The following is a 222,488-nucleotide window of genomic DNA, read 5'->3' as shown; positions in this document are numbered from 1 at the left end:
TACAGGAACTGGAAATAGACCGAATGTTCCAGTTCAAAGGCAGAGATGGCTCAACTGAGTTTAAAAAATATTACAGTCCTCGAGCCTCCCCACGGTGGAGGGCGATGGAGGTTTGGCCATTTGTTGCACCACTGCTGGTCCCTCAGGTCCCCAGGGAGAAAGTTCTAGAAGTCCCAGGTGCTGAGGAGACCTGCAGAAGTTCCGTGGCAGTTGGAGCCCCTCAAGGGAAGGGAGCCATTTCCTTTCTGGTCCAGGAAAGCGCCGCTGGCCGGTTCAGCCTGCCTCCGCCTGGCACAAGCATTTGCTCAGCTGGTGAGCCTTTAATTGTGTGAGGGGTGCTCGGACCCCCAAGCTCTGTCCTCGCTGGGTCTGGGCAGGACGTGCAGGTCGCCCACCGCCGCCTCCCTCCCTGCCTTCCCGGGGCCCTCCCTCCAGCTGCTCCAGACTGTTCTCTGCCCTGCCTCAGCCCCCAGTCCTGGCTTCTTCCAGTCAAGTCCCAGGGCCCCCGGAAAGCTGGAGCCGCACGGGTCCTAGGTGGTGATAAAACCACAGTGCTCCCCCTGCTCACCTCCTCCCCCCCCATCACTCCAGTGAACCCTGCCCCTGCAGGAAGATCCACGGGGCATCTCCTGGATGGGGGTGTGAGCAGCTTCTGAGGGGTCTATGAGGAATCTGTAGTTTGACCCCTTCGTGAGCCTGTGGTGGGGGGTGGGGGGCGGCACGGGAAGGCCAAAGAGCTGGGCAAAAGTTGGGGTACACTATGGCCACAGTCGGGGACGGGGGTGGAGACCACAATGGACTTGACGCTTCTCCGCACATGGGCTCCACCCCTGCCTCCTTCTGAGCTCCGCCCATGCACTTGGGGTGTGAGGTCTTCCCCGGGACCCTTCAGCCTGACCCTTCTCTGGTCTCATCTGCCCCCCACCGCCACCCCCATCGGACCACCTGGCTCCGATCATCTTCTGCCCTCCCTTCTCACCGGCACCCGTCTCTACCTTTCCCAGCTCTTAGCTCCCTGGTCTCAATTCACACAAGTGCACCCCACTGGTGTGTGGTCCTAGCCCCCGGAGACAGACCCCCCGGCAGCACAGGGCCCCCCCCACCCCCCCAGCCAGCCAGAACAGACAGGGCCCCCCAGTCCCTCCCTCCCCCCAGCCCATGCACCGCTGAAGAGTGTACGTTCACAAGGAACCTTCTCTCGCTGCCTGGTCAGAACAGAGGTTTCCAGTGGCTCCAGAGACAGGGGGACGCCAGGTGTCCCGGCAAACAGAGCTGCGTCGGCGTCTCTGCGCGCCAGAGGGACGACCGCGGTCTAAGGAAGCGTCACGATGACCATCACCCCGGACGTCAGGTTAGAGTATTTAGAGGGAGTCGCCGCCCTCATTCTGAAGTTCAAGCCCGACAAGTGGAGCAAGATGGTGGGAGCCGAGGAGAACCTGGCCTTGTTCACCGAGTTCTTTGAGAAGCCGGACGTGCTGGTTCTGGTTCTGACGCTCAGTCCGGCCGGCATGATCATACCCTGCCTGGGCTTCCCCGCCTCCCTCAAGTCCAAAGGTGTTTACTTCATCAAGAAGAAACCGGGGAACGTCAAGAAGGATACCTACAAAGACCAGCTCATCTATGGGGACATAAGCCCCACCCCTGTGGAGCACCTGATCGCTGTTGTGGAGGAGGTGGGTGCCCCGGGGCGGGCCAGGGGCCAGAGGAAGGACCTCCTGTAGTGGGTGGTCTAGAGCCCTGCCACTCATGGGGTGGCCCACGGGCCACCGGCATCAGCCTCCCTGGGAGCCCACTAGAAATGCAGGAGCCCTGATGCCGAGGCAGACCTGTGTCCTTTTTTTTTTTTTTTTAAATGTTTATTTTTGAGAGAGAGAGACGAGCAGGGGAGGCGCAGTGAGGGAGGGAGACGCACAATCCGAAGCAGGCTCCAGCCATCAGCACAGAGCCCGACGCGGGGCGCGAACTCATGAACTGTGAGATCGTGACCTGAGCCGGAGTCGGACGCTCAACCGACCGGGCCCCCCGACAGACCTGCATTCTGACCAGACCGAGAGCCCCCGGCCCGGCACCTCGTTAGGACCTCTGGACAGCCACACCGGCCAGAGTCCGAGTGATGTAGCTTTCTGGCCGTTGCTCTCCTCACGTGTGAGATGAGGACTCGTGGGACCCAAGTGCCAACTCAGGGCTCAGGCCAGCGTCCTTCCATCTGGAGGAGGAGCCTGGCGGGCCCGGAGCTGACAGGCGTCCGCATCAGTCTGCTCTGGCTGCCACGACAGGGTATCCGAGATCCAGGTGTGGGAGGGGTTCCTTCGGGAGCCTCCCTTCTGGTCCTGTAGGTGCCGTCTCCTCCCCGTGTCCTCACCTGGCCGTCCCTCCGTGTCTGTCAGCGTCCAGACCTCTCACAAGGACGCCAGTCGCGTTGGATTTGGGCCTCCCACCCGTGTGACCTCATTCTAACTCGATCACCTCTTGAAAGGCCCGTCTCCAAAGACAGCCACACCCCAGGGTGCCGGGGTTGGGGCTTCACGTGAGCCGGGGGGGAGCCCGGCTCTCCCCTCGCGGAGCTGGCTTTGCCGGCGGGCGGCCGTCCTGGGCCCGCGCCCCTCTGCCGGCCGTGCCTCCCCCTGGCGTCGATTCGGGGTCCCCACTCCTCCTGGGCGCCACCGGGTCGGAGGACACACGTGGGCACACGTCCGGGGCCCTTGCCTTCCAGGTGCTCTGCTCTCTGTTAAACCAAAGCGAAAACTTGAGCGGATGGCCCCGGGTGGTCTCGGAGGACATTGTGAGGCAGGTCCACAAGCTGAAGAACGAGATGTTTGTGATGGGGGCAAGATCAGAGGGATGACGCTGCTGCCCGTCCCGGAGCACCTGGGGAGTCTGGACGGCACTCTGGAGTCCGTGGAGAGGTAGGCGGCTCGGCCCAGGCCACCGGCCGGGTGCGGGAGTAGCCGACCGGTGCCCGGCAGGGTTGGAGCACGGGAGGACGGGGTGCCGGGAGACGGCGCCGAGTCCGAGGTCAAAGGCAGGAGGGCGGCGCGGCGGGGGTGGGGGGAGGGGGGACTGGAGCCCCTCCCCCACCACGCACGTGTATGTGTCCAGGCGGCCCGCGGCACCTATAGGGTGTCCCACAGGATATCCAGATCTAGGACGTGGGCACCGAGGGGCGTGCGAGGGGTTTGGGGCAGGCGGAGACCGCGCGTGTAAATAGAGGCCATGTCGTCCCAGAGGCCCCGGGAGGCACGAGATGTCCCCCTGCACCTGCCCGACCACCACGGTCAGCTGGCTGGTGTGTGAGGCTCTCGGAGCCGCTGCGGGGTGACGGCGTGCTCCATTTACTCGCGTCGGAGGGTGGCCGCTCTTGGGGGGCTCACTGTGCAGGCAGGTCCTCCACACAACCCCCGACACACGCCTTGTGCGGCCCCGATCAGGATGGCACGAGGAGCCCACCTTGGACGTGGTCTCATCCTTGCTCAATCTGGGCCTCTCTGAGCTGGGAGGTCTGGGGACTCCCCCCGCCATCCTCCTGCACCCTCGCCCCCCCCGTCCTCCTGCACCCTCGCCCCCCCCGTCCTCCTGCACCCTCGCCCCCCCGTCCTCCTGCACCCTCGCCCCCCCGTCCTCCTGCACCCTCGCCCCCCCGTCCTCCTGCACCCTCGCCCCCCCGTCCTCCTGCACCCTCGCCCCCCCGTCCTCCTGCACCCTCGCCCCCCCGTCCTCCTGCACCCTCGCCCCCCCGTCCTCCTGCACCCTCGCCCCCCCGTCCTCCTGCACCCTCGCCCCCCCGTCCTCCTGCACCCTCGCCCCCCCGTCCTCCTGCACCCTCGCCCCCCCGTCCTCCTGCACCCTCGCCCCCCCGTCCTCCTGCACCCTCGCCCCCCCGTCCTCCTGCACCCTCGCCCCCCCGTCCTCCTGCACCCTCGCCCCCCCGTCCTCCTGCACCCTCGCCCCCCCGTCCTCCTGCACCCTCGCCCCCCCGTCCTCCTGCACCCTCGCCCCCCCGTCCTCCTGCACCCTCGCCCCCCCGTCCTCCTGCACCCTCGCCCCCCCGTCCTCCTGCACCCTCGCCCCCCCGTCCTCCTGCACCCTCGCCCCCCCGTCCTCCTGCACCCTCGCCCCCCCGTCCTCCTGCACCCTCGCCCCCCCGTCCTCCTGCACCCTCGCCCCCCCGTCCTCCTGCACCCTCGCCCCCCCGTCCTCCTGCACCCTCGCCCCCCCGTCCTCCTGCACCCTCGCCCCCCCCCGTCCTCCTGCACCCTCGCCCCCCCCGTCCTCCTGCACCCTCGCCCCCCCCGTCCTCCTGCACCCTCGCCCCCCCCGTCCTCCTGCACCCTCGCCCCCCCCGTCCTCCTGCACCCTCGCCCCCCCCGTCCTCCTGCACCCTCGCCCCCCCGTCCTCCTGCACCCTCGCCCCCCCGTCCTCCTGCACCCTCGCCCCCCCGTCCTCCTGCACCCTCGCCCCCCACCGTCCCCCTGCACCCTCGCCCCCCACCGTCCCCCTGCACCCTCGCCCCCCACCGTCCCCCTGCACCCTCGCCCCCCACCGTCCCCCTGCACCCTCGCCCCCCACCGTCCCCCTGCACCCTCGCCCCCCCACCGTCCCCCTGCACCTCGCCCCCCCACCGTCCCCCTGCACCCTCGCCCCCCACCGTCCCCCTGCACCCTCGCCCCCCCACCGTCCCCCTGCACCCTCGCCCCCCCCGTCCCCCTGCACCCTCGCCCCCCCCGTCCCCCTGCACCCTCGCCCCCCCCGTCCCCCTGCACCCTCGCCCCCCCCGTCCCCCTGCACCCTCGGCCCCCCCGTCCTCCTCCCCCTCCGTCCTCCTGCACCCTCGCCCCCCCGTCCTCCTCCCCCTCCGTCCTCCTGCACCCTCGCCCCCCGTCCTCCTCCCCCTCCGTCCTCCTGCACCCCCCCCCCGTCCTCCTCCCCCCCGTCCTCCTCCCCCCCGTCCTCCTCCCCCCCCGTCCTCCTCCCCCCCGTCCTCCTCCCCCCCGTCCTCCTCCCCCCCGTCCTCCTCCCCCCCGTCCTCCTCCCCCCCGTCCTCCTCCCCCCCGTCCTCCTCCCCCCCGTCCTCCTCCCCCCCCGTCCTCCTCCCCCCCCGTCCTCCTCCCCCCCGTCCTCCTCCCCCCCCGTCCTCCTCCCCCCCCCTCCTCCTCCTCCCCCCCCCGTCCTCCTCCCCCCCCCGTCCTCCTCCCCCCCGTCCTCCTCGCCCCCCGTCCTCCTGCACCCTCGCCCCCCGTCCTCCTGCACCCTCGCCCCCCGTCCTCCTGCACCCTCGCCCCCCGTCCTCCTGCACCCTCGCCCCCCGTCCTCCTCCCCCCCCGTCCTCCTCCCCCCCCGTCCTCCTCCCCCCCCGTCCTCCTCCTCCCCCCCGTCCTCCTGCAGCACCGTCCTCCCCCCTCCTCCCCCCTCCTCCCCCCTCCTCCCCCCTCCTCCCCCCTCCTCCCCCCCCCTCCCCCCCCCTCCTCCCCACCTCCTCCCGCATCCTCCTCCTCCTTCTCCTCCTCCTCCTTCTCCTCCTCCTCCTCCTCCTCCTCCTCCTCCTCCTCCTCCATCATCACCCTATGGGACGTGAGGCAAGATGCCTGGGGCCTGTTGTCTGAGGGCCGCTGGTGGAGGTCGGTGGGAGGGGGGAACGATTCCCGCCCAGAAGGGGCAGAGCTGGTAAAACCCGGCACCTGTGGCTGTGAGAGCGTCTTCCTCCACCTTCTGCTCTGCAGGATGCCCCCCTCCCTGGACAACTCGCTGCTGCACGCCATCGAAACCATCATCATCGATTGGTCCCACCAGATCCGGGACGTGCTGAGCCAAGACTCGGCCCAGGCCCTGCTGGACGGACAGCACCCCCTGCCCCATGTCGAGTTTGAGTTCTGGGATGCCCGGCTGATGAACCTCAAGTGCATCCATGAGCAGGTGACCGGGCCTGAGCTGCTCGGCAGCCACCGTCTAGCCAGGCGGACTCGTCACCAACGCAGCCCCTCCGTGCGGACCCCCAGGATCCCTGAGGCCCCGCGTGCAGCCCTCCACTCCAGCGGCCGCAGGGTCTAGGGTCCTTTGAGTCAGGGTCCTTTGAGTCAGGGTCCTTTGAGTCAGGGTCCTTTGAGTCAGGGTCCTGAGCCTCTCTCGAAAGGCTCCTTGTGTTCTTTCTCAGCTGAACAGGCCCAAAGTGAACAAAATAGTCGAGATCCTGGAAAAAGCCAGAAGCTGCTACTGGCCGGCCCTGCAAAGCGTGTACATGAACGTCACCGAAGGTGAGCCCAGGGAGCGGTCGGTGCCTTCGGCGAGGGGCTGGGGTGCCTCCCCTCCAGCAGCTTCCTTTGGGGAAGGGTGGTGGGTCTCGAGGAGCAGGTGTCGATGAACAGAGAGCCCTTGCTCTCGTCCCGTGCAGGGCTGAAGGAGGCCAATGACATTGTTCTGTATCTGAAGCCTCTGCGGATCCTTCTGGAAGAGATGGAGCAGACCGACTTCACGGTGGTGTGTCAGCCGGACAGAGGCCACTCTGAGGGGCTGGTCTCGTGTCTTAGGGGGAGGGGGCCCCCCACGCCACGGGGCTTTTTGGCGGGGAAGGGCTGCACAGTCCTGGGGAGCACCTCTTCCTTCCGCTCTAGGGTCCCGTCCTGGAGGCACACCCACCCGTCTCCCCCCCCCGACCCCCCGCAGCTCCCCACCGTCATCGCCAAGGTGCTGTTCACGACCGCCTTCATCTGGGCCACCTCCGAGCACGACGACACGCCCTCCCGGATCATCATCATCCTGCAGGAGTTCTGCAACCTGATCATCGAGATGGTAGCCGTGTCCCTCCCTGTCTCTCCGTGTCCCCAATGCTGGCGTTCCCGGGCGGTTACACGCACGCAAAGTGGCTGGCACCGGGGTCTACGGGCCCCGGGCTGAGCTTGGGCCCTCTTGGTGGCCACCCAAGAGTCCTCCCAAGACCTGGCCAGCGCCAGCCCAAGCTGCCCCCCACACCTGGAGGGAGGAGGACAGGAAGGGGACCGAGTCCCAGCACCCCAAGACTCGGCCGGGATTGAGGGGTTTTACGCACCTGCCCCGAGATCCTTCCGGATTCCCTTCCTTCCCTGCTTGTCACCAGTCTGCCTCAGCCAGCCACCAGCCTTTGAGTCTGGGCCACCTGCGGGTGGTGCTTGCGGGCCTGGACCCTGCAGCGGGGGGCAGGGCTGTATTTCTGGGTCCCTGCAGGCCCCTGGTCCCGGGGGACCGGAATCTGTGCAGCAGCCCATACACTGCGGGGCTGCAGGGCCGGGCGAAGCAGGCAGCCGGCCGACCGGTTGGGGCAGGAACATAAGGGACGGTTGACGTGTCCCAAGGGGTAGGCCGAGGACCCCGTGCCGGGCTGTTCGTAGCCCGCTGAGCGGCCTGTGGGCAGTGCGCCCGGATGTACCCCCCACCCCCGGAGAGCTCGGTCACGACTTGGGAACGCCTTCTCTTCGGCCCAGACGCGCAATTTCCTGAGCCCAGACCTGGTGCTGAAGGGCTTGCAGGGCGAAACAGAGGAGGTTCTGAGCGGCATCTCTCTGTCCGTGGGCGTCCTGAAGGAGCTCTACCACACCTACGACTTCTGCTGTGCGAACATGAGGCTTTTCTTTAAGGTACGGCCTGACGTCAGAGCCGGGTCGGGGGGCGACTCCGCGCGAGCTCCACCTGCACACGTGGGAGTGTCTGGGGCAAGCACGGCCTCCCTTCTCTCTCCCCCCTTGAAGGACAAGGAGCCGGTGCCTTGGGAGTTCCCTTCGTCCCTGGCGTTTTCCAGAATGAACGCCTTCTTCCGTCGCATCCAGACCATTGAGGTACAGGTGACTCTTGGTTCAGGCTGCCCTTAACCTTGGCAGAGCTGCGCCTCCCGTCCTTACCCCGCCACCGTCACACAGCCCCCAGCAGGGAGGATGAGAGTCCCGCCCGAGCATCCGCGTCGTGGGGAAACCGAGTCACGGGCCAGCCTCCTCCGCGCCCGGAGCTGTCGGCCAAGAAAAAAAGTGGCCCGTTGTGGCTGCTTCTCCACACCCCACACCTTCTGTCCAGGAGCAGGCTGATGACAAATTAAGCAGGCACAGCCAGGGAGCCGGGAGGCCGCGGGAGAGGGCTAGTGGGGCTAGGCTGGGGCAGGTATAGACGGACGCAGGACCCCGCACGAGCACTGTCGGATACATGGAGTGACCGAGCAAATGAACGTTTTTAAAGTTTTTTTTTTTTTTAATGTTTTTTTAGTTTTGAGAGCGAGCAAGAGAGAGAGAGCAGGGGAGGGGCAGAGAGAGAGGGAGACACAGAATCCGAAACTGGCTCCAGGCTCCGAGCTGTCCGCACAGAGCCCGACGCGGGGCTCGAACCCACGGACCGTGAGATCATGACCTGAGCCGAAGTCGGACGCTTAACTGACTGAGCCACCCAGGCGCCCCTCAGTTTCCTTATTTGTAAAATGGGCTCATAACAGTACCTACTCTGTCCAGTTGATGGGAGACGGCCCCGGCCTCGGCACCAGCTCGGGGGAGTGATCAGTGCCAGGCCCTACGTTGGGCTCCCGAGGCTGCGTGAGATCCTCAAGGAGCCTTGGGGATCTGGACTGGGAAACAGCAGCCTCACACGGAAGCAGCGAGGTCCCGTGAACGGACCGGGTGTGATTACATGCCAAGGTCAAGAGCGAGTGGGGGTTCCGGAAAGGGAGACCCCCGCCAGAGGCCAGAATAGTTGCAAAAGCCTCCAGGAGGAGACAGGGCCGCACCTCAGAGGCGGTAGGATTTACACGCAGGCCTCTGTCCCGGCATCCTGGGCGTGAGGGCATCCTTTCAGACCCCCGTCAGGGACGGGCTCGAAGTTGGGGACGGGCTTCCGGGAGGCAGAGGATTGGAAGCTGAGTCAGGACATCAGAAAGTACATGGTGCCTTTCCAACCGCCTCCCCCCACAGCTGAGGAAATGGGGGCCCCGGTAAAGCGTGATCTATGTAGAGGTGCCTTTCGGGCGGTGTGGGGTCCGGACAAGAAGAGCCCAACCTCCTCACGGCTTGGAGGTGACTCTCAGAGTGTTCCGGAAAGCACTTTACAGAACAGAAATGAACAGAGGGCCCCCCACTGCCCTGAGGCCCCCAGGGTTCTTGCCCCCTGGCTCCTTCCTGCTGGATAAGTGGCTCATCCGTTGCGTTTAGTTACGGAGATTACTGGGTGGGGTTTCTTTTCCCCCCTCCCCCAGGATCTTTATAAAACAGCCATCGAGTTTCTGAAGTTGGAGAAAATCGAGCTCGGGGGAGTGAGAGGGAACATCCTTGGAAGCATGGTCACCCAGATTTACGATGAGGTCTTTGAGCTGGTGAAGGTCTTTGCCGAGTGCAAATACGACCCCTTGGACCCCGGAGATTCGGTAAGTCGGGGGCCTCGGCCGGATCCATGACCGACGCCCCGGGTGTGGGAGGCGCAGGGACGGGGTGTGTTAGACGGTCACGTTCTGAAGACGTGCCCACGACAATTTGCGTACCCAGATGGAGCCCCGAATCCTGCCAGCGGGCTCAGGGTCGGGGGTCAGAGCGCGTATTCCCCCGCTTTGCATGCCGACTTAGCGGGTTGGTGTTCTGATTCAATTGCAGAGTTTTGACGACGATTATGCCAGTTTTGAGACCAAACTTCAAGATCTGGATAGGCGGCTGGCCACCATCTTCTGCCGGGGCTTTGATGACTGCAGCTCTGTTGAGTCATGTGCAAAGGTAGGCGTGGGCAGGGGCCTGCCGGCCGCGGTGTGTCCCAGCAACACCCGGGGACGGGGCGGCGACACCGGGAGCCACCTTGGGGTGAGCACCTGGAGAGGAGGGGCTGGCCCAGCCGGGGGCCTCGCTCAGCGTCTCAGAGCTCCCTGGGCAACTCCTGTCGGGTTTTGTCGCCGTAGAGGAAGGAAGGAAAGGGAGTGAGGAGCAGGTGACAGTTCGTCCGTTTACTGATAGCCACTAAGTGAAGGTGTCCCTTTGTTCTCACTCTATCCGACCCTCCCCCTGCTCAAAAGGACCAAACGTTAGAGTTGCTGTAAAAATAAAACATGCACTTTTTGACCCGCCGAGCTGAATTCACGCCCTCTTCGACATCCGAGGCTCCACGAGTGGCCCCGGCATCATTAACAGGGGCCCGCCGCTGCCCTGTTGGTGCGTGTCTGCCTTCCGTGTACTTTTCTACGATTTCCAGGTGGCGAGCGTTACGTGTGTTTAGCACTTCCGCGCTTAGAAAAAAGGCAAGACGCTATGGAAAAAGAATGTCAAAAAATAGACGGCAGAAAGGCGCTAACCCCCCTGGACGATATCTGTTCAAAAGGGAAGCACGGGGGCGCCTGAGCGGCTCAGTCGGTTGAGCGTCCGACGCTTGATTTCGGCTCAGGTCTTGATGGCGGGGTCGTGGGATCGAGCCCTGCGTCGGGGTCTGTGCTGAGCCTGGAGCCTGCTTGGGATTCTCTCACCCGCCCCCTCACCGTCTCTATGTCTCTCTCTCTCTCTGCCCCTCTCTCCCCCACTCACGCTCTCTGTCTCTCTAGACTTGCCTACTCTCGCCCGGCAGGTTAAAAATTTTTTGAACGAAGCCGCCAACATGTAAAAGTTGAGAAGGTTCACGTGAAAGTCCAGACTTTCACCTTCTCTTGGAAAAGGCGATCTGGCCATGCTGGCCTCTACACAGCCCCTCGTAGTAACAAGTGGCTGAAGGGAACGACTGTTTCTCCCTGTGGACAGAACGTGGCGTCCGGTTGGCCCCAGCCCCCACCACTCCTTCCTGCCCTCGCTCACCCCTCTTCGTGCATTTCCGGGGCCTGCCTGGTCCCAACAAAACGATTGAGGGGGGCCTCTGCCGATGCCACGGCCCCTCTGGAGAACGGGCATCGAGCATTCAGATGAGTAAATATACGTATGTACTTGGGGAGGTTTTTTATTTCTGCTTGGTTTTCCGCGTGTTTCTCGATGCGGACACTCTGCGGGTCAGACCTGCTGCTTCCCCTGCTGTGCAGGCTCTAGGCTGCTGCAGGAAGTTCAGTGCCCACAGGGGACGCCCAGTAGTCATTCTAGGATCTCCGGTCCCACGCGCTCGGCTGAACTTGTTACCCACGTTAGCCATCTCCTTGTGCCAGCTCGGAAAAGTCCAGAAGCCTGCGCAGGGTCACGCTGTTAGCCAGCCAGCGGCAGAGCCGGGACCCCAAACCAGCCCGAGCGTGGCCAGACAGGAGGACAGTCGGGGTGGCCCAGGTAGCTCAGGGTGCTGACCATCTTCCTGGATCCTGGATCTCCCCAGCGGAAATGGCCAGGATGTGCCTTTGCCTTCGCCTTCTAGACCTTGTTTTTGCAAATGCAAGGGAATAGGATCTGCAAATGGGATGAGCAAGTTAGTCTTAGATTCAGTCGGTGCTCCAAACAGAATATCCATGAATGCAAATTAGCACAGCACTGGCAGTGCTGTTCCCGTCTCTGGAACATTCTTCCCCCTAGGTAGCTGCCTCAGGCCAGCGCGAGGCCTCCAGGACTTCCCTGCAGACCCGCCGGCCCTCCCTGGTGTCTTCTATTGTGTGTGGGTCTCTGTGCGTTCATTGTCCTCCGGGCTCGAATATCACCTCCCCGAAGGCAGGCGCTTGATTTGGGTACACTCGGAACCCAGCCAGCCGGGCACGACAGCAGGTGCTTTTGGGCTCTCGTCGCCCAGGGAACTGGCTCCGGCCGAGGGAGCGGAGTGGTACTGGGGTCCCAAAGCTCCAAGGGTCCCAAACACAGGGTTCCAGCCAGTCCTGTAACCTGGAAACAGGAGTCTCCCGCCGCACCCCGTGATGGGGTCTCCCAAGCTGGAGGGCAGTGCGGGAGCCAGGCGGGCCCTGTGTCTCCCCTCCTGCAAGGGCAGAGCTGAGAGACACGCACCTGTGCTCTTGGGGCTCAGGGGCTGGGGCTTTGTGCTGTTCAGTCCAGGGGCCTCAGGGAGCTGGGCTGTTGCAGCCAAACCAACAAGGTCGTCCCCTTTGTGATCGGGAGCCTGCGGTCAGTGCCGCGCTGCGAGGGGCAGGGTGTCCGGGAGGAAGCCCCCTCCCCACCCAGGCACTCGAGGGGGTGGCGGAGGGAGGGGGCCACGAGCCAGAGCACAGAGGTCGTGAACAGGGCACTCTTCTGCCCGGGCCTTTCTCGTCCCCTCTCCTTTCATGGACTTAATCTGGGTTCTGCACGCAAAAAGGAAAGGTTCTCTCCGAAATTTTAACTTCGTGCTCGTGCTAGATTAAAAAGAAAAAGAGAGGGGTGCCTGGGTTGCTCGGTTGGTTAAAGGTCTGACTTAACATCTAGGCTCAGGTCCTGATCTCTCGCTTCGTAGGTTCAGACCTCCCCACGGGCTCTGTGCTGAGGGCTCAGAGCCTGCAGCCTCCTTCGGGTTGTGTCTCCCTCTCTCTCTGCCCCTCCCCTGCTCGTTCTCTCTCTCTCTCTCTCTCTCTCTCTCTCTCTCTCTCAAAAATAAACATTAAAAAAAGGAAAAGGAGGGAGAAAACGGTGCCTGTAAACCGTCTCCACATCTACCTGCCTTTTCCTCCGCACCTGGGAGCATTTCCTCTCCAGCTTGACAACCCTGAGCCCTAATTAGGACGGGCCCCCAGGGCTCCCTCCGTCCCAGCCCGTGGATTCCCTGCAAGTCCCCAAGCCGCCCCAATGCCATCTCTCACACACAGCCAGGAAAGTTCTAGAGCAATTTTCCGCATGATCTCCTGGCAGAAAATAAGATTAGCTTCCTGCCCAGAAGCCAAAACCATGTGAACGCGAAGGGGGGGTGGTGGGAGGGGAACCGGACAGACAAACCGTCAGGAGGGTCGTGAACCAACAAGAGGAACCTGTGTCTTCCAGGGGACACTTGTCACTTTTGTGAGAACTTGCGACAATGGTGACCCCCGGTGGCAGCCCCCCTACCTCGCAGGGAGCTGTGCTTGGAGCCTTACTTTCTCCCAGCGCTCCAGCTACTCTGTCTGGCTTTCTGGGGGCCTGAAGATCTCTCCTTTTTCTGCAGCCGGGTCTCACTGTTGCCCAGAAAGGCCATTTTGGGGACATTGTCATATTTTTCACACCCAAAACTGGGTCGAATCTGAGACTTGGGTCCAGTGCCCCCAGACCCCAAGAGGCTTGGACCTTGTGACCTGAGCACCTTTGATCTCCGTTTGCCTCAAGGGCCATTCTCATTGGCCCCAGTCTGGGTCTGGGATGACCTCAGGCCAGCTGAGGAGCTTCCAGAACTTTTCTCTGGGTTCTCGGAAGGGCTCCCCCTTCAGGCCCAGCCCAGGGCCCTAGGCTTTGCTGTGCCTTGACCGTGAGCTGTGACCTTTTAGGAAAATTCTCCATCTGATTCCAGCCAGCACCCTACCCCAAACATCCAGATAAAATATCTTGCTCTCTTCTACTAAGCGTTTTATTTTCTAAAACGATTCCTAATGTTGAGCATACGTAGACCGTGAGGGCGATGAGCCAGCTACTTGCAGAGGTGCTCGGGCATGGTTACTGTTTTCAGAAATGTGCTGTGTTGCCTCCCAGATTAATTTGGGCCAATGGCATCCAGCAGACAGGTCCGCAGAGGAAGATTCTGTGTCCTCGCCCCGTTGGGGCAACAGCCACGCGGCGGGGGCGGTGCCGGGGGAGGGGGCCGCCGGCGGGGACCCCGGCGAAGGCGCGTCTCTCCTCGCTCCCCAGCTCCTGTACATGTGTGGGGGCCTCCTGGAGCGGCCTCTGATTCTCGCTGAGGTGGTGCCCAGGTACTCGGTCATGCTGGAGCTGTTTGACGCCGAGCTGGACAACACCAAGACCTTGTACGGCGCCCAGCTCGCAGCCTCCGCAGACGGGAACATCCCCCCGCTCCACAAAAACATGCCCCCCGTGGCCGGGCCCCTGAAGTGGAGCCTGGAGCTTCAGGAGAGGTTGGAGGCGCCCATGAGGGACCTGAAGCACATAGACCACCCGTGAGTCGCGGCCCCGGGGGGGACAGCGCGCCTCCGCGGCTGCAGGGGAGGGGAGGGCCCATCGTAACTCCCGAGGCCGTCCCGCCCTTCACGTTGGCCAAGCCTTTCCTTCCCGGAGCACGATCCCGGAAGAGACCCCCCCTCCCGTCCCCCCTCCCGTCCCCCCTCCCCCAGCGGGAGCCTGCTCGGCCAGCATGGGGGGCGTCTCCGGCTTTCTCCACTCGGTCCTGAGTCGGACGGGAAGCTGGCGGTCCTCAACCGAGTCCTGGCCGTTTGGGGCCAGTTGTTACCGGGGCGGGGGTTGACATCCCGGACCCGTTGCTGCCGTCACGGGCGGTTGTCTGTCTGTCCGTTCAGTCTCCCGGCCCAGAGGAAAGGGAAAGCCGGCTGCTTCAGCACCCCCAGACCTGGGAGCCGCACTGAGGGCGCGAAAGAGACCCCGAAGGAGGCGGGCACCTCACCACCCCGTCACCCCGTCACCCCATCTGACCGATTCCAGGGTCATGTCTAGCACGGAGGCCAAGCTGATCTACCAGAAGTACGACGAGATGATGGAGCTTCTACGAAGCTACCGCGAGAGGATCTACCGGCAGTGGGTGGCCGGCGTGGACCAGGATTGCCACTTCAACCTGGGGCAGCCCCTGATACGGCGGGACCCCGTCACCAACCTCATCCGAGTCAACTTCAGCAAAGCGGTGCGTGCCGTCCTGCCGCCGTGTCCAGAGGGCGTCCGCGTCAAAGGTTCCACTGGGACCAGGGCCCCCCCCCCTACGGATGGCGGGTGGGAGAAGCCCAAAGAACGGACCCGTGGCGTATTTAGCTGGAACTTTACCGCGTGAGCGGTAAAGCGTGTCCGCGACGCGTCTGAGGTACGAGACCAAACAGCAGCTTCGGTGACGATAGTCCTTCGCAGCTTGGCTGCCTCTCCTGTGGTCTCAAGAGGCAACGTCAATCTGAGAATCGACAGGAACACGGAGAGAAAGGTCCTGCGGGGTCTTAACCTCTGGTTAAGTCAGGCAGGGTGGAGAGGATTCACGAGTGGGCTGTGGGGCGTGCATCCCAGGGCTCAAACCTGGGTAGCTGTGAGCCAAGTGCCAAAGACAGAGGAGTGGGGTGGCCCGGGTTCCTGCCACAACGCACCTGCCACGCTTTAGATCCCGGCAGCGATACCATGGAGGCAGATCCGAGGTTTCCTCTGAAACCTCCTCTTCCACTAAAATGCGCTCTTTTTTTTTTTTTTTTTAACTCCACAAGTGTTTACTGAGCACCTACTTTGTGTAGGTGCTTGGAGTAAATGAATGAACGAAGCAGACAAAAATCTCTGTCCTCCTGGAGCATACCTTTCCCTGGAGGACGGGGGCGGGAAGGAAAGAGAGAGCTGGGGGAAGGAGGCGGAGGAGGGGCAGGAGGAAATATAAGTTGGCGTAACAAAAGCAGCGAGGTATGGGATACTGAGGAGGTAGGGACGGGTGCCTCCGAGAACCTGGAGGACTGGGGGGCAGGTTGAAGTTTGGATGTCGGCAGAGACTTATGGGAGGTCAGGGAGTTAGCAGATTCGAGGAGAAGCCTTTGAGGAGGGCAAACGGCTAAGGCGAGGACCACACGGGTGTGTTCGAGGGGCAGCGGGGAGGCCAGTGGGGTCTGGGGTCAGGGTGGAGTGAGCAGAGGGCTGGGGAGGGGCGTGGAAGAGGAGGTGAAGGGAGGGGTGGAGGAGGGCGGGGGACAGGGCACCGAGAGCCTCCAGGACCAGCAGAGGGACTTGGGTTTTCGTTCCGAGTGACGTGGCTGCCGTGGCGGGTTTTCGAGGACAGACGTGCCCCGATGTGGTTTGTATATTTCGGGGATCCCTCTAGGTGCCACGTGTGAACAGACGGGGGGTGGGGACAGGCGCAGGGGCAGGAAGCCCAGCTAGGAGGAGCCTTTTGCCATAATCCGGGAGAGAGACCACGAGACGGTGGTGGCCCAGATCAGCGTGTCAGCGACGGAGGTGTGAGGGGCGAATGGCTTTTGGCCGTAGAGCCCGTGGGGCTCGGACGGGTTGGAAATAGAGTCTTTGACGATGACAGCCTGAGCCCCAGCCGCTCCGGGCTGGCCCACTGGAAGGGCGAAACTGCCATCAGCTGGAGGCGGTGAGCAGAGCAGGCTGAGGGGAAGACAGACTGTTCTGGCCACGTTGGGCTTGCGATGTCGTCTGGACGCGTAGATGGAGACGTTGCGTGGGCGGGTGGATACGGGAGTCCGAGGGTCGGGAGAGCGGTCTGGCTTGGGGACACAAACGCGTGTGTGGAACCTCTAAGGTGTCAAAGCACCGCCTGATGGCGGTGACTGGGAGAGCCTGGAGTCCTGGATGCCAACGGGAGACCGTGCGCCCAGGACGGGGAGTGACCTGGGAGCGCCCTCCACCTGCGCTGCTGAGGGCCGTACCGTTGGGGTCGCGCCCTGACCTTTTCTGTGATCTCCGTTGGCCCTAGTTGGTGGCAGTTCTGAGAGAGGTCAAGTACCTGGGTTTCCAGCAGCAAAAAGGGATCCCAAGCAGTGCCGAGGATCTGTTCTCACAGCATGAGACCTTCCGGAAGTTTGTGGGCAACTTGGAACTCATCGTTGGCTGGTACAACGAGGTGAGCTGGTGTAGTTTGGTTTTATTTGCCGAGTTTCGGGTTTTGTTTAGGACAAACAAAGGGGTAGGGTCTCCAAGCGCAGTAGAGGAGGTGAGGACCCCCTCTCGTTACAACGTGGCTCGAGCCACTCCGCCATCAACCCAAACAGCGGCGGCAAAATGGCGACGGAACAGCCAGTGATGGAAACCTTGCTTCCACTGGACGTTGGCCTCCGTCCCACAATTGCTTAGAGGTGCCGTACTCTCCTAAACGTAGTTTGCCCTTGGGGACTCTCAAAGCCATTCCATTACTCCCAGTGGGGTGTGGCGGGGTGGGCGTCTCCTGGAATCCAGCCGGGTTTACAAATTTCCCAGCGACCCTGTGACCCAAGAGGTGGAGGGCGGGAGCTGGCCTCGAGGTAGGCTGGACCGGGACCTGGGAGGGGACAGGTCCACCTGTGCTCTGTGGAACAAGAGGTCCTCTTCCGCCAGATCTGGGGACCTCACACAGGTGGTGGTGCAGAGGCTGGTTCCGAATCAGGGCTCCCAGTGACTGACTGGCCCCGGGGCTGTTTGTTCCACGCACCTCCTTCCTGGCATGAGAGCCCCTGGAAGCTGAATCCGAGATCGGAAGGGGACGCGGGGAGGCGTGGACTCGGGCCGCCGTGGGCCGTGGCGGGCACCCCTTTCCGCACAGACCCCGGAAGACGCTGCCGCTGGTGCCACATGACCTTCGCTCCTGCCCAGGCTGCGGCGGACGAGGCTGCACGTGGGCTCTGCGTGAGCCTCCTGGGGTGGCCGCCACAGGCCGCCACAGACGCAGTGGCTTCCGACAGCACACGTCTACTCTCTTCCGGCTCTGAGGTCAGAGGTCCAAGATCTGCTTCCTTCTGCTGAAATCAGAGTCAGACGGGCTGCTTCCTGGCGGGCTAAGCCGCCTCCTCGCCTGCCTCCTCCAGGCCACCGCCTTCCGCGTCCCTCTGCCGTCAGACGACACCCCTCCGGCCTCTGCCTCCTTTGTTACGTCCCTTCTTCCCCTCCGACCTTCTCGCCTCCCTCTTACGAGGACCTTGTGATTGCGTTGGGCCCGCCTGCCCGGAAAATTCTGGACCACCTACCGGTGCCGAGGTCTCTAAGTGAATCTCATCCGCAAATTCTCTTTTGCCGGGTAAGGTGGGACGGTCGCAGATCCCAGGGACTAGGACGCCGACGTCCTTGGAGAACCATGTGGCCCACCACACCCGCCTGATCCACGGGGCCACCAAGATTCCCTCTCCTTGGAGCCCTGGGAATTTGGAATTGGCTGCCAGCCTCCTTCACGTGGGAGTCACAGAGAGACGGAGGACAGAAGCACAAGCTGTGGAAGGAAGGGAACAGGCAGCTCAGCCCGTGGCCAGAGAGGCCCCGAGAGTCCAAGGAGGTGCCTGAACGTGGACTTTGCTGGTCCCATCCCCTTGGGTCCCCCAGATGCGCCCACGTCTGTGGATTTCCTGTTGGTAACCTTACTCGTTCTGCCCTCTCGTGAGACTCGAGCCACCGAGGGCAGGTTCACGGTTCTCGCAGCGAGCTTGCCCCCGACGGGAAGCACTGTCTGGGGCCTGGATCGTTTTCATTTTTGTTCTTGTGCTTTGCGCCTCAGATCCGCCCAAGAGATGCCTCTGTTCACGGGTTCCTGAGCCGAGGTCCCCTTTCTTAGAGCCGCGGGGCCGTGCCTCTGTTGCCTTCCCTCGCCTGTCTTGCAGGAGTCCTGTACCGAATGCCCGGGTCCATCCCGCACGGGCAGGGGAGGGCTTGCACCTGCTGTCCGTCCCCTCCCCAGCAACCTCCCTAAGTTCCATGTGAGCTGGTATTCACTGGAGCACGGCACGCCCTGCACCTCCCTCCTAGGACCTAAGAAAATGGCAGCAGTAATGCTGAGTCCGAAGGATGTTTCTGGAATAGCAGATCGTGCTTAGCCAACCTCTCCTGTAGGGGACGGTGGTCAGATCACACCGTGTGCTGGACCGAGCCCAGCAATCTGGTGCCAGCCAAGAGAGGAGTCGGAGTATCCAAAGATTAAGAGAGAGGCCTTGGGGAGACCCGGGAAGCCCCCCGCTCCTGGTGGAGGTGACCCCCTTCGTGACCATGCTGGCAAAGCCGAGCGCGAAGTGAAGCGGGCCGGCTCGGGCCGTCACGTCGATTTGTCAGAAATACCACCGCCACCCCGGACACACCCACCAGAGAATCAACCACGGGCCTGCTCCTCACTCCATTCCCCGGGGTCGCGCGTGACGGTGGTAACGTCACCGAAGACGTGTTCAGTGGAAACTGAAGGAAGCTCGTTTTCACTAATCGCGTTTCTCAAGATAAAATTTAAGTGGCTCGCTTATGTGCGCCGTCCCGCATCAGGCTCTGTGCTGACAGCGTGGAACCTTCTGGGGATTCTCTCTCCCCTTCTCTCTGCCCTCCCCCTGCTCGCTCGCTCGCTCTCTCTCTCAAAATAAATAAATAAATAAATGTAAAAAAAAGAGCCCGTCTTTGACTTCTGTATTTCCACACAAAACCCAGCCACGCCCACTGCTCTCCAACTCAAGAAGCCAGGAGCACGTTCGCTCCGGCTACGGATGCAGTCTGTCCCTCTTCCGTCCCTCTTCTGTCCCTCTGCTGATACAAACGTTGGGTTAGGGTGAGGAGGCCTGGAGCTAGAGACGCTCGCTGCTGATGCGGATTCCCCTCTTTAGAGACGTGCCGGGCCCTTCTCGTCCTTCTCGTGCTTTCTGTTGGCAAGAGACCACTGGCCTGCAGACGGCTCATGTCTGTTAGTGTCCGAGCCAGAGAGGGGCACGCGGTGCTTTAAGGAGTCTGCTGGGGTATCCGAGGGACTGCCCGAGTGTGCTTTTTTTTTTTTTTTTTTTTTTTTTTTTTTTTTTTTCCCAACGTTTTTTTTTTATTTATTTTTGGGACAGAGAGAGACAGAGCATGAACGGGGGAGGGGCAGAGAGAGAGGGAGACACAGAATCGGAAACAGGCTCCAGGCTCCGAGCCATCAGCCCAGAGCCTGACGCGGGGCTCGAACCCACGGACCGCGAGATCGTGACCCGGCTGAAGTCGGACGCTTAACCGACTGCGCCACCCAGGCGCCCCCCGAGTGTGCTTTTTATCCCAGGTCACACTTCTGAGGACAGCACCCTAAAGGCGTGGGTTTATAACATAGGCTCTTAAAAAATACACAGGACGGACGTATCCTTACGTGGATCTCATCGCCGTGGGCTCTGTTTACTCTGGCAGTTACGACAGACATAGTGGCTACTTTTCTGGGCGGTTACTACGGAAAATAGGCAATAAACGAACGGCCTTCCTGAGGCCCTGAGTGTCCACGTGCGTCGTGGACGGGACGCGCAGCCTGAGGCGGCCCCGGCCAGGCTGGCCTTGGATTCGGAGCCCGGGACATACCTCCCATCTCTGCCCGTGACGCAGTCATCGGGAACTCAGCACCTTTCCCAGCTGGAGAAGTTCTGTGTGAAGGGTTCCCCTCTGAACTCTAGTCACAGGACTTAGTGACTAAACACACCACAGAGGCGTGCTATGAAACGATCTCACTTGGGATATGTTCTCAAAGCAGCGGCACAGGTAATTGGGAGGGGACCACGGCCCGCTATATTTATTTCGTATCTAAACTCTGATGAGTGGAATCGGTACCTTCTCGTTCACTCGCTTTGTAATTCCATAGATGGAATTCTCTTCTTTCCGTCCTGTTTCTATCGGTGATAGGTTTGTAAGCTTTACTTCTCTGGCCTCACCCACCTGCTTAGAGAGTGAACCACATGAAAACACCTGAGGGCAGAGGTCAGCAGAAAGGGGTGGCGGGGGGGGGGGGGGGGGGGGTGGGGCACGTAAAAGGACCAAATAAATGTATGTGAGGGATTATTCTGAAAGGCAAGAGTGGTCAACGTTTAATGTACGATTTTAACTCTGTTTTGCATCCCTCACTTTATAAAGTACAAGTGTCCTTGAAAAGTTATATAAAATAAAAATGTTGCTAGGTAAAAGGACATTCCAAGACTCCAACGGTGCTTGTCATTTAAAGGAATAATTTACCGGGGCGACTGGGTGGCTCAGTTGGCTGAGCGTCCGACTTCGGTTCAGGTCATGATCTCACGGCTCGTGAGTTCGAGCCCTGCGTCGGGCTCTGTGCTGATGGCTCAGAGCCTGGAGCCTGCTTCCGATTCTGTCTCCCTCCCTCTCTGTCCCTCCCCTGCTCACGCTCACACGCTCTCTCTCTCTCTCAAAATCAATAAACATTAAATTTTTTAAGAAGTTAAAAAATAAAGGAATAATTTATAAAAAATTATATATACCCTCCTTCTCCTTTTTTCCTCCTGTTTTGTGAATTGATGTTTTTTCCAGGCCTTAAATGAATTTCTCTATTAGAGCAGGGTAGAACTATATCAACACTATATGGGACCTGGATGAGTGCTCTGATTCACAAACAGCTTGAATAGCTTCCCTGTAGATCCTAGATCTCCTTTTCTATTTTTTTTTTAGTTGTTTTTAAAATTTTTTAAATGTTTATTTTTGAGAGAACAGAGGATGATGGGGGGCAGGAGGGACAGAGAGAGGGAGACACAGAATCTGAAACAGGCTCCAGGCTCCGAGCCGTCAGCACAGAGCCCAATGCAGGGCTCGAACTCACGAGCCGTGAGATCATGATCTCAGCGGAAGTCGGACGCTTAACCGACTGAGCCACCCAGGCACCCCTCCTTTTTTATTTTTTAAAGTTTATTTATTTTGAGAGCGAGAACATGCGAACAGGAGGAGCAGAGAGAGGGAGAATCCCAAGCAGGCTCCACACTGTCAGCGCAGAGCCCAATGTGGGGCTTGAACTCATGAACTGCGAGATCGTGTCCTGAGCTGAAATCGAGTCGGATGCTTAGCCAACTGAGCGCGGGCCCCCCCACCCCACCCTGCCACACACACACACACACACACACTGCCCAGGCACCCCCTGGATCTCCTTTATGTACCTAAATTGCAGGCTTGGGGTTTATGACCAAGGAGAGATTCTGAGCCCCGACCTGCTTCAGTTACTCGTGTCCATTTCTCTGAGTTTCTTTGTATGATTTTAAGCCAAATAAAAACAGTTTTGGATTACACACTCATTATTGTCCCATTATCACCTTTCCTTCTGTTTCTACCCCATTCCATAGGTAGCCAGGAGTTAAGTGCATACATAAATCCTTGGTGATAAAAGTAGTTTTTAGAAGCTGAAATCTCCTGGAATTTGAATTATATATAATTCCCAATTAAATGACACAAGTTGTAATTGGTTTGGTTGGTAGTGGGTAAGAAAACCCTAACCATGAGACCATTTAAAATCTGGCTGGATTTGGAGCAAAGGCCCTGAGACTATAGCCTTTTTGTTGCAGATAAAGACCACCGTGATGGATGTAGAATTTCCACTAATAAAGTCAGAACTGGAAGCAATCGATGTCAAGTTATTGACTGCTGAAACAACGCTGTTCTGGAACGGGGAAGGTACTGAGGCCATGTTTGTCTCACTGGGAGGGTGACCAGCAGATCAATGGTGGTAGGACGGGGTGGGGGGGATGTCCTCCCTGTCCAGCGTCTGTCCTATGATACTTGCAAATGGCTGCTTCTGCCTCCTGGTTGGGTGGGTCCACTTTGACTCCAGTGGGGTTATGTTAAAGGCCATCAGAGAGTTCCACCTGCTTGCCCTGTCCCAAAGAGCCCATTTGTGTCACTTACAAAGACCCCTCCGGGGAACACCAAGGGTCCCAAAGTTTTCACAGTGGGCTTGTGGGGCCTGGGGCTCTTTGGTGGTTTCCTGGGCAGGTGTCGGAGAAGCAGAAAGAAGTGTGCTCACGAAGTCCCTTCTTCCTACCACGGGAGCAGGCAGAAGCCTTCCCCCCTGATGTCCCTCCCCTCTGGACCCACCTCTGGGTGGCCACCATCACCAAGGCTGTCTCCTTTATCAAGGCCTACAACTTGCCCTGGGCCGTTTTTCGGCCATATTCTGTCTCCACTGTCTCAATTAGAAGGTGGGACCGTCCACCTCCCTGCAGCCAGGGTTGGCCTGGACTTTCCGTGCAGAGAAGATACACTGCTTCTCACTGCGGCCCAAGGACGCACCTCTTTCCAGCCGCTGTGGCCCAGGACGCTGAGACCTGTCACCATGTTCATGTGTCTCCAGTGCCCTGCTGGTGGTTGGAGGGGCAGGGGCGCGAGGGGTCCCCTCGGGGGGTGGGGGCCCGAGAACTGATGACCCACCTATTTGGGGATAGGGAAGTCCTACTTCCGAACAGACGCTGTGTGCGTCGTCTGTCAGCATTGTGTTGGAGAACTCTGGATGAGCAGTGGGCATGTTTTCCAAGTGCTGTCTGGCAGTGATGAGCGCTAAAGCCTGCCCAAGACTTTTCACTGTTCTGAATTGTTCATTTCGTTATATTCCTTGATGTTTATATTTTAGGTGTGTTAGAGTATATCCAAGACTTGCGAGAAATTCTACATAACTTGCAGAACAGGATGCAAAAAGCCAAGCAAAATATAGATGGAATTTCTCAGGCCATGAAGGTGAGTAAGCAGCAAGGTATTATAGAGCAGGGCTTAACCAGAAGCCCAGGAGAGAGTCCTGGGGAAAAGGCACCCACGGAGATGCTCACAGAGAGTCCCAAAGGCAGCAGGAACTTGTTGTGTGAGGCTCTGGACTGCACAACGATGTCAAGGTGGTCCCAAGGCAGAGAAGTCCCAGGCCAGGGTGCAGAATTCAATTCTGTTCCGTTCTGTTGAGCTCGGCAAGAGTGCTTGTAGGGTCCTCTCTCTGCCGGGAAGGCACCGGGAACAGGGGGCAGGAAGGTACCCTGAGACTCAGCTCCGCTCAGGGAGGCACCGAGCTGACTTTCACTCAAGCCCAATCCAGGAAACTGGGGGTGAATTCCTTCACTAGCCTCCCCACGGTCCGTCATCAAGGCCCTAACGTGCAGAGAGACCTCTGCAGTGACACATCCAAAGGGGAGCTTGAACTGCCCTGCCTCGTTAATTTACAGTCTACTACGTGACTCCATTTTTTTAAAGTTTATTTCTTTAAATGATCTCTATGCTCAACGTGGGGCTCAAACTCATGACCGTGAGATTAAGAATCACGTGCTCCACTGACTGAGCCAACCAGGAGGCGCCCCACTCCATTTCATTTTGAAAACAATCATGTTTAAGCTCTATTTCTCCATCTATATATCAAGATTAAATAATCACATTCTGTTTTACTGCCCATTGTGCCCCCACCCATGGGACCTCAGATATTCTGCCACCTCCAGCCCCTTCCCTGCAAATGTCTGAGCTGGAAGATTTTCACGTTTCTGACTCCGGCCATCGTTTGGTTTTGAGTCTCCTTTGTCATGGTGTGAGCTTTCTTTTCTTTTCTCTTTTTTCTTTTCTATGTTTATTTTTGAGAGGGAGGGAGGGAGGGGCTCACCAACACCCGCTTGGGTTTACTCCATGAACTGTAGACCGGGATCATTGCTCGGTTGTCGCTTGAGTGGAATATTTCTTCAGGTGGTTTCTGCGGGCAGGAAAGGCGCATTGATGACCTAGTGGGTCCCTGCTTGTCCAAAAATCTGTCTCTCTTGACCTCACCTGCAGTTGTCCTGTCCAGGTGAGCGATTGTTTTGATACGGTCCTTTCCTTTCAACAGTCTAGAGACATCTGTGTATCAGCGAGCTCGCGCTGCCCTGACAAAGCCCGCTGGCTGGGCGGCTTAAACAGCAGAAGTTCATTTCCTCACAGTCTGGGAGGCAGGACGTCCGGATAGGGTGCCATCGGGGTGGTTCTCCAGAGGCCTCTGTCCTGGGTTCCCAGACGGCCGTCTCCTCCCCGTGTCTTCATGTGGTCGTCCCTCTGTGCATGTCTGTGTCCTGATCTCCCCTTGTTATAAGGACGTGAGTCACACTGGGCTCGGGCCCACCTAATGGCCCTATTTTGCCTTCACCAGCTCTTTAAAGAGCCCTTTCTAGACACGTCCCATGATACCAAGGGGTCCGGGCTTCAGCCTGTGAATTTGGGGGACACAGTTCAGCTGTCGCAGTCCCTGTCTCCCAGGCCCACGTCAACAAGGCTGGCGATGGCGTGACCGTCCTGTGGGTGCCCCTGCTCTCTCTGTAGGCACGTAAAGTTCTTCATCACCGTCAGGGCTCAGAAACGCCCCCGCAGCACGTCTGGACAGGTGTCTCCTCTTGTTAACGCTCCCCAGACTTGGTTAAGTGCTTCCTGTCCCAAAGAGGCCGAATCTTCTGTACCTGCTCAGTGTCTCACGGGTACCCCCTTCAGGAGCTCTGCCAGTCTCCACGTTCTCCACCGGGCACAGCAGGAATGCTGGTTCCCCTGGCTCTGAGCTTGCTGGGGTCAGGAGTGCGTTCTGACTGCGCCCTCTGTGTCAGAGCAGGAGGGGGGGTGGGGACATCGGCCTGGCTGCCGTAACACGACATCTCAGCCTCCAATAGCACACGTTCACTCGGCTCCGCTCTAGAAGCTGCAGGTCTAAGATCAGGGTGCCGTCAGCCGTAGTTGATGGCGAGGGCCCCTTTCCTGCCTCACATGGTGAGGACACAGTTTAGTCTCTCTGCCTTTTCCTATAAGGACACTAATCCCATCTTGGGGGCCCCACCCTTGTGACCTCATCTGGCTGGCCCTTCTCACCTCCCACATTAATCTCAGTTACAGGGGGAGCAGTCACCGGGCCCCTCGTGCTGCCCTCAGGGCCCTGCCCCCAGCCGTGTCCTCTACACGTCCATTCAGAAGCTGCAGCCTGGCCGGAAGGGAGGGGGTGGATGGAGGGCCACCTCACTCAGGGTTTGGGTGCAGAAGCGGGGTCTGGCTCGCCCAGGCCCTCACACGGATTACTCCATCCGAAAATCAGCAACCCAAACAAGACAGTAAGTAGCATCTGACTCCCCGGCTGCATGAGGAAACCAAGTAATTGGAAAAGAAAACAATTCAAATCAGTCTATTAGACCTGAAATAAATAATGCAAAAAATAATAGTAATAAGGCACATGTAATTCTCAAATACTGGGGAGAAGGGAGAGGCAGGTGAGCTAAACCTTGGTTGCTCACACTCGAGTCACAAGACGGTCTAGACATGACTCAATCTGACACAGAGAGTCCCACAAACCATCTCAAGTGCTGGGGCAACCGAAGTTTCCAGTGGGGACCAGGATGGGGAGACAGGAAGACATGGGGCCAAGGGGGTGTGGGTTTTGTCCAGAAACTTTTCCCACTCAGTGTTTTGTTGCTGTGTGTATTGATGAGAATTTAAAATGAAAAAAAAAAGGGGGCACCTGGGTGGCTCAGTCGGTTGGGCGTCCAACTTCCACTCAGGTCATGATGTCATGGTTCATGGGTTCGAGCCCTGTGTCGGGCTCTGTGCTGACAGCTCAGAGCCTGGAGCCTGCTTTGGATTCTGTGTGCATGTGTGTGTGTATGTCTCTCTCTGCCCCTCCCCCGCTCACACTCTGTCTCTCTTGCTCTCAAAAATAAAATGTTTAAAAAAATTTTTTGAAAAAGATCTAACTATTGGATAATAGAGCAAAATCAGTATCGTAATTGCCGATGACAAGAATCCTTGTAGTAGAAGTCCCAATTATAGGAGGGTCAGACCCCCCTATCCCCGCTCCCCCACCCAGCAGTAGGTCAGCTGTCCCCACAAGAGGGACTCCTCCCCCTGGGCCTGCTATTCGGAGCCATGGATGCTCTGCCCAGCTCTGACCACACGCCCCTCACCACAGATGCCTGCCCCAGGGTGATTCCTCTTGGGCCTGGTCAGGCAGGTAGAGCCATCCAGTGGTCTCCTTGCACCCCCCACCCCTACCCCCACCCCCTGAGGCTCTGCCTGGCTTTTAGGCAAACCGTCTAAGCTCTCTGCTCAAGTGTCCTCAGGGGCCCCCAGGCCTCTCCGAGGGACAAGGACATTCGCATCAACGAGCAAGCAGCGAAGGCACAAGACCACAGGTGTTTTCCCCATATGTTTTCCTCACTCCCACCTGTGCCCTGCAGGACTGGTCGGCCAACCCGATGTTTGAGAGAAAGGACAATAAGAAGGAGGCCCTGTTGGACTTGGACGGAAGGATGGTCAATCTCAACAAGCGCTACATGGCGGTCAAGGACGCTGGTGTAAAGATTCAAGCCATGGTCATGGTAAGGACTGACCCAGAAGGGGCTTCGAGAGGCCACTCACTTTCAGTAGAAGAGGGAGAGCCAGAGATGCCACAAAAATTACTTTAGTGGTCACGGAAGTTACTCTCTTTACTCCGAGAGTCTCACTTGCAGAAAGCAGACAGACTATGGTAAACGTACCCTCGGTTAACGAGTTTCTCTTGCTATGGGCCTGCCCTCCTCCGTGCTAAGGGGTCGGTACGCCCTACCCTGCACAAAAGTGGTATAGACAAGTGACGTCATCGTACAAGGTCAGCAAATCTTGTTTCCCTGGGTTACGCTGCTTGAGGACAGGCGCCGTGTGTCTCTGTTGTCCTTGGCGCTTTCCCGACATGAGTGCGAGGAGGAAACGAAACACGTAAACGCGGGTGAGGAATGTGGAACATGTGTGCCTGGTGTCCCAGAGCCGACACGTTCCGACTGGGGGGATGTGAGAGCACTCACCTGCTGGGCTGCCCCGAGCGTAGGTTGTGCCTTGTTGTCAACAGCCTCAAGGGGCCGTGGGCCTCTGTCCTGGCCGGAGCACTCTGAGGGAGAAGGAGAAGCGGTAGCCTGGCGCCCCTGGAAGGTCTACCCAGGTTCCCGGCGACACGGGGGTTCTCACACCTTCCTCACTGGCCGCCGTTTGATCCGGCTTGCGTTTTAGCTTGTTTCTGAGGCATGCGTGAGAGGTGGAGCTCTGCCTTGGCCCCCAAAAAGAAGATTCTACCTTGAGCTCAAGATATTTTCGGGGCAGTTGTTTTTGGGTTTTCTGATGCTTGGTACAAATCATGGATGTGGACTTCAGTGATGGATCACCACACCCAGACAGACCGCAGCACCACCACCCGCCCCTCCACCCACCGCCCCGCCAGGGAGGAGGGTATCTCATTGGCTGTTCTCACGGTCAAGCCATTGTTTACAAGGCCATTGCCCCAGTGGAGTTACTTGACTGGATCAGAAGATATTTTGTCTCGTTTCCAGACCCTCTTCCTTCCCCTTTGCCCTGGTGCCAGAAGCTCCCACTAAATTAAAATGTGTACCTGCAAACATATTACTTGGAAGCGTTGACCAGTTAACCTATTAACGCTCTCAGATGTGTTGGAAATGGGCAAAGCAGAGAGAAATTTGGCTGGAGTGAGGGAAAGGTCCACAACACAATGGCACAGAAAGAGGACAGAGAGGAGGCAGCGCGCCGGGGAATAGGAACCCAGGTTCCAGAAAAGTGGAAGCCAGCAAGCTGAGGGGGCAAGGCTTTGTTGTCCCATTTGGCAGAGTCCTCGATGCACATAATAATCATCTGAACCATTTCTCTCTGCCTTAGGCTGAAGTTACTTAGGCCTGTGTCTTCTTTCCCCTATTAGAAGATAACTGCCCTGAGGGTGCAGACTGGGCCATATTCATCTTTGTTTATCCTATAGCTCTCAGTGTCTTACAGATTCATCCATCTGTTCATCCACCCATCCATCTATCCATCCATCCATCCATCCATCTATCCATCCATCCATCCATCCATCCATCCTCCCATCCACCCATCCTCCCATCCACGCATCCAACCACTCATCCATCTAGCCATCTAATCATCCATCCACCCATCCTCCCATCCACCTATCCGTCCACCCACTCATCCATCCATCCATCCATCCAAACAGCCATCCACTCATCATTCCACCCACCCATCCATCCGTTCACCAGCTCCTGCTTTGTCCCAAGCACCCTGCCACAAGCTGAAGGTACAGTGATGGAAAGGACAGTCAATCCATGAACTCATGTAGCTTGGTATTAAGGGGAGGTACAGACTAAACACAAATAAAATAATTCAGGGTTGTCATCTGTGCTATAGTAGGCACAAATAATGGATTGCTAGAGGGATTACAGGTAAGAGGCAGGAACAGAAGCCAAATCTGAGATGAATAGGGTGTGGTCAATGGGGGGGGGTGGGGGGGGGCTTTCCTTTGTGAGGAGGTAACATTTGGGCTGAAACCTAAAAGATTAGAAGAAGGAAGGCTTGGCAAGAATGGGAAGCAGCCTGTGGGAAGGCTCTGACGTAGAAAAGAGCCCGGCACTTTCAAGAAGCTAAAAGCAACCCTGTGTGCCTGGAGTATGTGAACAGGGACAAGAGTAGCCCGGAGAGTCCCCTAGTGAGTTGGTTAAAGAAGGAGCAGGTGAATCCATGAAGCATCAGCCGACTGTGTGGTTCTGTTCGCAGGAAAATGCTGAGCTGTTCAGAGCAGATACGACGAGCCAGTCCTGGAAAGACTACGTCAACTACATTGACGACATGGTCCTGGACGAATTTGACCATTTCATCCGCAAATCTCTGAATTACCTAATGGACAACATGGTCACGGATGTGAGTTATAAACATAAGCTACACATACATTTGTGCCGTACTTACGGTATTGTAACTGTAAAATAAGGTCTACTTTGCTATCTATAGTTTGCATAGACCAGGCTATCACATTACAAGTAAACAGACGTTAAAACCTGCGTAGGGGGCACTCCTCACCCTGGACTCGAACCTGAAATTCCTGCATGCCAGGACCCTCTTCAGGCCCCAACACTCAGGGCATCTGGTCACCATACATCGGCCAGGCCCTGCCTTGCTGCTAGATGAGGGAAAGCAGGCACCGCTGCCCCCCTGGTCTTACGGATTGGGCAGGGTGTACCCTCCTGTCGGCAACATCAGCTACCAACCGACTCAACCCTCCGCGGGGCAGGCGGGAGTGTAAAGCAGGTTGGCAAAGAGGACGTGCTGGTTGATTTCATCCAGGAATGTTCTCCATCGTTTTCCCTGTGGGTCAGCCCTCCCCGAGCCATGTCTTTTTCATTACAGTAGTTCCCAAATGGTATTGAATATGCTGGTAGGGCAAGATCAAAGATCCCCCAGCCCACCCAGTGCACCCACTGGAAAGACAGTGGGAAGGACAGTGAGGCGCCCTCATACCAGCTGCAGAGATGGATGGTTCATGCTTGAGCCCAGCACATACGTCTCAAAGGCCGGGTGTCACCAGACAATCACAGACCCAAAATTCTGTTGATGGATCGTCATCGTTACTACCGACTCTAAGGTTCACCAAGCAACCCACAGTGATGCAAAATGTCAGCAAGTTCTGTAATTTATAGTCACCATCAAAGCCATGACGATCCCCTGATGACAAAATGTCCTTCTCCAAAAGTCCCAGGGAGTCCCCATATTTGCACGCGGCCCAGCAGCAAGAGCAGAGCCCTGAGTCGGAGGCTTTAGAAAAGGCTGGTCATCTGAGTTGGTGGCAACTGACCTTTTGTGCCAGTTAGCAATTCACTTAAACACCAGTAGATGCCATCCATTGGTTGTATTGGGTTCTCAAGTCAATCGCCCACAGGGCCATCGTGGGACTGTGTTTAGAAGAACACTAGTAGCCGTGGAGTGGATTTCATGGCCACCCGTGGGCCTTGGCCCATCCTGGGAGCATCGCTGGTGTGGGGCTAACCTCCATCGGGTCACCCTACAAATGAGGCCATCACCCATAGCCATGCAGCCTCGCAAGGGGGATCCAGGAACAGACAGGGTTGCGGTGCACACGTGCTTTATGAACGGGAAGTCCAGTGGTTTGCTGTCCTTGCTGGGGCACAGCTGAGGCCGACCCACCTGGTGGCTGGTATTCCACAGCAGGTGTTTTAGTTGCTTCACTAATTGGCCACAAGCCAATTTTGCCATGAAAGATAAAAGAGGGACATTAAAAAGGTCCCCATGAAACATGACAAAACTAATCATATTAATAATTTCTTCTGGGGCGCCTGGGTGGCTCAGTCAGTTGAGCGTCCGGCTTTGGCTCAGGTCATGATCTCACGGTCTGTGAGTTTGAGCCCCGCATCGGGCTCTGTGCTGATGGCTCGGAGCCTGGAGCCTGCTTTGGATTCTGTGTGTGTGTGTGTGTGTGTGTGTGTGTGTCTGTCTGTCTGTCTCTCTCTCTGCCCCTACCCCACTCATGCTTTGTCTCTCTCTCTCTCTCTCAAAAATAAAATCATTAAATAAATAAATAAATTAATTAATTAATTAATTTCTTCCTTCATTTAAGAGAGGTATCCGTTTTCCAAATACTAGGGTGCAAATTGGTAACTGATGGTGTTTGCCCCGTGAAAGCGTCTCTGCTGACGTGTCCCCTTGGCACGCCGTCACGTGTAGGTTGATAGGCACCTAGCATTCTGCAGGAAATATGGGAAATGCTGATGCCGTCGTGCGTCGTAACTGACGTGCTCTCAGTTCCTAGGAGAGTCGAGCGTGCAACCTGGCTTTACCCGGCCTTGTTTCGCACTCCCAGGAAGTTCACCACTGTGTTTTCCATCAAGCTGACACTCGCGGTTGACCTCCCCTGGCACCCACGGCGAGGGCTAGCCGAGGTTTATATCGTGTGATAAAAACGCAGACACCTCCGAGAACAAACCACCAACGGACTATTTTTTTTTTTTTTTTAATCTTTTATGGCAAAGCTGTTCGACCGTCAATGAGTTCTGTGGCGAAGGTGCTTCACCGCACAACTACCTAGAGCCAGGGGCCTCCAGAGACGGGAGGGCTGTGCTTTCTGGAGCGCAGCGAAGCCCGTCCTGCCCAGCTGGGACACCCCCCAACCCCAGCCCACCATGCACTGTGGGCCACTCACACTCACCGGCCACCACTCCCACGCTTCATGTGTTACTGACTTACTTAGTCCTCATAATAACCTCAAGAGATGGGGACAGTTGGCGTCTCCGTTCTACACAAGATTATCCTCATTTTATGTTTTTGGGGAGCCTGGGAGGCCACGCAGCTGGTGAGCGACAGATACAGGCTTTGCAGTGAGGCGTTGGGGGGGTCCCCTGCTCCAGCCTGCTCTGGGCCCTGCAGCTCAAAGGGCCCGGGAAGGCGTGCTCCCCCAAGTGCTCCCGGCCGGCCTGGGTCAGCCCTGTGGTGCCCGGAGGGAACACTGGGACCTTGGGAGCGGTTCATCCGAGCTCGAGGTACTGAGCCCGGGACGATCTCTTCCAGGGGAGCGTGGCACCGCTGTTTGAGGTCCTCATGCAGCTGGACGAGGACGGGCTGGTCTTCAATCCGTCCCTGGAGTTGGGCCTCGACTATGGCTTCCTGATGCTGATTGAGGGCCTGATCAACGACATCTACACTGCAGCCAAGCTCATCCCCCGGCTAGCCAAGAACCGAATGAGCTACAAGGTCAGTCCGGGCCTCACCCGGCCCCACCTTCCTCCCCTGCAGAGGCTCCTACGGCTCCCCTGTTCCGGTCACCTCCCCAAGGCGCCCCCACCCCACCAAGATGGCAAGAGTGTGCTCTTACCCCGCGGGCTGGTAGTTCGCTCCCTTCTGGAGGTTAACCCTGTGAGTCCCTCAGTGCTCGGGCATCTCGACCAACACGCTTCCCTGGCTCGCACATCCTCGGACCCTCGATGCATTAAAAACCTGGAAACGACCCAGTCTGAGCAGATTCTCCAGACACAAAAAGGCATAGGAAGTTAGGCTCCCCCTGGAGGGAGGTCTGAGGACGTGTTTGTCAGAGCGTTGTCTGTATAACAGGGAAACCCCAACTGGAAAAGACCTAAATGCCCCCCAATAAGGGAGCTCTCCGGTAGATGCCAGTAGATTCGGGCCCATCCGCACAAGGACAGCCAGCTGAGTCCCAAACATGAGCCAGGGGTGGAAAGAGGCTGGTGACAGGTTGTTAAGTGCTCATCAAGTTGTGGCACAACGCGTAGAATACGATTTCATTTGTTGACATGAACGAAAGTCTGTATTTCTGTGGATACACTCCGAACCGTTAAGAGTGCTTACCTCTGGAAACAGGATGGGGTTAAGGATGGGGGACGGTGAGGGGTCGGGGCAGGACAGGGGGTGCAAGGTTGTTTTTTATTTCATATACGTGAGCACCGCTTGAAGTTTGGTAACGGGCGTGAATTCTTTGCAATAATAGATATTTACAACAAGAAACTCTGTACTGTTAGGGAGGAAGGTGTGTGTGCACATGTGCGTGTGTGTGTGCCTGTGTGTGAGCGTGTGTGCCCGTGCGCGCGTGCGGTGAGGTGGGTACACAGAGGAGATAACTGGCAAGGTCAAGGGCGGCTTCCCAGAGGAGCTGAGTGTGCACAGAGTCTTGAAGGGTGAGGAGGGGATTTCCAGGCCGACGGTATCGGGCAAAGAAAACGGCCTGAGGATTTCTGAGCCACAGAAAGGGGATGAGCCCGGCCCAAGTGCACACGGCAAGCTGTTCCAGAGCCCAGAATAGAGTCTGTCACCAGACGTCCGCTCAGGTATGGACGTGGGACCCCGTGAGCTCCGGAGTCTGGCAGGATGCAAGTCTGGAGCTCCTGCAGCCTCTGTGGGGCTCTGAGGGGATTCATTTGCTAAGGAAGCCACACGTGGAGGAGGACAGAGCAAAGTAAGACAAGGATCCTGCTGATCATGCCACACCCCAGGCCTTGAACCCCCCCCCACACACACACACCGGTCTCATTCCTACCCGTGGGATCTTAGTTTACGGAGGTGACTGAGCGGCGATGTGGAGAGGCCGGTGCCATTGAGAGGAAAGTTAGTGCTGCTCACAGTTCCCATAGAAACGGGAGGCCTGGCGGGCCCCGCGGGGTGGCAGGGATCCAAGCAGGTGCAGTCGGGAGGCAGAAGCAGGAATGAGGAGGATAGCCCAGGCCAGAGACTTCCGTGGGGTTTCTGCAGGAGAGGCAAGGCTGGTGAGGGAAGGAGCTCAGAACTGGCCAGTTTGCACTGACGTCAGTGACTCTGAGGCCCAGGGGTCACCTCGGTTACCTGGTACCTGACCCTGGGGCACTTAGGATAGGAGGAGCGTTGGCTTGGGATAAAGGAGGTGGTGGGGGCAGGGGGAGGGGGGTGTCTAGACCCAGGGCTGGATGGTTTGCATATGAAGGGTGTGCTCTCTGCTCCTGAGCCCTTAGTCGCTCAGAGTTGGCTAGTCCCCAGGAGGGTGGTGTCTCCCCAGCCAGCAAGGTTTTTTAAGACGTCAGTGAATCTTGGGGCACCTGGGCGGCTCAGTCAGTTAAGCGTCCGACTTCAGCTCAGGTCATGATCTCACCATTTGTGGGTTCGTCCCCCGCGTCAGACTCTGTGCTGACAGTTTGGAGCCTGGAACCCGCTTTGGATTCTGTGTCTCCCTCCCTCTCTGCCCCTCCCCGGCTCATTTGCTGTCTCTGTCTCAAAAATAAATATTCAAAAAGTTTTTTAGAAGATGTCAGTGAATCTTAAGATACGAAAATACAAACCGTAATTAACACACACCCTCCACCTTGAGATTCTCCAGGTCCGTGGGTCCGTGAATTCTCCTGCTGCTTAAACCAACTCGGGTTGGGTTTTCTGTCGCTTGAAACGCAAAAGATTCTGTCCAGAACAGGCCTCCCCTGGTCCCCGCTCTAGCCATCGTGGTGGACTCCTTTTAGTTCCTCAGACGGCCGCGTCCGTCCACCACAGGGCCTTTGCTTGTGCCTCGCTGTTTCTCTTGCTTTTTGCCCCCCCGCCCCCCATCCAGCAGGGGCCAGAACAACGGTCACTTCCGCAGGGAGCGTTCCCCCCCACCTCCTCCCCGGTGAACGTTAGGGCGAGTCTCAGGGTCTGGGATTCTTTGGTGAACGTCTGACCCCGCCCCTGGACCCTCCGTGCGAGCCCTGTCTAGATCCCCCGTGCCCACCCCCTCGTGTGGCACACAGCAGGTGCACGGCCCGGATGAATCAGTGTGTGAGTCACCCTGGGGTCCGCCAGACAAAAGTCCCGTTCGACATGATCTCCTCACGGGCCAACACGGCAAGTGGGCAGATTTCTGTTTCCCACCTTGAGAGGTTAGCGACGCTCCCGCCGGCGGGGAGCTTCCTTGCAGGGCGGAGAGATGACCTCCACGCCGTGACCCCCGGCAAAACGGCTCACAGGTCCGCTTGTCTCCTGCCCCCTCCCAGGCAGACCTCGAGGACATGTCGGACCTCATAGAGATGAGGGAGGAGTTGTCCAACCTGGTCCTCAGCGCCATGAAGGAGGCCGAGGAGTACCAGGACTCCTTCGAGAGGTACTCCTACCTGTGGATGGACGACCCCCAGGAGTTCATGAAGAACTTCCTCATCTACGGGCGGGCGGCCACCCTGGACGATTTGGACACCCGGGCCGAGGAGGCCCTCCCCAAGACGCCGCCCAGCCTCGCCCAGTTCCAACAGCAGGTGCGCGTGAGCCTCGCCCCCTCACGGGATCACCCCCACCCCAGGGAGGGAGGTCACTGGGCTCCATTCAAACCTCCGGTGAAAGGTTTCAAAATGCGGGTTTTATTATTATTCGGGTCTGGTGACTCCAGCCGAGCAGGAGATGATCGCCATGGAAAAGAGTCTGTGACTCACTGCCTCCAGGAGGAGGGAGCAGGCCCCGCCCCGCAGGGCCATGGGGGCAGCACTGGGGTCGGTCCGGAGGCAGAGGGACCGAGCGGAAGGCGTGATTCACAGCCTGGAAGGAATATTCGGGAGAGGCAGGGCAAGGGGACCTAGGATCAGCTAGTGGGAATCATGTCAGTGGATTCCGCGGGGTAGGGCTGGTGCCTCGTTGCGGGGACCAGGCCCTGGGGTGCTGAGGACAGGGGAATGTCGGCCCCGAGGGCGAAGAGGGTGGTTGGGGAGTGGGTTCTGGGTTGGTTTGTATAAGAAAGACGCTCCCTGGGGAGAGGCCTTCTCTGGGAATTTGCCAGCCTTGGGAGGGACCGTCCCACCAGGCTCAGCAAGGCTGCAGGTGCCAGAGCAGAAAGACGGAACGTGAGAAAAACCGTTACTACGCAAACCTCCACCTGTTGCCCACGCGCGCGGTGACGGGGAGTCGCCCGTGAGCAGCAGTGACCCGCCCCCAGGGGAGACGCGCACCAGGGCCGATGCCGCCGCACGGGGTGGGGGCGGCTGGTGGAGCGTGAGAGCCCCGAGAATGGAGCGCCGCGCAAAGAGGGCCAAGTGTAGGTGCCCCGAGCCTGCCCTGACCGCATTCACCCGTTGGCTTCTGGCCTGTCCTGCAGAGGCCGTGCTGGCCTTGCCCGATGGCGTCCCTTTCCGACGGGTTGCCTGAGCTGGGGACGGGCCACTGGGCTGCGGGGAACCCGGGGCTGCCGGGACGGGAAGCCGTGCCCCGCAGGGGGGTGGGGGCCGCCCGCGTGCTGTGCCGCCGCCTCCCACGGCCGCCCGACTGAGCCGTGGCCCCGCTTTCCAGATCGATTCCTACGAGAAGCTGTACGAGGAGGTGTCCAAGTGTGAGAACACCAAGGTGTTCAACGGCTGGCTGCAGTGCGACTGCCGCCCCTTCAAGCAGGCTCTGCTCAACATCATCAAGCGCTGGGGTTTCATGTTCAAGCGTCACCTGAGCGAACACGTCGTCAACAGGTGGGCACCGGGACCCCGCAGCCCATCCCCCGCCACCCTGCAGAGGGCCGCGTCCCTGGAGAGCCGGGCAGACAGGCTTCCGTGGTGCGGGTGGGCGCTCCTCCGGGCCACGGGGCGGCTGGAGGTCAGGCTTAGAGGCCAGTGGGCCCCCAGCAAGGGGTGGGGGTGGGGGGTCCCAGCAGAAAGGCGTCACCGGCTGTGAAGGGACACCCTGTGCTTCGTTCGACACCTGTTTATTGAGCACGCACGGTCTGCAGCCTGGAGGGTGGGGCAGAGCAGGCTGAAGTGTCACCAGGGGACCGGCCCCACGAGACCAGAGGCGGCAGTCAGGGCCTTGAGGGCACGGTGCCGGGAGGGAGTACGGGTGGGCTGAGCTCTGCCCAGGAGGCCAGTCTGAGCGGGGCTGGTAAGGCGTAGGGTGAGGGTCAAGGTGGTGTCGGGGGGCGGACAGGAGCCCTCCCTTGCTCAGCACGGCCCCGCAGCACAACGGGGAGCCCTCACGGCTGGCCGCCTCCTCCGATGGGCCTCACCCTCCCCGTGGAGGGGGACGCCTGTCACCGGGCCCTCTCGTTCAACAGCCTGGCTGACCTAGAGGCCTTCATGAAAGTTGCCAGGATGGGCTTGACAAAGCCCCTCAAGGAGGGGGATTATGACGGTCTCGTGGAGGTGATGGGGCATCTGATGAAGGTCAAGGAGAGGCAGGTGGCCACCGACAACATGTTTGAGCCCCTGAAGCAAACCATCGAGCTGCTCCAGACCTACGGGGAGGAGATGCCGGAGGAGACGCATGTGAAGCTGCAGGTAGACAGTGGCCAGGTGCCGCGCCGTGCAGGGAAGAGGGGAGGAGGGCGTCCAGGGAAGAGGGGAGGGAGGCCGCCCAGTGCTGGGCAGGGTGGGGGGAGGAGGGTGTGCAGGGAAGAGGGGAGGGAGGCCGCCCAGTGCTGGGCAGGGTGGGGGGAGGAGGGTGTGCGGGAAGGAGGTTGTGCAGGGAAGAGGGGAGGAGGGCGTCCAGGGAAGAGGGGAGGGAGGCCGCCCAGTGCTGGGCAGGGTGGGGGGAGGAGGGTGTGCAGGGAAGAGGGGAGGGAGGCCGCCCAGTGCTGGGCAGGGTGGGGGGAGGAGGGTGTGCGGGAAGGAGGTTGTGCAGGGAAGAGGGGAGGAGGGCATCCAGGGAAGAGGGGAGGGAGGCCGCCCAGTGCTGGGCAGGGTGAGGGGAGGTGGGTGTGCAGGGAAGAGGGGAGGAGGGCGTCCAGGGAAGAGGGGAGGGAGGCCTCCCAGTGCTGGGCAGGGTGGGGGGAGGAGGGTGTGCAGGGAAGAGGGGAGGGAGGCCGCCCAGTGCTGGGCAGGGTGGGGGGAGGAGGGTGTGCAGGGAAGAGGGGAGGAGGGCGTCCAGGGAAGAGGAGAGGGAGGCCGCCCAGTGCTGGGCAGGGTGGGGGGAGGAGGGCGTCCAGGGAAGAGGGGAGGGAGGCCGCCCAGTGCTGGGCAGGGTGGGGAGAGGAGGGTGTGCAGGGAAGAGGGGAGGGAGGCTGCCCAGTGCTGCGCAGGGTGGGGGGAGGAGGGCGTGCAGGGAAGAGGGGAGGAGGGCGTCCAGGGAAGAGGGGAGGGAGGCCGCCCAGTGCTGGGCAGGGTGGGGGGAGGAGGGCGTGCAGGGAAGAGGGGAGGAGGGCATCCAGGGAAGAGGGGAGGGAGGCCGCCCAGTGCTGGGCAGGGTGGGGGGAGGAGGGTGTGCAGGGAAGAGGGGAGGAGGGCGTCCAGGGAAGAGGGGAGGGAGGCTGCCCAGTGCTGGGCAGGGTGAGGGGAGGAGGGTGTGCAGGGAAAAGGGGAGGAGGGCGTCCAGGGAAGAGGGGAGGGAGGCTGCCCAGTGCTGGGCAGGGTGGGGGGAGGAGGGTGTGCAGGGAAGAGGGGAGGAGGGCGTCCAGGGAAGAGGGGAGGGAGGCTGCCCAGTGCTGGGAAGGGTGAGGGGAGGTGGGTGTGCAGGGAAGAGGGGAGGAGAGCATCCAGGGAAGAGGGGAGGGAGGCCGCCCACTGCTGGGGGCCTTGCAGTAGGGGTGCAGGCTGTCTGAACAGGGACAAGGCCTCACGCGGGGCCTGCACGATAAACCTCCCCTCTGGATTCGGGAACCCCGTGGAATGTCCCCACAGAGGAAGGGACACTGAGGCGGCCTCCAGGGTGGGGCCAGTGGGGCCTCCCTTTAACTGTTGGATTAAAAATGCCCCTGTACCCCACACCTACCCCCGAGGACGGGTCCGCCCCGGGTGCAGGGGACAGTGGACGGAGAGCGGGGTCGGCGGAGGCCCCGCAGAGGTGAGGGGCAGGGCCGTGAGGCCGAGGCAGGGCCGGCTCCCTCCTGGAGGGACACGGGGGCGGCTGCTCTGGGAACTGCCCAGCCCGGAAGGCCCCGGGTCAGCCCGGCTCTCCCCGTGGCAGGGCAGGGGGGAGGGGGGAGGGCCTCAGCATCTTACGATTAGAAGTCCGATATTTGCTCAGGGGTGGAGAACTTTGAAAATACAAAAATCCATCTGATTGTTAAAGCCGTGCTTAAACTAGCAAGATTCTAGAAATGGGGAGAAGGTTAGTGGTTGCCCACGGACGGGCTGGGGGCAGATACAGAGACCATGTAGGACGAGTTCTTCCCGGCAAAGGACAGTTCCGTGTATGTGCGCTGAGGATGTGGTCACAGGGACCTAGGCGTGGGTTCAGATGGCTTAGGACGACACACGCTCCCGCACAAATCGCGTGCACACTCGTGTGCCGATGCAATCGGGTTAACGCAGGGTGAAAGCGGACAAGGTCTGCCACCTGGTTCCCGGAAACGCGCCGATGCTGGTTTCCTGGGGTGGGGGTCGCACCGCGGCCGTTTGAGGTGCCAGCCCCGGGGGGGAGGCTGGGGGAGGCACACAGGACTCTCTACTACTTTGGCGATTCCCCGTGAGTCCGTAACGCTTCGCGATAGAAAGTGTCTTGAAACAACGGAAAAAGCAACGGCCCCCGGGCTCGATCTGCCGCAGGAGCTGCCCGAGCAGTGGACAAACACCAAGAAGCTGGCCATCCAGGTGAAGCAGAATGTGGCGCCCCTCCAGGCCAACGAGGTCAACATCCTGAGACGGAAGTGCCAGCAGTTTGAGGTGGTGCCATCCCGGGGGTGGGGGGGGGCCGGGCCCGCACCCTCCACGTGGCGGGGCTGGGGAGGGTGACGCGGCTGCTCCTCCCTTAGCTCAAGCAGCACGAGTTCAGAGAGAAGTTCCGGCAAGAAGCGCCGTTCACCTTCACGGACCCCGACCCCTACAAGTCCCTGAATAAGGTACGTTGGTCGAGGCCCCGGTGCCTCTCGGCCGTTCCTCAGGCTGTCACTCGTGGGCGTCCAGGGACGCGGCCCCGAGGGGCCTGGCCTCGGGGCTGTGCGTGTGCGCAGGTGTCCCCACGGACCCCAAGTCCCGTGCCCGAGCCTCTCACCACGTCCCCCTCCGTCTCCGCTGTTTCATCCGTGGCCGGCGTCCAACGTGCAAATTCCACGGGGCTGGGCCTGACAACCCGCTCGGGCTCGGGTCCCGCGGGGGAGCGTGTGGGGCACTCAGGACTTAGCGCAAGAGACCCCAAGTGCGTGTGACCTTCAGGGTCACCCGTGCGTGCCCTCCCCCAGCCTCTGCTCTTCCCACGCAGCTTCGGGGCTGCCATTCCCCAAGATGGTCCCCAAGATGGTCCCCGTTCTGCAGGGTCACGTCCCCGAGCCCAGTGGGAGGCACACAGCGTCTCCTGGAGCCTGAGGGACCTGGGCTGATTCTGCAGGGGGATCCCGCGTGAGCTTGTCTAGTAACCGGGTGTGTGCGTGCGAAAGGCCTCTTGGAGCCACCCGCCCGCACACACGGGGAGCCCACCTTCACACCCGCGCAGACAACGCGCGTACTCGACACGGAAGCACCCACTCTCGCTCTCCTGGTTTGGGGTGACTCTTGCCTTCCTCCTCTTGCCTAGGCTTCCATCATATTTAAAGCAATCAGGCATTACCTACGTAATGCTTAATAAGGCAAAAAAAAAAATAAAATAGAGCGTGAAAATTAGGAAAGCCTGGAAGTCTCAGGAAGTTCGCATAGAGTCCGTTCGCTTCTTGAGCCTAAACCGCCTTCCCCGCACGATCAGAAGCAGCGGGCGTCTGAAGGCAGGAGGGGAGGGTAGCGACCGTTGCCCCATGGTCGGCGCGTGGGGCTGGGACACAGCAGGGTGCTGGCGGCGACCCCGAGAAGGTGCCCCGGGACGTGGCGGAGGGCGAGAGGGAGGCCAGCACTGAGCGCCAACGGTGCTGTTGACCCCCCCCCCCCCCCCCGCAGCAACAAAAGAGCATCGTGTCCATGGAGAGTGTCATGGACTCCCTGTGCAAGTCCGGGAGCCTGTTCGAAGTCACGGTCCCAGACTATAAGCAGCTCAAAGCTTGTCACAAGGAGGTCCGCCTGCTGAAGGAGCTCTGGGACATGATCGTCATGGTGAGGCGGATGGCAGGCACCAGGTGTGGACGGGGCAGGCCAGCGCCACGGGGACTCGAGGACGGGGCGGCGGGGGGACGGGTGGCTCTGCACCGGCTGCAGCCCAGCACCCGGATGTCAGGGGGAGGGGGCTCTGCACCCCCACCGCACCCCAGCGCCCAGACGAGGTGCTCCCGCTATCCTCCTGCCGCTCGGATGCGACAGCGTGGCTGACGCAGGCACCCCCTCTTGAAGGGTAGCGCACGAGCGCCTGGGGGCTCCTGCCGCCTCTCCTCCCAGCTCCCCCGTTGGCAGAGACGCGTGAGCCTTCTCTCTCATTCTCGGGATCGAACTTGAGAATCTTTGTCAAATCCTCCTCCCCTGCGAGAGGGAAAACCATCACGCCTTTATACGGAGCCGAATCTTCTCCGCGAGCTAATCTGGGGGAGAACTGCTCTCCCGGCGTGACGCAGGGCTCCCGTACGGAAGCCCCCTCTGTCTCCTCGTTTATTTCCTCTGTCAGGATGACAGAGTTCGATGTTGAAGATGACCGCCCTGAGCCCACGCAGTGCTTACACAGGGGGAGGCGTCTCTGGAGTCACAGGCTCTCTTACGACCGCTCCTAACGAGAGCGGACGCATACTTACTTTCCACACTTAGCTGAACTCGAGTCTCTTGCGTCGGAAGGCCATCCCAGAAGGCAGCGGTAAAGCCAGAGAGGACGGGTGGCCGCACTTCCCCTCGACAAACACCGCTCAGCACAGACTAGAGCCTACGTTGCCCGGGAGGGAACAGTAAGCGTTTACAGCCAGAGTATTTCAGGGACAGTTCTCCAGACGGAACTGGCCAGGACGCTTCTAGGAAAACAGGATAGAGAATAAGCTTAAACCTGCCAGAAAGAGCCACTGATGTGATTGAGGTTTGCCTCTGAGCATAGCTTCCAGGCAGGTTTCTTGTAAACACCCCACCTCTGTCTCGTTCGTTCGGTAACAAGTACTCTTGTCCCGCCCGGGCCTCCCTGCCTCAAGCGCCTGTGCCGATAATCTCGTCCCTTCGATCCCAGCTACGCATCCGTTTTCAGCCCATCCCGGACCCAGAAGATCTGTGGTCTTCTGTCTTCACTGTTGGTAGGGTTTTTCCCAGGGGAACATTCTGTGTCTTCCGGTTTCTTCTAACACGTTGTCACCAGTCAGTATAAGCCAGGTTACTCTGCACTAACAAACAGCCCTGAAAGACAGCTCTGTGTTGTTAACAGCAAAAGCGTATTTCTCTTCCGTGCCGAATCCACGCGCTGGTTCCAAGCAGCCCTGGGGCGGCTCAGAGATCCGGGCTAGGTAGCCACACGCGTGTCCGTGATTGCCAAGGCGACAGAACTCGGAGTTGAGCACTGGCCGTGAAGTGCCTCTGCCCCCAAGTGCCAGGCATCACTCACGTTTTCCTGGTCGAAGCACGTCGGGTGGTCCTGTTAAGTAGAGGCGCCTTTGGGTTAAGAGTCCGACTTTGGCTCAGGTCTTGATCTCGTGGTCCGTGAGTTCGAGCCCCGCGTCGGGCTCTGTGCTGACGGCTCGGAGCCCGGAGCCTGCTTCGGATTCTGTGTCTCCCTCTCTCTCTCTCCCTTTCCCCCCGCTTGCCCTCTGTCTCTTGTTCTCTCAAAAATAAACAAACATTAAAAAAAAAAAAAAAAAACTATAAAAACAGTAGAGCGATAGCGCCCACCATAGGACACTGCCCAGATCTGTCTTAACTGCCGACTTCTAAGTTGTATCTGTACAACTCGTCTCCCCGCCCCGGCCCCCACCACCCTTGTATCTGTCCACCTGACCACCCTCGCTGTTCCCCGGGGGGCCACGGCAGGAAGGTAACCCGGCCGTCTTCCCGAACCTTCAGTGAGCTGTCCCCCCCCCCCCAGGTGAACACCAGCATCGACCACTGGAAGACCACCAAGTGGAAAAATATTAACGTCGAACAGATGGACACAGACTGTAAGAAGTTTGCCAAGGACGTGAGGTCCCTGGACAAGGAGATAAAAGCTTGGGACGCCTTCGTGGGGCTGGACAACATGGTGAAGAACACCATCACGTCCCTGCGTGCCGTCAGCGAGCTGCAGAACCCCGCCATCCGGGACCGTCACTGGCACCAACTCATGCAGGCCACCCAGGTAGTGCGCTCGGCGGCCGGCCGGCCTCGCCGCGGGACGGGCCGGCCCGACGCGGGCGAAGCCGGGCGTGGGCAAGGCCGGCTTCGGGCACTTGTGACCTGGACCGGTCACATGGGGTGGGGGGGCGGGGCTCTGCACGCAGAGGGCCCCCGTGCTGCGTGCAGCGCTCTGCTGTGGCCGTCTGGGAATTCCTAATAATTTTTTAACAAAGGGCCCCATCGTTTTCATTTTGCACCGGGCCCCGCGAATCCGGCAGTCGGGTTCGGTTGTAAGTTGACTGTCCACAGGGTTCCGGAAGTTCGGCTCGGATGAACAGCAATCCTGGCTTCCCCGTGCACCCCGGGACCACAGAGCCCTAGCGTCCTAATTTTCCCAGGGGTGTCCCCTAGTCGGGGGGCTGTTATTGGCATCGACAGCCGCAGGAGGCAGATAGGAACAGTTCCCACCGCCTGCAAGCATTGAACAAAACTATATTGGACAGCTACTCTGCAGAGGCCCCACAGCGGTGCCCAGGATAGAGAGAGAGAGAGAGAGAGAGAGGGCGGGGGGGGAATACACAGCCTCTGTTCTCAGGGAAGCGAGGGGAGGATAGCACGAGCCATCATATTCGGGATCCCCGAGTGGGATTTTCAGCAGCGATTCTGAGTTTAGAGGAGGCATCCTCTCCGAGGGCAGGGAAGGACAGAAAAGGCTTCGGGAGCAGGTGGGGTGTGGCTTGAGCCTTGGGAGAAAGTCACACAAGACAACCAGAAAGGCTGTCTGGGGTACTTGGGTGCTGAGACCACAGCTTTTCCAGGCCACTGGCCAGCAGCTTCATATGCCCACCCAGGCGCCCCGGGAGAGATCCCTGGCCGGCGATCAACAGGCAACTAAGACGCCCCAGCCGGGGACTTAGTGAAACCCCGGCAGCTATTTTCCCAAATGTGATCGGGAGACACTCCGTTCTATCAGTGGGTTAAGCCAGTTGGTTCCAGAGGGGGCTCAGAAGCGGTGTCGGGAAATGTCCGTGTGACGGCGAGAACGAAGGAGAGGGCGTGTGGAAGGGGTTTGAGGACCGGGTGGCACAATGCCAGCACCTGGTTCTGTCACTAGAGCGACAGCGCCCGAGACTCGGCTCTGCCTGCTACGAAAACAATGGCGAGTAACGTCAATAGCATTGATCCCTGAGCAGGTGCGTTAGCGCCCTGGGGCTCCTACAGCAAAGAACCACACACTGGGCGCTTCCAACCACAGAAACGTGTTCTTTCGTGGCTCTGTGGCCGGAAGTCTGAAATCAGGGTGTGGGCAGGGGTCCCTCCCTCTGAAGGCTCCTGGGGACAGTCCTTCGCTGCCTCTTCCAGCTTGTGGTGGCCCCAGACGTTCCTTGGCTCGTGGCTGCCTCCCGCGTCCCACCAATCTCCGTGTCTGTGACCACATGGCTTTCTTCTGCATTTCAAAGCCCTCTCCTCTCCTCTCCTCTCCTCTCCTCTCCTCTCCTCTCCTCTCCTCTCCTCTCTTATAAGGACGCCTGGGTTTAGGTGCCACACAGGTAATCCAGGATGATCTCATCTCAAGAGCCACTCACCCAAGTCACGCAGCCCGTCAACAGTGGCACAGAGCTCCCGCTCGCTCCCCCCCTGCAGCCCGGATTACTTGCTCACCTGCCTCTCTCCACAAGGCACAGAGATGTCTGTCCCGTGCTAAATAAAGGACCTGATGCGGAACGTGCCTCTCCCCCCACCCCACCCCCCAGGTGAAATTCGAAATGTCAGATGAGACCACCCTGGCCGATTTACTACAGTTAAACCTCCACAAATACGAGGACGAGGTCCGGAACATCGTTGACAAGGCTGTGAAAGAGTCGGGGATGGAAAAGGTATTTTTTTGTTTTGTTTTGTTTTGTCAAAAGCAACGTTGTTCATATGGGATGATGCTCAACCTGACCCACCAGCCCACCGCCTACAAGCATGGGGTCCAGTGGCCACTTAACACAAAAACGAAAGCTTGGTGGGCTTTCTCTTAACCGACGCCCCCCAGATACTTCCAGAATTTATTACTGAGGAAAGGATCCCCTCCACCCCACTCCTCCACCCCGGCTGTACTTGTGTCTCCTGTGCGCAATGGTGACACATTTTTTTTTTTTAATGTTTTATTGATTTTTGAGAGAGACAGAGTGCGAGCGGGGGAGGGGCAGAGAGAGAGGGAGACACAGAATCGGAAGCAGGCTCCAGGCTCTGAGCCATCAGCACAGAGCCCGGTGCGGGGCTCGAACCCACGAACCGTGAGATCGTGACCTGAGCCGAAGTCGGACGCTTAACCGACGGAGCCACCCAGGCTCCCCAACAATGGTAGCACATTTAAAACTGCCCCGAGCTCTCTCCTCTCATGCAGCACCCTTGTTTGTGGCTTTGGAGGAGAGGTGGGAGGAGGCAAGGCAGGAGGGCTGGCCACCGGCTGGCTGGGGCGGTCCCGGGACACAGGGACACTGGGGAGGATTCCCTCTGCGGTTCAAACCTGTCTCCTCACCTGCTTGGCGAGTGTGAGTGGTCACGTTTTGGCTTTCTTTGAGCCATAATTCACATGCCGTCGCACTCACCCATGTAACGCGTACGACTCAGTGGCTTTTGTCTCTCCATAGATGTGGGCAAGCATCACGTGGTAGAATTATTCCACGTTGGGACATTTCCGTCAACCTAAAAAGAAAGCCACGCCCTCTAGAAATCCCCCCACCTTCCCGTACATCCCTGTCCCTCGTCTGAGCCACCACGAACCCACCATCCCTATGGATTCGCCCATCCCGCCATCTCGTATGAACGGGGTCACGCAACGTACGGCCTTTTCCGTCTGGCTGCTTTCACATGGCGTTGTGTCGTCAAGGTCCACCCGCGTGGGAGCGTATGTCCGAACTTCATTCCTTTTTATGGCCCAACGGCCTGCCGATGACCTGTTCGTTTCGCCTGTCTGTTCGTCTGTTGACGGACAGACGTTGGGTTGTTTCCCCCTCTTGGCGGCTGTCAGTGTTGCTGGCGTGAACGTGTCGGTCTTCTCAAAGCAGGGCTTCGTCCCGTGTTCCAGAGAACTCCGGGTCCTCCTCGGCCCCTCCTGCCAGCCGCTGAGGGAGCCCGTTTCTGTGTCCCCTGGAAGGTTCTGAAAGCCCTGGACAGCACCTGGTCCACCATGGAGTTTGAGCACGAGCCGCACCCGCGCACGGGCACCATGATGCTGAAGTCGGACGAGGTGCTGGTGGAGACACTGGAGGACAACCAGGTCCAGCTGCAGAACCTGATGATGTCCAAGTACCTGTCCCACTTCCTGAAGGAGGTGACGAGCTGGCAGCAGAAGCTGTCCACGGCGGACTCCGTCATCTCCATCTGGTTTGAGGTCCAGAGAACCTGGAGCCACCTGGAGAGCATCTTCATCGGCTCAGAAGACATCCGCGCCCAGCTGCCAGAGGACTCCAGGCGCTTTGACGGCATTGACATGCAGTTCAAGGCGAGCACAGCCTTCTCCCTCCTCCCGGGCTTTTGCGGGAAGGGCTCTGCGGAGAAAACGCGGCTACTGACGCCCTGCGGGGCGGGGGGGTCCCGTCTCTTCCCAGGCCCTGATGGAGGAGGCGGTGAAAACGCCCAACGTGGTCGAGGCCACCAACAAACCCGGCCTCTACGACAAGCTCGAGAATCTGAAGAAGAGGTGGGTCCCCACGCCTGTCCGGGTGAGAGGCGTCCCGGCTGCAGGGACCTGAGCCATCAGCCCGCGCCCCGCCCCCTCCCCGGGCCAGGACAGAGCAAACTCCCCTTCCTGGGGGCTCGTGCTCCCGGCCACAGGGTGCCACACCGGCCACGCAGCGTGTGTCCGGCCTCAGAGGAACGCCCGCGGCGTGTCCGGTCGGAAGGTCTGAATGAAACGGGCTGCGAGCCGGGCGTCTCCGGGGCTGTCAGCCCAGCGCGGATGGGCTGGGCTGGGCTGGGCTGGAGGCGGCCTTCCCAGGACTGGGCCTCAACAGCCCCCTTTCCTGCCCCCTCCTAGCCTGGCCGTGTGCGAAAAGGCCTTGGCGGAATATTTAGAGACCAAAAGACTGGCTTTCCCGAGGTTCTACTTTGTCTCCTCGGCTGACCTCCTGGACATTCTCTCCAACGGAAACAACCCCGTGGAGGTAGGCGGGCCCCGGGCGGCCCCGTGCTCGTCCCCTCGGCAGCCCTGGCTGGGGTGGAGGCGGGTGCCAGAAACTGCCGGGGGCCCGGCCATGACCGCTTCACTGGACGCGTCTCAGATCCTGTCCCATACCTCCCGTGCCTCGTTTTCCTCATCTGGAAGACGGGTTGGAGGCCCGGGGCTTGGTGAGCCGCTCCTTCTCAGAGACCTGCCCGCTGGCTGGTCCTAACAGACCCCAGGCCCCGAGAGCCAGGAGGAGAAGTCTCCTTGAGGCGCTGCTAAAGAGAAAAGGGGTAACTAACTAAGCAGGTGGGGGAAACGACTATATTTTACTATATTTTCCTTGAATCGTAAAGTCACGGGACGCACAAGCAGGTCTGCGCGGGGTGGCCCAGGGACACGGCCTTGTCAAGGAAACGGAATCTTCCGGAACAGACCTTTGTCTCTCAGTGCCGGCTCCCGCCTCAGAGCCCTCCGCTGTGCCCTTGGTTGGTCACACGTGTTTGGTCATCACCGATCAGAGGAGGGGGAGAGAAGCAGGCCGTGTGCCCCTCCCCCCCCCCCCCCCCCCCCCAGTCCCTGGTTCACCTGACCCAGTGTCTGCCCTGTCCCGCCCCAGGTGGGCCGTCACCTGGCCAAGCTCTTCGACAGCCTGTGCAAGCTGGAGTTCCGCCTCGATGACGACAGGAAGCCTCTCAAAGTTGGCCTGGGCATGCACAGCAAGGAAGACGAGTACGTTCACTTTGACCAAGAGTGTGACCTCTCGGGGCAGGTGAGCGCCGCGGGCACGTCCGCGCTGGAGGGACAGCGGGGACCTCTGGCGGGGGGTGTCGGCACGGCCGCCGGCCCGTGACGGTCCTTCTCTCGAATAAAAGCTCCACCAGCTTCCGTACAGCATTTCCAGCAACGCCTCGCCTGCACAGCCTGAAGCGTATCTTGCGAGCCAACAGCCAGAAGAGGAGGGGTGGGGAGGGGAGGTTTCCGACACAGTCCAGCTGTTCGAGGGCTTGTGGGGGGACCGCCTGGGGGGGCCCCGAACAGTCAGCTTTAGGGCTTTGACTGACCAGAGGGCTCTCCTCACCTCGGGCGGCCCGTTCCCTTCTCTAGCCTCCCTGAGAGGCCACCTCCTGCCGGCAGAAACTTCCGGCAGCCCCTTGTCCGCCCCCACCCCCCACCCCCATCTCATTGCCCAACTCAGCAACCAAACAGGATTTTGACATCATCCTATACGAAATGTAGCTCAGAGATGAATTCGCTGGGGGAGGAAAGAGGAAGATCTCAGGGGCGCCTGGGGGCTCAGTCGGTTAAGCATCCGACTTTGGCTCAGGTCTGATCTCACCGTTGGTGGGTTCGAGCCCCGTGTCGGGCTCTGTGCTGACAGCTCGGAGCCTGGAGCCTGTTTCAGATTCTGTGTCTCCCTCTCTCTCTGACCCTCCCCTCTCGTGTTTTCTCTCTCTCTCTGTCTCAAAAATAAATGTTAAAAAAAAAAAAAAAAAAAGGAAAATCTCAGGACAAGGTTGGCAGGGCTGGGGCAAGAGCCAGAGGCGTGTTCAGACCCGCTTCCCCCGGTTAACAGTTGGCCTGCACCGTCTTTAGTCTAAACGAAAAACCAACCCGATTGTCCTGTTTCCACCCCACCCCACCCCCCACCCCCCGCCGCCACCCACCTACCCCACCCCCGCCAGCAATGGCTACTTGAGGGCTTGTATTTCCAAATACAAAGAAGGCCCGTCTGCAAGTTTGTCCCACGGGACCACCTTGGACCCTGACACGAGGCACCTGAGGAGCAGCCAGAACATGCCGGGGACCCGAGAGGACAGACGCCATGTCTCCCAACATCAGTAGCACCCCACGGGCCCAGACGTAGCCAGTCTTCTAGAATTTTCTCTGGATCCCCTCCCCTGTCTGCCTGGAGATCACATGCACGCTTAAACACCCAGCCCACCAGTGCGACAAGTCTCCGGGAGGCGGGGGGGGGGGGGGGGGGGGGCGGGCACCACTGGGCTTCCCAAGTGGATTTTGTTAAGCGGGTCATTCTTCCTGCTCTGCAAAAACCTTGACTTTCCTACCCCTGGGGTGACGACCACTGGTATTTTTTTTTTTTTTTTAATGACAAAGCGAGTCTTTGGAGCTAGCTGAGCTCAGGGCCCGTCGGGTTAGTGTGGCTCCCATCCCCAGGTGGAAGTCTGGCTGAACCGAGTGCTTGACCGAATGCGCGCCACACTCCGACACGAAATTCCAGAAGCCGTGGTGACGTACGAGGAAAAGCCGAGGGAGCAGTGGATCTTTGATTACCCAGCCCAGGTCTGGCTCGGGGGGGCGTGGGGGTGGCTGTGTTCACCTGCCCCTCGGTCAGTCCAACCGGTAACGGCCTATCTGGCCGGCAGGGACTGTTTTATCAGAAGTGACGCTCACAGCGCGGGTGACGGGGGGGCCCGTCTGTTTTCAGATTGCGCTCACGTGCACGCAGATCTGGTGGGCCACCGAGGTGGGCCTGGCGTTCGCGAGGCTGGAGGAAGGCTATGAAAACGCCATCAAAGATTACAACAAAAAGCAGGTGCGTGGTCCCGCGGGTCCATCCGAAACACTGCCGAGAGATTTCCAGAGGCATCCGCTCTGCGGCTGTGCCCTTGCGGGATTGCCCTTTCCGTCGGTCGGCCCAAAGCGCTCCAGTCTTGGCAACCCCCAGTGGTTCTGCCCAAAGGAAACCAACCGTTTTAGAAATACGTAACTTTAGGGGCGCCTGGGTGGCTCAGGGGGTTAAGTATCCGGCTCAGGTCATGATCTCACAGTTCGTGAGTTCGAGCCCTGCGTCAGGCTCTGTGCTGACAGCTCGGAGCCTGGAGCCTGCTTCCGATTCTGTGTCTCCCTCTGACTGCCCCCCGGCTCACTCCCTCACTCGCTCTCTCTCAAGAATAAATATACATTAAAAAAAAAACTTATTAGAAACGGATAACTTTAATTTTTTGGTCTGGAAATCATCAAAGGCTACCGTGAGCCTTTTTTGAAAGATTCTTGGATCTTCTAGTAAACTTTGATGTTGGAAATATAAAAAAAAAAAAAATTAATTGATTTAAAATCATTAAAAAAAATAAATAGAAAGATTCTTGGCTAGGGGTGCCCGGGTGGCTCCTTCAGTTGACCGTCTGACTCTTGTTTTCGACTCAGGTCGTGATCTCACGGTTCGTGGGATCAAGCCACACATGGGGATCTGTGCTGACAGCACAGAGCCTGCTTGGGATTCATTCATTCGTTCATTCATTCCTTCTCTCTCTCTCTCTCTCTCTCTCTCTCTCTCCCCCTCGTCCACAATAAATAAATAAATAAGCATTTTTTTTTAAAGAAATTTCGAAACTAAAGGTAATTTTTTTTACATGAGGAAAGCTACCCGTAACCCCCACCACCTGTTGTGCCAACTGTCAACAACTCGTATGTACACTTCCGATCTTTTCACGTGTGTGTGATTGACTTGCACGGAAATAACACACATACTATCTGCAGGGCTTCAAAACCCCCGCTTTTACTGAATACCCACCATCTCCCCGTGGCGCTAGATTTTTCTCGGGCTACGTCATTTTTAGAGCCTCCGCGGAATTCCATCAGGGGCTGCTCTGCTTACCCCGCCCCCCCCCCCCCACTTGGGGGATATGAAGAATTTTCTCTGCGCTCCCTGTTTGTAAGCAAAGGCGTGCCGGTCGTGCCTACCCTACCGTAGGCTCCCAGGGGACCCACGCAGCCAGGCAGGGTGGGGGGGTGGGGGGAACGGTGCACGGGCAGCACATGGGGTCCCAGCCGAGGTGCCTCTGCCCCTGCAGATCAGCCAGCTGAACGCACTCATCACCTTGCTCATTGGAACCCTCACTGCCGGCGACAGGATGAAAATCATGACCGTCTGTACCGTCGATGTGCACGCGCGGGACGTGGTCGCCAAGATGATCACGGCCAAGGCACGGGCGCTCGGGCAAGGGTCAGGTGTTCGGGGACCCCAGCCCCCCGTTGGTGCCTCTTCCTGGGGAGGCCGCTCTATTCCTGGTGGCAGCCACCTCCCCCCGCGTCCCCCCCAACCCCATCCCTCCCTGAGACTCACCCCTGGTGAGCAGTCAATCCAGGGGAGGGGCTCGCTCGTCAGCAGGATTGGGCTGGGGGGGGAGCGGGACCCTGCAGGAGTGATGGGGGGGCCTTCCCTGGTCAGCTGTGGCTCCCACACTGCCCCCTCCTGCCGCCTCCCTGCAGGTGGAGAGCTCCCAGGCCTTCACCTGGCAGTCACAGCTCCGGCATCGGTGGGACGAGGACAGGAGGCACTGCTTTGCCAACATCTGCGACGCCCAAATCCAGTACTCGTACGAGTACCTGGGCAACACGCCGAGGCTGGTCATCACCCCGCTCACGGACAGGTGAGGGCACCGGCGCCCGTCGCTTCCCGAGCAACCGGGAAAGGAAACCGCCTGTTTTCTGAGGACCCTTCCCCGTGCTCCCTCGCGCTGTCAGACCCGAATGTCCCCGCCCCCGGCCCCCCGTGGCTGACAGAACCAGGCGCTTGGGAAGGGGAGGCCTGCGTTCGGACTCAGTCCTGCCGCCCAGTGGGGACACCCAGCCTCGGGCACCGTGTTCTGGACCCATCACTTCACTAGCCGTGCGGTCTTGGGGGACTGGCTTATCCTCTCTGGGGGCCTGCGGCGGGGGGGGCGGGGGGGGGGCAGTGCCATCTTACGAATGAGCTTGTGGAAGAAGGAGCGATTTAATGAGACGAAACACTCCGACCAGACCAGCCAGGAGGTGCTCAGAGCGAGCCCTCCAAGATGGTGAGGTGACTGTCACTGGTTTACTCCGCCCTGCGGTGGGCACAGCATCTGTGCCGCGTCTGCCCCAGGACGGTGCTGGCTCCCGGGCCGCGTCTCGCGCGCTGGCCGGGCCGGTCCCTGTCCCTCTCTGGCGCCCAGCAGGTGCACCATGAGCACGACCAGCTGACCCTACGGTGAGAGGAGAGGGGGCAGCCGTGGGGTCGCCGCACTCGGGATGATCAGAGGTCCCTTACAGATGCTACATAACCTTGACCCAGTCCCTTCACCTGATCATGGGCGGAGCCCCTGCCGGCCCCGCCGGGACGGGAAAGACTGAGACCACCAAGGATCTGGGCAGGGCCCTGGGCACCATGGTGTATGTCTTCAACTGCTCCGAGCAAATGGATTATAAGGTGAGCTCCCAGGCCCGGAGGGGGCGGCCAGAGGCCCCCGTGGGGACCACGTACAGCACCCTCCACGCTCCAAGCGTGTTCTAGGCATCTGGACACTGCAGGCCGAACCGGGGAGGAGAGGCCCCAGGTTCCCGGTCTGCAGAGTCTCTGCACCCAGCAGGCTCAGCAGCTGTGTCCCTGCTGGCCGTCTTGGCCCTCCCGGGAAGCTGGGGCCTCGTGGATGTGACTAACACGTCTGGAAGAGGCTCCTAGGGTCAGCACGCCCAGCCCCGAACGTCCTGACCCGCCCTAGGAGGGGACCTCCTCCCAGCCTCGGCTCTGAGCTTTCCCCCTGGTGGCTGGGGGCACCTGTGTCGTGGTTCATCCAGCCTGGGGCTTCCGGGTAAAAGCAAGTCCAGGCAGGCTTAGGAGGGGAGCCAGAGGCCAGGCCGGGGCCCCGCCAGGCCCTGGAGACTGTGCAGAATGGTGTCAGTTTTCTGAGGGCCCCGGGAGAGTGCATACCCTCTTGGAGGCCCCGTAGAGCAGCTTCCAACAGGAGGGCTGGGGGTGGGCCTGAGGCCGGGAGCCTGGGCCTGCGGGGGCCTCCAGTCCCTTCCCCACCCGCATGCGAGCCCCGGGGCCCGACCCTCCTGAGGTGGCACCAGCAACCTCACCAGCAAGGTCACGGTCCACGCCAGCCTCTGTAGTCCGGAGAAGTCAAACCTGAACCCGGACGCCCCAGAAGGAGCGTAACACTCCCTGGAGCCCTCGCAGAATCACTGAAGACTGCCGATCACCCAGCTGAGGACTGGGGTGCCAGAAGCATCTAGAAGAAACCGACACTCACGCCCCACCAGCCCCTCAGAGAGAAGCCCCCTCCCTTGTGCGCAAGAAGAACATTGCAAGGGCTGCACTTTACATGAATGCGCTTGTCTGAACTGTCCAGCTGGGGCAGGGGGTGGCAGGGCAGCCCCCACCCCAGGGAGATCACCGGGGCAGGATGGGCTCTCCCCGGAGGCCAGCTCCACGCGGGGGGCGCCCGCCCTCCACCTGCCTTCCTCTCCCCAGGGCTCCCTTCTCCCCTCTCCCCCTCTCTAGTCCTGCGGCAACATCTACAAGGGCCTGGCCCAGACGGGAGCCTGGGGCTGTTTCGACGAGTTCAACCGAATCTCGGTGGAAGTCTTGTCGGTGATCGCCGTGCAGGTAGGGCCCCGCGGGGCTTAGTGCGCCGTGCAGCGAGGGGTGCTGTGGCACAGAGACGGGCGGTCTCCCCCGGGGCTGTCCCTCGGGGGCCCGGGGTCCGGGCAGGCACACGGAAGCGAAACCGGTGAGCATCAGAGAGAGCGGCGTGTACGTAACCGACCGCAGATGAGGGGCTGCAGCCGCACTTACTGCCCCACCCCCTAAGTCGGTCACTGCACCCCAGAATGTTTTCTGACTCGAATGGACCAGCAGGGACCGGCCCGGGGTGCTAGCTAGAGGCTTCGCATGGGGTGGGGGGGAGCCCTTCTGGAAGGGAGCCCTGCGCTGCGGGCCAGCCAGGGAGGAAAGGCCAGGACCGAGGGCGGGAACTTTGCTGGGAAGGCGGAGACTCTGAATTCAAGTCCGGGTGGTTGGAAGGTTTTAACCGCGATCGTGGGGCGCCCTCCAGTGGTGGCGCGCGGCCTCGCAGCTGCTCTGCCGGGGCGGACCGTCAAACCCGGCCAAGGACCCCTGAAGTTTAGAGTTCCCCCAGTGCCGTCTTTCTTAAAGACTGTCTGACACAGAGGTGGCTCTGATCAGTGCTCCCACGCGGCACTTCCAGGGCAGGAACGGGACACAGGGAGTCGCTAGGAGGTGAACACCACTCAGCGATAGTGCGGAACCAACTCTGAGGCAGCTTCGCCCTTGGGGGACGGGCGGGGGGGGGCGTCCCCGGCGTTCTGCTGGGTGACATCACGTTACACGCCGCACGACACCCTGGCGTTCTGCTGGGCGACGTCATATTACAAACTGCACGATCCGACACAGCATTCGTGAAATGGCAGGATTACAGCAGTGGGGAGCCGGGGGCCAAGAAGAAGGTGGGGGCCGGGGGAAGTGGGGCTATGGCTATAGAAGGGCACGTGAGGAGTCCTCGTGGTGACGGCAATGTCCCTTGTCTCAACTGTCGGCGTCGGGGTCCTGCTTGTGATGCTGCACTGCTGCTGTGCCAGATGTTACCACTAGGGGGCGCCGGGTAGGTCACGCGGGGGCACCCGGGCATGTGCTCCGCATTGTTTCTGAAAACTGCACGTGAGTCTAGTGTCTCAAAATGAAGTTTCATTACAAGGAGAGAAAAGAGGGCCTGGGTGGCTCAGTCGGGTAGGCATCTGACTCTTGATTTCAGCTCAGGTCGTGATCCCAGGGTCACGAGATGGAGCTCTGAGCTGGGCTCTGCACTGGGCATGGAGCCTACTTAAGACTCTCTCTCTCCCCCTCTGCCCCTCCCCCCCCTCAAAAAGATAGAGAGAGAGAGACAGACAGACAGACAGACAGACCAGGAGCATCCTCTGCAAACTCACAGCCATGCACTTTAACACAGATGGAGATCCAGCCCGAAGAAACTGGTCATTTCCACGCGGATGTGTCTGTGTGCTTGTTTAGGTAAAATGTGTCCAAGATGCAATTCGGGCCAAGAAGAAAACTTTCAATTTCCTGGGAGAGATGATAAGCCTCGTCCCCACCGTGGGCCTGTTCATCACCATGAACCCTGGCTACGCGGGACGCACCGAGTTGCCCGAGAACTTAAAAGCCTTGTTCAGGTGCGTGGGCAGAGGGGAAGCTAGCCCAGAGCAAGCTGGGAGCCAGGGGAGGCCGGGGACACGGGGCTCCCCAGTCGGGGAGGCGGGGGGTCTAGCAGGCAGGGCCCCCTCTAAAAGTAGACGGCGGTCTTTCCTCTCTGCCTTCCTGGGGGGCACGGGGCGCGTGCCCTTCGGTGGAAGGCAGGGTTCAGAGAAGAGTCCGTAGAACAGGTGTAGGGCCTGGCGACAGTCCGGGCGGAGGGCAGAGGGCGTAGGAGGAACCAGGGAGGTGGAGAGTGGAGGGGGGCTGCTGGGAGCCCACCCCCTCGGCCCCGAAACCCTGACGCTGCGGGCTGCCTGGCAGGTGAGGCGCGGGGCTGGCTGACCAACCATGGGGTGGTGGGAGGAAGACGGGAGAAGCCGGAGGCCCACCCCGCTGATCTCCCCCAGGCCCTGTGCCATGGTCGTCCCCGACTTCGAACTGATATGTGAGATCATGCTGGTGGCCGAGGGCTTCCTGGACGCCCGCCTGCTGGCCAGGAAGTTCATCACGCTCTACACCTTGTGCAGGGAGCTCCTGTCGAAGCAGGTGCGAGCTGACGGCATCTGGGGCCCGCAGGGCGGCTGGGGAGGGTGCCTTCCGGGCCGGTCTGGGGAAGCTGCCCGAGCCGGAAGGCACGCTCACGTCCGCCGCCCGTGCCTGCCCTCCCCAGGATCATTACGACTGGGGCCTGCGAGCCATCAAGTCCGTGCTGGTGGTGGCCGGCTCCCTGAAGAGGGGCGACCCCAGCCGGGCAGAGGACCAGGTGCTGATGAGGGCGCTGAGAGACTTCAACATCCCCAAGATCGTGACCGACGACCTGCCTGTGTTCATGGGGCTGATCGGGGACCTCTTCCCTGCCCTGGACGTGCCTCGCAAACGGGACCTGAATTTTGAAAAGGTAGGTCCTGGCGGGCCCTCGGGTCCAGCCAGGCGGGGCGGGGGGGGGGGGTGGTGGGTCTCACGCCGGCACCTCCATGGCAGGTGCGACGGTGGGGCACGCGGCTCCCTCTGCCACGAGAGGCCCCCTGGAGCCACGAACGGACTTCCAGCCCGGGGGGGGGGACCCTCTTTCAATGCTGGGGGCCGGGTCTCCCAGGGGACCGGAGAGGGCTTCGGGCAGGTCTGTTCCCCGCAGGGGTGCTCAGGAGAATCACCGGCAGGGCGAGAACGAGCGAGCGAACACAGCCACGCCGGGGGCCTCCCTCACAGTACCCCCTGCCAGGCAGGAAGTCCCCCTCCCGCCAGGACCGCCTGGTCCCCGCGCCCAGCACCCCGCCCTGTGCGCGCCTCCCCAGATCATCAAGCAGAGCGTCGTGGAGCTCAAGCTGCAGGCGGAAGACAGCTTCGTGCTCAAGGTCGTACAGCTCGAGGAGCTCCTTCAAGTGCGGCACTCGGTGTTCGTCATCGGGAACGCGGGCAGCGGCAAATCCCAGGCACGCCGCCCCCCACCCCCCCCCCCCCAGCCCCCGTGCAACCCTCGCAGGGCCTCGTCGCCTCCCCACACCCCTGGGGCAGCCGCAGCCCTTGTCCTGGGTCCTCCTCTCTTCCTGCTCCTTCCCCCTGGACACCAGCCACCTGGCCCTCTGTGGCCAGTGCCCCACCCCCACCCTCCTGTTCCCTCCTGCCCCCCTGTGCAAGCCCCCCACGTTCCTGTCCCCTCCTCCCCCCGTGTGAGCCCCCCCACATTCCTGTCCCCACCTGCCCCCCCTGCACCAGCTCCCCACGTTCCTGTCCCCACCTGCCCCTCCTGTCCCCTGTCCCCTGTCCCCTGCCACTATCTGGGCATAGTGAGCAGCAGAGGGTGGCGTCCAATATTACTAACATCGATAACATCGGAAGATTCGAAGCCAGCAAGCGTTCAGCTGGACGCCCACAGGACGGACTCCCGTGCTATTAATTCAAGATCGTTTCCAAAGTAATAACACGGGGGACGCTCACAAGTTATTTTTAAAAAGGCAGAAACTGTATGAACCCAGCCTTCTAAAAGGAACATATACATATGTATGCATTTTTAATGTTTATTCATTTTTGAGAGAGAGAGAGAGAGAGAGAGGGAGAGGGGAGGGGCAGAAAGAGGGGACAGAGGATCAGAAGAAGGCTCTGTGCTGACAGCCGACGCGGGGCTCGAACTCAGAAACCGCCAGATCGTGACCTGAGCCGAAGCCCGATGCGCAACCGGCTGAGCCCCCCCCCCCCCCCGCCCCAGGCGCCCCACACGTATGCATGTTTATGTCTGTACGCACACACGCACACACACGCGCGTTCACGTGAACCACCGACAAATGTCCTTAAACACCCTTTTCTCTGGGTGGAGGGATGGCGGGGAGTTTTCTTCCACGAGCGGGGACGGCCTCCACGGTCAGGAAATCGCTGCGAGTTTTCCCGAGCTTCGCCCGGTCTCCGGGCACACGGTGCTCCGCTGTCCGCGGATGGGAGCGCCTGCGGTCCCCGTCCCCGGGTTACTTGCCTCGGCCACCGTTCGGGGGACGCAGGCTCACCCGAGTGTCGGCAAAGCACAACGGTCGCAGAGCAGGAATTCTGCCTGGGGTTCGCAGGAGGCCCCCGCAGCCCTGGTGGAGGGCACCTTCCTGGGTTCGGGTGCCGGAGTGGCCGGGCCCCCGAGCCCGGTGTCAACGCCCGTCCCCCCGCCCCCACGCCCCCAGGTCCTCAAGTCTCTCCACAAGACCTACCAGAACATGAAGAGGAAGCCGATCGCTGTGGACCTGGACCCCAAGGCAGTCACCTGTGACGAGCTCTTTGGGATCATCAACCCGGCCACCAGGGAGTGGAAAGACGGTAGGAGGAGCCGGGTCCGGGCAGGCGGAGTGGAGGCGGGTCACCAGCAGGCGTCCCAGGGGCACCCGGGCACGCTCACCCACTGCGGCCCGGCTCACCCACCCTGGCCCAGCTCACCCCAGCCCTGCTCACCCACCCTCGCCCTGCTCACCCACCCCGGCCCTGCTCACCCACCCCGGCCCTGCTCACCCACCCCGGCCCTGCTCACCCTGGCCCTGGTCACCCACCCCAGCCCAACTCACCCCGGCCCTGCTCACCCACCCCGGCCCTGCTCGTGCACCCGGGCCCAGCTCACCCTGGCCCTGCTCACCCACCCCGGCCCTGCTTACCCACCCCGGCCCTGCTCACCCACCCCAGCCCAGCTCACCTCAGCTCTGCTCACCCCGGCCCTGCTCACCCACCCCGGCCCAGCTCACCCCGGCCCTGCTCACTTCACCCACCCCGGCCCTGCTCACTCAGGCAGAGTGGAGGCGGGTCACCAGCAGGCGTCCCAGGGGCACCCGGGCACGCTCACCCACCGCGGCCCTGCTCACCCACCCTGGCCCAGCTCACCCCAGCCCTGCTCACCCACCCTCGCCCTGCTCACCCACCCCGGCCCTGCTCACCCACCCCGGCCCTGCTCACCCTGGCCCTGGTCACCCACCCCAGCCCAACTCACCCCGGCCCTGCTCACCCACCCCGGCCCTGCTCGTGCACCCGGGCCCAGCTCACCCTGGCCCTGCTCACCCACCCCGGCCCTGCTTACCCACACCGGCCCTGCTCACCCACACCGGCCCTGCTCACCCACCCCAGCCCAGCTCACCTCAGCTCTGCTCACCCCGGCCCTGCTCACCCACCCCGGCCCAGCTCACCCCGGCCCTGCTCACTTCACCCACCCCGGCCCTGCTCACTCAGGCAGAGTGGAGGCGGGTCACCAGCAGGCGTCCCAGGGGCACCCGGGCCTGCTCACCCACCACGGCCCTGCTCACCCACCCCGGCCCAGCTCACCCCGGCCCTGCTCACCCACCCTGGCCCAGCTCACCCCAGCCCTGCTCACCCACCCTGGCCCTGCTCACCCACCCTGGCCCTGGTCACCCACCCCGGCCCTGCTCACCCTGGCCCTGGTCACCCACCCCAGCCCAACTCACCCCGGCCCTGCTCACCCACCCCGGCCCAGCTCACCCCGGCCCTGCTCACCCACCCTGGCCCAGCTCACCGCAGCCCTGCTCACCCACCCTGGCCCTGCTCACCCACCCCGGCCCTGCTGACCCTGGCCCTGGTCACCCACCCCAGCCCTGCTCACCCACCCCAGCCCTGCTCACCCACCCTGGCCCTGCTCACCCACCCCAGCCCAGCTCACCCTGACCCTGCTCACCCACCCCAGCCAGGCTCATACTTGCCCTGCTCACCCACACCAGCCCTCCTCACACTTGCCCTGCTCACCCACACCTACCCTGCTCACACGAGCCCTGATCACCGCAGCCCTGCTCACCCACACCAGCCCTAGTCACCCCACCAGCCCTGCTCAACCACCCCAGCCCTGCTCACACTTGCCCTGCTCACCCACCCCAGCCCTGCTCACACTTGCCCTGCTCACCTACCCCAGCCCTGCTCAGCCACACCAGCCCTGCTCACCCACCCCAGCCCAGCTCACCCCGGCCCTGCTCACCCATCCCAGCCCAGCTCACCCCGGCCCTGTTCACCCACCCCGACCCTGCTCACCAACCCCGGCCCTGCTCATCCACCCCGGCCCTGCTCACCTACCCCAGCCCTAGTCACCCCCACCAGCCCTGCTCACCCACCCCAGCCCTGCTCACCCAGCCCTGCTCACCCACACCAGCCCTAGTCACCCATACCAGCCCTGCTCAACCACCCCAGCACTGCTCACCCACCCCAGCCCTGCTCACACTTGCCCTGCTCACCCACCCCAGCCCACCTTACCCCAGCTCTGCTCATCCACCCGGGCCCAGCTCATCCCGTCCCTGCTCACGCACCCGAGCCCAGCTCACCCCGGCCCTGCTCACCCACCCCGGCCTAGCTCACCCGGCCCTGCTCACCCACCCCGGCCTAGCTCACCCGGCCCTGCTCACCCACCCCGGCCCAGCTCACCCACCCCGGCCCAGCTCACCCCGGCCCTGCTCACCCACCCCGGCCCAGCTCACCCGGCCCTGCTCACCCACCCCGGCCCTGCTCACCCACCCCGGCCTTGCTCACCCACCCCGACCCAACTCACCCCGGCCCTGCTCACCCACCCCGGCCCTGCTCACCCACCCCAGCCCAGCTTACCCCGGCCCTGCTCATCCACCTGGGCCCAGCTCACCCTCCCCAGCCCAGCTCACCCCGGCCCTGCTCACCCACCCCGGCCCTGCTCACCCACCCCGGCCCTGCTCACCCACCCCGGCCCTGCTCACCCACCCTGGCCCTGCTCACCCACCCCAGCCCAGCTCACCCTGACCCTGCTCACCCACCCCGGGCCTGCTCACCCCCCCCAGCCCTGCTCACACTTGCCCTGCTCACCCACCCCAGCCCTGCTCACCAGTACTAACCCTGCTCACGCCAGTCCTGCTCAACCACAGCAGCCCTCCTCACCCTGGCCCTGCTCACCGACACCTACCTTGCTTACCCACACCAGCCCTGCTCACTCACCCCAGCCCTGCTCACGCCAGCCCTGCTCACCCACCCCAGCCCTAGTCACCCCCACCAGCCCTGCTCAACCACCCTAGCCCTGCTCACCCACCCCAGCCCTGCTCACACTTGCCCTGCTCACCTACCCCAGCCCTGCTCACACTTGCCCTGCTCACCTACCCCGGCCCAGCTCACCCCGGTCCTGCTCACCCACCCTGGCCCTGCTCACCTACCCCGGCCCAGCTCACCCTGGCCCTGCTCACCCACACCTACCCTGCTTACCCACACCAGCCCTGCTCACGCCAGCCCTGCTCACCCACCCCAGCCCTAGTCACCCCCACCAGCCCTGCTCAACCACCCTAGCCCTGCTCACCCACCCCAGCCCTGCTCACACTTGCCCTGCTCACCCACCCCAGCCCTGCTCACACTTGCCCTGCTCACCCACCCCAGCCCTGCTCACGCCAGCCCTGCTCACCCACCCCAGCCCTAGTCACCCCCACCAGCCCTGCTCAACCACCCTAGCCCTGCTCACCCACCCCAGCCCTGCTCACACTTGCCCTGCTCACCTACCCCAGCCCAGCTCACCCCGGCCCTGCTCACCCACCCCGGCCCTGCTCACCCACCCCGGCCCTGCTCACCCACCCTGGGCCTGCTCACCCACCCCGGCTCTGCTCACCCACCCCGGCTCTGCTCACCCACCCCGGCTCTGCTCACCCACCCCAGCCCAGCTCACCCCGGCCCTGCTCACCCACCCCAGCCCTGCTCACCCACCCCAGGCCTGCTCACCCACCCCAGCCCAGCTCACCCTGGCCCTGCTCACCCACCCCGGCCCTGCTCACCCACCCCAGCCCAGCTCACCCCGGCCCTGCTTACCCACCCCGGCCCTGCTCACCCACCCTGACCCAACTCACTCCGGCCCTGCTCACCCACCCCGGCCCTGGTCAACCACCCCAGCCCTGCTCAGCCACCCCAGCCCAGCTCACCCCAGCCTTGCTCACCCACCCCGGCCCTGCTCACCCACCCCGGCCCTGCTCACCCACCCCAGCCCTGCTCACCCATCCCGGCCCAGCTCACCCCGGCCCTGCTCACCCATCCCCGCCCTGCTCATCCACCCCAGCTCACCCACCCCAACCCTGCTCACACTTGCCCTGCTCACCCACCCCAGCCCTGCTCACCCCAGCCCTGCTCACCCACACCAGCCCTGCTCACCCACCCTGGCCCTGCTCATTCACAGGCCTTTTCTCCACCATAATGCGGGACCTGGCCAACATCACTCATGATGGCCCCAAGTGGATCGTCCTGGATGGGGACATAGACCCTATGTGGATCGAATCTCTCAACACCGTCATGGATGACAACAAGGTTCAAGGGGCTCCTGGATTCTAGAGCTAACCCTCAAAGCCTGGCGATGGCCCGGAGGGGGGCAGGGGGCTCACGGGAAGCACGTCACCACCCGCTGCACACAATGGACAGAACCTTCCGTAGACTGGCCCTGGGGAGTGAGATGGAACCTTCCGTAGGCTGGCCCTGGGGAGTGAGGGTCTGTCTGGAACAGCAGCAGCATGGGTGAAGGGCACAGATATAGAAAACTTTCTTGCCTAAATGGCATGTGACATAACGTGGCAGGACATCTAACATCTTGGAAGACAGAAACAGAATTCAGAATGATCTAGAAACAGCGGAAGAGGACGATTCTTACTTGGGTGGAACAGGGAACACAAGAACTCCGGGGGGAGGGGGGCGGGGGGACGGGGCCACGCTTTCCCAAAGCAAATGTGGTATCACAGTGATGCCCTACGCGGTGCTCGCTTCGGGAAGCCTCCCGTGTTGTCTGGGGGTGGGACAGGTGTCAGGGACATCTAGGGAAGCTGGCTGGTGACGAGCACAGGTGCATGGGCCCTCTTTGTTCTGAGACACCCCCGTGTGACGAACCATCAGGACAATGGCATGTCGGCCGCTGAAAACCCACAGGCCTGACCCCCTTCCCAGGTCCTCACGCTGGCCAGCAACGAGCGAATCCCCCTGAACCGCACCATGAGGCTGGTGTTTGAGATCAGCCACCTGAGGACGGCCACCCCGGCCACCGTCTCCAGAGCCGGGATTCTGTACATCAACCCCACAGACCTGGGGTGGAACCCGTGAGTTGGGTTTTCGCTTTTCCGTTCCAAACTGGCAGAGAAAGGCGAGGCTGGCGGCGTTTCCGAGTCGCCTGTGCGGGCGTGCGGGCATTCGTTCGACAAATACCGCACGCGGGGCCTCCCCCGGGCCCCGGGTCACGGCAGCGGAAGGACCAGCAACAGCCGTGTGAACACGAGGTGTGGTGACGGGGACTAGCCCACGGCACCGTGCGCCGGGAACCCTGCGGGGAAGTGTTCCCAAGAGGAAGGCGCAGTTTGGGCTGAAACCTGGCGGGAGAGGGAGTTTTCCAGGCGGACAGAAACTGCAGGGAGCTCGCCAGGCGAGAACCAGCCTTGACGGGAACGTGGCGGGGCGGGGTGGCTAGAGTGGGAGGTTCCGGGGTCCGGGTGGCGGTCGGGTGTCCGTGGACAGAGCGTCAAGCCTGAAGATGCTCTTGGCAGGAAGGAGCTGATACTGGACCAGCCTGCGGGGCCCACACGGGGGCCCTTTCTGGGGTGAAGAGGGCCGGCCACGCCAGGGGACGATGGGTGACCACTGGGGGCAGGGAGGAAGGGACAATGTGAGAAATGCTCAAAATCTTAAGAAATGGAAGATCTGGCATTGATTCGGGGGCCCGAACCCAAAATCAGAGTGTTGGAGGGTCTGGTTCCACCCAGAGGCCCCCAGGGAGCCAGCGCCCCAGGCCTTTCTCCTGGCTGCTGGTGGCTCCGGGCCACCCGTGGCGACCCTTGGCTCGTGGATGCATCACCCGATCTCTGCGTCCACATCCACATGGCCACCTTTCTGTCTCTCGTGGTCTCCCCTCAGTCCCCTTTTCTTGTAGGGACAGTCATGGGATTGGGGCCCGCCCTCATTTCGGGATCCTAACCTTGACTACGTCTGCAAAGACCCTTTTCCAAATAAGGTCACATTTATGGGTCCTGGTGGACATGTGTTTTGGGAGCCACTACACCACATGTGAGAGTTTCCAGGGTGGGAAGACGAGGCAACAGGAGGGAGGCGGAGGGTTCGGGGGCACTGGAAGGGGGTGGGGGGTAGGAAGGAGAGAGCCAAAAGGAAGCCTTGTGCCAGGAGTGGTTCTCGAGGCCCCCGGAGGAAGGAGCAAGCCGGTGATCGGCTGTTTGGGGACGAGGAGGGGGGAAGTGAAGAGGGCAGGGGGCCAACACGCGCCCCCCCCCCGGCCCCCGGGAGGAAGGCATCCCTCCCACGGGGACAGCAGTGACTTGAGGCCGGGAGACCGCAGAGCACATCCCAGAGCAGGAAGGGGAGCGAGGTTTCCCCCTGGGAGCCGGGCGGGGGCTTACCACGCTTTGCCCGCGGACACAGATCGTGGAAAGGATCGCTCTGTCATTCTGGACAACCCAGGGTGCAGTGGGGCAGACGTTTTAGCTGCCGGTCCTCCGTTCTGTTGGAGGCACGGTAAGAATCGGAGCCTGTCCTCGGGGCTGCGGATGCCAGGCTAGCCGTGTCTGGTGACGTGAGCCCCCCGCTTCTGCCCCATCCTGGAAATGATGCGCTCGCTGACCCACCAGGGGGCCGGACGCTGTTTATGCTTTAGGCAGGGCACTTAGCGCTCACGGCAGGCCAGGCTCCCTTCTGCGGGCTCTAAAAATATCCGCCCAGGCAGTCCTCACTCCCACTCAGAAGTGAAAAACCTGGGAGCCCGACATGTTGAGTAACTCGCCCAAGCTGCTGCTGGCCGAAGTCGATTCAGGCCCAGGCAGCAGGCTCCAGAGTCTGTACCCTCGCCCTTGGGGTGGCCCGCTTCTCAACAACCCACGCCAGCAGCGGGTGGACACCAGACAGTCCAACACGGGTCCTCAGTGGTTGCCTATTGCATTAGTTTGGACGCCTCCGTAGAACGTGACAAATTCATCTCAAACTAGCTAAAGCAAAAAAAAAAAAAAAAAAGGTTGGCTCAATTCAGCAAGCGGTGCTTCAGGCACGGCTGGATCCCGGAACTCAGATGATCTAATGAGAGGCGCCTGTTCCTCTCTCTTCCTCTCCTTCCCTTCCTATCCCCCTCCCCCTTTCCACACAGACGATGTGAAATCTTTCTCCTCCCCTATGTCCAGCTCTGCCCCCATCAGTATTGGCTTCATTTGGGGTAGGAAAGATGGCTCCCAGCCGTTCTAGGCTACAGGACCCCCTATGGCTAGAATGCCAGAGGCAGAGCGCGCCCCCACGGCCCCGCCGCCCCCGTCAGACCCTCTCAAGGTCGGCGTCCGGCCGCATCACCAGGCAGGAGCGCCAGAGTCACTCAGAGGCGCCAGGGATGTTCACCAAGGGGAGGGACGCCACGCGGGCCCGCCACGGTGGCCCCATCACCCGGTGCCCCCCGTCTCCCCCAGGGTAGTGAGCAGCTGGATTGAGAGGCGCAAGGTGCAGTCAGAAAAGGCCAACCTCATGATCCTCTTTGACAAGTACCTGCCCACGTGCTTGGACAAGTTGCGTTTTGGGTTTAAGAAGATCACGCCCATACCGGAGGTCACGGTCATCCAGACCATCCTGTGCCTGCTGGAGTGCCTCCTCACAGAGAAGAGCGTGCCGCCCGACTCCCCCAAGGAGCTGTACGAGCTCTACTTTGTGTTTGCCTGTTTCTGGGCCTTCGGGGGGGCCATGTTCCAGGACCAGGTGAGCGGCCGGCCCCCCCCCCCCCCCCCGGGGAGCCAGCCGTCCAGGCGGGGCCTCTGGGCGTCCCTAGCCGGGCCCTCGGCTCCGATTTGCTCTTCGACAGCTTGTGGACTATCGAGTCGAGTTCAGCAAATGGTGGGTCAACGAGTTCAAGACGATCAAGTTCCCCTCGCAGGGAACCATCTTCGACTACTACGTAGATCCCGACACGAAAAAGTTCCTGCCGTGGACAGAGAAAGTGCCCTCCTTCGAGCTGGACCCCGACGTCCCGCTGCAGGTGCCCGCCCCGGGGTGGTGACAGTTGGGGAGCGGGACTCAGCGCCCCGTCTCACACCTCTTGACGGGTCACCGAACACACGCGATTTTCAACAGTAAACCCGGGGACTTGGCAAACTGTTGGGTCTGCAGGTTCGCCGGGAGGTGGAAATCAGAGGTGCAGGACGTCTGAGGGTCACGACTCCCCCCCCCCCCACCCCCACCCCCACCCCCACCCCCACCCCGTCCCGGCCCAGGCCTCTCTGGTGCACACCACAGAAACCACGCGTATTCGCTACTTCATGGATCTGCTCATGGAGAAGTCGTGGCCGGTGATGCTGGTGGGGAACGCAGGCACGGGCAAGTCGGTGCTGATGGGGGACAAGCTGGAGAGCCTCAACACCGACGACTACCTCGTGCAGGCCGTGCCCTTCAACTTCTACACGACCTCGGCCATGTTGCAGGGTGGGGCCGGGGCCAGAGCGGGGGTGCGGGGGTACGGGGTGGGGCCGGAGCCAGGAGCAGGGGTGCAGGGGCGTGGGGTGGGGCCGGGGGGCAGGCTAGGGTGCAGGGTGGGGCCGGAGCCAGGAGCAGGGGTGCGTGGGTGTGGGGTGGGGCCGGGGCCAGGAGCAGGGGTGCAGGGGTATAGGGTGAGGCTGGGGGCAGGAACAAGGGTGCAAGGTGAGGCTGAGGCCAGTCTGGGGTGCAGAGTGAGGCTAAGGCCAGGAGCCAGGGGTACAGGATGGGGCTGGGGCCAGGAACGGGACTACAGGTGGGACCAGGGGCAGGAACATGGGTGCAAGATGAGGCCAGGGCCAGGCTGAGGTGTAGGGTGAGGCCAGGGGTATGCCAGGGTACAGGGTGGGGCTGGGGCCAGGAGAAGGGGTGCAGGGTGAGGCCAGGAAAAGGGGCATAATAGGGGGCCAGGTTGAGGTACAAAGTGGGCGGGGCCAGGTGCAGGGGTGAGGGGTGGGGCCAGGGGCAGGGGCTAGGGTGCGGGGCGGGGCTGGGACCAGGAGAAGAGGTGAGGCCAGGGAAAGGGGTGCATGCAGTAGAGGGCCAAGTTGAGGTGCAAAGTGGGACAGGAGCAGGGGTGCAGGGTGGGGCTGGGACCAGGAGAAGGGGTGAGGCCAGGGAAAGGGGTACAGTAGAGGGCCAGGTTGAGGTGCAGAGTGGGACTGGGGGCAGGAGCAGGGGCGCAGGGGGGTGCTCAATGACCACGATGGGCCCTCACTGCCCCGTCTGGACGCCCCCAGTCACGCTCATCCCAGTGGCTGGCCCCTTACCGCCACAGTCCCCATTATCCCTTTTCACTGAAGACCAGGGACTGGCCAGGGTCCCCTTCTCCGGCCACGCCCCCTCCACTGGCCTCTGTCCTCAGAGGAGGGGGGATGGGAGTAGTCGCCAGGACCCCTTGTCCCAGAGCTCCTGGGCAGATGCCACCGGGAGCTCCCGCCACAGCCAGTCTGGGGTGGCCCCAAGGTTGTCCAGGCGCAAGGCTCCTGCCGCCTGCTCCTTGGACCCTTGATGCCCAAGGCTCCCGGCTTTGCTCCTGGGGGTGATGGAGTCGAAGCTCACCCATCCTCAGGGCCCCGTCCATGGCCACTGCCCAGGCCACGCCACCTGGTGCTGGGGACCAGGGGCCCCGTAGGACCTCCCACCGGGATGTAGCAGGCATGGTGGCAGCCGGCTGGCTCCCTTCTCCAGGGGTTCTGGAGAAGCCGCTGGAGAAGAAATCCGGGAGGAACTACGGTCCGCCAGGCACCAAGAAGCTGATCTACTTCATCGACGACATGAACATGCCCGAGGTGGACAAGTATGGGACCGTGGCGCCCCACACGCTCATCCGACAGCACATGGACCACGGGCACTGGTAAGCAGGCGGTGGGGCGGGGGCTGCGGGGAGGGTCCAGGACCGGGATGCAGACCGGGCCAGAGGAGTGCACCTCCTGCGAGGCTCGGGACAGCCCGGCCTCCCTCCGCCCCTGGCTCACGCGGGCCCCCGTTCACAAGACACCCACGGTAACGGCACAAGCACCATCCGGCATTAGCAGAACGGGGACGAGGACTCGCAGAGGCTGACAGCGGATCGGTATCCGGAGCGTGCCAGGAATTCCTGAAAACCAACAACAAGCAATGACTCCCAGCGGAGAAAAACGCATAAGGGGGGGGGGGGGTGCGGGGAACCCCAACAGGTAAGAGGCACGTGAAAAATGCAAACTTTCGGCTCATCCGAGTCCCTGCAAGTTTCGTCAGGGAAACGGCCAGCCTATCTGAGAATCGTCGTTGTCATTATCGTTCATGATTAGAACGACCCGGGCCGGGCACACCTGCCCTGTGTCGGGTCTCCGTGCGTTAGCGCATTTAGTCCCCGTGTTGGCGCAGGGCACGGGGCGCTGGGCCGCCTTGCCTGGGCCCCTGGGGGGGCCCGATGCTGCTGGACGGCAGAGCTGGGGCGGAAGCTCGTGCCTGCGCGCTGAGCCACTCCGCCGCCTCTCGTTTCCAGATTTTCCTTGAGGACAGGAAGTGAAATCGGCCCGTTCACATATAAGCGACACTCATGGTGGGATTTGGTCACCACGCGCGAGAGATGATGGCGGGCGGGGTGGGGGCCGGTGGCACGACTTTGGGGGGGTCTCCCTCGCGCAGGTACGACAGACAGAAGCTGACGCTGAAGGACATCCACAACTGTCAGTACGTGGCTTGCATGAACCCCACCTCCGGATCCTTCACCATCGACCCCAGGCTCCAGGTGGGCAGAAGCCAAACTCCGCTCGTCCCGCCGCCGTGGGGTTGAGGTCTCAGAACAAGCACATCCCGTACAGTATTCGGGACACGCTTACTCATCAGGACAATTGTTTGTTATTTACCTGAAACTCAGATTTATCTATTATTTTTTTTAAGTTTTTTTTTTTTTTTTAAATGTTTGTTTATTTTTGAGACAGGGAGAGACCGAGCGTGAACGGGGGAGGGTCAGAGAGAGAGGGAGACACAGAATGGGAAGCAGCCTCCAGGCTCTGAGCAGTCAGCCCAGAGCCCGACGCGGGGCTCGAACTCACGGACCGCGAGATCGTGACCTGAGCCGAAGTCGGACGCTGAACCGACTGAGCCCCCCAGGCGCCCCTCTGAAACTCAGATTTAGCAGGATCTCCCGTACTAACGTCTGCAACCCCATCCAGGCAGGACCTCGCTTCTAAAGGATCTGAGCGGATCCTTATGATTTCGTGGGATCTTACCACATACGAGGCCCAAGGAGGGAGACCGTCCGTTCCTACCATGCCCGCGAAACACTAGGTGACGGGGGCAGAGCCTGCGCCCCCAGGCAGGCAGGAACCCCGGGCCACCAGCTGGTCCCCCCGGGGCCGCCTGACGGGGATCCGTGGTTGTTCCCGGCAGCGCCACTTTTGTGTGTTTGCCGTGAGCTTTCCGGGCCAGGAGGCCCTCACCACCATCTACAACACGATCCTGGCCCAGCACCTGGCCTTTCGCTCGGTCCCCATGGTGGTTCAGAAGATGAGCGCCCAGCTGGTGACCTCGGCCCTGGGTAAGCTGACGGCTCATCCCCTCCCCTCCTGTCAGTAAAACCTGCTGCTTCACGGGGCTGGTGGCTTCTTCGCAGTCTCCCCTGGAAGATATTTTATTTCTACTTTCAAAATCAATATTTTTAAACGATGCTATGTTGCAGCAGGAGGTATGATGAAATCCAGTGGCTTGAGGGGAGGGCGGGGGTAGGAAATTCAGTGTACAAGGAGTGATTTACACGTCAGTAGGGCAGCAAACCTCCCTCTTCGGCCGTGCAGAACTTACTCAAGTTGTCACCACCTCGTAGTCCATTTGCTTTCGAAGCTGTACCTTAAGCTCTGCCCTTCCTGAGGCCGTTAAGAGCACCTAAGAATCGATGTATCTTTTTCCGGTAACAGCCCTGCATCAGAAAGTCACTGCAATGTTTCTTCCCACGGCCATTAAATTTCATTATGTCTTCAACCTGAGGGACCTCTCCAGTATTTTCCAGGTACTGCTCCCTTAGCCCTCTTCTGGCCAAGTCCCTGATCCGTGGGTGCTCTCCTCCTGTGCTGCTCTCAGGAGAGAAAGCAAAGCGACCTATGGACTGATGACAGCAATGATGATGGGGCTGCGTGTGTCACTACCCTGTTGTTTTGCTTGCCTGGTTCCATCTCCCCCTAGAAGTGTGGACCCCATGCAAGCAGGGCCTATCTGGGCTGTGATCCCGGAGCCCCAGAGAGGGTCTGGAACGTGCTAGACTCTCCGTAAGAACCTGTCGGACGTGCCCGGGGCACTCGGTCGCCAAATGGCTGAGCCAGGACCGGACACAGGCAGGCTTGCGGCGGATCCCCGGCCCGTAACTGCCCGCCCTGTGGCCCTCGAGAGTCTGGTTCCCCCTCGTGGCCAGACTCGTCTGTCCCTTCTCCGCCAGCCACCCCGTTAGAGAATGAAGGCATTGGCCCTCTCGTGGGAGGAGGATTCCCCCACATCTCTGCCCACGACACAGCCTCCGGGATGCACATGGCCTCGGCCATCCGTGCCTTGGCAGATCACCGCCTGGGAAAGTGACCACTCTCTCGCGTCGGCTACGTACGGCACCTGGCTGGCCTCCGTAGCGCAGCTGACGATGCTGACCGTCCCGTGCCTGGGGCAGGGGCTCTTATTCTCCACAGCGGAGATCCTGAGGGTACCACTCGACCTAGTCCGCCTCTGGCTGCATGAGGCCGAGAGGGTGTATGGCGACAAGATGGTGGACGGGAAAGACCAGGACATGCTGCGCAGAGTCACGATGGCTTCCACCAAGAAATTCTTTGACGTAAGTCAAGCCACCAAGTCCCTCTGATGAGCCCCGACAGGACCTAGGAGGGCAGAGTGCCTGGGGCCCGCCGATAAGGCGAGCCCTCTCGGAAGGGCCCCGACGTGAGCGTGCGAAGGACCGCGCCGGGTCCCTAGAAGTGACTCGGTCACGCGAGTGTGTGTCTGGGGGAAGGACTGACGCCTCAGTAGGTCGGGATGTGATGAGCTCCCTCCGTCCGCTTGGCGTAGAGAAAGGCCTGCTTGGCTCATGGCACTCTGCTCGTACGTCCTAGGCTTTCTTGGAAGATTCTTTTCTTTGTCCTGACGTGATGGGAGATGGGACCGTCCTACCGGGGAGGTTTTTGCCCGCTGGTTTGCAGGGCCCCAGCAGCAGCGGTTTGGGCCCATGAAGACTCGGCCCGGAGTCCCGGGGCCGCTGCGGCAAGCAGCGTGATGCGTTGAGCTGCGTGCCCACGATGGACCGCGGAAGTGCCTTACCTCTTATTCCTAGGATCTCGGCGAAGAGCTTCTCTTCGCCAAGCCAAATATCTTCTGCCACTTCTCTCACGGGATCGGCGAGCCCAAATACCTCGCGGTAACCAACGTGGCCCATCTACACAAGCTCCTGGTGGACGTCCTCGACAGTTACAACGAAGTCAACGCGGTCATGAACTTGGTGAGGGGCGTGCGCCGTGCTGACAGCACAGGCGAGGGGCCGGGACCCCGCTTTCCCCGTCCCGCCTCGCCGGGAACCACGGCGGTGCCCTGGGGTGGCGTGACTCTTGGCAAAGGCCGCCTGGACCCGCCCCCCCCCCCCCCAGGAGGGTCTGGGCCGTGGACGGAGCCGCATCAGCGCGCCCCGGGATGCCAAGAAGCCTCTCGGCTCTCGGCAGGTGCTGTTCGAAGACGCGGTGGCTCACGTCTGCAAAATCAACCGCATCTTGGAGTCGCCCCGTGGGAACGCCCTGCTGGTGGGCGTGGGAGGCAGCGGGAAACAGAGCCTCTCGCGCCTGGCCGCCTACATCAGCGCGCTGGACGTGTTCCAGATCAGCCTCAGGAAGGGCTATGGGATCCCAGACCTCAAGGTGAGACGTGGCTTTCTGACGAGCCGCCCCTGCGGAAGGGGAGGAGGCGGGGGGCAGGGAAACTCTGACCACGCGCCGGTCCGAAAAGAGGCACCCGAGACACAGAAAGTGAATGTCCCTGCAGGGTCCTCGTCGGAGGGAGTAAGGGCCGGGACACGTGCTTCCACCAGCGCCCGTGCCCCTGTGGCCCAGGGGAGAGGCCGTGCGGGTCCCCGTCCCTGCCGGGCTGGAGTCTGTAGGGTCAGCCCAGCAGCAGCGGGACCCGGTTCTTGCCCCTGGTCGCCGAGTTGTTCTTGTCGTTCCCGGGTCCCCAGAGTAAATAATTCCGGGCGGTTACTCGGTATCTGACTACGAGCTTGGATCCTGCCAGGCCACTTTTTGAATTAATCAAATAAACATTAGTGTCAACAGGTCTCCCATCACCAAGATGTGCCGCGGAGGCTTTTCATTGATTTCTTTTTCCCGAAAGTTTGCTCTGGCCGGGGAACTGTGCTCATCAGACATGAGTGGCCCAGAGCAAATCGGCGTCCTGCTTCAGATTAGAACTGAAACTGATTCGACCGCATTACAGGGGGCGCATCTCTCTCTGCGTTGGTGCCGGGGGGCCGCTTCTGCAGGCCGGACCCAGCGGGGACCCTCCCCACTGCACGGGGCCCTGAGGACCCTGAGGGTCGTTGGTGGGCAGCTTTAGCGGGGTGACCTGGAGCCCTGCCGGGGCACAGCACCCTGGGATGCTCTGCGGGAGGAGGTGGTCCGCTGGCAGAGACCCTTGGAACAACAGTGGGGACGGGGTGCTAATTCTCAGCCCTGCCGGCTCTGCCAGGGGGGCTCTGCCAGGGACCACAACCTCTGGACAAGCATGTGGCTTCTGTCCTTGGCATTGTCCCCAGGGGATTCTACTCTTTCCAGCAAAGGACTAGCCGATGTATTTTTAGGTCCTTGCGTTAAGGGAAAGGTCTTCCTACGGGGGCTACACCGCCTCCTGGACTGGACCGGCTTGCAGCTTAGCCGGTCAAGTTAGTTCACTCTGATTTCCCGGGTGCACTTGACGGCATTTAGGACCCTCGCCTCTGAGCTGTATCATCTCACTGGGTTTTCTCTGCTGAAAAGTTTCTAATCTATCAACCAAGTTATACTGGTTTATTTCTTTTTTGTAATGTTTACTTGTTTTTGAGAGAGAAAGAGAGAGAGAGACAGAGTGTGAGCAGAGGAGGGGCAGAGAGAGAGGGAGACACAGAATCGGAAGCAGGCTCCAGGTTCTGAGCCATCAGCACAGAGCCCAATGCAGGGCTTGAACTCATGACCCGTGAGATCATGACCTGAGCCGAAGTCGGACACTTAACCGACTGAGCCACCCAGGCGCCCCACATACTGGTTTATTTTTACGATTGCATCCCAGTGTCTGTCGCTGTGTGGATTTTGTCCCTGGCACCTCACTTTAGGGCCAGTTGTGAGTGTTCAGTCTGAACAGCGTTCTTACAGGCGATCTGAGGACTGTGCCCTCAACACCCACTGCGAGCCGGCTGGTGCTAACCGTCCGCTATCACTTATTGAGTAGCTGCTGTGTGTTCAGAAGTAAAGAAGGAGACAAAGTGGGCTGACGGGGCTTGTGTTGTGCCGTTAGTGATGTGATGTCGTTACACGGTCCGCACCATAAGCTGTGGACGCCCGCTGGAGGTTAGAGGCAGGAAAGGGGTCAGGAACCGCCCCCGAGGGACACTGTGGAGAATCCTGGACGTGGTCCCCAGGAAACGAGATGCCATCAAGTGTTTGAGCAGAGAGAACCAAGACCTGGGAAGGTCCCAGAACAAAATGGAGGGCGGTTTGAGGACCACAGAGAGTGCCGCGGGGTGAGCGGTGGGGAGGTGCAGAAAAGCCTCGTGCCCCACAGGGGCTGGGACCGGGCCGTGTAGGGAGCGGGAAGGGAGAGACCTGAGGGGCAGTCTAGGGGTGCCCCCACCCGCCAGGGCTCTGCCCGCACAGGAGGGAGTAGGGGGGCGGGGCCTCGCTGGGCTCCCCATTCTCCGGGCCCCAGCGCTGCCCTGTTTGTATTCCTGTGGGATGCTCCCCCAAAGCCTGAGTCGTAGCCCGGAGAGGAGGGACACACCTGATTGGGAACCCCGGAAGTTGAGTCAGGGCCCAGCTATCATGGTCTGATGATAATAAGCAGCTTAGGGGGCCTCCCAGCCAGAGATGGGAGCGTGTGCTCCCCTCCACCAACGCCAACCCCTAGACTCCCCCTGGACGCGGGTGATCACTGACCTCCTTGTCAACGACGGGCGAGTGGGGAAGGGACCCGCAGGCACCCGAGCTTTGGGAGCTGACCGTGACGTCCGCACCCGGAGCGGCGCCCAGCAGGGTGGTGCCCTCCGCTAGGCCGCAAATGAGGCCGGGGCAGATCTGGGCTGGGGGCCCGGGGGGCAGCCGGGAGGAACCTACGTGATGCCGCTCCGCATACATGGGCATCTGAGGAATTTGGGGGAGAGGAAGGACGTGCTGGGGGGCTGGGAAGTGCTGGGAGGTGGGAGGCGGGGACCCCAGGACGGGACCAGCAGCCTAAGAGGGTGGGAGTGAGGGACGGGCAAGAGAGAACACGCAGGGCCGAGGCCGCATGAGGGCAGGTGTGGCCGCCAGGGTCAGAGGGGTGAAGCTTTGAGACGGCGGGGCAGAGCCAAGGCGGGGCAGGACAGGGACGCGCCAGAGGAGGGACAGCCCCGCGGGCTCTCCTGGGGGCACCGAGGAGAGAGCCGGCCGGCCGAGCAGCGGAGCACCTGTGGGCTGATGGGAAGGAGCCACAGACCCAGACGTGGCGGGAGGGGGAGCAGCTGGGTCAGGAGGAGCCCCTTATCCCCATTCCTAGGCCTTCAGTCTTTCCAGAAACTTCCACCCTGACCTGGACGGCCGTACAGTTAGCTTTGCGCGCCTCAGCCAGTCGGGCCAGACTTGGAATCTGAATTTGGGGAACCTTTAGAGCTTTGCACCCAGTGGCTCCCACCTGCAGGAAGAAAGGGCCCTCCGCGGCATCCTGCCGACCCCACCCCCGCCCCAGAAGCTGCCTTCCCACTCACAGACCCGCTGCCCTCCGCCACCTCCCTGGGGGTGACAGCCGGGCTGCGCACGCTCAGGCCTCTGGATTTAGACACATCTCCAACCACGGGCTCAGTGGGGCGGCAAGACGAGGACAGCCTTCCTCCTAGCTCGGAGGCTCCTCCAGCCTGCACCCCTGCCCCTGCCCCTGCCCGAACCCCACCGGTGTGGCCCTCCTCTTCTAGCTCAGGACCTCCCCTCGCTTTCGTGCTAAGTTGTCAAACACGTGGAACTTGGGGCTTGCTTTCCACCGCCGTCCCCTCCAGCTAAGGACCTTGGTAATGTTTCTGTCCGGACAGAGACGCCAGGGAGGCTGGCTGCTGCCAGAGGGCAGCACTGAGCCACACGGGATGCCTCCAACTGGCCCGTTTTAAAGCCTTTGAAACGATTACACGGGCCCATCGGTCTCAGAGAAAAATTAGACATTACACGTAGTAGGTCATCAAACCCTGCAAATTCGCATCAGTACCTGGACGACAGACGTTTCAAACGGACATTTACATCTGTCGCGTGTAAGGGGGCACATTCTTCGAGAAACGGAAGGTATTCATACCGTTCTGACACGTGCGTTTTTTCTTTCTCCTTTTTACTAGTCTCCTTCACGGATGCTTCCAGAATGAGCATAGTCGTTTCGTGCGGCTGTTTCTTTAAATCCTAGTAGGGACGGACAGGCGTTTTGCTCCGTGTAGGGATTGCTCTGAGCGGTGTCCTCCTGGCACTGAGCTCCAGACCTGAGCCCGCGATGCATTTACTGAGGACCTCCTTTGGGATCTCTATGTGAGGGTTTTTCTCCCCCCCTTTATCTTTTCTCGGTAGTAAACTGTGCGCACAACACAAAATTTAGCGTTGTCACCATACAGGTCAGTGGCATTGAGCACACCCACACTGGTTTATAACCACCACCCCCCGTCTCCGTCTTCCCAAACTGAAACACGAAGTCCCCACCCCTGGCGCCCACCCCGCTACGTTCTGTCTGTATGAACCTGACCACCCCAGGGGCCTCCTGCCAGTGGAATCCTACAGTATTTGTCGTTTGCGGACGGGAGTCGCGTCCCCCAGGCACATCCGGGTTGCAGCAGGTGTCAGGATGTCTTTCCTGCTGAAGCCTCAATAATCCATCATATGGAGAGGCCACCTTTGTCCGTTTGTTGGCCGACGGACACTTGGGTTGCTTCTGCCCGCGTGGGCGCTGCGAGCATGGCTTCCCGCCCAAGGTTTTGGGTCCCCTTCTACAGACCCCGCACGTTGCTCACAAAGCTGATCCCCGGTTGTCCCCTCCCGGGTGGTTGTGGGGGACGCCTCCAAGCAAACGTCCCCGTGACCGACCCTCGGCGTGCTCTCCTTGCGTCCAGGTTGACCTGGGTGCACAGTACATAAAGTCAGCTGTGAAGAATGTCCCCTCGGTGTTCCTGATGACAGACTCCCAGGTGGCCGAAGAGCAGTTTCTGGTGCTGATCAACGACCTGCTGGCCTCGGGGGAGATACCGGGGCTGTTTACGGACGACGAGTTGGAGAACATCATCTCCTCTATGCGACCCCAAGTGAAGTCCGTCGGCATGAACGACACTCGGGAAACATGCTGGAAATTCTTCATTGACAAAGTGCGCAGGCAGCTTAAGGTGGGAGCTCGCGTCTTCGCAGCATCCCGGGGGGGCCCGGCGCGGGGCTCAGGTCCTTTCCTCTGTGCGGAGTCGGGTGGGGGGGCGGAGGGGCTGCTCCCCCTTCGCACGAGGAAGGCCCGTCGGAGAGGACGGTGGGGCTGCGCGGTGGACGTGAGCCGACGGAGGTGTCTCGTGGCCAAGAGAAGCGTTTTCTACCCCCCGACACACACACGGGTGTAGATAGATGAGGAAGTAGGCCTTGACCTCCAACGTTCTTTCTTAGGGAAACTGGGCTGAACTACCCCACTGGACTGAGGGCACTTTGGGTCCTTTTCTCCCTTCTGTCAGCATCCAGAAGGGGCAGCTGCCCCCCTGACCCAGATGGTGCTGCCCTCTGGGAGGGTTCAGCCCAGTAGCTCTTCTAGAACCTGCTGGGTTACACAGTCTGACCAGTAGACATTGTTTGGGGGCTGAAGGAGCCCCTGATGGATGCTCCCCGTGCCCGGCCCGGCTTTTCTCCGGTCGAACGGCCACTTGCAACGAGCCAGCCCAGGATCCCCGTGGAAGGAGAACGAGGAGGGGCCCGCAGGGCTGAGGCTTTTCCCGGTCCAGCCAAAGGGACCCCAGGGCCTGTTTGCATAGCACCTATGAACAGCTGGGGTCCCAGAGAGTCCCGGACTGTCTGGGGATTAGCCATCTTCTCGGAGGCCTGGAGGAGGCCGGCCCTGTCCTTGGGCCTTATCTGCCCGGCCTGGATGCTCATTCCCCACTCTGTCCTTCATCCGGCCTTTCTCTCCCCCACTTTGCGGCGGCCGTGACAGAGGGCCTTACCTGCACACTTCTCCATCCCTCATGAGAGGCGTGCAGTGGAGCATTTATCGGTTGTGACGCAAACCCGGAACCCCGGGTGCTCTCTGCGGACACCCGAAACGGACGACACAGAGAGCTTTCCTTCCGAAGGAGCTTTCTGCCGGACTGGCAGGCTCTGGCCTCAGCAGCACCGTGACCAATGAGCTGCCCCTCTGTGTCCCGCTTCTAGGTGATCCTGTGTTTCTCTCCCGTGGGCTCCGTCCTGCGTGTGCGGGCAAGAAAATTCCCCGCCATTGTCAACTGCACGGCCATCAACTGGTTCCACGAGTGGCCAGAAGATGCCCTGGTGTCCGTGAGTGCACGCTTCCTCGAGGAAACGGAGGGCATTCAGGTGAGTCACTGGGCACGGCCCCCTCTGCCGCCCCCTGTACTGGGGCTCACAGAGCCGGGAGGGTCTGCCGCGTGGGACAGGGGGACCCCACGCACTCTGCCTCCAGGCAAGTAAGGACTCGCCTTGGTGCAAAATTTAAGAGAAGGGAGGGAGTAACTTTAAGCAGTCAAGATCGGTGATGTCTTAATGTGGTTCTTTTAACCATGCAAATTAATGCCGAATAATTCACAATGAACGAATATCAAAATTGATCAAAATCGCAAATGATGATAAATTTCTGGTTGTTTTTCACGTCCTGCATTGCTGTGCCCCCAGACTCTCGTTTCTGCCAGCTTGGAGTACCCTCCCCTGAGGCCACGGCCCCACGGGGCTGGGGCAGGAGGGTTGACACTGGGGTACAAACAGACTGAGCAGATCAGGCTTTAAACGTAGTGCCTGATCAGGGCTGCCTGGGGAGCCCGTGTTTACTTGGTAAGCGTGCACAGAGGCCCACATTTCCTCTGGTCTCGGGCTCCGGCACAGCCCTGCCCGGGGCTGCCGCCTCCCCTGTGCCCTGGCCCTTCTCCTCTACAGGCCAGGACGGCTGAGATGGGGAAGTCAGTCTGCTTGTCTTTTGCAGGCCGTTTCTTTCATCGAAAGACGGTGCCCACGTTCACTGTGTGAGCTAACTGCTGGCCTAGAAATGGCCATTAAACCCTGACCCAGCCAGTGGGGGAAACGAGGAGCCCTAGGATAAGTCACACTTGGTTATCATGTTTTGTTTTATTTTGGACACATATTCAGTTACTAAGTACTGAACCTGAAGTTAACCGTGGGCCTGGTGGGAAAGGTGGGTAAAATCTCCTGCTGGTCATTGCTAGAGCACCTACTCTGGGATGGGCCCTTCCCACACTTTGCTCGGGGCACAGATGTGGGGTTTCCAGCCCCGCCCCCCAAGATCGGGCAAAGGCCCCCACGGCTGGCACCAGCGAGGGCCACAGGGCAGATGCTGAAGCAGCACGTGTCAGGGGGAACACGTTTCCAAATTACCTTGAATCACGGCTGGCATGGCTTGGACAATTCCTGGGACCAGGCGCCCAGGCAGATGGGATGGACCCAGACGGTGGTGGCTGTGACCCTGCCGTGGGAAGCAGGACCCAGCGTAGGACCCTTCGCACAATAAATGCCTACTGGATGGCCCAGCTCACTCAAACATACCGTCGGGCCCTGCGCTCTCCCAGGTATGGGCGGGCGTGGATCAGAGAGAGGTGATCACGGGAGTCAAGCCATGCTGCGTCCCTGGCACTGAGCCAGACCCTTGCTGGTACAGTGTCACCAAGAGCCCACGACGGCCTGCACAGGCATTGCTGTCTTGACGGCCCCCACTCCTCCCGGGGCTCCTCCATGGCCCCCACCGGAGTGGGGTCGCTCCCGCCAGGGGACAGGGAACCAACGGCCCATCTTGCCTTTGCAGGGAGATGTCAAGGCTTCCATCAGTCTCTTCATAGCCTACGTGCACACCACGGTCAACGAGATGTCCAGGCTGTACCTGGCCACCGAGAGGCGTTACAACTACACCACCCCCAAAACCTTCCTGGAGCAGATCAAGCTTTACCAGAACCTGCTGGCCAGGAAGAGAATGGAGCTGGTGGCCAAGATCGAGAGGCTGGAGAACGGCCTGATGAAACTGCAGGGCACAGCGTCCCAGGTAGGGAAGAACCGTCCCCCGAGTCGGAGGAACGGGATTCCGGCCTTAGAGAAACGTCCCTTCTCACGCCAGAAAGGACGCGTGGGTTTTAGTATTAAAAAAAACAAAAACGGGTTCAAAATGCTTTCGCAGTGCTGACGTTACGTTGGGTGCTTCGCGTCGGCCGAGCCGGGCGCGATTCGTGCGTCTAGTCTGGCGCGTCCGTGACGTGCCCGTTCCAGGACGCCCTGCACTGAGGCCACCCTGTCACTTACTGCCTCCCCGCACCCCCTCCCGCTCTGTGTCGTGGCCCCGGGGCCCAAGCTCACCCGTCTCTTGGCGTCTCCTCCCCGAGGTGGATGACTTAAAAGCCAAGCTGGCGATTCAGGAGGCTGAGCTCAAGCAGAAAAACGAGAATGCCGACAAGCTGATCCAGGTGGTGGGTGTGGAAACCGAGAAGGTCAGCAAAGAGAAAGCCATTGCGGACGAGGAGGAGGCCAAGGTGGAGGTCATCAACAAGGTGTGCGGACACGCGGGGCCTCCGTGGGCTGTGGCTCATGGCTATGCCAGGCCAGGCCTCCCCTGAGTGGTCAGTATCTCCCATGGGCCCAGGCAAAGGCCGGGAGGGCTCCCAGACCTGCAGGAAGCCCCCTGAGGGGGCATCTCTCCCAGCTCAGAGGAGGGCCGTCTCCTCTTGGAGCCGTGCCGTCTGTCCCCAGGCCACCTTGGTGGCATTTCCAGGAGCTGGTGAGAGACGCAGGTTCTCGGGCCCCGGCCCAGCTCTGCTGAATCAGGTCTGCATTTTAACAAGATGCCAGAGACCTGTGAGCACATTAAGGTTTGAGAAGCGCCCTGCCCTTGGATGGGGGCCCTGGTCCTCAGACCCTGTGCCAGGAGCTCCCCAGAGGTGCCGAGGTCACTGGGCCGGGCGGGGTGGCAGGAGCTGCAGAACCACAACCCTCTGAGGCTCAGGGTGGTCAGCAACGTGCCCGGGGTCTCGAAACTAGGGAGTGGCAGTCAGGACCCACATCCACACCCCAAACTCTGTGACCTGCCCGTCTGATACCACGTGTGGCTCTTAATGACCAACCCCGGGGTCAGGGGTGCTCCCCGGGGAGGAAGCCCCGGGTGGTGCCCCCGGGTTAGCCCGCCCAGGCAGCACCTTCACCCCAAGAGACCTGGGCCACGAGGAGCCCCCGCCACTGGCTCTGAGGCCTTACTGTCTCTTAGTGCCAGTGTGTGATTTCTCCAAATTGGAACAGTTCGGAGGTCTGGCTCGCCCTCCCCGTAAGGAAGTGAGAACGTGTTCATGCACCTGTGCGTTCGCTCCTCGGATCGGGAAGAACCCCTCCGAGTCTCTGGGTGCCGAGCACAGAGACCAGTAGCTGCGTGGTGTCCATCAGGAAGGAGCCAGTAGGGGCTGGGGGCTTTGCTGGGTGCAGAGGACGAGGACAGAAAGGAGAGGGTCTCTCTGCAAGGCACCCCGTGGAGAGTGCATCCTGCCCCCGACTTTAAGAACAACGTGGGGCACGACCACAGGAACGGGCGTGGAAGGCGCTGGCTGGGCAGACTGACCCGGGGATAGCACCCGGGCCTTCCTCCCCGGAGCACCCTCGCGGGGGCCGTTTCTGGATGCAGGGGCTGGAGAGGGGCGGGTGCCGGACATTAACCGCTGTCGGTCCCGGAAGCGGGGGCCATTCCAGAACCCCAAGTCCGCCACCCCCATGGCTCATTCCAACCTGTTGAGGGGCAGGGGCAGAGGGGCGGAGAGGAGAAAGGCGGGCTCCAGGCGGTGACCAGTGACCTCCCGGGCATGAAGGGGAGCACGGGGCACAGCACCCTCCTCACTTCCGTCCGTGCTCTCGCTGCTGCCCAGGGCTACACACACACACCCACGCACACACTCTCACACGCAGCCCCCACCAATCCCTGCGCTGATCTTTCCCACGTGGCTTCCTTCCAGAATGTCACAGAGAAACAAAAGGCATGTGAAACGGACCTGGCCAAGGCGGAGCCGGCCCTGCTGGCCGCACAGGAAGCTCTCGACACGCTGAATAAGGTGCGGGAAGGGAAGGAGCAAGAAACGGACCGGCCAGAGGGGAGGAGGAAGCCGTGGTGTGCGTGTGCAAGCGGCCGCAGGCTTGTGGAAGCTTCCCAGGGTGGTCCCGGGGCCTGCGGGCCCCTTTCAGGTGCTCCCCATCTGTCATCTTCAGAACAACCTGACCGAGCTGAAGTCCTTCGGGTCACCCCCGGACGCCGTGGTCAACGTCACGGCCGCCGTCATGATCCTGACCGCGCCGGGGGGCAAGATCCCCAAGGACAAGAGCTGGAAAGCGGCCAAAATCATGATGGGCAAAGTGGACACGTTCCTGGACTCCTTGAAGAAGTTTGACAAGGAGCACATCCCCGAGGCCTGCCTGAAGGCGTTTAAGTGAGTCAGGCTCGGCCGCACCGCCCAGCTCAGCACAGTGGTGCCAGGGTCCCCCGGGTCCCCTCCCACCCGCCCCGGCCAGAGACCTGTTCCCAGGGGAAGGCTGTGCCGGCCGGGGTGGGGCAGGGCCTCAGGCTGTGTGCAGCAAGGTGGGCCCCCAGAGCTGGCGGGGGGCGGCCTGGGGAAACGTGGCCGCACCCGGGTCCTGGGGCACCTCAGCACCCTCTTCCTTCCCCACCGGAAGGAGTCAGCGCAGGCGGAAAGGCCCGTGGCTCAAAATCCACAACAGCGCACGGGAGGGTCTAACAACCCGTCACACAGCCCACAGGACCACGAGAAACGCCACCAGGGCCCCTAGAGGCGAGAGCAGTTGCACACACACATACGCATGCACACACGCGTGCCGTGTGCATCCTCTGACTCGGGCCCCGTCGTGCGTGTTTTCTGCTTCCCGCTGTTGTCACCATAAATGCACCACACCTGGAGGGGCAGACCCGGCGGGCTGGCCGTGTTGCTGAGGGGCGGGCGGGGGGAGCAAAACAAATGCCGCCAAGGGGCCTCCACCACCGGGAGGTGGACGTGCGCTCAGCCTCCTCGCTGGCGCCGGTTCCCCCACGGTCGAGACGCCTGTGTGTGTGCAGAGATCGCGGGGCTCCTGGTGCTGACCGGAGAACACGTTTTCTTCCCGGTTCATCGGGCTCTCTAACCGCCGGACGGCCTTGGCGGCAGGCAGAGTGTAACTTCCCTAACTGGTCCCAAACCGCGGAAGATTCAGGCCGTCTCCGTTCTGCCAGCTCCCCGACGGCCGCGGCCCCCGACGGGTGTCTAAACGCCTACACCTGTCGCAATGTCAACCTAGAGGAAACAGGAAGTAAACCGAGGGCGGGGATGGCCGGCTGTACTCCCGGCCGACGTCCAAATTGCTCATCGGTTCTATTTTGAATTAACCCATTCGAGAGCCTTTCTGCAGGGAGTTCAGTCTGTTACGCTTAATGACGTCACTGTCGCTTTTTAAAATACTGGTTTCGGGGCACCTGGGTGGCTCGGTTAAGCGTCCAACTTCGGCTCAGGTCATGATCTCGCGGTCTGTGAGTTCGAGCCCCGCGTTGGGCTCTGTGCTGACAGCTCAGAGCCGGGAGCCTGCTTCGGACTCTGTCTCCCTCTCACTCTCTGCCCCTCCCCTGCTCATGCTCTGTCTCTCTCTCAAAAAAATAAATGTTAAAATTAAAAAAAAAAAAAAAATACTGGTTTCCAGAAGGGTCTAAAGTGCCTCTGTGCCCCCTCACACCCCAAAACACTTCTGGGGCCAGACTTCAGTGTTTCACTTTTTTCTTCTTCTTGAAGACCCTTCCCCACCACCACACCCCCCCCAAAAAAAACCGATTCACCGTGCTCCCCGGTAATTCGCTGTGCTCCGCGGTCAGCGGCCAGCTGAGGGCCGGAGGGACAGACGCAGGGGAGGCCTGAGGCCTGCAGAGCCCACACCTGCTCCCCCTCCAGGCCCTACCAAGGCAACCCGACCTTCGACCCCGAGTTCATCCGCTCCAAGTCCACGGCCGCGGCGGGCCTGTGCTCCTGGTGCATCAACATCGTGCGCTTCTACGAGGTGTATTGTGACGTGGCCCCCAAGAGGCAGGCCCTGGAGGAGGCGAATGCCGAGCTGGCGGAGGCGCAGGAGAAGCTGTCACGGATCAAAAACAAGATTGCGGTGAGCGCGGGTCCACACCGGCACCTGCAGCCCCGGGGGCGGGGCGGTGGCGGGGCGGGGGCGGGGCGGGGCGGTGGCGAGGCGGGGCGGGGCGGCGGCGGGAGCACCGGAGCCAGGCGCGCTCACGTTGCCCATCACTACCCCACAGAGGAGGGGTGGGCGCGGCGGCCGCCAGGTACTCGGCACCACGAATAACCCCCGCAGCCACAGGGGCCAGATGCCCGCACTCCTCGCTCCTCGGGCCCAGCCGGCACGGGAGGCCCCGCTCGGCGCTCAGTGCTCTCGGCCCCGCTGCGCTCGCTCCCGAGGATGCTGGGACGCCCAGCACGGCCCCACTTGAGGGCCTCTCCGTCTGTTTTCCCAGGAACTCAATGCCAACCTGAGCAACCTAACGTCGGCCTTTGAAAAGGCGACAGCGGAGAAGATCAAGTGCCAGCAAGAGGCAGATGCCACCAACAGGGTGATCTCGCTGGCCAACAGGTAGCTCTCTCGGCCCCGCGGGTGCCCCTCCTGTTTTCAGGTGCCCTGAAGGGTAGGGCGGCTTTTGGAGGGGGAGGAACAGCCCCAGGTGCAGGCAGCAATGTCCCCGCTTGTGCTAAGTCATGAGGACAGACCCCCTGACGGACTACTGGCCAGTGTCCCCACCTCCCGGAGCCCGTAGCCCTCCACGACGCACCCCTATGCATCCCGTGACCTCGGGCAGGGGGCAACCCCGCATAACCCAGACCTACCCCGACCAGCTTGGGATGCGGCGTCCACAGACCCCACCCCCCCCCAGCCCCAGGGCAGATCCCCCTTGCTCCCACTCTTACCGCCCGTGGTGTGGGTGCCGGCTTCCGGGGCTTCCAGAGCAGGGCTGTCCAAAGGGACTGGGGCCACACCCATCATTTTGTGTGTTCTAGTCGCCACCTTAGCAGAGGACAGAGAGGAAACGGACTTCGACAATGCATTTTACGGAACCCCAAATTTGATCATGCCAACGTGTGATCAGTTGTGATCACATGTGATCATTAAGAATGACCGGTGAGACCACTGATGCACGTTCGCCCCCCGGGCCCTTGAAACCCACGCACACGCGTCAATTCAGACCGGCCACACGGGTGTGGGCTGGCCACATGTGCCGGCGGCTGCCCCCGTAGACAGCAAGGCTTCAGGGCTTTGTCTTTGGATTTCTGAAAGCGCCGTCCAGAGCCTGGTGCAGAGCTGCCGGAGGGGTCGGTCCTAGTGCATGGCTTCTGGTGGTATTTTCTCTGCCCCGGAGGGGGCCGGCAGCCCACTGTAGCTGTGGTCGGTGAGACACGGGGACCCCGGGAGACCCCCAGGCTGCACGGCCCTAGCCTCCAGCAGGGTGCAGACTGGACCACGCCTGCCAAAAAAATCAAAGCGCCTCCCTGGGAGGCAAGGGCCCCTCGAGTGATGCTAAGGACGGGCCTCGGTGGGCCTGCGCTTTCAACAAATATTTCAATGCTCTCAGGCTTGTGGGGTCACACCTAGGGTCAGGGACCAGTTCTCAGGCCGGTGGCCCGTGACACATGATGCGTCCCCTGCAGTCCCTGCTCCACGTGGGCCAGCTGCCCTCTGGATGCCACACTGGCCCGTGCCCGCCGTGGCCACTCCACCTCTACCAGGACCTGTCACTTGCCAAGCCCGTGCTCGGCGGTGACCGGGCTGCAGCTTTATAGCGCGTGGGTGAAACACTCAAATAACGCAGCGGAGCAATGACATCAACGCAGAACTCAGTCCCCACGTGCCTCCAGAAAGCATTAGTTTTGCTTCCCTGAAGCGGTCCTTCCCCCAAACGTCCCCCAACGCATTTCCACTGCCGAAGCTCCGAGCCAAGGAAGGATCGGAAACACCCAAGCCTCACGGCATTAGAGGCGGAGGCCGCCTTCCGGTCTTTCCCTTGGCCCCCACTGACCTCGTGTTTCCATTCAGGCTGGTAGGGGGATTGGCATCGGAAAACATCCGCTGGGCTGAGTCGGTGAAGAACTTCAAAAGCCAGGGGGTCACCCTGTGCGGGGACGTCCTGCTGATTTCCGCCTTCATCTCCTACATGGGCTACTTCACCAAGAAATACCGCAACGAGCTGATGGAGAGATTTTGGATCCCTTATATCAATAAGTTAAATGTAAGAGGTTGGGTTGCGTTCATGGCTCAGGAAACTTGGGGAGGCCCCTGGCAGGGCAGACCCAGCCAAATGCCACACTCATGGACGCTCTGGCCATTGCGGGTTTCAACTGTGGCCCAGAGACTCCTGGGTGACTCAGCTGGTTGAGCATCTGACTCTTGATTTCAGCCGCAGGTCATGATCCCAGGGTCGTGGGACTGAGCCCCCCGTGTCAGGCTCTGCCACGAGCGTGGAGCCTGCCCGGGACTCTCTCTCTCGCTCTCTGCCCCTGCCGGCTTACACGTGCACCTGCCGGTGCCCTCGCTCTAAAATAAACAAATTGTGGCCCAGCGTGCTGCTGCCCTTCTTGGCAGGTTCCCAGGGGCTCTGTCAGCCGCTTGGCTGTCTTCCAGACGACACGGCTCGTCCGTGGTCTAACCACAGACCTACCGTGTCACTTGGAGAGCCGTTTCCCGCGGGGCAGTAAGGCCACATCACCTCTTCTGAGAACTAGTGCTCCCCCCCTGGCAGGTCCCCATCCCGATCACGGAAGGTCTGGACCCCTTGAGCCTACTGACCGATGACGCGGACGTGGCCACTTGGAACAACCAGGGTCTCCCCAGTGACCGCATGTCCACTGAGAATGCCACCATCCTGTGCAACACAGAGCGCTGGCCCCTCATCGTGGACGCCCAGCTACAAGGAATCAAGTGGATCAAAAACAAATACGGCCGCGAACTGAAAGCCATCCGCCTGGGACAGAAGAGGTGCGCGATGGCGGCAGGCAGGAGCCGGAGGGACGGGGGCGGGGGCGGGCTCTAAGCGTAGCCACCGGCCGCTGGGCCCCTGTGTGTGGAAAGTCACCCGGGGTGTTTCGTCCTTGTTAAACGGATGGGTGATCTTGAAATACAGATGCTGGCCTGCAGGTGGATTTGTTTTCCCACATTTGGCCTTGGGGAACAGCGGTCGGGGAAGGCGGGTCGCAGAGGGCATGCACTGCCGGCCCCTCGGCCGCTCGTCTTTAGGTGCCTTCTTGCTCTGACAGCTGTCCCTGGGGCACCCAGCGGTCCCGTCACTGAGCCCCCCGCATTAAATGCCCCCCGTGTCGTCCCGCAGCTACCTGGACATCATCGAGCAGGCCATTTCCGAAGGGCACACCTTGCTCATCGAGAACATTGGCGAAACCGTGGACCCCGTGCTGGACCCGCTGCTGGGCAGGAATACCATTAAAAAGGGAAAGTGAGTTCCGGGTTCCATCCGTGCCGACGCCCTCAGTGGCCAGGTGCGGCCTCTGCCTGGAGAAAGCGTGGGGAATCCTGCCTTCCTGGTGGGCAGCCGGGTCAACAAAGTGCCGGTCCCCAGGGAGAGACTGGCAGGTGCAGGACAGCATCCCGGCCAGGAACACGGACACCAACACCTGCCGGAGACCCCCTGCCAGCAGCGGTCCTCGGTGGCCACGCTTCTTCCATTTTTACTCATCACACAAACCATGAGCCTGCAGTAGCTTTTTTTTTTTAAATTCAGGTGAAATCTACCCGGCATAAAATTAGCCATTTTATTTTTATTTTATATTTATTTATTTTATTTTATTTTACTCTATTTTATTTTTTTAATCTTTATCTTTGAGAGCGAGAGAGATGGAGTGCCAGTGGGGCAGGAACAGGGAGAGGGAGACACAGAATCCGAAGCAGGCTCCGGGCTCTGAGCCGTCAGCACAGAGCCTGACGCGGGGCTCGAACCCACGGACCGTGAGATCGTGACCTGAGCCAAAGTCGGATGCTTATCTGACTGAACCACCCAGGCGCCCCCCGAATTAGCCATTTTAAAGTGAACGATTCAGTGGCACTGAGTGCGTTCACAGTGTTTTGCAAGCATCACCCCTGTCTGGTTCCAGAACACTTGCGTCCCTCCAGATGGAGACCCCGTACTCACGAAGCGGTCACTCCCTATTCCCCCCACCGGCCAGGCCCTGGTGCCCACCACTGTGCCCTCCAGCTCCGTGGATTTCACATAAAGGGAGTCCTGGGGCATGGCTCTTTTGGGTCTGGCCGCTTTCCCTGAGCTGTGTCTTTAAGGCTCGTCTGTTCAGTAGTGTGTCAGGACCTCATCGTCCTTACTGCCGAGTAACCGTCCGCAGTGTGGCCGTGCCTCATTCGGTTCCTCCATTCACTGGTTGATTCAATGAGCTAGTATTACTTTTCTAATATAAAAAACATTAGGGGTGCCTGGGTGGCTCAGTCGGTGTTTCTCTCTCTCTCTCTCAAAAATAAACATTAAAAAAATTTTAATTAAGTCAACTTTGAAAATGTAAACGTCAAAGGTGTTAGGGGCCACCCTTCAATGCAGGGGTGCGTGCAGAAGCCCAGAACAGAGGTAACAAACAAATATGCTGATGTCCTAGCCTCTGAAAAGAGCTTGGTATGAGTGGTGACACCCGAGAGTTGAAGTTAGAAGCCTCCAAAGCAGTGAGCTCAACCAGAAAGGAGGGGAACAGAGAGAAGAGGTCCCCCCACAGTGGATCAGCAGACCAGGTTCTGGCCCTGGCTGTTCTCAGACTCCCCCCACCCCCGGGGGAGCTTCCAGAACGTAATGATGTTCTGAATTGGGACGTCAGCGTCCTTCTGGTGTTCGTGGCTCTGGGGTGGGGCCCAGGGAGAGTAGTTCTGGGCCAGCTCCCGGGTGAGTACAAAGTGTCGCTAGAGTTGACCAAGCCCCGCGATCCCCGCTACAAAGATCGGCACAAACCAGCCGGAGAGAGAGCAGGTGCACCTTCTAGAAGGTCCTGACCACAGGCCAGAGAGAAAGACTGGAACAAGCAGAGACACAGCCCTTTCCTGGTGACCCGAGGAGGGTTGGTGGTGGCAGCGGGGCCCGGGGCAAGGGGGCCGCCAGGCTGCCATGGGAGGTGGTCTCTGCGGGTGATACCGCAGCTCTAACCTGCCTCCCCTAACGGCCAGGTTCATTAAGATCGGCGACAAGGAGGTGGAGTATCACCCCAAGTTCCGCCTCATCCTGCACACCAAGTACTTCAACCCGCACTACAAGCCCGAGGTGCAAGCCCAGTGCACCCTCATCAACTTCCTGGTCACCAGGGACGGGCTCGAGGACCAACTCCTGGCTGCCGTGGTGGCCAAGGAGCGCCCGGATCTCGAGCAGCTGAAGGTACCGGGGCCTGACGTCAGCCCCACGTGGCTCGGGGCGGGCTGTTCAGTCACAGCGAGGTTCCCTGACCCAGCAGCGGCCGCCCCAAAGCATCCCAGCCTGTCGCACCGATGGCATTAGGTGCACCAGAACGAGGCGCTCTTCCTCCCCGGCAGCCTCCCAAACCGAATTCCAGACCAGACGACTAATTCACTGACGGCAGAGGAGCCTCAGCGGTGCCCAGACGGCCCCATGCGCCAAACCGCTGCCCCACCAGCATGGCCTTTGCGGCCGGCCCCTGTGCGTGGTCAGAGCGGGCTCAGAGCGGTCCCAGGCCCTGCTCCCTGGCCACACACGGCTGCCCAGGACAGGCTCAGGCTTCTCCCGTCCGTGCTGGGGCCTCAGCTGAGCGGTGGGGGCAGCGCCGGCCGGTGCCTGAGCCCGCCCCCCAGCCCCGCGGTCTGTCCCTCCTGCAGGCCAACCTCACCAAGTCTCAAAATGAATTCAAGATTGTTCTGAAAGAGCTGGAAGATTCCCTGCTGGCCCGTCTGTCGGCGGCGTCGGGGAACTTCCTGGGGGACACAGCCTTAGTGGAGAATCTGGAGACCACCAAGCACACAGCCAGTGAGATCGAGGAGAAGGTGAGCGCGCACGGCCGCCTCCGTGGGGGGCCGCCTCCCCCGGTCACTGAAAAGAGAAGCCACCGTCCCACGCGTGCCCCGGGGCCCGAGGCAGGGAGCAGCATGCCAGCTGCCGGCCGAGGGTCCCCCCAGGCAGGGGACAGACCCACTGCCCTCTGGCGCTATCCACCTGCTCGTCCCACTCGAGCCCCATTTTTTTTTTGAGGTACAAGAGGCAAAAATCACAGAGGCTAAAATCAACGAGGCCAGAGAGAACTACCGGCCAGCCGCAGAGAGGGCGTCCCTGCTGTACTTCATCCTCAACGACCTCAACAAGATCAACCCCATCTATCAGTTCTCGCTCAAGGTGTGGCTGCGGCCAGGCTCCGGGGCGGGGGGGCCTGGAGTCCACAGAACCCCCAGCCGTCAGGACAGTCGGGGTCCAGGCTGCAGACAGGGGTGGGAAGAGGGAGCCGGGGCACAGGATCTGTTCCAGGCCGGCACCCCGGGGAGGGGCTCCTCTCCCGGTGCCCCAGACCCCCACCCGCCGCGGAAATAAACTGGAGCCCCCACAGGAAGCATGGGGTGGCCTCCAGCCCCATGAGCCTGTATGCACCCCTTCCCCAGGCCTTCAACATGGTGTTCGAGAAAGCCATCCAGAAGACCGCCCCGGCCGAGGAGGTCAAGCAGCGAGTGATCAACCTGACGGACGAGATCACCTACTCTGTCTACATGTACACGGCCCGCGGGCTCTTCGAACGGGACAAACTCATCTTCCTGGCCCAGGTGGCCTTCCAGGCAAGTCTGGCCTCCCTTCTCGAAGTGTGGTCCACAATGCAGATTCCCGGGTGATGGCGTTCGTTGGAGTCATCGAACGATGCTGGGCGACCTGCTTGGGGTTCTGTTGACACGGGGCACGGTTGTAAGGTGGCAACCACTGGAGGGGAGGTCCGTTAAAGAGAATTCTACAAAGACCCATCACTCTCACCGCATTTACGTTAATGCCGAGCGAGCAGTCCTGCGCCAGCGGGCGGTTAACCACCGTGGACGCCGAACGCTCTCTCTTAAGGAAGTAAAGATACTGACGGATAAATAGTTCTCCTGTTCATACAGACAGACCCGCTGAAATTGACCAAACAGCCATTAAATTGATTGTTCCATTAAATCGATCAAACAGCCCCTCCACCCTCTGGTTCACGGTCTCGTGGGTGTGGCAGAAAACACGAATTTCTAGATAGCTTCTGGAAGTCTGCTTCCCTTCCAAACTCAAACTATGAGTCAGGGTCCAGGTCGAAGAGGTTTTCCTTCACCTGCATGAGTTCCTGAGCGGCAGGCCCGGCATGCGCTTTCTCCCCGCCAAGGGGGCAGCAGGATACTTGATGCGCGCCCTAAATTTCCAAAGGAGTTTCTCTTCTGACCAAGAGACAGAAAGAAAAAGAGAGAGAGGGTCTGACTCGGGTGAAACTCTGCTCCGTGGCGTCGGAGAGGAGCTGCGCGGCCGTCCGTCCGTGGCGCTGCGGTGACCGCGGCCCCACCTCCCCGGCCAGATGGACAGAGTGGGCCGAGCCTCCTCTCAAGGGCCGAGACCCGGCCTGCTGGGCGCCCACAGAGCTGGTGGGCACGCGTGACAAGGCGACACGGACTAGGACCCAGAAAATTCCCCGTCCCGAAAAGTATGTGTATACGTACCGGAGATGTACGTGTCCCAAAGAACTGACTTGTATACGAACACAGCAGCTCTGCTGATAATCGCCACGAGGTGGATGTGGCCCAAACGTCCATCAGAGGATGAGTGGATAAACCACACGTGGTCTCTCCACACGACGGAACATCATTTGGCTACAACGTGGGTGAACCTGGAGGACAGAGTGAGAGAAGCTGACGGGAGCGGGCCACATCTGCAGGATTCCACTGCACGGGCAGATCCACACAGAGCATAAACCCTGGGGTCACCAGTGGCCCCGGCTGGGGGGGGGGGGGGCGGGGGGCGGGTGCTGTGCACAGGGTCAGGGGTTCCCTTTGAGAAGAAGAGAAAGCTCTGCTTCTAGATAGAGGTGATACGATTTTACGAAAATTTTACGCTTTAATAGGGGTAAGGCGGTACATTTTGTGTCCTGTGTGTTTTACCACAATTTAAAAAATCAACAAGTCAAGGTGAAAAGAAAGTCTTGCCCGGACCCAGAGGGCAGGATGGGCCAGGGGTGTGAGCTCCTCGGCCTGCCCTGGGTCTGTCTGTACGACCGTGACTGAGGTCCCAGGTGCTCCTGCCAGGGGCTGGCGGCCACCCTGCCCTGCTGTTGTGGGGTGACGTCTGAGCGGCCCCCGTGTCCCCCCAGGTCTTGTCCATGAAGAAAGAGCTGAACCCGGCAGAGCTGGATTTCCTCCTGCGGTTCCCTTTCAAGGCCGGGGTCCTGTCGCCGGTGGACTTCCTGCAGCACCAGGGATGGGGCGGCATCAAGGTGGGCTGCGGGCCCCAGCACTGCGTCCCCTCTCTGCCGCCCAGCCCCTGGGGCTCACGCTGGGGACGTTTACAAGGCAGACATTCAGCGAAACGGGGGGGGGGGGGGGGGGGGGGGGGGGGGGCGGACCCCGGAGGAGGGGCCGGGGTGCAGAGGGCCACCTGCCGGCTCGCAGGAAACTCTACTTTCCTGTCTGAACCCGGCGGTCCTTACGACCCGCACACAGCCCTGCCTGCACCCCGCAGGCTGAGCCACGGGCGGGGCGGCCCCTCCACCACCAACCCCTACCTCCCGTTCTGGCTGAGTGCAAAGGGCCAAGGAAGCTCCTCCGATTCCGGGCACACGCACTCAGGGGCCCCGGGGGTCTCCGTTCCCCTGCGGTGGGAGCGGCCCCAGTCCCACAGCCCTCTGGGGGGAGGAGGCCGGCCCCGGGTCATGCGCTCCGTGGTTCTATCCGGGGCCCACAGTGGAGCCAGCGGCTCCTTTTAGGGCCGAGCCAGGCGGCCCACCCTCCGCCAGCCCCCGGGGAGCTGAAAGGCCATCTGCCCCCAGGCCCTGTCGGAGATGGATGAGTTCAAGAACCTGGACGGCGACATCGAAGGGTCCGCCAAGCGGTGGAAGAAGCTGGTGGAGTCAGAAGCCCCGGAGAAGGAGATCTTCCCCAAGGAGTGGAAGAACAAAACTGCGCTGCAAAAGCTGTGCGTGCTGAGATGCATGCGGCCGGACCGCATGACCTACGCCGTCAGGTGGGCGTGGCGCCCGGCTTGGGGGAGGAGCTGCCTGTGGCCCCACCCTGTGGGGGGGTGGGAGGGACGGGGACCCCGCCCACTGGCGCTCCGCCCCCTCCCCCTGCCAGCCTGAGGCACAAGTGATGAGGAAACAGGACACCCCACCTGAGCCGTCAAGATTCTTCAAAGTGTGGGCGTTAATGGCTCTGGGGCCACACAGAGTCCTTTTAAGATGCAGTGGGAACAGTGGCACAGCCATCAGCACCCCAGGACTTTGATGCCCTCACTGGCTAAATTGAAGCTCAATCTTTTCCTCAGTTTTGGCTCCTTTGCAGAGAGAACTGTTCCAATTTCGTGAATAATTTCTCTGCCCCCGAAACATCTGCACGATTGGAAAACTAATCACCATGGCCTTTCGGCAAGCCATCCCGTTCACGCCCCTGCTGGGACCGTCCTCTCGCAGAAAGGCTCCAGGAGCCACAACATCACAGAACACCTGCACCGATCCCCCACGGGTGACTCCTGAGATGTCCCATCCACCCTCCCCTGGAGCGGAGAGGACTTCCCTCCGGCCCACCAGGGCGACCAGGGAGGACGGAGATGCCACCAGAAGGAGGGAGGACAGAGCAGACAAGGAACCAAGCTCAGTGTCTGTTCTCCGACATGACACATTATGGTGTCTTTGCCTTTTGTTTGTCCTAGCAGAGCCCAAAAGCAGCCAGATTCCCCAAACGGTGCCTGCGTCCCTAACAGAACTCCCCTCCAACCAAAGCAGCGGCCAGACTCTGCCACTGGCTGTTCACAGACATTTCTGTTTTGCTGTTTGCTGGGGGCTCACGGGCAGGGCAGGAAGGGGCCAGACAGAAACAAGAAATCCCCGTCACGTGCTGGAAGAAGTTAGAACAAAGTCTGGGAAAGGTCAGGGTGAAGGACGCACACCCGGCCAGCACAGCGGGCACACGGCCCCTGGGGGAGCTGGGCATATTCGGGCGTCCCCGCCGGCTGCCTCCAGAGCACTGTGGTGAGTCACCACCTGCACCCACTCTCCAACATGGCACGATACGGTGTCACGAAGGAAGGAACTCGGACCCCATGAGCGTCTGCACCTTGCAGGGGCCTGGGCGGCCCCAAACACCAGGTGAACCCAAATCCCGCTGTGACGTTTCTGCAGTGTCCCTGGGTCTAGAGAAGCAGTGCAGCTTAAAAGCAAGGGAATTCAAATCCACAGCGAAAAACAGCAGCACTCATCGAGGGCATACTGTGTGCCAGGCACCATTCAAAGCATGAGCTCACTCGGGGGGCCCCCCCGTGGCCCGAGGCTCACTGGCCCAGAGAGGGCGGCACCTGGGGGTGGGGGTGCCGGCAAACATCGCTCCCAACAAAGGCCCTGGTTTGCAGCAGATTCTGTGATGTGGCTTCTCCACTGTGGCTGTCGCGGCTGGGAGCGGGCTCCCGCAATCCTCTGCCAAGGACTCGGCGCCCAGAGTGGCGGAGCCCATCAGGAACCAGTGTGCGCCGTTCATCGTTAATTCACCAGCAGAGAATGACCACGTGGCCTGGCCACATCATTAGTAACCGTGATTTAGTGACATTCCTGCCTACGTTCCAGAAGTCCTTCCTGGACAAGGATCCTAGCATCCACATTCCCAGCCAGTTCCAAAGGCCGGAATCGAGGACAACTGGAGGCCTTCGGAAGGCGTGCCCCCGCCCCTCCTGGCCAGGGGCCAGCGTCAGTTTGGGAAACTGCACAGAAGCCAGCGAAGGCCAGAGCAGGGGGTGAACACTGTAAAAGTGTCCCTGGAAAGTCCTGAGCCTCCGAGGTTCCCCACGGAGTCAGAGGGAAGGAGTCGGAGGGCGTGGGGTGGCCTCCAAGTGAGCAGGCCACCAAGAGGCCACCTGACGGTCCTCCAAGATGAGGACAGAGCGTCCAGATGGCCGGCTGCTTGAGAGCGAGCACCTCCTCTCCCACTGTTCTTTCGGACTGACTTGCTTCTTCTAAAGACACTAAATCCTAGCATTTTAGCTCCTGTGACTCATTGAGAATACAGTAAGCTCAGCCGTCGGTGATGCAGGGAGAGGGGCAGAGCGAGATCCAAAGGTCACCCCAAAGAACACTAGATCTCCCATGAGAGGGGCCTCGATGGACCCCAGACTTCTGAGGGTCAAGAAAGACAGTTTGGGACTTGGAACAAAGAAGTGCTTTTGTGAAGAGAGGTATTGATATACATTCCTTTTTTTTTTTCCCCCCTGTGATTTTTCTGATGAACCATGTTTTGTGGTCCTTGAAGTTCACCAAAATGGCTACGACGTGAACATCCTTCCTCCTCAACCCCTGGTCGGGGGACCGCCAGGACGCAGAGCCCCATCTGTGTTCTCCTTCTTGCCGCCCTTGCTGGAGCAGAGAACTTGACCCGACCCCTTCCTTGGGGGCACAGAGGGCTCGAAGGACCCAGGGGCCTCCTGGCACCGGGGCGTGCTCACCTGCGATGTCCTGGGTTGTGGCCCCACTGGGGCTTGTGTCCCCACCCCACCCCCAGGTGACCTGGGAGCCTCTGAAAATGGGCCGTGTGACACGGCCTCACCTCGCATGCAGGCCTCTCCAGGGAAGTGTGCCCTGCAGGGCCGGGCAGAGACAGGGGCTGCCAGCACCTGCTCCCCCTCCACACCCTCTCCCTGCAACGAGGAAAGCCCCCGCAAGGACTGCCTTCCGGCCGGGGACATCCTCTGCCTTAGAAAGCCTACTAAGAAATGGCCCTTCCCCCTGGGGTCACAGCCCACCCTGTCCCCCTCTGCCTTCGGGGCTGACCAGTGCGTCTCCCTCAGGAACTTCGTGGAAGAGAAGATGGGCAGCAAATTTGTGGAGGGCCGGAGCGTTGAGTTTTCCAAGTCCTACGAGGAGAGCAGCCCCTCCACGCCGATATTCTTCATCCTTTCCCCAGGCGTCGACCCCCTGAAAGATGTGGAAGCCCTGGGTGAGTGTGGCCGGCTGGGGGCGGGGGGGGGGGGGGGGTGTCACAGAAGGGGGCGGCCACCTCATTGGTTGTCAGCAAATGCCCATCAAAACCGCGGTGAGGTCTCATAGCTTCTGTCAAAGACCCAGAAAGTGATGGGCATCAGAGGGACACAGAGAAACAGGAGCCCTCGGCGTGGCTGGCGGGCCGTGAGAAGGCTCAGCCGCCGTGGAGCGCGGGCCGATGCTTCCTCAGCGGTTGTACACGCAATCGCCACGTGACCCAGGGATTCCACGGCCGGGACGCGCCCCAAGCGTGAAAACAGGTGTCCGAGCAGGTACTTCGTAGGGCTGTTGGCTCAGCCAAAAGGCAGATACAACCCAGCGTCCCTCAACTACTGAATGGTTAATCCCAACGTGGTACATCCATTCAATGGGCTGGCGCTCAGCCGCAAAAAGCAATAAAGTGCCAACACGCGCAACCCGCAAGGAGCTAGAAAACACTGCACCGGTTGGAATCCAGGCCAGACACAGAGGCCCCGTTTATGTGGTTCTGGTTATCTGAAACATCCGGGATAGGTAAATCCGTAGCGACAGACCGCTGATGTGGCAGCGGCGGGGGGAGCGGGGAGCGGTGGAGGGAGAGGAAGGGGAGGGGCGGGGCATCATTCGGGGTGATGAAAACGTCCTGGAACCGGATGGATGGTTGCACAACATCGTGACTATTAAATGTCACCAGACTGTACGCTTTAAGGTGGTTCTTAAATGGGTAAATTTGACGTTCTGTGTGTTTTACCACAACACGAAACCGAGCAGGAAGCGTGTGGAATTCTCAGCTGGGTCGCAGAGCCTCAACCTTCGTCAGAGGCCCCCCATGCATTTCCTCTCCTTTAGGGAAGAAACTGGGATTCACCATAGACAATGGGAAACTGCACAACGTGTCCCTGGGGCAGGGACAAGAGGTGGTGGCCGAGAATGCTCTGGATATGGCGGCAGAGATGGGACACTGGGTCATTCTGCAGGTACGGAGGCGCCCCTCTGGTGCAGGGGCTCCCCACCCTGAGGCGGCCGCGGGGACAGGCCCGAAGCCTCGAAAGAAAGCCGGTCATGGGGTTCGCGCCCACAACCGTGGGAGGGGGCAGGCGGCTCCCAGGACGCTGGGGTTGGGCCCGAGGACCCCTAAAGAGATGCTGTTCACAAAACACCCGAGTGGCCAACAGCACCCCTCCTCCTCCTCATTTGGGGGAAGCGATAGTGGCCGGGGGGCACTCTGTCCACACGGTGGGTAAACCCGGCTGGGCCCAGCAGCCTCTCCACCCCCTCTCCTGCACCTCAACCAGCACCTCTAGGCCTGCCCAGCTCCCACAGACCCCAGCGTGTGCTGACCTCAGTCTGCAGGGCCAGCCTGGTCCCGCGTGGAGACCCCAGCTTCGGGCCATTCCTTTTTACCCGAACCTCTCAGGGGAGGGGTGGGGACCGTAGCGTCCGGCCTTGTGCCGGCGGGGGTGGGGGGTGGGGGCGGCCGGGAAGGACTCACCGTGGGGCTGGGGGTCTTGAATTAACGGAGCACCAGAACGGACTCCCAGGCCTCAGCCGTGTAGCGGACATTCCCCAGCGCGCCCAGGGGAAGGGTGGACGGCGGGCACCACCCCCTGCCAGGGAACGCGGTCGCGGCGGAGAGGGGCGCGTGGGCGCTGAGCCCCAGTCTCGGCCGCAGAACATCCACCTCGTGGCGCGGTGGCTGAGCACACTGGACAAGAAGGTGGAGCGATACAGCACGGGCAGCCACGAGGACTACCGTGTGTTCATCAGCGCCGAGCCCGCCCCCAGTCCCGAGTCCCACATCATCCCCCAGGGCATCTTGGAGAACGCCATCAAGATCACCAACGAGCCGCCCACGGGCATGCACGCCAATCTGCACAAGGCTCTGGACCTCTTCACTCAGGTGAGGCGCTTCCCTCTGGTGCGTCCCCGGCCCCCGGCCCCCATGCAGCCCCAGCCCCTGGCCCCCACTGTGGGGGGAACTGTGGGGACGCCTCCGCACAGGTCCTCGGTGCAGCACGCCATGCCACAGCGCGCACCCGCACCTTGCACCACAAAATCAACACGTTCGTGCAAAACTGAGTCGAATGGGCGATGCGTTCAAATTACGGCTGTAAAAACCACAAATGCGTATTTTTAACCACTTTCGCGACCTGCGAGTCAGTGCAGGTAAATGCAGTGTGGGTCACCTCAGGAAGGGGCCCTGCTCCTGGCGGTTTGCTCGGGGCTGCCGTGCCCCCCCCCACCCCCGGGCCCTCCTCTGGCTCGAGAGGCAGCAGAAGAGAACGGCCTGGCCCTCACTGGCTCTGGCTGCCGGGCTGCTCACTCCCTGCCCCACCCCCCCACGTCCCATCCCCACGGGGACTCCACCTGCTTCGGTGGGGCTCCTCCCTCCTCGAGAGTCCCTGCACGACCGGACCCCTTCCACAAGCCCCTAGCATATCCCCTGATCTTCTGTTCCGCACCAGAACTTTCTGGGTGCGCACACTTGATCTCCCCAGTGGGGTCTGAAACCTTTTTTAAGGAAGACAAGACACCCCACACCGTCTGATAACACCTACAGAGATCTCGTTGTGGAGCACATTGTGCTGAGAACGCACAGCGAGCCCCCGTTCCTGGAGAGTCTGGGCTAGTGTTCACATGCACACGAGGGGGAGCGCTGGCCGCCTCCGAGGACGGTCCCTCTCATTAAAGGAATCCAGAAATGTCCTGAGTTTGGGAATGTTTTATTTAGGAAGCAGTTTAATCCGACTTAAAATCAATACTTAGGTGATAGAACTGCATTTCTGAACGACAGAAGCACAAGAAATCATGCTCCCCTCCAGCCCTCGTGGACCGGGGCCTCAGGTGGCCGGTCCCCGCCCGCCCTGCCCCTCCCGCCCCCAGCAAGCTGCTGGCAGAGGCAGGACTCGGGTCCCAGCCGGGGCGCCTGTGGCCTCCCCCCCGCCCCCCCGCAGGACACCCTGGAGATGTGCACCAAGGAGATCGAGTTCAAGTGCATCCTATTCGCCCTGTGCTATTTCCACGCCGTGGTGGCCGAGAGGCGCAAGTTCGGGGCCCAGGGCTGGAACAGGTCGTACCCCTTCAACAATGGGGACCTCACCATCTCCATCAACGTGCTGTACAACTACCTCGAGGCCAACACCAAGGTAAGGGCGAGCCTGGTGCCCAGCGGGTTTCTCTGCCCTCCCCCCCTTCCCGCCTCATGCTCAGGACGCATCACGTAGAGCTCATTAGTCCAAGAAAACCTGCCCCGTGACCCCACCGGACTGATAGGACGGTTGTTACCCAGGCCCTGGCCACCACCCCTGCAGCACCTGTCAGCTGTCGGGCAATTTTCCCACTTGTTAGCACACTGCACGGAGACAGGTATTTTTGGGGACCTGCCCAGAAATCCCTGGGCGGGAAGAGTGGATGAGGGACCTCCCCGGGGTGCAGTGTCTGGAGACAGAACCCAGGCTTAAAGGGAGAGCCAGAAAAATCCCCCTGGATAACAAGAGCGCTGCTTCTGTTCTCCTGAAAACGGAAGTAAATGTGTGCAGTGATCTGCAAGGGGCCTCGGAGGACCGGGCGTGGCCGGCCGCCCCCCATTCCCGGTCCCTCTCGGAGTCTGGCTCAGAGAGCCTGGCGCTGACACGGGAGTGCTGGGACCCCCAGGAGAGGCAGACGCCTGTGTACCCCACACGCCTTGGCTCCCCCGAATCAGCAGAGACAGGACTGAGGCGTGGCGCAGGGGTGGGCAGCAGCGGGGGGGTGGGGGGCCAGATGGCGGGACCAGGCAGCACCCCTCCCAAAGCCCTGGGGACAAGGTCGCAAGTGAAGCCCGGCTCTGCCCCTGACCAGGCACCCGGCCTCAAGCTTTAGGGGTTAAGCAAGGGAAGAGCCCCCGGCTGGCTTAAGGGCACATCTTGGGCCGCCCACCCGGGAGGCAGGAGGGGCCAGCAGTCGGCTCTCCAGGGGGAGGGCGAGGCCCTCTCCACCCGTAGTTTGGGAAGGCTAGAGTCAGAGCTGAACGCTGGCAGCCGCCTTCCAGCACTCGCGAACAAGCACACGCTGGGAACAGCCACGACGAAAAGTCACCGCCATCTCTGCACTTCGGTTAGAGAAGTCTCCTGGGGAGATGCGCGTGGGAGGGACAGTCTCGCTCGAGTTTTTTAAAGACGTTTATTCAGACTCTTCGCCCCATCGTACGCACGTACAGAAGCCAAGGTGGGTAGGAAACTGCTCGAGGACGCGTGCCCAGCGGACAGCAGTGAAGGACACAGGAATGCGCGTCCCGCCGAGCCAAGTGCACCAGGCTGGGGGTGGCGGGACCCCTCCTCTGTCGTTAGGTAACACCTGTGATGATGTCCACGTCCCACGCTTGTATCCCCCCGCCCCCGACTCCGAGCAGTCGCTCGGGAGAGGCCGGGCACCGTCTCTGACGTGCACTCCAGGACTCCCACCGGCACCGTCCCTGCTTATTGGTCCCACGGCCCCCACCCCACGGGGACGTACAGGAGGCAGCTCGTGGGGCCAGGGGCCTCCCAGAACAAACAGACTGTCCCCAAAGCAAACAGGCAAAACGCAGAAATACGCAGCTCAGCACATTCCCAAGATAACCGGGCAGAGCACAAATTTTCAGGCACAAAATGACAATTTAGAGCATGTGAATATTTTGAGTAAAAGGAGACCAAATCCATCAACCGTTCAATCAGCAAGCTCTTAACCGTGGCAGGAGGCAGCCGCGGACCGACCACCAGTCCAAACTGCGGGTGGGATGTGAGCTGTACTGAGTACTCTTGGGGCAGGTGAGAGAACGGAAAATACCTCATTAATTCATCGTCCCCATGCCGGTTACTGCTGCTGGAACAGGCCTCTTACGTGGGCGCTGGCAAATCTGAAACTTTGCGTGTGGCTGCCATCTGGGGCTCCCGTGCCTGGCCCCGGGCTTTCAGATCCCCCCTAACCTGGGCTACAAGGATCCCCCTCGGGCGGCGCTGTGTGTGCAAGGAACAGCGATGTGCTGGCACCTGGAAGCCGGAGCTCACCTGCTGGCTTCCCGGAGGCGGCATTTGAGCTGGCTTCGGAAGTCGGGCGTCGCCTTGGTGAGTGCTGGTGGAAAGGAGCGTTCCGGGCTGAGCATAAGGTCAGACGCCCCAGGTTGGGCAGGTGAGCTCCCCTGCTGAAGCTCCCGGTGCTGCAAAGCCCCGCGGGGCACACGCAGCACGAGGGGTGACGAGCCGGGAAACTCGGCGCCAGGCAAGCCCAGCGGGACGGCAAGAAAGACCCACTGGACGGACACACTGCACAGACCGACTGGCCAACAGAAACGGCACCCGAGCGTCCACACCCCCAGTCAGCACAGAATTAAACCGCTCTGGTCAGGAGTCACGGGTGGCTGCACGTTTCCCAGCAGGGGGTCACAAGGGTGGCCCGAGCGAGGGCACAAGTTGGGGCTGCAGGGCAGGCTTCGGAGCGGGACGTCCTGGGACACAGAGGCCAGGCTGTGGGCAGAGGGGAGCTGCTGGGCAGCCCTTGCCAGAGAAGGCGGGATCCCGCCAAGGAGGGGCGGGCCTCCGGGTGAGACACCGCCGGGGCGGGGCGGTGGGGGGGAGGGGAGGGGAGACCTGGTAACCCTGCGGAGCAGCGGACAGGGCGGCGACGGGGTGACAGGAGGAGCTGGCCCTCACCTCACACTGATGGCCGACTGTCGGTTCTTACCAACCCCAACGGGGCAGGGGGTACTTCTCCTCACCGCCTCCGTCCTTCCTAAGGTGCCCTGGGACGACCTACGCTACTTGTTTGGAGAAATCATGTACGGCGGCCACATCACGGACGACTGGGACCGCCGGCTCTGCAGGACGTACCTGGCGGAGTACGTCCGGGCAGAGATGCTGGAGGGCGAGACCCTGCTGGCCCCGGGCTTTCAGATCCCCCCCAACCTGGACTACAAGGTGAGGGGGGCCCTCTCTCGGGGACACAAGCTCACCCTGTGACGCAACAGCAGCAAAGGGCAATGCTGTCCTGGCCGGCTCCGGGGGGCCAGCCTGGCGTCACAGACAGAGTATCAGTGATTGAGCAAGAAGGCCGGGACGGCTTGAAACACAGCCTCTGGGGAGGGGGCGTGGAGGCTTCGTTCATGTGGCTGGGGTGGGGGTGTTAGAGAACCAGTGGGGTTGGTACAGAGGGCAAGGCGTGGGCGGAACATTCTGGTCAGAAACGCTTCGTCAACGGCGGACACAGGTTCCTTGGCAGCCCTGTTCACCGACCACCCCTCTGCAGGGTTACCACGAGTACATCAATGAGAACCTGCCCCCCGAGAGTCCCTACCTGTACGGCCTGCACCCCAATGCAGAGATCGGCTTTCTGACAGTCACCTCAGAGAAACTGTTCCGCACGGTCCTGGAAATGCAGCCCAAAGAGACCGACTCAGGAGCAGGCACCGGAGTATCTCGGGAGGAGAAGGCAGGAGTCTCAACACGGCGCCCAGCGGCAGAGAAGGGGCGGGGCCCAAAATCTGGGGTCGGAAAGTGCGTCCCCAGAAAGCGGGCTGGGGCTGCGAGCCGGCTGACAGGCCCCAGTGGGGCCAGTCCCTGGGCGGCCTCCCCCACTCATCCTCTAACGTGGCTGAACTGGCCCATGAGCGGCGAGGGGGGAGCTCACCAGTCTGGACGCCTAACAGTCCCTCCCCATGAGCTCAGAAGACCACAGTGGGCTCGCCCCAGTAACGCAACCCAGACAAAGTAAGACCTCTCCCTGCACTCCCCCTTGCCTTCTCGTGTGCAATCGGCACGTTTACGCTGCTTAGGAAATCCTGGACAGGTTCTGGTAACGGGCAGCTAAGTAGGGGGCTTCCCAGTAAATAGACCGAATTCTGGATCGCAAGACCCTCGATGCTGTGAGGCCTCAGGACCCTTTTCTTGGTGTGATGACTGACACCACACATCTCCCGACCGCAGTGGGGTACGTGACCCCGTGCGGGCCACTCCTGGACAGGGTGTGACCACGCGGTCCCCAGAGACCGCCTACACGGCAGACACGGTCAGATGACCTGACATTCGGGAATGTCTGAAGGCACCAGGCTAGGGCGGTCTGCTGCCCCCGTGGCCAGAGTCCCATGGTGTTGACGATGGGACCCAAATAGTCAAAGCCTGTCGGCCAACATCCCCTCTTCTCGTCAGATGTGTGGCTGCACCTCTGTGACCCTGCTGTTCAGACACACCCCCCCCCCCCCCAGCGCCCTTTGCTCCAGGGGTCCTAGCCGTGTGCGTGCAATGCAGGCTCCCTGACCTGGACGCCGGGGGTGGGCCGGCAGGTGCGTGCAGTGACGGGGCTTGTCGGGGACTGACCTCTAGGTGAAGGCCGTGCTGGAGGAGATCCTGGAGAAGGTCCCGGAGACGTTCAACATGGCCGAGATCATGGCGAAGTCAGCCGAGAAGACCCCGTACGTGGTGGTCGCCTTCCAGGAGTGCGAGAGGATGAACATCCTTACCAACGAGATGCGCCGCTCACTGAAGGAATTGAACCTGGGGCTAAAGGTAAAACACACGGGTCAGCCGGGACCCAGGGACGCGACTTCGGAGGCAGGCTGGTGCCGCAAGCTGACTCACCTCGCGAGGCGGCTGCGGGACGCGGGGGCAGGGGCGGGGACCGGCCCTGGGCGCTAGCGAAGTACGGTCTCCTCTTGGTTCCCTGGTCCTGAGCTGCAGGCCTGCCAGGCCAGGGTGGTACACACCGGGGCTCCGTGCCAAACTGCTTTCTCTCGAGGGCCCCTGGTACGGCGGTAAGGGGGGACGGTCGGGGGGGGGGGGGCGGGGGAGACAAGGTGTGTGACCGGCCAGGTCTGCATGCCTACCAGCGCCCTGTCCGTTTGTCCCTTAGGGGGAGCTGACCATCACGACCGACATGGAGGACCTGTCCGTGGCTCTGTTCTATGACACTGTGCCCGACACGTGGGTGGCCCGGGCCTACCCCTCCATGATGGGCCTGGCGGCCTGGTTTGCCGACCTGCTACTCCGAATCAGGGTAAGGACCGTCTCCGCGAGTCACAGCAGGCCCGGCCCGCCCCACCCCAGGCCTCCGGGACTGTGGCTGAGAGAGGGGTGGGAAGGGGCGGCCGTGGGCCCCGCCAGAGGCCCCCGCCGGCCTGGCCCGTGTCACAGCAGGGCTGGACGGGCCTGGCCCACGCCACACAGATGCCTGACAGTGCAGGCGCTTCCTGCAGCAGGGAGGAAACAGCGGGTCCGAGGCGGGGGCAGCTTCCATAGACCGACACAGCCCTTTCCGCCACAGCCCAAAGACCCAGGGGGAACCCGTCGGGGAGCCGGCTCATCAAAGCCTCCTTCAGGCCCCCAAGTTGTCCTCAAAGGTTGAGCCCCCCCCCCCCACCCAACGCCCCTCTTCCCGTTCCATTTTAACCGGAGTCGGCGGGTACCGCTGTGGCACAGGAAGGAGGCCGGGCCTCACTGACCCATCTGCGTGGCTCGGGAAGGTCCGGGAGTCACCCCGATGGCGTACTCCCACCAGGAGCTCGAGGCCTGGACGACGGACTTCGCCCTGCCCACCACCGTGTGGCTGGCCGGCTTCTTCAACCCACAGTCCTTCCTCACGGCCATCATGCAGTCCATGGCCAGGAAGAACGAGTGGCCCCTGGACAAGATGTGTCTGTCCGTGGAAGTGACCAAGAAGAACCGGGAGGACATGACGGCCCCGCCCCGAGAGGGCGCTTACGTGTACGGGCTCTTCATGGAAGGTAAGGGGGATGCCGCTCCTGCTGGGCTGGAGGAGAGGCAGTGGCTGGAGGGGCGGGTGGGCCCGAGGCCCGGCGCCGGCCGGGGTTGGTGGCACGGCTCTGACGGCACGCTCAGACGACAGTCTGGAGCCCGGTTCCGCTTTGCCAAAAGCGGCGTGAGCACCTGTTTCAAGGCAGCGTGGGGCGTGGCCCCCACAGGACAGCAAGAAGCAGGCAGCCCCGGGGCAGCCAGATGTCCGGGGGCGCCAGCCACCCCGTCTTGCACCCGCTGAGGCCGCCGGGCAGCCCCGTCCCTCAGACCCGTGGAGCTGAGTGGCAGCTACCGCACCACAGACCTCCGGCCCACGCAGCGACTCACGTCGCCCCCTCACCTAGGGGGTGCAGGGCTTGGCCAGCAAGGGCTCGGGGCTCCCCGGTCCCCATATCAGAGACAAGCACAGCAAGAGTCGCTCTACATGTTTATTTTGGAATTACAGACAGGAAATACAAACACCATTAACAGGGTGAGTAGAAACAGAGCAGTCTGGTTAAAGGCAAATGAAAGTTCCGTGTGCACATACATGTAATCACGTGCACTGTGCGTGCACACGTAGGCTAGACGCTACATATGAAGGGCATCGGGGAACGTTAATCTCCCGTAACATTCAGCTGGAGGTACGATTTCCTGCCACCGAAATTAAGAAGGCTGACGGGTAGGTTCTGGAAACACCACAAATGTAAACGGGTGGCCCCGAGAGCTTTAGGCTGAGCTGTCCCTCAGAGGCACGTGGCGGGGTCCCGGGGGGCACCGCGTGTACCGCATCCCATCCCGGGCCTCCGCTCACGGCTCCGCTACCAGCCACCCCTGTGCCAGTCCAGCCCCGGCACCCCGCCGGCCCCCGGTGTGGCTCACGGCCAGCACACCACACGGCGCCCGGGCACGACCCCACGGGCCCCCCTGACCTCGCTGCGCTGTCCTGCAGGAGCTCGCTGGGACACCCAGACCGGAGTCATCGCCGAAGCAAGGCTGAAGGAGCTGACGCCAGCCATGCCCGTCGTCTTCATCAAGGCCATTCCTGTGGACCGCATGGAGACCAAGAACATGTATGAGTGTCCTGTGTACAAAACACGCATCCGCGGCCCCACCTACGTGTGGACCTTTAACCTCAAAACCAAAGAGAAGGCGGCCAAGTGGATCCTGGCGGCCGTGGCCCTGCTCTTACAGGTCTAGCCTGGCTGGCTGGCTGGCTGCCTGCCTGGGGCCTGCAGCAGGCCCCCTGCTTCCCCGGGGCCAGATCCGAACCCCGACTTCAAACGGACAACAGAAGCTCAATCTTGCAACGGCCACTGATTTTTATCGAAACTGCAGGTTGCTTTTTGTTCTAACTAACCCAGGCTCTTTAGAACCACGGAAACGTGGCCTAGCCAGAGGGAGGGGGCAGCGTGGAAGAGTGGGGCACGGGCTGGATTAAAACAGCAAAGTCACTTAGCTGTGCTTGTCTGATTCACGGGGGCCGGCCTGCAGCTCAGCACCGGGCAGCCACCAGGGGCCTGGCACGGGCTTGGGGGTGAGGCCCCAACCCCCAGATCCCGACCTGCCGGAGGGCCGTCGGGTTTGTCTTCTCCCACAAGCGGCACACAGGCTTTGGGGGCGGCGGTCACGCCCTCTGGCCTGAGGCTACACGCACACCACCCGCCAGTGAGGGGACAGGGTGTTCCCTCCCAGGAGCTGCCACCTCCACACAGTCCCCTTCTCCCGGAGACACGGAACCTCTCTGGGTTATGACAAAGCCCCTCCCGTCGCCGGAGTCTGGAGACCTGCCACTCCAGAGGCCACTTCTCCCTCAGGCGGAGCTGCACCTGCCCGCTTTCTAAACCGTGGGAACAGCACATACCAAACATGGACGCCGGGCTCCCCCTCGGAGGGCCGAGTCCTCAGAAGTCACTCACGTGTCATTTCCACAATAGCGGAGTCCACGGGTCCCTTCTTGGCGGACTCGGCACTTCCTTTCCTCCTGCCCTGGGGTCCCCTCCTCCCCGGGGGGGATTCGGCCTCCACCGCCTAACTGCGAGCCGGGGCCGGGGAATCCTGGCTTCCAGACAAGTGAGGCCCCCCCACCCCCGCGGTGAACCGCGATCCAGGGGACGCTCACGGCAGGGGACGCGGGAAGGCCGATATCCCCGTCCCTTAAGACAAGCCCTCAGCCTGTGTTTCAGGCCTTTGAACTTGTCCAGGGAGACAGGACTAAGAACCGTCCCCCCAGGCACACAGCCTGCTGCACACGGCGGGGGTGGCCGGGCTGGAACGACCCAGCTGACACCACAGGCCTGGACCTTCCGTGGCTGTTCCGGCTATGTGAGCGGGCTGCCCTTTGGGGCTGGCTGGGGTAGCGGCACAGACAGGACGGAGTGAGGAGCCAGAAAACCGGGGCCACGGGGAAGGCAGCCAGGCGGGCCGGCAGACCCCAGAGAAGATGGTCTCCGGGGAAGCCCAGAGGCCAGCGCTCAGGCTCAAATGCGGAGCAAAGGGAGCCCTCTGGGAGTATCTGGCTTTAGGCCAGGTCCCATCTGATCCTGAAGTTTCGTGGAAACTTTTTTCCAAGCATTCTCACCAGAGCCACAGGAGTGGAGACCCCCAGAAGACCTAACTCAGAGGGCGACAATTCACAACGGCCCTGGGGCCCGGGAGCTCACAGAAGAGGGAAAACTGCCCATCAAATCCTCCCGCGGGGACTGAGGGTCCAACCCCTTTGGGGCCGCCCCTCAAGGCAGGCAGGACTCTGGGCCACCGGACCAGGCTGCCGGGCAGCCACTCTGCTGACCAGGAGGGGTCGCTGCTGCCCTTCGTGTCGGAGACAGAGGGCCAGGGAACCAGAGGGGGCGCCGGAGGGCCAGAAAGCCGGCCACTTCTCAGACTAGAGAGAAAACTAGTGGCCACCAGGCAACTCATTTTTAATCCCCGGTAATAATCCCCAAATGGGAAGGTTTTCCAATTTGCCTTTAGAGCCTGAAATAAAACAGCAATTTATTCCACACGTATTGTGGGTAGCCAACAAAATTATCTCCCAACTTTCCAAGAGATGATTCACCTTTGGGTTGCAATCTGGTGCCGGGGTGGGGGGGACAGGCTAGAAGCCCGCCCTGCGTCTGAAGGTGCCAGCCTACAGCGCCCCCCTCTGCACCAAGCCCCCACCTCCTAGGGGACCGGAGGGGCTGGCGGAGAGTGCAGGGCTGGGGGGGCCCAGAGCTGTCTTGAGGGAATTAACAGAGACAAAGGGAGCAGCTGAGTGTGGAGGGCACAGGCTCGATTGCTCAAGCCAGGCTGTGGCACAATGTTTACTCTGGTCCCACAGAATCTGCAGGAATGTGAACGCTGTTTACCGAAAGCCTCTCTCCAAACAGAAACCCAGCGCCCTGGCACATTCTTTTGGCTTCTCTAGTCTAATTGTCCCACAGGACAATTTAATAACTAGTATGAAGGCAAACAGTGTTAACTGATGTGCCCCCGCCCCAAAGCAGCAGAGCCACGGCCCGACCCGATTCCCAAACACGACTCCCACCCACTGAAGCCTGCACGTCTGCCCGCCCTGGGGAGGGGGAGGGGGGAGAGGGGAGGGGAGAAGGGCTGCAGATGCTCTCGGTCTAAGACGAGGCGCCAGAGCGCCCCGTGCACACAGCCAGAGTGTAGATGAGGCCGGCCTTCCAGAACCCACGAAGGTGACCGCCAGCACCAGCAAAGGAGACACATAAAGGTGCTTCTGGGGCAACACGCAGCAGTGGAAAGCAATCTGTCCCCCCGCAAAGGATGGGCCGCCAGACCCTGGGGCTGAAAGGCCTTCTCTCAGGAAGGCCTCTCTGTGCAAAAGGTTCAAGCACCTGGAGATGAAGCGATTGGGCAGCAAGGTTTTGCAATCTGCTCCTGAAGACAAGTGGGGGCGGGGGCGGGACCTTGGCCTTTGACAAATCTACGCAACAGGATGTGAGTTTCAAAGATGCCCCGCTGTGAGGTGTTTAGAGCAGATCCAATAAAAAGGGGGTTCATTCATTTGCAAAGAGAAAAACCTGAGGGGAACCCACAGATGAAAGGAGGCTTGGCTGACAGTCACCGCACAAGTGTGGACCTTAACCGGAACTTCAAACACATGGAAAAACCTTAATGAAATAAAAATACTTCTAAGACGACTGCAACTGTGAACACCTTCAGGGTATCTGATGACACTAAGGGATTCCAGCTAATGTCTCAGGTGCCACACTGGTGTCATGTTTGGGGCGGGGGGGGGGGGGGGGGGGGGGGGGGTTTGTTTTTTTAATAAGAGACACAACATCTAGGAGGAAGGGAATGGCAATATACGTGCATTCTTTAGGAACATGGGCCAGTACGTAAATATCAAAAAACAAAACCAGATAAAAGAGTTAAAAGTGGCTGCGGGGGAGGGGGAGGAGGAGGGGGAGGGGAGCGCAAGAGGGCAGGAAACAGCTGCAGTCTGTCAGTTTTCTAGCCGTGCTTTCTAAATCTGTGTATTATGTGAATAAAATTAAAAGTAATTAAGATAGAGGAAAAACGGAATGATGCAGTTAAATGCGAGGTGGTCTTAATGGCAGAAATGTGGCTCCAGCACCCAAGGGAGCCGCTGCCGCCCGAGCCCCACTCCCCCTTCCCTGCACCCCCACACCCGGGGCCGGTCCCATCCGGGGCGTCTGGGGGCGAGGGCAGGCTCCCTCGGGAGAGGCCCCCCCCCTCTACCGGCAGCTGCACCCGCCAGGCCCCCCGCCTGGCCTCCCCGCAGCCCCGCTCGCGGCCGCCTGAGGACACAGCCCACGGCTCCGGGCACCAAGCGGCAGCCTCCGTCCCTAGATCCCTAGTGGCAGGCTCCTCCTGAGTGGGCACGGCGTGTCCGGTCTCCGAGCACCCCTCCCGCTGCCGTCGCCCGGCCCCGCTCCGTGCCGCCCAGGCCGCCTCACCTACGTCCGGGCTTCGAAAACCTGGATGGCGACCATGGTGACCCGAGAGACGGAGCCCTCGGGCCCCCCGCGAGGGGTCCTGGGAACCCCCCCCCCCAGGCCGAGGCGGAAGCCACCAGCCCCCCACCCCCCCACCCCCGTGGCCTCGCCGGGCAGCACCTGTCCGTCCTCAGAAGAAGTTCTTGATCAGCGGGGTCACCATCTTTACCCACAGCTTCACCTGCCGACTCGGCTGCTCGAAGGTGGCAGATGATACCACGCCTGAGCACAGGTAGAGCTGCTCCTGCTCCTGAGGAAGACGAACAAACCATCAGGGCCTCCCGCGGCGCGGGACGGACGACGCGACATGTGGAGCCCCCCCGGGGGCGGGAGGGGGACGCTGGCCCGTGGGCCACCCCTTCCCTGGCAAACAAGCCCGGGAGCCCCGGCTTCTATGCTTTGGGAACGCACGGGTGTATGGAACAGGCGACACGGAGGGAAGTACAGCCGGTAGGAAAAATACTTGCAAGTGACCCCACTAAACGAGGTCACTAAACGAGGTAGGACAACTCGCAGGCACGATTTTTAATTTTAACTTTTTAGGACTTTTTAATTTTTTTTAACGTTTATATTAATGTTTGAGACAGAGAGAAACAGAGCGCTGAGCGGGGGAGGGGCGGGGGAGACACAGAATCCGAAGCGGGCTCCAGGCTCCGAGCGGTCAGCACAGAGCCCGACGCGGGGCTCGAACTCCTCAACCGCGAGATCGTGACCTGAGCCGAAGTCGGACGCTCCAGCGACTGAGCCACCCAGGCGCCCCTCAAAGACACGAGTTTTAAACGGGACGGTTTTTCTTTTCTCAAGTCAGCAAAAAGTGGCTTTGTGATATCGTGACCCTGTGCCGACAAGAGGTCGAGGAGACAGGCGATCTCGTGCAACAGGTACGAAAGCCTTAGGAAGCTCTGCTTGCAAGAATTTATGCCAAGAAAGGGGCCCCTGAGTGACTCGATCAATGAAGCGTCCCACTCTTGATTCCAGCTCAGGTCACGATCTCACAGTTCGTGAGACTGCGCCCTACATCGGGCTCTGCGCGGACGGTGCGGAGCCTGCTTGGGATTCTCTCCCTCCCTCTCTCTCTGTGCCTCGCACACTCGCTCTGTCTCTCTCTCAAAATAAACGTTTGTTTTTTTTTTTAAAAAGAATTTATCCCAAGAAAATAACTATGCACTCAAGATTTTTGTATGCTGATTATCTGTCACAGCAACATTCATGAATAGGGGAAAAACTGGAAACCACCTAAATGTCCAACACCAACTAGTCAAATATAATAAACCCCCAAGACAAACCAGCATTCACCACGATATAATCGTGTTCTAGAAGAACGACACAGAATATAATCCTAATGTCATTAACAAGAAACAAGCTATGCCTCTCACAGGCACAAAAAATGAGAGGGAATCCTCAGAATGACTTCCATGGACGGAGGAGGAGGTGTCTTCTAAGTTTTCTTCACGTCCACGATGAATGTTTACTTTATATTTAAAAACAAATTAAAAAACAAAGAAGCCTTCTCTTAAGCTGTGCTTAGAATCTTTGAGAGGAAGCTTTTTTTTTTTTTTTTTTTTAAAAACAATACACCCTCCAAGTCCTGTGTTCCCATTAATAAGGTATTTGAAGAAGCAGCGGGAAAGTGACCCTGACTGCTTCCACCACTCAGGGCTGAGAGAGCGATCCCTCTCTGGACCTTGCATCACTCCGTCTAGAAGACACCAACTTCATCATAAGGACCGACTATCCCGCAACATCATAAGGACTGGACCGACCGGCCTCGAAGGCCCCGCCCGCTGTAGCAGCAGGGGGCACCAGAGGGAGCTCGAGGAGGGCACAGCCCACGGTGCCAGGGAGCTCACGCTCCCTTCCCGGGGGCAGCGACGCCCCAGCGAGAGCAGGGCAGAGGACACCTCACCCTCCAGAACACGAGGAAGCTCTGGGAAGTGTCCACGTGGAGGGCTGCGCAGACCCGGGGCCCCAAGTGCATTTCTCCTGCATGGTTTTCAGGCTCACGGCCTTCGCCACATGGGGCAGGGCACGGGCGGCACGACTACGCCGGGTGGGCTCTTCTAGGACAGCTCTCACCCTCGGGCCTCCTAACGGCAGCAGCGAGGGCCCCAGTCTCCAGCTGGACGTGCCTGCCAGAGCCGCCTGCTGCCCGGAGGGCCGGTGTGCAGATGTCTCCACAGACCCAGCTTTGTGTGTTCAGATGGATGCTCAGCCAAGAGTTCAAGTAAATTACCAGAAACACTTAAGTTTCCTCATAGACCCCACAACGGGGCTGGAGAAGGAAGTCAGCTGATCAAGGTCACAATGCTGTTCAAGGGAGTCTTTCTTGGGTCACAAGTGGTAAACCGTGTTCTCTGAACAAAACCAGGAAGCTTTCGGTTTTTATCGTGCGTACTAAGTCAAGGGAGGGACTTCGGATTCTGATAAAAATACCTCTCTATTCCCAAGGCCCAGCGTGCTACAAATAGGACCCTTCCCAGTATCCCAAGGAGAGCGGGGACATGGGCAGCCGGGGTTTTCGGGACTTTCTGGGCTGTGGGGCCACTGTATGGCTGGGCAGCCCCAGGATCAGGCACTATACGGGCCACCTGGCAGGGTGGGGGGAGGGGGGCGAAGTCCCAGCATGCAGGCATACAGGTGGAACTGCCTAGAAATGAGTCTCTGCACTCCAAAGCCACAGAAATCAATGTGCCCCTGAGGAAGGGAAGAGCTAAGAGCTGCAACAACCCTCCCACAACCCAAAGCCCCTGGGATTCAGGTTTGGGAAGAAAAGGAAAATATCCCAAATATGTCATTTGGGGAAAGAGCTGCTGACCGCAACCCGCCCGGCTTTTCTCAAGATCCAGGATGTGGGTTCAATCCCCTTCCTTGGGCAGTGGTGAGGGGGGAGCGGCCAGTACCAGGACCCTGGGCACAGGCCTGGGGGACGCGCCCCCACAAATCAACCCAGATTGTGGAGAACTTGTCCCAGCCCGAGGCCAAGTTCACACCCACAACTCTGTGCTGACCTAGGGCGGAAGTTCACGCAAGTCCAGCAGACCCCGCCGGGGTGCGGCCCTGCCCCTCTCACACCAGTGGCCCCGACTGGAGCTTCAGCTCTGAGGCTTCCTCATTTTCTGGAAGCCTCACGGTAGCAAGAAACCTGCTGAGCAGATCGGATTCCGCACCGGCCACCCAGAACACAGCCACCGCCACTTCCTCTCGCCCCTGGTCGCAAAGGCCTTCCCGGCACCAAGGCCCCACTGGCCGCTGACAGGATTCCCAGATGGCAGAAGGCAGGTCCCAGGGAACAAGGCAGTTACCGTTTCCTTGTCCAGCAACAAAGGCTCCAACCGTTTCGCAACACTAATTCCCAAACACTGGAGAATAAAAGCTTAACAAAGTCAATAGCCGAAGCTTCTGAGGTCTGGCCTACAGCAGCGTTATCTGTATTCCTATGACTCAGGAGGGAAGCTGGCACCTTCCATGGAAAGGCTTTGCTGTAAAGGTCACAAATTCACGAGCCCACAGCACCGCCCTGGTCTCCCGCACAGGCACAGCGCTGGCGCTCTCCAAAGTCCAGCAGCACTGCCACAGGCAGGCACAGAGTCCCACAAGAGCACCAGGGAATGCTCAGGAACTTTCTGTTTTCCTCTGAATGTAAAATGAAATATTACACCACAGAAGGAGGGCCAAGACAGCTGCTGACTCTTTGGGAACCACCCTGCGACCTGCCCCGGTGAGGAAACCAGGTTCTCCCCACTGCTGCTTCGGGCCCGAGCCGGCCGGCAGCACGGGGCCCAGGGTCTCCAACCCCAGCTCAGGACAAAGGGCTGCTCTCCCCCTTCCAAGTGGGTCTTCCAAGGGAAGCAGGAGGATCCTCGATGGGCCACCTGTTCCCGATGGCCAGCATACCCCGTGCCGAACCACCAGAGCACGCCCCACCCTCCATGCTCAGGACAACGCTGGCCTCTCGTCACGGACAGAGGAACAGAAGCCCTGTCCCGGCTGCGAGCACGAGGAAAATAGCACAATGGTTCCAAGACGCCGAAAGTCCCCGAGGAAAAGGGGGCCTGTTCTGCCAATCGCCATCCCCCTGCCGGGGGGGGGGGGAGCTGAAGCAGCCAAGGGTTTCTGCTGGGTCCCACACATCGCCCACCTCCAGACTCTGCAAACACACCACGAGGGAACCCCGCTGCTGGCTGGCACACTTCCAGACCCTCCCCATCACCTCCTGCGCCTTCAATCCCAAGCCAGAGCACTACCAAAGGAAACCACCGGGGAGTGAGACGGAACCCAGGTGATCGGTGCACAGGGACGCTAGGGCGTATGAACCTAGGAGCAGGACTGTCCAAGCCCTGGCAATGACTCAGTTCTCCACGAAGCCCCTCTGCACTGGCACTCAGGGCTCCTTACGAGCTCTGCCTCTTCTCTGCGTCCCCTGGCAGAGACACTGACTCCCGGAGTACCCTTCCTGCCTGTGTGGCAAGCCTTCCTGCTGAGGCTGCTCGCCCGAGGCCCCGGGGCCCGAGTGAGCCTGGCTCCTCCCCCTGGTGGCCCTTCACACGGACGTGCGTTCTTACAAGAGGCTGGGGACCACAAGGGATTCCTAATCTGCGTCCATGTCCCAGTGAGAAAACAATGCTCTCCTCCCGCACTGAAAGGATCCCCCCGGGGCTGTGGGGTAGGGGCCCCTCTGGGGAGCGGCCACATCTCAGGGCGGCCCCGCAGCAGGTTTCTCTCGGGACCGCCACCAGCAGACTGGGAGGACTCGCTTCTTTCTCACGCGGGAGGCGATGGCGGAGACGGCTCTCGGGGGACCCGGTGAGGTGAGCAGGGCCGAGCACCCAGCTACCCACCCCTCGCCCCAGGAAATCCCACTCGTCCCAACCAACCTGGTGAAGCTGCTGCTGCAGGGCCCGGCTCTCCGTCACTATGGCGATCTGGGCCTCCAGGTCCCGGTGAACTGACCTGTACCCAAAATTAGGAGAGCCAATCAACGTGAGGCAGGGCAGGCTGCTCCCTGCCAGGTACAGCCAGAGGCCTGCAGGGAAAAGGAAACGTGCAGACAGGAAATGAGCATCTGCTGAGAGCCTCTCCATGCTTCGCTTCGTTCAACCTAAGGGAAAAGCAGCCCTGCCGGGAAGGAGCGGTCGGGCAGGACGTGCTCTCCGCCCGGGCGCTGTCAGGAGGGCAAGGACCCCCGGCGTTCCCAGGAGGCCGCCTCCTCCTCTCTTGCCCAAGCACGGCGAGAAGTGGGCTCTCCAGGGAACCCCGAGGCCGCTGCTCAGGTTCCGCTCTCACGGCCCCGTGCGGCAGCCCCTCCCGGAGACCTCAGGGCCCCTAGGCCCCCCTCCGAACTGCCTCAGCCACATCTTGGCCACTGAGACGCGGAACCCACCCTGGCCAGAGGCTCCACGGTCCCACCACGAGCACTGAGGGGACGAAGTAAGTGCACCAGAGTCCAGTCCGTACCTGCTTCTCGGGAAAGACACCCCCCCTGTGCTAAGAAGGTGGACGAGGGAATGGTGGCTCATCCACCCAAGCCTGCAGGCGCGGGGCTGTCCCACGCGTGTGACAGAGGCTCTTGATAAGCACAGGTTACTCCGTTCTGCACCCCTTCCCACCTAGGGACACGCGATTCTCCGACTCAGGCTGCCGACACACCACGCCCAAAGGGACACCGGAAGTGAGTGCCTGCTGGGGACCCGGGGACATCCAACCAGACAGGCAAAGCCCACGAGAGGCCAGCAGAGGAGAGAGCCCAAGAGGCGCCGTAAGCTTCCGTCCCACCCCAGAGAACACTGCTCCCCCTATCTTGCCAGGAGATGAGCCAGCCGACGGCACAGCCAGAGAAAAGGCCGGGCACAGGATGAGGCGATGGGGGGTACAGGGTCCTGCCTCGTCAGACAACAGGCAGGTCTTCCACTGTGTCCTCCCATCCCGAGTCCCAAGGCCTGCCTGGACGGCCCAGTGCCCATCACAACTACTTCTGAAAAGACTGTCCCAAACCTGACCTCCCCGGGACATCTACTGCCCTAGACTTCCTTCCTCCTACGCGACCCCAGTCCTGGGTCTGGCCCCCGTCTTTTCCTGCACGTTACACCCAGGACGCTCAGCCCAGAAAACCCAGCCCAACATCCGGTGCCCAAGTTGGCCGCGGCTCCCCCGCAGGGTTCCCCTGCTCAGGGCCAGCCTCCTCACACCCTCCCACCGCCGCTGGTCCCTCCTCTGCCAACACGGCCCTTTCAAAGGGCCCACGGGCGCGCATGACCATCGTGAGCGAATCAACGACGTGTACTACACGCCAAGGAGCCTAAAATAGAAGGCCATTTCCTAATTCTCACTCAGAGCAAGAGCATTTCCAAGAATATCTTGGGTAAGAGATGACGGTGCTCTGCTGCCTGTTCCTGTAATGTGCTCGACCCTCCCCCCGGCCCCCCCACACACAGGGGCCACATCAAAGCTGCTCGCCTGCCTGTATCGCTCAGGCAACTGCACCGTCCCATGGGGCCACTGCCGCACAGGCAACCACTCGGCTCCCCTTATCTCGTGTCAAGAGACCACGGGGTGGGCCAGATGCCCAGCGAGGTCCACTGGAATGGCTGTGCCTCGGCCACTGCAGTTCTGGCTCTCTGCCTACGCCAGGCTCCGCCTCCCCTGCCCCTCCTCTCCACGCAGCCTGGAGCTGGGGGGACAGGGCCAGGGACAGAGGAAAGGCCGCCTGCCATTGCTGTTCCAACTCTTGTGATGGGCTCAGAAAGACTGAAAGGCACCGGGACTGCTGAGTGCCACCCATCCAGCTGGCTCTCCCAAGCCCACTCTGATGGGACAGGGCCAGTGAGCGGTAGGGAGGCCCGACCCCAGCTAAGGCTGATGTGAACCAGGCCATCCTGAGTGTATCCATCCAAGGCTCCTGGACTGCAGGGTCCGGCGGGGAAGGCCGACAGGACCCGGTCCTGTGTGTACTTTTTATTCCTGAAATCTGCCTAAACGTAGACGGCTTCCTCCTGAGGCAACCTAGGGGCCAGCCATGGGAGGTGGGCGGCCCATCCCCGGCCCCCTCCGACAGCTCCTCGTGCCCGCCACCGCTCCCCAGCCTGCTTTCACTACCGGCCCCTGAAGAGCTTCCGTAGACCCGTTTTTCCTAATCGCCAACCCCGAAAGCTCTCTTGTTCTCTGATGAAGGGGAGCACGCAGCCTGTGACCGCCCCACCACCTTCCTCTGTAGGCCCACGTGGACCAGCATAAAGACCACAGATGGCAAGGCCCCGCTGTACCCGTGCCCCAGGGGCTCAGGACGCAGCCCCAGGAACAGCCAGCCCCTCTGGGTGCAAAGCTCCACAAGGCGGATGTCTAACCCCTGGGCCAGGCCCCCAGGACAGTGGGAAACTTTCATTCGGGCAGGAGCTACAGCGGGTGCATCCCTGCTCCGGGCCTGAGCGGGGGAGGGGCGGGGGCTCAGGGCACTTCCCAGCAGGGCCATGAGCCTGTTATCAAGGCCGGGGCTTGACCTTTGCACTAAACACCAATCACTCTACGACCTACCACACTCTGCAGCCGAAGGGACCACACTGACAGCACAGAGGGGACTGGCTGGGGACGGTCATCAGGCCCTGAGAGAGCATCCTGGGGGGGGGGGGGGGGGGGGACACGCAGATGACTGGACTGAGACCCAAGGCTACTGCTGGCTCTAGGCTCTAGAAGGAGAACCCCTACTCCCCCCACCCCCACCGCCCCTGGGGCCACCTCTGCTGCTCTGCCTGCACCTCCAGTCCCTTCAGCACGCGGTCCCAGCATCGTGCCACAGAGTAAACCTGGTGACTTGATGGCTCCCACGGTGCTCACTCACCGAGCCTCTGGGCCTTCCTGATGGGCCCCGGCCACCTGCCAGCCTCACCGCCCCCCACGGCCGCCCCCCTCACTCGTCATGCCTCTCGAGGTCTCGGGGCTTCACATTCCTGCTCCCTCTGCCCGGACCCTTGGGCCGGGGACTGCGTTCAGTGTCCCGTCCACAGAGAGGCCTTCACGACACCCCCATTTAACAGATCTGTTCCCTCCCCTTGCTCTGGTCTTCTCCATAACCCTCTCCACCACTGGACATTGTATCTGAATAGAGTCATCGGCCCATTATTTGTTTCCTATTAAACCAGACATCCTGAGAGGACAGGGGCTTTGTCTTGTCCCCAGTGACTTATTCCCAACCTCAAATGCTGCCTGGCACACAGCAGACACTCAATAAATATTTGTTTAAACAAATGAGGCCGAAAGTGCATCTTCTGACACATGATGATGAAGTACAAAAAGCTCTGAGTTCTAAAGCGAGAGCTCAGGAACGCTTCTGAGTATCACTCCAAGGAAACATTTTTTTTTAATCTTTTTTTTTACATTTATTTATTTTTGAGAAACAGAGTGAGACAAAGCGTGAGCGGGGCAGGGGCAGAGAGAGAAGGAGACACAGAACCTGAAGCAGGCTCCAGGCTCTGAGCAAGCGGTCAGCACAGAGCCCGACGCAGGGCTCGAACCCACGAACCGTGAGATCGTGACCTGAGCCGAACTCGGACGCTCAACCGACTGAGCCACCCAGGCGCCCCAAAAAATTTGAACTTATGCACCCCTCCTTCATCTCTGCCACAATATTTGGCAATAAATTTCAGAGGCTCTCAGACCCGTATAAAAATAACAGGGAACAGGAGACATCACAGCCTTGCGCTCAGAGGAATAAGCACCCGCCTGTTACACTCCGGGCCACAAAGAGGCTGTCTGCCCTGGTGTGCACCTGCCGGCACCCAGGTGAGACACACGTGCCCTGGGCACACAGGGCGCGGCTGCCCGGCCTGCTCTGCAAGCTCACCTTTGGGCACTAGGCCAACCGGCAGCCTGTCGGGAAAGCAGTAAAAATAGTGACAATTCTCACAATCATTAACAGATTCCTCTGTCAGCAGGAGCCAGAAATCTCTTAATCCCACGGCCCTGCCCCGCCCTAGCCACACACCATGCTCTCAGTGCTAGGATACCACACCCAGATGAAATCGAAGGCGATACCTCAAAACTCATTTTCTGATCCTGCCCCTGAAATGTCCTCCGGCGTGGACGTGGCCCCTGCCCGACGGGGCTGCGGCAAGGCCGGGGAAGCCGCGTGCCTCTTGCTCCAGCCAGAAGCCCCACAATGGGACAGCAGATCAGGCCACTCCCCTGCTGGAAGCGGGAGAGGTGAGAAGCAGGCCACACACACACACGGCACCCTCACTCAGGCACCCCTGGGGCTGCTGCCTCTCCAAGACCTCAAGAGGTTAGCTTGTTGGCACGGCACGTGGCCCATCCGGTGCTGACGACCGCCGAGAAGGCCACTCTGCACCCGGCCCCTGTACCCCACTCTCCACCAGGATCGGGTTCCAAAGGGGAACCCCTGTAGCAGCCGAGGTGTCCTTCGGTAGGTGGGTGGAGAAATAAACTGTGGTCCGTCCAGACAACGAATGTTACTTAGCACTAAATGCCAAGAGCTGTGAAGCCACGAAAAGACGTGGGGTTTAAGAACCTTAAACGCACCTCACTAAGTGAAAGAAGCCAGTCTGAAAAAGCCACGGGCTGTGTGATTCCAACTGTATGACATTCTGGAAAAGGTGAAAACATGGAAACAGTGAAAGGACCAGCGGCTGCCAGGGTCTGGGGGGAAATGGGAGGGACGGACAGGAAGCACGGAGGGTGTTTAGGGCAGTGAAACCCTCCGTATGATGCAGTGACAATGGGCACATGTCCTCCTCCGTGGGAACTCATGAATGCACAAGATGAGCCTCAATATATAGCGTGGACTCTGGGTGACAGCACGTGTCGACGTCAGCTGATCAGTGAGAATGATTGTGCCTTTCTGGTGCCGGATGCTGACGGGAGGGGGGAGGCTGCGCGTAGGGGGAGGGGGGCGGGGTGTGCCTTCCTCTCAATTTTGCTCTGAACCCAAACCGCTCTAAAAAAAAAATTAAGTCTCCTGGAAGTAAATACACGAAATAAGAATGCAAATTGTCACTTAAAAGGGAAAAAATAATTCCTTAAGCCGTGAAGGGCCACGCTGGGCACTAACGCCCACGCAGTAAACCGGAGCGGGTATGGAAAGAAGAAACGTGGCTGGACGCCCGGCGTCTCTTCAGGTGAGCCGCAGGCAGCACTCGTGGTGTATCCTGCTCGCGGAACCTCGCCCAGGCTTCCAGACTCCAAGTCTGGGGCCTCCCCAGCAGATCACACGCACACAGGGGCCTCCTCAGCATTCCGAATGGGCGGCCTTTGCAAAACCCCGAAGGACACTAGACAAACCACGTGGCAAAACTCTCTGGGGTACGTGCCTTCGGACAGCGGAAGGTTTCTCTGGTACTTTGAGGCAATGTGAAAATGGGGTAGAAGGGCACCCGGGGGCTCAGTCGGTCGAGCGGCCGACTCTCGATTTCAGCTCGGGTCGTGATCCCGGGCTCGTGAGACCCAGCCCTGGGTCGGGCTCCTCAGTGAGCACGGAACCTGCTGGGGATTCTGGCTCTCTCTCCCTCTGCCCCTCCCCTGCACACTCTCTCCCTCTCTCCAAAATAAAAAAATAAAAATAGATAAATAGATAAAACACAGTAAAAAAATGTTTTAAGCGATCTATGCTCCAGTCCGCTATGGGATCGGCCGAGCGTGCCAGTGAAACACGCCTCTACTCGGGAGCCCACCGACCAGAACAAGTGCCGTTTCCACAGCTCCCTTGCTCCCTCTCTCCAATGACGCCTCTGAACCACCGCGTGACATCCTCACACTCGATAGGCAGGAGAAGGCTGGAGGACGCCCCCCCAGCCCTTGGAACTCCCTGCCATTCCCTGGCACCTGCTGACCGGTACGGTCACTTCCACGAGAGGATGCCACCTCCCCCCCCACCCCGGCCCGTTAGCTTCCTGCGGGCAGGGACCACGCAGACTGTTCCTGCATCGTCACACTCACGAGGCCACCGGTAGGTTCAACGCAGAGCCCCTCCCTGCCCGACTCCTAGGGGGCGCGGCGCTGTTGGACCCACAAGGATATGCACGCGGCGAACGTGGGGTCCAGCTCCCTCTCCTCACCGAGGGCTTCTGGGAGCATGAGGAGTCGAGATCAGCCAGGCCCGTCCTGCGGGGGCCTGGATCAGCCCATCGGGGTACCGGCTACTCAGCCATCGACAGAACGAACAGACGCTCCACTTGTCCCCGGGCACAGGCCTGGCCGAGAGTAGACAGCAAACCCAGCCCTCTCCCCCACCCACACACCTGGGCTGCCTGCTCCTCTCGGAGGCCGCTTCGGGGAGAGTGAGCATCCAGGGATGAGCCAGAAAAGGGGGCTGACTTAGGACCCCCAGCCAGTACCAATCACAGTCACAGGAGAGGACCCTGGGCTCTCCAGCACGGAGGGATCTCTGACCCCTGGCTCCTCCTCACGGGCCCATCCCCCATTCTGTTTCTCACACACGTGCCCTGGGATCCCCGCCTTCCCCACTAACCCAGTGCTCCCAGGAGTGCAGGGCCCCACCCGAGGCGGGGGGGTGGGGGGGGGGGCGGGGAGGAACATGCCAGTCCGGGAAAAGGCGAGACGCACTGGAAAAGCCAGTTGGGTGTTTCTGTTTCAACGGTAACCGGGGAGTCGCTGCACGTTTATCAGCGCGGCTTCAGGGAAATAACCCCCAGCCCGGTCACAACTGTCAGGCCAGGCTGAGCTGGGAGCCCTGAATGCCAAGGGACCTCCTCGCTGATCTCACCACGGGACAGACCGGGAGCGGGCGCCGTCTAGGCGGACCCCACACAGCTCCCCAGGTACTCGCGTCCTCTCGGAAAAACAAAGCTTCTCCCGCCGTCCAGCTGTCCGTCTTCGATACCCCACACCGAGGCACCGTTGTTATTCTCAGAAGTAACGAAACCAACCCTGAGATACTTCCCACACCCTCGCTGGCTTAGCCCCACCTGTGCGGCTCAGCCCACCAGCGCCAGCACTCGGGGACAGTTCACTTCCACACCCAGGGCCTCCGAGCAGGAAGCGGGAACCACCCTCGAGGCCAGAAGCTTCACCCTTCTGAGCTGTGACAGTGATTCTTGAGACATCAGAAACTGGAGAGGTTTTTTTTTTTTTGAATGCCGTATTGGATTCGTCCCCGAGAGAGCTGGATGCAGGTCTAGGGCAACCTGGGCGTCAGTATGGGTGAAGAGCACCGATGTAACAGAAAAAGAGTCCCACCCAATGATCCCCAAGGGACCTCAAATCTAAACAACACAGACAAGCGGCCGTGGCTGTCTGCAGCCCGGACTCCCAGTCCGGGACCAGAGGTCAAGGTACCGCTGTCCGCTCCCTCCTCGACCAGCCCTTGCGCAAGACTCCAGGGCCAGCACGAGAGTACAAGGGGCCTCCGGACCACCAAAGAGAAGCCAGAAAAGCCACGTCCGTCACTCGTGGCTGGGGGCTCTCTGCGCCAGTCACTCTTCCTTCAAACACAGGACTATGACCCGTGGAGCATGGGAAGGAGTGACTACACGTGAGGCAGGTGCCCTCGAGGCATCAAGCAGCAGCGGGGACCATCCCTCCGAGGAGCACACGGTTTTAAACCCGTTTATCCCGTCTCAGACCACATTCCTGGGATTACGGCACGTGTGGGCTGCCCCGGCAATGCACACCCATGCCTGCGGGGGACCATAACCCACACACGGTTCGGACCACGGACCACGGCCCACGTGGGGGCAGCGCTGTGTGGCTAAAAACGGAAAGGACGGGGCCTCGATCTTCACAGCTATGAAAAAAAGAGGAAGATTCACACAGAGGAAAACGAACCGCGGTGGCGAGGCAAAGACTGAAAACCGGGCTGTTTAATGCCAAATAAACAACGCCTCACGAACCCTCCGTCCCCGAGGAGGGCACGGCCAACGCGGGAAAACTCCGATGACCAAGAGAAGGCGACATCACGCACCTCTTCACCCATCTGAGAAGTTGCGTGTACGCTCTCTAAAAGAGCCGCCCCAGCCACGGGAGGTTTTAACTTCCGGGCGCAAAGAGGGAGAAACCGGCGCAACCGAAACGCGCTCAGATACGAGGCTGCGGCACGGGCGCCCCGGCGGCTGGGAGCCCAGGACAGGAGGAGGGCCGAGCGCTGGCCAACGGGCGAGCCCCGCCGCCGCCGCGTACCTTTGGCGTGGAACGTCCAGCCCCTCCGCCAGTACTCCTGCAGCCGCACCCGCTCCTGCTGCCCCAGGCTGCACACCTCGCCGTAGAACTGCCGCTCGATGTGCACGTAGGCGGCCGGGATGGCACCCGCCACCCCCTTGGCCCCGAAGAAGCCGTTCACCTCCGGGGAGGCCAGCAGGATCTGGTACTCGGCCCGCGTGCCCAAGACCAGGTCCATGTAGGCCTGGGTCAGGTTGAAGTAGCCAGTGGTGAGGTAGACCTTGGCGCCTCGCTCGGCCTCCGTCAGCAGGGTCTCGGTGACGATCTCGTCAATCTGGATCTCAAAGGGCTTCATCTGGATCAGGGGGTAAATCCAGGTGTCGGGGGCCGGCCTCCGGTCACCAGCAGCTGCCGCGTCCTCCTGGGTCAAGAGGGAGTCGCCGTGGAAGGTCTGGGCGTGCAGCACTTGCTGGCGGGCCTTGGCCGAGTTGATCACATCCATAACCCTCTTGTTGGCCGCCCTGCAGTATGCGGCCCGGTCACCTGCAGGGACACAGGGAGGGAGGAAAGCGGAGGCTCCGGACTCCTGCCTGGCACGGGGACGCGGCACGAGACAGGCAAGCGCAGATGCCCCAACTGACCATCTAGCGACACGCTCCCGCGGAGCGCAGGCAGCAGGCCGCAAGCAAGGCTCCCCCGTGGACAGAAACGTCCGAGGAGAGCCCACACAGAGCCTGCGCCAGGGGACGTAGAAGGCCTCTGTCAGTTCCACGTACTCGAAGTTCAAAAACAGACCAGACTACTTGAGGGGGACAGAAACGAGGGGAGCGGGACCTTGGGACGCGGTGCCTGGGAAGGGCCTGTGACGCACACGCTCCCGACCCGCACGCCGGGGGCTGGCGCTCAGCATGCAGGCTGCACCTGAGCGAGAGCGTTTAACAAAGGCGCGTGTGGGTGTGCGAACCACAGAGCGTGGGCACAACTGCGGGCCGAGCGAGCTCCACACGGTGGGAGCGGGGCCCTTGAGGTACAGTGTGGGGACAGACAGGCTCGGGGCCCCGCGTGTCTACACGAGACACTGGTGGCGAGCGGCCGTCTGGACACACCGGACAGACGAGAGATGACCATAAAGGCTATCGGAAGGTGAACGCTAACGAGTCAGCATCCGACCTGAGCAGTCGGGGTAAGACCACAAGCCCAGCAGGAGCAGGGAGAGAATGAAGCGCGGAAGGGAACAGAACAGGACACTGAAGTGTCAGTGCTGTGCAAAGCCGGCCCTCTGGGGAGATGAGGCGACAGCAGGCCCCAAGCAACACTGAGCCAAGCGCCCGAGAGGAACGGACCAGGACGGCCGTCCCGGTCCTTATTTGCTCCCACGCCTGAGCGCCTTTGGGGGTGGGCTCCGGGACAAGAAGGGGTGCTCTGCGCAAACCGTGTCACGGTGACAGCAGCACCCACACGGGAGGAGGTGCCACCCACCACAGGAGGTCTCAGGCTGTCCTTCTGAGTGTCGTGAGTGTCCCCTGCATCCCTCCGAGCCACTGTGGTCCCCAGAGCACATCTGTGCAGGCCCGGCCGCCCCCACCTGCCCCCTTTGCGTGTTGACTCATCCTTCCCAGAACGCGGGGCCCTCTTCTCTGCATATTCATGCCTGGCCTGTAAAGTCAGACCAGGGGTCAGCCGATGTTTCCTGTATGGGCCAGATAGCTGAGTATTTCAGGCTCTGTGAGCCAAAGGGCAAAACTGAGGATAACACGTAGGTATTCGTATGACAAGAGAGAAAACAAATTTCCACAATTTTTTTTTATTGATGAAAATGGAAAATACCATAGTAATAACCGAGCGTCCAGGCCGGCAGCAGGCAGGGCAGGCACCCGGCTCACAGACTAGCGCCCTGGACAGGGGCTCTTGTCCTTATACGGTCAGGGCTTACCCCTCCCCACGCTGCTGACACTGTTGCAAATTCAGCAGCAGGCCTTCCCAAAGGCCACCAGGAAGCCACAGGAATCACAGGAATGCAAATGCCCCCAGAACGCTAGCTGCCAGGGTTTGCCTGTCTCCAGGGAGCAGAGCTGAGGGCTCTCCCATTTCACTTTCCAGGCAGGAGGCCACAGGCCTCCGCGGAGCTGAGAGCCACAGAGCCTCTCGCTCCCCGCTGGGGAACTGGCCCTGGGGAGGGCTGCTTCCTGTAAGCGCAGGCCAGACCCCTGGTCCCCTCCCCCAGGCACCGGCTGAAGCCCGCCCTCCCGCCTTCCCTGGACCCACAGAGCAGCACCGATGGCCCGTGAGTCACCTCTGGCGGCAGAGACACAAGCAGAACGAGGCTCTGCCACCCGAGGGTCGCCAGCCCGCAGCCAGGCCGCCAGAGGCGTGCTCGCCACAGCCCGCGGCCCCGCCCGCCAGCTCAGGAGGGCAGCGGAGCCCAGGACCCTACCTTTGTAAGGATGTACCATCCCTTCCACCACCTGCACCGTGTCATCGCCCTGCAACTGCAGGGACACGTCCCCCACCGCATCCACCAGCTCCGTGAAGAAGTCCGCGATCTCGGGGCAGTCCTGCAAGAACACGTAGCGGTCCTGGCGGTTGGTGAAGTAGGAGTCGCTCAGGTTCGCGCTGCAGGGAGGAAAGAAGCAGCTGAGGACTCGGGCAGGACCGCGGCGGGTCCCGGGGAACCAGCAGGGACGGGGCAGTGACAAACACGGACGAGGACCCCACGGCAGAGACCGAGTTACCAGCAGCTCCCCTGAGCGTGAGGTGACACAAAGGAGGGAGCCGCAGAGCCCCGCCCCTCAGAGTCGACAATCAGCTGAGAGGAGAACGCCACTTATAAAGCCAACTACCCCACAGGGCTCGTCACCAACGCCCGGGCTTTAGAATCAGAAGATGTGGACCCGCCATTCCGGCTTGTTCTTCCTATGTCACTGGTCTAGTCTCCCGTGGATACAGCGAGGAGAGCACGACGCGGGTCTCCGCGGGGGTCACAGCGACAGCACACACAGGGCGCAGGGCGGGGCCTGGCAGCCACCAAGCGCTCTGCAAGCCGCGGCTCCCTCCTGACGGCCCTTGGCGGGCCTCCCGCTGCCACAGCAGACGCGCTGCCGCGGAAGACACTGACACGGTGTGACAACTAGACCAGAAACGTACGACCACGTTCTCGGAGGCTTACGAAGACGGGTCTTCCCTTCTCTGTGTTCTGCAAACCTCTGCCCTGGACGATATCAAGGGGAGGTCCCGGACGGAAGGCAGCAAACTAACCCACTCAAGATGACGTTGTTGTCAAAGAGGTACACCTTAATGTGCTGCAGGCCGATAGTCTCATTGAAGCGCTCGGGGATCAGGAGCCGGAGAAGCCCACGGAGGTTAGGCGTGTGGAAGAGGGAGACGCGAACCTGCTCTGGAAATCTCTGCAGCAGCGGGAGCAGCATCGTACGTGAGTTCTTCCTACCTAAACACGTGGGCAAGCGGAAGGACGAGGATGGGGATTCACACCAGGAAAAACACCCCGCCTGCCGGGGGGAACCACCTACCGCCCGTCACAATCGGCCAGAACCCCTGGTGCCATCGCAAGCCCGAGGGGCTCAGACCGAATTCAGCTCTGGACACCACCACGTCTCAGACCAAGACTGGAGCGGTCGGTGCAGCAGACCTGCCATTTGGGCACCCAGAACCCATTTACCCCACCCAACCCCCGCCCCGGGAACTGTACCCAAGTCCCTCCCAGGGGTACCACCCGCTCCACTCTCGGCATATCTACTCAGCGTAAAGAGGGCTCCACCCACCCTGAACCCTCACCCCAGCTCCACGGGAGGGCACCCGGGCCCAGGCGGGGCCGGTCAGCGCGAGACAAGGACAAGATGTCACGGCCAGATGGGCCTGGGGCCGCCAAGGGCCACCGCGTGGAGCCTGAGAATAAAGCCAGCCCAAAGGAAGGAGGGCCAGCAGATGGGTCCTGGTGAACACCCAACCCCCCAAATCAACCTGCCCAGAGCAGGTCAGTCACGGGAGTCAAAAACAGTCTCTTTTTTGCCTAAGTTGTTTTTCCTTGGGCTTCCAGTCACTTGCTACGGAAGGAATGCTGATACTCTGGGCTGTCTTCAAACAGCCTTGCCTCTGCCCGGGACGGGGGAGACGAGAGCATAACTCGTGAAACAGGCTCCAAAAGAGGCAAACTCGGGGCAGGGAATGTGTCAGACCTACCTCTTGAGCCCCGTGTAAAGTCCAAGAGAATGGACACCTTGAGGTCTGAAGGAAACTTTGCTTGGAGTGACTTTTCTAGAGTGCTTTCCAGGCAATCTACCTACCGAGGAGAGAACCCAAAAGAACAAAAGTATGAGATCCAAAAAGATGATTATGTATTAAAAAAAGGATCTACTTTCCAGGTAACGCGCGCCCCCTCCCCGCTGCGCCCAGTCCTCTCGGAACACACACACACACACACACGCACACGCACACGTGCCCCGAGTGCTCAAGAGTCCGTACCACAGAGACCAGTAATAGTAACCAGGCGACGCCACCTGGCACCCTTCTCCAGCCGGGCCTTAAGAAAGAGAGGGTCTGTGGGTCAGAGACGCGTTGCCCAAGCAGTCTGGACCTTGCCACTCTTGGAAAGGCTAAGAAAGACACCAGTGCTCGCACATTTCAACGGACAATCCCCACCGACACACAGCAAACAGTGCCTACACGCGGAGAGCACTTGGTAAATATTTGCCGAGCCGATGAATCCAACACACAACCTGCCCGCTGGCCACTCTCCATGAGCTGGACGTGACAGTCTTCTCCCAGAAGAACAAACAGGCTCCCCAAGCCTGCTGCTAAAAGCATGTCCTGAAGGCAGAGGGAGGCCTCCCTCTCAGAGCGGGAGAGGACAGAGTGCTTCTGACCCGGCGTCCCTCGTCCTCTGCCCCCCATCCCCGGCATTCTTCCCCAGCCCCTAGCTGTGCGTCTCTGGACAGCGATGAACAAGAAAACACTGTGGGCACCAGGCCCGTCTCACCGCGTCAGAGCGCAAGGCGTCCTGAAATGAGGATAACAGAACCCCCTCACGCGCGCTCACGTGAAGTCAGCCCACACGCCGTGCCCGCGCACCACACCCCGCGCCGCGTGAACCAGTGGGTTCCGCTCCTTCCCATCTGGCCCACCTCACCGTGGGCGACGGCAGGTCCGGGTGGAACGAGGCTGACCACAGCCCAGGCGCCTGACCCCACCCCGACCTGCACTCCATTCATTTGTCTAGGACGGGGTCAGAAAATCTTTTCTGTAAAGGGCCAGGGAGTAAATACTCTGGGTCTGGTGGGCCGGATGGTCCCTGTCACAACCACCCAGCTCTGCAGTCCTGGCAAGAGAACAGCCACAGACAACACGTTTGTGAGCGAGCATGGCCGTGTTCCAACAAAGCTTTGTTTATGGACACGGGAATCTGAATTTCACACATTTTTCCTGTGTCACAGATAGCCTCCTCCTTTTCATTTTTCCTCCAATCATTCGAAAACACAAAAACCATTCTTAACCCACAGGCCATACAAAAACAGGCGGCGGGCCAGATGTGGCCTGCTGAGCCCTGAACTGGCAGACACGAGCAGCCCAGGAAGCCCTGTGCAGGGTGAGGAGGACACGTGAGCAAGGAGGAGCCCTCCCCGCACCCCTCACTGGCCCTCCTAACACACCAGACAACCGGCAGCTGGCGGGGAGGCTTGACCCCAACTTCCCAGGGCCGTGTGGCCGGTGGGGGAGGAGGGGTGTCAGAGCGAATCTGCTGCCGTGGGGACCACCCGACCTCAAACCTTACCAGTTCCTGTTCCAGAGGACCCGTCCCCAGGTAGAGAGACGCCATCACGACCCGTCTCTTCGCCACTTTTATCTGGCCCTGAAAGAGGAAAAACAGTTGCCGATCATTCCCAACAGCCCACTGAGAAAACGTACAAGCCTCCAGGCTGAACTCGCTCACGCCTTACAGTGAGCTACCAAGTAAGGCCCCACGACCCTAATTTAAAATACTCCCCCCGAGGGGCACCTGGGTGGCGCAGTCGGTTAAGCGTCCGACTTCAGCCAGGTCACGATCTCGCGGTCCGTGAGTTCGAGCCCCGCGTCAGGCTCTGGGCTGATGGCTCGGAGCCTGGAGCCTGTTTCCGATTCTGTGTCTCCCTTTCTCTCTGCCCCTCCCCCGTTCATGCCCTGTCTCTCTCTGTCCAAAAATAAATAAAAAACGTTGAAAAAAAAAATTTATAAAAAATAAAATAAAATAAAATAAAATAAAATAAAATAAAATACTCCCCCCGAAAGTAACACACGGCCCAACTGCACGAGCCACGACGCAGCCATCGAAAGAACGAGGGAGGTCTGTGCCGTGACCTGACAGGGCGCCCGCAACATACCGCTGAGATGAAAGCAACTTGCTCCCCCACCTACTGCCCCCCCCACCCCCGCACACCATGCTGACACAGGGGCTTCACGACCACCGAGAGCGGTCCCTGCGGGCCGAGCAGGAGGGCAGCGTGGGTGCCAACCTGCATGCCCCCTCTGCACCTGCATGGTTGACTTTTATAACGAGCAGGTACGAATTTCCTCTGCGGTGTGGACAGCTCCCTAGGGACGAAGACAGACCAGACCGGCATTCAAAGATGACTGTGACCTCAGTCCTCTCCCTAGACCTGCTCCAGCCCGGGGAACAATGACCTGACCCCCTCTGGAGTTCAAAGCACCCTGCCCCAGAGAGGGGTGGCGAGGGCAGAAAGGTCGGCGGCATTCCAACAGTCAGGCTCCGTCAGGCTCTCGAAGGCGACGGGAGGGCCAGGCCTCTGGGGAGGCGGCAGGCGGGAAGAGAGAAGCAGGAGGCAGGGCACGTGCCTGCTTCCCCACCAAAGAGGGACGCGGCCCCCCCAGCCCCCCAGCCCGCACAGGAGGGCCGCCCTGACTCCAGGAGCAGGCGAACACACCGGCAAGAGGCCTGCAGACAAGGAAAGCACGGAGAATTTTCCCAGCTCGCCACCCCCTCTGTCTCTGTTTTGTTATTTATGAAGCGCTCCCGCGGGGACCGCGGGGACGCAGATCAACAACTCGGGTACAGGCACCCCGGCTCAGGCAGCAGACCGCCTGCGGGTGCCGCCGCCAGGCCCGTGGGAGCAGCCTCGGCTGTAACGAGGGCTCGGGGCCAGGCAGACGGCAGGCTGCACTCCCCAGTCAGGGAACAAGGCCACTCTGTGGGCCCTGGGAAGAGATACATCCCACTCTGCACCACCCGTGCGGGGAGAACTGCCCTCGACTCCACCCAGAAGGCAGGACAGAAGGGCCTCCTCCCGGCCTGCCGGGCCAAGCCCCGGGGCCCTTCCTGTCCTCCGCGGCCCTGCCCGGGCAGGTGCGCAGCCTGGGGATCGCCACACGGAGACGCAGCCAGTCATTCACCCAGAGGAGACTAGAACACGAAAACCTGCCTCTGCAAAACCGGTTTCTTCAAGCCAAACACAGAACCAAGTAGGAGCAAAAGGCAAACGGCCTGACATCAGTTCTAGCCAAAAAGGACGCCCGGGACAGAGGAGCAGTGCAGGGGAGAGGTGGGGAGAGCCTGTACACAGACAGGGAAACACGCACGCACGCAGAATGCATTCTGGAACGAGCCAGTCAGAAATTAAGCTAAGCGGCGCTCCGCAGCACAGCAGGGCCAAAGGAGAAGGGGCGAGTGTTCAGGTCAACTGCAGATCGTTCCGTAGGAAAGTTAATCTCTGCATACATTTCCTACGACCTCCCCCCTTTCTGCCTGTCTGACCTCGTCAGACCTTAACTCTAACATCATTGCTAATTTGAACCCAGAGAGTTCATGTCAATAAAAATTAATCAGCTTCAGGGGCGCCCGGGTGGCTCAGTCGGTTAAGCGTCCGACTTCGGCTCGGGTCACGATCTCGCAGTCCGTGAGTTCGAGCCCCGCGTCGGGCTCTGTGCTGACTGCTCAGAGCCTGGAGACTGTTTCGGATCCTGTGTCTCCCTCTCTCTCTGACCCTCCCCCGTTCATGCTCTGTCTCTCTCTGTCTCAAAAATAAATAAACGTTTAAAAAAAAAAATTTTTTTTTTAAAAATTAATCAGCTTCAAGTGAATTATTCCAATTCGCAGCTGAACCTGGAGGACCTGGATGAGACCGGAAGACCTGGGCACTGAAGGCTCAAGCCGAGCCTGCCCGCCCCCCCGCCCTGCAAAGGTTAGCCCCTCCCCCAGTACAGAAAAGGCACAAACTGTAGACAAAGTCACAGGAAAGAACAGGACTCATAAGGCCTAAAACCGGATGTCCAAATCTCCCAGTGGTCTCTAAACACCTCCTCGCCGAACAAGAGAATTCCAGCCACTTCCTACACATCGAGTGTCATCCGTGGCTCGGCCGGGTCTTCGTTTCTAGGACGTTCTGTGTCCTGAAGACGTTTGCAGGGGCCTTCGTGCCATAACTAGAGTAAGGTTCCTTTCGTCTCAGACCCCGTCGGCAAGGACGCCCACACCCCCTCACGAACCTCCCTTCTGATGGAACCAAAGCAGTCAGTCTGTCCGTAAGACTCGAAATCCAGGACCCGCCCCTCACGTGCCCACACGCTCTGAGCTGCTCTACCTGAGACGCGAGCCACACGAGGCATGCGAGCGTCCGAGGACAGTGCCATTCAACCATCTGTGAGGCTGAAAACCTAACAGGGAGAAGAACCCACAGCAACAAGCAGAGTAGCCATCAGAAACTGCCACAGCGCGGGGCGCCCGGGGCGGTGGGGGGGGACTCAGAGAGTGAAGCGTCCGGCCCTTGATTTCGGCTCAGGTCATGATCCTGTGGTTTGTGAGTCAGGGCACCGCGTCAGGCTCTGTGTTAACAGTGCGGAGCCTGCTTGGGAGTCTCTCTCTCTCTGCTCCTCCCCCGCTCTCTCTCTCAAAATAAAAAAACTTAAAAAAAAAAAAAAAAAAAAAAAAAAAAGAAAAGAAAGAAAGAAACTTCCAGAACAGAAGACACTTCTGCTCAGGACACCCTCCCACCCCCAAGTCCCCAAGCCTCTAGCTCAGACGTCCCTCCTTCTCTCCTGCGGACACAACTTACCTTCATGAGCTCAAAAAATTCCGCCGGGGAGGAAAGCACCCTGACGTGCGAGCTGCAGACCCCAAACTCCGGGACCAGGTTCCGGATCCACTGGAACCTGTGCACACCCTCTGGACACAGGCAGCAAGGAGGGGAGGTGACCTGGGGGACCGTTGGGGACAGCAAAGGAGCCAACAGCAGCCATGGTGACCTGGTTAAAGAGACATGAAAAGGGTCATACTTCTCAAACACTCCCTTAGAAGTCTGTCCCAGCTACCGGGGGACAGGTGGAAATGGAGGGTTTTTGTGTTTTAACCGATTTCAGATTTTCTAGCCTAGTTCAGGTAAGCCCGAGGGCTTTTCCTTCAGCCCGTCTGAGCCGAGCAACTTAAGAAGTGCCAAGGCCTAGAGAGAAACCCCAAACTGGCAGCTGGGTCCAAACAACTCCAAATCGAGAGCGGCCACGAGTAAACTCACGGAAGCCACCGCGCGCGCTCGACACGGAGGCGCCCCGACAGACCCGCCTGCACAGAGCCACTGAAGGCCACCTGGAACGAAGGCAGGCCCGGGATGAGGGTGATCACCGCAACCCAGGCCGCCAGCTGTGTGGCTGCAGAGGCAAACAAGGCTTTTATTTAGGGCAGGACCTAGAAAAACAAAGTCTTCTCTTTAATACTCAGCTGTGGAGAGAAGAGCTGGAGCAGGAAGAGCCTGGAGGAGGGGGGCCACCTCGGCCGTGGCGACAATCGCCCCCCCTCGGCCCTGGGACACACCGTCCCCGGGGCTCACGCCACATAAAGCTGCGCCCCAGACCGGCTCTACTCCGCTGAGGCAGAGACGGTGGCAACCGAGGTCCTGCCCTCGCGCCCGCGGATCCGCAGGTCTGCCGCCCGCCCCGGCTGGCACCTCCGTGGGGACAGGGAGGGAGGGGCGATACACCCGGGGCCCCACGCGAGCCCGGGCCGACTCTGAATCCCAGCGAGCAGCAGCAGGAAATCCCTGTGCCGTGCGTGACCTTCTACCGCAGCTCCGCGAGGGGCTCCGGGGAAGGGACGCTGCAACACCCCAAGGCCTGAGGAGCCACGGATTCCAGGAAGATGATTTCATTCACTCGCCTCATGCTAGAGCGCTGAATCTTCCCAGGGCCTGCGAACGTCCCTACACAGGCGCCAGATGGCCCACAGCTGTGCTTCCCAGAAAGCCCGTCGGTCTGTCCCGGCCGACTCATTGCCAAGAACGCTTTAGTCAGCGGGTGCAAGGTAGCGGTTCCCCGGATCCAGGCAAGTTGGGGACTGGCCTGGGGCCCCACGGTGCAGAGGGAGGAGAGCAGCTAGCCTTTCCCGCTGTCTGCGATGCAGTGGGGGGGGGCGGTGACGACACTCGGGGCCACCGGCTCGCTAAGGTTCTCAGGTGATGAGCGGCAGCTGGCAAGCAAAAGGCCTAGACACGTAGACTAGCAGCTGCTGCCTCGATTTCCCAAACCGTAGGCCTTGTTCCTGCAGTGCTCAAAGACAGCTTCCAGAAGGAGAGGGAAAGACGCTCCAGTCCAATGGAAGACCACGAGATGCTGGGAAAGTCTGCGGGCCAATCCATCCGAAGGCCCGAAGGGGGCCTAAAGTCTACCAGTCATTCAGTAAACATGGTCCATCCGAGGCGGAAAACCCCACAGCAGCAGCACCAGACCGACGTACCCCCAGTCTCACGGCACCTGTCATCTCTCAGACCAAAGAAAGGACCAGGGCGCCAGCCAACACCCCGGGCCACACCCCCCATCTGGGCCCAGAGACTGCAATCAGCTTCCCCAAAGGGAGATGCGGAAACACGTCCTCGGCACACGGCAACCCAGGAGGGGGCCAGCGCGGGCCCGGGGCCTCCATCCCGGTCATCACACGAGCAGCCCCCTGGCCCGTGAGAGGCGCAGGGGAAGAGCTGCCCGGCCCCGGACTGCCACGAGCCCAGCGGCCTCACAAGCTGACACGCCTGAGATCCAAGAACGACACAAGACACAGGCGCTGCCATTAATTAAAGGTCAAAACATACAGCACGTGGGCTTCGAGTGACCGGAAAGGGGAGCTCTCGGCGCCTGAGCCCCGGAGGCCTTACAACACCTGCCTTCAGACGGGCTCCCTGAGGGCTGCCCCGGGAGAGGGGAGGGGCGAGCAAACCTAAGGAGTGGGAACTGGCAAAAGCCACCGTGAGCGGGAAAACTGGTCTCGGAGGCCAGTCCCCATGACACACACGCCAAGGGGTCCAGCGTCGGCCCCGTCCTGCCCGGGAGAGGCCCAGGGCAGGCTCGGGCGGGCCAGGCTCAGGGCCCCGGGCTGCCCTGGGCAGGTCTCGTCCCTGCCAGGCAGCTTTCCCCGGGAATGTTCCACCAGGGCCTCCGTCCAAGATCTGTTGAGGGCTTTTTTATGTTGGCTTCCTGTTTAATCTGTGTACTGACAGGTTTATTTTTGCTAGAGAGGAGAAGGAGCTGAGAGGTGGCAGGGGCCCGGGGGGGGGGGGGGGGGGAGACCCCGCCCTCAAGTGGCGATTTCGCACACCCAAAGTGGAAGGCACTTTGGAAAGGAGCAAAGCCTTCTACAAAGGGCCCCACGGCGCGGCACGGGCGTGGGGAGACCACGTGTGGCCAGGTGACGATCTAACTGGAAACGAAGGGCCCCGGCCAGGGCAGGCACAGCCAAGCCAGAGTCCGCTTGGGGCCCACGCTGTTCCTTCACCTCAGCCAGAAGCCCATGGCGGGGCTGGTTCCCGCTTTCCACAGCCTAACTCCTGGGAATCTTCCCAGAAAAGGTTCCTTCCAGTGCCAGCAGCAACCCCACTGCACAGTAACCCCAGTCTCCAGGGGCGACCACCTGTGCGGGCAAGTCCCCGCACCCCAGGGAGGTTTACTAAGAAACCGCACGTCCCAGGTCGGGAACCGAAGCCCCGAGAGATCTGAGGAGCTGTGGTTGCTTTACCAAAAAAGCACAGCCATGTCGGTCACACACACACACAATTTCCACATCGAGACCCAGACGCCCCTGAATCATCTCTCTGGTACCACCTAGCCCCGGTTTCTAGTTACGAAGAGAGGAAGTGGGGAGAGGGGGTTGGGGACCCGATCACAGCTTCTGCTGACGACCCGGCCTCCCAAGGCAAGCCCCTTTACTCGGAATACCATGGAAGTTTGGAGAACAGGGCTAGGGCAAGCGGGTGCCAGAGGCAACAACAAACCTAGCGCACTCACACCCCCCCCCCCAACGATTCTAAAAGTGGAACAAAGCAGCACGCCCTCCGAAGGGCAGGCTCCGGCCACCGCGGGATGGCAGGCCCGCAAAGGTTCAGCCCCGAGGCTTAAGGCTTCGGGCAGAGAATCTGCAGAGTCCCGCACTGGGGAGTCGGCTGGGTGTTAGGGCTCAGGACCCCTGACGTGGGGCCCTTCCTCCCCCTGGGTGAGGGGGGTGAGGGGGGTGAGGGGAAGGCTTCAGGGTGACTCCAGGAGGGGAGCCGTGGGGGGGGGGGGGGTGGCGCGGGGAGCGAAGTCTCTTCTCACCATCTCTAAGAGGAACCCACATCTGAACCGCCTTGACCGAGGAGGCTCTTTTCCCTGAGCCCCCAGACCGGCGGCCACCACTAAGTGAAAACAGTGGAAGCCCACCTGGCCCAAGGGGTGATCCCAGGTGGGACAGAGCGGCCCAGCGTCCGCCGAGGCGCGGGGAGGCGGGGGGACTGGAGTTCGTGACAGTCAGCCGCTCGGAAACGGCAGAAGAGCCACCGAGACACAACTGGACACCGCTCCTGACCCCGGGGGCCTCAGGGGAAAGAGGAGGTGTTTCTCCTTCTCGTGGGGAGACAGGAGTTGTCACTTCACCAAACATCCTGGAGCTGCAGGTGCTCCAGGGAAAAACACTGGCACACCTTGCATTTTTCCTCCGTCTGGATGCGCAACAGGGTGCCTGGAGGTCCAACCCCGCTCCCCCGTGGCCAGCGGCGAGAGGCCACCGAAGGCAGGCAAACACCAGAGGATCACACCCCGGTCTACACTTCCCATGTCCCCTCCACAGCCTCTCCGCCTCGGAGGACAGGGGTCTGCCTCCCAGGGGCTGCGGAAGGTCACCCGCCCCAGCGGGAACCAAACAAGCGGGCCGCCCTCTCAGGGGTCTTCTCAAAACGGGGCATCCCGGGCTCTGAACAAAGAAAACAGCGATGCTACAGGACTGTCCTCAGACACTAACCACAAATCCTCCACGGACAGCACAGGAGCCCTACCCCCTGTCCCGTACCGCACTCGGGATACTGACTAAGTGGCCCCCACCGTGGGCTCGGCCATGCTCCGAAGGTCCGTGGGCTCTTCTGGAACTGTAAGATAAGATTCGTGGTACAAGCTCTGTGGCTTGGATCCCATCCAAATCTGTACAAAATGACGAAAAAATGAAGTTTTTAAGAGAAACCAAGCTCGGTGGACTGCAATGTTTTCAGAAACTACTTTTTAAGAAAAACCCACCCTCCCCCCAGTCATGCACACTGAAACGTCAAAAAGTGAGCTAATGAGAAAAGAGCAACAGTCATAGCACTTCCTGAGAAAAGCTCTCAAGAAACTACATGAAGGCACCGTACTTCCTGCGTCCCCGGCAGCAGGCGGCCCTTCCTGACTAGCGCAAGACCCGAGCCCGAGAAAGGGAAGTGAGTGTGAATTCCCGTAGGTTACAAAAGACCAACGGCCCTCTGCACTCCCACCACAAGTCCAGCGTGAGAGGCTGCGGCTGCCAGCACTTGGCTACGTGCTGACCAGCTAGAGGACCGTCCTCTGGACTTGCCCAAAAGGAAGTCGCTCACATCCAGGGGCCAGAAATCCCACAGAACCCACAAGATGGTGTGGTCGGTCGGTGAGAGCACCAGACACAGCACAAGTGCCTGTCGAGAACCAATCACACGTTCAACTAATCCAAAGGCTGGGACAGGCCTGACTTCCCAGCAGCCTCGAAAAGAACTCGTTTACGTGAATCAGATCACATGTTCACAAGTGGACGATCTATCCAAACGCTTTAATCCAGGCTCCCTGCTAACTCTCTAGGGGCACATAGCTGACTGACCCAGCCTAATGCACGTCCCCAGCCGCAGTGTGCTGGGGGACAGTCACGGTTAACGTGAACTCAACAAAGCTACAATTTAAAAGTCTGTCCGCTAATGCCCTGCAGGATCAAGTTTGAATTATTTGGGGGAAATTACGCTCTAAGTATCCCCCTCCCACCCATTCTATTACTGTAAATAAACCAAGAGCAGGCTCTACTAAACCCTAACAAGTAAGGAGCATTACAGAGTTTAAAGAAAAACTGATTTCTGGAAATCTGGTGGTCCCTCAGAGTAGAAGACACTACCAAGCTGAACCGGAGGGTGCTGACCTGCCATTACAACTGAAGACAATCTAACTGAAAGGACAGCCTTCTGGGGGCGCCTGGGCGGCTCAGTCGGCTGGGCATGCAACTTCAGCTCAGGTCATGATCTCACGGTTCGTGGGTTCGAGCCCCAGGTCGGGCTCTGTGCTGACAGCTCTGAGCCTGGAGCCTGCTTCGGACTCTGTGTCTCCCTCTCTCTCTCTCTGCCCCTCCCTCGCTTGGTGCTCTGTCTCTGTCTCTCTCTCAAAAATAAATGTTAAAAAAAAATTAAGGAAGGAAGAAAGAAAGAGAGAGAGAAAGAAAAGAAAAAGAACAAACGAACAGCCTTCTGGGTCTCTGTTTCCCTCTAACTCACGTTCGGAGCCCCCTCACCACTCCTCATACCCACACCTACCCACACACCTAGAAGAGAGAAAACAGGACTTGAGTCTCAAAAACAAAGCCCTTTCTGCACATATAGCTCAAACTGAAAATCATTTGTTTGTGGTGTTTTTTTAGAGAAGGAGGCCACAAAGAAAATATTTCCTCGCATGGCAGGCAAGCTCAAGGTTAGGAACCAGCGCCCCCCCTGACACATTTCCCACTGAGGTTCATCTACTCCAAATAACAAGTCGATTCTGTGCAGCCTGATGACTCCAAAGTATCTGGTGTCGGCTGCCCCTCCTGAGCTCCAGATCTGTCAGAACACCTCCACCTGGACGTGCCTGGATACTAGTGGGCCTGCCCCGAGGTCACCTTATCATCACCCCCACACCCAGTCCCCTTTCTTACCCCCTGTTTGGGTGAAGCGTGCCTCCATTCACGCAGTCACCCAAGTCAAACACACGACCCACCCCCCAGGCACTCCCCCTGCGCCTCCCCCAGCAGAGCGGATTCTACCTCCCACTCCCCACCGCCTCAGGCCCAGACCACTCTGAAAGGAAGCTACAAGAAATCTCAGAGCTTGCCTCCCTGGGTCTCAGCCCAGAGGATGTTTGTTCCTAGCTCCTCTCTCCACCTCCCTTCCCTACTCAGCGCCCCCGGTCAGCTCCTGGAAATGACTTGAGAACTGCCTTCCGCCTCTGCTGCTACAATCAGCAGCCCACATCATTCAGGATCCTTCCCTGAACACCACCAGCTCCCCTTTCTCTCCCTAGCCTGCTCCTATGCTCCAAAACACAGCTCTGAGATCACAGCCACCAGGAAGCCTTCTGTGACCTCCCGGTGTGCCCCTTAGGTGCAGCCGTGACCTTCTACCTTACTCTACTATTTCTTCTGTTATGGGTCTGAGCATCTTGAAGGTGGGGCTGTGTCTTTACCTGTCTTCCTAGGCATCTACGCACAGCAGAGCAGCGCCCTACACACGCATGCTGAATAAACGAATGAACCCAACAGTCCAAAGCGATAATGAGTCAGACGCCTGCTCAAGAGAAAAACGGTATTTCTAGATCACTAATTGGAAGTAATTTTAAGTAGCATTCTCTGTCACTATGGCTGTCTCTGTAACTAACAAGGAAACCGCTGCAAGGAAAGAACCCTCCTTTCCCCCCCCCCCCCCCCCGCGTGTTAGCCACGAGGATTCACCAGGCACTCCGACCGTTGAGTCAGACTGGCAGAGCGAAAATCTGAAAAAGTCTAAGCTCATGACTACACAGAACTATTATCAATGAATCAACGACCAGAGTTACAAGAAACCACATCATTCGGGGAATGAGGCGTTGCGAGGTACAACCGTATGATTGGAGGAGAAACGAAAGTCAGCAGCCAATAGAGGATGAGTGGCCACACAAGACCAGAGAAACCCCAACACCAAGGCCACAAAGAGTCCGGGAAAATCTGCAAACCCGTAAGGCAGTAAGGCAAGAAGGAAAAAAAAAGGGTCAGAAAGCTACAGTGTTGTCACAACGCTGGTCGCAGCACTTATCGGCAGTCAGTCCTGGTAGCATTTTTCCCCTAAGGATTATAAAACACAAATTTCAGACACGTGTGTGTCTTTGGTGTAAGTGAGTTTCTGGTTTAACTGTTGACCCAGAGATACAACTCCCTCTCTCCGCTTAATCAAAAAGAAATACGGTGCCACACCTACTGCCTCCATTTACCAAAAGGACTTCGGGAAGTCAGTTTACTGACTCTCCCCACTGCCACCCTCTCCGCCCCCTCCACACACACACACACACACACACAAATCACTCAAGAGAAATGTCTTTTTCAGAAGAATTTGTTCATAGTCAATTCCAATGCTAAACAGCAATTAACAACGAAGTGTTCTTCCTAGAGTTTAAACATATACAGGGAAATTACAAAACTGCCTGAACACCTCATCTTTGAGGAGAGCACATTTCGTGAATCTTTAAACCAAATTTCCCAGTGGTTTGATGCCGAGATGTGGAAGTCATCTGACTTCACTACCCACTGCAATGGCCGGGTCTTGGCCAAACACCAAGTACAGAAAACGCTGAGGCCACCTCTGCCCTGCCCCCGCCGGTTTCGCTGATATGAAACTTAAAGCCATTCTGATCAGCAAGCTTCTAAGGGCTCAATATAGCCCCGATGCTATCACCTAAAAGTTACCCTGAATCAAACTCGATCGTTTACTGAAAATCATCCACCGTAACCCAGGATGAAGCAGGCTGCTTCCCATACCTAGAAACAGCACGCATGACTGGACCACAGATCTGTGCACGGAAAGTCAGGAGGTCTCATCCTCACCCAAGTAACACAGATAAAATCTAAGACAACGCAAACCCTACTAAGGCATTTACGTCTAAGATCTTTCTCTTTTTTTTTTTTTTTTTTTTTTTGTTTTCTTTTAAAGGATCAAAGGGGGCGCCTGGGTGGCTCAGTGGGTTGAGCCTACTGACTTCGGCTCAGGTCATGATCTCATGGTTCGCGAGTTTGAGCCCCACGTCGGGCTCTGTGTGGACAGCTCGGAGCCTGGAGCTGCTTCGGATCCTGTGTCTCCCTCTCTCTCTGCCCCTCCCCGGCTCATGCTCTGTCTCTCTCTCTCTGTCAAAAATAAATAAACATTAAAAAAAAAAAAATTTAAAGGATCAAGGGTAAGACTTGAGTGTCTCTGATAAGAAAACCATTTGCACACAAGAAATCTTTTTTTTTTTTTCTTTTTACATTAGCACTAACAGCAGGCCTCTTAGGTCAGCATGTTCTAGGCAAATGTTGACTCTGAAAGCCCACTGCCTGAACAAACCGCTTCAAAGCCTCCCTCGCCATTTACATAAGTCACTTCAGTACTTTTCCAGAACACGGGCCCTTTGAAAAGTGTGTGTGGGGTGGGGGGGTCGAGTGGTTCCTCTTCCCTGGCCTTAGAGTCACTGACTCAGGATTGCTTCACCGCCCTCTCGGGCAGGATGTGAGAAGCGCTGCACGAACACAATCCCGGCTGAGCTGATTCACTCCGGCCGAGCCACCCCGCGGCCAGGACCACGTAAGGAAAAGACCCCCTCCGAACCCAAGCGGTGTCTCTCGCCACCGGACCCCGCCACGCCAGCCGCCGGGGCCCGGGGCGCCCGAGCTCGGCCCCCCCGCGTGAGCGCGCACTCCCGGCGCGGAGGGAGGCAGGGCTGCGGCCGCGACCCCGCCACGGCCGGCCCGGCCGCCTCTCACCTCCTGCGCCGGCGGTCCCGGTTCCTGCCCAGGCGGTCGGACAGGCGCCCCAGGAGCGCGGCCAGCCCGGGGCGGCCGGGCAGCAGGCCCAGCAGTCGCCTCCAGAGCACCGGCCCCGCCGCCGCCGCTGCCGCCGCCGCCATGGAGACTCGGCGCTTCCGCTTCCGGCGCGCAAGAACTTTATTGACAGCGGCGCTCGCGGACAAGTGGCGGCGGGGGCGGGGCGGGCGCAGGTGTGCAGGCGGCGCGCGGGGCGCAGGCGCAGACGCCGCGGGAGCGTCCCGCGCGCCCGAGTCGCCTGGCCTCGCGAAGTCCCCGCCGTGCCCGACGCCGGGGCTCCCGAGCAGGTGCGGCGGGCAGGCCCGGGGAACGTGCGGCTCTGCGAGCCGAGGGCCGCGTCCGTGGAACCGGGAGCACCTTCTGTAGCCGATCTTCGAAAAGAAGATGTGGCAATGTCCTGAGGGGCAGGGGAGATGGCTCTGACCCGAAACGTGGGGTTCCTCGGCCGATCCCCGTGGACTGGGACTTGGGAACCGGAAGAGCCGTAGGAGGTGGCCACATCGTCCTTGTCCCGGGGTGGGGGTGTTGTGGACACACGGGATGCAAAACATTCCGAACTCCGCTTCCACCCAGGTATCCCACGGAAGTCAGTTACGCGTTCCCTGCAAGAATGTTCGTCTCAGCATTGTTCATGATACCAAAAATGTGGAAGCAATCAACAGTGGGAGAGTTGGTGAAATAAATAATGGGGCATCGCTGCGTGGGAAGACCGCGCGCAGCCGTAAAGAATTACGTCCTAGAAGAATCTTGAGTGACACAAGTGGAAAATCCAGATTTTAGTAGTATGGAGCTTATCTCATTGGGAAAATTAAAAATTGGAGAGAGCATCGTGTGCAGACACACTGAAAGTAAATACACAAAACCGCTAACATTGTTCACGTGGGGCTATTCAAGAGTTTCCAACTTGTTTACGACCAACGAGCGTTTCAGATTGTTTCAAGCTTTCCTTTACGTTTAGAGAGCTTTACAAATACAAGGTGGACTCTGATTCACCTCTTCCGAGTTAGAAGTGGTGAATCATCAAATTTCCTAATTTCCAGTAACTAGGATGAGACCATCCATTGCATGATTCCACTTTTGCACGGGGCCTAGGACAAGGGGTAGTTGTAGGGTCAAGTGGCTGAATGCCTGCACCACGATGTTCAATGGTGACCACAGGAGCATTCTACCCATCCAGAAGAGAGCTGGCAGCTTCTTTTTGCATGTGGCGGTGGTGCTTTGCCGGGTGAGGTATTGAGTGAGACAGACAACCATAGTACTGTCCCGTTGGCGATTTCCCATCTAAAATAAATTGTCGTTAATACGGTCGTATTACAGCATGGTAAGTTACACCAGTAAGTTTTTACGTATAAACAGCAGGCAATGACCCAGTGCCTTCTGAAGCCACCCACCTAGAGCCTCTGTCCTTCATGGCTAGTTTGAAACTGTCAGAGCTGCTACCAGAATGAGGCAACCACGACTTTGCCCTAGGACGTGCACATTTAGAAGTTGCAAAAATTTTAAATAATGGTTTTCAGGGATTGAGCAATTTTTTTTAATGGTTGCATTTACACGATGACAAGACAAACACTTTCCACCAGGAGAGACGTCGGCTGGTTAGCGAGCACAGGTAAAGGAGATAAGTCACTCTCAAGTGACGCAGGTGGCCCAGAGAAGAGGCCTGGGAGTACCCCAAGCTGCTTGGAGGGCCAGCGGGCTAGGCTGCTGCAGGGCTCTCCACTCACACCTTGATGACCCTGGGCCAGAAGGCATGTGCCCTCTGAGACCCCTGATGGCTCCAAAGCCCATCTGCTGAGGCCCCCCTCACCCTCCTGCCTTCACCCACTGCTTTCTGGCCAGTCGCACCGGCTCCTTCCCGAACAGGAGGTGCCAGGGTTACAATGACAAGAGCTGATGAGACTGATGACAGATATCAGGTCTTCCCAAACGGAAAAGGAAACGCATTCACTGGAAGGAGAGTTGACGTCAGGGAGGGGTGGGCTGCGGCCCCTGATAGCAAGGCTGCTGTCCCGGGCAGGAAACATCAGGAAATCCTGAGCCAAGGGCCCATGCCTCACTGTGATTCACACAAGAACCGAAAATCAGGCCAACGCAAGCGGAAGGCCCCTCCTCCCCAGACTGCTTCGGGCGCAAGGGTCTCTTTCAGCCACAGGGCACTTAGCAAATTCCAGAAGGAGGAAGAGGTGGTCCAGCCCACGTCCCTCCGGCTGGGAGAAACTCGCCTGTCGGTTTGTCCGGTTTGTCCCGTAGGCGGGGGCTATCAGCTGCTTCTGAGGAGGGCACGCTTGGTTCCAGGAGAATGGAGCTTAGGTGCTGGGGGGATGAAGCCAGCTGGGGACCACTGCATTCTTTCATTCCGTCGTGCCCGGCCTCACCGGCCCGTCTCTTCTCAATCCCTCAACACCCTCCCTCCCCCCACCCCACCCCCACGCTGCCACCTCAGGATCTCTGCTTAGTTGTTCTGTCCACTCATGAGCACGTCCTCCCAGCTCCTCTCATCCCCCCCCTCCCCGGAGCCCTGTGCTCCCCCTGGAAACACTTCCTGGCCCCCTTTACGTTCTGCCTATTACATGCTGTGATCCAATCGTATTTATTGGTTTATTATTTCGTGGTTGCATGCATATCGGAGTATAGTTGACACAGGATGTTACCTGAGTCTCAGGGGCACGACATCAGGATTCGACTTCTCTGTACCTTATGCCCTGCTCACCACAGGTACAAATACACCCGTCTGTCACCCTACAACACTGTGACAATACCAGCGGCTATGTTCCCTATGCTGTACCTTTCACGCCCGTGACTCATGCATTCCAGAACCAGAAGCCCCTATCTCCCTCTCCCCTTCACCCATTTTGCCCATCTCCCCCTTCCCCACCCCCCCAGCATGTGAGCCCATAAGACCTTATGTGCTCCTAGCACCCCCAGTGGGACCTGGCAACAGAGACAGGCTGAGCTATGACCCAGTCCTTCATGCCCTCTCCTTCCAAACTGAGACCTGACTCCAGCCCTCCGGGCTTCTGTTCCCCCAGAGCAGGGGTCGGCCAACGTTTCCCTCGAGGGCCCTTTACCCTCTTGGAGCCGGGTGGCCTCACGGGCAACTACCCAACCGGGTACAAAAGCAGCCGCAACCCATACGAACCCGTGCAGCCGGACTTCCAATAAAACTTTATTTACAAAAACAGTCTGCCAGCCTGTGTGCCACGGTCTGCCAATTCTGCTTCAGAACAGGTCTTTTCCCACGGCCGTAGCCGAGGTACCAGGCATGGAGCCCTGCCAGGCCTGCGGGGCCCTAAAAGTGTTTGAGATGAGGTCTTTCTAGCACCAGGGGCCTCATCTGCCAAGCACTGAAGCTGAAAACAGCAACCTACAGGGTGGGGGAGCGCGGGGAGCCGGTCAAGGTTCTTGTACTTATCATTTAAACTTTTCGGGGTCAAAAACTCTTGTCATCTGCGAAACAAAACGCCGCCTGTCCCTCAATGTGATCCATGCCTCCCTGCCGCAGAGAGGCCCAGGATAACCTGGCATTTCATCAACAAGAAGCCCAGGCCCAAATTTCTGGACATGCCTCCTGGGCACAGCGCGCCGGTTTGTTTCTCCGTGTCGCTGGTGAGAGATAAATGCAGCTCTCGGTTTCAGGGGAATCTCAGCCTCTTGTGGCGTGGCAGGCAGCCAGCGCCACCCCGGCAAGGACCTGCCGGCCTCCTCCTGATGGAGCAGTCCAGCGCGTGGGGAAACACTGCGGCCCGTGGCCAGTTCTGTCCCAGGGAATCCCTGGCTCTCTGGGTCCTGCTTGGGGAGCCGAGGCGAGCTGCTGGGGGCTCCTTGGCAGAAGCCCATCCTGACATGGCCCTGCTTTTCTCCCCACCTGGCCCCCACGGTCAATTGAAGCAAGAGGCTAAGCGTGCCCTGGGCCTCGCTCGAGAACCCCAGCTCAGGATGAGTCTTGCCTAAGAAGAGGCCACATCCACCGAGCAGGTGGGACTCCCAGGGCCAGGCTTGATTTATTTCCAGTCTCTTGGAATTTAGGGAAGAGACTCAAAGAAAGTCACCCTTCTTGCCCTTTAGCCTAGAAAGGGGAGGTGGGAAGACGGAGGCCAGGTGGGGTGGCTGCCTCAGTGCCTGGGGCTCCTGGCGGGGAGGGGAGGGAAGAGGAGAGGCCAGTCTTGGGGGTGGGCCTATGCTGAGCTGGAGAGCCCATCTCCCATCTAAGGGGCCAGTGGAGACCTGCCAAGTGGAGACCCACTGCCGCCAGACGACCCGTTTTTTCCAAAGAAAGCCCCAAAGTCAGATGTGAATGTGAAATTTCCAGATTTGTAAATGTCGTCTCAAACATATATATATATATATATATATTTTAATTCCCTGAAGTCTAACCAGTGCCTCTACGGGTCATGCTCAGCCCATGGTTCACTACTCCACTCACATCTTCCGGTCTGTGAAACAATGTCCCAAGCACCACGGGAGAACAAGGTAAGAGTAGAAGGTGGTGAAAGACCACAGTTCGTCTGTTTGTAACGTTTGAATGTCGAACCCTGGGACTGTATTGCCTGTTTGTGAAACACATTTTGAGTCTCAGAGTTCCAAAAATCAGAGAATGTGTCTGACCCACCTCTCAGGGGTTGAAGGGGGAACAACATTCTCATCTTACCAGTTTGTAGCTGCCTCAGGTTGAGCCTGAAAGCAGGGATCCAAGGCCAAGGCCATTACGTTAGTAGGTGGGAGGGAGAGAGAGGCAGAGTGAGCTGTAAACTCAGCGGGGGGGGGGGGGGGGGGGGGGCCGTGGATCCCAGACACCCTGGCACTGGAGGTGTGCCGGTCCCCGGGCACCTACAGGCTGGGAAACGTGGGGAGGTCAGGTGACCCCTCCAGACCTCAGCTTCCCACCAGCCTGCGTGTGTCACTTCCTCAGGGAACCCCCTCGGCTGTTCCCCCCAATAGATTCAGTCTCCCCATAATATGCTCACTCAGCCCCCCAGGACTCTTCCTTTACAGGACTCATGGTGCATTCAAAATTAACTAGTCATGACATCAACTGTGGGAGAATCTTGACCTCCTGGAAAGAATCTAAATTTCCTGAGGTCCCAAACTGATAACTTCTGGGCGCGCCGCTCAATCTCTGATGCGCAGAACAACAATGATCTCTTATGAATGAATGAATGAATGAATGAATGAATGAATGAATGAACGACTTTGTGAAATAAGTCTTGCAGGAGCAGGAAGTGACTCCAGGTAGGTTTATCTACCCCAGAAATCTGGACTGCCGCTGGCATTTTGTTTACAAATACAGGGGGCTTATGAAATCCTGGGGAGGGGGCAGTGCCTGTAGCCTGGTGAAGAAACTCTGAATGACACAGCATGGGGCCAGATGAGAGCCAAGGGAGAAGTGGGAGGGAGGGGCTTAGGAGACCCACCTCAACATCATGCTTTAGAGCCTCACCTCTGTCCCTGATAGAGACCCCCACCTCCCACTCCTTCGGACACTCTTCTCTGCCCCCATGGCTGGTTCTAGACCTTGGGAGCCAGAGGGAGGGTGTATCGTTTCCCCTTTGAACTTGCCCACGAATTGGTGCCTGACAAAGTGCATGCCAGCGTGTGCTTCACAATGCGGGGACCCAAGGACCTTGCTAGTGGTGTCACACACCTGGTTAGGGGACTCAAGGGGTCGCCGTGAAGATCTCACCACTGCGGGAAGCTTAATGCAGGGTGTGTGTGTGTGGGGGGGGCTCAGTTCAGATGCTACACGCACACCCAGGTGAGGTGGTGAGCAGTCCCAAACCCAGGAACCCAATGGGTTAGGGGCTCCCAGCTGCCTCGCTCCAGGAGCCAGCCATCTGTAGGCAAGCTATTCCAGCCGGTGGTTCTCCACCAACCCTTGGCTCTCCAAGGCCATCTTGAGCCCAGGCAGAAACTCCTGGGTGCCAGCCTCACTCCCCACCCCCTGTCGCCAGGCTCTCCTTCTCCTAGGCACTGCCACTTTAGCTCTGGGCACCGGGCCAGGCCTCACTTGTGTTACAGCCCAGATGGTTCACCACGGCCTCTTCCCAGAACTGCCCGCTGCCCTGGTGTCTGTTCCTGAGCGCGGGCGCGGGCACAGCGGCTGCTCCAGGGCGAATGGAGACTCTTCCCATCCCAGCCCCGGACAGAGCAGGGTTTGTTGATTTGGGGTCAGGAGAGACAGCTGGCTGGAAGCTAACTGTCCCATTCTCTAGCCCCAACTCGGAACTTGGAACAGATGTAGATTCCTCATGGAGCGGTGGGAAGAAACTTCCCTTTTCCCCAACAGGCGCCCCACATGCTTCATACCCTCTGTGCCCTCCTAAAGTCCCCCCCACCCCACCCCCTACCCTCCCACCCCACCCCCTACCCTCCCACCACCCTTCGGTGGGTGGAAGGATGGGCCTCTGCCCCAGGACTCTGGCCCAGCCCAAGCCCCAGAGGGAACAAGGAATGTGAGAAAGCAGGGTGGGTGGGTTGGTGAAGTGTTTTCCTTCCCCTCCCTCCGCACTTTTTCTGGGAAATGCCAGAGGCCAGCTGGGTCTGGAATGTCAGGCTTGAAAGAACTCCTCCAGACATCAGAGCCACAAACCTTTTCATCAGCTCCCTTGCCCCTCCCTGCAGGAACAAAAGCCACAAACCATTGTCCCATTGTCCCAGCCGGCCTCCCCGCCCTGCCTCTGCAGGATGGTCGAAAGCAGCAAAGACAGAGATCAGGGTCCACCTGTGGTGAGGTCCCTGCACCTTCCCCCCACCCCTGCACCCCCCACTCCGCCGCCTCCCCTCTCTCACCGCACTGGAAGGTCACGGGCGGGCGTCATAGCCCTGCCACCAGCAAGGCCGTCCGCCGGCACAGGCAGGGGCTGCCTCCAAGAGGGCACAAGACACAAGAGGCATCAGGGCTGGACTGCCCAGCGGAGGCGGGCCCTGGAAGAACCACACTGGGGCAGCAGGGGGCACAGCTCCCAAGAGGTCTGGGGAGACACAGGTCCCCCCGCATCGTCTCCAAATTGGCTGGAGAAAATGGGGGAGGGGGGCAAGAGAGGAGAGGCCTCATTGCTTCCTGCCCCGCTCTCTGAACTGCCAGCACAAGACTAGAAGCTCCAGAGGCAAGGACCCAGATCCTTTTCCCCACCATTGTAACCCCAGGCCTGGTCAACTAACGGGCATGCGATAAAGGCACAATCAATGCAGAGTAAGTAATATAAAGCCACTGGGCCGTCAACCCCAGCTGCCTTCTTGTGCCACAGAAAGCCCACCAGTCTTAGAGACAGAGGGAGGCCTGGTGTTGAGCAACTCTGTGGTCTGAGGCCAGTCTCCTAACCCATCTGGTGGCCAATGTTGCCTCCAAACAATGGCAACCTCAGAGCCTGCCCCCAGGCTGGCCCGAAGACAGAAAGATCATCCATGCAAGTATGGGACCTCCTGTTCCCCAGACCAGGCCATAGCTTCCCACGACCACCCCACAGGCGCCAGGGTTCCTATCTGCGAGGTTTGGGCCAAAGCTCATCCTCTGTCACTCCCCATGAGTAAGTGGAGCCCCACAGGCAGCTGAAACCGCTGTGTACTTCCCCTCCATCATGAATAAATCTGTATTATCTTTATGACCAAGCACCTTTGCCTGGAAATGGGATTCTGACTTCGTAGAAATTCTGCAAAGGGAGAGATTAGCAGGCAGGAGTCTCCTAAATCCCTCCGGCCAGGAAGATAGTGGGTGGGGCAGAGGGGCTGGACTTAGATGAGCTTTCCTCCGAGGCCCAACCCCCCTCCCCCCCCCCACCACTCCCCCCACACTCCGCAGGCAGGGAAAGTGAGAGCAGCACTGCCCTGGGTCCCCTGGGTCGCCCTGGATGGGCTCTAGTTTGGGTGGCTCTCTTGCCTGGAAGAGGGTCCCTGGGGGTGTGCCCTGTATCGGCCCAGGGCCTCCTTCCCCGCTTTCCCAGCAGAGTTTGGGTAATCACTCCATCTACCCTTAGATTAGCAGGCCTGATAATCTCCATGCACATGGGGTTTCCACACCATCTATCCCATAGATGCCCCTGAGCCCTGCAGGAAGAAACCACTAGCTACTCTAGAAGTAAGCAGAGTAGGTGTTTCCTAAAAATGATGGAAAGCAGCAGTCAACACAATCTCTCATTAAAAATTCACCGAGGGGCGCCTGGGGTGGCTCAGTGGGTTAAGCATCAGACTCTTTTTTCCGCTCGGGTCATGATCTCCCTGTTCCCGAGGTTGAGCCCTGCGTTGGGCTCTGTGCTGACAGTGCACAGTCTACTTGAGATCCTCTCTCTCTCTGCCCCTCCCCTCCACCTCTCAAAATAAATAAACTTAAAAAAAAAAAGATTCAGGGGCGCCCGGTCGGCTCAGTCGGTTAAGCGTCTGACTCTTGATTTCAGCTCAGGTCATGATCTCATGGTTCGGGAGTTTGAGCCCCGCATTGGGCTGTGCGCTGACTTGCAGAGCCTGCTTGGGGTTCTTGCTCTCCCTTCTCTCTGTTCCTCCCCTGCTTGCGCTCTCTCTCTCTCTCTCTCAAAATAAATAAATAAACTTAAAAAAAAAAAAAAGGATTCATTGAGCACTTTCTATGTACCAGGTTTGAAAAAACCAGTCTCTTTCCTCCAGGTTCTCACTGGATGAGCAGTCGGGGCACGTTGGTCAACGTGGAAAGAGCTATCCTGGAAGTTTCACCTGAGTTTCTGCCAAGTCTTAAAGGAAAAGTAGAAACCAGCCAAGGTGTGGAAGGCAGTTCCACCCGGAAGGAAGTGAACATGCAAAGACCCAGGCCTGAGGAACGTTCTGGAGCACAGAGCCTTCGACACACACCCACTGAGAAGTTTTGGCGCCTCCCAAGGCATTGCAGACCCTGGAGATGCCAGAAAGCTAAGGGGCACCTTGGTAGTTGGCTCAACTCTTTGAAGACAGGCAACTTTGCAGACTGCATCTTGCATGGGAGATACATAGCTCTCCAAAGCATAAAGCCTCGCGGTCACGTCCACCCCCTGCCATCCAAGCTTCGGCAGTGCCTCCCTTCCCCAGACACCCCAGTGCTTTCAAAAGAATTATAGCCGGGGCGCCTGGGTGGCTCAGTCGGTTAAGCGTCCGACTTCGGCTCAGGTCACGATCTCACAGTTTGTGAGTCTGAGCCCCGCATTGGGCTCTGCGCTGACAGCTCGGAGCCTGGAGCCTGCTTTGAAATCTGTGTGACCCTCTCTCTCTCTCTGCCCTCCCCCACTCACACTCTGTCTCTCTCTCAAAAATAAATAAACATCAAAACAAAACCCAATAAGGACACTGAGGCACGGCTGGCGAAGTAAGTTGCCAGAAGTCATACATGTACTCGATGGGGAAGCCTAGACAGCAGTTTAATCTCCAGAGTCAGTACGTAGGGAACGCAGCCCACCTTCCCACTGCAAGCCCTGACCTTCTCCAGCCCTGAGAGCCCCTTTCAGGACCCCCCCTGAGCACGCCGCCCCTCCTCTCTTCTCTTCCAATCGGACCATGCTGTTGTTTCAGAGATAGGAGTTTTCCAACCAGACTTGAATTCCCAGAATTCCAGGGCTGTTTGGTCCTCCTTATCTTCCCCCTTCAACATCTCCCCTCACCTAAAAAATGAACTGTCACAGTATCCTAGGGTCGTAATCACCCCTTTCTCCTGGCACCCCTCACTTGGGTGGGGGGAGGGGGGCATGTCTCTGCCTCGCCTGTCTCCCTGCAGGATTTACCCAGCACTCTCTCTTCCCAGCACTCTGCTCCGTGCCTGGCAAAAGCAGGCACTCAATGAAGGTTTGTGGACTGGATGAATGGACCTGACTTGTGTCAGACCGTTGTAATTTACAAAGCACTTTCTCATCCATTAACTCCAGGGTTATTCCTTGTGAGTCTTCCTCGCCCTTCACGGGCTCAGCACAGAAGTGTATGGTCATGGTGCAGCCTCCTCTTGTCCTTTTCCTGGACGAGAAAAAGAATGAACTGATTATAGAGAGGACGAGAATCCATTTCATTAGCCCACAAGCATCTCGAGGGCAAAGACCCAGTTTTATTCATCACTATATTTCAATACTTAGCACAATGCCTGGTGCACAGAGCCCAATATTTGTGAAATGTGTTGGATAAATCAATCTCCCCCCCTCTGCAGAAGTGACCAGAAACAACAAGACTTCCTCCTTGGGGCGCCTGGCTGGCTCAGTCAAAGGCGCATGTGACTCTTGATCTCGGGGTTGTGAGTTCGAGTCCCACCTTGGGTGTAGAGATTACTTAAGTAAAAAATGGAACTTGAAAAAAATAAATACATAAAAGACTTCCTCCTTACTACTGTCTGCTCCTAGAAGCTGAGGAAGAATGAGACTGAGATAGACACATTTCTAGCACACTCTGATGGGCAGAATCTCTTGTGAATCTCAGCTCTCTGATGGGGAAAAGGTTACTGTTCTTATTTTATGCATGGAAACTGAATCTCAGGGAGGCTGGGTGTCTTGCCCAAATCTCACTTAGTCCCCCCACATCTGTGAGGGGAAGAGGTGATGGCACAGACTGAAGACAGAATGGCAAAGGCAGTGAGGTGCCTGTCCGCTCCTGGAGAAGCAAAGGAACCAGGCCTTTGTTTCCTAGACTCCCAAGATGCCTGCTATTAGCATCTGTCCTTTCCTTTCTGACTCATAATCTTCGGTAGGGTGGCATCTGGGAAGAGGGCATGGCCCAAAGCCCGCATGTCCTGCGAGGTGAGGTTTTTAAAGGGCACCTGGGTGGCTCAGTCGGTTAACCAAATGACTTGGGCTCAAGTCATGATCTCACCGTTTGGGAGTTCGAGCCCCGCATCGGGCTCTGTGCTGACAGCTTGGAGCCCGGAGCCTAGTTCAGATTCTGTGTCTCCCTCTGTCTCTGCCCCTCCTCTGCTCGTGCACTCTCAGGTGTCTCCAGCATCCCACTGCCCTTTTGGGGACAGATTGCAAACTTTTCCAACCTTCGTAGAGCTGGCCCTGGTTAGCCCAAACCACCCACATTCATGCCAGCGTGACCAAGAGCAAATCCACGGTTCACCCCGATCACTCTGCACCCCTGAAGAGACATCAGACCCCCGCACCCAGAGGTAAAGGCGGGGTGGGGGGGTGGGGGGAGGGGGACACATTCTTGGCGGTGCTGGGCCATCTAGAAGTGCGCTGAACTCCTGAAAACTGTTTCCTGGAAACCCTCCCCTACTGGACTTTTATTCCCAGCTCTAATTCCAGACTGCGATGGGACTTCTCCTCGGTACCCCGGGAAGGTGCCTCGCCCTGGCTCCTGAGCCAGCACCCCCTCCATACACACGCATACACACACACAGCCCGCCCCCTCCGGTTTCCTTGCCGCTCCAAACTCCACTCCCGCTACGAGACCCCAGGGCGCCCTCTAGCGGACACCGGCGCGGGGTGGGGCCATTGCTCGCCCCGGGGCCCGTCCCGCCGCGGGAGAGCACCTGGCAGGGCCCACACCGCACCCCGAAAGTTGGGAGACCCAGATGTGTGAAAGCGGTTCTTGTTTGTTTGTGTCTGGTTTTCTGGTGGCGGGAGGCGGCGCTCATGTCAGCGTCGGCAGAGAGCCTGGCAGTGAGCCCAGGGACTGAGGCCCGACAGCTGCCACGCAGGCTGCGTCCCCTCCATCCCCGGGGCTCCGGGCTTCTCCTCCGGGACGTGCCCGCACGTCCCCCCGCCCCCACACCTCCCCACTTCGGCTCCCAGGTCCGGCCCCAGTTTCGCCGCCCGGCTTTGGGGTGTCCCCAGTCCCCTCGCGGCCGGCCCGGGCCTCCTGGGGCCGCGATCGGGACCTCCGGCGGGCCCGGGTGGGGGCGAGGGGGGTGTCCCCGCGAGGTCTGAGAAAAGGGGAAGGGGAGCCGGGAGCCTCTCCCGCTCGGCCTCCTGGAACTGCCCGCGCTCCCGGAGCGGGGGCCCCCGCCTCTGCCAGAAACCTGCCTTCTTAGAAGGGAGGGGGAAAGTGTGAATGAGAAGTTGGGGGCGGAGCGCGCGCGCAGGGCGGGGGGAGGGGCCGCTGCCAGGAACGCGCCGCCGGGGCTGGCGCCGCGCCCGCCGGCCGCCCGGGCCGCCTCGCGCCGCGCTTTGTCTGTGCGCGCGTCTCGGCCGGTCCCGGCCCCGCTCGCGGCCCGCCCTCGGCCGCCCGCGGCCCCTCCTTCGCCCTCCGCGCAGCCTTTCATTGCTGCGAGTAGTGACTAAACATTACAAGAAGGCCGGCCGCGCAGTTCCAGGAATCGGGGGGCGGGGCGCGGCGGCCGCGTATATACCCGCGAGCGCGGCCTCGGCGGCGGCTCCGACTCGCACTCCCGCGCCGCCGCCGCCGCCGCCGCCGCCAGCGCCGCCACTCCGGCCCAGCTCCCGCCGCGGCCCCTCGCCTCGTCCCTGCCGGCCGGCCCGGGGACGCGCAGGGGGCAGGGCGGGCGCCCCAGCGAAGCCCGAGAGACGCGCGCGCGGGGCCCTCGGTGGACTCCACGGCCGCCAACATCTGGGCGCAGCGCGGGCCACCGCTGGTCGCCGCGCGGCCGCCTCGCCTTGGGGACCGTAGGAGGCGCAGCCCCGAGGCCGGAGACTTCGTTTCGGGACCAGGTAGGAAGGAGGGGCGCGGCGTGGAGCGGGGCGGGAGGTTGGCGGGGCGGGGGGGAGGGGGTTGGTGGTGGTGGTGGTGGCGACTCGCTAGTCCCGGGAGCTTTTTCCCGGTTTCCCCTCCCCTTCCCGGGTCATTCCCGGCAGGGAGGGGACGAGGTAGGGGGCAGAGCGGATGGAAGCCGGAGATCCCAGGTTCCCGGAAGACCCAGGCTGGGCCCTCGGGCTTCTCAAGCCCCCTCCCTCCCCCCCGTGCCTCGGATTCCTCTCTCCGTCCCCGCCGCTCGGGGCCACCGGACTGAGCGGCGCCCAGAGCGTCCCGGGGGCCCTTCTCCCGCTCCCCTCCCCGGCCACGCTCCCGGAGACCCAACTTCCGCGCCCGAGTTTCCCCACTCGGCGTTCTCCCGGCGCGTGCCGGGGAAGGGGGCTGCCTGGGGCCACCCCGCGGGCGGGGGCGGGGGCTGGGCGGGCTCCGCGGGGTGCCTGGGCGCGGGGGGGGGGGGAGGGTGGGGTGGGTGGGAGAAGGGCTCAGGCGGGGGCCTCGGGGCAGGGGGCGGGGGCCCGGGCCGCCGGGAGGAGGCTGGGGGGCCGGGGCGGGCCGGGCGCGCCGGACGGTTCCGGGCACTCACGCGGCGCGCCCCTTCCTCCCCGCAGCCCCCCGGGATGCGGTAGCGGCCGCTGTGCGGAGGCCGCCGAGCAGCTGCAGCCGCCGCCGCCGCCGCGCAGATCCACGCTGGCTCCGTGCGCCATGGTCACCCACAGCAAGTTTCCCGCCGCCGGGATGAGCCGCCCCCTGGACACCAGCCTGCGCCTCAAGACCTTCAGTTCCAAGAGCGAGTACCAGCTGGTGGTGAACGCAGTGCGCAAGCTGCAGGAGAGCGGCTTCTACTGGAGCGCCGTGACGGGCGGCGAGGCGAACCTGCTGCTCAGCGCCGAGCCCGCCGGCACCTTCCTCATCCGCGACAGCTCGGACCAGCGCCACTTCTTCACGCTCAGCGTCAAGACCCAGTCGGGGACCAAGAACCTGCGCATCCAGTGCGAGGGGGGCAGCTTTTCGCTGCAGAGCGACCCCCGGAGCACGCAGCCGGTGCCCCGCTTCGACTGCGTGCTCAAGCTGGTGCACCACTACATGCCGCCCCCCGGCGCCCCCTCCTTGCCCCCTCCACCCGCCGAACCCTCCTCCGAGGTGCCGGAGCAGCCGCCGGCCCAGCCGCTGGCGGGGAGTCCCCCCAGGAGAGCCTATTACATCTACTCCGGGGGCGAGAAGATCCCTCTGGTGTTGAGCCGGCCCCTCTCCTCCAACGTGGCCACTCTCCAACATCTCTGTCGGAAGACCGTCAACGGCCACCTGGACTCCTATGAGAAAGTCACCCAGCTGCCTGGGCCCATTCGGGAATTCCTGGACCAGTACGATGCCCCTCTTTAAAGAGCAAAGGGCAGGGGTCGGGGCGAGGAGCCTGGGTCCCCTCTCCCCCGTGGCACATGGCACAAGCACAAGAATCCAGCCGTGAGAGTCCTGCAGCTCTGGGGGGAGCCAGGGGGGGTGGACAGGCCCCTCCCTTCCGCCTCCCCACCCCCCCCTGCAGAATGGGGACGGCGGGACCTGGAATGTGTCTGAGGGAAGGGGGGGCGGCCACCTGAGCGCCCCGCCCCCACGCCAGCGTCTCCGGAGGAGCCCGCTGGCCCGGTAGGGACAGCGACGACGACAGCATTGGTCTCTTCTCCTCCTCTCCGCTTCCTCAACTCCCCCTGCATTTCCAAACAGGGGACACTGCAGGAGCGATGAACTAGTGAGAACTGCCGGGGAGTCTTCAAACTTTCCAACGGAACTTGTTTGCTCTTTGATTTGGTTTAAAACGTAGCTTTAAACCTGAACAGGTCTCCGGCCTGGAAGAGGGTGGAGGAGAGGGCGCCCCCAGGGGCCGCAGGGCTGCAGGCTGGCCTCGGAAATGGCTCCTCCCACCGTCCGCCCCAGGTGAGGAGGGCGGCTGCATGCTCCTCCCCCCGCCCCGGCTCTGGGGGTTAAGGTCAAGGGGTGACCTGAAGGGGGCTGTTCTGTCTCCCTCTCTGGGACAGCCACCAGGAACACAGGTCCCAGAGTCCATCGGGTGCCCGAGAGCCCTGGGCCCTTCCCTCGTTTTAAGGGGGGAGTGGCCTTCGGAGGGGGGGGAGGCATGGGCTGGTCAGTTGTTCTGTACCCGGGGGTTGGGAGGAGGGTGGAAAAGATAGCCATCTCTGACCCCAGATCTCCGACACCGAGACGAGGGGTTCTACTTTGGGCCTCCTGTCTGGCTAGGAGATTTGCCTTAAATGCTCCCTGTCCCATGGATAGGGACTGGCACACAAGAAGCCACACACTCAGCCTATCCAGGCAGAGGCCAAGGGATCCTCGGAGGGCAAGCTGCTGGCCACTCAGCGTGGGGGGGGGGGGGGGGGGGCGGGGAGCGGCAGGCGGAGACGGAGGGGGGCGGAGATCTACGCCTTCCAGCCAAGCCCTGGAAGAAGGCGAGCCCAGTTGGTATTGGCCAGTCACAGGTGCCTCAGGGTGCCTGGGCTTCGGCAGAGCTGAGCCACCAGGTCCCACAGCCCCCCCCCACCCCCCACCAGGCCCTGCACAGCCCTCACCTGGGGGTGGGGTGGGGGGGAGGGCACAGGCAGGAAGTCATTGAGAGACTGGGGCCCCTGCCACCCCAGCTGCCAGCTGCTCCCTCTCTGCAATAGCACTGATCAGTGAAAACTTAACAGGAATGTAGCAGTGATGGAATTATCTGGAACTGTTCTTTTTGGGGAAGACTAAACAAACACAAAAGTTTTCTGTGTCAGGTATGGGGCTGGATGGGGCAGCTGTGTGTTGGGGTGGTTTTTTTTTTTTTTTTTCCTGTTATTTTGTTTTTGTTTTTTAATAATGTTTACAATCTGCCTCAATCACTCTGTCTTTTATAAAGATTCCACCTCCAGTCCTCTCCCTTCCCCCACCCAGGCCTTCGAGGCTGTTAGGAGATGCTTGAAGAACTCAACAAAATACCAATCCAACTCAAACTTTGCACATATTTATATTTATATTCAAAAAAGAAACATTTCAGTAATTTATAATAAAGAGCACTATTTTTTAATGAAAACCGACTGGAGCCTTTTCCCCCCGCCCCTGCTCTGGCTTGCTTTCTCTTTCACCCACACCCACGCGGCGTCCGAGGGGAGGGGAGGGGAGGGCAGAGGAGAGAGAGCCGCTGGGGTGCGCGCTCTGCCCCCTTGCTTCCCCGGGCGCTCCTCGGCTCGCTCTGGAATCATCTTCACGTCACTGACAAGCTAAGGCAGCCACCTAGACTGTACCGAGAGGGGTAATTCCTGCTAGTCTGATTCAGATCTGACCAGAATATGCAAAGCAAGTTCGAAGGAAGAACTTCAAAGGGTTTGCAGGGAGTAAACCGAGCTGTGGTCAAAGCTTTTAGAGGCTCCAGGCTATTAGAAGCGCTCTGCTCCTTGGCTGGGAGGTGTTCCGAGAAAGCCCAGACTCCCGGGGTCACCGGGGGTCCTGGCTGTGACCCGCGACCTCAGCGCAGCCAGGTTCGTGGGAGGTGGGGGGAGGGGTGGGCCCTCCACTCCTGGGAGACCCGGGACCTGCGAAGGCGCACCCACACGCGCGACTCCCAATGACAGTACCCGTCTATTTGCCTATTTTTAGTCACTCCCACCCTCTGGGTACTTAGAGGCTATCTGGGTTAACCTTCCCAGCCCCACAGCGCAGGTGTTATCACCCCTGTATTCTCAGACACAACCGCGGGTTCCATGGGAGCTGGGGGGGCTTGCGCTGGTCACTTCTGAGGCCCAGAACAGGGCTCAGTCAATATTTGTTGACTGAGTGGGGCAGTCACTCGGGTTCACAGAGGTTAAGCAACGTGCCCAAGGACACACCACTTGGGAATGTGGGAAAGACACAGGGTTGGAAGCGTGAACTCTCTCTGCCTCCCGAAGCACTAAGTGTGTGCCCAGGGCTGCCCCTCAGTGCATCTCCCTGCAAAGCCAAGCGGTGCGGGCCCTGGCTCTGGGGTGTCAGCATTAGGGATGGCCCCCTCCCCGGTCCCTCTATAAGCTGCTCCGGGAATCAGCGTTCAAAAGGCAACTGAGAGTAAATAAACAAAGTCATTTTTCTTTCCCATCTCCTAGACTTTTGGGGGAAAATAATGTAATAAAGTGACAAGAAAGGGCCAGGCTTGAGACTCCTGAGTGGACAGAGCATGTAGGAACCAGTCCAGAGAGACCACCATTTCCCAGAACAGAGAATGCAGACCCAGGTAAGGTCACCTTCCCAGAGCACGAGGTCAGGCGAGGGGACCCAGTGAGGCCTGGCTCATCCCAGGAGGAGGGGAGCCTGGGAAACTCCTGGCAGGCTCTTCCCTGTTCAGGCGCTGTTTTGCCAGGGTGTCCAGTGTTGACGGGGGCACTAACCCAAGGGCTTGATCTTCTCTGGCCCAAGGGGAAGCTCCTCTCTCCGCCCTCCTTGGGAGGTTGAACTCAGAGGCAGGAAGCCCCCCCCCCCACCCTTTTCCTTTGATGCCCCCTCCCCCACATCGTTCCTCCCACACTTTTTTCTGTCTCCCCATTATCAGACCACAGACTGGACCAACCTTCTGCTTTTGCAGACAAGCGAACGGAGTCCCAGAGAAGGAAAGCAATTTACTTAAACATTTGTTTTAATCTGTATTTATTTTTGAGAGAGAGAGACAGAGACAGAGCATGAGCAGGGGAAGAACAGAGAGAGAGGAAGACACAGAATCCGGAGCAGGCTCCAGGCTCTGAGCTGTCAGCACAGAGCCCAACGCGGGGCTGGAACCCATGAACCGTGAGATCATGACCTGAGCCCAAGTAGGCCGCTTAACCCACTGAGCCCCGCAGGCGCCCCTGGAAAGCAATTTACTTAAATTCACACAGCAAATGAGTGGCAACAGAGAGAATCTCTCCCTTCCATCATTCTGCTCCCCAGCGCTCCTTCCTGTTTTCCCTCCTCATCCTACCCTCTGCTGCATAAATCTTTCTGAACTTCACAGTCCTTTTGGGGACAGACCCCCCCACACACACACCCAGGACTTAAGGAGTGGGGGTGGGGGGCTCTGTCCTGACTGCCAGAGGAGGACTCCGCCTGGTTCCCAGATTTGCTAAGAAGCTTGAGCAGACACCCATGCCTCAGTGAGATTAAGACGAGCAAAGCTGGGGGTCCCTGGCCAACAGAAAGGGGAGAGGTTGCTGCCTCCAGGCCCTGTGTCCTATTACGCTGCTTCGGGCGTTGTAAGAATCCACCCCCCAAGAGGCCCTATCCTCTCTCCGGTGGTGCTGTTTTTTTTTTGGGGGGGGGGCAGTCCTCCGGATGAGCCAGAGCCAGGAATGGGAAATCTAAGGCCTGCTCTGGGGGGAGGGAGCGAGGGAGGCCACAGACAGGGGAGCTGGAGCATAAACCTGCACGTTGGGTCCTAGTCTAAGGAACGAGGAAGGAGGCTTGGGAGGGGGCACCGCCGGGGTACCAGGCAGAGAGACGGAGGGCGAGGGGAGTCACCGAGGGAGTCTGAGCAGAGACAGAAGTCTGCGGGGTGGGGGTCGACGTGCCCAGGGGCGGATCGGGAAGACCCAGGCCGAGGCTGGGAAGAGCCGGGCCCGGGGCGCACCTTCCAGCGCCGCGTCCCGCCCCCTCCCGTGCGGGCGGGCGCGCGCGTCGCTCCCAGGCCGGCCTCTGCCAGGAAGAGTCACTTCCCGGACGCCGCGGGAGCCCTGGCGGAGCTATGCGAAGAATGTCCGCGCTCAGCCGGGCGGGTGGCACCTCCCGGGCCCGCGCCACCGCCGCCGCCGCCGCCGCCGCCGCGCCCAGCCGAGCTCGCGCGCGGTGGGCAGGCCACGCCCCCGCCACGCCCCCGCCCCGCGGAGCGCGGTCGCCGTGACAACGGGATTACGGGCGCGCAGCGCTGTTTATTCTCAGCCGAGTGCCAGGAAATTCGACGGGGAGGCTGCCAGGCGCACCTCCCTGGGGTGGGGGGCGGGAGGGGGAGGAGAGAGGGTGGACCGGCGCGCCCGGGGCTCCTGCGGGAGGCAAGGAGTCCTTCGTCACTGGGGGGGAGGGATCACTGACCCCTCCGAGGGGAGCTGCTCAGAAAGCACTGGCTCCCCCCCACCTCGGCCAAGTTCTCTCCTCCCAGGGGAACCGAATGCCGAATCTCCCCTTCCGGCTGGCGAGTGCCCTCCCTCCGCCCCCCAGCGCACACTCTTTCTGTCCAGGGATCCCGTCCTTGGAGCCCCCCAGCCTCTGCCCCGGTCCCTCATTCACTCATTCATTCTTTCACTCCCCAAACATCTGTTGAACACATCCTGTGTGTCCGGGGACTGGGCGTAGAACAGGACAAGGCCCCGATTGTCCTGCTCTCCAGAGGCTTAGTGGGAGTGGCAGACAACGAACTAGTAAATATGTAAATAAATATAGCCGGCTACTAGTAGTGCAAAGATGCATCTTCAAATCACATTTCCAGTAGGTGGCACATCCCCCGTCCTGTTTCTGCCTCTGGTAGGGTGACCAGCTAGCCCTGGTTTGCCCAGCACGGTTCCAGTTCAGCCCTGAAAGTCCAGCAAACCAGGCCAATTGATCACCCTACCCTCGGGTCGGAACACGCCCATTTCAGAGATGGGGAAACTGAGGCCTGAAACACAAGGGCAGCTCTTCCAGGGTCACGGGGTCAGGTAGAGAGCGCCAGAGCCAGAGGCCCTCCGGCTGAGAATCCCGGGCTCTTGCAGCCAAACACTCTTCACACACACCTCCCCCAAAAGTGCGGAAGCGCCTGCGGCCAGCCCCCCAGGGAGCAGACGAAATTGCTAGGTCACCGATTCCAACCCCAGCTCTTCTGAATCCGAAGGCCTGAGGGGAGTCCCGGAATCTGAATCCTCAACATCTCCCCAGGTGACTCTCTGACCACTTTCGTTGCTGCCTTCCGGGAAGGACAAGCCTGGATCCTCCTCTCTTCCGGGGACAGGGAATTTCCTTCTTGAACCTTGACTAAGCCGATCTGGGAAATCAGCAGGGAGGGAAAGCCTGGGTTCACGGCCCGCGCCCCGGCAAGCGCAGGCAAGTGCAGCCCTTCCCTCTCCTGGGCTCCAGCTCCCAGCCCTGGGCCTGAGAACAGGGGGCCCCACAGGGAAAGAGTACGGTGTTCCTCCCCGCCCCCCCCCGCCCCCCCCCCCCCAAGGCTGAGCCCTCCCAGCTGTACTGTGCTGGGAACAGGCCAGGCATTTGTGAAATCCTTGGGTGAGCCTGACCCACTGTCATGAGGACGGCCTGTGGAAGCTGGTGCAGGGAGGGGGATGGGGGGCTGTTCCCAGAAGCGGGGAGAACTCTGGACTTCCCACTCCTGAGTGTTCTGCATTACAGCACAGCCTTAAGCAACAGCAGCGGCCTGGAAGGCTGCATGGCAGACAATCAGCAGCGGCTACAGGCCGTCTTCTGAAGCTAGGGTTCTGGATGCTAAAACTTCACGTAATCCTGGTGAAACCGTCACTGCTGCCATTCATTGCAATAATCAGGCCCAGCCTTAGGAGAAGGCTTGAAGCGCCAGACTTAGAGAAAAAGATAACCACCAGGAGACTAGCTTGTTAGGCACATTACGCAAGAAAATGTATTTCCTCTGTTACGCCTCCCTCCCCCGCAAATCTCCAATCTTCCTTTCCTATAGAAAACCTTATCTGGCATTTGCAATGTGCGGATGTTGCAAGGTAAAGGCATGAAATGCACAAGCTGGTCCTCTAGGACGTCAATGTGCCTCACAACGGCAGGGGCGCTGTTCACAATATGAGCTTTGTGGATGGTGTCCCCTGAAGTTGTGTGATGGGGGGGCTGCAGTGTTTCTGAAGTTTAGGGTACCCTTGCCTTAACAACACGCCAGGTGATCCCGGCGCAGGTAGGAACCCTCTTCTGGGCACCATGACCGGTGCTGGAGATGAGTGCTGAGAAGCATTCAGACATCAAGAGGCTTACAGTCTGAAAGGGGAACCAGAGGTGAAAACCAAGAAGTATCCTAAAAAGGAATGGGTGTAAAAATAAAATGTTATACAGCAGACAGCTGGCAGCCCTAGGAGGAAATGACCTACAGTGGTTTCCCAGAAGAGGTGACACTCGTGAGCTAAGGCAAAACAGCAGGTGTTCCCCGGGCAGGCAGGCGTGGGACAGAGGGGCATTCTAATGACCTGAAACAGGGAAATGGCCCGGAAAAGGGAAAAAAACTTTTGGGAACTTCAAGAGGTTTGGTATGTCCCCATCGGGCACATCCACACCAGATTCGCCTCCTAAAAATACTGCTTTTATTACGCACATTCACTCGCACACACGCACGCTCACACGCACGGTCCATGGTTCATCCCAGTAGGATCCACATTGGTTCATTTGTCATTTTCTTCTAAATGGAATGGAAGGCCTAGCCTGGTAAGCCCCCACACCCTGCACCCCACACTCCCTCCCCCCCCCCTCACCTGTGAGCCGGTGTCGTGTCGTGTTGGGGTTATCCGGCCCTATGCCCGGGCTGCTCCGAGCTGTCAGCACAGCACAGAGCCGGGCGAGGGGTTCAGACCCACAAACCGTGAGATCATGACCTGAGCCGAAATCAAGAGTCGGATGCTCAACCCACTGAGCCACCCAGGTGCCCCAAAAGAAGAAATGTCTTTAAATAACGAGGTTTCAGAAGTCGTTGCAATAGTAAGTCACCCACAACTTTTACTTTGGGACGCAAACAGGCATCTTTTATTTTTAACACCTGATGTTTGCCTAAGTGGCACTTCTGCTCTTCTCAATGCGTCCTAATACGTGATGTCCTTCCACGTTCCCTCCGCGCCTCGGATGCAAGTGAGGCAGGTAAAGTGACATCTATTGCCTTTTCCAGAGGAGCAAATTGAGGCGTAGAGGGGATCCAGACCTGCCTCAGATCACACAGATAACTGGTGATAGAAGCAGCCTCCCTTAGGACACCAGTCACTGGACTTCGGGTCCAGTGCCCTTTCCACGACTGCTAGCGTCTGCGTGTGAGAGCCCCCACCGCCCAGGACCTCCATCTAGCAGCGGCTGCAAAGGCTCCCCAGGGGACTTAAATGGCAGCTGAGTCCACACCGGCCAGCTCAGCCCTGGGACAAGGTCCTGAGGCCGTCACTCTGTCTGTTGAGACCTTGGGTGGTTGCTAGGAGCATGAGACACCCCCCCCCCATCTCCCAGCAGGAGGGAGCCTCGGTGGGGGTGCCCAATGCACACAGAACTCCCAAGGAAATTCCAGCAAGACGTCTGGCCAACCCAACGTGCGGGATTTTGCTCGAAGCCTCAGAGAACCCCAATATTGCCCTGAACTCTGGTTTCCGGAAGGTGGGGAAAGAGATGAGATGGCCTCTACATAACTTTTTCCGTTCCAGAATCCCGTGAAAAGGAGGCTGGAGGGAGAGGAAACCAGCGCTGGGAAGGGGCAATTCTTCCCTGTGCTCTTCAGTGCTCCTTGGCTCCTGGAGAAAGTGGGCAAGGGGGTCTGGCCGGAAGGCTACCCAGAAGACACTTGGAGACCCACGGGCCTTGCCCGGTGGGGGGCGGGGCAGTCAGTGGCTGTGGCATGTTTCCCTACACCCTGGGGCTTCCCCGCTGGACTCCTCAGGCCATCACTCCGGGGTTTGGCCAGGAAACTCAGCAAGGACCCTGACCAGGCTACGGCCAGAGCCCTGGAGTGGAGGGAGGAGCCCAGGAGAAAAGCCCGGCCCGCCCGCAGGCGTGCTGCCAGACCTCTCCCGTCTAAGAGAAGGAGCTGAGAAGGTCAGCCAAGGGGCCCAGCTGCAGCGAGAGACCTTGTGCCCACAGCAGGCCGAGGACTGAGTTGGTCAGTCTCGAGCGTCGAAGGGGAGGGGCTTCAACCCAGGCAGAGTCCACAAGCCCTGGGGTCACCCGGCTGGGCTGTGTGGCCGGGAGGAGAGACATCTGGACAGGAGCCAACGAAAAGGGCCAGTAGAGGCTGCAGACCCCCCGGGGGACAGGTGGGGGAAGGTTGCACACACACGCGGCTCCCTCCGTCTGCAAATGCAGCACATTGTACCACCCCTCTGATGTGCACTGTGCATTCTCTTTCCATGGGCTGATGCCTGACAGCGAGTCGTCACCCCAGTCCTGGTCCCCCCGAGACAGCTAACCGGGAGGCAACTGACCAGGACTCCGGGCGGAATCGCTGGCGGGGGTCTGAGCTCTCCTCTGGGAGGAGAAAGCCGCTGGCCTGGCCCAGGATCCAAAGGTGTCCTCAGCCTGCGAGAAGGCAGGTTTCAAGCAACCGAATCAGCCTGCCCAGGACGTGGGCGGAGCTCTGCTCCCCGGTCTCAAGGGCCCTTCTGGCTAGTCTCTGGAGGGTTCTGTGGGGAACAGACCAGGACCGCATGAGAATGTTGTTGGCCTTGGCCTCCCCGTGGCCTGTGGAGTGAGAATAAGACAGGTTCACGGTCCCAAGGCGCTCTCCTTGGACAAAGAGTACTCCCATCAGCGTCTTTTATTCATTTCACAAACACCTTCAAGTTTCCAGTGCGCCGAGCTCTGGTCTAAGCACTTGAAATATATGAACATTTAATTCTCCAGGAACTCTTATGGCTTAGGCCCTATTATTGTCCCCCGTTTTCCCGTGGGGGGAACGGGCAAATAGGGGGTGCCGTGACTTGTCCCAAATCACGCAGCTCGCCAGGAACAGAGCTGGGGTCCCTGACCAGGGTCAGCACCTGCGGATGCCACTGAGGCACTGCATACTGTCATGGGAGATGCCCCACCCCCCACTCCCGGACTGGTAGAGGGCAGAGCGCTGGCTGTCGGGCAGGGAAGCTGGGTGTGTGCCCCCTTCACTGCTTCCTGGAAAACAACCTTGGGCCAGCACCTAATGGCCTTGCCTGGGTTCCTCATCTCTCCGTGGGGGATCTCAACAAAGCCTGCTCTGGGAGTCCTGAGGTTGATACAGGACCAAGTCAAAGCTTTATTATTCCTAGCAGGGGCTCCCTGGGACCAGCAAGATCTCGAACGCCTTCCCGTTCACCCAACATCCAGCCCCACACACTCCTGCTCGCAGGGCCACCGGTTCCATGGTGGTTTCCTGTCCCCGCAGAGAGGAAGACATGGAGGGAGCACTTCTTCCCGTCTCCCCCTTGGTCTCTTCCAGCTTTTGCTTTGTGCGCCTGCTCTGTTTCCTTCTTGTTTTCCTCAGCTGCCCTCTGTTTGACATTCGGTGGTTGTCCAACTTTCCTAGAGTCGCCATATCAAAGGATCACACACTGGGAGGTTTAAAACAACACGTACGGACTTCCTTGCGGTTCTGGAGGTCACAAGTCCAAAATCAAGGTGTCCATGGGACTGCACTCCCTCTGAAGTCTCCGGGGGGGGGGGGGGGCAAGCGCAAGTCTTCCTTGCGCTTCTCAGCTTCGGTGGCCGCCAGCAGGTCCTTGCCAATCCTTGGCCGGTGGATGCGTCACTCCAGTCCCTGCCTCTGTCTTCACGCGGCCTTCTTCTCTGTGTGTCTGTGTCCAACTCTCTTCTTATAAGGACACCAGCCATTGGATTAGGGCCCAAACTCATCCAGTATGACCTCATCGTAACTAATTACATCTGCAAAGACCCGATTTCCGAATTAGGTCACATGCACAAGGTCCACGTGGACATGAATTTTGGAGACGCCACTCAAGCCAGTTCTGGGGGGTTGGTTCTGCAGGATCTCAGACCAAGAACGTTTTTTTCTTTCCTTGAATCTTTCAGGAAGAGCCTGAGAAATGTGTCCTTCTCGGCTCTTGGGCATAGGGAGAAGCGGAATGTCCCTTTAGGCTCTGTTAAGGACACCTTGAGCAAAGGACAGCCTGGAAAGGCACCCAGGGATAGAGCCCAGTGGTTGGCCTGGCCAAGGGCTGCACGGCCAAGGGCAACGTCTCTCAGGGAGGGAGCATGCGTCTGGAGCCTGCCTGGCAAGGCCGAGTCCCCCACAGACATTGCCTCATTTAGCTGCAGAGATGTTCCTGCATTTCTCTGGTGAAGAGCTCCATCTCGGCGACCTCAGATGACCCCTCACACAAGAAAGAGCATCCTCTAGAAAGCTTATTCCGAGCCTCCATGGGCAAGAGACGGAGGGGGGGTACAGCCACAGGGCCGGGCGTGGGAAGTCTGGCCAGCACCACAGTTCCTTGGCAATGTTACCCAGGGAAAAGTCAGGGGATGCCCGGCAGCCAGCTCTTTGCAAAGCCCGGGGTTCCTGACAGCGAGGGGGACACGGGCACACAGCAGCCTCCGTCCCTCAGATGTCCCCGTTGAATCCCAACCACCAGGCTGGGGCAGCTGGGGACGGGACGTGGGCTTTCCTCTGCATTTTCGCCACCTTCAGAGAGGAGGCGGGATGGGGGAAGCCTCCAGGTGCTCCCTGAGGGCTGAAGGCCAGGTCCTCAGGTCCCGCGAAGCCCTCCTCCACCAGGGCCCGCAGCCTGTTCTCTCTGCCCACGCGCCCTTCACCCGCAGCTAAGGACTCTGGGCCGACCTCTGGCTCTGCCAGGCTCTCTGGAGTACCCAGGGCTGACTTCTAGAACCTGGGGAAGGAAAGAGGGAGGATGCCAAGAAGGCACGAGGCTGTGCTCCTACCTGAACCACAGGAAGGGGACCGCCCTGCCTCAGCGCACCCACAGCTGCTCTCCCAGGGACAGGAAGTCAGCCGAGTGCCGAGCAAGCTGCTGGGGGGGGGGGGGGGGGAGGGGCTCAGGCACCTGGGCAGTTAGCTGGGCCATCTGCCCTCCTGGGCTGCGCTGGTTCCCACACCCTGGAGGCCAGACAGAGTAGGGATTAGGAGCCTAAATTTTCAGGGCGCCTGGGTGGCTCAGTCTGTTGAGCGTCCGACTTCGGCTCAGGTCGTGAGCTCACGGTTCGTCAGTTTGAGCCCCGCGTCGGGCTCTGTGCTGATGGCTCAGAGCCTGGAGCCTGCTTCGGATTCTGGGTCTTTCTCTCTCTCTGCCCCTCCCCCACTCTCGCTCTGTCTCTTTCTCAAATAAATAAGTAAATAAACATTTTTAAAAAATTTAAATAAAAACAAAAAAAAGAAGCCTAAATTTTCATCCCAATTCACTTTGGCTCCTCCCAGCTAGGAGACCTGGGCACGTCAATAAACCTGCTTCCCGTCTGTACAATGGGGATATTAATGTTCCCCGCTTCCTTCGGTCGGTCGTTGTGATAGCTCAGTACGTGAACACCCACATTGCTTAGTACACAGGGAGTGCTCTCTCAACACCCGGTGCTCTGATGCTCCAGCTTGATTTCTTACAAATAATCTGGCACTGCAGTAGCGGCCTGACCTGCTTAGGGGAGAGAGGGTGACCTTGCAGGCAGCCCCACCTGGTCTGCTGAGTCTCCCTGGGACACCAGTGACACCCTGCCTCCACTTGTTACACTGGGTGAGCTCTCCCTCCGCCAGGGCCCCTCTCTGGCTGGTCTGCCCAACCACAGGACAATCAGGCTTTCAGCCAGGCAGTTACAGTAAGTCAGGCCCGCCCTTCCTCACATGGGGTACCCAAGCCTGGGGCCAGAGCCTCTCGCTTCCCATAGAGGAGGGGAAGGGGGGGGATGGAGAGGCCCTTCCTTGCCAGGTGCACTGTTAACCCCCACCCCCAGAACATGCTGGTCTTTCCCAGTGATTTCCAGGGGCTGCCTTGTCCTGGCAACCACCAGGCCCAAGCTGCAAAGGGCAGCTGAAACAGCAAATGATGTTCAGAAAGAGGCTGACTCACTCCAGCCAGGCTGCGCCCTCCGTGAATACTGTTGGACCTCAGCCTGGGATTCCCGCAGGTTCGGACAACAAGTTGGACCATCCTCTCGTAGGAGGCACGTTCCAAGGTAACCCTGAGGGGGAGGGAGGAGAGGAAAGGGCCCTGGCAAGGGTGCTGATGCACCCCCCAGCACCAGTTCCAGGCCGAGGGGCACAGGGCAGGGACACGGGAAGGCCTCGCCGATCCCAGGCCTGACTGAGGAGGCAGGGGGCGGGGAGGACAGAGGACCCCATTTATAGAGCAAGGGCACATTACATGATTATTCTATTTTAATCGTAACAACCCTGTAATGTAAATAGGAGTAATCGCTGCTTAACAGATGAGGAAACTGAGGCTGGGAGCCCGCGAGAGGAGGCTGGGTGAGGGGCGGCGCCTGCTGGAACAGGAAGGGACGCGCGCACAGAGCTCCGCCAGGGCTACCTGACCCCAGGGCTGCATGTGACGGCGAGGCGCGCATTTCGCAGGCCTGGCGGGAGGAGGGCGCAGACCCGGGTGGGGGGTGTCCCCGGAGACCGGCCCTGCCGCCCCTCCCTTTCCCTAACCCCCCCTCCCGCGCTCCCCCTGCCCTGCTCCCCGCCCCCCCGCCGGCCCCCAGGTCCGCGCCCACGGCAACCCCTCCTCCAGGCGCTGTGTGCAGGGGGAGGGACCGCACGGGCGCTCGGCCCGCGCTGCCGCCCGCCGCGCATTCCTCCGCCCTTCCATCGGCGCGGCCGGCCCCCGACGGGCTTCCCCGCAGGCTGTGAGGTCAGCGCCCCACCCCGCCGCCGCGGGGCCGGCCCCCTCCCCGGACGCAGGTCCCCGCGCGGGGATCCCGGCCCCCTCCCCGGTCTGCGCCCTCCGCCCACGCCCCTGCCCCACCTCCCCGGGCCCCGCGTCGGGGATCCTGGCCCTGCCCCACCTCCCCTGGTCCCGGCGCCTGCGCCCCGCCACGCGCCCCTGCCCCACCCGGATGTCCGCGCCCGGGATCCCGGCCTGCGCCCCTCCCCGGGTCCCCGCCGTCCCCCGGGTCCCCGCGTCCCGGCGCGTCCCGGAGCTGGGCGGCCCCTCGCGCCCTCCGGCCGCTGCCCGCTGCCCGCGGGCCTCCGGGCCGAGCCCTATTTCGGGCGCTGGCGCTGCGGGCCCAGGCAGCCCTGCCCGGAAGGGAGGCTATTCTGGGCCGGGCCAGCCGAGCAGCTGTGGCCCCAGGGCTTCCCGGCAGGGTGCGCGCCCGGGACAGAGGGCACGCTAGGGCAGGGCTCTCCTCCCTCCCCACCTTCCTCCCAGGCCGCGCCCAGCTCCCTCCCCTTTTTGGCCAGACCCGGGTCCTCTCCTAGGCCAGGAACATTCTCTGGTGCCAGGTCACCGACAGAGTGTCCAGGGCCTGTGGCCACGGCGCACCCTCTTCCAGCGCCCCATGCTGCTGCCGCCGCCACCTACGCCTCTCCGGTCTCTGCGCCCACCTCTCGGTCGGGGTGATCTGCCTAGCACCCTGTGCTTGTACGGCATGGCCTCTGTCCCCATGCGTCCCATTTGCCTGCCCTTCTTGGCCGTAGCCCCTCACCCACGCGTCCACGTGGTTCAGCGTCAAACCCCCAGTGCCCCATACAGGATGGATCCCCCCAACTGGTCATTAAATGAAAGTTCTTACAGGGTCACGTTTGGTGTCACGGTCAGGACGCCGGACTCCAGTCCCTTGGGGGTCTTCTCACATTTTGCCCAGCAAAACCTTCTGATGACCACCTAGCTGCCCCCTGGGCCCCTTCCCCCACCAGAGGGAGTGGCCATTTCCACCGGTGGCCTTGGCTTGGTGGTCGAAGCCTCAGGCATCTGCACATGTGACCCGGGCCCCTTTGGGCTTGCTCTGACCTTAGGACCAATTGCTAGATTCCTCAGGGCCACGCTCTTCCCTCTGGGATAAAAACCAGGATAAAAATCTCTGTGGTCTATCCCACGTCATGGTCACAAGGAGACAAAGTGTATGTAACCATCAGAACGCAAGCCACTGCGTTATCCATCCCAAATCCCGCTCTCCTGACCATAAGGTTTCCCGAAGAAGAGCGCGCGCGAGCCGGTTTGGGGGAGGAGAGAAGGGGGAAGCTGACATTTGTCCCTCTGCTCACTAGATGTTTACACGCTTCACCTCATGCGGCCCAGAGCCTCCAAACTTTAATGTCAGCACGAGCCCCTCGGATCTTGTTAAAAAGCAGACTCCAATGCTTCAGGCCTCTGGCGGGGACTGAGATGTTGCATTTCCAGCCAGCCCCAGGTGGTGTCCCTCCCGCCAGCCCCCACAGCCCCCGGGAGGGAGGGGGGATCTCCCGGACAGCCCCCCCTAGTGTTCCGATGACAAAGCTGAGGTTTAAGGAGATTAAATTGCTCGCTTAACGCAGCCAGGCCAGCACCTGGGCCCAGCCGGCCACAGAATGTCCCCCTCCCCTTGGGCCTCCGCTGCCGGGGTCCTCCAGATCCTCCGCCCTTGGCCCCCCGACTCCCTCCCCCGCTACAACTCTCACCCCTCAGCTTGCTTTCTTTTTCTTTTAAAGGGTCGCGCCAGGGGCGCCTGGGTGGCTCCTTCGGTTAGGCAGTTAAGCGACCGCCTTTGGCTCAGGTCATGATCTCACCGTTCTTGAGTTCGAGCCCCGCGTCGGACTCTGTGCGGACAGCCTGGAACCTGCTCTAGATTCTGTGTCTCCCCTCTCTCTCTGCCCCTCCCCCGCTCACACGCTGGCTCTCTCCCTCTCAAAAATAAGTATTTTTAAAAATGTTTAAAATAAAAAAATATTAAAATAAAAAATATTAAAATATTAAAAAAAAATTAAAGGGTCACACTAATACCTGTGAGTGGTGAAATGTGCTATATGTACTCTTATCCCCAATGAAAACAGTAAGTTCTATATGGATAAAAAATGAAACTTGCCGCCCTACCCAACTCCCCTCAGCTCACCGCCCCCCACCCCCAGAAAAAGAAATAGGATCTCCAGGGGCGCCTGGGTGGCTCAGCCGGTTGGGCGTCTGACTTCAGGTCATGATCTCACAGTTGGCGGGTTCGAGCCCCACGTCGGGCTCTGTGCTGACAACCTAGAGCCTGGAGCCTGCTTCAGATTCTGCATCTCCCTCTCTCTTTCTGCCCCTACCCCGCGCTCTCTGCGTCTCTCAAAAATAAATAAACCTTAAAAAAAAAAAAAAGGAAATACAATCTCCAATTTACTACTGGTTCTTTAATTGAGGCCATATAGTTGGGTCAGCTCTGGTTAACGCTGTAGGATATGGGTAAAAGGTCAGGCAAGAAGCCACCAAACCAGGGATGGCAATCTGGTGAAAGAGAGAGAGAGAGAGAAGAAAGTGTGGTTCAAATATGGGCCCAGGAAGAGGCAGGAAACCACTTTCTACCCAGAGCCCTCTCCTTGCATCTATCGGGGCAAGCTGGAACAGGTGAGGGAAACCCAGGTCCGCCAACACCCTGGCTCCTGAATAACTAAATAATAACTAGAGCCACCCGGTGCTCTGATTCACTCGTCTATAGGTAGTTTACTTCCTGTCCGGGAGGCCTGAGCCTCCACCATCCTGTGTTGAAGGAAGGGTAATCAATTGGCGATTGATTAAAAGCGGAAGGAATGCGGATTCGCTCCATCAGAACTCAGCGGGGAAGGCGGTGTTTTTCCGAGGTGCCTCTACGCGCAGGCCGGGCTGCAGCGCCCGAAATGAAACGCTGTCCTGGTTTCCCGAATGGCATCTGACCAATCCTGGGGGGCTTGCAGGCGGGGGCGGCGGGGGTGGGTGGGGGGAGGCGCTGGGGCCAGAACGCCTGGGAACCCGGCCCACTGGGTGGGGTCCTGGCCCCACCGCCCCACTGATGGAGCCGTTAAGTGAGGCGTTAAGAGCGGGGCTGTGTTCCTTTCCTCCTTCTCGCTCCTGCCCCCCGCGGCCCCACCGGGTGCCCCACCTCTATTCCTGAGTTCTGGGGCTGAAATGAGGCCAACAAGTTAGCTGCCTTTAAAGATGGACATTTTCTCAGACTGGGGAAACTGGGGAAAAACCACAGGTCTCCGAGAGGGAAGGAACGGGGCCCACGCGGGGCGTGGGGGAGGGGCAGAGGGACAGGGGAGGGGACTGGGAAATCTCACCGTGCCCACTTCTGCTTTGCAGAACCTCTCTCACCTCATAACTTCCCCTGAAGTGCCCACTGGCCATTTGCATAGGTCTCCTTGAAATTCTGGATAGGAGCGCCACCCTCTCCTCCCCCCAGCTCGGCCCTCCAGGGGGTGGCTGGAGCACCACTGGGGAACCAAAGGGTGGGGACAAGTGGCCGTGGGACGGCAGCGACTGCCCCGAACCTTCCCCTGGGCTGATTCACTCTTCTTCCAAGAGATGGGCCATTTTCCTAGAATGTTGCAACAGGGGTATGAGGGTTTTTCCAGAGATTTCCACTCTCCCGATGACCCAGCCCTGAGCCCCTCGAGTGGAACCCACGATGACTCCCGCTCTCCCACCACAAGGGCTGGGCATCTGCCCTCTGCCCTTGATGCCCCCATTTCTCGAGTTCTCAAGGGGCCCGAGCTCAAGTCTCCGGGGATGGATGCCTGGTACCTCCAGCTGGGCACACGGCAGGCTCTGGGGCGGGTTTTTCTTCCTTAATGCATATTTGTTTCATGGATGGGATGACTGGAGATTACTTACCGCTGATGAAGAAACCGGAAGGCAAGACAGTTTTAAAATTCTTTAAAAAAAAAAAAAAAATCCAGCCTGAGTGTTACCCCCTTCATTTTTATCGTCTCCTCCCTTTCCGTTCCAAACCCTAAACTCAGTCCTGAGAGTGAAGGACTTTGTGGGGGAAGCCGAGTCTCACTCCCCTCTCTTTCCCCCAGTCCCTGGGTTGAACCTCCATGGATTTTGTGATTTGGGATTCCACGGCCTTTCCCAGCCCCTCAAGGAGGTGAAGAAGGTGACGTTTGATCTCCAGGAAAGAAATGTCACTGTGGGCTCACTGTCCACCCAGGGCGACTCCCTGTGGGCTTAGCACGGCTGAGGAAAGAGACAATGGGGAGTGTCAGGTACTCTAGACTTTAGGGGATATTTTTTCAAAAAGTTCAGGGAATCCTGGCCCCAAAGAGCTATAGGTTCTAAGAGAGAAAATGGGTCGAGGAAAAATGATGGACTAGGGGAGAAAGTCAGGGCTGGGACAATCCAGGCACAGAAGGTCTCAGTGACAAAAGCAGTGGGTGGGTGCAGGAGATAAAGCCCTGGGGAACCTTCTAGGGAGCGGAGGTCTGATTTCAGAAGGAGCAGAGAAACGGGAGGGAGGGAGGGAGGGAGGGAGGGGGCACTCTCAACCGGGACGGAGTGCAAAAGGACAGCTCTTACTTAGGTAAGGAGACTAAATGGTGTCCAAGAGGAAGGACAACAAACTGCCTTTATTGAGTATCTGTTGTATACTGGTCCACCCCCCCAAGTCCGTCAAGTCCGCCAGAGCCCCACAGAGCAGGTGCTGTCACGCTCTTCCTGCCAGAGAGCCCTCAAGATGGCCACGCACTTGCCCCTTCTCCAAAAGGCTCCCCAGGCCACAAAAACTACTTTCAGCTACTCCGGTCACACTCAGAAAGAAAGGGCAGGGCGGGATTGAGGGGAACTGAAATCCCATAGGGGAGGGGACAGCAAGAGGGGGAGGGAGGCTCTGAATCAACTCAAGTGTCAGCCCGGGGCTGCCATTGTGGGACAGGAGGGAGCTTGCGCCCCTGGCTGCCGAGTGGTGCCTTTTCTGTCAACCCCGAGATGGGGTGGGGGACAGGAAGATGGGCAAACCAGGCCCCTGTGGAACAGGAAGCAGATTCCAGAAACTGGAAACCAGCGAGGATGATGGTAATCACCAGCTAAACTCTGGAATGAATCATTAAACAAATTCATTTATTCATGCCCTTAGTCGACAAATATTTATGGAGTGTCTCTAAGCGCAAGCTACTGTGTTAGACACTGGGGGTGAACTCTTAAATTGGTGTGGACTGTTCCCGAAAGGACTTCGCAGCTACAAGCAAGGAGATGACAACATACAATTATCGTAACGGGAAATACTTTCAGCAGAGACATATGGATAAAACACGATGGGGACCCAAATCGCACTTCGAAAAGGCAGATCGTGGTAGCTGAACTCACTGCAGGGAAGGAGCCAGACGTGTTCATAATAGGCCTATATATGCCAGTGTTCAAAAAGGCAAAGAAAAATTGGAATCTATTCACATGGGGTCTGTTGAACGGAATATGTCCTCACAGCACAACACTACACAGCCAATGAAAATTGTTTATGTAGCCGTACATCTGTTCATATGTGAAGATGTTCACAAAATACGAGTGAAAACAGACCACAAAAGACTATGTAGGTCTGACTGCATTTTTGAGTTTTTTTGGCCTATGTACTTCTAGATGTTTTTAGAAACTTGTAGAGGGGCGCCTGGGTGGCTCAGTTGGTTGAACGTCTGACTTTGGCTCAGGTCATGACCTCACGGATTGTGAGTTCGAGCCCCACATCGGGCTTTGTGCTGACAGCTCAGAGCCTGGAGCCTGCTTCTGATTCTGTGCCCCTCTCTCGCTCTGGCCTTCTCCCACTCATGCTCTCTCTGTCTCTCTCTCTAGAATAAATAAAACATTAAAAAAAAAAGATTTAAAAAAAAAAAAAGAAACTTGTAGAAACACATACCAAAGTGTTTGAAGTGCTCACTTGTCCTTGCAGAGTGGGATCTAGAATGCTCTAAAATTCTTTTTCATTGATCTCTATTTTGGAAATTTCATAAAATGAATACTACCCTTTTTCAAGGGTAGAAAGCAACTGATGAATACGCAACGCCCACTGGGAGGTAAGTCTCTGGCCCCGACCAAGTCCTGCTCAACATTTCCATCAATGACTCGAGTAGGGAGCCTGAAGGCATATAAAACAAAACTGGGGGGTCATCCAACTCATCTGGATGCAAAATGATGACAGGGAGGACCGTAGGTGGAAAGATCAGGACTAGGCATAGAGTCCTCAATGAGATGCCCCGGGGGCCCCAGAACTGGAGAGCCTAGGAGGAGAGACACAGAGGCGCAGGTTGACCGCACAAGAGTTCCTGCTCAGGTGCCCCGAGACACCGGAAAGCTGCCACACCCCTGGTCCTTGTCAGGACGAAGTGGTCTTCAGTCCTCTGTGGCCCGAGAGAGAAGAAAGCGTGTGGACGATCACAGGGAGATGATGCCGCCCCCAGATCAAAGAACAAGGCAAGTTTCCAGGAGGCTGATTTCAACTCAATACAACGAAAGGGGAAAATGCCAGATCCTTAGACCCCGCCAGCTATCCAAGCCTCCCAAGAGCCCAAGCCATTGGCCACGCAGGACAGGGAGGGAGGCTGTGAGTCTGGCCGACCACTGGGGAGGCTGGGCCAGAGGACCTCAGGGTCCCCTTGCAACTCACTGGCGGCGTCTCCCCCAGCACTGTGTTTGCACCCAGGGAGTGCAAAGTGACCCCGACACACAGGGCCCTTGGGTGGGGGTGGCCCTGTGGCCCTGGGGAAGCCAGCACCGGCTGACTGCCCGTTGGAGGGTTGACAACAGCCGGATGACAACACAGAGGAGAGGAGGGGTCAAGGGAAGGAGGAAAAGAGGGAACAGAAAACAAACTCAAAAGAGAGAGGAACGAAGAGAAGGGTGGGAGAGGGAAAGTGGGGAAGAGATGTGGAGAGGCTGGTCATCCCTGGAGGTGGGAAGGGAGGGCAGGGTGGGCAGAGACCCAGTGGGGGTGGGGGGTTGGGGGTGGGGGGACGGGGTTTGCTGCAGAGGGCTGGTGCTGTGCCCGGAGTCACCCGCTGTCCCACAGACACCGGTCCACCTGTGTGTCATGCCTGGGTGCCTCAGTGTCGGTGCTAGTGGCCTTCAGAGAACGAAGAAGCCGTGACCCCTGCCAACCCTCCCAGATTCACCCCGGAGCTGGGGCGACAAAGCACGAGTACATGAACAGTAAAGGAGAAAGCGCGGCCCGTCACAGGGCAGGATAAGGCAGGGTGGACTTGGGAGTCATGAAGACTGGAGTTCGAATCCAGACTTGGTGCTGTGTGGCCTCAGGCAAGGTCCTTAACCTCTCTGAGCCTCGGTTCCTTTCTCTGCTATGAGGATAAATGAGACCATGGATGCATATGGGTCCCCTCCCTGCCATAACGTGAGCACACCTTGACGTTGAAGGAAGCAACTCTGCCCTGCTTGAGAAGAAAAGGTGGAGGAGAAAAGGTGGAGAGGTCAGCGAGTCCTGTTGGGACGACTCAGTCTGGGCCTTGGTCGACCTTGGGGGAGCCGTGGAGTTTGACCCCTGTGTGTAGGCTGGAAGCGGCCAGGGCCCCAGGGACCCGGGCACCAGGGGCCGTCTGCGTGACTGCTGAGCACTGACAAGGCCCCCTGTGAGTGCACACAGCTGGGGGCAGCCGGCAGGGTCAGGGGCCTTGGCACGGCTCCTGCCTTTGCAGACGGTGGGGAATTCTGAAGGAGCGTCCGGCATTGTGCATATGTCCACAAGTGGCTGGAAAAGTCCGGAGGCTGTGGGCAGAGCTGGCACAGGGCACATTCAGCCAGTCTCCAGAGGGCGAGGCAGGGCCCTCTCCAGCCCAGCGTTCCGGCCCGAGTCCTCCGCAGCAGCCCTCCCCGGAATTATTACCGTGGGGGGCAGAGCCCCCTCTTTGGGGGCCGTCTCCGGCCCGGGGCCCCAGCTGCTATCCCAGCCTCCGGGAGGGAGGGTACAGAGCCACCCCGTGACTCACTGTGCCCACTTCCTGCCACATAGAACCCTTGGCTGAGTCACCGGCCCCCCAAAGGGAAAGACTGGCCACAAGGCCGGAAAGCTGGAGCCCGATGGTGGCAGGGGTAGAGGGTGCCGGGCCCGCGGGGCCACCGCCACTGTCTCCCATGGCCACAGCCCGGAGTCTCCTCCAAGCAGCATCAAGCCACCGCCAGCAGGACTGACTGTCTGGTATTCCCCCCCCCGCCCCCGTACCCTTCCAAACAAAAACAAGAAACCCCAACTTTTTGTTTTGAAATAATTTCAGGGTGGTAGAAAAGTTGCAAAAGTACTACAGACAATTCCCGTAGACCCTTCACCCGGACACCCCCCAAAGGAAACGGTCTGTGTTGCCATTTCTGTTCCTGCTTCGCTCCCCACTTTTTTAGGCCATCCGAGGCTAAGTTGCAGACACCGTGCCTCTTTCCCCCCTGAAACACTCCTGGGTGTGCGTCCCCCCCCCCCAAAAAAGGGCTTTCTTACAGAATCACTGCATAGAGGCCTCCCCATCTCCTGGGGGTAGGGCCGGCCTGGGGCAACCGGGGGACATTCATCTGGCCAAACCTGGCCAAGGGCCAAGGGTCAGCACCCCAAGTTCTTCCCTCGTGCCGGGACTGGGGCGCCGAAGGAGCACTCTGCATCTGGGAGATCTGAGACTGAAATTCACCGCAGGGGTGAAACTATGAGGCACAGGGAGCTATACCCCTGTATAAATTCTCCCTACCTCCCTGCATCTGTCCTCATAGCCAGGCTCTTGGAAGACAGCCTGGGAGACAGCAATCAGACACATCACAGACTCGGGGACAGGCTGTCACCCAGGGTCCTGCACCCCGTGCTTGGGGTCCTAGCCCTGCAGTCACCTTGACATTCTTAATGGTTGTGTTTCTTCATTTGTGTTTTCTAAGTCAAGTCCAATGGGACAGTGGAGCCTAGCTCCCGTGTGGTCCGGTCCGTCCTTCCAAGGGTAGGTCCTTGGTCACGACTCTGCCCCCCACACCCCTACCCCACCCCCAGGCCTATAAGGCACAGGCCACCACGGCCCTGGGGAGCACAGCCCCCTGCCCTCATGAGCCAACCGAATGAGCACAGTTGTGATGTCCTCTTTGTTTCCGGACCCACTCCCCATGCCAAGCCCTGAGCCTTTAGTCAGCATTCCCTCCGGTGGATAGGCTGTGCTCCCCATTCTACAGATGAGAAAACCAAGTCTCAGAGAGGTTAGCTCACCCTGAGACCAGCCGGTACTTAACTGAGCTGGACTCAAAGCCCCTTCTTCCCGCACTGAAACCCAAGCCGTCACTCTTGGCCGCTGATGTGGTTGTTTATGGGGTCTGTCTTTTGATCATCTGGACACAGGGTAATTGACCCCCGGGTAGTTGATCTCATTCTGTGCACCCCAGCGGAACTGTGGACACAGAAAAAGCTGCCGCGCCTGGAGCTGGGATTTAGGTCGGTGACCTTATGGGAGCGATGTTGATGCTTAGGCCATGTGGGCCCAGGACAGGCTCTCCAAGGTGGCCGAGCCAGGGCTGGGCCTGGGCCTGGGCCAGTCCTGCCTTCTTGCCTGTGGTCCAATTCTCGTTTCCACCAGCCAGGGAAAGCAGGCCTGAGTCACCGGAGTCCCTGTCCCTGACTCTTCGCCCATACACCAGGCATTCCAGTCCCTGGCTCTTGGCAAAGCCCCGCTGACTTCTTAGCTCGCCCCACCCTCTTCCCTGAAATAAATCAAAGGTTCGAGCTGGGGAGGAGGCCACTCGACTCCAGCCCTTCGATCTGCCAACAGAGGACGTGGGGTTCGGGTGGGGGTCCTGACGGGGTGGGAGGCGTGGGTTTGTGTCCTCTCTGAGGCTCAGCCTTCTCCTGAATGGGGCTGGTGATGATAGTAACTCAGCAGAAGAGGCTTCTGGGAGGGACCTCCACCCAATGCACCCCCACGCACGCGCAGGGAAGATCACCTCCTCCCCCTCAGCAAGTCAGTTCGGTATTATTAGCATCCCCCACTTTCCAGAGGAGGAAACAGGCTCAGAGAGGTCAAATCACCTGTCTAGGGCAACCCCAGCGAGCCAAGCATAGCTGACGTCTAGTCTGCCAGGGCGACCGTGCAGAGCGGCCACCCTCCCCACCAGGGATGAAGGTCAGGTGACCCCCATCACCGCCTAGCCCCCAGCCCCCCAGCCCGGGGCTCCCGGAGCGGCCATTCCCCGCGGACCAACCAGCCCCAGAGGAGCAAGGAAACCGACCCCCTCCGGATAAACAAAGCACTTCCTCCCCGAAGCCCGGGCCCAGAAGGAGGAGGTAGTGCGCGCACAACTGTTTATAGAGACAGATGTTTGGGACGGAAAAAGAGAGACAGCCCTCTCCACCCCCATGGAGACTGAGGAAGTTTGCAACTTGGGCAGAGGCCACTGGAATTGAAAAAGGAGAAGGGGGAAGAAGGGAGGGAACCAGATCTGACCCGCTGAAAACGGTTTGACATTTTCAGATGCTGGTGCCTAACAAAGGGATGTTGCCGAGGCAACCGGGCCTGCGGGCACAGGGCTGCGGATCCCGGCGCAACCAGGGGCCGAGGCCAGCGGATAAATCCGTGCGCGCGGGCGGCAGGGCCGCGAATGAGCTGGCGGAGCAAATCAGCGAGCGCAGACATACCTAGGGGCCTCTCAGCCCCGGGGACCTCCCAGGGATCCCCGCAAAGCGGGGGAGGTTGTTCGCGGCCCGCTCCTCCCGCCCCTCCCCTCCCCTCCCCTTCTCTTCTCCTTCTTCCACTCCTATTTTCTTCCTTCTCTCCATCTTCCCCTCCCACCCTTCCTTGTTTCCTAGGTGTCCGATCTTGCCCACGCCCCCGGCCCGGAACCGTGTCCCCATCTTCTTGGTGGCAGGTGGCAGAGAGCTCTTGGCATGACTGATACCAGAGGGCTGCTTTTGCATGGAGTGAGGCCCCCAGGGGGCCCAGCATGGCCATATTGTCACTCTCTCGGGCTGGAGACCCTGGGCGTTTCTGGCAGTGGTTACAGGGAAGAAGGGAGGAGAAGGGGAGAGAGCTTTGGGGCCTCTTTTCAGGGACCACATCTGCTTCCTTGGAATCTCTCTGCCTGGCTCCCAGCCCCTTGGTGTGCGCTCCCTCCCGGGAAGGGCCAGCCTGTCTCCCGGGGCTGGGCCCTGCTTCTTCGAGCTTCTGGGCTCTGGTGGTGATGTTGTCTTTGCCCTTCCCCTGTAGCCGTGACGCCCAGCATGGGATCTACCCTGCGGCCACCTGCGCTGACCTGCCCCAACCCCCGCCACCTCTCCCATCAGTGGAAACGAACTTTCTTCTCTTCCAGCTCAGCTGCATGGCCCTCTCTCTCCTTGCTTCCCTCCAGGGGATGGGAGAGGGGGTGGATGGGAGAACTTCCGATGAACTCTGGCCCAGACGATGAAAATTCCTGCAGCCAGGATGTTCTGTGGGAAAGAGTTGCAGGGGCTCTGGGGTCATGCCTGCAAGTCCAGCGGAGGGGGCCGGCACCTTCCCACCTCCGACCTCAGAACCCCCCACCCCTACCCCGGGATGCCCCATGATGGGAAGGGAGGCCACAGCTGGACCACATATTTTTCCAGCCTGGCCCGCCCAGGAGCGCACCCCAATTCCCAGGCTGACGCTGGGAGCGCAAAGGTGTCAGGGTAACTGTCCTCCTCTGACATATGGGGAGATTAACACTTGGCAGGAAGGACTGCTTTGGAGGCTGGGGCCAGGGAGGGGGGTGTCCACAGCTGGGGGCCAGGAGTACAGCTGTTACTGGCCCGTGTTATGTGAAGCAGAGACTCATCAGCTGGAAGGCTGGGGAGGGGCAGGCGGTGACTACAGAATCAGGGGTCCAGAGTCACTGGGTCCAGCCCTGAGGAGGCAGAATTGGAGCCCGCGACTGAAGGACAAGGAACGCCACCCCTTGTTAGAGTGGGAACCTTTGGGAGGACAGAGGGTGATGAGAGCCTCTGTCAGCTCCCAGGATACCAGGGATGAAGGCCAGGTGGGCTCCCTGACCCCCCAGCGCGGCCTAGCCACGTCTCCTGGAAGCCTCGCCCCCCCGACAGAGACCTGGAACCGGGTGCTTGCTGTGCTGCCCCGCTCGCGGTCTGTGAGTTCGAGCCCCGCATCCGGCTCTGTGCTGACAGCTCAGAGCCTGGAGCCTGCTTGGGATTCTGTGTCTCCCTCTCTCTCTGCCCCTCCCCCGCCTGTGCTCTGTCTCTCTCTGTCTATCAAAAAATAAATAAAATGTAAAAAAAAATACTTAAAGTTCTGTGAGAACACAGCTGCACGCATTGGTTTGCAAACTGCACGCCCGTCCGTGGCAGCTTTCATGCTACAAAGGCAGAGACGCAAATACTTCCTATCTGGCCCTTTTCAGAAAAAAAAAGTTTGCTCATTCCTAGCTGAGGGGAAGCAGGTTCAAAGGCCAAGGGGATGAGAGAGAGAGAATGGAACTTTCTGGGCCGTGGAAGAAGCCCACTGTGGCGGGAGCGGAGACACGGATAGCTAACAGGCTAGCCGGGGGTGGGAGGGAAGCGGCAGAGGTGACCCATTCACAAGCCCTGTGGTCCCCATCCAGGAGAGGACAGGAGCTGGGGGTGAGGGGGCGCTGGTCAGCTGCCACCGGCCAGATGCCACCTTGCAAGGCCTCCCAGGGAGGGGAGAGGAAAGGAAGGAGGGAGCCACCAGCTCCCTAGTCCCTATCACCGAGAAATAAGGAGCAGCCCATGCAGTTCCAGGAGGGCCTGGAAATCAGAACGTTCTTGATCCTTTCCAAGGAAACTGACAGAACTCTCCCCTCCCTTCTGCGGGGCTCAACCACACCTCCCTTTCCCCCAAGGAACCAAGCCCGGGAGGTTACCAGGGGCTGTTGTCCTGATTCTAGAGGCACCCAGTGAGGCCTGTGGGGTGCTCCCTCCTCTCTCCAGCTCCTGCTCAGCCAAAGCGTGAGCAATACAGCGGATTGAGGCCATCCCAGGGGGCCTGGGGCAGGCACACATCTGGTGGGGGGGGGGGGTGCTGAGGTCACAGCTGGGCCCAAGGCCTTCTGGGAGGGAGAGGAGGCTGAGTCCGATGAGGCAGGAAAGCGTGGTCACAACTACCAAGAGGCTGGGACCACCTTTCCGGGGGAGACCCCTGTGCAATTCACTGGGCAAACCATGCCATCTAGCTGGAGGAAGGAGGTGCCCGCTGAGGTCCCAGTGCGTTTCAGGGCTGCCCCACCAGGAGGGCGCTGGGACCCGGCCTCCGCTGGTGCACCGAGGAGTGGTGGACCCCTGCGGGACCCTCCCAGATCTGCAAACCCCGGTCCTGTCTCCCCCCAAGAAGCCACCTCTGCACTTTTGTCTTTGCGATGTTCCCTCCCTAAGGACCAGCCCACTACGGTCCTGGCCTTGGCATGTGTGGGACCAAGTTAGAGGGACCCTAGAACCTCCCATCCTGGTCATGTCTGGATCCCCCCAAAGTTGAGGAGTATGGTGAGAGCGTGGGGGGTCTCCACCCCCCCCCCCCCAATGCGAGCAGCCCGCTTTTTGTGTTGGGCGTCCCAGGACGGACAGACAGACAGACAGATGTGGAGAGAATGGAACTTTCTGGTGGCTTGTCCAGGTACGAAGCGAATGGGGTGTAGGCTGCAGGCGAAGTGAGCGTGGGTATGGGCGCGTGGAGGGAAATTCGGGTCTGTCCCTGCACCCGGGCTGCGGAGAACAGACGCCTCCGGGCGGGGGGGCCGAGGGTGGGGGGCGGTGGGGGGGCTGGAGGCGGAGGTTCCTGCCACGGACCGAGCCTGCCGCCAAGCGTGACTTCACAGGCTCCCGCCCGCCCCCTTCCTCCTCCTCTGCACAGCTGCAGGGACGCAGGACCTGAGCCCTCAGGCCTCCTCCCCTGCCCCCACCCTCGCAGGCACCGGAGCCCCGCCCCCCCCACCCCCCCCACCCCCCCCAGGCCCCGGGAGCCCTCCAGCCGCGGCCCGAGGCTCCAGGCCTGGGGTCTCCGGTCTCCGGCCCGGCTCCTCTGGGCCCACAGCCTCAGGCTCCATCACCCAGAGCCCCACCCCCCGCCGTCCTTGGCTCTGGAACCCGGATGCTCAAGCCTCTGGACGTTGCCTTTACTCCTCAGCGGCTCTTCCAGCCAAGGTCCCCACCCCAGCCCCTTCCCACTCCTCCCCTCCCCTCCCCCGCTACTTCCTAGAGCCCCTCCCCTGCCTGCTCTAGTCACCTGACTGGGCGCCGGAGCCCAGCCCCACCCGGATTCCTCACCGCCCCCCCCCCCCCCAGCTCTGAAAATGCTGGAGGAGACCGAGCTCTTTGACAGCTCAGAGCTGCCCCTGCGCCGCAAATCCCCACCCAGTCCCAGCCACACACGCGGGCCGCCCCTCAGGCACCCAGCTCATAGAAACACGCGCACGGCACACTCGTGCAGCAGGCACTCGCGTGTACATATACGTGTGCACACGTGTGTGCAATGACGCGTGCGCCTGCACACCCACACGCACATGCCGTCTTGCACCCTTGAGCTGGCGTCACGCCCCGTGCTCCTTCCTCACAGGCTCCTTCCTGCCTCTCCAGTACCCACAGGGGCCGGTCCCTGCGACTTGGGACTTGTTAGCTCCCGAGGCTTCTTCCCAGAGTAGCAACCTGCCCCACCTCCTAGGACGGTGGTGATACCTTCCTGCTGCCCAGAACTTGCATCTGATGCTTCAGTCCATTTTTTTTTTTTTTTTTTTAACAGTCAAGCGTAAAACAAAACAAAAGCAGTCCCCCACTACTGTCCGAAATTGGTGAGTGATCGGCGGGGGAGGGGGAGATCCCCACCCGTGGGGGCTCGGCTTCGCTGGGAAAGGGACTTTCCTTAGAAGGAACCGAGGCGTCTTGTATCAGTTCTTAACGATTTGGGAAGGGAAACTGAAGAGCTCTTTACTGTAATTCGAGCAGCTAAATTATTCATCAGGAACAGCAGGCAGAGATTGGACAGTGACCGAGAGACAGGAGGCCCCAGCCCAGTCCGTGACCCAGGCGTGGGGGACCGGCTCCCCCTGCTCCTGAGGGGCCAGGCTGGGTCAGAGGGGCCTGGGGAGAGAGTTGCCCTGGGGGTCCCCGCAGAGCTGGAAGAGCCTCATTCTGGCTGGGGGGGGGCACTGCATCAGGGGGTTCTGGCCATGTAGGGAACTGTAGTAAGGGGGGGGGGGGTCCCTGGCCTTCAGGGACTTGTCTTGAGTCCTCAGGGGCTCACCTGCTCCAGCCAGGTGGACCCCAGGCCACAGCAGGCGGGAACTGCCCTGAAAGACCAGGGTTCAAGGTGCCTGGCTCCCCTATGCGGTCTCCCTCCTGCAGCCTAGAACCTTCCCCGCTGACCTCAGGCGGTTGGGGTGGGAAGGGGCCTGGCCAGAGTCCCATCCGCAGTTCAGACCTGGCCTCCCTGCTCCTCCAGGAGGCTCAGGGTGGGGAGGCAGGGAACAGGTGCACATGTGACATGCGAGCTCACTCCTCAAATGCAAATCACAGTCCAGCTCCCTGTCCCTTCACCTCCACTCTGGGCACAGGAAGGGACGTGTGGTGAGAAATCTCGCCCCGGCTCTCCTGCCCTGCCTGGTCAGCCCCCTCAGCCCAGGCCCTGTGCTCTGACCCAGAGGGCGCCCCAGACAGAGAGCTCAGAATGAAGTCGGCAGGCATTGTCCTTTCTTCCTTCCAGCTCTGTGGGTCCCGGGGGAGAGAGTGGCCAGAGGAGCAGGGGGAGGTGGGGATGAGCCCAGTGCCCGGTTGTGGTTGTTGGGCAACATCTCCCACGCAGGAGTCTCCTTGCCCTACAAGGAAGCCTTCTGGGGGGAGAGGGAAGGTTTTCTCTTCCTCCCGCCCACGGCACCTGGACCCGGTAGGTGCTCCGTGGATATGAAGGAAGGCAAATGATGGATGGATGGATGGTGGACATGGCGGGGGGGGGGGGGGGGGGGGGGGGAGGGGAGAGGCGGTGGGGGGAGGGAATGAAGCGGGGTAGGGAACGAGGGAGGGACCTGGAGTGTGGGTGAGGACTGAGACAGGACAAGTGAGGAGGGAGGGAGGGAGAAGTCAGGAGGGGCCAGAGGAAAAGTAAGAGAAGAAGTAAAACTGAGGGGGGCATCTAGTGGCAGAGAACTTGCTGAGATGGGGGTGAGAAGTAGGTTTGCGAGGGGGAGGAGGAGGAGGAGGGAGGCCCAGGAGGAGGAGGAGGAGGAGGGAGGCCCAGGAGGAGGAGGAGGAGGAGGGAGGCCCAGGAGGAGGAGGAGGAGGAGGGAGGCCCAGGAGGAGGAGGAGGAGGAGGAGGAGGGAGGCCCAGGAGGAGGAGGAGGAGGAGGAGGAGGAGGGAGGCCCAGGCGGAGGAGGAGGAGGAGGAGGGAGGCCCAGGCAGAGGAGGAGGAGGAGGAGGGAAGCCCAGGAGGAGGAGGAGGAGGAGGAGGGAGGCCCAGGCAGAGGAGGAGGAGGAGGAGGGAGGCCCAGGAGGAGGAGGAGGAGGAGGAGGAGGAGGGAGGCCCAGGCGGAGGAGGAGGAGGAGGAGGGAGGCCCAGGCAGAGGAGGAGGAGGAGGAGGGAAGCCCAGGAGGAGGAGGAGGAGGAGGAGGGAGGCCCAGGCAGAGGAGGAGGAGGAGGAGGGAGGCCCAGGAGGAGGAGGAGGAGGAGGAGGAAGGCCCAGGCAGAGGAGGAGGAGGAGGAGGGAGGCCCAGGCGGAGGAGGAGGAGGAGGAGGGAAGCCCAGGAGGAGGAGGAGGAGGAGGAGGGAGGCCCAGGAGGAGGAGGAGGAGGAGGAGGAGGAGGGAGGCCCAGGCGGAGGAGGAGGAGGAGGAGGGAAGCCCAGGAGGAGGAGGAGGAGGAGGAGGGAGGCCCAGGCAGAGGAGGAGGAGGAGGAGGGAAGCCCAGGAGGAGGAGGAGGAGGAGGAGGGAGGCCCAGGCAGAGGAGGAGGAGGAGGAGGGAGGCCCAGGCGGAGGAGGAGGAGGAGGAGGGAGGCCCAGGCGGAGGAGGAGGAGGAGGAGGGAAGCCCAGGAGGAGGAGGAGGAGGAGGAGGGAGGCCCAGGAGGAGGAGAAGGAGGAGGGAGGCTCAGGAGGAGGAGAAGGAGGAGGGAGGCCCAGGAGGAGGAGAAGGAGGAGGACGAGGGAGGCCCAGGAGGGGGAGGAGGAGGAGGAGGAGGAGGAGGAGGAGGAGGAGGAGGAGAAGGAGGAGGAGGAGGGAGGCCCAGGAGGAGGGGGAGGAGGAGGAGGAGGAGGGAGGCCCAGGAGGAGGAGGAGGAGGGAGGCTCAGGAAGAAGAGGAGGAGGAGGGAGGCCCAGGAGGAGGAGGAGGAGGGAGGCCCAGGAGGAGGAGGAGGAGGAGGGAGGCCCAGGAGGAGGAGGAGGAGGGAGGCTCAGGAAGAAGAGGAGGAGGAGGGAAGCCGAGGAGGAGGAGGGAGGCCCAGGAGGAGGAGGAGGAGGAGGAGGAGGAGGAGGAGGGAGGCCCAGGAGGAGGAGGAGGAGGAGGAGGAAGGAGGCCCAGCAGGGGGAAGGGGGGGAGGAGGAGGAGGATCTAGGCTTTTGGAAAGTGGAGCCCTGGGGGCAGCACGTGCTGACTCACCCTCCTGCCTTCAATTTTCCCTGTTTCCTGGGGATTCTCATTTTATTTTCGGGAAAGCTGCCTGCTCCGTGACTAATTTGTTCTTAAACAAACCAAACCCAGGCGGTGGGGAGGCTAGGCGGGGCCTGAGTCACTCTCCCCGCCCAGGGGGACCACACCTCAGCTGTGGGCCCGGGCCTCCCCTCCAGCTCCTGGGGGCCCCACCCTCTGCCCTGGCCCCAAGGTGGCTCCGATGCTCCTCAGGGAGCCTGGGCTCCCTGAGCTGAGGGACCCCTGGCTGCCGAGCGAGCTCCCTGAGCCTCCGCTGCCTCGAACAGTGCCTGGCAGCCAGCCAGTGCTCAACGAACGTTCGTTGACTGACTGACTGATGACTGTCCCTCCCTCTTCTCTCCCACTCACCCCTGCTGGAACCCTTCCCATCCCACAGCCCTGCAGTTCTGTGACACATGCTTTCCTAGCAGTTACCTTCACCAGGACCACATCCGAAGCCAGACCCACTGATGAATGGACCTCTCTGAATCTGCATGACCATCAAGGGACCCTGCCTGGGGGGAGGGGGTGATACTCACCGCGCTGCCATTAGGGTGGCTCGGGTCGTGTGCCCATCCGGGAGCACAGCCAGGTCGGGAAGCGGGCTGCAAACCAGGCACTCGACCCGGTCGACCAGGCAGGAGGGAGATGTCAGCTCCTCGATTTTCCAGACCAGAACCGAAGCTCAGAGAGAAGTGGGAACCCCGGGGGGCCGGGAGAGCAGCTGTGGGCCTGGTGGGGGTGGGGAGGGAAGATGGACCAGAAGGGAAGGGGGAGGGGGAAGGGGGAGGTGTTTTCCCCAGCTCCAGCCCCAGACCGGTTGCCCCCACTCAACCCAGGTCTCCAAAGAGGGGCCAGTGCAAGACAAGCCAGCGGCACATTGAAGAAACTTTTTGCGATTCTCCTCCTTTATTTTTGCGACAGAGAGAGAGAGGGAGGGAGGGACACCGAGTGGGGGAGGGGCAGAGAGAGAGGGAGACACAGAATCCCAAGCAGGCTCCAGGCTCTGAGCCGTCAGCCCAGAGCCTGACGCGGGGCTCGAACTCACCGACGGTGAGATTATGACTGAGCCGAAGTCGGACGCTTAACCGACCGAGCCCCCCAGGCGCCCCGTCTCATGCTTTTAAAATGTCAACTTTTGTGGTTACATAAAATACACACCTATTAACAAAGCAACTGTGGCTTATAAATAACTAAACCGCCAGGCTCTGGAACACGCGAGGACACCGCCCCCACCCCGGTCGGCTGCATGCAGGGACTCCCGCAGGGCAGGTGCCGAGGAAACCTTCAGGTGTCCGAAGCGAAGGCGCCCCAGGCCTGGGGGTGTCGGGGCGGGAGGCCGCGAGGGACCGGGAAGGGGCGGCGGGTTCGCGTGGCAGCCGCCGACATCCCGCCCCACGACTTCCCCGCGGGTCCCCCCGGGAGGCCCCGTGCGCCCCGCGCCGCGCCCGGGGCGGGTGGCCAGCTCCGCGCTGCCGCCCGCGGCGAGGCCGCCGGCTGGGTCCCCAGCCTCTCCTGCCCCGGCGCGTTTCCAGGAAGCGGGGAGTCGAGCCGGCCCGACTTCCCGACAGCCGGCCGGGCGCGGAGAGCGGCTGCCCGGCCGCCGCCAAGGCTGCGTCTACACCAGCGATCAATGCGCGCGGGCTCCCCTCCGCCGAGCGCAGCGCCAGGGCGCGCAGGGCACCGTGCCCGCCCCTCGGCCGCACAGGGTCCTGGGCTCCCTTCCTCCCTCCCTTGGTGGACAGGTCACTTGGCCGGCCTGCCTGTCTGCGACTGGGAGCGACAGCCGCCGCCCCCACCCCCACCAGGGCTGTGAGGCGCCCTGGCCGGTGCCAGGAGCCCGGGACCCCGCCCGCGGACCCCTCGGCAGCCAGCGGGTCGCAGGCCCAGCCGGCAGGCCCGCCGACCCGAGGTTGGACCAGCCAGCTTCTCCAGCGCTCTGCGGGGCCCGCCCCACCTCTGCTTTTTAAAAAGGGGGTTCAGTGGATATTCCTGGGAAGGAACTCCCGAAAGAAGCCGCAGCAGGGGCTTTCCCAAACCCAGGGCTGCCCCCCCACCATGTGCCTCCCCCCTGCACAGGCTGGGAGTGAGGGGGCTGGGGGAGAGGAGGCCCCTGGACCTCTCGGCTCACCAGCCACCTGCTCCTGATTTGGGACAGGGCGACTGAGCCTTTGGGCGGGTGCAGGCATAGCACCCACCACGTGGGGAGGGGTCTGATGGAGGGCGCAGCCCCTTCCTGGGAACCTAACGCCGGAAAGACCTCTGGGTCTCACTAGGTGGCCTGTGTGGGCCCCCAGTTTCTGCCTCTTCCAGGGAAGCTGCAAAGAGGGGTTCTCATGGGGGGGGGGCGGGGCGCCAGCGTCAGAATAGGAGCCCTAAGGGGGCTGCTTGCAGAAGCAGGGTTTCCTTCCCTCTGCTCCTCCCCTCTCCTTCCCCGGGGGCGGGGCGGGGGTGGGGGCCTGTTCCCGGGATGCGGAAGAGAGAGACCGCTCTGGAGGAAACCGGGGTCTGAGCTTCCGCCACCAGCTCCCTCCCCCAGAGCCGCCTCAGACTCCCTGGCTCAGTGTCCAGCCTACCCCAGGGTGGCAGCGAGGAATGGGGGGGGGAGGCTGGGGCTGGGGAGTTTGGGGGTGTCTGGGATGGGATGGTGAATGTTGGTGCGGACCACGAATTCACCTCAGGGTGTCTGGAAAGGGCAGAGAGGGCGTGGGAGCCCCTTGACGTTGTTGGTGGCCGGACAGCGTTGGATTGAGGGAGGCCCGGGTCTCAGGCCCGGGCCGTGGTCTAGCTTTCTGAAGGGCTGTCCTGCTCCAAGGTCCGAGGAGGGTGATTCTCTGGCAGGAGCCTCCCCTGCCCTCCACGCCCCAGCCCCACCTGCCGTGTGTCCATTCCTGACCTCAGGTACCCTCCTGACCGGCTTTGCTGAGTCCCCAGCAGGGACAGTCTCCTGCTAAACCTGGAGACACCTTGAAGGGGCTGTGGGGTGGCGGAGGGGAGCCCCCCCCCCCCGCTGCCCGGGCACCCATGAGCACAGGGGAGAAGCCCTCGAGTTGGACTTTGGCACCAGAAATCAATTCTTTTAGTTGAAATTTGAATTAATTTTAGATTCACGCGAGTTGTAAGAAATAATACAGAAAGATCTCCTGTAGGCTTTGCCTCAGCTTCCCGGGAGGGTGACATTTTTCAGAACTGAAGGACACCGTCGCAGCCCACGTACTGGCCTTCGTACAATCTTGTTCCGAGTCTTGCTTGTATATTTGGTTTCTATAATTCTATCACCGGGGCGCCCGGGTGGCTCAGTCCATTGAGCGTCTGACCTCGGCTCAGGTCATGATCTTGCAGTTCATCAGTTCGAGCCCCGCGTCGGGCTCTGTGCTGACAGCTCGGAGCCTGGAGCCCGCTTCGGATTCTGTGTCTCCCTCTCTCTGCCCCTCCCCTGCTCGTGCTCTCTGTCTCTCAAAAATAAATAAAAGTGTTTTTTTTTTTTAACTTTTTTTTTTAACGTTTATTTATTTTTTTTTTGAGACAGAGAGAGACAAAGCATGAACGGGGGAGAGTCAGAGAGAGGGAGACAGAATCTGAAACAGGCTCCAGGCTCGGAGCTGTCAGCACAGAGCCCAACGCGGGGCTCGAACTCACGGACTGCGAGATCATGACCTGGGCCGAAGTCGGACGCTTAACCGACTGAGCCACCCAGGCACCCCAAAAATAAATAAAAATGTTAAAAAGTTCTTTTAAAAAGGGTAACATTTCTCAGCGGATACTTCTCACATCTGAATTTTGAAACCTGTGGACACATTAAAGATGTGTTCAAAGATACAGTGTTACCTAAACAGAGGCGAGCTGAGAGGAGTCCAGGGGTGCCCAGGACACGGGGACAGGGCCGAGGAAGCTGGGGCTGACCCCTCCCTGGGCCTCGGTGTCTCCTCCGACTGAGGGAGTCAGGCAGCACGGATCCAGGCCTGCAGGACTGTGAACCACCCAGGTGAACGCCCAGAGCCCCAGCCTTCGCCCTGTCTGATGGGGACGGTGAGATACAGCCTTTCCTCCTGGCACCGCTTCGAGATTCAAGCCCTGAACACACCCCAAATGCTCCCCAAACGGTAACCCAGAAAACAGAAGCCTCCTGCCAGCCTGGGAGTCAGCGCCCCGGGGCACGGGGACAAGACCCAAGCAGGCTAGGGAGAGCCTGCCGGAGGGTGAAGCCAGCAGGGGAAGCAGAAAGCAGAGACGTTTCCAGGTGACGCTGCCTGTGAATCTGGATCCAACTGTGCCTGAGGCCTCGCTCTCCTCCTGTGTGTTCTCATCACATGAGCCAACCTCTGTCCCATGGCCTTGGGCCGCTTACCTTGGCTTTCCACGGTCCTGACTAGCAGTTATTAGCTGAGGGCACGGGGCCATTTTCCTTGGGGGTTCAGTTAAAGGGGCGCACGGGGCTCAGGTGGTTAAGCGGCCGGCTCGGTTTGGGCTCAGGTCATGATCTCCCAGTTCGTGGGTTCGAACCCCACATTGGGCTCAGTGCTGATGGTGCAGGGCCCGCTTGCTCCCTCTCTCTCTCTCAAAATAAATAAATAACCTTAAAAAAAAAAAGAAAGAAAATAGCAGCAACACCACCTGCTTACCAGGTGTCTGCTGCTGTCCATAAAAGATATTGAACAGAAGTACCTAGTTAAGTGCGCAGGAAGCTACAAAGTAACACCTTGGTAGCAGGTGGCTCGGAGTCGCCTTAACCCACGAATAGGCACGAGACTGCTCTGACTCACCAGGAAAACCCTAAGGACTGAACAACCAGCCTTAGCTGGACTGAGACCAGAACGCCCATGTCATGGGGGGCAGAGACCCTCTCCCTCTCCAGGGCCAGCACAGCTCAGCAGCATCTGTGGACACATCCTAAGGTGACCCCAGGGTGTCCCACCCTCTGTGATTCCCTCTTGGTGAGTGCAGTCCGGAGCTGGGACTGGGGTCTCAGGAACAGACCATGGCGAAGGGGACAGGATGTTACTCCACGGTTATAGTACGTCATGTAAGGCTCCCTCTTGGCAGACTGGAAGGAGAACGTCCCCCTGCTGGCTTGAGGAAGGGAGCGCCAGGGAGGGTCAGGGACTGGGGCCTCTAAACCTGAAGGTGGCCTCCAGCCTCCAGCCGGCAAAACCCCCAGGCCCTCGGTCACACGGCTGCAAAGAAATGAGTCCTGCCAATAACTGCAAAGAGCACGGAAGCAGGCCTTCCTCGGCTGAGGCTTCAGAGGAGGACACAGCCCAGCCGCCGCCTAACTGCAACCCGGCTGAGCGGTCCCCAGACCTCTGACCTCATGCACCTGCGCGGTAACAGACGCGCGCGTGGTTTAAGCCACTGAACGTGCGGGAATCGGTCACACGGCGTGGAAAACAGGTGCTGCGTCCTGCTGGGGTCTGAGGCGTCAGAAGGAAGCGGCACCGGCAGGGACAAAAGGCCGAGACCCTCTTCTCACTGAGTTGGGTTGCACTTTCCGGGGCCCGTTGGTAACTTCAGCTGAGTTACGACTCGCCCCTGACTCGGTTCAATGTAGGATCGCTGGGGCCATCTTGGAGACCGGCCGCCACACACGGATGGCAGGGAGGACAGAGGCTGGTGGGGGCTTGGAGAGGACTACGGAAGGGAGAGTGGGACAGCTGGAAAGCGAGGAAATTCTCTGAGCATACTCCCAAGGCCCTCGGGTGTGGGGCTACCCCCAGCCCCCCTCCTTACGTGGCTCAGGGAATGAGCTGGGACAAGAAAATGAGTCTCGCTTCTCCAAACCGGGCCCCGGACCCCAGGGGAACCAGGGACCTGCAGGAAGGGGCAGGCCCCAGCTGCTTGCTCCCCTCTCTGAGCTTCTGCCTTGATGCAGGTGAGGCTTATCTGCTCCTTTAAGTTAGAGATGGGGGGGGGCCTTTGGGGCGCAGGGTGGCTCAGTCGGTTAAGTGCCTACTTCAGCTCAGGTCACGATCTCAAAGTTCGTGAGTTCGAGCCCCGTGTCAGGCTCTGTGGCTGACAGCTCAGAGCCTGGAGCCTGCTTGGGATTCTGTGTCTCCCCCTCTCTCTACCCCTCCCCCAGTCACCCTCTGGGTGTCTCTCTCTCTCTCTCTCTCTCTCAAAAATAAACATTAAAATAATTTTAGAGGCCTGGGGAGGCCAGATAGAGACTGTATGCAGCTGTCGACCAGGCCCTTTACAGCATTCTCCCACTGAAACCTTGAATGACTCTCGCACGGGGTGCCGTCCACCCACGTCATCCAGATGAGGAAACTGAGGCTCGGAGGTCCCATGGCAAGTGGGGAAGAAGCCTTCTGATGCCTCAGGGGGTCGCGTCAAGGCTCCTGCACCCAGGGCTTCCTTCCCTGGCTGAGCAGGGAGCCAGGGGAGGAAAGAGGGAAGGAAATGATCCGGGAGGTCAGTGCCTGGCAGGGGGTGTAGGGCTGTGGCTGGGGGGGGCTGAGCCTGGAAGAGGGCTGGAAACCCTGCTCAAGCCGTCTGAGACCCCAGCTCTGACACCACCGGCCGGCTCGCTGGCTGCCAGCCCTCCCCCCATTGATCTGGGGAGTTCAGGCTCACGTCGCTGGCTGCACAGGCTTCCTGGAATCATCCTGCTGTCTCCTTTGGGGCTAGCCCAACCTGGCTGCGGTCGGGAGGCCCCACGATGGGAGAAGGAGGCACCCCTAAAGCCAGCCGGGTTTAGATCTCCTCTGTCCGATGAAAGGCCCTGGGCTCTGGGTCCTGGAGAAGGTCCTTGTGGTCTGGTGGGAATGGCAGGGCCAGCTTTGAGCAGGCAAGAAAGCCTGTGGACCTAGAACTCCGACAGGAAGAACAAGATAAGCCCTGGGTCAGGCAGATCAGGTGGACTGAATGTGCCCCACGAGAGGATTCTGGAAGGGCAGATGGGGGGAGGTGCAGAGGTCAGAAAAAGCTGAGGAATCCCCTGCAAAGCCCGGGGAGGGGGGGGCTGCTCCTGCCATTACGCCAAGCTCGCTGCCCCCCCTGGGTGCCACCTATGTGTCCTCGCCATGGCCCGGTGAGGGGCCTTATCCCCACTCCTCGCTTACCAGCAGTGACAGGTGGGGCCGCTTTTCCACTTCACTCCCTAGACCCAGGGGTTGCAGATCCAAAATCCCATCTGTAGGTTGACATCCGGGGGGACAGCGGCACAGTGCACCCCTCTGTGAGCCCCAGGCCCTTCACACTGGCCTGCATATCCTGGGATACTTGGGCAAGCTCAAGTCTATGACCCCTGGTCTCTGCAGTCTGTGCACACACACACACACACACACACACACGGGTTCCCGCACCCAGGTCACCTGACCTCTCAGAACCGCACAGGGAAGGGTGATCCTTGCTCCCCGAGAGCCCTGCTACCTTCACAGCATCCTGCCCACCCCACCCCCCTGCCACCCATCTCAACTGCTGTCCCCAACAACAGCTCAAGTGCCCCAAACATGGGCATGACGGCACCCAGGCTCAAGGCAGGCCACGGCTGGGACCTCTGCAGAGCCTGCCTGGAAATAGGAGGCCAAAGAATGCAGTGGGCAGCTTGGCAGAGGGACAGACGGAGCCACCGGGCTTCCAGTAACACGCTGGCCCTGCCCTGACCTCGCCCACCGGCTCAGGGACTCAGCCAATAGATGCCCGGTCCTGGGCTCCAGCCCCCAGCAGCGCCAGGCCCAACACAGCTGCTGGAGGGCCCTCCTGGTCACCACCCCTTGCCCCCGGCGACAGCACGACTGGAACGGGATCCCTGGCCTCTCAGGGTTCCAGCCGTGCCGGGAAGGGGGTATCTTTAGTTTCCCTTCCTGGAAGCCCACTGGCTCCAGTCCCACGTGGCCCAGCAGCCTCGCCTCCAAGCCCAGGCCACCTCCCCCTCCAGCAATAGCTCCCAAGGAGAGGAGCAGCCGCTGGAGAAAGGCCTGCCTGGCCAGTCCGTCCCCGGGGTTAGGACCCCATACCCAGCTTGAACGGCCCAGCCAGGCCTCCTGGGTCCCCTCCTGAACCCTGCTCGCTCGGGGGTGTTGGCCCAAATACACCTCACCCACGCTCGAATCAGAGGACCTTCGATAACGTCAAGGCGAGTCCCTTGCCAGAGGAGGAGACCGAGGTCCAGAGAGAAGAGGGCAGTGGCATGGGGTCCCAGAGAGAGTGGCAACCAGGGCAGGACAAGACCCGCGGCTGTTCCTGACACACCAGAGTGTTTTCCCGGCACCAGGCTGCGAATCATGAAATGACCCGGGTGGGGGACTGCTCGATCGCACGACTTCCTGGGTGCAGGGACGGGCAAAGCCGTTGCAACGGTTTTGGGAAAAGCTGGAGTCCAGGAAACTGAAAGGCAGTAGGGCCGCTGGGAGCTGCCAGAGGAGAGGGGGCTTGAGTGCCCAGAGGGGAGAAAAAGGCCAGATGAGAAACAGCACCCACCTGTGGGGCCTCTCCCAGGAGGAGGGCCGGGGACAGGACAGGTGATAAGACACTGAGTCAGCAACGGGCCAGGAGAGGGCTGGCAGGATCTCAAGCTGCAGGGTGGCCCCGGGGCCTTGGGAACTGGGTGAGAGGGCAGTGAGCCCCTGACCCAGGAATGAAAGCAGTCAGGTCGGGCCTGATCTCATTTCCTGGACACGAAGACACTCAGCATGGACTGTTCAACCGAGACTGGGTGGGGGGGAGGGGAAGACTGGAAAAGTCTGCTGTCTGTCTGCCCCCAGGGGCTCAGGGTTTGGGTCAGGGGAGAAGGCGGAGAGGGCAGGCAAGACGACAAACAAGTAACAACACAGAGACTTAAACCATAACGATATTCATTGTTTATATATAACAGAAAAATCCAGAGGTTAGGGGTTTCCAGAGCTGGTTGGCCCTTCAAGGATGTTGGCAAAGGGCCAGTTCCTTCTGCCCTTTCATGTCACCAGGTTAGGGCGACTAATTATCCTGTTGCCCAGGACTTTTCCAATTTTAGTGCTGGAAATCCTGCATCCCGGGAGTCATATCCAGACTTGTGGTCACCCCGGTATTGGAGATGGTGCTCCTCGTGGGCACAAAACGGCTGCCGCAGCTCCAAGCATCACACCCTTACAAGACAGGGCACTAAGCAAGAGGAAACGGGGTGCAAACAAAACAGATTTCTCTCTGAGCCTCCCAGAAGCCCTCAGAGACCCTCCCCTCCTGTTTCACTGATAGGCCTGGGTCGCACGGTCACCCCAGACCAATCACTGGCAAAAGAGTAGGGGGCTGGGATGACTGGTTTAGACCCACCACCATTCATCCCCTGGGGACCCTGGGGTCCCCGGGCAAAGCAGGGGCACAGATGTTCCCTTAGAGCTGAGGGCCAGCGTGGGGCTTCAGTGAGGCCTCGATGGCAGGAAGTGAGGGCCGTGGGAGGCCTGGAAGAGGGGGAGGATGCCAGCAGAAGAAACAGGGGGCGTCCTGAGCTGAGCGTGTGCCCGGGAGACCTGGGAGGCTAGAGCCCAGGGAGGGGGCTGGGAAGAGGGGCAGAGGCTCAGTCCCTCCAGGGCCTGGGAAGCCGTGGGAAGGAGTTTGGGTTATTTCCCAGCTCCTGCCTCTGTGGGGCCAAGACCCCGGGGAGTGAAGGGAGGAGCCCCAGGTGGAGGTGCCTCCTGCAGGGGAGAGGCAGAGGCGTGAGGAGGGGCCGCTTCTGGATCTGCTCTGAAGGCAGAGCTTTGTGTCTGGACCGATCTCGGGGTGCAGGAGGAAGGAGGGGGGCAGGACAAAGGCCCGTTGGGGGCCTGGGTAGCTGGTTTGCCAGTTCCTGAGCCCAGAAGACTATGGGAGGAGGGTGAGGGCACGGGATAGATCCGGGCATCAGGCTGGATGCGGACGGACGGACGGACCGACCAAGGGGCTGTGTGCGGCTGCCTTCGCCCTCACATCTGGGTCAGCCCCCTGGGCTCACACCCAGCGAGAGAAGCAGATTGCAGGGGCGGGGGGTGGGGAGGGGGTTGCAAACCTTTTAGGCTGAGATGTAACATCCATCCAGGCAGATGCAGAAATCCTGGGGGTCCGGGGTCAGGACACAGAACGTTCCCAGCCTCCGCAAGGCCTCAAGCAACCCTTCCGAAGCTCTGCCGGACGTTGGGGCCTTTTCCGCTTTCGGAGGTTACGGACGGCGTAGCAGCGAACCTCCTAGCCCACGTCCTCCGATGAGCACACGGAGGGGTCCCGTGGCATTGCTGGGTCCTGGGCCGGGAGTCCGCTCAGCTCGGGCAGACACGCTGATGTGGGTACAAAGTGGCCACATCCCCGCGTGCCCCCACCAGCGATGCGCGAGACTGCCCGGACCTTTACGCTGAGGATTTTTTTTTTTTTAATTTTTTTTTTTAATGTTTATTTTTATTTTTGAGACAGAGACAGAGCATGAGCAGGGGAGGGTCAGAGAGAGGGAGACACAGAATCTGAAACAGGCTCCAGGCTCTGAGCTGTCAGCGCAGAGCCCGACGCGGGGCTCGAACTCACGGACCGTGAGATCATGACCCGAGCCGAAGTCGGCCGCTTAACCAACCGAGCCACCCAGGCGCCCCATACGCTGAGGATTTAATTTGCCAGACTCTTTGCTGCGTTTGCAGGCCTCTCAGGTCTCTGTCCTCCTCCAGCTCAGGCACAGGGGACCTCAGCACCGCTCCCAAATGGCCACCAGGCCTCCCCAAAGGATATTCCATCCGAGTAACCCAGGGCATTACCAGGTCAGCAGGGTAAAGTCAGGTCCCAGAGCCCCGGCCCTCCCTGGGGCGCTGCTGGATGGGTCCCTTTGTAGAAACTTTATAGAAATTCTGGAACTATCACCGTCACTAGCTCTGACTAGTGATAGAACCTAGAACCTAGCCGGAACCTGGAAGAAGCCCGCTTCAGGAAGCAGCGGGATGCAGCGGGAGCCAGGCACAGCCGGGCCAAAGACCGGCAGCCTCCAGGAGCTGGGGCCTGGACCGGGCACGGGGCGCCGCTGGCCAACAGGCGGGTGCTGATGGCCCCGAGATGACCGGCTGCCCGTCCCCAGTGCGCTTCGCTCTTGTGAAGAGATGTGGGGGTGACTCCGGGGATGGCCTATGGTCCCCACTCCTGGACAACCAGTGGCACGGTCCGCCCACCAGCCCCAGCAGCCATGGCAAGGCTCAGGGGCGCCGTAGGGCACCCACCTGCTCCTGGACCGAGGGGAGCGGCCAGCCCCTCTCCTGCTCCCCTGCACCTGAGCGGCTCAACCTGGCTGCCTCAAATACCCCACTGGATGTACGGCCAGAGATCTGAGGGTCTGTCGGGCAAGCCCCCATCCCCCACGATCCTGCTCTCTTCCTGCCGTCAGCTCAGCCCGTGCCCCAACCCACAACGTCAAGACCTCCCTGCTCTCTTCATTCACAGCGGAACAAAAACCCAAACCCGTCTCCCCTGAGCTGACCCCTCCGCAGCCTGCCCTGCATCAGCCCCTTCTCCCCTCTCCCCTGCGGGGCCATCTCCCATCTCAGACGCGCCCCTCAGCCCATCCTCGGTTCACGCAGCCAAAGGCCCACCGCCCCACCTGTGGTCTGCCCGGTCTGTGTCTTGGTCTCATGGGGGGGTCTCAGCGTGCTCACCCCTCCTCTCAGACCCGGCCACGCTCTCCCAGGGTTTGCCCCACACGGCGCGGTCCTCAGTGACACGAGCGGGGCGCCCTGCAGTTTAACTCTGACAACCGTCCACCTGGAGACAGATCCCACAGGGGAAGGGCTCGGTCCCGCGAGACTGCCCCTCCCTTCAGCGGCAAGGAGGGGGTCCCCAGGGAACCCACCGCTTCTGTCTGACTTGGCTACACATCAGAGACTCCCGTGATGCCCTCCTCCTCGGATTCGAGTACCTGTTGGAGAAGCAGTTTATTGTACCATAGAGGAAACGCTCAAGGACACAGACGGCCGGCCGGGTGAGGAGACACAGAGGGCGAGGTCTGGGAGGCTCCCAAGCTCAAGAGCTTCGGTCCCCGTGGAGCTGGGCCCTTTCACTCTCCTGGCATGTAGATGTGTTCACCCAAACCCTGTACTTCGGGGGATTTTTACGGAGGCTTCCTCCCGTAGGCACCATCAGTCATCAGTCCGTTTCCAGCCCCTCCTCTCTCCTGGGAGGAAGGGGGCTGGGACCGAAGTTTCCAAGCCCCTACCACGGCTCGGGTCTTCCAGGCAGCCGGTCCCCATCCTGGAGCCCACCCCCCACCCAGAGTCACCCCCTGGAACAAAAGACATTCCTATCACCCGGGAGATTCCAAGGGACCAAAGATCAAACCCTAGAACAAAATATGTTCCTAGAACTCTGATCGCTTAGGAAATTACAAAGGTTTTGGGGGCTTTGAGGCAGGAACCGGGGGCACAGACCAACACATATTTTCCTATTTCTTTACATGGGCCTCTCCTCTCCATTTCATTAAAAAAAAAATTTTTATTTTTTTTATTAAAAAAATTTTTTTTAACGTTTTATTTATTTTTGAGACAGAGAGAGACAGAGCATGAACGGGGCAGGGGCAGAGAGAGAGGGAGACACAGAACCGGAAGCAGGCTCCAGGCTCTGAGCCGTCAGCCCAGAGCCCGACACGGGGCTCGAACTCACGGACCGCGAGATCGTGACCTGAGCTGAAGTCGGCCGCTTAACCGACTGAGCCACCCAGGCGCCCCAAAAAAACATTTTTAATGTTTATTTATTTTTGAAAGAGAGAGAAAGAGAGAGTGCAAGAAGGGGAGGGGCAGAGAGAGAGGGAGACACAGAGTCCAAAGCAGGCTCCAGACTCCGAGCTGTCGGCACAGAGCCCGACGCGGGGCTCGAACCCACGAACCGCGAGATCACGACCTGAGCCGAATCGGACGCTTAACCGACTGAGTCCCCAGGCGCCCCTCTCCTCTCCGTTTCAAACACCATGACAGCAGGGGTAGAGTCAGGAAGCAGCATTGTCTCTGTAAATGGTGGCAAAGTACGGCGTGTGGGCACGGGTCCACACTGCCGTGCTTTCTTGGGTTTCTTACAAGCTATTTACTCAGCCCAGGGTGAGCATCACCGCCCGGGAGAGCTAACACCTAAGATTATGTGTTGGCGGTGTTGGGCTGGGAGCCTGGCCAGGATCCACAAGCGGCCTTATTTCTGGGACATTCTCCCCATTTAATGAGCGGACCCCTTCCTGTGGGCGACCGTGCGGCACGTCAGCAGGGGCCAAGGCTTGCAGCCTAGATTGACACACACTTCACTCCCTGGAGACCCTGTGCCCCAGGGGACCTTTATGCTTCCGAGGCTCCAATGTCCCACATTCCCAGCTGTGTCTCAGCAGCGAGTGGCGAAGGGAAATACACTCTCCCTTTGGAGAGTCTGGGGGACTCTGCTTCCCTCTTTGCACCTCATGTCCCTGCCTGCCTCCTGGACCGCCAGTGGTGGTCATTCACTGAGCCCTGGAAGGCCTTCGTCCCTTGGGGCGCCCTGGGGACCGCTGATGTCCTCCCTGGAAACGTCATTACCTGTGGTTGTCTTGCCCCGATGAGGTGGCCCTGAGGGCCTGCTTAGGGTCACGCGGGACAAGCCCGTGTGGATTTGGAGACCCTCTGGAAGAGGGTTCCGGAGAGATGCAGGATCGGGTGGGTGGCCCACAGCCAGGGTTCCGAGCTGGTGTCCCTGGGCAGGGACAGCAGAGGATTCCGAGGGTCGGCACTTCGTGCACGCTGGGTGTGGGAATAACAGACCCAAGACCGAGGGCAGAAAGGTCAGAAAAGTAACATGGCAGATGTGGGCTCAATATCAGTACTCTCCTGTGGCAGAATGTTCCAGAAATCGAGTGGGCTTCCTCACCCAGTACTGGGCCCCTGTGGCTGGGTGCTCCTCTCAGGAATGCAGACAACTTCTGCAGGGGTGCGGAGGTGCAGAGGGGAGGGGCGTTGATCAGCTCAGGTAACTGGCTAGCCAGCGTTCCGGAAAGTCTCATCCTTCCAGAGGAGCAGCCAACGGGAGGCGCCCTCAAGCAGGCTCTCGGCGCAGGGGCCCCGGAGCGGTTGCTGGGCCGCATGTCACTGGGTGCAGATCTCACGGGGAAATGGGCCTCCTCTAAGCTTCACCTTGCCAAATTTGGCAGACCAGGAGGTGAATTCCCAAATCAGGGACAGCAAGCCAGTGTGAGGGACAAACCAGACCAGGCTTTGGTGAGGGGGAGACCAGGTGGGAAAGACCAGTCCCCGAGTCACCTCAGGTCACCTTTGGATGGTCTGTACCCGGAGGGCCCACGGCACCTGGGGAAAGCCCTCGGGCCCAGGCGGACCTTGGAGAGGCCTCCGGCTAGGCTGGCCAGGGGACTACTTGTTCCCAGAACACCGCCTGCCCCAAAGGCCGTTCACCCCGGATGGTCAGGCCGGGCCAGGGGGCAGGTCCCCAGCCCAGGAGCCAGCGGCGAGGGGTGAGAGATGCCAGCGGAAAGGCCCTGTTTGTGCCTCCGCTCGCTCGGGCTGCCTGAGGCCCGAGGCCGTGGGTGCTCTGAGACGTGGGCCTGAAGGTGGGTGAGTGCACGGGGCCGGGACAGGGGCTTCGCCCCGAAGCGTGAGAGCTTCTCTTCCCAGCTCGTGCACACTCAGGCAGAGGGTCCCACATGTTGGCCTTGGAGGCTCCCACCTACCCAGGGCGGATGCAGGGATACAGCAGAGGACCAGGAGAGCTGACTGGGCCGTAACTAGGGCAGGGCTTGGTGCCGAATGAAAATGCTGGGTCCCTGCTTCAGAAAGTACTGAGACTTCTCAGATGAGGACTGCCGAGCATTAAGCCCAGCGCGGGGTGCTTCTGAGCGTGGGGCACCTACGTGGGTCATATCCTCTGAAGCCAGCCCTGCGGCAGAGGGAGGAAGCGAAGAAAAGTCCGCGGTGAGGGGAGCAAGGATGTTATAATGGGCATCTTAGGTGCACACATGGTACGTGCAAAGGCCCTGTGGCCACACGCCAAGGGCTATAGCGAGAGCCCCGGAGTCTACCTCCCTTTACATCCTGGGTCTCAGTTAAACCTCTAAATAACCCCATGAGATAGATGCCAATAGCCCCAGCTTAAAGAAGTGGGGTTCGGAGAAGTGGGGCGTCCTGCCCAAGGACACTCGGCTGGCAGACATTGGAATCCAAAGCCAGGCCCAAGGGCTATCTCAGACCACCCTGGCTGTGCCCTGACGTGGCTCCCCTCTCACTGCTATGGGGCCCAAATCCTGGCTCCCCCTCCATGGGTTCAAATCCCAGCTCTGGCCCTACTTAAAGCTTCGGCCAGTTACTCTCCGGCCTTCGGTTTCTTCCTCCGCAACATGGATATTGTGTTAATAGGCCTTCACCCTCTACAGGATTATTTCTCACAATATACACAGAATGCCGAGAACGGCACGGGACACGGAAAAGCCCCAGATACGTGTCCTCCATCAACGTCATCTTGGCTCTTACTTGCTGCCCTCCCTGCCCCAGTGCCACCCACCTCCCCACCCCGCCCCCGCCCCTCCGGTTCTAAGTCTTGCCCACCACCCAGGAAGCAGACCTTGTCCACCCGCAGGAAGCCAGGCCACCAGGCAGCGCGTGCAGGACTCCACGGCCCACGGCCGCTGCGGCCCAGGTCACACACACACACACACACACACACACACACACATTTTCTCTGCTCACTCTCACCGTGCAGTGGGGCGGCTTTGGCCAAGTGGGAAGCCGGGCTGCGAAGGTCTCCCTCTAGTGGCCCCAGAAACAATGGCTGCTGCCAGGGGCCTGTTTCTGACCCCGCAGGAAGCAGTGGGGACCTTGCTCCTGGGCTGAGCGACAGCAGAATCCTGAGGGGCCCCCCCACTCCCAGCCAGGCCCGGACACCTGCCTTCTGTTCATTCACATGTGAGCAGCGGGGACCGAGCTCTTGCCTGCGGCAGCCCAAGCCAGAGGCTCGAATCTCAGGGCAGGATGACAAGGTTGGGGATCTCAAGGCAGCGGGGTCCCAGGCTGGGAGGAGTAAAACTAGCCCCCCCTCAGGTGCCGAGTGCCGCCCCAGGGCTCGGACCACTCACAGAGCTAGCAGAGGGGGCGGTGGGCACGGCGGGCAAGGGGTCCCGCAGCTCTCGATGTCCAGGCAGGAGAGGAGAAAGGCAGGAAGGTGCAGGAAAGGCCCAGAAGCAGGAAGCTGTGAGCAGGGTTTGGAACCCTGGGCGGTGGGGCTTTGCTGAAAGGTAGGGGCGTGGGGGCAGCGTAGACAGAGAGCACGTTGGAGGGGTGAGCTACCACCACGCGGAGTGGGCGTGCGATGAGCGGACGACGGCTTTGCCCCCGTTGTCTCACGAGAGTGTCCGTGGCCCTCCGCGATGACCGATTCCAAGGAACGGTTCCCCAGCCTGCGGCTCTGGACTCGGCGGGAAAGAAGCCAGAGAACCTGGATGATCACATGCAGTCCAGGGGCGCCTGGGTGGCTCAGCCGGCTAAGCACCTGACTCCAGCCCGGGTCACGATCCTGGGCTTTGTAGGTTCGAGCCCCGCGTCGGGCTCTGGGCGGCCAGCTCAGAGCCCGCTTCGGATTCTGTGTCTCCCTCTCTCGCTGTCCCTCCCCCGCTGGCTCTCTGTCTCCCCAAAATAAGTAAACATTAAAAAAAAATGTTTTTTTCAAGAAAAAAGAAAAAAAAAAAAAAAACAAGCAGTCCAGTTAATTCTGAGATCACGACCGGCCCCTTCCCGGGCTCCCTGTGGCATCATCTAATTGCCAGGGCAGGTTGCAGGCCGGAGACTCTGAGCTGGCGGGGGGGGTGGTCTGGAGTGAGCCAGGCACCCCGGATTCCGGGTCGGGAGGTGCTGGTGCACTCCGAGATACAGCAGACTGCGGGGCAGGGGCCTCGGGGGGCACCCGAGGCTAGCGGAGTTGGGAGGGAACTATCCGACCCCCGTGAGTCCCGCGCTGTCCGGGCTCCTGGTCCCCCCTGGGAGACGAGGTAGTCTGTTCCCAGCCTGCTGGGAAAGCGCGGAAGTGAGGCCTCCCCCAGGGCTGGGAACCCACTTAACTGCCACGTGTCCCGTGTGGTTCGCTTCGCCTCTCTGAGGCCAGGTTTCCCCACAGCCAAATGGGACCGAGAAAGTCCACGGGTTCCTTGTGGCTTTCTCTTCTCTTCTCCTTCTTCTTCTTTTTTTTTTTTTTTTTTTTTAATTGTGGTAGAACACACATACTGTACCGCTTGCCATTTGAACCATTTTTGAGTGTTTCGATTCGGTAGCATTAAGCACATTCATGCTGTTGTGCAACCGTGACCGTCACCCGTTCCCAGAACTTCGGCATCTTCCCGAAGTCAGTCTCTGTCGCCATTAGACACCCACGCCCCCTCGCCCTTCCCCCAGCCCCTGGCGCCCTGTCTCTCCGAACGGGACCCCTCCGGACACCTCAGTGAGTGGAACCCTGCGGTATTTGGTATTTGCCCTTTCGACTGGCTTCTCTCGCTGAGCACCTGGTCCTCGGGATTCATCCACACGTGTCAGGATTTCCATTCTCCTTAAGACCCAGCGATATTCCGTTGTGTGCATGGACCTCATGATGCCCCAGGGGCACCTCCTACCTGATTCCGTCCTCAGGGCTGGTTCCTCTCGGTTTCCAGTCTTAACTCCCAACTGGCAACAGCAACAGACCTTAGTAAGAATGACGAATGACGGGGATGCTACTATAGTGGGTTGAATTGACCCTCCCCCCAAATAGGCCCACCCACAACCTACGAAAGTGATCTCGTTTGAGAAAAGGGTCTGCGGGGGATGCAATTCAGTTAAGGAGATTATCCTGGATTAGGATGCGCCCTAAATCCGATGACCGGTGTCCTTATGAGGGACAGGGGAGATGACTGCCACGGAGGCACAGAGAGAGACCTGAGACCACAGAGTCAGGGCTTGGACAGCGGAGCTCCCAGCCAAGGAGTGCGTGGGCCACCAGATGCTGGAAGAGGCAGGAAGGATTCTCCCCTAGAGACTTCGGAGGGAGCACGGTCCTGCCCACACCATGGTTTCTGACTTCTGGCCTCCAAAACCGTGAGAGAATCAACTTCTGTTGGTGGTTTGTCCCCGCGGCCCCAGGAAAACAACACCAGGACCATCCGGAGAGAGGTCACTGCACACACTCATGGCCAACCCTTCTCAGCCATTTTCTCTTCCCATTTCCCAGACTAGTAGGCTCTGACCTGGGAACCAACCAGCTCCCCAGGCAGCTGAGTCCCAGTGACCTTGACTTCTGGGCTGGGCTCCTCACCAACCCCCCACCCCACCCCAGCAGGGGAGCGGCGCAGAGAGCCCACTTTTTCCGAGAAGAGTGTTTGATGTGTTTTACAGGCATTCTGTTATTATGCTTATTATTTACGGTCAGCTTTAGGGACATAAACTTGCAGCTGAATTGTTGGGAGTAAATTTTATTTTCATGGCTCTCAAACACAAACAAACAAAAATAATCAGCCCATTAGTAGCTGAATATTGCCATAATTCTGTAGGATATAAATTTTACTGCCATCATGACTGTAAAATACCAAGAACCCGCTGCAGCAAGATTATTGGGAATAAATGTCACTGTGGGGCCCCAAACACAGACAACAATTCCACGCTGGCTGCAAAGGGGTCTCATACTTGTGAGTGAGGCAATCCTCAAGCATGACACTCGGGTAATATTCACAAGCTGTGTGGGGTTATTGGGAATCCAGTCTACCCCTTCTGGTAACACACCAATAAAACAGATGATTCCCTTTGTAGTTACATTTTCAATCAGCGGGCTGACCAGAATTTTTTCTTGCCACCGTAAACCTATAAAATGCAAAAAGAAGAAACCGTCTCAGCTCCGGGAAAGATGGATTGATAAAAACATACAGCTTGAATTGCAAGAAGTCTCTGGGATGGATGGGACTAGGGGTGTCAGATACGATACGAGAGGCTCCGTTATTTTGAATGTCTGATGAATAAGGAATAATTTTCAGGATAAGTATACCCCACCTGTAGCATGGATATACTTATACTAAACGGATAGCATGGATAAACTCATACTATACTATGCTATATACTATACTAAACCACGCCCCCCCCCCCGCCCCCTGCTTGGAGTGAGGAGAGGTGAGGGGTGCTTAGAGAGTGTTCACATAGCCTTGGTGTTGACTGTTCAGGTACAAAGGTGAAGGAGAAGAGAATAGGCGTGACTTCTTTGTTTTGTTTGGTGTTTTTTTGGTTTTTGGTTTTTTGGGGGCGATAGGGGATTTACGTGCGCATTTCGGTGAGGCCTGGGGACTCTGGAGGGAAGTGGGGGGTATGCTAATTGCTGTTTTACGAACGGGGGAGCTGAAGTAGCTGGGACAGAGTCACACAGCTGAATAGGAATCGGGGCCATGGGCAGAACCCGGTCCTTCCCCTTCCTCTGCAGGGCAAGGTCACAGAGCGGGCAAGGTCACAGAGTGCTTGCAAGGGTGCTTCTCTTAGCTCTGCAGAGTTGACTAGCTCAGGAGGCTACACCTCCAGTCCTTAAAAGCTTTGCAGAAAGCCCGGCTTAGAACCAGCCTCTGAGCCCCCCACCCGCACCCCTGGGGAAAATCAGCCCCCGGACTCTGAGAGCTAGGGCTTGCTTCGGCTCCAAAGCTGTACCATCGTGGGGACGGGTGGGGGGTGCCTGGCTGGCTGGGTCAGCGGAGCACACGACTCCTGATCTCGGGGTTGTGAATCAGAACCCCACCTTGGGTGTAGAGGTGACTTAAAATCTTAGAAACAAAAAAAAAGTTGCACCGTTCTCTCGGATCGGCCTTGCTTCCCGAGCCTGTAGCAAAGGGACTATTTTTTGGCTGTGAAGACATCCACCTTCCGAGGCAGCTCTGTTCCTCTGCCTTCCAACAGGAGGAAGTTGGCCGAGGGGAGCCCCAGGGACCCCTGGAGTAGCCTCCACCCCAAGGGGGCTCTCGGGATGAGCCCCCAGGCAACAGTTTAAACAGCCCTCTTCCCTGCTACTGCCCGACCTGGGGTTTTGGCAGAGTTTGGGCGGCGGCCGTGGGTGCCCACAGGCGCCCTGGAGACCCCTGGGGTCTGCTGAGCAGGGCCAAGAGCCCGGTGTCCCCTGGGACCTCCCACCCTTTCCACTTCCCATGTCAGGTGGTGCCCACAGGACACGCGGGTCTTCGTTTCTGCTTTTTGTTTTTTCTTAATGCAAATAAGGTGAAAATGTAATTGTGTTCCCCAAATACACGCAGAAGCAGCCGCTTCACGGCAGGCTTCCGGGGGGCGGGGGGGGGGGTCCCTGCATCTCCTGGCCACGTGGTCCCCAGCTCCGCCTCATGGGCTCCGGGGTGACCTGTGAGCCCAGCCGACCGCGGGGTGCCCACCAGGCCCTCCCCGCCTGCCTCTCACCTCGCCGGAGCCTCAGGCCCCCTCGCAGTTCCCAGAGCATCACCCAGGACCGTTGTCCCCCAGGTTTTCTTCGCGGCTCCCGCCTCGCTGCCTGGCTCCACTGCCTTCACGAGGACCATCTTTTGAATTCTGTGATCCACCCGCCCCTCGCCTCGTCCCCCTAACCCGGCTCGCCTCATTCCTTCAAACACACCGTCAACCTGACACCCCCTGTCCTGTCGTGTGGGTGTTTCCCTGCTGGACTGCGGGGAGGGGGGGGCCCAGAACAGCGCCCACTCTTGATGGGCACGGAGCAAAGAGTTGCTGCAAAACAAACAAACAGTGAATGAAGGAGGGAAGGAACCAATTTGCTTTGCAGTAGCGACCTCTGGACGTGGCGCCTGGACGTCACCCTTTATTCTGCAGCGCGGGGCCGTCATCGTTGACCCGTGCCCCCCTTTGCCTGTTCCTGTCTTCCCATCGGGATTAAGTCCTCTGAAAGCAGCATCCCCCTCGCAGAGCCGGTGGGCCGGAGACCTCGCGTGCAGTGGGTGCCCCCGGGGTCCCTCCCGCTGCTGAAGGACAACAGGTTCTCCAACAGGGACAGGGCTTCTCACCTGGAGAGGGGGTGACCGCCTGCAGGGGGGGTGCTCATCTACATGTGTCTGCGCGATGCTCTGTGTAACCGCCTTTCCCAGCGGGAGTTCAGAGACCACAGTTTGCAGCCCTGCCCTCCCTTCTGGCTCCTGGAGCTTGGCGCCCAGGGGAATCAGAGAAGGCCTTTCTTACATCACCCCCCACCCCCCGCACCTGGGCAGGGGCAGGGTGGGTCCACAGCCAAGATGAGGGTGCTCACAGCAGCTCCTGGGGCTCGGCAAGGCTTGCAAGGCCAGCCAGAGGGCAAAGGGGCCACTCTGGGGCCCCTGGAGAAGCGGGAGAGCCTGGCCCCTGTCCCTGGCCACACTGGGCCTGGGAGAGTGGGCACAGAGGGGACTGGCCCCTGAGACCCCGCACGGCTGGCCCTGAAGCACAGAGGGCAGACGTCCGCCCTGGGGTGGGGGGTGCTCCTGGGGGACCATCTCCACCCCCCTCCCGCCCCCCCCAAGGCCGGTCTCCAGGAGGCCAGGTCGCAGGGTGGAGCTTCTGGCCACAGAGAGGGTGGTGATGGAGGCCCCAGATACCGGGCCTTCCTTCCTCTTTCTGGGAAAAGAGGGGGCCGCCCCGTAGGCCCTGGGAACCTGCCCAAAGTCCTCCACACCCCCCTCCCTGCACCTGAGTGACTGGGCAAGGGCAAAGAGCCCCAGATCCCAGGAAAGCTGGGGGAGGGGAAGGGAGGCAGGGAGGAAGTGTCTGTTCAGCCTCAGCCGGCAACCTCAGCCCTGCGCGACCCCCTCCCCCCCCCCCCCCCCCCCCCCCCCCCCCCGCCGTGCCAGCTATAGAGTGAAGGTGAGCAGTGTCCCAGAAAGCGAAAGCTTTGGAGGAGATCCTGTCCACCTTCTCCGGGGAAATTCTGTCTCCCCTCATGCCTGGCAGGCCCTTGGAGGGAGGCCTCCTTGGGGGCCCCCCCGCCCCACCCAAGGCAGGTGGGGAACACTTTTCCCCAGAGCCACCCGGCAGGTGTGGGGCTGCGGGCAGGCACCTGTTCGCTCCAAGCCTGGCTGGGAAGGTGTCTGGGTGGAGGCCGGGCTAGGGAAGGGGGGCATTGGGTGTCCCCCAAATCCTCAGCAGGGTGAACCAACCGGGGCAGGAGCCCCCGCCTGCGAGTGGCCCTGCTGTACCTGGACAGGTGTGCTGGCCCAGCTCTTCAGTTGGCAGAGGGCCAGCAGAGAGGAGTGGGGGTGGGGAGCAGGTGGGAGACGGCTGAGGGGAGGGGCTGGGCCCCGGAGGCAGAAGCTGGCACCCCACCCCATTCCGTCATTACCTCTGTCATTACGGGAAGGGAGGAGGGCCTCCTGGGGTCTCAGCAGCGCTGCCTGCTGGTAAGTCCCTTCCCCAGTGGCCCCTCCACCTCCCACAGGCCCGCTGTGCCCTGCCCACCACCGGGGCCCCATTCCCAGCTCCTGCTACAGGTGGCCTCTGTGCCACAGGGGTGGGTGGGGTGGGCATCCACGCCCCCTGGCTCTGCCCTCTTCTGGGGGCCTCCTCTGTGCCCCGGTGCTAAGGGCCACGGGGGGGAGAAACACAGACCCCTGTTGGGGGAGGGGGGCTGGGGCACGGGGCACTGAGCAGGCAGGAAATCTGTTTCCATCTGACCACAGATCTGAAGTCTCTGAGCACCTCAAGAAAGGTTCAATACCGTGCCCCGGGCGCTTGGGCCAGGCTGAGAAGCAGAGTTTTAACGGAAATCAGCTCAGCAGAGAGCAGGGGTACGGAGGCTTCCTTCTCAACCCTCCTTCCCCGGGGGGAAGGAAGCGCGTACGTTAGATGCCACAGCCCCCCTCTTGGCAACGAGCTCTCCTTTCCAAGTTGCCATCAGCCTCCAAACACCTCATCCTGGGACAGAAGCGGGTCTCAGGCCCCTCCTCCCCCAGCCAGGTCTTGGGGTCCCCTCCCCACACCAGCTCCCGAAGTCAGGCTAGTGGAGAGGGCAGGCCGACCCCGGCAGGGACCCGGGGACCCGGCGGCCAGTTCTGGGCTCGGCTGTCCAGCTGTTGGAGCGAGTCCGGGCGTCCCCGCGGAAGGGTGTGCTGAGGTCGCTATAACAGACTGCCGCGAGCTGGGGGGCTTACAGCAAGAGAAATTTATTCTGTCCCGGTTCTGGAGGCCAGGGATCCGAAGTGAAGGTGTGGGCGGGGCCGGGCTCCCTCCTTGCCCCTTCCAGCTCCTTCCAGCTCCTGGAGCACCAGTCTGTCCCTGCGCTTGTGGCCTTGTCCCTGAAAGTCTCCACCCTCACGTGGCTCCTCCTCTGGGTCTGTGCCTCAAATCTCCCCCTCCTTTCTCTTACAGGGGACACCACTGGAGAGTCCCGGATGACTCCCATGAGATCCTTAGCTTAATTACACCTGCAAAGACTCTGTTTCCAAACAAGGCCTCAGTCACAGGTTCTGGGGTTTAAGAGACAGTCATGGGGCGCCTGCGGGGGGCTCAGTGGGTTAAGCGTCCAACTTCAGCTCAGGTCATGATGTCGCGGTTCGTGAGTTCGAGCCCCGCGTCGGGCTCTGGGCTGACGGCTCAGAGCCTGGAGCCCGCTTCGGATTCTGTGTCTCCCTCTCTCTCTGCCCCTCCCCTGCTCGTGCTCTGTCTCTGTCTATCTCAAAAATAAACATTAAAAAACTTTTTTTTTAGGGGCACCTGGGTGGCTCAGTCCGTTGGGCGTCCGACTTCAGCTCAGGTCATGATCTCACAGCTCGTGAGTCCGAGCCCCGCATCAGGCTCTGTGCCAACAACTCAGCCTGTTTCAGATTCTGTGTCTCCCTCTCTCCCTGCCCCTCCCCTGCTCATGCTCTGTCTCTCTCTGTCTCAAAAATAAATGAAAACATCAAAAAAAAAATTAAAAAAAAAAACAAAACTTTTTTTTTTAAAGAGGCGGTCCTATCTTTTGGAGGCCACCGTTCCCTCGGGGGTTCCCATGGTGGCCTTTTGGGATTCCCTCCACGCACGTGCCCGCAGGCTCCTTCCACCGTGCGCCCACCCGTCACACACTCAGCAGCAGGGTCTCGGCCTGGGGTCCGGCTGGTTCGTCCAGCAGGACGGAGCGGGGCTGGGTGCGACGTTCAGCAGCTGGCACTGTTCCGGAGTCCGCTCTGTCCTCTGGGCCCAGCCCTTCCAGCAGCAGGTGTGGCTCTGGGACGCAATTCCCAGCAGAGCCACCTCACAAGCTCCACCTTGAGCTGACAGGGCCGCCGCCACCCGCCTGGGTCCCCGAAGGGAGGAGCGCTTTCCGCCACTGGGAGCACCCACCTGGGCCGTCACCTGAGAGAAGAGAAGTGAACTTCTCCACAAGCCACAGCACTGCTGGCTGATCCCTCATTTCAGCCCCTGAACCCGCCCTGACCAGGACTGGTGACAAGAAACAGAAGCCCATCTCAAACCGGCTTAGGTCAAAAGGAGATTGAAAGGCACATCAAAGCCACTGTGAGACAACAAACCACATCACACTCATCTTGATGACTATGATTTTTGTAATTTTTTTAATGTTTATTTCTGAGAGAGGAGAGAGAGGGAGAGCGCGAGCAGGGGAGGGGCAGAGAGAGAGGGAGACACAGAATGGGAAGCGGGCTCCAGGCTCTGAGCCGTCAGCCCAGAGCCCGACGCGGGGCTCGAACTCACGGACCGTGAGACCGTGACCTGAGCCGAAGTCGGACGCGTCACCCAGTGAGCCCCCCAGGCGCCCCCCCCCATGATGACGATTATTTTAAAAATTAGGGGTGCCTGGGTGGCTCAGTCAGTTAAGTTTCTGACTCTTGATTTCGACTCAGGTCTCAGGGTTCATGGGATCGAGCCCCACGTCCGTCTGCACTGACAGCATGGAGCCTGCTTGGGATTCTCTCTCTGTCTCTCTCTGAGCCTTTCTCTCTCTCAAAATAAATAAACACACTTTATTTATAAACACACTTTATTTATTTTTATAATTTTTTAAAATGTTTACTTACTTTTGGAGATAGAGAGACAGAATGGGGAAGGGGCAGAGAGAGAGAGGGAGACACAGAATCCCAAGCAGGCTCCAGGCTCCGAGCTGTCGGCACAGAGCCCGACGCGGGGCTCGAACCCACAAAGCGCAGGGTCATGACCTGGGCCAAAGTCAGACACTCAACCGAGTGAGCCATCCAGGTGCCCCAAATAAATACACTTTAAAAATTGAACAATAAATACAAATTTAAAAGAGGGATTGAGTTCTCCATCCAGCCCCCTCAACTCCCTTCTAACAGGTTTATGCATCCATAGCCTTGATTTTGGGCTGTCTGTCCAGGCGGCTGTCACAGAACACCCACCAGAGACTGGGTGGCTTATAAACAGCAGGACGGTGTTTCTCGGTTTTGGAGGCTGGAAGTCCAAGATTGAGGTGCCATCAAGATCGGGTTTTGGGGAGACACAGACACTGGGGTCATGGCACCATGTGACTTGCTTTGACCAGGGATGTGCACTGAGTAGAGGCTGAAACGTGCTAGTACAACCAACGAGCTCCCTCGTACTGCTGAGATGGTCCGGAAGAAGCACACACCGGGGACACGATGGGTAGCCCGCTGGTCTAGCACTGCCTTCTATCTGACCCACACGCTGTCGGATGGAGAACGATCCTAAACCACTCTTCCCCTTGGCATCTTGCCTCCAAGCTTCCAAGATCCCTTAGACCCAGAGCATTCCGGACAGGGTTCCTCCTCTCCTCCTGGGCCACGTGCCGCCTGTCCCCGGGCCCTATGCGCCTAGCTTCAGCACCTCGAGGAAGGCCAGCTTCTCTTCCCCAGCTGCCAAAGCCCTTGATGAGGTGGCCCCAGGCTTCCACCGGAACCGCCAGGTGGAGGGCAGGGAGGGGCAGCCCCCAGAGGCCAGGAGGAGCAGGAGGCAGGAGACAGCACTACAGACAACACCGCAAAGCGGAGTCTGGTAGATGTGGGTTCACGCCTCAGCACCAACATTCACCAGCTTGGTGACTTGGGATAGTTGCCTAAGTAAGTCAGCTGTGCAAATGTTCCGTCTTCTGGGACTGCCCGGATGTACCAGAGTCCACGGCACGTAGTAAATGTTCAAGAAAAACAAACGGCGATGCGGACAGCGGCCCTCGAAAGAAAGCTGAAGGGACGGGGAGGGCTGCCCAGTAGGAGCCCTCGCGGGTATGAGCAAGGGACGCTCACAGAGCCAGCGGCACTGGGCTCTGTATCGCCCGCCCCCACAACCTCCGCCCGCGCCTCCTGCTTGTGAAACCCAACCGAAGGCACAGGAAGAGGGAGTCCGTTGACGTGGCCCCCACAGGGCAGCCTGTCCCGGCACAGAAGGACAATGAGACATCTGGAAGGGGACCATCCAAGTTCCCCCGGGGAGCTGCCTGGGCGAGAGCCAGCTCGCTGTGCTTCCCGAACAACCTCACCCAGGTCTGGGGTCCTGTCCACTCCTCTGCCCCCTGTCCCCAGGTCCATGAGTCACTCCGCTCCATCGCCCCCCCCTCCTCTCCAGCTATGGCAGCTGCCACAGTCTCCCCGCCCGCCATTGCTGTGGTTCAGCCCAGGCTCCGTCATGGCTCAGCTGAACCAAGAGCCATGGCTCCCACTCGCACAGCAGGACGTCTCTGATCCCCAGGCCATGCCCACAGCTGCGGGGCTGGGGTTCCTAAGGCAGCTCTCCTGGTGTCTCTTTGCGTCCGCTGGTGCCCAGCGGCCACGCAGGCAGGGGCTGACCCTTGGGCAGGCCTCCCCCTTCCCTCCCTCCTCCCTCCTTTCCTTCCTCCCTTCCTTCCTTCCTTCCTTCCATAAGCCCTTGGCTATATCAGGTTCTGCACTGAGGCCCTGTGGGCCCACCAGAGAACAAGTACACCCCCCACCCTCACACGGTCTACACAGGCTTGTCAGGAGGACCAAGTGAATCCATATACGTGCCAGGGCCTGGCCCGGAATGAAAGGGATAGAAATGTTTGCTGTCCTTATGAATCACTAGCACCCACCTAGCAAGCCAACCCTGTCCAGGCTAGTGGACCTCTCCCTGCCTGGGTCCCACCGTCTGACCTGACCCCGGCCTGGGGCCCGGGCACCATAGGATCGCTGCATGGAGAGAGATCCAGAGTCCAGAACCAGCCCCAGGACAGGTCCCCCGTGGTGGGGTGCCTCTCCCCTTGGGGGTCCTGGGCCCTGCCCAGAACCTGGCCCCAGGACAGGAGTCCAACATGCTAGGGAAAGCACTCCCAACAGTGGACAGACCCCATCCGTGCTCCTTGCAGGGAGGGCAGCCCTCCTTTGCCTCTTGGGAGACAAACGGAGCAGAGCTAGGGCTGGGGGACAGAACCTTGCAGCAGGATGCCAGGGGTGCCCGGAAGCCGGGGTTCAGCCACCAGCTCCTTTCTCGGGGGGGGGGGGGGGGAAGGGGCCAGCTCCCAGGCAAAGGCTGAGCCCTGGTCATGCTGAGGGAACCCTGGGTGCAAATTAAATGTCTAGTTGCGGGCCCTAGTCGGCAGGCAGCCCGCACAGGCGGTGAGCCTTCCCTTTATCATCTGCAGCAAAGCATTTACAGTCAATAAACGGGCTAATTAATTCTCTTCAAAGACCTCTCAATTATTCATCTAGGGCTGCACAGAAAACAATTAGAGCACCTCCATGCTCAAGGCTCTGGAAGTGGAGGCTAGGCTGAGCCACCGAGCTCAACCCCTGGGCTGCACAGCCTGGCCGTCCCCAGGGGCCCCCTCCCCCAACAGAGGCAGGCAGGCCTTGTCCCCGGGGCCCAGCGGGAAAGGAACCCCTCTTCTCCCCCAAACTGGCAAGGAGCTGGGATCTTTAGCCTCATTCCTCAAGGGAGGAAGCGGAGACCCTAAGCTGTCAGTGACTTTCGTCCAACACCAACGGCCCATCAGAGCAGACTTGTGGACACCAAGCCAGGCTGTGGGCGTGCGGCCTGGCCGGAGGGGCAGCAGGTGACCCTGCTGGACCTGAGCGGAGCCTCTCTGCCTCTAGGAAAGCATTGTGGGGGGAGGAGGGGCAGAGGCCAGGGAGGGGCGAGCTGAGGCCGCCAGAGACTGCAGGCCAGGCTGGGTAGATCTGATACCCAGTCACCCTTGGAGGGCTGGAGTCCCCGAGGCGCTCGGCTTGCACTCTGGTGGCGCTAAAGCTGCCCGGGTGCCCCAGCAATGCTGCTCCAAGGAGGGGCCTTCAGCTGAGAGCCCGGTTCCCTTCTCCCTTCCAGCGGCCCGGACTTGCTCCAGTGGCTGGAGGCGGCCTTGAGGGAGAGGACAGAGGGCCTATCCCCCCTGTCTACCTTCTCCAGGCCCCTCGTGGTCGGCCCTCAGTCCCCGGACTCCCCCAAACAGCATCCCCGGCAAGCTGAGGGTTAACTCCCGGGAGCTCCCAGACCGCGCCGAGTGGGGGGTGGGGGGCCGGGGGGCGTGCCTGTCGGGAAGTATGGATTTCTGCAGTGGTTTTACTGGAAAAGCTGTAGCTGAAGGTGGGAGGGGGTCACCATGGCAACTTCTGGCTATGGGAACAGGTTGGCTGTTGGGAACCAATTCTTCCAGGGGCCCAGGGGGCCCGTCTGGCGCTTGGCACCCGGGGGTAGGGTGGTGGGGGGGGGCAGGGCTGCCTCGCGGGGGTCCTCGCCTCCTTGGGGAGGCACAAAGACCCTCCCCAACCTGGAATTACCGACTTCCCCGCCTCCCTCCAACCTCTCCCCAGGGCCTGGTCCCTCATCAGCCGCCCACCCCCCACCCTTGTTGAAGCGCCCCCCACACCCAACTGTTAATCGATGAACCAATTACCAAGCGGCCGCCGGGGAGCTCGCGGGAACCTCCCTCTTAAAGCTTTGCGTTGGGAGAGGCCGACTCCGTGGCCGGGACTGAAATTCAGGGAATGCCATGAATCTCGAGGCTTCCTCTCCCAGGCCCTGCCCCACCGGCCCTGCCCCACCGAGGGAGCCTAGGATTGCAGGGGACCGAGCCCCCATTCCCACTGGTCCCGACTTTAAAGTTCAAGGAAATCCTCCCTCCCCCACCCCCACCCCGGGCGAGGGACACGGGGACTCCGCAAGCCTGAGACCCGGGTTGGGGGCGGAAGTCCCGAGGCACAGAAGGTGCACCCCTAAATCCTGAAGACCCCTGCCGCTCCCGTCCCAGTGGGATTCCGGGAGCCCCAGGCCTGCCCTCCCGTCCAGCCGTCTGCTTCGCCCTGTCCTGCAAAAGATCGAGCCCCCGGCCCCCGAGGGCCTCCTGGGTGTCGGCAAGACCCCGGTGCCCCGCAGGACATCAGGCCAGGGAGTGCTGGGCACTGCTGGAGGGAGGGTCGGGAGGGTTCCTAGCCACCCCCCACCAGAGGCTGCGGGGGGGGGGACCTCTAAGTTCCCCCCTCCTCGCCCCCCGCCCCCCCCCCCCTGCAAATCCTTCAGTCACTGGGTGGGCGGGTGTGAGGGGGAGGGGTGTGCCCGGGAGGCGCTTCCAGGAATCTCCAGTGGCGCTGCCCGAACGGCCAGGAAGAGGGCACGAAGAGGGCATCTGCAGCTGGCGGGGCCCTAGGGGACCAAATGAGGCGGGGGGGGGGGGGGTGCCCCACCCACTACCCTCCCCCAGCTAAAGGGAGGACCACCCGCCTGAGTCCACGTGGACACCGATCTGCTGGAGGTCCTTAGACGTGTGGTTCCTCTGAACCTCAGTTTCCTCATCTGCAAAATGGGCAGGATAAGGCCACTCAGGTCTCCAGGGGGTGGTGAGCCCCGAATGAGACCACTAATGCCCCAGAGTGTTAATAGGTGCGGGATTCCTAGATCACGCCCGGTTCTCTCCTCTTCCCACCCCCCACCAGAAAAGAGCTGGGCCCCTCCCTGAGGCATCCTGGGTTTTGCCGAGGGCTGTGGCTGTCCACCGTCGTTTGCGACCACCGGGGAAGCACCCCGGCGAACTGGCCTCTGTGAGCGCCCCCTGCCGGCCGGGTCCGCGCAGGCCGGAGCCCGGGTCAACCCGCCCCAGGTGTCGTCTCCCGCAGGCCCGCCACGCACCTACGGTTTCCCAACGCCCCTCGGTGACCCGAAAGAGTTAAATGGACCGCGGATGGGGTCGGTATCCTCCCTCACCCCCGAGTCGCGGCCGTCCGCCGGGGCCGACTTCGGGGCCACCCAGATCGGCTCCGCCGCCCCCACCCCCGCCTCTTCCGCTGCTCCCCCTGCAGCCCCCCCTCCCCTCCCCCATGCCGCCCAGGGCTTCCACCTCGCGCTCTCGGGTCTGCCGAATCCCGATAAAACATTTGGGGGAGATAAGTGCTGCGTATAAATAATTAAGACCACATGCATATTCGCCAACAAAAAAAAAAAAAGTTTAAAACCCCCATTCCGGGAACAGCTGCTGTGTGGGGCCCGGGGCGGGGCTGCTGAGGCCCACCTCCACCCCACCCGCTCCTCTGGGGAGGGTCAGCCGGGACTCCTCCTCCGGCAAGCCCCGCCCCCAGCCCCAGCGCGACGCGGGGGCTGTCTCCCCGCGGGGCCCAGGGGTGGGGTAGGGGGAGACTAGCGCCACCGTGGGGGTGGCCTCATGCGTCCCCAGAGGCCAAGCCTCCAGGCAGGGTCCCCCAACCCCAAGGCCAGGTGGGGTCTAGGGACCCGCTTGGTACCCAATAAACATTTACTGGATAAATGAATGAATGGGCCAATGACGGAGGGCTCCTGGGTTCCAGCGGAGGGTCTGTCCTGAGCTCTGGCCGAGGACAGACAGCACTCCCCCCTCTCCCCGCCCCCCACCCCCACCCCAGGCGCCTGCAGACACCTTTTCCAGTTCCAGGTGCGGCTTGAGGGCCTCAGGTAAGAGGCTAGAAGAACTTCCAGAGGGAGTCAGGCCCCAGGCCTGGCCGGGTGGAGCCGCCCCTCTCCCCTGCCTCCTCGGCCAGAGGGTCACCATGGATTGCCCTGGGCTGGCCCTGCCCTGCCTCTGCTCCAGGACCTGTAGGGTTCCCTCTTCACAGCAGTGTCTGCTCTGGTCCTTCCGGCTGGCTCTCAAGGTCCCCTGTCCCACCAGGCCATCTGCCCGCTCAGGCAGGACAATTGCACACACCTTGCTGCAGGCCTTTGCCGGGGCCTGTCCCCTGGTGGCCTGCCCCTCTCCCCCTGACTCCTCTAAATCGTGTTGTTCACTCTGGGTTCATCTCCCCTCTTCCAAAGGAAGCCCCTCTCCCCCCCCCACTCTGTTTTCTCGTCCACATCATTTCAGGTATTTATTTCCTCTGCGTCCCCCGTGTTCCAAGCCCCGTGCTGGGGGTCCCGAGAATAAAAGACACAGGTCTTGCCCTCCACAGCAAGTGACCGATGACAAGGTTCTGCTCTAAGGCAAGCCAGGTGCAGAGGAAACAGAGAGAAAAGGGCGTGTGTTGTGGGAGAGGGCCGAGGGGCTGTCATGGAAGACATCCTGGAGGGGGAGACCAGCCGACCGGAGTCTGGGAGCCAAGTGGGATTCCTCCAGGTACAGAAGGGAAGAAGGAAGGGTTGACCATGCCCCCCTCCCCCCCGGTTCTCTCAGTGCTGCCCCCTGCTGGCTCTACACGCACCTGTGATACAGCCATGGGTTCTAATCCCGACCCGGCTACTCACCAGCAAGTTACCCTACCTCCTGGACCTTAGTTTCCTCACCTGTAAAACGGAGGTCATGGTCCCAGCTGTGCAGAGCTCCCGACCATCCATCCTTGGTCCTCTGTTCTCAGGAGGCAAAGCCCCCTACCCCAGCACCCAGCACACGTTGGCAAATCTAATAGGTGCCCACAGCTACTGACTGGTGGATGGATTGAGGACCTGGGAGCTCTCCCCTGCTCTTCCTTCTTTAGTGGCAACAAATCCCAGCAGACAGCGCTGACCTCTACTCACCCAGGACTCTGGGAACGCACCTCACACTCAGGATCTCCGGCATCTCGTACGGTCAACCACCCGCCTGACCAGCGACACGTGAGGGCGCAAGCTATGTCCTGCCCTTGACCCGGGCCCTGCAGGAGCATGGCAAATATTTGTTTGTGGAAGGAAGCTCCTCCCAGAGATCCGGGGCTGGAGAGACAAGTGGGCAGGGGTTGTGCCTATGCAGGTGCCAGTCTGTGTGTTGTCGTCTATTCCCAGGAAGGGATTCTGGGGTTCCTGATCAAACACCCAGCTACCTCTGCCCCTCTCTCACACCCAGGGGCTAGGGTGAGCTCAGTCTTGTCTTTGCACCCAATGGGAACCAGAGAGAGGCCTGAGCCCCATCTGTGCCCATGACACTCTTGGTCTTAGCATTTTTTTTTTTTTTTTAAGGAATCTCTATGCCCAACGTGGGGCTTGAACTCACACCCCTGAGATCAAGAGTCGCGTGTTCTACCCACTGAGCCAGCCAGGCGCCCCGACATCTCCTGGTCGTCAGATCCCACTGTGACTCCCGTCAAGCAGCTCAGGACTATTCACTGAAGCCGGCACTCCAGGCCCCTGAGTACGGGCTCTTTTTTCATTCTCCCATCTTGGACTTTGAACTCACTAGGCAGGTGTGCAGGATGAGAAATTCCAAGATCTAAGAGACAGTGACTTTCAAGCCTTCGTTCTGTTTGGATCGTGCCCCCTCTAATACAAAATGTTGGAGCTCATAGCTGTATATGTATAGTTATTTATAGATTACCAGTGTCCATGCCTGTATGACTGTATTATTTGCATTATAAAATATCCACCGGGGGCGCCTGGGTGGCTCAGTCGGTTAAGCGGCTGACTTCGGCTCAGGTCATGATCTCGCGGTCCGTGAGTTCGAGCCCCGCGTCGGGCTCTGTGCTGACAGCTCAGAGCCTGGAGCCTGTTTCGGATTCTGTGTCTCCCTCTCTCTCTGACCCTCCCCTGTTCATGCTCTGTCTCTCTCTGTCTCCAAAATAAATAAACGTTAAAAAAAAATAATAAAAATAAAATAAAATAAAATAAAATATCCACCGAAGGTAGATATCTTAAAAGGATCAAATTTAAACACTTAAGCATACAATTCTCCTCCCCACCCCAGGGGATCATCCTGTGCAGCTCACTTCGGAGACCAAGGTGGGGGGGGGGGAGGCTCTTTGGATCCCCAGCTGTGATGGGGTCTCCCTGGTGCCTCCCTTACTTTGATCCATTCTCCAACTTTAAGTTCCAACCTTTCTTCTTCCCAAAGACCACCTCCCCCCAAAAACCACTCTGCCACTACGAAGACCACGCTCTTCCTGATCCCAGCCATTCTGTCAGCAGCTGGGGAGCCAAGCTTGGGGTGCTCAGCGCTGCCAGCGGGGAAGGAAATTCGACTCGTATATGAGACAGAGGACAGAAACAGGCCCACCAGGAACGCGATAACAGAGAGACTGGGGATCCTAAGCAGAGAAACCTCCTGCAGTTGGGGAACAAGAGGGCACTCTTCAGTGACTGATAACTGGCTGCAAATCCAAGATGCTGTGGAGCACACGGCAGGTGTCAAACACACAGGAATGTTGCCCATAAACGAGGCGGGACCTGCCCCCAGGGCGCCGGACGTCTGTCCCTGGATCCAGACCCTGGCAGATGCTGGGCAGCCGTTCTCGTCCGTGTCCCTTATGACCTGCGGCTCCTCTGGGCTATTTGGGGCTCACCTGGGCAGGGCGGACGACATGGGCAAGCCTGGAATTCTACAACAGAAGCCCTTCCCCAACCTCGCCTCCTAGGGATAAGGGCCAAAGGGAGTCTCTAGGGCAGTGGACCCCAAAGCCCGGACCCCTTCTGTCCATGGCCACCCTCCAGAACCTTCTTTGCTCTTCCTTCCCACACAGCGTCTATCCCCCACCGGCTGCAGAAGCAGGGGATGGGAGGCAGGGGAGGGTCTCGGGGAAGGGCACCCTAACAAACTGGGGGGCAATGGTGGGAGCCGTGGCTTCCCACCAGGCAGGACCCAGAGCCTGGGGGACCCTCATTCTCGAGTCCTCCGCACCTGGCAGGGGGTCAGCATCTGTGGAACTGGACCCAGCTCCACACGGGCCGCTGTGCCCAGGCCTGGAGTCTGAGCCCTCTGTCCTCCCTGCCTGCTGGGCCCCGGGCCGCCAGGGCAGAGGCCCCCGGGAGCAGACGAGGGCCCAGCCTGCACGAAGCTGACCTCGAGCCTCAGCCCAGGCCGGGTAACAGGAAGCCAGAGGCCGATGCCGGTAAGCAACGGAGATTCAGGGATCAGAGGTCTGCTGCCTGATCAGAAGCAGCCTGGAGTCGGAGGACAGATTACTGGAAGGAGGAGGAAGCTGCAGCAATAAATAAGGCCAGACCCCGAACACTTGCCTCTAGCTGACGGGAGCCCAGCCTGAGTGCAGCGCAGGGGCCCCAGGAAGGGGGGAGGGGGGAGGGCAGGAGGTGCAAGGTGTGCTTTGCTTGCAGCCAGAGCTGGGGGCCCTGGAAGGCAGGGATGGAGTGTTCGGTGTCCAGTGTCCCCGGGCAGGGCCTGAAACGCAAGGGATCCTCAGAACTCTGCAGAAGGTCCCTTGGGCGCCGTCCCCACGCCTCCTACTCCACTGCCGTGCGTCCCCCAGCCCCCCCCCCCCAGGGAGGTCCTTGAAGTGGGGACCCAGCCCTGGGCTTGCTTGGCTCCCCCCACAGGCCTCCCTGCCCCCGCCCCCCCACCCCCCAGCTGATTCCTGGAAGGCTGGCTGCTTCCCAGCAGAGCAGAGGGAGCCTGGGGCTACTGTCCCAGAGGATTTCCCAGGATTCCAGCCGCCCCACCCACCCAGCTTCCAGGTCTTCACTCTGTCCCCTCTGGGCCCCCTGAGACGCTCTTAGGACCTGGAGCCCCTCAAGGGCCTGCCCGCTGCGGCCCAAGGTGAGGGTGCCTCCGTGGGAGGGGTCGGATCCTGACCCAACACCTCCCATCTTGGAAGGCTGAGCCCCCAGCCTTGCACAGGCTGGGGAGGGGCCCTGAAAGGCATTAAAGGCTTCCTGTCTGCCCACTCCGGGCCTCAGGGCTGGAGGGCTGTGCTGGGCGGAGGCGGGATGGGGCAGTGCCTATTAGGCACCGGGTACTCTGAGGTTCGCGGGACCAAACTATGGTGGCACTTGACTCGAGGCCTCCCTGGCACTTCTGACCAGGACCTTCCCCAGTTCCACCGCCACTTCTCCCTCCTGATTGCCACCCTGACAGAGGCAAGCAGCCCCGCGGGCCTGGCCCAGGGCGTGGCGGCCATCCGGGAGCACAGCAAAGGGAGGATCTGGTGGAGGGAACATGACCTCTGTGTCTGGGGTCCTTCCTTGGATTTGCACTTTCCACCTCAGTGGGCATAGGGAGTGGTTGCAGGGAAAGAGTCAACACGTGTAGGCCCAACGGGAAAGGCAGAACTTCCAAATTTTAGAAGAAAATTAGGAGGCTATCATCATGACCTTGAGGAAAGGGAGCTCTTAAGCAAGACGCTAATTATAAAGGGGGGGGGGGGTGCGCCATGAATTCAACGACGTAAAAGGAGGAACTTGGAATCCCTCAAGTATTCCATAGAAGTGCAGAGACAGGCCGCAGAAAAGGGCAATATTTTTTGGCACGACGTGCAACCAAGAAGAGTTGGTACACGGCATATGTGAGTGAGTGCCAAACCCAAACCGGTGAGAAAAGACTTAGGCCCTGCACCGAGGAGGAATCCAAACCGGCTAACGCGCGGAGAAGAGGCGTTCAACTCCATGGCGCAGGCGAAAGAGTAGATAAGAATCAAAACACGCCACTGCCCGCGGGGCCGGAATGGCACAAGTCAGGAAGTGTGATCCTGCATTTCAGCCACTCTGGGAGGGGGTCCGGCATCGCCCCCTGGAGCCGCAGAGAAGCATCGGCTGCCCCAGCAGGTCTGGCGGGCTGGGGGGGGAGGGGGGTGGGGGGGGCTCGCCCCAGGAAACATGAATGCGAATGCGCACGCGCGCGCGCAGCAGCGCTGTGCGGCACCCAAACCTGACCGTAACGCGGTCTCGAAACAGGCAGAACGGAGAGACAAACTGTGGTCCAGGCACACGGTGGAAAAACTACAGCCATGGCAAAGAATGAACCGCAGCTCCAACACGGATGAACGTTGCGGGCATAATGTTGACCAAAAGCAGCCAGGCTACCAGCGTGCACTGTGACTCGACTTATTACGGCGAGTTCAGAAACTAGGCAGTCCGCTGTTACTAAGGGACCCATCCATGGTGGCAAAACCATGAAGAGTGGCAGGTAATGATCATAAAAGTCAGACAGCAGCCGGAACTGCTGGCAGAGGGAGGGTTTGTGAGTGACAAGGAACCTTCTGGAATCCTGGTCATGTTCTATTTCTTTTTTTTTTTTTAATTCATATTTTTAATGTTTATTTTATTTTTGAGAGAGAGAGAGAGAGAGAGCTAGCGGGGGAGGGGCAGAGAGAGAGGGAGACACAGAATCCGAAGCAGGCTCCGGGCTCTGAGCGGTCAGCACAGAGCCTGATGCGGGGCTCGAACTCACGAACCGTGAGATCATGACCTGAACCGAAGTCAGGCGCTTAAGTGACTGAGTCACCCAGGTGCCCCATCGTAACTCTTTCAGAAGTACACGCGTACGTGAGCCCCCACTGTGCCAGGTCCTGGGCATCGGCCGTGCAGACCCCACCCAGCCGGCCCCTGATTGAGTTCCAGTGAAGGTGTGAGCTTCCCCTCTGCCTGGACAGCGAGGGGCCTCCTGGCTGCCAGCATATCAAGCCCACTGTGGGTTGTTGCTGCAGAGCCTGCCCGCTGGGCTGTGGGGGTGCAGCCCCTGCCCCCCTCACTGCCTCCATTCTCTCTTGGTCTCCCAAGCATGTGCTGAGGGGGCTCTGAAGGTGACCCCTCTGCTGTGCTCTGACATCTCCCTCTGCAGTGGGGGAGGTGCAGCGGCTCGGAGGGGTCCTCCTGTCCCCTTCCCTCTCTACACCAGCACGTGTGGCCTTGACGGGGGGTGGGGGGGGGTGCCCAGCCCTCTCTCCTTTGCCCCCACCCCCACCCAGTCTGGGAAGATTATGGTGCAAACAGCTCTCCCTTGACTCCCAGGCTGCTGGGCCTGGACGCAGGCCAGCGCCCTATGGATCCTGCGGGCTCAGGGCCAAGAGGCTGGGATGGGAAGGACGTTTCCCCCAACCTGTTTACCGGGACCCAAGGCCGCTATCTCCAGTTCCAATCTGCTGCCTCCCTTTATCTCCGTGGGGCCAGCCCCTGGTTCCCAGCAGCGGCCTCCCGCCACTCACTTCCTGCCAGCGGCCCAGCGTTACAGGAATACGCACGCTGAACTCGGCTAGTGCGTGTGTGTGTGTGTGTGTGTGTGTGCGCTGCGCCCACACCCCAGAGCCTGCACCTGGAGGGGTGCCAGCGAGCCCGGGGTGCCACGAAAGCAGCCACTCTGAACTCATGTCTTGCCCCTCCCCCCCGCAAGCCTGCCCAGTGTCCTCCCAATGCACAGGGGAGTGGCAGGCAGACGTCTCCAGAAGGCCAGGGAAGGGGCTATCTTGGGGGCCTCCCTGGAGAGTCCTCCGCGGACAGACCAAGGCAGGACTAATGTCTGTTCCTCAGCCATTCCTGGCCTCCTCTCGCACGGGGACCCAGGGCCCTCCATGGTCAGAGCTCCTGACACGGCTCCTGGACTCCACGCTTCCCCAGGGAAGGGGTGTTGGGGGCAGTCAATCTGTATGTCCCCTTTTGTCTCTCATTCAGCTGGGATTACTGTGGGCCAGGGCCAGCCTGGGCACACAGGACACTCCACAGGCCGAGGGCATCTCGGCCCTTTCCCATAACTTGCGGGCGATGGGAAGAGACGATACTGACACCCCGGAAGGCAGGCCATCTCCCTTCTCCCTGCCCTGCTGGCGCTGGGGCCAGAGGGGCTTCCTGGAAGAAGGGACCTCTCAGCTGAGGCCCGAAGACTCAGAAGGCGATAACCAAGGACACGTGCCGATGGTTTCCGGGTAGAAAGGACACAGGTGCAAAACCTGGGGGTGAGAGCGAGGCCGGTGCACAGCGCATTCGGGGAACAGAGGTGTTGCCATCTGGCTGCCCTGCGGTGAGAGGGGGGGGCTGGACCCAGAGCCAGGG

At 60.2% G+C, this 222,488-nt stretch overlaps 3 protein-coding genes and 4 long non-coding RNA genes across 8 annotated transcripts; 3 read left to right on the top strand and 4 right to left on the bottom strand.

Moving 5' to 3' along the window:
- Positions 1-225: 225 nt before the first annotated feature.
- Positions 226-105,081, top strand: DNAH17 (dynein axonemal heavy chain 17). Its single transcript, XM_042915889.1, is given in 82 exon segments — positions 226-312; positions 1,214-1,673; positions 2,714-2,819; positions 2,822-2,906; positions 5,719-5,911; positions 6,150-6,249; positions 6,387-6,472; positions 6,659-6,784; positions 7,453-7,605; positions 7,717-7,803; positions 9,198-9,365; positions 9,589-9,705; positions 13,675-13,940; positions 14,440-14,635; positions 16,412-16,558; positions 21,942-22,050; positions 23,003-23,106; positions 26,580-26,720; positions 28,927-29,070; positions 31,726-31,908; positions 34,662-34,916; positions 35,938-36,107; positions 36,686-36,908; positions 39,114-39,230; positions 39,320-39,406; positions 40,431-40,583; positions 42,472-42,720; positions 44,453-44,575; positions 45,844-46,191; positions 46,298-46,389; positions 46,726-46,852; positions 47,471-47,623; positions 49,030-49,155; positions 49,301-49,408; positions 50,667-50,798; positions 51,085-51,245; positions 51,889-52,045; positions 53,123-53,227; positions 54,650-54,807; positions 55,237-55,375; positions 55,500-55,727; positions 56,125-56,262; positions 57,493-57,625; positions 61,464-61,591; positions 62,219-62,367; positions 64,720-65,002; positions 65,106-65,279; positions 65,515-65,722; positions 66,965-67,130; positions 67,907-68,009; positions 68,654-68,801; positions 69,178-69,269; positions 69,915-70,076; positions 70,569-70,733; positions 70,951-71,142; positions 75,582-75,848; positions 76,870-77,031; positions 78,485-78,718; positions 79,053-79,217; positions 80,661-80,756; positions 80,911-81,128; positions 82,629-82,836; positions 83,201-83,316; positions 84,772-84,964; positions 85,475-85,710; positions 86,060-86,182; positions 87,901-88,105; positions 88,561-88,725; positions 88,931-89,071; positions 89,332-89,502; positions 91,041-91,163; positions 91,716-91,909; positions 94,715-94,863; positions 95,736-95,863; positions 96,559-96,786; positions 97,841-98,032; positions 100,640-100,819; positions 101,148-101,330; positions 102,221-102,403; positions 102,747-102,890; positions 103,392-103,617; positions 104,580-105,081. Coding segments are annotated over 81 exon segments (13,386 nt in total). The 5' UTR covers positions 226-312; positions 1,214-1,328; the 3' UTR covers positions 104,828-105,081.
- Positions 46,103-47,562, bottom strand: LOC122206590. Its single transcript, XR_006196520.1, has 3 exons — positions 47,483-47,562; positions 46,984-47,129; positions 46,103-46,237 (listed from the first exon to the last, which is right to left on the bottom strand). It is a non-coding gene; the product is annotated as an uncharacterized LOC122206590 (long non-coding RNA).
- On the bottom strand, positions 82,499-84,836 carry LOC122206587. The gene is made up of 3 exons (XR_006196517.1): positions 84,755-84,836; positions 83,649-83,745; positions 82,499-82,809 (listed from the first exon to the last, which is right to left on the bottom strand). It is a non-coding gene; the product is annotated as an uncharacterized LOC122206587 (long non-coding RNA).
- Positions 101,181-102,659, bottom strand: LOC122206588. The gene is made up of 3 exons (XR_006196518.1): positions 102,476-102,659; positions 102,215-102,397; positions 101,181-101,267 (listed from the first exon to the last, which is right to left on the bottom strand). It is a non-coding gene; the product is annotated as an uncharacterized LOC122206588 (long non-coding RNA).
- Positions 104,588-139,908, bottom strand: PGS1 (phosphatidylglycerophosphate synthase 1). 2 transcript variants are annotated; one of them, XM_042915899.1, is made up of 10 exons: positions 139,730-139,908; positions 130,773-130,962; positions 127,502-127,579; positions 125,914-126,013; positions 124,972-125,161; positions 124,151-124,329; positions 121,738-122,259; positions 113,472-113,620; positions 108,718-108,847; positions 104,588-104,672 (listed from the first exon to the last, which is right to left on the bottom strand). In XM_042915899.1, the coding sequence occupies exons 1-9, from the start codon at positions 139,870-139,872 to the stop codon at positions 108,728-108,730; spliced, it is 1,671 nt and encodes a 556-aa protein (XP_042771833.1). In that variant the 5' UTR covers positions 139,873-139,908; the 3' UTR covers positions 104,588-104,672; positions 108,718-108,727. The 2 variants fall into 2 exon arrangements, with proteins under 2 accessions (XP_042771833.1, XP_042771834.1); XM_042915900.1 differs by lacking the exon at positions 104,588-104,672 and having other exon boundaries at positions 108,765-108,847; positions 113,472-113,547.
- Positions 139,909-152,104: 12,196 nt separating this feature from the next.
- SOCS3 (suppressor of cytokine signaling 3) lies at positions 152,105-154,784 on the top strand. Its single transcript, XM_042915910.1, has 2 exons — positions 152,105-152,370; positions 153,022-154,784. The coding sequence occupies exon 2, from the start codon at positions 153,116-153,118 to the stop codon at positions 153,791-153,793; it is 678 nt and encodes a 225-aa protein (XP_042771844.1). The 5' UTR covers positions 152,105-152,370; positions 153,022-153,115; the 3' UTR covers positions 153,794-154,784.
- Positions 154,785-219,944: 65,160 nt separating this feature from the next.
- LOC122206589 lies at positions 219,945-221,137 on the top strand. The gene is made up of 3 exons (XR_006196519.1): positions 219,945-220,268; positions 220,398-220,629; positions 220,975-221,137. It is a non-coding gene; the product is annotated as an uncharacterized LOC122206589 (long non-coding RNA).
- Positions 221,138-222,488: the final 1,351 nt, after the last annotated feature.

Source organism: Panthera leo, chromosome E1 (assembly GCF_018350215.1).
Source record: "Panthera leo isolate Ple1 chromosome E1, P.leo_Ple1_pat1.1, whole genome shotgun sequence".
Classification (NCBI taxonomy): Eukaryota; Metazoa; Chordata; class Mammalia; order Carnivora; family Felidae; genus Panthera; species Panthera leo.
The sequence above is the reverse complement of the archived record's forward strand: the minus strand, read 5'-3'. Positions and strand labels throughout refer to the sequence as shown.

Excerpts from the sequence above, each read along its gene's own strand:
- SOCS3 (XM_042915910.1), top strand. The coding sequence starts at position 153,116 with ATGGTCACCCACAGCAAGTTTCCCGCCGCCGGGATGAGCCGCCCCCTG.
- PGS1 (XM_042915899.1), bottom strand. The coding sequence starts at position 139,872 with ATGGCGGCGGCGGCAGCGGCGGCGGCGGGGCCGGTGCTCTGGAGGCGA. Across the intron at positions 124,330-124,971 it reads AACAACGTCATCTTGAGTGG|CGCGAACCTGAGCGACTCCT; the intron begins GTTAGTTTGCTG and ends TCCTCCCTGCAG. Across the intron at positions 122,260-124,150 it reads GATGGTACATCCTTACAAAG|GTGACCGGGCCGCATACTGC; the intron begins GTAGGGTCCTGG and ends GTGTCCCTGCAG.